General features: G+C 43.4%; 1 protein-coding gene across 1 annotated transcript; it reads left to right on the top strand.

The window, feature by feature from the left end:
* Positions 1-103,047: 103,047 nt before the first annotated feature.
* On the top strand, positions 103,048-287,220 carry TNXB (tenascin XB). Its single transcript, XM_073598403.1, has 25 exons — positions 103,048-103,458; positions 148,282-148,514; positions 165,603-167,885; positions 171,006-171,130; positions 173,380-173,530; positions 179,528-179,791; positions 184,580-186,934; positions 191,481-191,564; positions 193,562-193,837; positions 222,278-222,568; positions 224,050-224,322; positions 233,736-234,008; positions 236,196-236,498; positions 237,295-237,591; positions 240,314-240,436; positions 240,553-240,690; positions 240,789-240,908; positions 243,115-243,258; positions 253,452-253,582; positions 256,614-256,746; positions 269,838-269,989; positions 272,999-273,095; positions 274,184-274,345; positions 278,464-278,627; positions 285,461-287,220. Exons 2-25 carry the CDS (start codon positions 148,310-148,312, stop codon positions 285,557-285,559), a joined length of 8,643 nt encoding a protein of 2,880 aa, XP_073454504.1. The 5' UTR covers positions 103,048-103,458; positions 148,282-148,309; the 3' UTR covers positions 285,560-287,220.
* Positions 287,221-288,358: the final 1,138 nt, after the last annotated feature.

The raw sequence follows: 288,358 nt of genomic DNA, 5'->3' as shown, positions 1-288,358 counted from the left end.
CCAAAGAGCTGTCACTATCAGTGAAGCAAGCCATCATTAGGCTGAAAAAAAAAACAAAATAAACCCATCAGAGAGATAGCAAAAACATTAGGTGTGGCCAAATCAACTGTTTGGAACATCCTTAAAAAGAAAGAACGCACCGGTGAGCTCAGCAACACCAAAAGACGCGGAAGACCACAGAAAACAACTGTGGTGGATGACCGAAGAATTCTTTCCCTGGTGAAGAAAACACCCTTCACAACAGATGGCCAGATCAAGAACACTCTCCAGGAGGTAGGTGTATGTGTGTCAAAGTCAACAATCAAGAGAAGACAGAGTGAATACAGAGGGTTCACCACAAGATGTAAACCATTGGTGAGCCTCAAAAACAGGAAGGCCAGAATAGAGTTTGCCAAACAACATCTAAAAAAGCCTTCACAGTTCTGGAACAACATCCTATGGACAGATGAGACCAAGATCAACTTGTATCAGAGTGATGGGAAGAGAAGAGTATGGAGAAGGAAAGGAACTGCTCATGATCCAAAGCATACCACCTCATCAGTGAAGCATGGTGGTGGTAGTGTCATGGCATGGGCATGTATGGCTGCCAATGGAACTGGTTCTCTTGTATTTATTGATGATGTGACTGCTGACAAAAGCAGCAGGATGAATTCTGAAGTGTTTCGGGCAATATTATCTGCTCATATTCAGCAAAATGCTTCAGAACTCATTGGACAGCGCTTCACAGTGCAGATGGACAATGACCCGAAGCATACTGCGAAAGCAACCAAAGAGTTTATTAAGGGAAAGAAGTGGAATGTTATGCAATGGCCAAGTCAATCACCTGACCTGAAACCGATTGAGCATGCATTTCACTTGCTGAAGACAAAACTGAGGGGAAAATGCCCCAAGAATAAGCAAGAACTGAAGATAGTTGCAGTAGAGGCCTGGCAGAGCATCACCAGGGATGAAACCCAGCGTCTGGTGAGGTCTATGCGTTCCAGACTTCAGACTGTAATTGACTGCAAAGGATTTGCAACCATGTATTAAAAAGTGAACGTTCGATGGATGATTGTTAATCTGTCCCATTACTTTTGGTCCCTTTAAAAAGTGGGAGGCACCTATACAAACTGTTGTAATTCCTACACCGTTCACCTGATTTGGATGTAAATACCCTCAATAAAGTCTGCAGTTAAAGCACATCTTGTTCGTTTCCTTTCAAATCCATTGTGGTGGTGTATAGAGCCAAAAAGATTAGAATTGTATCAATGTCCCAATATTTATGGACCTGACTGTACATCATGCACTCAAAGGAGCTGTCAATGCAAGTGAAACCAGCCATTGTAAGGCTTCAAAAACAAAACAAATCCATCAGGGAGATAGCAGCAACATTAGGGGTGGCCAAATCAACAGTTTGGTACATTCTCAGGAAAGAAGAACACACTGGTGAGCTCAGCAACATAAAAAGGCCTGGATGTCCATGGAAGACAACAGTGGTGGATGATCGCATGATCCTCTCTATGGTAAAGAAAAACACATTCACAACATCCAGACAAGTGAAGGACACTCTCCAGAAGGTGGGCGTATCATTGTCAAAGTCTACAATCAAAAGAAGACTTCACAAGAGCAAATGCAGAGGGTTCACCACAAGGTGCAAACCATTCATAAGCCTGAAGAATAGAAAAGCCAGATTAGACTTTGCCAAATAACCTCTAAATAAGCCAGACCAGTTCTGGAAAAGCATTCTTTGGACGGATGAATCTAAGATTATTCTGTACCAGAATGACTGGAAGAAAAAAGTGTGGAGAAGGCTTTGAACAGCTCATGATCCAAAGCACACAACGTTATCTGTGGTCACATGGAGGAGCTTGCAGTGTGATGGCATGGGCATGCATGGCTTCCAGTGGCACTGGGTCATTGGTGTTTATTGATGATGGTGACAGAAGCAGCTGGATTAATTCTGCAGTGTTTAGAATCATACTGTCAGCCAAATGCAGCAAAGTTGATTGGACGGCGGTTCACAGTACAGATGGATAATGATCTACTTACATGCGTCAATAGAGAAACATCATAGAATAAAAGAAATGGCCCGCCGCTGAACAGCGTGCTTGCATCAGCCAGCCACTGACGCATGTAAGTAGACTACAATAAAAACGTGTAATTCACCCATACGGGCTTCACTATTGTTATTTTCTTCTTATTGGGGTATCCTGTTGATGATCGTACTATTGATTCATCGTCCAATGTGATACTTGAGTTCCTGGTGATACGTGACAACTCAATCAGTCTGTTCATTATGGAGTATGCTAATTGGATTTTCTGCTGAGCTTTTTCACCATACAAAATACATCGCTTGCTTTTCATATCTTTCTGGTAAGCAGATTGGAAGCACTTGGGGGTGGTGTGCTTATCCCTTGCACACGGAAGTTTTGGTGGAGGTTTCATCTCATCTCTAATCTTCATTGGCTTTTATGGACTAATATATTTATTTTTAAGCTACTTAGCGCTGCATTTTTTATTTTTTATTTCTGTGTTTGACGAATCAACGAACTATGCTGGCTGCTTACCAAATTTATATCTATTTCAGTTAGCGCATATATCTGTTTTTAACAACAGCAAACTTGCCAAGTGACGGCTGCACACCAAAATCACAAACCGGGCAAAGAGGGCATTATTCAAAGAGGCAGCACAGAGACCTGCAGAGTTCCACAGCAGAGACTGGAGTATCTGTACATAGGACGACAATAAGCCGTACGCTCCATAGAGTTGGGCTTTATGGCAGAGTGGCCAAAAGAAAGCCATTACTTTCAGCAAAGAACAAAATGGCACGTTTTGAGTTTGCAAAAAGGCATGTGGGAGACTCCCAAAATGTATGGAGGAAGGTGCTCTGGTCTGATGAGACTAAAATTAAACTTTTTGGCCATCAAAGAAAAAGCTATGTCTGGCTCAAACCCAACACATCAGATCACCCAAAGAACAACACCATCCACACAGTGAAACATGGTGGTGGCAGCATCATGCTGTGGGGATGTTTTTCAGCAGTTGGGACTGGGAAACTGGTCAGAGTTGAGGGAAATATGGATGGCGCTAAATACAGGGAAATTTTTGAGCAAAACCTGTACCACTCTGTGTGTGATTTGAGCCTAGGACGGAGGTTCACCTCCCAGCAGGACAATGACCCCAAACACAATGCTAAAGCAACACTTGAGTGGTTTAAGGGGAAACATGTAAATGTGTTGGAATGGCCTAGTCAAAGCCTAGACCTCAATCCAATGAAAAATCTGTGGTCAGACTTAAAGATTGCTGTTCACAAGCGCAAACCATCCAACTTGAAGGAGCTGGAGCAGTTTTGCAAGGAGGAATGGGCAAAAATCCCAGTGGTAAGATGTGGCAAGCTCATAGAGACTTATCCAAAGTGACTTGGAGCTGTGATAGCAGCAAAAGGTGGCTCTACAATGTATTGTCTTTAAGGGGTGAATAGTTATGCACATTGACTTTTTCTGTTATTTTGTCCTATTTGTTGTTTGCTTCACAATAAAAAAAAAAAAAAAAACCATCTTCGAAGTTGTAGGCATGTTCTGTATATTAAATGATGCAAATCCTCAAACAATCCATGTTAATTCCAGGTTGTGAGGCAACAAAACACGAAAAAATGCCAAGGGGCTGAATACTTTTGCAAGGCACTGTATTTGGCTCCATCCATCTTTCCATCAAGTCTGACCATCTTCCCTATCCCTGCTGAAGAAAATCATTCCCACAACATGATCCTGCCACCATCATGTTTCAAGGTGAGGTAGTGTGTTCAGGGTGATGTGCAGTGTTAGTTTTTTTCCACACATAGCATTTTGCTTTTAGGCCAAAAACTTCCATTTTGGTCTCATCTGACCAGAGAACCTTCTTCCACGTTTGCTGTGTCCCCCACATGGCTTCTCGCAAACTGCAAACAGGACTTATTATGGCTTTCTTTTAACAATGGCTTTCTTCTGCCACTCTTCCATAAAGGCCAGATTTGTGGAGTGCAAGACTAATAATTGTCCTGTGGACAGATTCTCCCACCTGAGCTGTGGATCTCTGAAGCACCTCCAGAGTTACCATGGGCCTCCTGGCTGCTTCTATGATGAATGCTCTCCTTGCCCGGCCTGTCAGTTTAGGTGGACGGCCATGTCTTGGTAGGTTTACAGTTGTGCCATACTCTGTCCATTTTTGGACGATGGATTGAACAGTGCTCCGTGAGATGTTCAAAGCTTGGGATATTTTTTTATAACCTAACTCTATTTTAAACTTCTCCACAACTTTATCCCTGACCTGTCTGGCATGTTCCTTGGCCTTCATGATGCTGTTTGTTCACTAAGGTTCTCTAAGAAACCTCTGAGGGCTTCACAGAACAGCTGTATTTATATTGAGAGTAAATTACACACAGATGGACTGTATTTACGAATTAGGTGATTCTGAAGGCAATTGGTTCCACTAGATTTTAGTTAGGGGTATTAGAGTAAAGGAGGCTCAATACAAATACACGCCACACTTTCAGATATTTATTAGTAAAAAAAAAAAATCGAAAACCATTTATCATTTTCCTTCCACTTCACAATTATGTGCCAGATTTGTGTTGGTCTATCACATAAAATCCCAATAAAATACATTTACATTTTTGGTTGTAACATGACAAAATGTGGAAAATTTCAAGGGGCATGAATGCTTTTTCAAGGCACTGTATATTGACCTAACTGTATACTATGCTGTGCTGTGAGGTGATGAGAGACTCTTATACTGTGCTGTGAAGTGATGGAGAGATGCGTATACTGTGATTTGCTATTGAGACTCTATACTGTACTGTGAGGTGATGGTGAGACTCATATACTGTGCTGTGCAGTGATGGGAGAGACTCGTATACTGTGCTGTGAGGTGATGGTGAGGCTTGTATACTGTGATGTGATGGTCAGAGTTATATATTGTGTTGTGATGGTGACAGTCATATACTGTGCTGCGAGGTGATGAAGAGATTCATATACAATTCTATGATAATGTGGTGAGACATGTATAGTGTGATGTGGTGGTGGGACTCATGTATTGTGTTGTGATGGTAAGAGATAACGGAGACACTTGTATACTGTGCTGTAATATGATAATGACACTTGTATACTGTGATATGATGACACCTGTATACTGTGCTGTGAGGTAATACTGACACTTGTATACTGTGCTGTGAGGTGATACTGACACCTGTATACTGTGCTGTGAGGTGATAATGACACTTATATACTGTGTTGTGAGGTGATGGAGAGACTCTTATACTATGTTGTGGGTTGATGGGGAGACTTGTATACTGTGCTGTGGGGTGATGGAGAGACTTATGTATTGTGTAATGATGAGTCTTTCATACAGTGAGCTCAGCACTTCATACCACTAATTTGTACAAATCTTGAACGCACCATTTCTCTTCTCAATGACCGTAACAGAAATCTCTAATGTTGTGGAAAATGTCGGCTACCACCGACGGTCTACACCCTTCATTATTACCAGTCATTCTATTTTTCCACTTAAAGCATGGCTCGTGGTAACCTCATTTATGGTTTGAGTGTCTTCTCACATGCACCCTACACCTCTAAGCGACTACACACGTGTGCAGCCTTCGCCCACTGAAGATCATTAGTTAAATTTACCATGCAAATCGCTCTTTTTTTCCTACAGCACTTATCCATCTGGGCTCAGTTTTGCTTTACTTTTTCCAGTAGCCTTCCTAAAGGATTTATGTCTTTATCGTTTGGATGTCTTTAGAATGTGGTGTCTGCAGCCCCATCTATATTTTGTTTCTTTGGTTGTCAAATATATCTACCTATTTTTTGTAGCAGACTTTACATAAAATACAATCTTATGCCCTGTACACACAGTCGGACATTGATCAGACATTCCGACAACAAAATCCATGGATTTTTTCCGACGGATGTTGGCTCAAACTTGTCTTGCATACACACGGTCACACAAAGTTGTCGGAAAATCTGATCGTTCTGAACGTGGTGACATAAAACACGAATGTCGGGACTATAAACGGGGCAGTAGCCAATGGCTTTCGTCTCCTAATTTATTCTGAGCATGCGTGGCACTTTGTGCGTCGGATTTGAGTACACGCGATCGGAATTTCCGACAACAGATTTTGTTGTCGGAAAATTTTATAGCCAGCTCTCAAACTTTGTGTGTCGGAAATTCCTATGGAAAATGTGTGATGGAGCCCACACACGGTCGGAATTTCCGACAACAAGGTCCTATCACACATTTTCTATCGGAAAATCCTATTGTGTGTACGGGGCATAAATGTATGACCTACATTACACGATCAAGTTTCTAAAAAGATGTAAAAATGTTCCCTGTGATGTGTTGTGAAAAGTCTGACTTCCTTATTTTGATATGACATTGAGGAAATGTCTAACTGTTAAGACAGTCCATTGCCCACTTTTCCTGGTACAGTTTACCCCAGGAACAAAATCCACCCTGGTGTATAAGGGCTCATTTACACTGGCGGTAGCCCTTGCCACTTCTGTGAAAAGCAATCTCCTTCAGTCGCTAGACTCCGTCCAGCGTGTTTTGTCAATGTCCCTCATTACAGCGGCATTGACAAAACACTTTGAGGGGAGTCTAGCGATCCTGAAGGGAATCTAGTGTTGGTGGGCTGGAGAAGTTTGGTCACTAATTGGCGGTACACAGAAGAATATAGTCAGACCGCGCTGCTCTGCCTTATGCCCTGTAATCTGGAGCGATTTCTGCTTTGTTTTCATGTGAGTGCAGTATTTTTACTTTGTAACAATAAATGTGTAATTGACTGCCTGACACCCCGTCTGGGTATCTCCGCCAAACTACAGCTTCCTCCACTCTGGAACCAGAATATAGCAATTTCAGTCCAAACCTTCCTACTTACCAGGCAGGACCAGTATATTAAGTTAGGGCTATAAATAGCAAATTTTACCCCAAGCATCAGACAGAACCAATGTTTGGAATAAAACAGGACTGACTTTATTAACAGACAGCACAGCATTTAAACACAACAACCTTCCCCGTAGACCGCTATGGCACATGTTACAAGTCCCAGGAGAAAATTTACATTACATTAAAAAAAAAAACTAAATGGATTCCTTCCCAACACCTAGCCGTGTGCTATTTGGAGGTGATTTACAAAGTGAAATTTGTAAACTTACAGCAAACAATAGCTGATGCCAGGAAACCTGTAACAAAAAATAAAATTTCTTAAACCCACATGTGCTGGAATTCACCCCCTGCACCTAACTCATCGTTCAGGATAATAGTTTCACTGTGCACAGTATGCCAAGGGGTCCCAGAAACAACCCATCCAGCCCTAATTGCATGGAAAGGGTAACTGGTATAATTCACGGCCAGCCAGGAACCTAGGGAAGTGATATGACCCTCTTGGGGAAAAGGTTCCTTTGTAACCCCAAGAAGGAGGTCTCCTTAGTCCTGGGCCCATAGTTGGTGGGAAGGAGGCTTGCCCCAGGCCCCTCCAGAAGCCCAAATCACTGTGGTGTCCATGGCAAAATCTGTTGCAGTGAACACTGTGTTACGTACCTTGTAGTAGAGTCTGACTTGTAGGAGGAGACCTCTCTTACAGCCCTGACTCAAGAGCCACCGAAGTGGGAACAGTGGCCTCGAGAGCACAGTGAGGTAGGAGTGCCTGTGGGATCTGTGATAGTTGACACAGATGGATGATGAACCACCAGATAGGACCAGAATGCAGGTGACAGCAGAGGCAGATGCAGATCAGCGACCCGGTGAGCTGGATAGTGCATGATTGGCAGCAGGCTGGAGCAGGGTGAGACAAGCCGGGTCAAACACAGGTAATCAAACAGAGCAGAATAGCAGGCACAAGCAGGGTGAGACAAGCCAGGTCAAAACACAGGTAATCAGGCAGAGTAGGGCCGTAAGCTGGAGCAGAGTCAGATGAACAGGCAGTGATTGGCAACAGAATATCAAGCAGGAAGTCTTTCTTTAGCAGGGTCAAGGCAGGCCGAGGTCCGGATTGGAGATATCAGGTAAGTCTGTAGAGCCGGGTCAATACAGGTAATCAGATAGCAGGCACAGGTTTCAGGACACAGTAAGCTGCAGATCAAACAGCACTGCACTTGTGCAGCTCCTGTTCTTTTAAAAGCCCATTGGTGCCAAGCACTGTCTAGTGTGCACACTCATCTGGAACCCTCGAACACGCGCACACACACGCATTTGGTGTGTGCGCCTGTGCACACACGCTGCTGACCAGCTCATTGGACTGGCGCCGGTGTGCGCATGTGCGCACGCACCTCCGTCTTGCTACAGCAAGTCCCTGACACTATGTTTCTTCTGTCTTCTTTGAGCCCAACTGCTTGACACATTCCTGAGTGGCTGGGTCTTCTGATCAGCCTGCAGTTTTGGTCCTGTGACTAAAGGGATACATGCTGTTGATCTTTGCATGTCAAACCATACTGAGAGGTTATCCTAACTGGCTCCATTTAGAAGTACCCGTCTGGTCCCCAGATTTAAAGAAATATGTGCATTTGACATTTGTGGTGAGGTTTCACATTATTTGCATTAATGCACTGTTCCACATGTTTTATATGTTTATTTGATTGCTTATAATACAGAGTTTATTACTTAGCGACACACTTATACATACATACTTGAAGGTGATTTGTTCACTTTGTGTCTGCAGCTTTAGTCTTTAGGCTGGTATGCAAATGTGTTCACTTACACATTTCTGAATAGGCTCCCTTACCATTCCCTTAAATAACCTTACATACTATTGAGGTTAGGCTGGTTGGTCTGTAGTTTCCTGGAATATATCTCAATCCTTTTTTCTAAACAAGTAGCACATTTGCTGTATGCTGTCAATTGGGTCCATTCCAGTCAGGAAGGTGTCTAAAAAATGTGAAATAACGGTTTGGCGATAACTGAGCTAAGTTCTCTTAGGACTCATGGATGTAAGGCATTTGGTAATTTGTTCACATTAGGTTTCTCTACTCTCTTTTGTATCTGGTTTTCTGTCAGCCACAGAGGTACCTTCAGTGAAACATCAGTAGTATTACTGTTAAGGCTATCAAATGCGTCTTCATCTATAAAAACTGAAGAGAAATAAATGACTAATACCTCTGTCTTTTCTCTGTCATTTGAGATCAGCTGCGCTGTGTTCTTCTATTATGGGGCCTATATGTTCTTTCATTACATTTTTACTATTGTTTATTAGCAAAACATTTTTTTGCAATTTTTTTTTTTAATTGCTGTAGTAATGTATTTCTTGTATTCCGTTTTACCCACCCTGATTGCTCCCTTGGAATGTTTGTTGTATTCCTTGTAAATCATGAATGCCAAAGGTGTCCCTCCTTTTTTGTCTATTTTGAAGGTCCTTTTTCTCATTTGTTTTTTACACTAGAATTTAGACACATTGGTTTTAAATGTGTTCTATCATGCTTGTTACCAAATGGAATACGACTAATGCACTTGTTTATTTCTTTAAAACACTCCCACTTGCCTTGTGTTTTCTTTGTTGCAGATATTTGGTCCCATTGACTGCTGTGCATCAAGGAACTTTGTTTTTGTTTTTTTAAATGTTCTTGTCATACCAATTCGCTTCTCTTTCCTGTAATGTATGGCAAATGTGATTACAGCATGATCACTATTACTCAAGTTGTCTCTAACTGGTACATCTGTAATGAGCTCTGTGTTTGCAGTTAATAGGTCCAACAGAGCATTCTTTCTTGCTGGGGCTTCCACCATCTGTTCCATGAAATTGTCCCGCAATCCGTTTAGGAAATGGCAAGCTTTTGTCTAGTGTGCAGTTTGATTTCCCAATCAAATTCATATCGCCCAAAATAAAATACTGCTTCCTCCCAGACATTTCAGTTTTTGAAAGGGCCTGAGAGTCTTTATGTTAGGGGGCCTATAAGATACTGCCACAAGTAAATTACTATTTGCTGCGCCTTTATAGAGCTCTAGCCATAATTAGTCTGCACCATCACAGTTCTTGTTAGTGATATCAGCTTTCAAACTTACTTTCAGATTATTGCTAACATACAGTATCTCACAAAAGTGAGTACTCCTCTCACATTTTTGTAAATATTTTATTATATCTTTTCATGTAACACTGAAGAAATAACACTTGGCTACTATGTAAAGTAGTGAGTGTACAGCTTGTATAACAGTGTAAATTTGCTGTCCCCTCAAAATAACTCAACACACAGCCATTAATGTCTAAACCGCTGGTAACAAAAGAGTACACCCCTAAGTGAAATGTCTAAATTGGGCCCATTTTCCCTCCCAGGTGTCATATGACTCGTTAGTGTTACAAGGTCTCAGGTGTGAATAGGGAGTGTGTTAAATTTGGTGTTATCACTCTCACTCTCTCATACTGGTCACTGAAAGTTCAACATGGCACCTCATGGCAAAGAAAAAAAGAATCATTGCTCTACATAAAGATGGCCTAGGCTATAAGAAGATTGCCAAGACCCTGAAACTGAGCTGCAGCAGGTTCCACTCAGAACAGGCCTCGCCATGGTCGACCAAAGTTGAGTGCACGTGCTCAGCATCATATCCAGAGGTTGTCTTTGGGAAATTGAGGCATGAGTGCTGCCAGCATTGCTGCAGAGGTTGAAGGGGTGGGGGGGTCAGCCTGTCAGTGCTCAGACCATACGCCGCACGCTGCATCAAATTGGTCTGCATAGCTGTTGTTCCAGAAGGAAGCCTCTTCTAAAGATGATGTAAAAGCCTGCAAACAGTTTACCGAAGACAAGCAGACTAAGGACATGGATTACTGGAACTATGTCCTGTGGTCTGATGAGACCAAGATAAACTTATTTGGTTTAGGTGTCAAGCATGTGTGGCGGCAACCAGGTGAGGAGTACAAAGTGTGTCTTGCCCACAGTCAAGCATGGTGGTGGGAGTGTCATGGTCTGGGGCTGCATGAGTACTGCCTACACTGAGGAGCTACAGTTCATTGAGGGAATCATGAATGCCAACATGTTCTGTGACATACTGAAGCAGAGCATGATCCCCCCCCCCCCCCTTTTCGCAGACTGGGCCGTAGGGCTGGATTCCAACATGATAACAACCCCAAACACACCTCCAAGACGACCACTGCCTTGCTAAAGAAGCTGAGGGTAAAGGTGATGGACTGGCCAAGCATGTCTCCAGACCTAAACCCTATTGAGCATCTGTGGGGCATCCGCAAATGGAAGGTGGAGGAGCGCAAGTTCGCTAACGTTTACCAGCTCCGTGATGTCGTCATGGAGTAGTGGAAAAGGAATCCAGTGGCAACCTGTGAAGCTCTGGTGAACTCCATGCCCAAGAGGGTTAAGGCAGTGCTGGAAAATAATGGTGGCCACACAAAATATGGACACTTTGGGTCCAATTTGGACATTTTCACAGGGGTGTACTCACTTTTGTTGCCAGCGGTTTAGACAATAATGGCCGTTTGTTGAGTTATTTTGAGGGGACAGCAAATTTACACTGTTATACAAGCTGTACACTCACTACTTTACATTGTAGCAAGGTGTAATTTCTTCAGTGTTGTCACATGAAAAGATATAATAAAATATTTACAAAAATGTGAGGGGTTTACTCACCTTTTTGTGAGATACTGTACATGCATACCCCGCCACCTTTTCTTCCAGGTTTTAGATATTCCTACAAAGTGCTCCTCGAATAATGCAAGTTCTAGTTCATCTATTTTGTTTGCCAGGCTTCTTGCATTCATAAATATGCATTTTAATATTTTATTAGCATTTAATATTCTATTATTACTCATTATTGAGCTTTAACCTGATTCTACTTTTCTTTGTGTATTAAACTAAGGTGGTGAAATTTCTCTACCTTCTAGTGTGTGTCCTACTTCTCCTAATATATCCTTTTGTCCTGTAGACCCTTCCTCCATATGGCATATACAGTGGATATAAAAAGTCTACACACCCGTGTTAAAATGTCAGGTTTCTGTGTTGTAAAAAAATGAGACAAAGGTAAATCATTTCAGAACTTTTTCCACCTTTAATGTGACCTATAAACTGTACAACTCATTTGAAAAACAAACTGAAATCTTTTAGGGGGGAAGTAAAAATAAAAAAATAAAATAATGTGGTTGCATAAGTGTGCACACCCTCTTATAACTGGGGATGTAGCTCTGTTCAGAATTAAGCAATCACATTTAAACTCGTGTTAAATAGGAGTCAGTACACACCTGACATCATTTAAAGTGCCTCTGATTAACCCCAAATAAAGTTCACCTGTTCTAGTAGGTGTTTCCTGACATTTTCTTATAGCCTGTACACACGATCCGAATATTGTACGAAAACAGTCGTCCAAGGAAGGATCATACGATATTTGGATCATGTGTACACTACTTTCGACAGCCGATCACGATCGTTGATCTGATATTATTCGATCGGACATACATGAAAATTTTCCTTGTACAATTCCAGATCGTACGATTTTTGTTTAGTCAGTATAGTTGTTTTTGAGAATTTTCGTGACTTTCAATTTCTACTTGCGACTATTAAAGCGAGAACGGTGGTACAATATTCGGAACGCATCAGATGGATCTCATTGTTAAAAGGTATCAGTCAGGAGAAGGGTACAAAATAATTTCCAATGCGTTAGATATACAATGGAACACAGCATAGACAGTCATCATCAAGTGAAGAAAATATGGCACAACAGTGACATTACCAAGAACTGGATGTCCCTCTAAAATTAATGAAAAGACGAGAAGAAAATTGGTCAGGGAGACTGCCAAGAGTCCTACAGCAACATTACAGGAGCTGCAGGAATATCTGGCAAGTACTGGCTGTGTGGTACATGTGACAACAATCTCCCATATTCTTCATATGTCTGGGCTATGGGGTAGAGTGACAAGATGGACGCCTTTTCTTACCAAGAAAAACATCCAGGTCCAGCTAAATTTTGCAAAAACACATCTAAAGTCTCCCAAAAGCATGTAGGAAAATGTGTTTTGGTCTGATGAAACCAAGGTTGAACTTTTTGGCCATAATTCCAATGTTTGGCGCAAAAACAACACTGCACATCACCAATGAACACCATACCCACCGGGAAGCATGGTGGTGACAGCATCATGATTTGGGGCTGTTTTTCTTCAGATGAACAGGGGCCTTAGTCAAGGTAGAGGGAAATATGAACCGTTCCAAATACCAGTCAATATCGGCACAAAACCTTCAGGCTTCTGCTAGAAAGTTGAACATGAAGAGGAACTTCCTCTTTCAGCATGACAACTACCCAAAGCCTACATCCAAATCAACAAAGGAATGGCTTCACCAGAAGATTAAAGTTTTAGCATGGCTGAGCCAGAGCCCAGACCCGAACCTGACTGAAAATCTGTGGGGGTGACCTGAAGAGGTCTGTGCACAGGAGATGCCCTTGCAATCTGACAGATTTGGAGTGTTTTTGCAAAGAAGAGTGGGCAAATATTGCTAAGTCAGGATGTGCCATGCTGATAGACTCATACCCAAAAAGACTGAGTGCTGTAATAAAATCATGTCTTTGACAGGTATCCTTTCCCACTTCCTGGAGCCTCAGCCGTGGCTATTGATGTCACAGCTGGGGCTCCTTCCTCCTTCCCTTGTCGCCAAAAGGCTACACTGCCGGGTACCCTTAATCGCAATGGCGGCGGCAGCACCCATTAGCTAATGGAAACATCAGCTGCAGTGCTGACATCGCTGGACTCCAGGACAGCTAAGTGTCCTATTATTAAAAGCCAGTAGCTGCTGTGTTTTTTTTTTTTTTTTTTGGGGCGGACCTCCGCTTTAAGGGTGTGCACACTTATGCAACCATATTATTTTAGTTTTTTTATTTTTACTTCCCTCCTCTTAAAAGATTACAGTTTGTTGTTCAACTGAGTTGTACAGTTTATAGGTCACAGTAAAGGTGGAAATAGTTCAGAATTTTTTTACCTTTGTCTCATTTTGTTACATCACAGAAACCTGACATTTTATTATGAGTGTGTAGACTTTTTATATCCACTGTACTTCACACCCAGATGTTAGTTTAAAAGCTTCCCCAACCTTCTAACCATTTTCTACCTCAACAGAGCTGTACCCTTTCTATTTAAATGCAGTCCGCCCCTACAATAGAGTCAGTAACTGACTGATAGTCCAGTTCTCCAGGTCCACAAAACCCTCCTCCTTTGACCAGTTCCACAGCTACTTCTTCAAATCCCTAAGCTCCTGTTGTCTCTCTTGTGTGGCTCATAGCACAGGAGGTATTTCTGAAAATACTACCTAGAGATACTTTTCCCTAACTTGGTACCTAAGTATGAATTATTTTTTTAGGACACGACATCTTCTAATTTTGTCATTTGTGACATGACAGCTGGGTCTTCCCAAGCCCACCCAGCAATCTGTCCACCTGATCCACAATAAATCGAATCTGAGCACCCGGTAAACCACAAATGGTTTGGGGATCAGTTTCGGGGACAGATTACCCTGTCCGCCCTTCTAATATTTGAGTTTCCTACCATCAGTATCTTCCTCTTTGCCTAAACGTCTATTTCCATCCTTACTAGAGCAGTCTTTCCCCTGGATGCTAGAGTAGGTTTTCCACTCCGGCAATGCAACTCCTGAACTGATATCCCCCATATTATGCAACCAGGGATGTATAAACTCAGGACTAGCCTCCCTAACACATTTCCCTCTACACAATCTTATAACTGTAACCTACTTACAATACCTTCCTCCTCCAGGTCCAAACTCCTCTCCAAAGTGTTGATGCTCTGCAGTGTTGCCATTACATTCTGTAGATCCAGTATCTGGACTTCCAAACAACTTGCGCACACAGACCTCTCCCAGCTATCTCTGCCCACTTACAGCAATTTTAGTCCACTTTCAGTGAACACAGCCCCCACACGATATTATCGTAGATTTGTTTCAAAGCTTTACCTTGCTCTGCAACTCATTGTATAGAACATTGCCCTTGTGATATATACTATGCTCCGCCCACACGGCTGCATTATTCATTCACAGAGTTCCGTGAATGAATAAACTACAACTACCGACATCCTTTGCTTTGCGGATGTTGGCTTGTAGTTCTCAATGAACTAGAACAGTGCTGTTGAGCGCTGTGGTAGTTCATTGAGTTTTCCTGTCAGTGTAAAACTGCCTACCCATATGATGTACGGGCAGTCGGCTTACAGTGACAGATCTGCAGGAGACCTGAATGGCATCAGCGATATGCTGATCACGGGTGCAATGCTTTCCAGGCTCCTGCAAAATAAGATAATTTTTTTTTTTACCTGCAAAAAATAAATAAGCTTTATTTATTTATTTATTTATTTTTTTAAGGGAACATATCTTTTAAAGAGGAACTTTACCCATTTAAAAAAAAAAAAAAGTCAGCAGTTGCAAACACTTATAGCTGCTGACTTTTAAAAATCAGGCACCTACCAGTGCATAGAGTCCTGGTCGGCCTTCCTGCATCTCATTCTTCACACTGCGGTGGGTCCCCGGTTCTGCCATCTTGGGTTTGGGAGGCAGCTGTGACTTTCTGAGGAATCACAGCTGGCTCCCTGCTGTGCATGCATGGGATCGATTGTGTGACATGGCCCAGGAGGCTGTGGGCAGTGAGGGGGGTGAGACGAGCTACATCATTCTGGTCTAGGCAAGAATTGGGAACTGGTAACTGTCAAAAAGGGTGCATGTTCCCATAACAAAAGAAAAAAAAAAAAAAAAACAACCACTATCTTATGCTGGCCATACTCTATACGAAAAATCGTCCGAAATTCGGTCATTTAGACAGTTCGTTAGTTTTTCAGCCAGTTAATGGGCACAAAATCGATAATCGTTAAAACGTTTTTGAGATGAAAAAAAGGACAAGTTTGGAAATTTTCTGCTGAACGAACGATACATTGAAAGGTAATGTGTTTCCCGTCCAAACTGTCTGCACTAGGTATATGTAAAAAAAAACAAACAAAAAATGCAATAATTTATGTCCACTGAACGATTTATCGGTCATTACATGATGGCACTATCATTTGCACTCACGGGCGAATGTTAGTTTTTCGAAAATGGGTTTGGCCGATTTTTCATATAACGTATGACCAGCATTATAAACAGGAAAGGGAAGGAGAATGAGTGGTTATTTTTCAGTGGTCTTTAACCGCTTGCCGACCAGCCGCCGTCATTATACGGCGGCAGGTCGCCACAATCCTGAAAACCGTCGTAGCTATACGTCGGCTCGCGGGATCGGGATAGCAGGCGTGCCGTCGGAGGTGCCCCCGCTGCACAGTGGGGGTGCCAATGCTCATGGCCGTCGGCTGCGATGACCGCGGGCCACTAGCGATCGCGAGAAGGAGGGACAGAACACGGAAGTGTGTGTATAAACACCCAAATCCGTGTTTTGTTCTGAGAGGAATGACAGATTGTGTGTTCCTATTAGCTAGGAACCACAATCTGTCATTTCCTCTAGTCAGTCCCCTCCCCCTTCAGTTAGAATCACCTCCCAGGGAACACAGTTAATCCCTTGATCGCCCCCTAGTGTTAACCCCTTCACTGCCAGTGACATTTTTACAGTAATCAATGCATTTTTATAGCACTGATTGCTGTATAAATGCCAATGGTCCCAAAAATGTGTCAAAATTGTCAGATGTGTCCGCCATAATGTTGCAGTCACGATAAAAATCGCAGATCGCCGTCATTACTAGTAAAAAAAAAAAATAACAAAAATGCTATAAATCTATCCCCTATTTTGTAGACGGTATAACTTTTGCGCAAACCGATCAGTATACGCTTATTGAGATTTTTTTTTTTTTTTTTACCAAAAATATGTAGAAGAATTCATATCGGCCTAAACTGAGAAAAAATTAGCTTTTTTTTAAGCAAAACAAAAAAAAAACGCAGAGGCGATCAAATACCACCAAAAGAAAGCTCTATTTGTGGGAAAAAAAGGACGTCAATTTTGTTTGGGTACAGTGTCACACGACCGCGCAATTGTCGGTTAAAGCGACGCAATGCCGAATCGCAAAAAATGGCCTGGTCATTCTGCAGCCAAATCTTCCGGGGCTCAAGTGGTTAAAAGAGAATTATGGGTTAAATTTTATTTTCTCCATCATACCCTGTTTCCCCGAAAATAAGACCTAGCGTGATTGTCGGTTATGGCTGCAATATAAGCCCTACCCCCCAAATAAGCCCTAATTAAAGTCCTTGTAGGTCTTATTTTCAGGGTAGGGCTTATTTTCGGGGAGACAGGGTAGGGCTTATTTGGGGGGTAGGGCCTATATTGCAGCCATCACCGACAATCACACTAGGTCTTATTTTCGGGGAAACAGGGTACTTACCTAGTGGATGCTGCATCTGTCCCCCGGCATCTCTGCACTGATAACCGAGCGATCGAACATTGTCCGATCGCTCGGTTCTTACAGCTCCGCGAGCAAAGAGTTGTAGACTGTCAGACACAACTCTCTGCTCTTCTCCCTCCTCACTCTTTGGAGTGCTGAGCTGTAGAGAGGTGGAACTGCTGTCTCAGGCTCTCAGCAGCTCGCTGAGAGGCTGATCCGGGTGTCAGTCCAAGCACCTGGTGGATCCAGACTCCTATTGTCGGGATGACGCGTGCCTGGACTGATATCCATGATGCCAGCAGAGAGTGGACTTCAGCCCACTCTCTGCTGAAAACAGGTCACAGGAGTGCAAAATGAACTGCACTCCTCTGGTCCATAGAAGGAGCCCAGCCAAACGAGCTCAGGCTGGACTTCTCCTTTAAGGCTTAAAAAACAGGTCCTGCGTGTCCTTGAAATGTCACCTCAATATAATAAAACGTGGAATTCCAAAAGGGCACATTTATATAAAATAACCACATATTCAAAAGACGTTACCAAGGAAAAAAAAAAGATACAAGAGAAGAAGAAACAAATAATAATTGGGGTTGGCTTAACATTTTATTATCTAGCAGGAACCTAAACAAAAATTTAAAAAAATGGTAATAACATTTTTTACAGGACCCCTCCGATTGTGCCAGCTACCGCCCTATTTCCTTACTGAATCTGGACGTAAAAATTTTCGCGAGGATACTGGCTGACAGGCTGAGACCCTTTCTCCAAAAAATAATTGGCCCGGAACAGGTAGGTTTCATGCCCGAACGTGAAGCCAAAGACAATGTCACCAAAGCCCTCCTACTGATTCACCAAATGGGGTCCGGCGGGTCTGGGGGCCTTCTCCTATCCACGGATGCGGAGAAGGCCTTCGACCGCGTGGCCTGGGACTACATGCTATCCACTTGTAAACATATTGGATTGGGTGATAAGATGTTAGCCCGGATCTCCGCACTCTATCATAACCCTTCGGCTAGATTGAAAATAAACGGCACCCTTTCGGACCGGGTACATATAGCGAATGGAACAAGACAGGGCTGTCCCCTTTCACCACTCTTATTCATTTTAACACTAGAGCCATTTATTAGACAGGTCAATGCAAATAATTCAATAGGGGGATTTCAGGTGGGGGGGCGGGAGTTCAAGGTTGCCGCCTATGCCGATGATTTGTTATTTTTCATATCTAGACCCCACACCACCCTCCCTAATCTTATGAAAACCTTTGAACATTATAGCTACGTCTCTAATCTAAAGATAAACTATTCCAAATCTGAAGCCATGAACATTTCCCTCCCCAACCACTCACTCTCTTCAGTGATAGAAAACTCACCCTTTAAATGGGACCACAAAAAACTGAAATATTTGGGGGTGTTTTTAACACCTCAACTATCGACAATTTACGAACAAAATTTTCCCCCCCTCTTAAAATCTATTGAAACGGACTTACACAAATGGCACGCTGGAACCTTCTCTTGGTTTGGAAGGGCAGCTATCATTAAAATGACGGTCCTCCCCAGACTCCTTTATCTGATGCGCACTTTACCGATTAAAATACCGTCCAACATGTTCAAGATACTGAGAACCATGTTTTTGAAATTCATATGGGCACAAAAAAGTCCGAGAATCAAACTTGAAACTCTGCAGAAAGCGAAGACATTGGGAGGGTTGGGAGTACCCAACTTACAGGGCTATTACAAAGCATCTCACGTAACAAGGGTCATTGACTGGCACTGTCACAGAGATTCCAAGGACTGGGTGAAACTGGAAATGGCCCTTCAGGCCCTCCCTCTCACCTTTGTGCCTTGGCGACCATGGCTCTCATACTCTGACGACCTAAAGCAACATCCCTTAACGGGTACCACTCTGAAAGTGATTCATGAGATACCCGCCGACACAGGAGTCACATCCGCCTTAGGCCCACTTACCCCACTGAGGGATAACCCAGATTTCATCCCAGGGGTAGGCAACCCCCACCTCAGATCCTCTCTTAGTGACGGACCTCTTTTAGCAAGAGATTGTTACCACCAAGCCAAAATGAAAGACTTTCAGACACTTAAACGAGATGACAATGTGACTGACTTACCCTTTTGGACCTACCTCCAAGTTAGAAGTTATGTAAGCACTAATAACAAGGGGGGAGACTTCACCAGACCTTTGACGGACTTCGAGTCGGTGTGCCTTAGGGGAGAGCCAATACGTGGGGCCACTTCAATTATTTACGCGTGGCTACAGAACACGAAAACACCCATGGATGACAGACTCAGAGAGCGGTGGTCGGAAGCCTTACAGGTAAACATAACCCCGAATCAGTGGAGGAACGCTTGCATCTTAGCACATAAGTGCTCTATCAGCACCAAGGTACAAGAGACAGCTTTCAAACTCTTAACTCAGTGGTACCTAACTCCAACAAAATTAAATAAGATGTTTCCCCAGGCTTCAGATCGTTGCTGGAGGTGTATGGGAGATAGTGGAACTTTACTACACATTTGGTGGCATTGCCCCCTGATTACCCATTTTTGGGACAGTGTACGAGAATACATCAAAAAAATCACTGAGACTACCCTACCTTTAGACGCAGCCTGTTGCCTGCTGCATATTTCGAGCTGGCCTCTGAAAAGATACAAGCGTTCGCTCACAAAACATTTATTGAATGCGGCCAAGTCCCTCATCCCAATTTATTGGAAATCAACTCGTGTACCAACAACAAAGGAATGGCTAAACAGGGTCACAGAATTTTATGAAATGGAAGACACTTTGGCGCAAGCAAACGAACAAGTTGAAAAATTTCTTGACACTTGGCGCCCATGGAACGAGTTTAAATACTCCCAAGCATTCTCTGACATTGCTGGTGCTCAGATTGAGGAGATAAGCTAACTTAGTTATAGATATGGCCTAACAGTGGATCTGTACTAGATTACACACTTGGTCGACGTGGGCGGTCGAGGTCAACTAGGATCATTCAGGATCATTCACCTTTCCCTTTTTTTTTTTTTTTTTTCTTTCTCTTTGTATACTATGATTCTTGAATATACACAAATCTCACTTTCATACCCCACATAGAGTTTTGGTTTCCGTTCACCCTCCTTTCACTTAATACTTTATCTTTCCCCCTATTTTCATCTCTCTGCACTATTCAGAGGGTCAATCGTAATATCGAATATAAAATTATTATAGGCCTAGGCAAAAGGGGTTGTGACATTGAACAGGCTTACTCCAGAACTGATAAGGTTTATGTAAACGACACAACCGATATTACACTGTTTAATTTTTTTTTGATTGTTCTGAATCAACATTGCATAAACAAATGTAAACTGAGGCCTTTTTACTGAAATTTCTGCCTGAGCAGAAACACTTTTATTTGTTTTTGTACTCTCTGATCTGTACTGTATACTTATTATTTCTGTAATAAACCTCTTTAATGGAAAAAAAAAATAACATTTTTTACTTCCAAACCGCACACCCAAAAACCAAATGATGACATGGATAAATAGCTTTTCGGTTTACATGATTGTGTTCTGGCTGGAGTGTACCTTTAAAGGGGGGCCCATTATTAAAATTCACACTTCATTTATGGGCAGCCCTTGGCATTGCAAAAACGGAAAATTGTATACTCACCTTTCCGTAATTTTCCTTTCCTGTCGCATCTTCATGGCAGCATAAACGTTGGGTTGTGACTCCGCCTCCACAACCTGATAGGACCACATAGCTATAAATTAGAGAGTAGGCACCTGCCCCAGTATTCTCCGTAAATATATACACATGTCACCTTAGAGGGTGGGTGATTGTATGCTGCCATGAAGATGCGACAGGAAAGGAAAATTACGGAAAGGTGAGTATACAATTTTCCGTTTTCCTGTCGCATCATGGCAGCATACACGTTGGGGAGTAACTCGCCAAACTGGGTGGGAGTGCAAAAAAAATCAAATTTATTGACAAGGAACAGAAGAATTGGCCTGTATGACGGCCCTCCCAAATTCCACTGCTGCTAAGCGTGCAGCGTCTATTTTGTAATGGGAAATGAAGGTGTTTCTTGAAGACCAAGTGGCCGCTCTACAAATGGTTTCCGCCGAAACTTTACAGTAAGCTGCCCATGAAGTAGCCATTGCCCTGGTGGAATGCGCTCTAAGGTCTTCCGGGATTTGCAAGGTGCTTAAGGAGTAGGTCTTTTTGATAGTTTTCACGAGCCATGAGGCGATGGTACGGGCAGAGGCTGCCTGGCCCTTCCTGAACCCATGTGGGATGACTAAAAGGTTCTCGCATCTCCTGAACGACTTGGTCACCGAGAGGTAATGCAGAACATTGCCCCTAACATCCAGGGGATGAGGAACGCCCTGATCTGTATTCAAAGCCGGGAGGTCAATCTCCTGGTTAAAGTGAAATGCAGAAGAGACCTTTGGGATAAATTTGTCTGAAGGTTTAAGGGTTAGCCTGTCTGGGTAAACCATCAGGTATGGTTCCTTGATAAGTAAGGCTTGCATTTCCGAGACCCTCTTCGCTGAAGTGATGGCAATTAGGAATGAGACTTTTAGAGTCAGGTCCCAGAGGGAGGTATCTTCAAGAGGGGAGAATGGTTCTCCGGATAGGATTTGCAGGACAGTTGATAGGTCCCATGTTGGAAATGAAGGCTTTCTGGGAGGCCTTAGCTTCAGGCATGCTTTCTGGAACTGAACTACAAGAGGGTTGAGTGCCCATCTAACCCCTGTCAGAGCAGAGATGGCAGAGACTTGGACCTTTAGGGTGCTAGATCTAAGGCCTTTGTCTAGGCCTGACTGTAGAAACTCAAGCACTTGTATTGCTGATGGGGAAGACGGATCCCAACCTTGTTCCTGAGCAAAGGAAGAGAACTTCCCCCAGACTCTCTCATAGGTGTAATTCGTGGAAGATTTCCTGGCTAAAAGCAGGGTTTCGACTACCTTCTGTGAACAGCCCTGATCTAGGAACCTAGACCTTTCAGTCTCCAGGCCGCTAGGTGCAATCTCTCTGGATTCGGATGCAACAGCTGGCCCTGGGTTAGTAGATCCGTTGTCACCGGAAGAGGAATTGGATCCGCTGTGCTCAGTTGCAGGAGGGTGGTGAACCAAGGCCTCCGTGGCCAGAAGGGAATCACAGCCAGTACTAGAGCTGCTGAGTGTTTGAGCCTCAGAAGGAACTTGGCAATCAGTGGCGTTGGTGGAAAAATATAACCTAGGCGAAAGTTCCAGGTATGCTGGAGACAATCCGTTCCCTCCGCTGAGGGGAAGGGGTTCCTCGACAGAAACCTTCGACATTTCCTGTTCTCTGGTGTTGCTGCGAGGTCTATGTCTGGATGACCCCATGTCTGGCATATGAGGGCGAAGGCCTGCGGGCTTAGACACCACTCGTTGTTGGAAACGAATGTTCTGCTGAGAGAGTCCGCCAGTTCGTTCTGAATTCCCGGAATATACGTCGCCTTCAGGTCCTGCAGATTCAGTTGAGCCCACTGTATCACCGGACCAACTTCCCGCATCATGGAGATGCTCTTGGTACCCCCCTGCCTGTTGATGTAGGCCACAGCCACTCGGTTGTCCATTTGGATCAGGACCTGTTTCCCTCTCAGAAGAGAGCTGAATGCCAAGAGGGCTTGGAAGGCTGCCTTCATCTCTAGGACGTTTGACACAACATCTCTGGTTCTGAAGTGCCAGCGGCCCTGAGCTGCATAATGTAGGTAGTGTGCCCCCCATCCCTCCAGACTGGCGTCCGAAGTCACTACCTCCTGATGGAGAGTGACTATCTGTTTGCATCTGCTGAGGTTGCCGGGGTGGATCCACCACCGTAGAGATAGTCTGGCTTCTTCCGAGATGCGAATCGGTTGGGACATGGACCATCCGTCCCACTGGCACAGGAAGGAGGCTTGCAGAGGTCTGGTATTCCATTGCGCCCACCTGACCATTGGAATGGTTGCTGATAAGGACCCCAGCAGGCTGAGGTATGCTCTGGCCGGTAAGTATGATGCTGGAACCACATCTTTCACCTTCTGAACTAGTAGGGACAACTTCTCCCTCGGTAGTTCTACCGTGTTGGCCCGGGTGTCCAGCTCGGCTCCCAGGAAGACCATCCTTTGGGTAGGCTGAATGTTGCTCTTCTGCCAGTTGATTATCCAACCCAGACTCGTTAGGGTGGAAACTAAGATCTCGCGATGTTGCACGAGTGATTCCTGGCTGTTTGAGAGGAGAAGAATGTCGTCCAGGTAATGGTGGACCCTTAGACCCTTCTCCCTCAAAAAGGCTATTACTGGCAGCAGAACCTTTGTAAATGTTCTGGGTGCCGTAGAGATCCCGAAAGGGAGGCTTCGAAATTGAAAGTGTTCCTGGCCCACCGAGAACCGCAGGAACTTTTGGAATGCCACGTGAATTGGAATGTGTAGGTAGGCATCCTGGAGATCTATGGAGAGCATCCAGTCTCCCAAGTTTATGGCCTGGAGGATAGACTGCAGGCTTTCCATCCTGAACGACTCCACTTTGATGGACCTGTTGAGTTTCTTCAGGTCTAGAACCGGCCGAAAGTCCCCTGACTTCTTCTTGACGAGGAATAGTGGAGAATAGAATCCTCTGCCTCGTTGTGTTGGCGGAACCTCTGTTATCGCTTGCTTTTGAAGCAGCTCTAGGATATAGGTTAGAAGGGATAACCTCTTCTCTCCGGGAGGAGGAATACGGGTTGGGTAGAAATGATCTCTTGGGGGTCGATTTTTGAAGGCCCATCTGTGGCCGAAACTGACGGTGGCCAGGGTCCAGGTATCGTGTATGGTTTCCATCCAAACCAGCCTGAAACTGAAAAGCCTTGCTCCCACTACTGCTGGCCGGACGGGCGCACCTTCAAAAAGGCTTCTGGTCACTGGGAGCGGAGGTCTTAGGTTTTTGGAATTTCATAAAGGAAGTTTGAGGGTTCTTCCAGTTCCTTCTATACTCCTTCCCTGGTCTGTACGCTTTTGCGTCTCTATACCTCTCTGGGAGATTCCGCTTAAAAGGAGGGGGTCTCTGTTTGGGCCTCCTATCTGAGGGAATGAGCCCGGATTTTCCACCAGTTACCTTGGAGATGGCCGTATCTAATTTTGTCCCGAAAAGGTGCTCACCGTCAAACGGAATACGGCACCAGTTGGACTTGGATGCCGGATCCGCCGTCCAGGGCTTCAGCCACAAAGCTCTTCTGGCCATCACTGAGGCCAACATAGACTTTGAAGCAGACCTGATAGTGTCAACTGAGGCCTCAGCCACGAAATCACCAGCCAGGCTTAACTCCTGTAATGCCTTCACAATTTTCTCTTGGTCTGCCCCCTCTAATACCAGCTTTTCCGTGTTGGAAGACCAACTCGAGATGGCCCTTCCTACTGCCGCGAGTGCTATCGCAGGTCTGCATGCACCTCCGGCTGAAAGGTAAGCCCGCTTGAGATCCGTGTCGATCTTCCGGTCAAGAACGTCTCTAAACGTAACCGCATCCTCTAGCGGGAGGGTAACATGCCTGGCAAGGCGCATTAAGGATGCGTCCACTACCGGAGGGGATACCAGAGGGTTCACTTTAGGCTCCTTGAGTCGGTACAGCTTCTGGAGTCTGTTGTTCAGACTAGATTTTTTCTCTGGCCTCTGCCACTCTTCTTTGATTAAATCCTCCAGCTCATCGATGAACGGAAAGGTTTCAGGCTCCTTTTTAAGCTGCGGAAAATATTTTCTCTGCTTTGGCTGGACTTCCTGGGGTTCCTCCCATCCTATTGCCTCCTTGACCGATTTAACAAACGGTTCTATGAGGCCAAAGTCGAATCCTGCCGACACCTCCAGGCCTTCATTATCAGATAGGGAGTCTTGCTCCTTTGATGTGCTGGCCCGGGCTGGAGAGGTAATGGTGGAAAGATCCACATCCGGTATTGAGGCCTGAGGGGCTGAGTCCCCGACTTCTGAGGCTCTCTCTCTCGTGGCCTCTTCTGACAGACCAATTTATCCGGAAGAGCCGCCGCACCACAGATCCAGCATGCGTTTCCAGCGGGACGGGCATGGCGTGCAGGGGAGCGGTGCCTACGTGAGGACGACCTTCTGTGGCGGGATCGACCATGCCGAGAACGTGATCTGGAGCGGCTTCTTCTGCGACTTCCTCTTGAGCGACTCCTCCTATGGTAGGAGCGGCTTCGTCTGTGTCTAGAGCGACTTCTCCTGCGTGAGGATTCTCTATGTCTTGACGCAGACGTTCCTGAGGACCTGGTAGGGCTGACCAATTTAGGTAGCGTTAGAAATGCTCTCTTTTTCAATCTTCTTACTTACCCACTTCTTCCCCCCCTTACCTAGTCGGCTGGCGGTGATCTGCTGGGGCAGCGGTCTCCATGGTGAATAAGTTGGAAACCTGCAAGGAAAAGATAAGCAGCAATGTAGAAGCTGACCCAGCCTGGACGGTGGGGGGAGGGGGGGGGTTAAGACCCACCTTTGTAGAGCGTTTTCTCTTGCTGTGGATCGCGGGGCAGGCTTCTGAAGCGTGCAGCAACCATCAGCAGCCTCCACAGCAATGCTGTGGTTTTTAAATCTGCCGCCATTAGCGTCGGACGCCCGCGCATGCCCAGTAGCGCCGCGAGGCGCCCGGCGCCATCTTGGAGACTGGAAAACAGCTTAGCAGCGCCCAGAGAGCCGTACTGCGCATGCGCGAGGACGCCGAGAACGCTCGGCGGTCCCCCACAGCACTGCATGGACCACAGAGCCCAGCAGGACACCCCAGGTATGCCGGAAGGGAGAGGGGGAGAGGGGGGGGGGGGAACATGGAGACCGCTGCACACAATGAAGCCTGTTTAAGGCTTACTTTCTTGAGGCCATATAGATGGTTCCCTGGCCAACCCTCCAGCAAGCCTGTTTAAGGCTTTTGCGGGCTGTTTGCACTTGAAGCCTGTTTAAGGCTTGTCTTCTGGCAACAGTTTAAGATGAGATGAGTGCCCCTGAGACCACCAGAGTGGGGCTCCTTCCATTTAGCTCGTTTAGAGGCTGTACAAGAAGGACTTCCACCCAGGAGAGGCTAGAACCTGGCTGGGGCGAAGCGGTAAGGGGGTGCTGATCCGTGCGTCCTGACAGGTGAGGAAAAATAAGAGAATACTGGGGCAGGTGCCTACTCTCTAATTTATAGCTATGTGGTCCTATCAGGTTGTGGAGGCGGAGTCACAACCCAACGTGTATGCTGCCATGAAGATGCGACAGGAAATGTGGTATTTAAAGGGTAAGTATGAAGTATTGTCTGAAGGAGAGGTCAGCAATGTTGGCTTCCATGCTTCCTCAGTGCAGGTTGTGTCTCCAGCCATGCTGGTACTTGTAGTTCCACACCATCTGGCAATCTGCAGGTTGTGCAGTGCACAGGATCTGCCGGTGGTGCTGGGGCTGCACAGGCTACAACACGCCAAGCCGAAGTACCGGGCACCACATTCTGATTATGTGCTGTTTATATGTAATATGCAATAAACACCCATCACTCGCACATTCCTCCTTCCCTCCCTCCTTCCCCATTTCCTCTGTTTACCAAACGCCAACTGTGTTGCCATGAGCGCTGGCTTCTCCGTATGACATCACAGGCTTTCCGCTGACCTCACCCCGAACTTCTCCTGACCTGTGATCATTAACCTCTCCCCTGCCGTCATGTCATTCCCTATTATGGGTCCTATAACCAGGAGTGCTGTGTAATCCTACAAACATTCTGCCCTTTCCAGGCCTCTGCAGGCCATTGTATCATTAACCCTTTTGTAGCTATAATGGTCCTCTAATGGCTTGCCATAGACTAACACTACAGAATCTGATAAAAGTGAAAGGTTCTATAATCAGGTCATTTAGAGTATATCTATACCCAAAACTTTAAAAAAAAACCCTGTGTCACCGTTAAAGAGATTCACTCTCTCTCTTTGACCTGATAAATATTGTCACAGCAATGAAAACTGTCCATACACAATACAATGTGATTATACACTCTCCTTTAGATTTATATAAACTAGGTAAGAGGACACACCTAAACAATCCATTCAATTTGTATCAAATCAGGAAGGCCCTTGCACTACATACACTATATTTCCAAAAGTATTGGACCAGCCTTTACACGCACATGAACTTTAATGGCATCCCAGTCTTATGCCCCGTACACACGATCAGATTTTCCAACAAAAAATGTTGGATTTGAGCTTGTTGGCTGAAAGTCCAACCATGTGTATGCTCCATCGAACATTTGTTGTCAGACTTTCCGCCAACAAATGTTGGCTAGCAGGTTCTCAAATTTTCCGCCATCAAAACTTTGTTGCCGGAATTTCGGATCGTGTGTACACAAGTCTGATGCACAAAAGTTCACGCATGCTCGGAATCAAGCAGAAGAAGCCACACTGGCTATTGAACTTTTTCTCGGCTCGTCGTACATCTTGTACGACACCATGTTCCCACGTTCATACTTGTTGGCCAACATTTGTGTGACCGTGTGTATGCAAGACAAGTTGGAGCCAACATCCTTCGAACAAAAATCCATGGTTTTGTTGTCGGAAAGTCCGATCGTGTGTACGGGGCATTAGTTCGTAGGGTTCAATACTGAGTTGGCCCACCCTTTGCAGCTATAACAACTTCAACTCTTCTGGGAAGGCTGTCCACAAGGTTTAGGAGTGTGTCTATGGGAATGTTTGACTATTCTTCCAGAAGCGTATTTGTGGGGTCAGGCACTGATGTTGGACAAGAAGGCCTGGCTCACAGTCTCTGGTCTAATTCATGCCAAAGGTGCTCTTTTGGGTTGAGGTCAGGACTCTGTGGAGGCCACCCCAAACTCATCCTTGTCTTTATGGACCTTGCTTTGTGCACTGGTGCGCAGTCAAGTTGGAACAGGAAGGGGCCATCCCCAAACTGTTCCCACAAAGTTGGGAGCATGAAATTGTCCCAGATGTCTTGGTATGCTGACACCTTAAGAGTTCCCTTCACTGGAACTAAGGGTGCCAAGCCCAACCCCTGAAAAAACAACCCCACATCATAATCCCTCCTCCACCCAACTTTACACTTGGCACAATGCAGTCAGAAGTACCGTTCTCCTGGCAACCGCCAAACCCAGACACATCCATCCGATTGCCAGACAGAGAAGCGTGATTTGTCACTCCAGAGAACATCTCCACTGCTCTAAAGTCCAGTGGTGGCGTGCTTTACACCACAGTATCTGACCCTTTGCATTGCACTTGGTGATGTAAGGCTTGGATACAGCTACTCGGCCAAGGAAACCCATTCCATGAAGCTCTCTGCACACTGTTGTTGTGCTAATCTGAAGGCCACACAAAGTTTGGAGGTCTGTAGCTATTGACTCTGCACACAGTTGGCGACTCCTGCCCACTGTGAGCTTCAGCTGACCACGCTCTGTCATATTACGTGGCCTACCACTTGGTGGCTGAGTTGCTGCTGTTCCCTGTTGCATTCCAGTTTGTTATAATACCACTAACAGTTGACCGTTAAATATTTAGTAGCAAGAAAATGTCACGGATGGACTTATTGCACAGGTGGCAACCTATCACAGTACCACGCTTGAATTCACTGAGCTCCTGAGCACAACCCATTCTTTCACAAATGTTTGTAGAAGCAGTGTGCATGCCTAGATGCTTGATTTCATACACCTGTGGTCATGGAGGTGATTGGAACACCTGAATCCAATGATTTGGAAGGGTGTCCCAATACTTTTGGCAATATAGTGTAGCTGATGGTAGCTCAAAAAGAGATTGTACAATTAGATTCTACAGAGGTCTATTCATTAACAAATTTGCTGTGCAAATTGTCCCCATAATGGGGGAGATTTGCTAAAACTGATGCACACAGAATGAGGTGCAGCTGTGTATAGTAACCAATGAGCTTCAAGGTTTTTTCTGTCAATGCCTAATTGAACAAGCTGAAGACAGAACCCGATTGGTTTCTATGCACAGCTGCACCAGATTCTGTGTGCACCAGTTTTGGTAAATCCCCCATAATGGGGTTGATAATGCCCCGGACAATTTTCAGCTTTCAGCGCCTGCCGCACTTTGAATGACAATTGCGCGGTCATGAAATACTGTACCCATATGAATTTTTTCATCATTTTTTTCACGCAAATAGAGCTTTCTTTTGGTGATATTTAATCACTGCTGGGTTTTTCATTTTTTTACAAAAAAAAAAGAAAAGAAAAAAGGCCGAAAATTTTGAAAGACAAAAAAAATTCTTAGTTTCTGTCAATAAATTTAGTAAATAAGTAATTTTTCTCCTTCACTGATGGGCGCTGATAGGCTGCACTGATGGGCACTGATAGGCAGTGATGAGGTGGCATTTATGGGCACTGATTAGGCAGCACTGATGGGCACTGATAGGTGGCACTGATATGCGGCACTGATGAGCACTGATAGGCGGCACTTATAGGTGGCACTGATGAGCACAGATAAGCGGCACTGATGGGAGGCATTGATGGGCAGCACTGATGGACACTGAAAGGCAGCAGTGACTGGCATCACTAATGGGCACTGATTGGTGGCACTGATGGGCACTGATTAGTGGCACTGGAGGGCTTTACTGTAATGAGGGCACTGATGATGAGTGCCCTGATTACATGTCTGGGTGTTCCCTGCGGGGAGATGCCGCTGATCGGCTCTCCTTGCCACACACTCCATTATTACATGTGACTGGACACGGTGGATCACATGGTTAAAGAGCCGCGTGATCAGCTCTTTACAGAGATCGGGGTCATGCTGTGTCCTAGCAACACGGCGCTACAGCGATCACTGCGCTGCGTACCCCCGCAGGTACATGAGAGCAGCCGTTCTGGGGCGACATCCTCCCCGAACAAGAGCTGCACTGTCCCTCCGTCATTTGATGGTGGGCAAGCAGTTAATTAGGCTTTGACAAAAAAAAAACTGGAAGTTTCTGTGCAGAGGTGCACCAGATTTTGCACTCTCCACTTTTAGTAAATCAGCTCCAATGTGTCTAATATGTGTATTTCCTATGAATATCAGCTCCATCTAGACGCCCTAATACACTATCTTCCTGAAATATCGCAATCAGAGAAATACCTAATTTTTGCCACTAGTAGGAGCTGACATTCATAGGAAATACACACTATGGGGGATTATTCCTGACAGTTGTGTTGGATTTTTGTTTTATAAATAGACCCTGTATATTATCACCCTAAGAGAAGAATTTTCTTCACTTTAGAGAGATTTCTTTTCACTTTCTCTTGTGTCTACAGAATTGGAAATATACAGGAAAAAAGACACACATGGCAAAACAAAAAAAAAAAAAATAACTGCCTATCGAAAGAACAAAGTTCCTTTCTGAAATGTGCAATGTTGGCTTGCTTTGTGTTTTTAAAATAAAATGGTTTCTGATGCATTAAAGTGCTTTGCTATCGCTTTTAAAACAGAAATCTTCAAATACTTAAAGCGGGGTTCCACCCAAAAGTGGAACTTCCGTGCGTTGTACTCCTCCCCCCTCCGGTGCCACATTTGGCACCTCTCACAGGTATCATGTTCCCACTTCCGGGAGCCTCAGCCGCGGGTATTGATGTCACCGCTTGGGCTCCCTCCTCCTTCTCCGGCCACTGTGCCAGTAGGAGAGAGGAGCGGAGCTTTGCACATGCGCAGTAGGGTTCCCGGCATAAAGCTGAAAGGCTTCACTGCCGGGTTCCCTTACTCGCAATGGAGGCGGTATGCACCAGACAACTGATGGAAACATCAGCTGCGGTGCCCACATCGCTGGATTCCAGGACAAGTGTCCGATTATTAAAAGTCAGCAGCTGCAGTATGTGTAGCTACTGGCTTTTAATTTTTGCAGCAGTGGGCGGACCTCCACTTTAACCTCTGCTCACTCGCTGATGCTGGCATCTTCTCTCTGGCATCTTCTGGGTGCTGGATCTTCTGCTATTTTTTTGGCCAGTGTGGAATGACATAACTCCTGTGCAGGAGAGTTCATGCATCCCGGTACCATTGGACTGTGCCAGGTATGTACAGTGAGCTGCACAGGCACAGCTCAGTGTACATTCCACAGAAGATTGCAAACCACAAGAAAGTTTGTTTTATTGTGACATAGCATGTATTTTCTGTAATAAAGATTCTGCCTGCTCACTTTTTTTTTTTTTTCGTTTTTACCTTTTAGTTCTGCTTTAAAATGAATGGGCTGCCCTAAAGCAGAACTATAATCTCCAATAACAAAACTGCGAGCCGACGGGCTCTTTATTGTACAAGAGGCTACCTGTCTGCTCGCAGTCTTCATTAGAATGTAAGAAAAATTTTAAATTGAAGCATCACACAACTGCTAAAGCCTGGTATACATGGGCTGAATATCGGCAGGTATTGCCTGGTTCAACAGAAACTGGCCGTCATTTTGCCCGCGTGTACAGCAGCCTGTCCAATAGAAGCTGGCTGAATGGGCATGCTGGAAAAACAGCTGCCTATCAGCACTGGCAGCCAATGGCTGGGAGCGATGACCGGTGTGTTGTGGCGGGGGGGGGGGCATTCCCCCTGTTGAAACACAATAGCTCAGCAAGGATATCGCTATAATAATAGCGAGCTCCCCAGTGTGTACCAGGCATAAGAGGTCAATATACAGCTTTATTCTAATATAAGTCAGGGGGATAATCTAAAAGGTAGCCAACGTGTTTTGGGTGTCCAAGAGTGTCCCCTTCACCAGGGTTCTTCCAGTGTTCTTACAAGCACAGGCTTTTTCGGCAGCTGGTTTGGCAACCTTCATTAGAATGTACACTGAATTGTGCATGCGCATCCTACATAACATTCCAACACAGAACCTGTGTGCTGGGTTGACTGAACTTCTATGCATGTTGGCGTGCTGGCGAGGGAGCTAGGACTATTGAAGGAGAAGTATGTTTTGCAGACTTTAGTTCCGTAATTGTTGCGGTATCACAGACACCAGGGGCATTGCTAGGTGTACAAAAGATCTGGGGCTAGAGCCCATAGCAGCGTAGTAAAGAAAGTCATATGCTTGGGTGGGCATACACATGTATATACAGTAATATACGTGAGTGTGTGTGTGTGTATATATATCCCCAGAGAGCCCCCCCCCCTACATCAGAGTCCCCAGAGAGCCTCCCCCTTGCATCAGGATCCCCAGAGAGCCCCCCCCACTTACATCAGGGTTCCCAGAGCGCCCGCCTTACATTAAGGTCCCAAGAGAGTCTCCAGCTTAAAATCAGGGTCCCCAGAGAGCCTCCCCCTTGCATTAGGGTCCCCAGAGAGCCCCCTACTTACATCAGGGTCCCCAGAGAGCCTCCCCTCCCCTTGGGGACCCCTGCAGAGACTCGGGGCTATTGGCCCCAGATTCGGGGCTATAGCCCCAAAAGCCACCCCCTAGCGACGCCACTGTCAGACACAATCATGTAGCATTTATTGTAACGGCCCCAATAGTAATCAGCAGCTACAACACTAGCATGTCCATTCGGCTCTGATGGAGAGTGGCAGGGAGATGCAGGCATCTGATACATCTAAAAAGGTTCGATCTCTAAAGATCCTAGAGGTGCTTCTAGCTCTGGGTTTACTAGCCGCAGTACTGGTATTTAATGGACACAGTCTTTAGAATTTGTATTCCAAACCAGTGTGTCTCCTTTAGAACCAGCACTTTGCCCCCTGCACTCTTTAATGAATTTGGCTGTATATGTTTTAACCTTGGCATGCATGCCTGGACCAGATTTGTATACAAGTCTTAGCTAATTTTCCCTTCTAGCAAGCGAATGGATTAGTATTTCTGACTTTGTGCCGGAGATGATGGGCTTGTATTAATGCCGCACCAGCTCTGTGTTTACAGAACTGGAGGATTGTACATGGCAGGCCACATTTTAAAATCCCAGAGACCCTTTATTGCTAAGCTTTCCCAGCTTATGACAATACTGCCGTTGATGACTGACGCACAACAATATCATTATGGAGCATTAACTAAAATAGATGACGCCCTTTTTTCTTCCATGAATACAACTATGGACTAAACTTTTTGGTTTTTTTTAGCTTTGAATAGCATGGGGATGGGTGAGAACCTTCACATTTTTCTCAGTATGGGTTTCCTCATTCTGTGCACAATTGACAGTTACTAAAGCAATCGATTGTGGACCTTAAAGTGAAAATGTAGTTTTTTTTTACATTTGGGGTAGAGCAACAGGTTCACTTAATTGCCAACCCCTCTCTTCTAGCTGCTCATACTAGCCTTTGCTTTGCACCCTACATTTGCCTTAGGGAGCCAGGAGAACAACCCCTAAGTGAGTTGCACATGTGCAGTGGGAAACCAGCTGTGAAGCCGCAAGAAGTCACAGCCGGCTGCCTAGAGTTAATATAGTTGCATCGGGGACCAGAAGACCGGTGAAGAACTGGCTTAGGTGAGGACAGAGCTGGACCCCTGGACAGGTGAGTGGCTGTCAGCAGCTACAGTTTTTGTAGCTGCTGACTTTTAAATGTTGGAACCTTGGATGAAACTCCTGTTTAAACACAGCTAAGGGCTCTGACCCTGCCCTGGTGATTGGCCCCTCAGCTACCCAGCACTGCAGTGTAGGAGATAGGTAAGAGAATGATATGCTCCCCATACCTGGCAATACTGGGTATTTCTCTTCACTCCAGAAAACTGAAAGGAGGAGCAAAAGGAAGGAGAGCATTTGGAAGGGGATTGGGGAATTTAAAGCCCAATTGCAGGGAATTTTATTATTATTCTAAAACTGGCCAAAAAAAAGAGCAGCGGAGGCTGCAGTACTCGACTGCAGACCACAGCTGTCTTCTGCAGTACTTTCTTTTTGCCACATAATGTCCTCAGTCTTCAAGGTTAAATATGAACTGTGGGAAGCGGTCAAATGATAGCAGGTGGGGTAGGGCTGTTGGTGACATCTTTGACTTAATATGGCCATATTTGGACAATGTCATTGACCAAATATTACCATATGGCCATATTAGGTCAGTGATGTCACCAGCATCAACATCTGTTTGTTACTTGGAGCTGCAGGGCAGGGAACTTCCAGGCCACAGCTGACTGAGCCAGCGGTCTGCTAGAATGTGACTGCTACCTAAGGCTCCATTCACACTTGTACAACCCCAAAGTTGCACCGACTTTGGAGTGCAACTTTGACACAACTTTGCATTCGACTTTGGCTTTGACCAGTGATAAAGGACAACTGTTGCACACAAGTTGCATTGTTTAACATTCAGGTATGACTTTCATGCAACTTTTGAGGGTTAACATTGAAGTCTGTGGCCCTCAAGTTGCATGAAAGTCAGACCAAAGTAGTGCATGAACTACTTTGAAGTTGCTGCAACTTTAAGTCGCTCATATATGAATGTGTATCATTGGAAAACATGGGGAACAACTTGTCATGCAAATTTGATGTCCAAAGTTGCATGAAAAGTCTCGGAAGTGTGAATGGAGCCTTAGGGTTCAGCCCGAAACTTAAGTTTATGACTACTAAGAATATACTCTGAATATACCCTTCATTCATAATGTATTCAAGAACGTTGAAGTTCTGGTGACATCACCTTAGCACTGCTTTTTGTATCAGCAGAGGACCACCAAGGGCCAGAGAAGAGGAAGGGAATCCCAAATGTCACAAGACCAGCCTGAAGACATCTTAAATGCTTAAAGCTTATGCCCTGTACACACGATCGGACATTGATTGGACATTCCGACTACAAAATCCATCGGATTTTTTCCAACGGATTTTGGGCCAAACTTGTCTTGCATACACACGGTCGCACAAAGTTGTCGGAAAATCCGATCGTTCTGAACGCGGTGACGCAAAACACGTACGTCGGGACTATAAACGGTGCAGTAGCCAATAGCTTTCGTCTCATAACTTATTCTGAGCATGCGTGGCACTTTGTGCGTCGGATTTGTGTACACACGATCGGAATTTAAACGATCGGATTTTGTTGTCGGAAAATTTCATATCCTGCTCTCAAACTTTGTGTGTCAGAAATTCAGATGGAAAAAGTACGATGGAGCCCACACACGATCGGAATTTCCGACAATACAATCTGATCGCACTTTTTCCATTGGAAAATCCAAATGTGTGTACAGGGCATTAGTCTCACACTACAGTAATGAGATTATAGAAAGCATAGAGAGGACGTGATGGAAAATGGGATTAGAAGTGTAATTTTCCTTTAATCCCTAACTGTGTTTTTTTCCCCCCCTAATGACCATCCAAGCCCTGCAGAGCATCGCTCCGTCTACTCCCACCCTTGTTAGAAATTTTCTGCAGCGTCACTCATTTTTTCCTGGCCAGGCTAACAGTCTCCTCTTTAACCCCTCCTCGCAGACGAGCCCCACAGAGCATTGCTCCTTTAACCTCTTCTTTCGTCAGATGTTGCAGAGCATTGTTCTGGCTCCTCGTCTCCTTATGCTGTATCACACAGATTCCTCTCTTGTGGGGAAGGATGTTTGGAAAGACATGAGAGAGAAATGAGTTCATTAAAGAGAGATGAAGAATGAGAGCCAAACCCTGGAAGAGGGAGAGAGCTGGCTAAACGGGGCTCTCTTGTATTGGGTTGTATTTTTCAAAATGAGTGTGTACCAGAGGAGGAAAGGAAGAATCTTGGGGCCCATTTCCACCACTTTGCTGCAGTTATGCACGTCATGTGCTGCTGTCACATTCATTGTGAAGGGCACCCCAAAAGCACCATTCTGGTGCACCTGTGCTGAAGCGCATCATTCTTGGTAGCACATTATTGTGTGTTGTGCTGTGATGTGCTAAGCAAACTTGGTACAGCTATAATTTTTGGTTCAATGTGGTGCTTTGGCAGCCAATTAAAATGAATTCCAGAACAATATACTCAAAGAGATGCTGGGATCTTTTAGACTTGAAAGCGTAGTCAGATGAAGGAACACTTCAAACAAGCTCAATAGCTCAGGCGAAATGGCGCCCACAAGGCAAAACTTCCCTCGATGGCCACCCAGCAGTAGCTGAAACCACAGAAATATAGAAAGGAGGACCAAAACTGGATAAAATAATCACTGTCCATCCAAGTTTTATCCTGTGTTGAGCCCTGATGAAGGGGTAGTGATGTTGCCCCCAAAATGCATTGGTTGTTTTTATATGATTTGGGGTTTTTTTTCACCAACAATTAAAATTATCTTGGAGTCTTATTTGGTTTTGCTGTGGCGCTACTTTCTGCTTTAAACAGATGGGCTTCCTTACAAAACAGATGTGGTAAACACACGGCCTGACAGCAGACCCCACTTCGTGGTGGATGGACCCTAACTGGAATTGTTCTTACATAAGAAAACCTGTGGTCATTCTTGCTGCTGCGATAGTAAGGCACCTTTGCAAACAGTTTTTCTTCCAGTTTTATTGGCTTACCTTGGAGCTGCTTTTCTGCAAAACAACCAGGCGTGTAGTGCTTGCCACTTAGTTACACTCTTAATTCAACGATCACATAATGAAGAGATCTTATCTCCAACTGCCTGGCACTGCTGTTCCTAAATGTATTTGCCAAGACCCCAAGAAAACAGATTATGTATGTGATTTAAGACCATTAACATACTGTAGTACTAGTAAAAAAATAAATACAAATAAATAAAAACTCAAAAAAAGGTGTTGGGGTCAAGATTGGGAGGAGAGCGGACGTGTGTTCGCTCTCCTCCTTCAACTGTACCCTGCAGCATCTGCTATGCTAGTCCCAGGCTCTGCTTATACATCTGCTGGCCCAGGACCAGCATACCAAGCATACATTATACATGTCGCTTGCGGTTCGGGAACAAGATAGGGAGGAGAGTGGACGTATGTCCACTCTCCTCTCTTTCCTCTACCCTGCGGCGCCAATGCCGGTCACTGCTGACAGTTTCACATACATAGAGGGCAGCATTTACCGTGGTGGGGCACTTTACCCACGCGTGTGGAAGCAATCAGGCAGCAGTGGAGCCTCCCGAATGCTTCCACCTGACAAATGAGCCCTGGTGCTTGTCCGCAGCAGGGTTAAATGTAGAGAAAAGCGACCTGCCCAGCGCCTGGAACTGCATGTCCTGGACGTCAGGCGATAGAAATTGTGCATACCTGCAAAATTGAATGGACTGAAAAAAGCCCAGGCGCCAGGACACAATTTCTAGTCGCCATGGCGACCTGGCGTCTGGGATTTGTCGAGCACTGCGTGCGTACATTGGCCTCATCTTTTATACTTGAGCAATACAGTGCATCCGGAAAGTATTCACAGCACTTTTTCCACATTTTGTTATGTTACAGCCTTATTCCAAAATTATTGCAGAAAAAGAAAGGGGGGGGGGGGTTGGGACTTTAAATGAGGCAATGAATGGGTAGGTTCATCTGCCTCCATCCCTGTTATGTATACAACATCAATTGAAGGGATAGGTTGGGACTTTAAATGAAGCAAAGCTAAGAAAATAAAAATGTAAAATCACCTGGAAATGGATTCCAAAAAGATATACATTGAATAACGGAGATAACATGATAAAAATAAGTAGCACCTTAGCAATTTATTATGCTTGATAATGACATAATTAACAACCAATCTCTGGGTAATAGATAAATTGGTGTATGATAATACAATTGTTCCAATTCAGGGATGGCATGATTCTGTTAATAATAATAATAATAATAATAATAATAGAGGGTAACATTCCATATCATTTTTATCATGTTATCTCCGTTATTCAATGTATATCTTTTTGAAATCCATTTTCAGGTGATTTTACATTTTTATTTTCTTAGCTGTGTTTCATTTAAAGTCCCAACCTATTCCTTCAATTGATGAATTTAATTTAATTTTGGAATAAGTATACATTATTTTCCTCAAAATTCTACAAACAATACCCCATAATGACAATGTGAAAGAAGTTTGTTTGAAATCTTTGCAAATGTATTAAAAAGAAAAAAATCCCATGTTCATAAGTATTCACAGCCTTTGCCATGACACTCAAAATTGAGCTCAGGTGCACCTTGTTTCTACTGATCATCCTTGAGATGTTTCTACAACTTGATTGGAGTTCACCTGTGGTAAATTCAGTTGACTGGACATGATTTGGAAAGGCACACACCTGTCTATATAAGGTCCCACAGTTAACTGTGCATGTCAGAGCACAAACCAAGCCATGAAGTCCTAGGAATCATCTGTAGACCTCTGAGACAGGATTGTATCGAGGCACAGATCTGAGGAAGGGTGCAGAATTTTGTTTTGCAGCATTGAAGGTCCCAATGAGCACAGTGTCCTCCATTATCCATAAATGGAAGAAGTTTGGAACTGCCAGGACTCTTCCTAGAGCGGGCCACCCTGCCAAACTGAGTGATCGGCGGAGAAAGGCCTTAGTCAGGGAGGTGACCAAGAACCTGATAGTCACTCTGACAGATCTCCAGCATTTCTCTGTGGAGAGAGTAGAACCTTCCAGAAGAACAACCATCTCTGCAGCACTCCACCAAACAGGCCTGTATGGTAGAGTGGTCAGATGGAAGCCACTTCTCAGTAAAAGGCACATGACAGCCCACCTGGAGTTTGCCAAAAGGCACCTGAAGGACTTGCAGACCATGAGAAACAAAATGTTCTGGTCTGATGACTGGAGGAAACCAGGCACTGCTCATTACCTGGCCAATATCATCCCTACATTGAAGCACGGTGGTGGCAGCATCATGCTGTGGGGATGTTTTTCAGCATCAGGCAAAGATAAATGCAGCAATGTACAGAGATATCCTTAATGAAAACCTGCTCTGGACCTCAGACTCGGGCGAAGGTTCATCTTCCAATAGGACAACGACCCTAAGCACACAGCCAAGATAACAAAGGAGTGGCTACGGGACAACTCTGTGAATGTCCTTGAGTGGCCCAGCCAGAGCTCAGACTTGAACCTGATTGAACATCTCTGAAGAGATCTGAAAATGCCTGTGCACCGACGCTCCCCATCCAACCTGATGAAGCTTGAGAAGTCCTGCAAAGAAGAATGGGAGAAACTTCCCAAAAATAGGTGTGCCAAGCTTGTAGCATCATACCTAAAAAGACTTGAGGCTGTAATTGGTGCCAAAGGTGTTTCAACAAAGTATTGAACAAAGGCTGTGAATACTTATGTACATGGGATTTTTTCCCTTTTTTATTTTTAATATATTTGCAAAGGATTTCAAAAAACTTCTTTCACGTTGTCATTATGGGGTATTGTTTGTAGAATTTTGAAAAAAATTATGAATTTAATCCATTTTGGAATAAGGCTGTAACATCACAATATGTGGAAAAAGTGAAGCGCTATGATTACTTTTCGGATGCATTGTATATTCAGTTTGCAACTCTAAAATTAAAGCGTTTGTTATTTTATTTATTTATTATTAAAGGGGTTGTAAAGGTTCACGTTTTTTCACCTTAATGCATCCTATGCATTAAGGTGAAAAAACATCCGACAATGCCCCCCCCCCCGTTTTACTTACCTGACCCCTCGAAAGTCCCGCGCTTGCTCCCAACATCCTCTTCGCCACTCAGCCTGGCAGTTGATTGGCTAGAGTGGATGGATTAAAAGCAACGCAGCCATTGGCTCGCGCTGCTGTCAATCACATCCAATGATGTGGCGCGCCGGGGGGCGGGGCCGAGTGATACGGGAGCGCGCCCGCAAGAACTAAACACCATGTTTTGGAGCTGAGACAGCCGCCGAGGGACCCCAGAAGACCAGGTGCAAAACAAGCTGCACAGTGGAGGTAAGTATAACATGTTTGTTATTTTAAGAAAAAATACCTTTACAACCCCTTTAAAAGCTGAATCTTTACAAACACATCATACTTACCTGCTCTGTGTAATTGTTTTGCAAAGCAGCCCTGATCCTCCTCTTCTTGGGTCCCAGGCCGGTGCTCCTGGCCCCTCCCCCCAGCTCAGTGCTCCCCATAGCAAGCTACATGCTCTTGGGCACTCACGCATGCTTGCTCCCGAGTCGCCTCTGTGTGTCTATGGGACACCCAGAGCGTGGTCGAGCCCCACCCCTGCTCCCTCCTGCCTGGCTGTGATTGACAGCAGCGTCTCAGCCAGTGAGGAGGCAGAGACGTAGGAGAGCTTCTGCTCTCGTGCACATCGCTGGATCAGGATCAGGTGAGTATGGGGAGTGGGGGGTTTGGGCTAAGGGGGAAGTTGCACACTGAACATTTAGGGTTTATTTCCTTCATGCATATAGTGCATAAAGGTAAAAAACCTTCAGCCTTTAGAACCACTTTATTGATTGTATATTTTTTACTGAAATTGTGGGATAATAAACTGTTGTATGTGACATACAAATTGGCACTAAAACCACCATTTTATTCTCTGGGGTGTCTGCTTTCTGAAAATATACAATGTTTTGGTGGGTTTAAGTAATCTTCAGGCCTAAAATGTATTTTTTTTTTTTTTAAACAGAAAAGTTTTTCTTAATCTCAATCGGAGAAAGTTTTCAGTACATCATACAATTAATAAACATAAGAAAAAGAACATAAAATCAAACAGATGACAAAACAACAGATATTATTACAAAGCGTAAGACATAGTAGCCAGCATGTTATTTACATGTATTTCTCAGTACATAGCATCAGTATTGTGTTCTCGTACAAAAAGAGGGGGTAGGGTTGTCTTTAATTCAAGGGATAAGATGTCATAGGTATGAATAGTCCTATCTTGTACCAACCATATTTAACAATAATGGAATTGTAAGGGGTTTCCTTGGGGGGTGAGAGGAGTGGGGGGAGACACCGAGGGTCTCGAACCTGATCCGCCCAGCTGTAAAGACTGGGACAGAGTGGGGTCCTCTCTCATTATAAACAGGATTTTAGCTGTCAGTCCAGTCACCCCAGATCTTCTCAAACTTTTTAGGGCATTTACGACTCATATATGTAAGCTTATAAAGTGGAAGGGTAGAGTCAATAAGCTTTTTCCACTGCCCAACCGTCAGGGGCTCCGGCTAAAAATGATATTTATTATAAGAGTGCAAAAATGTCCCTGGCAGGGAAAGGGTTAAGGCCCTCATGTCATTTTAAAATAAGACTTCCTGTGCCACATTTATCAAAATCTCTTGGACAGGTTGTGTTGCCCACAGCAGCCTATCCATTTCTCCCTTTGCATTGTGGGAAAATAAAGTGAAGAATTAGGTTGCGGCAGGGCACCTTTAGGGTGGTGTTGGGAAAAGATGAGTTGACAAGCACAGGCCTCCTTACTGGAAGCCAAGGCTCATGGAAGGACATGGTCACACTATAGCTGCATTGTTCTTCACCACTCATCCTGCCCACTTGAGCCTTTACAGCAAGATGTCATTGAGTGGAAATTCCTCGTCACCCTCATTACCAGCTGCCTTTAATCCTGGTTTGGACGTTGGTCACTGAGGCGACACAAGGACAAGGGGGGTTAGCGGCAGAGCTGGCAGAGTTTGGCTGGGGACACGCGAACATGGGAGGGTGACAGTGTTTTCCTGAGCAGGGAGCTAAAACAGATGTGAACACAACAGGCTTGGACACGGAAGGACATTGTCACGCTTACATGCAGACAGAGGCCAGAAACGTTCTGCTTCGTCACTCACTGGGAAAGCCAGGATGAAGAGCCAGGCACTTGTCAGAAAGCCACTGAACGTATGTCGAGGCATAAGACGACAGGCAGTAGAAAGGTCTGCTGTGTTTATGCCCCTCACAGCACACCAACGTATATCAGCATTACAGGATCTGCATATTGTGAGCAGCAAGAATGCTTAAAAATGTATGTGAGCATATCCCCAGGTATAATGAGTGTGAAGAATACTGTACACATGTCCCAACAGTAGCTGAGGAAAAACACTATAGGAGTCTATGTATAAAACATTCGCTGTGTGGGTGTCTTAACCATTTACATGGGCTTCACAAATGTTTGCCATATTTTTTATTGTTGTATTGTTTGTTATTTCCAGTGATTGTCTTTTCCATCTAATGGCCATAATTTTATATTTTCCTAAAATACTTCAATAAAAAAATACTGCATCATGGCCACTAAATGGAGCTGATGATCATAAAAGATAGTCAAATGTAGAGTATTGCCTCAATCTAGTTACATCTAGAAGTAAAAGACGGGTACCATCATCCTTTGTGGTAGGATAGTGGAAAAGGGGGTGCCTGGGGCTGCTTCAATGATGCCCCCCGGCACTATTGAAGTTGAGGACTATCTCGGTATCCAAGAATTAGGCCAAAGTAAGAATAAAACAACAACTTATTAAGAACAAACATTGATTAAAAACACTTTGTACATAAGTACACAATTAGTTATTTATAGCCGTGCATAATTGGTACAGGTGGTTCACAAAGAACAAGTAGACCCCACGGGTAATGTGGGGAGCTGAGATGTGTATCCTGACGTGATCCTCTACATGTTTCGCGGCTACAACCGCTTCCTCAGGAGAGGTCAACCATAAACATCTACAAAATAAAAAATAGGGTCTCGTAGTTACATAATCACAAAAGTGTTGAACAAAGAATTAGAAAAACAAATTTAGTACAATAAATATACTGTTGATATTTGGAGATTTATGTAGAGTCAAGCATAGCTTACCAGTGGAAGCCCGATGGAACACCAAACAGCACAAAGAGAGGCACCCAAAAAGGGTAGTCCCCACACGGCGGACACGGGAGACAATTGATGGTGCCATAGCTCTTATTGAGAAATACAATACTTTAGTGATGGGTATATACGGTAGTCTGTGGACAAAAACAGACAACATAGGACTGTGTGTGCATGGCTCTATTGCTTATACTTCCACTTTTTTATGTTACAGGGGACCTGTTGCTGGCTGTGACCGATCCTTGAACACTGCCTGCATTTTTATCATATTATTTTAATCAATTAGGTGGGTTTGGTTAACTTATGTTGGACATGTTTATATGTTTTTACACTTTTTCTTCTGTGATTTTGTCTTCCATTTTCTCCTCTCTTCCTTTCAGCTTTTAACATATCTATTTTTTACCATATAAATCTCTTTCTCCCCCCCCCCCCTTTCTCTCTTTTCTTGCTTTTCCCTTCCCGTCCCTCTCCTTTCCACCTCCTTTTCTTCCTCTCTTTCTCTCCAATCTTCTCTTTTTCTTCCTTTCTTCCTGTCCTTTTTCTCCTTTTTGTTCTGTCTTTCTCTTTTTTTTTCTCTTTTTTTCCTTTTTCTTTTCTTCTTTCCCTCCAATCAATCCCTTTCCGTCCCCCTTCCCTTCCCCCCAGGGGGCGTAACTAGAAATAGCAGGGCCCCATAGCAAAATGTTGTATGGGGCCCCCCTGCAAACAGCCCCCCCCCACAGCTGCCCTAGTGTCAATGCAGCGTGACCTATGCCACATATAGCATGACCTGTGCACAATGCAGCGTGACCTGTGCCCCATGCAGCGTGACCTGTGCCCCATGCAGCGTGACCTGTGCCCAATGCAGCGTGACCTGTGCCCAATGCAGCGTGACCTGTGCCCAATGCAGCGTGACCTGTGCCCCATGCAGCGTGACCTGTGCCCAATGCAGCGTGACCTGTGCCCCATACAGTGTGACCTGTGCCCAATGCAGCGTGACCTGTGCCCCATACAGCGTGACCTGTGCCCCATACAACGTGACCTGTGCCCAATGCAGTGTGACCTGTGCCCAATTCAGCCTGACCTGTACCCCATACAACGTGACCTGTGCCCAATGCAGCCTGACCTGTGCCCAATGCAGCCTGACCTGTGCCCAATTCAGCCTGACCTGTGCCCCATACAGCGTGACCTGTGCCCCATACAGCGTGACCTGTGCCCCATACAACGTGACCTGTGCCCAATACAGCGTTGCCTGTGCCCAATACAGCCTGGTCTGCCTGTGCCCCATACAGCCTCACCTGTGCAGAGGAAGAGGCAAGCCACCCGGATTAGCAGCGAGCAGGATTGCCCGCTGTAATAGCTTTCATTTGAATTTCCCGTCTTCCCGGGGCTCATCGTCACATAGCCCCACCTCTTGGCCTGACGCCTTTGATGACGTCACACGCCCCGCATTGGATTGGCGTTCTGTCTATCAAAGGCGCCGGGCCAAGAGGTGGAGCTATGTGACGTGAGCCCCGGGAACACTGGAAGTTCTAATGAAAGTTATTACATCGGGCAATTCATCTCTCTGCTGATCCGGGTGGCTTGCCTCTTCCTCTGCACAGGTGAGGCTGTATGGGGTACAGGTAGACCAGGCTGTATTGGGCACAGGTCACGCTGCACTGGGCACAGGTCACAGCTTGCCTCTTCCTCTCCTCTCTCTTCCCCTGGCTGGGAGACTGTGCTGGTGGTGCTCTCATCCTCACTGGGCCCCACTTGGCTGCGGGCCCCATAGCGCCCGCATGGGTCACTATGGTGTTAGTTACGCCCCTGGTTCCCCCCCTCCTCCTCCCTTTGCTGCCCCCCCTCTCCTCCCCTCCCCCCCTCCTCTCCACTCTCCTCCTCTCCCCTCTCCTCCCCCTCCCCCCTCCCTTTTTCCAACCCCCCTCTACCCCCCCTTTCCATTCTCTTTTCTTCCCCCTTCTTTTTCTCCCCCCCCCCCCCTCTTTTTCCTTTTCCCCTCCATCCTTCAGTCCTTTTCTTCCTCTATCTTTCACTCCCACTTTCCCTCTCCCCCTCTTTTCCTCTTTTTCTCTCTCTTTCCTTTTTGTCCTATGTTGTCTGTCTTTGTCGACAGACTACCGTATATACCCATCACTAAAGTATTGTATTATTCAATTATAGCTAGTGCACCATCAAGTGTCTCCCATGTCCGCCGTGTGGGGACTACCCTTTTAGGGTGCATCTCTTTGTGCTGTTTGGTGTTCCATCGGGCTTCCACTGGTAAGCTATGCTTGACTCTACATAAATCTCCAATATCAACAGTATATTTATTGTACTAAATTTGTTTTTTTTTAATTCTTTGTTCAACACTTTTGTGATTATGTAACTATGAGACTGTATTTATTTTGTAGATGTTTATGGTTGATGGTTAAACCTATGGTTTAGGTTAAGTGTAATAAAATCAAAAGACACAGGGAAAAATTATTGAACACATTAACTGAAATGTATTTAATACTTGGTACAAAATCCTTTGTTGGTAATGACAGCTTCAAGACGCCTCCGGTATGGAGAAACTAGTCGCATGCATTGCTCAGGTGTGACTTTGACCCATTCTTCCACACAAACAAATCTTCTTCTTTTTTTTTTTTTTTTTTTTACTCAAATAATTTTTTATTTATTATTAAACATTACATAAAATAACACATATAAATCATTGTTGGGACAACCCCAAATGAAGCTCCCCACAATAAACATTAACTTACATAATTTAATTCAAATTAAATAAACAAAACAAAACAAAAGAAACAATCATGTATCAAAATATAATCATACATAAGGACTATAGGATCTAATTGGCTTCAAAACCCAGGTGTTACAACAGCGAATGAATATTCGCTGTTGTAACATTGATCCACAATCTGGCCAATCAGAAGCAGGTCTGAGCCCCATTTTCCTGAAAAGTAAAGGCTCCCGCTTGGCTGCCGAGGAGGGAAGAAACCAAAGCCGCCAATGCCTGTGGAGAGCAGAGGAAGGGAAAGCCGCCGCTGCCGCTGAGCAAGGTAAGCTGCCGGTGAAGTGCTGCGCGTTAAGTGCACCAGACCCGCCTGCTGACCGACCGACGGGGGGGGGGGGGATGGTGATACTGTTTGCCGCCCCCCCCCAAAAAAAATTACCACCAGCTGCCACTGCACACAAAGAGAGCTGGATACTTTCTCATACAAGTACATGGTACAGCAGGCACATATCAGGAATATGAAATTTGGGGTAACATATTGTTTAATTATAAAGGTCTATGATTAAGCTCTAGCTGAGATGTAACATGTCAGAGGGGTGTGGCCTAAGGGCGAACACTGTGTCAATATCCAGCTACACACAAAAAACTTACCAGTGGGACTCCCGTGGAGTGCGGCCTTGAATTTTGCAATATATTTGTGCAGTCTTATAGATGCATTTTGCGAAACAAGCAAAATTTCACCTATAATATCCCAAGTTACGCCCAATTTTTGAGGAAATGAAAACTCTTGCTCATTTTCTGCACATTAGTAAGGCTCATTGTGAGCTTTCATGCCCCCTAAACCAATGCAGTATAGCTTGATATCAACTGTACAAGACAATATAAAGTATCTCTGCACTTGATTTAGCTGTGATGATAAAATGTTTTTAGAAAGTAATAAAAAGAAGATCTTTAGAGGGGTTGACAATAGAGTTTTTAGGACGGAGTATGTGACAGCAGTGTGAAATTGGTGAGTAATAGAAGATGTGGTTACATTGCCGGGGTGGCCTGTAAAACATAAGCTGGAGAGGTCAGAACCTCCACTGTGTTGGACTGGGAGCTGGTGAGTTGCCCAAAGGCTGCACACAAATCAGTGTACAGTCACAACGTGCACACAGTGCGTCAGCCACTTCTGGAAACTTCTATAAAACATTTTATATGGCGAGACAAAGAAGGGGAAAACCAGCAGACCAGATGAAGGGAAGGACGAGGCAGAGGATGGAAACAGAATAGAGACACACAAAGCCATCAGTGTATGGAGAGAAGGGAGGTCAAAAGGAGGGAAGTGGTACTGTGGAAAGAAGAGGAAGTTGTGCAAAGGAGTAGTACTGTCTATGGAGAGAGGAGGGAGGTCAGAGGGGAAGTAGTACTGTGTATGGAGAGAGGAGGGGGTTCAGAAGGGAAGTAGTACTGTGTATGGAGAGAGGAGGGAGGTCAGAAGGGAAGTAGTACTGTTTATGGAGAAAAGAGAGGTCAGAAGGGAAGTAGTACTGTGTATGGAGAGAGGAGGGAGGTCAGAAGGGAAGTAGTACTGTTTATGGAGAAAAGAGAGGTCAGAAGGAAAGTAGTACTGTGTATGGAGAGAGGAGGGAAGTCAGATGGGAAGTAGTACTTTGTATGGAGAGAGGAGGGAGGTCAGAAGGGAAGTAGTACTGTGTATGGAGAGAGGAGGAAGGTCAGAAGGGAAGTAGTACTGTGTATGGAGAGAGGAGGGAGGTCAGAAGGGAAGTAGTACTATGTATGGAGAGAGGAGGTAAAAAGTAATACTGTCCCCATGGAGAGAGGAATTGGTGAGGATAATGTAGTACTCTGTACGGAGAGAGGAGATGGGTGGGGGGTATGGTGTACTGTATGTACAAAAGAGGGAGGTGAGGGGAGTAGTAGTGCTGTGCATGGAAAGAGGTGAAAATGAGAAGGGAAATAGTACCGTGTATGGAGAGTAGAAAGTAAAAAGCTACTGCGCATGAAATGAAGAGGGGTGAGGAGAGAAGTGGTCCTGTTTTTGAAGTGAGGAGGAGGGAAGTAGTATTATGCATGTAGAGACATGACAGGTGGAGAGAGAAGTAGTACTGTTTATGGTCAAAGGAGGAAGGAAATAAGTAGTAGAGAGGAGGCAGGTGGAGAGGAAAGTAGTACTGTATATGGAAAGAAGTCATGGGTGAGAAAGGAAGTAGTACTGTGCATGAAAAGAGGAGGGAGGTAAGGAAAGAAGTAGTAGATAGCAGGGTGAAGAAGGAAGTAGTACTGTGTATAGAGAGACCTGATGGGTAGAGAGGGTAGTAGTACTGTGAATGGAAAGAGGAGAGAGTGACAAGGGAAGTAATACTGTGTATGGAGAGATGTGATGGGTGGAGAGAGAAGTAGTATTGTGTATGCAAAGAGGTAATGGGTGAGGAGGAAAGTATTACTGTGTATTGAGAGTGGAGGGGGTAAAGCGGGAAGTAACACTGTGTAAGGAGAGAAATAAAGGTAAAAAGAGAAGCAATTATGTATATGGAGGGGATGTGGGGGAATGCAACACTCTAGAGAGAGGACAGGGTTAGGAGGGAAGTAGTGCTGTGTATGGAGAGCAGATGGAGGGGAGGAATGAAGTAGTACTCTGTATAAAGACTAATGATGTCTCGTTAACCTCTAGGTAAGTAGGAATAATTGGGAGTTATATCAAACACAGTGCCACCCTCAGTCCTCCAAAATTCACAAGTCAGTGGCAAAATCATCAAATGGAACAGTCAGCTTCAGACAATGCAAACCAATATAAATCACAGTATAACAATTCAACTTGATCTTCAGCTAAGGATACATAAACATTTAGATCTGGCACTAGTTGACATGAAACTTTTTATACATCTCCATGTTTTCAAACTCTACATATAATCCATAATCCCAGTTATGATACCAAGTGTCTACCCGAATGTATGGGGGAAATGTGATTGGTTAGATGCCAAACACCCCTATATTACCAGGTGCTGAAAGCTGATGGGACATATTACATCTAATAGAGAGATTAGATATACGATTAATATCCTGTTTGATATCTATCAAATCACAATTTCACCCTTTTCAATGATACATTGGTTGTTGTATTGTAGAACATGGTCATCTGGAAATACACTTAAAAAAAAGAGAGTGTCTTTTGAAATATTGTAAATGCTACAACTCCTACCATACACTCTTCATGTTTCTTGATTGGCTCGATGACTCCCTCTAGAGGGTTTACAAAAAGCTGCTACATTCATTTTCTATCATAACAATGCACAAATGCTGAGAATCCTTCAGTGACGCTGGTACAGCAGATTGAACTACTCTGCAGAGCTTTGGATTTAAAAACACAAGAACCAAAATCTACAAAAAACTTTGTTAAGCATGTTTTACTTTTAATCACTTTTTTTTTAAATTTTAGCATATTGTCTATTTTGCAACATATTTTTATGCTAATTTTTTTTTTGTTTCTTTCACGTGGTGGCAGCTACTGTTTATGGGATGTAGTACTGTGTATGGAGAGAGGAGCTTAGGAAGGGAAGTAGTTCTGTGTATAGAGAGAGGAAGAGGTAAGAAAGCAGTAGTAGCGGCAACACACATGTTATATAAGAAAGAAGTAGCACTGTGTATGGAGAGAGGAGGGAAGTAGTACTTAGTATAACACAGGAGTTGGCTCATAGGAGAACGGTAGTACTCAGTATGGGCAGATGAAAAGCTATAAGGTGGATCAGGAGGCACTAATACCCACTTGGCTCAGAGGGGTATATGTATATAAAATGCCTTTAAAAAGTATTCATATCCCTTGAAATTTTCCACATTTTGTCATGTTACAACCAAAAACGTAAATGTGTTTTATTGGGATTTTATGTGATAGACCAATACAAAGTGGCACATCATTGTAAAGTGGGAGGACAATTATAAATGGTTTTCAACATTTTTTACAAATAAATATGTGAAAAGTGTGGCATGCATTTGTATTCAGCCCCCCTGAGTCAATACTTTGTAGAACCACCTTTCCCTAAAATTACAGCTGCAAGTATTTTTGGCTATTTCGCTACCAGTTTTGCACAACTAGAGAGTGACATTTTTGCCCATTCATCTTTACAAAATAGCTCAAGCTCTGTCTGATTGGATGGAGAGCGTCTGTGAACAACAATTTTCAAGTCTTGCCACAGATTCTCAATTGGATTAAGGTCTGAACTTTGATATGCTTTGATCTAAACCATTCCATTGTAAGTCTGGCTGTATGTTTAGGGTCTTTGTCCTGTTGGAAGGTGAACCTCCACCCCAGTCTCAAGTCTTTTGCAGACTCTAACAGGTTTTCTTCTAAGATTGCCCTGTATTTGGCTCCATCCATCTTCTCCTCAACTCTGACCAGCTTCCCTGTCCCTGCTGAAGACCAGCTTCCCTGTCCCCACAACATGATGATGCCACCACCATGTTTCATGGTGGGGATGGTGTGTTCAGGGTGACGTGCAGTGTTAGTATTCCGCCACACATAGCGTTTTGCTTTAGGGCCAAAAAGATCAATTTTGGTCTCATCTGACCAGAGCACCTTCTTCCACGTGTTTGCTGTGTCCTCCACATGGCTTCTCACAAACTCCAAACAGGACTTTTCTTTCAACAATGGCTTTTTTCTTGCCACTCTTCCATAAAGGCCAGATTTGTGGAGTGCACGACTAATAGTTGTCCTGTGGACAGATTTTCCCACCTGAGCTGTGGATCTCTGCAGCTCCTCCAGAGTTACCATGGGCCTCTTGGCTGCTTCTCTGATTAATGCTCTTATTGCTCAGCCTGTCAGTTTAGGTGGATGGCCATGTCTTGGTAGGTTTGCAGTTGTGCCATTTTCTTTCCATTTTCAGATGATGGATTGAACAGAGCTCCGTGAGATGTTCAAAGCTTGGGATATTTTTTTATAATCTAACCCTACTTTAAACTTCTCCACAACTTTACCCCTGACCTGTCTGGTGTGTTCCTTGGCCTTCATGATGCTGTTTGTTCACTAAGGTTATCTAACAAACCTCTGAGGGCTTCACAGAACAGCTGTATTTATACTGAGATTAAATTACACACAGGTGGACTCTATTTACTAATTAGGTAAATTCTGAAGGCAATTGGTTCCACTAGATTTTAGTTAGGGGTGTCAGAGTAAAATGGGCTGAATACAAATGCACGCCACACTTATCACATATTTATTTGTAAAACGTTTTATAAAACCATTTATAATTTTCCTTCCACTTCTCAATTATTTGCAACTTTGTGTTGGTCTATCTCATAAAATCCCAATAAAAAACATTTACGTTTTTGGTTGTAACATGACAAAATGTGGAAAATTTCAAGGGGTGTGAATACTTTTTCAAGGCTCTGTATACAAGGGCCCATAAATACATAAAATGTCATATATCTGCCCATCCAGCTCCTGCACGCTCCTTTGTCCTCCCATTCACCTCTCCTTGTTTTCTCATCATTTTTCTTGGTGTCTTGTTTCTTTTTTTCATATTTTGCAGCCTATAAGTCTCTTTTCCTTCGCTATGTCCTTTCACTCGTCTTTTTCCTAATAACCATTCCTTATTTCCTGTAGCTTGCCATCCTTTTTTCTGCCTCTTTAGTTCATAATTGAACTAGCTCTTTTAAAGGTAAAATGTTTCTTACGTTTTCTGGTTGTTTAAATTGCCATCAAGGGGTGCAGTGATGGTAAGCAACCACCATGAAGGGTCTGTATGTGGGTTCACACCTAAATTTCCACCAGTGTCCAAAGCCCCCCTCCACATTCCTGTTGGCTTATGAGGCTGCCAATTATAATGGGTAGCAGTGCCAGGATCTTGACCACAGGAGCTGGTTGAGATTTGCATCCCAGGTTTTTGGGTTCCCTTGGACTCTGCATTGTGTTAATGAACATACATACACCTCTTTGTAGATGCCTACTTGCCATCGCTACTGCCCATTAGAACAATTAAAGTGATGACAGGGTCACTTAGCGCATTTGGCATGGAGAATGTAAAAGGTTGTTCACAAGAGCTGTTTGTAAGAGAAGGGATAGAGAAAAGAGGGCACACGGGCACACCAGCCTTTCTCTATTCCCTCCCTTGATTGCTAAGATACCCCTATCCTGCAAGGCAGCAAGGCCTGAGGAATGATCTTTTAAACATTAGATATTCCGGACATCACGCTCATGCGCAAGAATTTGTTTGCTGCTATAAAGGAAGAGGTAAAGCAGTGTCTGGGTACAAGTGCACATTACTGATTCATACCAGTTTTGTTGGGCTGAGTTGAACAGCATTTCCAGCAAAGACAAAACAAAAAGCCGTGCTGGTGTGCATTTCAATCAAATATTTCAGAAATCATTTTACTGCAACATAGCGCATTACTATGTACTTGCAATGCTTAGCAGTGCATAACATTAATATAGAAGCAAAAAAAAAAATGTATATATATGCACTACTGTGCAAAAGTTTTAGGCGGCTGTGAAAAGATGCTGTCAATTAAGACTGTCTTCTGAAATAGAAGTGTTAATATTTTATTTTCATCAACAAAATAGAAAGTAAATGATAAATAGGCTGCCTCAGATAAAGGATAAATATCCTGCCTCAGATCCTTCTATCTCTTCACGTAATACCATACAGGCTCGATGATCTTGAAATCAGGGCTCTGTAGGGACCAAACCATCTTATCCAGGGCTCCTTGTTCTTCACACTGAAGATAGTTCTTAATGACATTGGCTGTGTGTTTGGGGTCATTGTCCCGCTGAAAAATAAAATTGGGGCCAATCACACGCCTCCCTGATAGTATGACATGATGGATAAGTACCTGCCTGTATTTCTCAGCATTGAAGACACCATTGATCCTGACCAAATCTCCAACTCCTGACCAAATCTCCAACTCATTATTGTACCGCTCTCCAGCCCTTTGCCAACAAACTACCTCCTTCTACAGCCAAATCTTGAAAATTTTGACTCATCAGTCCAGAGCGCCTGCTGCTATTTTCTGCACCCCAGTTCCTATGTTTTCATGCATAGGTCACTTAGTCTTGTTTCCACTTTGGAGCTATGGCTTTTTGGCCTCAATTCTTCTATGAAGACAACTTCTGACTAGACTTCTCCGGACAGTAGATGTACCTGGGTCCACTGGTTTTCACTGATTGCACTTCTGGACATTCTCTGAAGTCGGAGGGAAGTAAGCACGATGTGTCTTTCATCTGCTGCATTAGGTTTCCTTGGCCGACTACTGCGTCTGTGATCCTCAACGTTGCCCATTTCTTTGTTATTCTTCAAAAAGAGCATGAAACTCCAGTTTGCTTTGAAATCTTTGCTTGGGAGAGACCCTGCTAATCCAGTATAACTACCTTGTGTCTTGTTGCTGTGCTCAGTCTTGCCATGGTTTATGACCTTTTTTTTGAAAAGTTTTATTTATTGCTTTTGTAACATACAAGTACATACAAGACCCATTGGGCCACACACAAAATAAACAATTTACATTTCTTCAGCATGGACTCTCTCCTCCTTCCTCCAGACCTTCACTCAGTGAAAAAGAAAAAAAACTAAGATAATAGTAATTAGGCCCCCTTTTCACAATAACAGTCAGTGCAAGATTTAAGATATGTCAGATAGTTGCATACATGGTAAAACCCACTGTAAACATATTCCATTAGGTACCACTCAATCCGCCACCATAGTTTCACTATTCATCCAACTGCCCCACACTTTATCAAATTTTTGTGGTATGCCCCTGCTAATGTATGTAGCCTTGTATAAAGGTGCAGCCCTATTCACCACACCCTTCCACGCTGATACAGATGGAGGATTAGGCTTTTTCCATGACATGGTTTATGACCTTTGACATGAAACTGCCTTCCACAACTTCACCTTTAGTAGCAAAGTTTGACTTTTGCTCACCCAGTTTTAAGCCCCTTACACAGCTGTTTCTCTTTCTGTTAATGAATGTGTTTCAACCCACATATGAAATTGACGATTGATTGATTTGATTTGGATTTTTCCTCTGTTCTCTTAATTTGCATTTTGTAAATTGATAACATTGATTAAAATATATAGATGTAACAATATGAATGACAATTGCAACGAACAGTTATTCCCTGCCCTATCTGTATATTGTGTTATAATTCTAGTGCCTGGTGTTACTAAATTGACATCATATTTGTGAGCCTAACCAAAGGGATTGTGGGATTGGTAGTTCCACCAGATGGCTACTCCCCTGCATGGCTATACACCCGGGCCGCATATGCCAGGGATCTTTGCTACCATCAGGGAGACTGCTGGGAAGGGCTATAAAAGAAACCAGAAACCCGCCCAAGAGTCTCTTGCTTCCCGGGCCTCGTCTGTGAGGAATCTTTCCGTGCGGGGAGAGCGAGGCCTACCTCACAGAGTACAACATTCCTGCCCAACCGAGAAGGGGCCCAGCGCTGTCTGCTATTCATCGGACACCTGACCAGCACCAACTTGACCACACAGCAACCCACGCTTCGTGTTCCGCATTTGGGTGATCATCACAGGCGGGTCCGCAGCCAGGGCGTCTATTCGGAAGTGGCTATCTGGAAGGCGCTTGATCAGCCTGGTCGTTGGTGAGAGGGAAATTGCACACCTTTGCAAGTTTTTCCTTGGTTGTTTACTGGGACACTGTGCACAGACAGCTTTACTTTGGGAACACTTCACTGCACTTTTATTCTAACACTGATATAGGCATCCCTAGCTGCAGTAAGCGCAAGAGATACTACCACTCTGTTACTACACCTTATTGGATACAGTTAATGAGCTCTGACTGCCGGCGAAGACCATCAGATCTTCAACGGGGACATTCTGTCATTGATGCTTAAAGGGCCCTTATACCATCCTGGTTTAACTTCATCTCTCATTAGGATAAAAGGCTAAACAGACCGGCCTGGGTTTCTCTGTCTAGACGTATTGTCAGAATCTATGCTTAACTTTGCTTATCCTTTCAGGCTATGTTCAAGTGGTACTTCATTGTACATATGTATATATAGTATCCTATTGTTGCCAACTGTCTTAACTGTTTTACTGGGGAATCATTCTACTGAGCTAGTGCTGTTAACTAAAGCTCAGTTGAACAATTCTCCCTATTGTACAACTATATCTTATCTGAAGCATTCCAGTAAACGTTAACAGACTATAAACATATTGAGTGTTGTCTTTATTACTCAAAGGTGTTGCAAGGATGTCTGATCCCAGAGTGTCAGGTGGGTTTGAATATTCACAGGGTCATGGCGATGCAGATGAGTGGGTAAATCCAAGCAGTCCTCAAGGGGCCGTGCTACATATTTTTGAAAGCATTCTTCACAGCTGCCTAAAACTTTTGCACAGTACTGTGTATATGGGGTCAGCTGCATTGTCCACTCAGTTCTTCTGCCCACTCTGCTTATGGCAAAAAAGTCAAAGAATCATAGCATTCTGTTCTAGTGCAAATTACTCTTTATTCCAATCATCCGTACATAAAAAGTACAAGAATGCCAGGTTGAAATAAAAATGAGTTTGCAATAGAACGAGTATTATGCTTCCTGGACATTTTAAGCTATAAATAGAGTGCAATCTTCTTGTGGAGAGTACAAAGGACAGAGTGGCATCCTAGACAGCTCACCCTAGAGCAGGCATGTCCAAAGTCCGGCCCGCGGGCCAATCGCGGCCCGCGGTCCAGTTTTGGATGGCCCGCCTGGTAATTTTGACATCTATATCTTTTGTGGCCCCCAACGAATCCCCAAGCGCCGGGGGCCATAAAAGATAGATATGCTGGCTGCCTTGGAGGGGGCGGGACGAGCGCTGTACAGGATAAAGGAGAATTTCCTGTTTACACAGCGTCCTGTGTAAAAGGAAGTCCCGTCTCCTGCGCTGCCATTGGACAATTGTTTTGTCCATCATAGGAGGCGGGACTTTCAATTAAAGAGGCTGCCGATAAAAACAGGAGTTTCTCCTGTATATCTGTTGGCGCTCGTCCCGCCCCCTCCCTGTATCCTCCAAGGCTGCAGATGAACATGAATCAGGCTGCACTGAAGGCAATGGTGAGTCTGTATTCATGTCAATGTGGTGGGGGCTGAATTCATGTCAATGTGGTGGGGGCTGCATTCATGTCAATGTGAGGGCTGCATTCATGTCAATGTGGTGGGGGCTGCATTCATGTCAATGTGGTGGGGGCTGCATTCATGTCAATACGGTGGGGGTTGCATTCATGTCAATGCGGGGGCTGCCTTCATGTCAATACGGTGGGGGTTGCATTCATGTCAATACGGTGGGGGCTGCATTCATGTCAATACGGTGGGGGCTGCATTCATGTCAATACGGTGGGGGCTGCATTCATGTCAATACGGTGGGGGCTGCATTCATGTCAATACGGTGGGGGCTGCATTCATGTCAATACGGTGGGGGTTGCATTCATGGCAATACGGTGGGGGCTGCATTCATGGCAATACGGTGGGGGCTGCATTCATGGCAAAACGGTGGGGGCTGCATTCATGTCAATACGGTGGGGGCTGCATTCATGTCAATACGGTGGGGGCTGCATTCATGTCAATACGGTGGGGGCTGCATTCATGTCAATACGGTGGGGGTTGCATTCATGGCAATACGGTGGGGGCTGCATTCATGGCAATACGGTGGGGGCTGCATTCATGGCAATACGGTGGGGGCTGCATTCATGGCAATACGGTGGGGGCTGCATTCATGGCAATACGGTGGGGGCTGCATTCATGGCAAAACGGTGGGGGCTGCATTCATGGCAATACGGTGGGGGCTGCATTCATGAAAATACTGTGGGGGCTGCATTCATGAAAATACTGTGGGGGCTGCATTCATGAAAATACTGTGGGGGCTGCATTCATGAAAATACGGTGGGGGCTGCATTCATGGCAATACGGTGGGGGCTGCATTCATGTCAATACGGTGGGGGCTGCATTCATGTCAATACGGTGGGGGCTGCATTCATGGCAATGGAGTGGGGGCTGCAGATAGGCACTGATTAGGCTGCATTGATGGGCACTGAACCTTATTTTGCTTCACAGTTCTTTATTTAAAATTTAAGATTTTTTTTCTGAAACTTCCTTTTTAAAGTGAAGGTGCGTGTTATAAGCCGATTAAATACGGTATATCCTAATAACACGCCCGAGCTCATCTAATCACCACACACAGCACAAAGGCAAGAGAATTCTTGTTGGGCCGTGTATTAGCGCTCGGACGGACACACTTAGACCAAATTTTAATGGTTTAAGAATGTCAGGCAAAATGGTCGGCCCTCGAGCACGTTCTATTCATCAAATCTGGCCCTCTTTGAAAAAAGTTTGGACACTCCTGCCCTAGAGCTACGACAAACAAAGGTGGATGGGAACACCCAAAGCTTGGAATTGTGACTGGGAGAAAGCTCACTCTTGGAGTACCCAAGACATACAAGAATCCACAGCTTACCAGGCTCTGTCAATAACTACAACAGCATCACTTTTGTGTGGATTCACCCTTTGATGGTACTTGAGGACAGGTTTTGAAAGCAATTTTTTTTTTAAGGAAAAGAAAAAGCTTATTTTCCTTTTCTGTTTCAGTAAATTGTTTATTGAAGTTTTACAAGATACAAGAGAAAAAGAGAGCGGTCTGGGTACTGCCTCTTAATATAACACAACTCCATCCCTGTAAAACATATGGTACAAAACGAGTTAGCCCATGGGACTTTAAATGAGTTGGTCATAGAGGTCATGACAAGTAAGTATAAGGATTTATTGAAGTTCCAAAAACATGATTATAAATGAGCATAAAAACATCATGAGGCATGGTTTGACCAGTGACATGTTGGTTACAGTAATAGAATACATGTACTCAACGCGTTTCGTGAGCTCTGCTCGCTTCCTCAGGAGTTGGTGTATATGCAGGATATTTAGAAGATAGTAGGTATCGATAAGATATAACATTCAATGATAATTATGGTTAGAAGAGAAGCACGTTGCCTCTAAGAGGCACCCCATACTTACAATATGGTCAATTGGTCCGTAGGACTGATCTGCAAGGGTAGCAGCGGAAAGCACTCCAACCGGGAGCTGAAGAGGCGTAACTCACAGCAACCAAACAGGGGCCTGGCGGAGGGCGGACATGGCGAAAGAGGAGGATGAGAATGTGGTGTATCCTGAAGTGCCCCATTGGCCACATATGTCATGATAGCTGTAATAAAATGATATATGTATCTAAGTCAAATAAACTTCATAGTAGCTTGGGAGTATAAATAATGTAGTATCACTGTTGTGTAGTGAAATCCATGACATTGTAGGCATGGATGCAAACAGGAAAGAAAAAGAGGTGAAAAGGAGAGTGTAAAGAGTGCGAGAATGTGAAAAAGGAAATGAAATCATGAAAAAGATAAGAAAATGACTGAAAGAAAAAGAAAGAGAAGAAAAAAATTATGTTCCTTGGTGTGCCTCATTAACCATATACAGTATAACAGCAATGTTGGCAGTAAAATGTATATAGATCTAAAAGTGATCACCATGATGGTGGAATGAAGGTATAAAAATTTAAATATCTTTATAATGTCCATGTTGTATACTGAAATGAGAAAAGAACACAAACAAGGGTAGACATAAGAAAAATACGAGGAGTGAAGGAAACAAACCAGGATGAAGGAGAGAGAGAGAGAGAGAGAGGTAGAGAGATGTGTCCTGTTGATTGGTAATGAGTATAACAATTCACACATTGTGTATGTGAGAAGAGTTAAGTAGAGTAGGGTGACATAGTAAATGTCTGTGGTGTGCTTACCCCGATGTAGGACCTCTCAGATATAAGAGGAGGATCCGAGTGAGGAGAAAAAGAGGAGTTTTCCATGTCACAGCCCCCAACCTAAATCCCCGAGCGGGAGCGTTGGGTCACGCCCCTAACGCCATACGAACGTGGCTACGGTACGTGCCCACGCTGCGCATGCGCGAGCACCTCCAGCCAATGGGATGACGCACTGCACACCAAAACGTGGAGCCGCTGTGATGCGGAAGTCCCACGATGGGTGCAGATGTATGGCGCCGATGTAAAGGTGGTCTTACCTATACCAAAATTGGAGGGGAGGGGACAGCAGGGGGGAGGAGGACTCCCCATTTTTTTTGGAGAGTACAAAGGGCAGAGTGGCATCCTAGACAGCTCACTCTAGAGCTACGACAAACAAAGGTGGATGGGAACACCTAAAGCTTGGAATTGTGACTGGGAGAAAGCTCACTCTTGGAGTACCCAAGACATACAAGAATCCACAGCTTACCAGGCTCCGTCAATAACTACAACAGCATCACTTTTGGGTGGACTCACCCTTTGATGGTACTTGAGGACAGGTTTTGAAAGCAATTTTTTTTTTAACCACTTTAATACCAGGCACTTATACACCTTCCTGCCCAAGCCAATTTTCAGCTTTCAGCGCTGTCGCAATTTGAATGACAATTGCGCGGTCATGCTACACTGTACCAAAACAAATTTTTTATCATTTTGTTCCTACAAATAGAGCTTTCTTTCGGAAAAATAAGTTTTTCTTTGTTTCTCTTAAATTTTTTTGTAAATAAGTACGTTTTCTTCTTCAATGATGGGCACTGATATGGCTGCACTGACGGGCACTGATAAGGCGGCACCGATGTGCACCAATGAGGTGGCACTGATGATGGGCACTCAGAGGCGGCACTGATGGGCACTCATAGGCGGCACTGATGGGCACTCATAGGCGGCACTGATGGGTACTTATGGGTGGCACTGATGGGTACTTATGGGTGGCACTGATAGGTGGTACGAACGTGCACTGATGGTCATTGATAGGTGGGCACGGATGGGAACTGATAGGTGGCACTGAGGGACACTGATGGGTTGCACTGATTACACTGGTGGGTGGCATTGCTAGGCATCACTTATTTTTTATTTCTTTAATGGTGCCAGTCAGTGCCCATTTGTGGGCACTGATTGGCATGTATTGGGCATTTTTTTTTATATGTGGATGGCCATGGGGTACATACCTGGCCATCCACATGCTGAGGGCTTCCCTGGTGGTCCTGGCGGCTTACCTGGTGGTCCAGTGTGGGCATCCGAGGGGGGGCTGTGCTAATAAACAATCAGCGCAGACCCCCCCTGTCAGGAGAGCTGCTATTCAGCTGTCCTCTACTCGTGTCAGATGCGAGTGAGGAAAAGCTGATCAACGGCTTTTCCTGTTTACATCGTGATCAACCGTGATTGGACATGACTGATCACGTGGTAAAGAGCCTCTGTCGGAGGCTCTTTACCAAGATCAGTGTAGCGGTGTGTCACACTGCACCACCGATCGACGCGATGCGCGCCCCCACGGGCGCGCGCCGGCTTTTATCCTGAAGGATGTCATGTGAAGCCCAGTCAAGATAACTGAACCACCGCCCGGCCGTCATTCTGGTATAGGCCGGGCGGAAAGTGGTTAAGGAAAAGATAAAAAGCTTATTTTCCTTTTCTGTTTCAGTAAACTGTTTATTGAAGTTTTACAAGATACAAAGTAATGAAGGGATACTATAATAAAAAAACTACTTGGCTTTGGCCAAGGGTATGGTTGTGGGCCAGAAACTTTATTATCTGAAATCAGGTTGCGGCCATAACAGAACAAATGCAGACAAAAAAAAAAAAGAGATGACCTGATTAGCTATATGCGTAGGATGGGGGATGCGGCCTCAATGACCACACATGGGCTCAGTACACGGGCGGACCACCCATATGTATGATACTTCAACGCCCCAACTCTGTTGGGGTAACCCAACTGCCAAGCCATTGTCATCTTGAAGAATACCAGAAGACTATGAGCCATAAGACAAGGGAAAATTGAGAAGTAGTGAAGAACATAAGGGTGGTCCAGGCATGGGATGCGGTATAAAGGGGGGAAAGGGACTGCGGGGCAGTGGAGGAGGCTCGCTTTCCTTTTCTATTTCTCTCCCTCCAATATTCCTTTTTTCCCTCTCTCTTCTTCTTCCCTCCTTCTTCTCTCCTTCAGCACCCCCGTCTCCCGCTCACCCTGTCTTGTGATGCTGTAATGCTTTTGCACATCTGTTTGTGACACATCCTCTGTTCCTGTGTCCAGAGCCTCCTTCTCTTCCCTGGCTGCTGCTTCCTACCCATTCTTTCATGGCTCAGTCATCTATTCCTCGCACCTCTCCTTCTGTTCCTTCCACATTCACTACTTCCATGACCAGTGGCAAGAGACAAAGTGGGGGGGAATTGCTCGGGGCACGGAGCGGGGGAGAGGAACAACAAGATGACAAATGGGAGAGGGGAAGCTAGAACATGAAGGGGGCGCATTTACGTCCCCCTTTGTTACCCCCGCTGCTTTTATTTCCTGCTCCCTCTTATCCTGTGGGATTCCACTCTTGACTACACAATACACACACACACAGGTGCACAATGTTCCAGTAGTGCTTACAATAATTTCTTCTTCCTCCCCACGGTCCCCTCTCTGCCCCCTTTGACATAAGAGGAGGGGGTCGATAAGAGTTCTCATATATTCTGGGGGATGAGGTCATCTCTCTGCTATGCTAAATGTTTATTTATCTGAATATGTACAGAGAAAGGCGCCTGGCTCTGCTCTGCCACTGACTTTATCTCTGACCTTGAGTTGTAGTGCCTACGCCCTTCACTTCTACTGTTTACTGCACAGCTTTGTAGCCGGGGGGCCAAAGGCTGATGTGGAACCAGAAGTGCAAGTATGGCCGAGGTATGCTTGGTCTTGTGGTGCTTCAACAAATAGAAAGCTGCAGGGTGCTGCAGCAGATTTATGTCTCTGAAAAGTCAGAGAGATCGAGTATGCAGAAGCGCTTACAATCTATTTGTAAGCAAGAAATAGATTCAGAAGGTGGAAGAGCTTACAATCTATTAAGACATAGATTAGAGATTCAGAAGGTGGAAGTGCTTACATTCTATTAGGATATAGAGTAGAGATACAGAATGTTGAAGAGCTTGCAATCTATTAGTATACAGGGAATAGGTACAGAAGTTGAAAGAGCTTACAATCTATTACGATATAGAGTAGAGATACAGAAGATGGAAGAGCTTACAATTTATTAGTATACAGGGAATAGATAGAGAAGTTGAAAGAGCTTACATTCCACCAAGATATACCTATAGTACAGATCAGTGGTGTATTTAGGTTTTGTGCTGCCCTAGGCCTGACTAAACGCATGCACCCCCCTAATTTAAATACGACCCACCCCATCCTGCCGAGGCCACACCCCTTCCTGTTTAAGACCCACCCTATCATCTGTAAACAACACCCCTTCCTCTTTAGGCTCATTTGGCACCTTTCAGGGGGGAACGGGTACCTGTTTCTGACAGGTACCCTTCCCCACTTCCGGGAGACTGCGCTGTCCCCTCTGAAGTTTGCCCCCCTCCTCCTTCCTCCACTGGGCCATTCAGAAAGTGCAACGCGCTTCGCACATGTGCAGTAGGGAACCGGTCGGTTTCCCTTACCATGAATGATAGTGGCAAAACCCGAGAGCCAATCTGAAAATCGGCTGAGGTGTCGACATCGCTGGATCCCTGGACAGGTAAGTGTCCTAATATTAAAAGTCAGCAGCTACAGTATTTTTAGCTGCTGAGTTTTAATGCTATCGGGGGGGGGGGTCTCACTGAGCCCCATCAAACGCAGTCACTGTGCCCATCAAATGCAGCCACTGTGCCCATCAAATGCAGCCACTGTGCCCATCAAACGCAGCCACTGTGCCCATCAAATGCAGCCACTGTGCCCTCAAACGCAGCCACTGTGCCATCAAATGCAGCCACTGTGCCCCATCAAATGCAGCCACTGTGCCCCATCAAATGCAGCCACTGTGCCCATCAAACGCAGCCACTGTGCCCATCAAACGCAGCCACTGTGCCCATCAAACGCAGCCACTGTGCCACATCAAACGCAGCCACTGTGCCACATCAAATGCAGCCACTGTGCCCATCAAACGCAGCCACTGTGCCCATCAAACGCAGCCACTGTGCCCATCAAACGCAGCCACTGTGCCCATCAAACGCAGTCACTGTGCCCATCAAACGCAGCCACTGTGCCCATCAAACGCAGCCACTGTGCCCATCAAACGCAGCCACTGTGCCCCATCAAACGCAGCCACTGTGCCCCATCAAACGCAGCCACTGTGCCCCATCAAACGTAGTCATTGTGCCATCAAACATAGCCATTGTGCCCTCAAACGCAGCCACTGTGCCCATCAATTGCAGCCACTGTGCCCCATCAAACGCAGCCACTGTGCCCCATCAAATGCAGCCACTGTGCCCCATCAAACGCAGCCACTGTGCCATCAAACGTAGCCACTGTGCCATCAAACGCAGCCACTGTGCCCATCAAACGCAGCCACTGTGCCCATCAAACGCAGCCACTGTGCCCTCAAACGCAGCCACTGTGCCCTCAAACGCAGCCACTGTGCCCATCAATTGCAGCCACTGTGCCCCATCAAACGCAGCCACTGTGCCCCATCAAACGCAGCCACTGTGCCATCAAACGCAGCCATTGTGCCATCAAACGCAGCCACTGTGCCCATCAAACGCAGCCACTGTGCCCATCAAACGCAGCCACTGTGCCCATCAAACGCAGCCACTGTGCCCTCAAACGCAGCCACTGTGCCCATCGAACGCTGCCACTGTGCCCATCGAACGCTGCGCTGCCACTGTGCCCATTGAACGCTGCCACTGTGCCCATCAAATTCTGCCAGTGCCCATAACACTGATATACTTTATTAAATCACTGTACCTGCTGTCCTGGGGGTTTCCCTCGTGCTCCTCTCTCTCCTCCTGACGTCACAGCCCCAGGGCCGAGGAGAAGATTCACTGCAGGAAAGCAGTGCAGGGGAGGGTAGGTGGAGCTTAAGGCTCCACCTGTCACCTGTTGCATATGGGGGGCGCGAGTGACACACGCCGCCCCCCCGCATGAGAGAAAGCCCCCCCCACCCGTCTGACTGATTCCCGGCTCCCGCTGCCGCCTCCCGCACACTTGCAGCCCACGGCGGCCGGCTTTCTGTAGCGGCGCCGCGGTGTATGGGCGTGCTTGTCAGAGAGTAGGGGGCGTGAGATACACGCCCCCACCCTCTGCCAAGCACGCCCATACACCGCGGCGCCGCTACAGAAAGCCGGCCGCCGTGGGCTGCAAGTGTGTGGGAGGCGGCAGCGGGAACCGGCAGCGGGAGCCGGGAATCAGTCAGACGGGTGGGGGGACTTTCTCTCATGCGGGGGGGCGGCCTATTTTGCCGCCCCCCGCAAAGTGCCGCCCTAGGCCTAGGCCTTGTCGGCCTAGGCCAAAACACAGCCCTGGTACAGATACAGAAAGTAGAAGAGCTTACAATCTATTACAATATAGAGTAGAGATACAGAAGGTGGAAGAGCTTGCAATCTATTAGTATACAGGGAATAGATAGAGAAGTTGGAAGAGCTTACATTCCACCAAGATATACCTAGAGTACAGATACAGAAAGTAGAAGAGCTTACAATCTATTACGATATAGAGTAGAGATACAGAAGGTGGAAGAGCTTACAATCTATTAGTATACAGGGAATAGATAGAGAAGTTGGAAGAGCTTACATTCCACCAAGATATACCTAGAGTACAGATACAGAAAGTAGAAGAGGTTACAATCTATTAGTATACAGGGAATAGGTACGGAAGTTGGAAGAGCTTACATTCCACCAAGATATAGAGTACAGATACAGAAGGTGGAAAAGCTTACAATCTCAAAAAGAGATTTAATCTCCAATATGGAAAGGCTTCTTCACAGTTACAGCTGTGAAAATGTGACTCTCTCAAAAGCTGGTTTTGGCCAGGTTTGTAGATTGTTTTAAAAAAGGCCTGGATTCTTTCCTAAATGCACATATTATAACTGGATACTAATATTAATAGGTAAAGTCGATCCAGGGAATATCCGATTTCCTCTTGAGGGATCAGGAAGGATTTTTTCCCCTACTGGAGCAAATTGTATCATGCTTTATTGGTTTGTTTTTTCCTTCCTCTGGATCAATTATGGGTATAGAATTGTGTATATGGAGGTTTTTTTCCTATGTTGATTGAACTGGATGGATTAGTGTCTTTTTTTTCAACAAGATTAACTATGTAATCTATACAGAGAATAGCTACAGAAGGTGGAAGTATTTACACTCTGCTATGATATGAAGTACAGATACAGAAGGTAGAATAGGTTGCAGTCTGCTGTGGTATAAAGGAGGATACAGAAGGTGGAAGACCTTACCACTGATTATGGTATAAGGGAGGTACAGTATATAAAAGGTGGAAGACCTTACAATCTAATATGTATATAGGAGGGATACAGAAAGCGGAAGAGCTTACAATCTACTACAGTATATGGGAGAGATAAGGAAGATCTTACAGTTGATTATGATATATGGGAGGGATACAGAAGGTGGAAAAGCTTACAATTTTTTAGGGTATTGGGGAGGATAAAGAAGGCAGAAGAGCTTACACTCTATTAGGGTATTGGACAGGATGCAGAGAAGGTGGAAAAACTTAGCTTACAGACTATTATGCTATATGGGAGGGATACAGAAGGTGAAAGACCTTACAACTGATTGTGGTATAAGAAAGGGTACAGAAGGTTCAAAAGCTTACAATCAATTATGGTATATAAGAGGGACACAGAAGGTTAAAGAGTTTACAATTGAATATGAAATATGGGTGGTATATAGAAGGTGGAAGAGCTTACAATTGATTATGGTAAAAGGAAGGTATAAAGAAGGCGGAAGAGCTTAAAATATACAGAAGGTGGAAAAGCTTACAACTGATTTTGGTATAACGGAGGGCTATAGAAGGTGGGAGAGCTTACAATCTATTATGGTATATGGGAGAAATACAGAAGATGAAAGAGCTTACCATTGATTATGATTTTAGTATAAGGGAGGGTACAGAAGATGAAAGAGCTTACCATTGATTATGGTATAATGGAGGGTACAGAAGGTGGAAGAGCTTACAATCTATTAGGATATTGGGGAGGATACAGAAGGTGGAAGAGCTTATTATCTATTATGGTATAAGGGAGGTATAGAGAAGGTGGAAGAGCTTATAGTCTATTATGGTATATACCAGGGATATGCAATTAGCGGACCTCCAGCTGTTGCAAAACTACAAGTCCCATCATGCCTCTGCCTGTGGGTGTCATGCTTGTGGCTGTCAGAGTCTTGCTAAGCCTCATGAGACTTGTAGTTCTGCAACAGCTGGAGGTCCGCTAATTGCATATCTCTGGTATATACTAAGGATACAGAACGTGGAAGAGATTATAACTGATTATGGTATAATGGAGGGGTGGAGGCAGAAGAGCTTACAATCTATTAGTTTATAGGGAAGGATACAGAAGGCCTTGCCTGTGATAGCAAATCTTTATTATGGTAAGTAGTGATAGTTTTAACTTACTAGGCACAATCAGAGAAGTGCTTTAGAGGAGAAGTAAGAGAAGAGAATGCAAACCTCTTCCAGGAGTGAAGAGGAAGGGGATTCGGGGAGTACAGATAGAACATCTGTGAGGATAGGAATGCAGGATCTGTCATATCTGACATGTTTTTAAAGTCATGGGCTCTAGGGCTGTCACTCTGATCAAGAGCATAGATATAGCCATAGCAGAGCTGTCGACTATTATGGGGGCCAGTGCTGTCTGGATACACAGTGATTTATGCAGGTGGCAGTAGAATTTGGCAAGTACAACGTACATTTGGATACAATAAACCTCTACAATTGCTATGAAAATAACTAATATTCTGTTTTGTTAGACCAATTGCCTAATTGAGACAGAAATTAGGAAAGGGGGGGGGGGGGGGGGTGGGCTTAATGGTTTCGCTATAGGGCCCCACGGCTAATTATTATGGCTCAGGTCCTGATCAGGCTTCACGACTATAGGGACACTGATCTGAGAAGAATATGCATATGCAGGGCTGGAGTTTGACTTTATCAGACTTCACTGGCCGCATACTTGTTCCAGGTCAGAGAAACACTAGCTGGTTATGATGGGATCAGGATGGCAGTCCCATAACCTGAATCAAGATGATAGGAGGAGAGAGCAGAGTGATAGAGAAATGAGCTCATCAGTCTGCTGCTTCCCCTTTCACTGTCCAATCACAGGTTGTGGGGAGAGAAAAGACCTGTAATGCCCTGTACACACGGTCGGACATTGATCGGACATTCCGACAACAAAATACATGGATTTTTTCCGACGGATGTTGGCTCAAACTTGTCTTGCATACACACGGTCGCACAAAGTTGTCGGAAAATCCGATCATTCTGAACGCGGTGATGTAAAACACGAATGTCGGGACTATAAACGGGGCAGTAGCCAATAGCTTTCGTCTCTTAATTTATTCTGAGCATGTGTGACACTTTGTGCGTCGGAATTGTCCACACACGGTCGGAATTTACACAAACGGATTTTGTTGTCAGAAAATTTTATAGCATGCTCTCAAACTTTGTGTGTCGGAAATTCCGATGGAAAAAGTCCGATGGAGCCCACACACGGTCGGAATTTCCGACAACAAGCTCCGATCGCACATATTCCGTCGGAAAGTCCGACCGTGTGTACAGGGCATTAGTGTTACTAAACTACAGCTGGGAAAAATCAGGTCTCCCTTTCTGTTAGACATGTCTGTGCAGTGTGGCAGAGCTGTGTATATCTCAGAACTGGAATGACGCAAAGCATTTGGCATGTAAAACAGCTCCAATATACTGTATATACTAATCTATATATATATATATGTAGCAGTGGCGGCTGCTCCATTAGGGGTGCAGGGGCGCTGCCCCCTTAATCCATGTGTCCGGCCCCTAATCTACATGCAGGGCGCCGGACGCATGAATTTAAATGAGTTTTTTTTTTTTTGAAGCACATGATTAGAGACTGAGGCTCTAATTGGCTTAAAAAAAGGGTGGGCTCGGGGCGCAGTGCTCTGAGCCCACCCAGTTTTGTAACAATAGAAAATTAATATTCACTATAGTCTTCCTAATTCTCCTCCCGGCCGATCAGGAAGCGGGTCCTGAGACCCGATTGGCCGAGAGGAGAAGGGACCTTATTGGGCGCCGAGGAGGAGACGCAGTGGGAAGCCGCAGAAGAGGAGACGCAGGCCCGTGACCTAGATGGGGTAAGTGCGGGGTTTGCCGATCAAGCGACATGGGGGGGGGGGTTTGACTGACCGACCGGTAAGGCACTGGATTGATAGGAGCAGATCTGTTCAGCCCCTGATGCTGACTCTGCTATCAGTATGTTGTCTGGCTGCGTCAGGCTCCTGAGCGATCCCATTACACTCCCAGTCCACTGTATGTGCTACTTGAGCGAGCTCGCCATCCATCAGGGCCCGTCTGTGTTGAGTTTACCTTTGACCACAGTCTATTATATAGTACATTTGTATGACTGATCCTCCCTGCTGGTGTGCTCCTTCAGCTCTCTCCCTGTGGAGCAGTGCTGTTTTTTAGGAGTGGGAAGGAACTGATTCCAAGCATTTCTCCCTTCTCCTCCGGCCCTGGCCCCCGGTCACCTCTGCTGGCAAGGCCGCTGGATGAATCACTGCACCCTGCACTCCGCCACTGACTTTATGGCAGAGAGCAGCGGCTCGCTAGCAGACCCGGAGCAGCGTGATGGAAAGCAGATTAACATTTTTCACAACACAAATTTATTAAACAGGATATTTTTTACATAGCAACTCTCTGTCCCTAGTGAAAACTTTGGTCTGTTGACCTTTCAGCGTTAAAGGAAAATTCGGGCTTATACCATGTTGTTGTCAAGTGACAAAAAAAAAGTGCCAAAACCATTTTACCATAGATATTTTGCAGGGAAAATAAAGTATTTATTAATACATGTAACCTTAGTGAAGTGGAATCAGAATCAGGATCAGTAATCTGTATGAGAGATGACAGCTTACAGTATGTGAGTTGTCGGTTAATAGGGAGGAAGCAGTGCTGGAGCAGTAAACTATATAACACTATAGTGTGCAACTTGTAGGATAGTGGAGCAGAAAGTAGCGCCAAAAGGATAAACTATATAAAGGGTGTTATTTTGTCAGATAAGGGAAAAGCCTTATCAGATAGTGGAGGAGGAAGTAGTGCTGGAATAATAATCTTTATATAGAATGACAGTGTGTGCCATATCAGATAGTGGAGGAGGAAGCAGCGCTGGAATAGTAATCTGTATATAGAATGACAGTGTGTGCCTTATTAGATAGTGGAGGAGGAAGCAGTGCTGGAACAGTAATCTGTATATAGAATGACAGTGTGTGCCATATCAGATAGTGGAGGAGGAAGCAGTGCTGGAACAGTAATCTGTATATAGAATGACAGTGTGTGCCTTATTAGATAGTGGAGGAGGAAGCAGTGCTGGAACAGTAATCTGTATATAGAATGACAGTGTGTGCCATATCAGATAGTGGAGGAGGAAGTAGTGCTGGAATAATAATCTGTATATAGAATGACAGTGTGCCATATCAGATAGTGGAGGAGGAAGCAGCGCTGGAACAGTAAGCTGTATATAAAGTGACAGTGTGCCCTTTATCAGATAGTGGAAGATAAGGCAGTGTTGGAATGCTTATCTGTATACAGAGTGACAGCGCTCACCTTATCGGATAGTGGAAGAGAAAGCAGTGTTGGAATTCTAATCTGTACATAGGGTGACAGTGTGTGCCTTATCAGATAGTGGAGGAGGAAGCAGCGTTGGAACAGTAAGCTGTATAGGGTGACAGTGTGTGCCTTATTAGATAGTGGAGGAGGAAGAAGTACTTTGAAGAATAAAGTGTATATAAGGTGGCAGTGTGTGTCTTGTCAGATAGGTCAGGACTCTGTGCAGGCCAGAAAAGTTCCTCCACCCCAAACTCGCTCATCCATGTCTTTATGGACCTTGCTTTGTACACTGGTCCAAATCATTTGGTGGAGGGGGGATTATGGTGTGGGGTTGTTTTTCAGGGGTTGGGCTTGGCCCCTTAGTTCCAGTGAAGGGAACTCTTAAGGCGTCAGCATACCAAGACATTTTGGACAATTTCATGCTCCCAACTTTGTGGGAACAGTTTGGGGATGGCCCCTTCCTGTTCCAACATGACTGCGCACCAGTGCACAAAGCAAGGTCCATAAAGACATGGATGATCGCGTCCTGACCTCAACCCCATAGAACACACCTTTTGGATGAATTAGAGCAGAGACTGCGAGCCAGGCCTTCTCGTCCAAGATCAGTGCCTGACCTCAAAAATGGGCTTCTGGAAGAATGGTCAAACATTCCCATAGACACACTCCTAAACCTTGTGGACAGCCTTCCCAGCTATAGCTGCAAAGGTTGGGCCAACTCAATATTGAACCCTACGGACTAAGACTGGGATACCATTAAAGTTCATGTACGTTGGAAGTGGATGTAGGCCCACTACATGAGGACCAGTGGGAGGAAGCTCTACAGGCAGTGACCATTTGCTCCTTAAATGTGACTCAACGGCTGACACAGTTATATACTCTCCTTAGAGTCTACTACACACCTCAGAGGTTACACAGTATGGGACTGCTCCCCACTAGGGATGAGCCGAACACCCCCCGGTTCGGTTCGCACCAGAACCCGCGAACGGACCGAAAGTTCGCACGAACGTTAGAACCCCATTGACGTCTATGGGACTCGAACGTTCGAAATCAAAAGTGCTCATTTTAAAGGCTAATTTGCATGGTATTGTCCTAAAAAGGGTTTGGGGACCCGGGTCCTACCCCAGGGGACATGTATCAATGCAAAAAAAACTTTTAAAAACGGCCGTTTTTTCGGGAGCAGTGATTTTAATGATGCTTAAAGTAAAAAAAAAAAAGTGAAATATTCCTTTAAATATCGTACCTGGGGGGTGTCTATAGTATGCCTGTAAAGTGACGCGTGTTTCCCATGTTTAGAACAGTCCCTGCACCAAATGTCATTTTTAAAGGAAAAAATCTCATTTAAAACTGCTTGCGGGTTTAATGTCATGTCGGGTCATGGCAATATGGATGAAAATCAGTGAGACAAACGGCATGGGTACCCCCCAGTCCATTACCAGTCCCTTTGGGTCTTGTATGGATATTAAGGGGAACCCCGCACCCAAATTAAAATAAGGAAAGGTGTGGGGCCACCAGGCCCTATATACTCTGAACAGCAGTATACAGGCGGTGCAAACAAGACAGGGACTGTAGGTTTGTTGTTAAGTAGAATCTGTTTGTAATTTTGAACATTTTTAACGTGTTTAGCTCCAGCCAAAAAATCTTTTCTAAGCTTTTTGGAAAACATAGGGAAGGGTTATCACCCCTGTGACATTTGTTTTGCTGTCTTTCCTCCTCTTCAGAAGATTTCACCTCACTTTTTTGTCCCAATGAAAAATGTTTTTTGAAAATTTGGGTTTTTTTGTGGAACAAGGATTGGAAAGCATCAGTGGAAAGGAGAACTTGTTTTCCCATATTAACTCTTACAGGAGAGAATTTCCCTTCCTAGGGGTAGATTTCATCTCACTTCCTGTTGTCTCCTTCCGTTTGCAAGTAGGAGTCGTTTGTAAGTTAGATGTTTGAAAGTAGGGTCCTGCCCTATATACTCAGCAGAAATTTGGGCCTTAGGTGTTGCTGTGGCCACAACACTGTAAGCCCTCACAGGGCCCTGCTGTGAAATATTAGATCAAGAATTGTAATTACATGCCCCTGTTGAACAGCAGCTGAAAAATTAGGCCTTAGGCACTGGTGCTGGTGCCACAACACTGCAACCCCTCACAGACACTCTAGTTGGAACGCAGGAACGAGCCCTGCTGCAAATTATTGCTTCAAAAATTGTAATTACACGCCCCTGTTAGACAGGGGCAGAAAAATTGGGCCTTAGGCACTGGTGCTGGTGCCACAACACTGCAACCCCTCACAGACACTCTAGTTGGAACGCAGGAACGAGCCCTGCTGCAAATGATTGCTTCAAAAATTGTAATTACACGCCCCTGTTAGACAGGGGCAGAAAAATTGGGCCTTAGGCACTGGTGCTGGTGCCACAACACTGCAACCCCTCACAGACACTCTAGTTGGAACGCAGGAACGAGCCCTACTGCAAAGTATTGCATCAAAAATTGTAATTACACGCCCCTGTTAGACAGGGGCAGAAAAATTGGGCCTTAGGCACTGGTGCTGGTGCCACAACACTGCAACCCCTCACAGACACTCTAGTTGGAACGCAGGAACGAGCCCTGCTGCAAAGTATTGCATCAAAAATTGTAATTACACGCCCCTGTTAGACAGGGGCAGAAAAATTGGGCCCTAGGCACTGGTGCTGGTGCCACAACACTGCAACCCCTCACAGACACTCTAGTTGGAATGCAGGAACGAGCCCTGCTGCAAAGTATTACATCAAAAATTGTAATTACACGCCCCTGTTAAACAGGGGCTGAAAAATTGTGCCTTAGGCACTGGTGGTGGCGCCCAGAACCAAAAATGTTCTTACAAGCTATCAGCGTGATGATTGAGGAGGAAGAGGATAATTACTCAGGGATAGTCACTCAGCATCAGCATAGGCAGTCTTTGAAGGGATCTGAGATTTCAAAAAAAATTATTCGGTTACATCAGCATCAGGTGCTTGGTAGCTGGTGGTGATCCAAGACTCATTCATTTTTATGAAGGTCAGCCGATCGACCGAGTCGGTGGACAGACGCACCCTGTGATCGGTTACCACGCCTCCAGCAGCACTGAATGTGCGTTCCGAAAGAACGCTGGATGCAGGACAGGCCAGTAGCTCAATTGCATACTGTGCAAGCTCTGGCCAGTGATCCATCCTCAAGACCCAGTAACCCAGAGGATTTTCGGTGGGAAAGGTGTCCAAGTCTGATCTTGCCCCTAGGTATTCCTGCACCATGTAAAACAGACGCTGGCGATGGTTGCTGGAACCGATCATACCTTGGGGCTGCGGACCAAAAAATTGTCTGAACGCATCGGTCAGACGGCCACCTTCTCCACCGCTCCTTCTTTGACTGACCGAAGCCTCAGCAACACGTTGTCCAGAAACAGGAGTTTGTAACCTCCCAGTCTCTGGGAACGCGTTGCACAGACCTTTCTGCAAGGCCTCCCGAAGATGTTTCATCCTCTGCTCCCTCTGCGATGGCAAGATAAGGTCCGCAACCTTACCCTTGTAACGTGGATCAAGGAGGGTTGCCAGCCAGTATTGGTCCTTCTCCTTGATACCACGAATACGAGGATCCTTACGCAGGCTTTGCAGGATCAGGGAGGCCATGCAGCGTAGGTTTGCTGAGGCATTCGGTCCGGAGTCCTCTGGGTCACTAAGAACGACATGGTCCGCAGCCACCTCCTCCCAGCCACGTACAAGTCCATGTGTTTCTTGGGACTGATCCCTTAAAGACTGCTGCTGATGCTGAGTGCCAGGCTCCACCTCCATACTGACACAATCTTCCTCCTCCTCCTCTTCCTCCTCGTCCTCTTCCTGTGTGATCGGCGGGCACGCAGGAACACTGTCTGGATAAAGGGGGCCTTGAGAGCTAAGGAAGTCCTCCTCTTCCTGCCTCTGTTCTGCCTCAAGTGCCCTGTCCATTATTCCACGCAGCGTGTGCTCCAACAGGTGGACAAGGGGGACAGTGTCACTGATGCATGCACTGTCACTGCTCACCATCCTCGTGGCCTCCTCGAATGGTGACAGGACAGTGCATGCATCCCTGATCATGGCCCACTGGCGTGGGGAAAAAAAACCAAGCTCCCCTGACCCTGTCCTGGTGCCATAGTCGCACAGGTACTCATTGATGGCCCTCTGCTGCGTGTGCAGCCGCTGCAGCATGGCCAACGTTGAGTTCCACCTGGTGGGCATGTCACAGATTAGGCGGTTCTTGGGCAGGTTAAACTCCTTTTGGAGGTCCGTCAGCCGAGCACTGGCATTATATGACCGGCGGAAATGCACACAGACTTTCCTGGCCTGCCTCAGGACATCCTGTAAGCCCGGGTACCTGCCCAAGAACCGCTGCACCACCAAGTTAAGGACGTGAGCCAAACAGGGCACATGGGTCATTTGTCCCTGTCGGAGGGCAGAGAGGAGGTTGGTGCCATTGTCGCAAACCACCATTCCTGCCTTAAGTTGGCGTGGCGTCAACCACCTCTGAACCTGCCCCTGCAGAGCTGACAGAACCTCTGCCCCAGTGTGGCTCCTGTCCCCCAAGCACACCAGCTCAAGCACCGCATGGCATCTTTTGGCCTGCGTACTTGCGTAGCCCCTTGAACGCCTACGGAGCACCGCTGGTTCCGAGGAAGAGGCCATGGAGGAAGAAGAAGAGGAGGGGGTGGAGGAGAGAGGTGTGTCACAATCAGCATTTTGGAGGCGTGGTGGCGGAACAACCTCCAACACTACTGCACCTTGTCCTGCATCCTTCCCAGCTGCCAGCAGAGTCACCCAATGCGCCGTGAAACTTAGGTAACGTCCCTGTCCATGCCTGCTGGACCATGAGTCAGCGGTAATATGCACCTTACCGCTGACCGCCCTGTCCAGCGAGGCATGGACATTGCCTTCCACATGCCGGTAGAGAGCCGGAATCGCCTTCCGTGAGAAAAAGTGGCGTTTGGGTACCTGCCACTGAGGAACCGCACATTCCACAAACTCACGGAAGGGGGCAGAGTCTACCAACTGAAAAGGCAGCAGTTGAAGTGCTAGCAATTTTGCCAAGCTAGCATTCAACCGCTGGGCATGTGGATGGCTGGGAGCAAACTTCTTTCGGCGGTGCAGCAGCTGGGGCAGGGAAATTTGCCTGGTACAATCTGACGTCGGTGTACCAAAAGCAGATTGCCCACAAGTACTTGGCTGTGACACACCTAATTCTACACCTTCATTCCTCTCACTGTAGGTCTCAGAGAGGACTGAAGGTCTAGTGGGGTTGGAAATCTCAGCTGATGAGGAGCAAGGAGAGATCCTCTTTGTTCTTTGGTGTGGGTCTTTTAGATACGCTTGCCAACGAACTGCATGGCAGGTCAACATATGTCTGGTCAAGCATGTGGTACCCAAGCGGGAGATATTTTGGCCACGCGAGATACGCTTGAGACATATGTTGCAAATAGCAGCGGTGCGATCTGATGCACTCGTCTCAAAAAAGGCCCACACCAAAGAACTTTTTGAATAACGCGCAGAGACTGCAGCGCCCTGCACATGTGGAGCTTTGGGGTGTGATGCAGTCAATGTGCTGCCCTTAGGCTGGCCCCTGGAGGGCATCCTGCCTCGTTGGTGATGTGCTGCCGCCTCCTCCTCCTCCTCCTCCTCCTCCTCCTCCTCCTCCTCCTCCTCCTCTCTCCTATCAGGCACCCACGTTGAGTCAGTGACCTCATCATCCCCTCCCTCCTCATCACTGGAGCAAACCTGGCAGTATGCTGCAGCAGGGGGAGCATGACTGCCAGATTGCTGTCCTTCTTGGGCACCCCCTCTGTCCGCGCTCATGTTACTGCCTTCATCGAGCTCAGTATCGTCATCAGAGCCTTCCAAACGCTGGGCATCCTCCTGGAGCATGTACCCAACACTGTGGTCAAACAGTTCGAGGGAATCCTCATGAGGACATGGTGGAGCTAGGGAAGGAGTCACTGATGACATTGAGCTGAGGGAAGAGGCCGCTGCTTTGCCAGACAAAGCACCCTGGGCATGGGTGAGAGAGGATGAGGAGGATGAGGACGGCTTGGTCATCCACTCGACCAAGTCTTCCGCATGTTGCGGCTCAACATGGCCAGCTGCCGAAAAAAAGGCCAAGCGTGTCCCATGGCCACGTGCTGATGAGGATGCACCGTCTCCACGACCAGCACTAGACACAGAGCCTGCTTGCCCTCTCTTATTGGCTTGTGACTGTCTGCCTCTCCTTCTTGGCCTTCCAGACATACTAATGGCCTGTAGCTGCACTAAGCTGGGATAGAACACCTGTAATTTTCTTCAAGTAGCTTTATATACTGTAACCAGACAAGCCTGCCTGTCAGTAGGAAGATAACAGGAACGGATCTAGCTGAACACTGTGAGCAGGACGCACTGTACTAAATGTAAATAGTCTAGCTGCCTGACCGTGGTACTAATAGGATCAAATAGAACACCTGTAATTTTCTTCAGGTAGCTTTATATACTGTAACCAGACAAGCCTGCCTGTCAGTAGGAAGATAACAGGAACGGATCTAGCTGTACACTGTGAGCAGGACGCACTGTACTAAAGGTAAATAGTCTAGCTGCCTGACCGTGGTACTAATAGGATCAAATAGAACACCTGTAATTTTCTTCAGGTAGCTTTATATACTGTAACCAGACAAGCCTGCCTGTCAGTAGGAAGATAACAGGAACGGATCTAGCTGTACACTGTGAGCAGGACGCACTGTACTAAATGTAAATAGTCTAGCTGCCTGACCGTGGTACTAATAGGATCAAATAGAACACCTGTAATTTTCTTCAGGTAGCTTTATATACTGTAACCAGACAAGCCTGCCTGTCAGTAGGAAGATAACAGGAACGGATCTAGCTGAACACTGTGAGCAGGACACACTGTACTAAATGTAAATAGTCTAGCTGCCTGACCGTGGTACTAATAGGATCAAATAGAACACCTGTAATTTTCTTCAGGTAGCTTTATATACTGTAACCAGACAAGCCTGCCTGTCAGTAGGAAGATAACAGGAACGGATCTAGCTGAACACTGTGAGCAGGACACACTGTACTAAATGTAAATAGTCTAGCTGCCTGACCGTGGTACTAATAGGATCAAATAGAACACCTGTAATTTTCTTCAGGTAGCTTTATATACTGTAACCAGACAAGCCTGCCGGTCAGTAGGAATTTAACAGGAACGGATCTAGCTGAACACTGTGAGCAGGACGCACTGCATTAAATGTAAATAGTCTAGATAGAAGATAACAGGAACGGATCTAGCTAAACTGAATACAGTGTATATATATATATGCAACACCTGGGATGCATATATATACACAATACACTGTAAGTGCAGCTAACTGACTGACTGTTCTGCCTAATCTATCTAACTCAAATCAAATGACACTGTCTCTCTCTCTCTCTATCTCTCAGCACACCGGAACACACACTACACAGGGCCGCCGTGCAGGCGGCCTTATATAGTGTGGGGTGTGTACTAAATGCCCTGAGCCGTAATTGGCCAAAGCCACCCTGGCTTTGGCCAATTACAGCTCTCTCTACTGACAGCGCTGTGATTGGCCAAGCATGCGGGTCATAGTGCATGCTTGGCCAATCATCAGCCAGCAATGCACTGCGATGCCGCAGTGAATTATGGGCCGTGACGCGCCACACGAATTTAGCGCGAACGGCCCATAACGTTCGCAATTCGGCGAACGATCGAACAGCCGATGTTCGAGTCGAACATGGGTTCGACTCGAACACGAAGCTCATCCCTACTCCCCACACTAACATGCACTAGATGCAAGCGGGATCATGGGGACCTGATACATATGCTGTGGAGCTGCCCCAAACTACACATATACTGGAAGGGGGTGACTGATACCCTGAACAAAGTGTTCTGGTTGTCAGTCCTGCTAGACTCCAAACACTGCCTGCTGAATCTCCTGGAGGAGTTTGAATGGGAACATCACACAGAGAAGCCCTTACGAGGGCCCTCTTTCTGGCACGTAAACTGATAATGCTACATTGGTAATCTGAATCCACCCACCCACAGTCAAAGAATGGATTGCTGCAGTTGGAAATATAATGAGAATGGAAAAAGTTATTTACCAGCATAGGGGTGCACTAGAAAATTTGAGAAACTATGGGGCCCATGGTTGGAAGTACCGGGGCTCTCCCCGGAGGATCTAATTATGGACAGAATTCCGGGATTTAATGTAGGATAATGTTGACATCTTGATTTATAGAAGATGGAATATGTGTAGGAGGCTAAGTCACTTACTCTTCTGTTGCACTGTAATGCCGCATACACACGAGCGGATTTCTCGACGGAAAAAGATATGACGGCTTTTTCGACGGGATTCCGCTCAAGTTTGCCTTGCACACACACGGTCACGCAAAAGCTTGCTGAACTTACGACTGTCAAGAACGCGGTGACGTACAACACCACGACGAGCCGAGAAAATGAAGTTCAATGCCTCCGAGCATGCGTCGAATTGTTTCCGAGCATGCGTAGGAATTTTGCGTGTCAGAATTGCCACAGACGATCGCATTTTCGGATAGGAACTTTTTCCGACCGAAAAATTGAGAGCATGCTCCCAATCTATTGCTGGCTGGAATTCGGCCAGCAAAAGTCCGATGGAGCATACACACGGTCGCATTTTCCGACAAAAAACTCGCATTGATCTTTTGCGGGCCGAAATTCCGATTGTGTGAACGCGGCATTAGGGGGTTTATGGATCCAAGTTGCATGCTTTAGGATGAGGGTGGCTGCTATAAATATGTAATGTTCCCTATGACTATTGGATTTTGTATGTGGTGAATAAGGACTACTGTTTGAACTGTATGTATTCAAATAAAAACTGTTTTCTGGATAAAAAAAAAAAAAAGTGAATGTACGTGTACTTATAGTATTATAGGGTATCACTCACTCTCTCCATATTTTCCTATATCCACAGCTCACAAAGTACAAGATTCTGCTACTGTAAACAGCAGTTAAAATTGATTTCATTTTGAGCACCTTAGGATGGGAAAATGTATCAGGCGTGATTTCTGATTGGTTGTCATGTTATCACACACCATACCATTTATCTATTGTGCGCAGTCACTTTCCATTCCCCCTTACTCATTTCATTCATCCCTAACTTTCCCTCTCCCCCTCAGTTTCCTCTCAATTATAATAATTAAAATGTCAAACAGCAATCAGCTTGTCTCTCATGGAAGACGCACATTTTCCACCGTCCCCCCCCATTCTCCATCCAGCTGACCCCCGGGGGGGGGGTGAGACATGCAAAGTCGTCTGTGTGCTTCACACATAACGTGCGTGTATGAGATTGTCATTCCAAATTGCTGACGAACGTTATTTTGTTTCCATTGTGTTCCAGAGATGAATGATAGAAATATACCAAATGGAAAAGATGAGCCGGAGGGAGATAGCGAGGAAGAGGGCGAGATTAGAGGGCGTGTCCAATTTTTTCGGAAATCCTTTAATAAACAAAGTTTCACTCTTAGTTTTTAAAAGGACCCCGCAGTCTGTTTCCAGTCTGAGTTATCATTGTGAAGGAGTCCTTGGAGTTAGGTCATCTTTGATTGGACGCTGACATTTTTAATTGTTTGCGTATCCGCCCTTTCATGGTGATATTTGTACTCATTAAAGCGTCTGCCTCTAGCCGCTGTCTGCATCTCAGACATTGGCAATAAGCCCCTGTGCTGAAAGATGAGCTCCCGGCAAACATTTAGGGCTCATTCATACTATGTGTGTTGATCGGCATAGATCAGTACAGGGACAACAATTTTCTATGCCATAATGCTGCGTTGCATAAAAGTACAGCATGTCTTCACTTCATGTCACAGCACTTAAAGCAGTATTAACCACTTGACCACTGGGCACTTAAACCCCCTTCCTAACCAGACCAATTTTCAGCTTTTGGTGCTCTCACATTTTGAATGACAATTACTCAGTCATGCAACACTGTATCTATATGAAATTTTTGTCCTTTTTTCACACAAATAGAGCTTTCTTTTGGTGGTATTTAATCACCGCTGGGTTCTTTATTTTTTGCGCTATAAAAGAAAAAAGACCAAAAAAATCTGTAAAAAAATACATTTTTCTTCATTTCTGTTATAAAATTTTGCAAATTAGTAATTTTTCTTCATATATTTTGGCCAAAATTTATACCGCTGCATATCTTTGGTAAAAATAACCCAAATCGGTGGATATTATTTGGTCTTTGTGAAAGTTATAAAGCTATGGTGCGAATATCTGAAAATTGGTCACACCTGAAGTACTGACGGCCTATCTAATTTCTTGAGACCCTAACATGCCAGAAAAGTACAAATATCCCCCAAATGACCTTTTTGGAAAGAAGACATTCCAAGGTATTTAGAAAGATGCATGGTGAGTTTTTTGAAGTTGTCATTTTTTCCCACAATTCTTTGCAAAATCGAGTTTTTTTTTTTACTTTTTTTTTTTTTTCACAAAATTGTCATATTAGCAGGGTATTTCTCACACACAGCATATGCATACTACAAATTACACCCCAAAACACATTCTGCTATTACTCCCGAGTACGGCGATACCACATGTGTGAGACTATTACACAGCGTGGCCACATACAGAGGCCCAACATGCAGGGAGCACCTTCAGGCGTTCTGGAGTGCCCAGGCCAATTCTGACATTTCTCTCCTATATGTAAAAATCATCATTTATTAGCTAGAAAATTACATAGAACCCCAAAACATTATATATGTTTTTTTAGCAATGTAAACATCCCTTGTAATAGGAATATGGCACGACAGGTCCTCTTTACAGTGAGATATGGGGTCAATAAGACCCCACATCTCACCTCTAGGCTGGGAAGCCTGAAATGAAAAAAAGAAAAAAACGATCCTGGCTTTGATCGTAGCGGTGAGTCGGTAGAAGCACGGGAGGGCGGCGGGAGGGGGGGACATCCCCTCTCGCCTCCCGTAAGAACAATCAAGCAGTGGAACAGCCGCTATGATCGTTCTTATGGTGTAGGGAATCGCCGGCTGAAAAAGCTGATATCTGAATGATGCCTGTAGCTGCACCCATCATTCAGATATCCCCGCACAAAGTCAAGGACGTTGTATGACGGCCAGCGGGCAGGAAGTGGTTAAAATGCATTTTTTTTTTTTATCACAAAGTTGTCCATTTATACAATATTTCTACCACATAACATGTATATACAAAAAAGTGACACCCCAAAATAGATTCTCCTACTCCTCCTGAGTACGGCAAAACCACATGTGTCAGGCTTCCACAGCCTGGCCACATACAGAGGCCGAGTACAGCCGAGCATGGCTCATGGTATGGCTGGGTATGGCGGGGTATTGCAGAGTATGGCAGGGTATTGCAGAGTATCGCTGAGTATGACTGGGTATGGCTGGGTATCACTGAGTATTGCAGAGTACTGCGGGGTATTGCAGAGTATTGTGGGGTATTGCAGAGTACTGCGGGGGTATTGCAGAGTATTGTGGGGTATTGCAGAGTATTGTGGGGGTATTGCAGAGTACTGCGGGGGTATTGCAGAGTATTGTGGGGTATTGCAGAGTACTGCGGGGGTATTGCAGAGTATTGTGGGGTATTGCAGAGTATTGTGGGGTATTGCAGAGTATTGTGGGGTATTGCAGAGTACTGCGGGGGTATTGCAGAGTACTGCGGGGGTATTGCAGAGTATTGTGGGGGTATTGCAGAGTATTGTGGGGGTATTGCAGAGTATTGTTGGGGTATTGCAGAGTATTGTGGGGGTATTGCAGAGTAATGTGGGGTATTGCAGAGTAATGTGGGGCATTGCAGAGCATTGCACAGCATTGCAGAGCATTATGGATGGCTGAGCATGGATGGATGGATGGCTGGATGTCTCTGTGCAGCGCTGTGGGCACTACACATCCAGCCCACAGTGCTGCAGCTATCCATCCATCCTCCTCTCCGCTCACAGTGTAACGATCGGTACACAGGAGGGGAGGAGGGGAACCTGTTTACATGTGATCGCGCCGTCATTTGACGGCGCGATCACATGGTAAACGCCCGCGATCAGCGGCCATTTACCGGGATCCATGATGCGCCGGGTCCGGATGTGTTCGGGTGCGCGCCCAAGGGGGCGCGCGAGAGGGGAATTCTGGGAGGACTTCATAGTACGCCCTCCCAGAGTTATCCAACCGCCCTGCAGCCGTCATTCGGCTATGGGCCGGTTGTTAAGTGGTTAAACCTACAAGCAAGCATTTATTAGAGTATATTGCAGCTTACCAATTCTTAGATGTGATTGTTACATTTGTTTTCTTTTTTAGGCTTTCTTTCTTATATTTTTGTCTAGTGATCCAACCAGCAAGTCTGTTGCTTTTCAAAAGCACAAGCTTTCCAGCAGAATGTATCAGTTTACATGGATGAGACAAACCATTTACCACTGACAGGGATGTAAAACATGATCAGCTTTTATTTATTCATGCAAAACCTTTATCCCAAAAGGAAAAAAAATACTGTTTGCTGCAACTGATTATAAAGTGTGAGCTGGAGTTTGCTTCAGTTTGTTAATGTATTTAACCGCTTCAGGACCGGACAATTTTTCCCCTTGATAACCAGACCATTTTTTTTTTTTGTGATACGGCACTGCGTCATTTTAACTTACAATTGCGCAGTCATTTGACGCTGTGCCCAAACAAAATTAATGTCCTTTTTTTCAAACAAATAGAGCTTTCTTTTGGTGATATTTGATCACCTCTGCGGTTTTAATTTTTTGTGCTATAAACAAAAAAAGACCGACAATTTTGAAAAAAAACAAAACAATATTTTTTACTTTTTGCTTTAATAAATATCCCCAAAAAAACTGATTCATCAGTTTAGGCCGATATGTATTCTTCTACATATTTTTGGTAAAAAAAAATCCCAATAAGCGTATATTGATTGGTTTGCGCAAAAGTTATAGCGTCTATAAAATAGGGGATCGATTTATGGCATTTTTATTATAAATGTTTTCTTTTTTACTAGTAATGGCGGTGATCAGCAATTTTTTAGCAGGACTGCGACTTTGTGGCAGACAGATTGGACACTTTTGACACATTTTTGGGACCATTGACATTTATACAGCGATCAGTGCTAAAAAAATGCACTGATTACTGTGTAAATGTCACTGGCAGGGAAGGGGTTAACACTAGGGGCGATCAAGGGGTTAAATGTGTTCCCTCAGTGTGCTCTAACTGTGGGAGAGGGGACTCACTGGAGGAGGAGACACATCGCTGTTCCTAATTACTAGGAACAGCAGATCTGTCTCTCCTCCCCTGTCAGAACAGGGATTTGTGTGTCTACACACACAAATCCCCGTTCTGGCTCTCGTGCCCGCGATCGCGGGTGGCCAGTAGACATTGTGGCTGCAAGCCATGCGCATCGGGTTCCCTGCCGTGCAGCAGGCGCGTGCCTGCTATGGCTCTTAAAGGAGCCAACACACAGGTACGGCGATTCACGGGAACGAGCCGACCTGCCGCAGTATGATGACGGTGGCTGGTCGGCAAGTGGTTAAAAAACACAAGTGCTTTTTTTTACCACTACTATTCCTTTATACTGGCCTCTGAAATTTACAAATGCAGCAATTTAGAAATCAGATGAAAGTTTTAGCGCTGGGAAACACTTTTTGAAAGATAAAAAGTGCATTTTATATACATCTATATGGATCAGACCAAAATGAGGGACACATGAGGGGCTTTCTTCGAGATCTGGGACAGTTGGGAGCTATGACTTCCGGGTAATACACTCCCGCTGTGATTTTACAGACTCAATGTCCGCTGGCCCCAGCTGATCGTTCATACACAGGCAGAACAGCAGTCTGTCTATGTAAACAAGGCAGATTGCCATTCTGTCAGTACAGAAGGCATGGATCCTGCGTTCCTGTAAAGCAGGGACACTGATCCATGTCTTCCCCTAGTAAAAGCACCTCCCACACTACACTGAAACACTGGCAAGGCACACAGTTAACCCTTTAATCGCCCCTGATGTTTAACCCCTTCTCAGCCAGTGTCAGTACAGTGACAGTGCATATTTGTTTAGCACTGATCACTGTATTAGTGTCACTGGTTCCGAAAAAAGTGTCAGTGTCCGGTTTGTCCGCCGCAATGTCGCAGTACTGCTATAAGTTGCTAGTCGCTGCCATTACTAGTAAAAAAAATTAATAAATAAAAATTCCATAAATATATTCCATAGTTTGTAGATGCTATAACTTTTACACAAACCAATCAATATACGCTTATTGGGAATTTTTTTTTTACCAAAAATATGTAGCAGAATACATATTGGCCTAAACTGATGAAGAAATTAGATTTAAAAAAAAAAAAATGTATTGGATGTTTTATAGCAGGAAGTAAAAAAAAAAATATATTTTTTAAATAGTCGGTTGTTTTTTGTTTATAGCACAAAAAATAAAACTGCAAAAAAAAAAAAAAAATTTAAAAATTCGGTCTTTTTAAATTTTTTTAAAGAAAAAATAAAAACCGCAAAGGTGATCAAATACCACCAAAAGAAAGCTCTATTTGTGGGGAAAAAGGACATCAATTTTATTTGGGTGCAATGTCGGACAACTGCACAATTGTCAGTTAACCACTTGCTTACTGGGCACTTAAACCCCCCTCCTGTCCAGACCAATTTTCAACTCTCAGCACTGATGCACTTTGAATAACAATTGCGCGCTCATGCTACGCTGTACTCAAATTACATTTTTATCATTTTTTTCCCACAAATAGAGCTTTCTTTTTGTGGTATTTGATCATCTCTGCGGTTTTTATTTTTCGTTAAAAAAATGTAAAAGGACCGAATTTACATTTTTTTTTTTTATTTTGTTATAAAATTTTGCAAACAGGTAATTTTTCTCCTTCGTTGATGTATGCTGATGAGGCGGCACTGATGGGCACCGATAGGTGGCATTAATGGGCACGGATGGGTGGCAGGGATGGGCAATGATGGGTGGCAATAATGGGCACTGATTGGTTACACTGATAGGCAGCACTGCTAGGTGGCACTGATTGGCACCACTGGTGGGCATTGATAGGTGGCACTTTTGGGTATTGATAGGTGGCACTGGTGGGCACTGGCAGGTGGCAATAGCAGGTGGCACTGGCAGGGGGGACTGGTGGGCACAGATGAGGCATAATTTCCACCTCTTCTTCGGGACTGATGTCCCTTGCAGATAAGCCGGTGATCGGCTTTTTTGAGAAAAAAAAAAGATTACTGAGCTTTTGTTTACATCATGTGATCAGCTGTCATTGGCTGACAGCTGATCACGTGGTAAGAGGCCGGGACCGGCCCCTTACTCGGATCTGTGATCACCCAATTCTCAGTGACTCGCTGATCACAGCACGCGCCACGCGCCCTGCAGGGGGCGCATGCAAAGGGGAGGACGTCATATGACGGCCTCCCGGAAATTCAAATTCAAAAAGTAAAAAACACAATACATATACAGTACACTGTAATCTTACAGATTACAGTACTGTATCAATTTATTTCACATCCCTTTTGTCCCTAGTGGTTTGTCCAATGCCCTGCATGCAGTTTTATATCATAAATACTGTTCTTTCTGCCTGGAAACTGGAGATTGTCCATAGCAACCAAAACCGTCCCTTTACATCAAAAGTAATTTTAGACCAGCTAGAAAACAGCGATAATAAATTAGAATCACTCGCAGAATTAAGCGATAGTGATTTGTGGGGAAATCCGTCATCAAACACTGAAAAGTAATGACACCAACAATTCTGCAACTTAGCAAATTTCAGTGTTTTTGATTTGATTACATTGTTGAATAATTTTTATTATTATTATATTATTATTTGTTATAATTATTTATAGTTATTTATTATATTATAATTTATGATTTCGTTTTTCAAACCTTATCATACCCAGGATGTTGTCTACTAGACTCTGGTTTGGACAGATTTAAGTGAGTTATTCCTAAGAATTACAGGCCTACAATATAAAACGCCAAATTCCCATGCAAAATAATTGTACTGCTTTCAGCATCAAAAATCTAAAATAATCATACCGCCAGGGAGGTTAAAGTGTTACTAAACCCACAACAGTAAAATCAGTCTGTATATGCAGTAAAGCATGCTTGTTATACTCATTGTGGAACCTAAAGGGTTAATCCTCTTCATTGTGTAAAAAGGCCATTTGATCCTGTCTTCTCTGATCCTCACCTACTTCCATTATCCCCAATCTATCTCCTGATAGTACAGAGGCTAGGGGACAAGCTGCACATGCTCAATTTGGTGTGTATTGCTAGAGAGTTTTTTTTTTTCTTAGGAGGGTGCATGTGATCAGCACAGGGCCAATCAGCACTTCCAGACAGAGGGTCAGGGGTCTTGAATTCTGATAGGACAATCAGGGGAGAATGAAAACTCCACCTACAAGCTTCAATCGGACACTGATAGAAGTCACACGATTGCTATATACTGCTGATGAGAAAAGGTATTTAGCAGTTTATATTTATTAAAATAATTGCATCTCCATGTTCTGAGTACTGTGGGAGACCAGATATAGTGAATGCAGGGTCCTGGGTTTAGTAACACTTTAACCATTTCAATACCGGGCACTTTCACCCCCTTCCTGCCCAGGCCTATTTTCAGCTTTCAGCGCTGTCACACTTTGAATGACAATTGCGCGGTCATACAACACTGTACCCAAATGACATTTTTATCATTTTTTTCCCACAAACCGAGCCTTCTTTTGGTGGTATTTGATCACCTCTGGGTTTTTTATTTGTTGCTAAACAAATAAATAAAGACCGGAAATTTTTAAAACAAAAAAGTTTTTCTTAGTTTCTGTTATAAAATTTTGTAAAGAAGTAATTTTTCTCCTTCACTGACGGGCACTAAGTAGGCGGGAATGATGGGCACTGATGAGGCAGCACTGATGAGGTGGCACTGGTGATGAGGCACTAATATGCAGCACTGATAGGCGGCATTATTGGGCAGTGATAGGTGGTGCTGATGGGGACTGATAGGTGGCAATAATGGGCACTGATAGGCGGCAATAATGGGCACTGATAGGCGGCAATAGTAGGCACTGATGGGTGGCACTGCTAGATGGCACTGATAGGCAGCACTGATGAGGAGGCACTGACAGACATTACTGATGGGCACTGATTGCCATCCCTGGTGGGCACTGATTGGCATCCCTGAAATGGACACTGATTGGCATCCCTGGTGGGCACGGGTTGGCCCTTGTGGGCATCCCTGAACGGCCTGCACTGATAATCGATGCGCTACCGTGTGACCAGCTGTGATTGGACACAGCTGATCACATGGTAAAGAGCCTACGTCATAAGCTCGCCTGCGGCTTATCCTGCTGGACGGCATATGACGCCCAGTCAGGATAACTGATCCCCGCTGCGGCTGTCATTTTACAATACGGCAGGTGGGAAGTGGTTAAGTATGAGCTGAAGGAAAATTATAATGGTTATGAGTCAATTTAGTTTATGTGTTGTACATTTACATCAGTCCCTGTCCTCAAGGAACCTACAATCTAAGGTCCCTAATTCACATTCATACATACACACACTAGGGCCAAGTTAGGCAGGAGCCAATTAACCTTTTGGAGTGTGGGAGGAAACCCAAGCAGGCACAAGGATAACATACAAACTTCAGGCAGGTAGTGCCATGGTTGGGATTTGAACCAACAACCTCAGTGCTGCCAGATGAATGTGCTAACCACTTAGTCACTCACTGTTCTGAAGTTGTTTTTTAATGGATGTGTTTGATTTTTTTTTTCATATTCTGTCAATTTAATCTTTGTTTTACAAATAAACATTTAATACATGATAAAGGATCCCCACAGCATAATGGGTTATCTAGAGCCATAGCACAGCAGTAGCTATGATCTGCTAGAAATCTTAAATGTTGGACCATGAAGGAAGAAGTCACTGCTGTGGCATTCATTTGTGTGTGTAAATTGTAGGTTAAAGTGAACTTTACCTAAAGGGGGAAGATCAGCTTGTTTGCCTACCCCCCCCCCCCCTCCCCATTTTTGGCACTTTTTTTTTTTTTTTTTAGGTGGTTGGGCTCTCACTTCCGCCCGGATCCCCTAGGTTTACCCCTTTGCCCGCAGCCTTCTGGGACACTTCACAAGTCTGCGGTACCATTCACAAGGCGCAGCACGGCTCACACATGTGCAGTAGGAAGCCCTAATAAAATCCATTCACTTCTGCTGCAGCCACCTTTATTGTGCTTTTTCAACCACACCATATATACTTTAAGCGGCTGACCTACAAAGAATTTGCAAAGCCATTTTCCCAGTGAAAATGCATTTTCATTCAGTTTGTGCAAATAGGGCTAAAACCGAATGCAAAAAAAGCTATATCTTGTGCTGTTCAAATGTAAAGCATTGATTTAAAATGAAAAATGTTGCATTTGGTCACTAGATGGTCACTAGATGGAGCTAAGTATCATAGAAATGTCCTATAATACTTAGCTCCATCTAGTGGCCAAATGCAGTATTTTACAATTTAATACAATGATTTATATTCAAACCTATTTACATTCGTTTTTTTTCTGCCAGATTCACACAGATTCACACAGAAGGAATGTACATGCATTTTCGCTAGGTGAATGGCTATGCAAATTCTATATAAATCAACCCTTAAGCGTATGGCCTGCAGGAAGAAGACTTGGCTAGAGCCATTGCTGGAGACTTAGGGGAGCCAGTACAGGAAGTCTCTGATGTGTTAACTTGGCCAACTATAAATACTAAAAGTCCACTAAAATTAGATTTTAAAAGGAAAACTGTAAATTTCCTGTAATAAACTGTGATTCCTGGCAACCAGGGAAATCGTTTGGCAAACAGCCAGTGTTATTTAGGTAGTAGAGAATGTATGCCTATAGTGGAACTAAACTCTCTCAATCATCATGAACTATGTTTAATCCTTATGCTGCTAGCATTAGTAACTAGATAGGAAGGAATAGTATATTCACTTGTTCTTTACTTTTTTTTTTTTTACATTTCTTCAGTTACTTCCTGGTTTCTGGCCTAGGCCAAAATGATGTCATAGATCCCAGGAGTCTTCAGAAGGGGAGGGGGGCTTTCTTAGCTAAACACACACCCCCTGCCTGCATGCCTGAGCAAAGGGCAGATGGATTCCAGGACGTAAATGTTACATGGATTATCTGCCCTTATTTAAGGTGGCCTAGAAATGCTGTTTTTCAAAGAGATTCCTCACTATATAAAAATAAAGCACAGAGACGTGGATGCACAACAAATCTGAGCACAATTTGTTGTGCTCAGATACAGTTTAGTTCCGCTTTGCTGCCCCAGTTGGGGCAAAACCTAACTTTTAACTGTTCCTCCCTCCCACCGACCTCTGATCCATTCTTCTAGTCACCCCACCATCCTTACCTGGTGAAGGCAGGTATACTCACCTGGTTCCCCAGCCCAGGTTCCTCACTGCCACCAGTTCTGGTGCAGAGGCCCACAGAAAAGGCCCCTGAAATCACTGGTCTTCTGCCGTCCCTCTGTGATGACATCACTCTCTTCTCTTTCCCAAGAGGACCCCACCAGCAACCAATCAGTAGGAAGTGTCTGCATCTCAAAGGTAGTGGCGTGGGCACCCTAAAGAAGGACCCTTCCAGGAAGTAAACAAAACGAGGTGACGACTCAAGCTAGCGGTATCATGTGACTGCAGCTTCAGGTAAATTAAAGGGCTAGTCAATGGCGGGTGGTGGTATATTTTTTTTGGGGGGGGGTGGCAATTCCTCGGCATCACGGCGGCACGGTTTCCACTGCATCTCCTCCCTCCTCCTCTTAGGTGGACAATAGGACCCCCTCTCCTTTTGGGCAATCGGGTGACAGGTCTCTGGACCCGCTTCCTGATTGGCCAGGATTGGCTACCCTTTGCAGGAGCTGCTGCAAACGATGGGTCCTCTTGTTCTTTGCCTTGAACTTTCTGACAATCTCAACCTGACTCACCTGGGGAGTGTAGGCCTATATAGATATATACATATAGTACTATAGAACCCACTGAGCTGGTCCCTGACACCCAGCAGCAATATTTTCAGAGAAACAAACAAGTCAGAGAATAAAAGCGTAACTCTGTATATTTTAAGTTTAGTCAAAAGGTAATCGGATAGACATACTGTAAATTGGATTGAACACAAGATTGACAATAAATTTACATTTAAGTTAATAACTGACAGGGTGTGAGGTACCGTTAGAATTGAGTCTCCAAACCAGCTTAAACAGTAACAATGTCACCAGTAGTGCCGCCCTGAGCAGAGAAGAAATTTGAACTACAAACGGGTAGGACTATACTGCTCATGTGCACTGACGGCAGCTATGCTGGGTCTAGTTTGCTGGGAAAAACGCTAACCAAAAAAAGGACAGAATAGACTAAAGGGGCTAACGGGGGTATAGTGAAGGATAACAGGAGGGGCAGTCTCTAATATGTTCTATCTGCCGACCATCGTTGGGGTCCTTGAAGAGTGTTGGTGCACTTGATAAAAATCTCATTGAAAACCTGCATGCAGTGAATATTCAGTGAGAGCCAGCTTGTCTCAGTGGAACACTTGGTGTCTGCAGTCAGATTTGGTTTCTGTTAAATTTCCCCTGCACTCAGTTTCTTTGGGAAGGTAACTCCCCCCAAAAGAATCTGAATTAGGTTAGGTGTACTGGGATTCTGATGCTTAATGCTTAATGTCCTGCACTCAGCAGTTCTGTAAGAAAGGACAGAGAGAAACTTAAGCCTGCGACCCTCTCACCGATTCCTAGGGCCAGGCGGCAGTTTATGGCAATGTAGGGGATTCCCCTCAGGTTTGCTTGGATCAATAGAGTTCAGCAATCTGTAGCGATGAGCCTGGGTACGCTCTAGTCTCACGGCGACAGTGAGAGAGGAAACTTGTGATGCGGCTGGGCTACTGGATACCTTGTGCTCCTGCTGACAGATGGCTCCGGGCCTAACTGATATGATCCGCCTGGGGCGAGGATATGAGGCTGTATCCCTCCAAGAGAGTGGAGTTTATGGTGCAAAAAATGGTGTAAGAAAAGAAGCATATGCACATTTTTGAGTGTCAAGCTTTGCAGGTTTTTTTTTAACCGTGTGGTTTCACACTTGAAAAAGTGCATTTGTTACCAGTTTTGGAGTGCCATTAAGGCCTCATTCACACAGGTATACTTAAGTGTACGCCTGTGCACGGACTATGTTTTCCTGCATGGGGATGCACAGGTGTTTCATGCATCCCCATGCAGGCAGTACCATTCATGTCAATTGGGATGTAGCAGCTGCACGAACACATTTGCTGTTCCCAATTTGAAAGCCGTATATGTCCTTGAACTCACAGGGGTTGATTTACTAAAGGCAAATAGATTGTGCACTTTGCAAAGTGCAGTTGCTCCAGAGCTTAGTAAATAAGGTAGAGCTTCAATTTGCAAAGAATACCCAATCATATGCAAGGAAAATAAAAAAAACTGCATTTTTACTTGCACATAATTGGATGATGGAAGTCAGCAGAGCTTTAGCTCATTTACTAATCTCTGGAGCAACTGCACAGTGTAATTGTTTTTAGTAAATCAACCCCCACACTATCTGCAGTTGTGGACCTGCACCTGGATGTCAAATTTGAAGGGTTATAACTCTTTTTTTGTTGTTGTTTTTGCCACCTGTGTCCCAGTGGGGAGATTTCCCTTCACTTTCTGTCTTATAATCCAAAAAGGAAGTGAGAGGGATCTTGAGGTGTCACCAGAACTAGTGTCCCTATTGAAAGATTTCCCCCCCCCCTCTATTCCTGTTCTGGTGGAAACACAAAGTTTGGGATTTTCTTTTACTTTTACTGATAAAATGGTAAACATGACAAATAGAGAAAAGAATCTCCTTAACAGGGTAAAAAAAAAACTGACCGTGTTCTAATCCCTTTCCACTCCATCCAAAACTAAAATTTATTTTTTTTTTACACAGAAGGTAGGTTCAGACACAGTCTGCTAAACAGTATAATCACTATGCCAAGGTAACTTTGTTCTGTACCACTAGACCGGGATTAACTCATAAATTAGCAAAGTCAGCAATATGCAAATAAGCATTAACTGCAATGTGAAATAATAATACTATACCTAGTCTAGAGTGCACTATAGGAGAATGGCTAGGATATGGTGCAATGTTACCTGAGATGTACCTCTTGGCGTATGTAATAGGTAAAGGCCTCCGTGTAGAAGCTGTAAAGGGGCAGTCTTTAGTCCTAACTCTTTAGCTGGCTATTATTGGGGCCCAGTTGTACCGTTGGTGCACATAAGGATAGTCTCAGTCAAGCCTGCAGGCAGCAATAAGGCTAATAGATAGCTGCATGGTCAGTTCCTAAAAGGCTCAGTCTCTCAGCAGATAGTAAATCCTCACAACAGCCGCTCACCAGTCCCAGCGATATTGCAGCTCACCATCTGGTCACACACAGTGATTAGTCCACTCTCTGCTTTACACCCAGGTGACTTTGTTGGCACTCCTGAACTCAGCTCCAGTCACCGATATGCTGCAGTGATGGTACACACTGTACAGTGATGTGCACTCTCCTGACTCCCTCATGGCAAGAGGAAGCTGTGTCCTGTACAGCTTGAGAAAATGCAGCCGTTTCCTCTCCTCCTGGCAATTTTTCTCTGGGAAATATAGTTCAAAGGCTCTTGATTAAAGTAGAGTCTCTCTCCTCTGGACTACAGTTCCCACAGTGCAGTGCTGCCTGACTCAGTCCATTGAACTCTTCCTGCTCAGCAGCTACCTCCTCTTGCTGATACAGCTTTTAAAGCGTAGGTCCACGTTTGTTGAGAAAAAACATTCCACCCTGGGCGATATATGTACATTGCAAGGATTTTAACAAACAGATTCCTACCTCTTGTTATTCTGAAGAAATCCCTGTGTGTTCCTCTGTGCCCATGTGGTAAGTAAATCTAATGGGAGTAATTTCATAATTATCAATCAGTGGGTCTGCTGTTGGAAATCACGGGGGCCCCATACAGCCTACCTGACAAGGCCCCCTTCCCCCAGCCGAAAGTGACTGAGGACATAGATTTATCAGTCCCATTCTCTGTAGCCTCATCTGCACAGATAAATGAAGCGCTCCGAAGCTTCATGCTCATTCACAAACTGAAGCATAGTAAACACAGTTTCGGTGACGAATGGACACAGGAGTGATTGCCACCGAACCCTTACTGTGTTCATTCAGGAATGGAAGGCACCAGTAAATGACATATTTACCAGCCACTTTCCCTGCTTTCCATCATAAAACATCTCCTTGTGTGCCCGCAGCAGCTGCTGGAAGTGGGAAGAGGGAAACCATCAGCGTTGTGGGGGGAAAGGGGCACACAGGGGGGGCCCAGACAGCAGATGGAAGGGGTGCATGTACTAGAACCAATCCCCCTGCAGTGCAGCCAGAGGGAGGAAGAGGAGGAGAAGCTGCCAGCACTGCAAGGGGAGGCAAAAGAGGATCGGTGTCTGCAATAAGACAGTACAGCCGGACCTCCTGCTCAGCAGGTGCCTGGGGCCCCCCTTTTGAACTGATAGGGTCCAGGCCCAGTACAGGAGGGCTGGCTGTACTGCCTTATCAGCGGCCATGTCAATCAGCTGTGCACCTGCAGGGCTCTAATGAGGAAAGCTGCTGGGTCTCCATCCCTTTAGATGTGTTCCTATTGGGAGTATCTCACCAAAAATGACATTTTTGTTGCAGGGGATGCCTTAAATCTGACTTGTATCATACTGCAGATTTCTGGTAAAATTGGTGAGCCAATCACACAAGCAGAAAATTATGTTTCTGGGGGGTGTTCTGTACACATTCTGTGTACAGAACACTTCCAGGTAGCCATATTGCATTGCATTTTCAGAAAATTACAGCGGCTGCAGATTGAAAAGGAAAATACATTTTTAATAACATTCAATTACAATATGACTTGTGTTGCAATTGTACACGCTATAATAATTTTTCCTTATTGGCTATTCCCCCCCCCCACGAAAGTGGAGTTACCCTTTAACCCATTCAGCACAGTAGGGCAGCAGCTACAGAGAGCAGCTGCAGCCAGTGTTTCTCTCACTCTCCATTCTTAGCCAAGCACCTGGTTACACTAACCTAAATCATTCTACTGTATCTATGGAAGTCAGTATGTCTCCCTCTTCATTTCAATTACCCGGGGGATGGAGAGATTAGTAGTTTACAGAACATTTTTTTTTACTTTCTTTTCAGCTCAAAGAAAGTGTCAAGAACACGGTTCATGCAGCCACCACATATAAGGACTGGTAAGATGCTATATGTGATATTTTTGTTCTTTGGTTTAGATATTTTTTATTTATACACATCTCCTACCATTAAGCCCATTCCCCTAGGCAGAATGCGTCAAAGAAGTAGCTAAGACTAACATTGGGATTATTTTTGGCGAACTCCTTGTTTATGCAGTAGCTACTTCTTTAATGATCGATGTTTTACAGACCTGTACAGAGAACATTACAATATGGGTAATAAATCTGCACATTTCTCAGATCTGTCTTACAAAAAAAACATGGCAAGGTAGTTGAGACAAATAGGTCAGCATTGTAGCTAAAGTTAATTCCTGGGTTCAGGTTACAAGCTTGGAGGTCACTGGCTCAGCTAAATCATTTCATTTTGATGCACAGACTTTGGAAGTTCTTTTGCCACTGATTATTAGATACCTTTTTAAACCGGAACACTTAGAGGGCTATTTTAAAAAAAATTCTGTGCAAATGTCTCAAGCATACGCACAGCCATTACGAAATATCCTCGTAATTTGTCTAATATGTTTACTTCTCACAATTGTTAGCGCCATCTACTGGCCATGATGCAGTATTTTCCTGAAATACCCCAATCAGGAAATGATGATCATAGGAAGTAAACACAAATTACAGGGATTATTCATGAAGGCTGTGGGAATGCTTGAGGCGTTAGCACAGCATATTTTGTTTTATTTATTTATTTCAGGTACTTATATAGCAACAGTCAATTTATGTAGCGCTTTACATATACATTGTACAGTCACATCAGTCCCTACCCTCAAGGAGCTTACAAACTAAGGTCCCTAACTCACATTCATACTAGGGCCAATTTAGACAGGAGACAACTAAACTACCAGCATGTCTTTGGAGTGTGGGAGGAAACCGGAGTACCCGGAGGAAACCCATGCAGGCACAGGGAGAACATGCAGACTCCAGGCAGGTAGTGTCATAGTTGGGATTTGAACCAGCAACCCTTTTGCTGCTAGATGAAAGTGCTACCCACTACACTAGTTTTAATAAATATACCCTATAAAGTCTGCCCAAAATGTAAAGTATATCTAAAGCCAAAACTTTGTATTTTTTTTTTGTCTGTGAAGGTTTTCCAGGTCTTGGTATTGGTAACTATAGTTAGATGCATTCAACTGGATTCATTTTGTAATTTTGAAGAACGGGTGCAACTGAAATACATCGTAAAATCTTGATGGTGACCTTTCTCTGTGACACCTGGCAATCACAATTGGGTCAATATTGTAATTGTTCCTAACACAATCCAAATCAAGGACAAGCAGCAGGAGAGCTGTTAATGTAGTTAGAATACTACCAGGGACTAGTGCTGTGGACAAATTTTGCCACAGTCAGAAGAGCAGCTGTGCAGTGAACTAACTTTTAAAACACACCTTAGTTTATAGTCCATAGCAGTGGCGGCCCGTCCATAGGGGGCGCACGAGTGACGCCCCCCCACCCAGCAGTCACAAAAAAAACATAACATTTTTTAAAAAGGCCCTTTAAAAAAAAAAAATAGAAAAAAATCTTCCTTAAGTGCACTGTGTTTGGGCGCCGGACACAGTGCACTATGGGAAACGCCACGTCAATGCAATCATGAGATTGCAGACGAGGCGCTTCATTTGCAGGCTTTTGACCTGCTTTGCGGCGCAATCCAAAGCTCCGAGCAGCTTCCACCCGTAGTATTACTACGGGTGGGAGCTTTGTTATAGTTAAGAGGTTACTTCCGGTTTCCCTGTTCAACAGGGAAACCAGAAGTGGCGTCAGCAGCTCTGTGGAACGCACGGCCCAAGCAGATCTACCTGTAAGATAAGTGAGGCTGCATATGATGGGACACAGTGAGGCTGCATATGATGGGACACAGTGAGGCTGCATTTGATGGGGCACAGTGAGGCTGCATATGATGGGGCACAGTGAGGCTGCATATGATGGGACACAGTGAGGCTGCATTTGATGGGGCGCAGTGAGGCTGCATATGATGGGGCACAGTGAGGCTGCACATGATGGGTACAGTGGCTGCATTTGATGCTGCACAGTGGCTGCATTTGATGGGGCACAGTGGCTGCATAAGATTGGCACAGTAGCTGTATTTGATGGGGCACAGTGGCAGCATTTGATGGCACAGTGGAAGCATTTGATATGGCACAGTGGCTGCGTTTGATGGGCACAGTGGCTGCAATTCATAGGCACAGTGGCTGCATTTCATGGCACAGTGGCTGTGTTTGGTACAGTGGCGGCAATTGATGGGCACAGTGGCTGCGTTTGATGGGCACAGTGGCTGCGTTTGATGGCACAGTAGCGGCAATTGATGGACACAGTGGCTGCGTTTGATGGCACAGTGGCTGCGTTTGATGGCACAGTGGCTGCGATTGATGGGACAGTGGCTGTGATTGATGGCACAGTGGCTGCGATTGATGGCACAGTGAGGCTGCAATTGGGATTTTTTCTGAATTTTTCGGTTTGTTTGCCCCCCCCAAAAAAAATTTTGAGCACCAGCCGCCACTGGTCCATAGTCCCTACCCTACTCCATCTTGACCAGGTAGCATTAGAGCCTGTTTAGGGACTGCTAGTTTTATGACATGGGAATTTTATAAAGGAGCTTTATTTAAAGTCTTTTGAGGATTTGTAGACCCTGACTAAGTACTGTGTATGCATTCCAACCTGATCTGCTTGTTTCAACATGATCTATCTTGAACGGATATTTTATTGGGGCAGTGATTCTAAATGTGTCAGCTCAGTCTGATCATGTTGTGGCTGGCTTGCAAAGCAGAGAAGTGAGGGTGACACTGTGTACCACATAACTTTCCCTTCTCCTTACTCACGTTGGGGTCATAAGGTGCTTCCAGGTATGAAGGTGCATGTGACTCACAGCTCTGTGCCAATCAGAAACAGAAAAGTGATGGCAGAAAAAGACCAAGTGGTCCATTGAGTCTGTTCCCGTTTTTGAGCCTTTTTCTTTTCTTGAGTATAGATCTTTGTTCCTCCCAAATATGTTTACATTCCTTTCATTTTGACTGTGCTCGAAGTCTGTTCCAAGCATCAACTACTCTTTAGGCAAAATAATACTTTCTAATATTAGTCTTCCACCTGCTAATTCGAGGTTCTTTTCCTGTGTTTAATTTAGTGCCAATGTGATTTTTTTTTTTTAAACCATCACTTTTATTAGCATTTTAGTGATAATAGTCATACAAAAAGAATGTAAAGAGGAGTGACAAAGCTTACTCAGGGGCAGTGTTCCAAAAATACAAACCAACCAGTACATTACAATACATATTCTAATAAAACCTGAAGTGTGTGGCTTGAGCACAGTATACCTGATATAGAAAGAATTAGGCTATGCCCCAGGAACTATAGATTCCCCCAATTTAAGGATGACAACTGCAAGGAGAGGAAAGGCATACAAATACAAGGCTGTCCTCTTCAATACCCTGAAGAGGACAGCATTACAAGCCAGATGGTAAGTGTCATTGCTGTAGAGGGATCATCTAACCAGCGTGACCAGAGTTTAAGGAACTTTTTAAGATGGCCCCCAATTGTGATAAGTGTCTCTGTCACGGATAGGGGTCAGGCTTGGAGACCAGTAGCTATAGCAGTAAAGAGGCTCCAACCTACCAGCAGGATATGTATACAAGCAGGTTACTATGGCAGATAACGTGGGCTTGCAAGGTGCAGGGTCTAAGCACTAACAGGTATTCGCCAGAACTCCTGATGTTGGTTATGGGTTTTGCTGCGTGTTAGTACCAGGTCGCAGTCCTCAGGGTTGCCCCACCAGAAGGTGAGTAAGCCGGGGTCCAGTAACAGGTATAGCAGTGTAGGGATCAAGCAGAAGCGTAGTCAGTAAACGAACCAAAGGTCAGTAACAAATAGTTTCCAGTTGGGATCAGGCAGAAGCGTAGTCGAGTAACAAGTAACAAGCCAAAAGTCGGTAACGAGTAGTAGCAAAGATATGGATGAGAAGCAGGACCGACAAGAGCAAGATATTGGCTGGAGAGAGCGCAATAATCTGGCAAACAGGAAGTGCAATGGCATGGCTTAAATAGGAAGTTCATGGGAGTATCAAAGAGTTAAAGGTTCACCAGAAACAAAGTACAAGGCAAGATTGTCCAGGGAGCTGTCCAGCATCTCAGGTGGCACAGCAAGAAGAGATACTGCCAGACTGATCTTGATGAAAAAGTCACAGAGAGGGAACGAGTGAGGGTGAATATTATCAACTCGATTTTAGAGAGATTTTGTTTAAGGAAGTGGTGCAACATCGATGCTGATAAGCCAGTTAGTAAGTTAGTAATGCAAGAGGAGACTTGAGGGGTGAGGTGAGAAATAGAGAGATAGATTTTGGTATTATCAGCGTAGAAGCCACGGGAGGTTATCAAGTGACCAAGAAAGGAGGTGTAAATAGAGAAGAGACAGGGTCCAAGAACAAGGCCTTGGTGGACCCCTACAGAAAGAGGAAGTGGAGAGGAGAGAGAAGAGAGGATAGTTATAGGTAACACTGAAGGAGCATTTTTACATAGTTAGTCAGGTTAAAAAAAGACACAAGTTCATCAAGTTCAACCAAAACAAAACAAAACAAAACAATCCCATATACACAAACCTACACCCACAGTTGATCCAGAGGAAGGCACAAAACCCCAGAAAAGCAATTTGCTACAGCAGGGGAAAAAATTCCTTCCTGATCCCCTGAGAGGCAATCAGATTTTCCCAGGATCAACTTTACCTATAAATGTTAGTACCCACTTATATTGTGTACATTTAGGAAAGAATCCAGACCTTTTTTTAAAGAAATCGACTGAGCTTGCCAGAACCACCTCTGTGCGGGAGTCTATTCCACATTTTCACAGCTCTTACTGTGAAGAAACCTTTCCGTATTTGGAGATTAAATCTTTTTTCCTCTAGACGTGAAGAGTGCCCCCTAGTCCTCTGTGATGACCTTAAAGTGAATAACTCAACACCAAGTGGTGATAATAGGAGAACTAGGATAGAGTAGAATCTTGGAGGCCAAGGGAGTGGAGTTTATTGAGAAGGAGTGGGTGGTCAACAGTATCAAAGGCCCCAGACAGTTCTAGTAGTAAGAGTATGGAGTAGTGGCCATTGGTTTTAGCAATTAGCAAATCATCAGTGAGTTTTAGTAGGGCAGTTTCTGTGGAGTGCTGCGAGTTAAAGCCAGACTGTAAGGGGTCAAGAATGTTGTTTTCGGTGAGGTTGGAGCTAAGTTGTTTGTAGACCAATGCCCTGTACACACGATAGGATTTTCCGACAACAAAATCCATGTTTTTTTTCTGACGGATGTTGGCTCAAACTTGTCTTGCATACACACGGTCACACAAAGTTAGTTGGAAATTCCAAACGTCAAGAACGTGGTGACGTACAACACGTACGACAAGCCAAGAAAAATGAAGTTCAATAGCCAGTGCGGCTCTTCTGCTTGATTCCGAGCATACGTGGAACTTTGTGCATCGGAATTGTGTACACACGATCAGAATTTCCGACAACGGATTTTGTTGTCGGAAAGTTTGAGAACCAGCTCTCAAATTTTGTGTGAAATTCCGATGGAAAATGTCAGATGGAGCCTACACACGGTCGGAATTTCTGACAACAAGCTCCTATCAAACATTTTCCGTTGGAAAATCCTATCGTGTGTATGGGGCATAGAGGGTTCTAAAAGTTTAGAAGTGAATGGGAAAAATTGGATAGGTCTTAAGTTGTTCAGGTCAGTTGGGGTCCAGTTAGGGCTTTGTAAGTATGGAAGTGATCTGTGCATGCTTTAGAGGGGAGGGGAAGGTGTCAGTAGATAGGGAGAGTTTGAAGATGTGAGTGAGAGAGCATAGGATAGATGAAGAGGGTGACTGTAGTAGATGCGAGGGAACAGGATCCAGGGGACAATTCTTTAGATGGGCATCTGAGAAAAGTTTGGTAACTTCTTTAGTAGTAGCCAGTTCAAAAGACAAAAGTGTTGACTGTGCTGTTAGACAAGGTGTTTTAAGTGTGGAAGATATCTGTACAGTGGAGGTGTCTTCACATATTGGATCAATCTTGTTTTTCAGCCTCCCTGGCGGTCTGATTATGTCAGTATTTTGAATGTGGTACATTGTTTTGCATGGAAATTCGTTATTTTATATTGTAGGCCGGTAATTCTTAGAAATAACTCACTTAAATCTGTCCAAACAGTACATAGTATAGCGTGTGTATACATGTGTATTAAACACACAGACACTTTAGTGCAGCACTTTTTTTATTATATATATAATATGATAAATGATTATAAATAATTATAAAAAATAATAATATAATAATAATAACACATCTAATTCAATATTGTAACCAAACCAAAAACACTGAAATTTGTCCAAACAAGGAAGCAATTTTACTAGTCACTATAATACTAGACACTGCATATTGGTTTATTAAGCATCCCGGGTATGAAAAATTTTGAAACATGGGACTGCACAAAGTGTGACGTCACAATCAGCACAATGGAACCTGGTTTCCTTTCTGATTTTCTTTCCACTTTCATCTTGCTTTGAGCAACAAACCACGCACATCCTTGTAGGTACTGGCTTTTTCTCGGTTGGTGGGATGTAGTCCATGAAGTGACAACCAGCCAGGCTTTCGAGGTTGACAACGCCAACAGCACGACATCCAGCTCTATTCACAGCCATTGATGGTGTTTGGTGGTTCATAAATATGTTCGGCAACTTTCCAAATGAACACAGAATGAATCACAGGCTTGTCACTCTTTTTTTTTTAAGCAGAATGTAGGCATTCCACAAGCATTGCTCAAGAAGATGCCTAAAGATCTTCTTGTAGTACTTCTTTTGCTGTTTCCTCATTGCTGGGTAGAATGTCATTGCTTGGTCGACTCTGTTGACACCTCCCATGGTGTTATTTATTGTAGTCTATCACTACTTGTGGCTTTATGATTTCTTTCCCACCCTTTGTGCATACCATAACAGTGGAAGTATTATGAACTGTACTCATTAGGCACACATCTTTCTTGTCACGCCATCGCAGTGCCATCATTTTGCCTTTCTGCCAGGCAACCATTTCTCAAGTCTTTAGCTTCTCATTGCCAAACATTGGCAGCATGTCGCGCCGGTTAGCTCTAACGGTTCCATAAGCATTTTGTTTTGCAGAAGAAACTCATAAAGTTCATGAGACGTATAAAAGTTATCGGTTGTTACGCAATAGCCCTGATTTAGCAATGACTCAATGAGTGAAGGAAAGGAAGATGTTGCCATTTCATAGTTGCTGTATTTTGGATTGAATTTTGTTCCTTTTCCAGTGTATATGACTGAATTCCAAATGTAGCCAGTTGACGATTCGCATAGCATGTAGGATTTTACGCCAAATCGTGCTCTCTTTGATACCCAGCTGAGCCTTCCCTTGTAGGCCATTAGACTTCCATCTATGCTGATATCTCTTTCTGGCACATAGCTCCATTGGAAATTCTTTAGAATCATTTGAGATACTTCCCAAATTGTCTTTAGTTTTGGTGCAAGATGAGTAGTTTCATCAAATTTTTAGTTGTTTTCGAAGTGTAAAAATTTAACGATCAGGGAAAATCTGTACTCTGACATGACCGTGCCAAAGAATGGCAATATTAGTTGTCCAATACCACTTCTGCAGGGGATTTCCAACCACTCCCTGAAGTATTATTAGGCCAAGAAATTTCCAAATGTCATCTTTGGTCACTGGTTCCTACTTTCTGCTTCTTGGAAACTTCCGATGCAGAGTAGCTAATTGTTGCTTTTTGTACAGGTTTGTCTCAGTAACTATTTTTTCAAGCTCATTGGTCATAAATAATTGTAAGTATGCCAAGGGGTTGTCGGGTTCAACGTCTACTTTCATACCAGATGCTCCAGTAAATTGGAATTTTGGGGGCGCTGCCTGATCCATACCACAGTCAATAGAGCACCAAGTTTGCACATCACTGAGCTCAGTCGCAGAATCATCGCTGTCATCACTTTCAGTGTCTGATGACGAATTTCCCCACGAATCACTATTGCTCAATTCTGCAAGCGATAGTGATTCGATAGTGAATATCACTGTTTTCTAAAACTGTTTTTGACCTAAAGGGACGTTTTTTGAATGATACAATAATGCAATCCTTACAGATTACAATGTATTGTGTGTATGTCATGTTTTGAACTTCTTTTGAATTTCACGCCTGGTTCCACACCCCTTGCGTCACGGCATTCGCAGGGAAAAGAACCCGGAAGGCAGAATGCCAGCCTTGGCCGGAGGACATAGCGAGAGAGCATCAGGGGATTGTAGGGACAAGGTAAGTAACACTACAGGGATACTACAGTGTAATCCCGAGTGTGGCTCGAGGTTACTGCTTTTTGTACTGAAAATTAACCCTGAGCCACACTTAGGATTACCGCCAGGGAGGTTGCCAAAGTGATTGGCGATCTCTTGGGCAGTGAGTGAGTTAGTGGGTAGCTTCCGGGTCCTGTTCCTAGCTGTTGACCTGCTGCATTGTGAAGAGAGGGAAGCTGCCTACTCGGCATGAGCACCATTCAGAGAATGCTTTGCATTTTCTCAATGAATGCAAAGCATTCTCTGACTGGATAAGGTGAAGGTCATGATGTCACTTCCCATGCCTCTTCACCTTGTCCAATCAGAGAGGTTTTTGCATTCAGTGAGAAAATGCAAAGGGATCTTTGAATGGTGCCCATGCCGAGCGGGCAGCCTCCTGTGTTCACATTTCAGCAGGGCAGCCGCTCAACATGAAGCTAGTGGTGGTCATGGCATACCTCCCAACATTTTGAGATGGGAATGAGGGACACCTACTAGCAAACATATGTAGGCATAGGACACACCCCCTGCCACACCCTCTTAAAGGAGAATTAACCACAAAAAAAGGTTAATAAAATCCACAAGGGCTTTTTTTTACCACTACCATTCATTTATATTGGCTTTTAACATTTACTAAAGCAGCCATTTAGAATTTGAATGAAAGGTTTAGCACTGGGAAACACTCTTTGAAAGATAAAAAGTGCATTTTATATACAACTCTCTAGATCAGACCAAAATGAGGGGGGGGGGAGGGACATTGCTCCAAATCAGGGACAGTACTTTGAAATCAGGGACAGTTGGGAGCTACGGTCATGGTAGCAGTGTTGTCTAGTAGTACAGTGAATTCCAGCTTCTAGAGGCATGCGGCAGGTGTGAATAAAATTCTATACCCAAAATGTTTCTTTAATTTAACCCTTAAAGGTTTCAATCAAGTTCCTCTTATCCCTTCCTTCCCTAAAGCTGTATATATTAACTCCCTGCAATCTCTCCTGATATGTCTTATCCTTCGGACCTTTCATCACTTTTGCTATTCATCTCTGGGACTTGTTCTATCTTATCAATATCCTTTTGTTAGTGAGCCCATATCCCTGTGTAAGCTGTGACTCTGACAACTTGTAGCTCAGGCGGCACTTTTCTTCACTCCCAGCAGCTCAACGGAACGATGAAAGAGAGAAAGAGAGCTAAGGATATGGTGCAGGGGAGGGCTGCACCAGCAAAACACAGGTTCACTTTAAAGAACTTTTGATTGCCATGAACACTGCAATTTTGGATACTGTGTCACATATTGGGAACAAGTGGTTTTGACACAAATGGATTTATTGAGTGTGAATTAAATGTTCTGTAAAGAGGAAGATAAAACTAGTAGTCCTAATAACAAGTACAAGGAAACAACTAGAGGAGTCAGATCCAAAAAATTGCTAAAGAGCTGAAAATACAAGTGAGATCATACAAACAAATAAAATTGTTACAAGGCTGTGAGGACGGTAGATCTAGACGCATAAAGGGGCAGATGGAGAGAGTTTAAAAATACAGAGGAAGACAAGGGAACAGAGAGAGAGGAGGGGGAAGAATAGAAAGTGGTGAAAGGAGGGAAGGAGCCAGAGGAGAGAGGGGTGTAAGAAGTATTGATGTCATTACAGATGTGTATCAGAACTTTCAGCATGACATCATAAGTTGGACCTGTCTCTCCCTCCCTTCCTTACTCTCTCCATCTGTCAGTCATCAGAGCACAAGGAGTCAGACAGTGGATAACAGCCACCTCCATCCACACACACACACAGCACCGGGAGCTGGAGGGACCCCAGTCTCTGAGACCAGTGACAGCAAGTGGCAGCTTCTGCGTCATCCAAGGATACCGGAGCTTGTGCTTATTCCCAGCACTCTACAGAGGTAAGAGAGATGGAAGATCTGCACAGTCTATACAGAACATGATAAACTGGGGGAGATTTGCTAAAACTGTCACACACAGAATCTGGTGCAGCTGTGCATAGTAACCAATCAGATTTTAGGTTTTATTGTCAAAGCTTAATTGAACACGCTGAAGTTAGAAGCTGATTGGTTACTATGCACTGCTGCACCAGATTCTGTGTGTGACAGTTTTAGCAAATCTCCCCCTTTGTGAAAAATATTCCCGATTGCCGAATGCTAAAAGGTGGCAAGTGCTCACTGCTGAAATTATGTAACATTGTGCCAACAATGACAACGAATCAAACGTTACCGTTCACTACTTTAAAGTTCTGAGAACAATGAAAGGTGGTTGCTGATTGGTTGTTGCAGGTTATTTGGGGAGATTCAGTAGGGTATTTACAGCACATTTCTGACAGAATAGATGTAGTTGGAGGACTTATGGCAAACTCTTGATATTTTCATTATTAGTACAGACGCTCGTGATAAAGTTAAGTCGTTTTTATTTGAGACACTTTTACTTAACGGCGGTAATGTGACAAACCCATAAGGAAATACTGTGACATGATATATATGGGGTTGTGATATATTATAGTGGTGTTATCTATTAATACTGTTGTAAAAGAGCACAACTATTTTTTTGTATTTTATTGTATGCAATGACTATCTATCTATCTATCTATCTATCTATCTATCTATCTATCTATCTATCTATCTATCTATCTATCTATCTATCTATCTGTCTATCTCTTTATTTATCACTATCTATCTCTTTTTCTCTCTCTCTCTAAGACGGGCCATTCATTATATAATTTCTTGTACAATTTTCCTTTAGATTTCCCAAAACCATATAATATGAGATAAAACCTAAACACTTTTTAATTTGTATGGAATCAGGCATGCCCTTTTACTACATAGTTGAAGGTAAATCTAAAGGAAATTGAACAAGAAAATTGTATAATGTATGACCAGCTTTATCTATCTATCTATCTATCTATCTATCTATCTATCTATCTATCTATCTATCTATCTATCTATCTATCTATCTATCTATCTATCTATCATCATAGGAAAGACCTCCCCCATAAAGGATTAAATTGTTGATTATGTTGCATGTGTAATTATTGCTTTCCTTTGAATTCAAGGGGTTGTTGCCCTGTATCTTGCTGATATATATATATATATATATATATATATACTGTGTATATACACACGTTGTTTTTAACACTAATTTTAATCAGCCATCTTTGCCTTACAATAGGTAGCAGAATGCTTTTTGTACTGTATCCAGTCTAAAGACACGTTATCTGTATTTTCTTAGTGACAAAAATGGAAGATGGATTCTGATTGGTTGTTATGATTTACTGCACTTGTTCCTTGCCTTGTCAACAGTGAAATCTTGAACTAAATAATCAACAATACTATTACTGATCGATCTATTTTGAATGCTATGCCCTGTACACACGATAGGATTTTCCGACAATAAAACCGTGGATTTTTTTCTGACAGATGTTGGCTCAAACTTGTCTTGAATACACACTGTCACACAAATGTTGTCGGAAATGCCGAACGTCAAGAACGCGGTGACGTACAACACGTACGACGAGCCGAGAAAAATGAAGTTCAATAGCCAGTGCGGCTCTTCTGCTTGATTCTGAGCATGCACACTTTTGTGCGTCGGACTTATGTACACACGCTCGGAATTTCCAACAACAAGTTTTGTTGTCGGAAAATTTGAGAACCTGCTCTCAAACATTTGTTAGCAGAAATTCCGACAACAAATGTTCTATGGAGCCTACACATGGTCTGACTTTCCGACAACAAGCTCACATCCAGCATTTGTTGTCGGAAAATCCTATTGTGTGTACAGGACATTACAGTGCTCAGAATGAAGCAATTGGACGTGCAATCTGAGCTTTTTGTGTTGATTGTAACACCCAATCAGACACTTTTATCTCATCTTCTAAGTTGCTCTAAAAATGTGACAGCTGGCAGCTAATCCATTGCTTTCACCAAAGCCAGTATCCTGGCCTTCGCTATCATTAAAGTGCTTGTGTTTTAATAACTGTATGAAGTTGATACGGTAATTAAAGGTATAGTATTGGGGACTGTCCAGAGACCCCCGTTCCCCCCCTCAACGTCCAAAGAACCCACACTGTGAATGTACTGTTTTGTTCATATGTAGATTTTGGACTGTTCTTTTCTCTTGAATAAAGGAATTTATTTATATATAAATATATATATATATATATATATATATATATATATATATATATATATATATATATATATAAAGATAGTATTCAGTAAATAGATTTTTTTAATGTCATATGCCTTTATTTCGATTTTTCTCAACATTTATAAGCAGATCAAGTTCAGCATACAGTAAGTGACAATGACAATGGTTTATAAACAAGATTAGAGCAATTAAAAAGTGATCATTGTAATCACCCCTTTACGGGACAGATTGGTCTGCATGTAAATGCAAAGAAAAACATCAATAAAGGTGTATCGAATTAAAAAAAAGAAAAAAAAAAGGAATTAAAAATAGTATCACTCCATGTAGTCAACGGAATACCATATTGTTCACAGCTGTGGTCCTTTAATTCTTCATGAGTCAGCGCATGTAAAGTGCAGTTCTAATTGCTATAAAAATTGCGGTCAGCGTTTAGAATACTGAAGTGGGAGTTAAGCTCTTATAACATAGTGGAATTTTAAAATTTGGTAAAAAAATTGACACTACTTAATTTCTACATCTCCACTTTTTAGACTAGGTAAGAGTTGGAATAATGAATTACGGTAAATGAATACGCCAAAAAGTGTCAAAAACACAGAATGTGGGGGAGCTAATTCTTCTACAAGAGTTGGTGAAAACGTTTGATTTGGATCATGCTTTGCTGAATAAATATTTTTAGTTTAAAAATAATTGTATTGCATATAAATATTTATATCCCAATAGCAATAAAATTTTCAGGCAAAAATGTTATACATTGTTTCCCTCTCATGCGTCAGGAATCAGGATTAACAGTGCCTTGAAAAAGTATTCATACCCCTTGAAATTTTCCACATTTTGTCATGTTATAGCCAAAAGCGTAAATGTATTTTGTTGGGATTTTATGTGATAGACCAACACAAAGTGGCACATAAATGTGAAGTGGAAGGAAAATGATAAATGGTTTTCAACATTTTTTACAAATATGTGAAAAGTGTGGCGTGCATTTGTATTCAGCCCCCTGAGTCAATACTTTGTAGAACCGCCTTTCACTGCAATTAGAGACATACCCAAAAAGATATGCAGCTGTAAAAGCTTTGCACATCTAGAGAGTGACATTTTTGCCCATTCTTCTTTGCAAAATAGTTCAAGCTCGGTCAGATTGGATGGAGAGCGTCTGGGAACAGCAATTTTCAAGTCTTGCCACAGATTCTCAATTGGATTTAGGTCTGGACTTTGACTGGGCCATTCTAACACATGAATTTGCTTTGATCTAAACCATCCCATTGTAGCTCTGGTTGTATGTTTAGGGTCATTGTCCTGCTGGAAGGTGAACCTCCACCCAAGTCTTTTGCAGACTCTAATGTCGCGTACACATGAGTGGACTTTCCGGCGGACTAGGTCCAAAGGGATTAGTCCGTCGGACAATCCGATAGTGTGTGAGCTAGTCCGATAGCTTTTCGGGATAAAAATCTGACGGACCTAGAAATAGAACATGTTTCAAATCTGTCCAACGGACTAAAATTGGGAAAACTGTTTTGCCCCGTACACACGGTTGGATTTTCCGATGGAAAATGTGTGCTAGGACCTTGTTGTCGGAAATTCCGACCATGTGTAGGCTCCATCACACATTTTCCATCGGATTTTCCGACACACAAAGTTTGAGAGAAGGCTATAAAATTTTCCGACAACAAAATCCACTGTCGGAAATTCCGATCGTGTGTACACAAATCCGATGCACAAAGTGCCACGCATGCTCAGAATAAATAAAGAGATGAAAGCTATTGGCCATTGCCCCGTTTATAGTCCCGACGTACGTGTTTTACGTCACTGCGTTCAGAACGATCGGATTTTCCGACAACTTTGTGTGACCGTGTGTATGCAAGACAAGTTTGAGCCAACATCCGTCGGAAATAATCCTAGGATTTTGTTGTCGGAATGTCCGAACAAAGTCCGACCGTGTGTACGGGGCATTAGTCTGTGTGCTGGTCCGACGGACCAAATACGACGCAAGGGAAGCTATTGGCTACTGGCTATTGAACTTCCTTTTTTAGTCCCGTTTACGTCATCGCGTTCAAACTGAACGGACTTATGAACGGACTTAGTCCTATCGTGTGTGGCCAAGTCCGTTGGTTCGGAAAGTCCGTCGGACCTAGTCAGAAAGTCCGTCGGAAAGACCGCTCGTGTGTACGCAGCATAACAGGTTTTCTTCTAAGATTGCCCTGTATTTGGCTCCATCCATCTTCCCATCCACTCTGACCAGCTTCCCTGTCCCTGTTGAAGAAAATCATCCCCAAAACATGATGCTGCCACCACCTAATACTTAGTGGGGTCAAGTCAATGGTCAAGAATAATCGATAGAGAAGAATGAATTGCGTAAAATTCTTAATGTTAAAGCGGAGTTCCACCCAAATTTTGAACAATATCTGTATGTATTCTCTTCCTTGCCTAGATGCTGACATGCCGTTTAAAAAAATTTAAATCGCCGTAATTACCTTTTATTTTTCTATTCTTCTTTGCACTTCCTGGTTCTCCTCCCATGGGAGTAGGCGTGTTTCTAGCCTCTCCCAGACTCCTGGGAGCTAGTCTCAGGCTTCCCAGGATGCCACTGAGCGTGTGCAGGAACGAGCAGTGAATGCTGGGAGCACAGCATTCACCACATCCAGGAAATAAATGCTTGTGGGCTTCAAATGCCCACAATGAAGATGGAAACCGCCTGCAGTGAATAATATAAGTTATTCTTTCCGACGAAATCTGACACAGGCGGACATATTACACACAATATGTGAGTATGTAATGCTGAGAAGAAAAGTTTGTGAACGAACTAAAAAAAAAAAAAAAGGATAGATAGGTGGACCCCCGCTTTAATGAAGTCACATTCACTTCTGTCTACCCTGAAATTAAATGTAAAAATTTGCAACATTTTCATAGCAATCAAATCAAACTTTCATAAGAAATTTGTATAGTCACTGATGATATTATCAAATGTTCTAACGAATGATTGTTGGGTGAACATGCGCACAAAAATCTAACATTATATGGCCATGGACATTATTTGAGAGCAGAACTTTATAAACATGCATTACATTTATACACAGCAAGTAAACCTACTATGGGAGATGTATGACGAAACAGCCACACACTAGGGAATATATGGAAAGATCTTTTTCTTTGGGCCAATGGCACTAAAATGTGCTAGGAAAACATTGCACACACCTGCTTGTATACAGTATGTCACTCCCTAGCCTTCTCGATGAGTGTGCCATTGCTCTATACTGACAAAATCTCTGCAAAACATAAGTCACCAACAAGAGAGCAGCATGCTTTATTCATCCTGCCGGTGAGGAGGCAAAAAATGCAGGTCTCTAATAGCTATCCTGTCCTGCAATAATATATATATATATATTTATATATACACTATATTGTCAAAAGTATTGGGACACCTGGCTTTACACGCTCATTAAAGGGGTTGTAAACCTTCCGTTTTTTTTTCACTTTAATGCATCCTATGCATTAAGGTGAAAAAACATCTGATGGTTACAGGCCCCCAGCCCCCCCAGTTTACTTACCTGAGCCCTCGAAAGTCCTGCGTTGAGAATGCGCTGGCTTCTCGGCTCTTCATTGGATAGATGGATAGCAGCGCAGCCATTGGCTCGCGCTGCTGTCAATCAAATCCAAATGACACGGGCGCTGGGGGGTGGGGCCGAGTCTGGCATTCGTGTCTATGGACGCAAATGCTGGACTCGGGAGCGCGCCAGCAAGGTAACCCCCTTGGGAAAGCACTTCCCAGAGGGGGCTAGCTCACGCGGAGAGGAGCCGAGACAGCCGCTGGGGGACCCCAGAAGTCGTGGATCGGGGCCACTCTGTGCAAAACGAGCTGCACAGCAGAGGTAAGTATGACATGTTTGTTTTTTTTTTTTTTTTAATTATGAACCTTTAGTATCACTTTAAATTTAATGGCATCCCAGTCTTAGTCCTTAGGGTTCAATATTGAGTTGGCCCACACTTTGCAGCTATAACAGCTTCAAATCTTCTGGGAAGGCTGTCCACAAGGTTTAGGAGTGTGTCTATGGGAATGTTTGACCATTCTTCCAGAAGCGCATTTGTGAGATCAGGCACCGGGGCTTAGAAATCCCCTGAGCTGAATGTCCAAAACGTCCCCTCGTCAGGAGGGACGTTTTGGAGCATTCTAATAAGCAATTAGACCAATCAGCAGCCCATCCTGTCAGCTATGGAGAAGACCCGTGGCTGCAGAGAGGATTTCTAAGCCCCGGACTCCTGGTGCGGACATACCGGGGCTTAGAACCAGAGATTGCCATGGCCCAGGTCAGGGGGACCAGGGGGGAGGGGGGGGGGGCGAGGAGGGGGACCTGTGTAAGTTCACCTTTCAGATTTTTCTAAATTTAACAAATGGTTGTGGAACAAATTGTCTGAGTTTTCATTATTTCCTATGGGGAAATTCGCTTTGATATACAAGTGCTTTGGATTACAAGCATGTTTCCAGAACGAATTACGCTTGCCGTCCAATATATATATATATATATATATATATATATATATATATATATATATATATATATATATATACACACACTCTCATACACTCATACACTCTCTCTTTCTCTCTAGATAGATAGATGATAGATAGATATATCTATATCTATATCTATATATAGATATGCATTTACAGTATTATATATACATATAAGAACACAGCACTTCTGACATGCTCCAAATGCCGTAATTCCAATGATAAATAGATAAATGGTACATCAGTATGTACAGTAGAAGACCCTTCATCCCCACCCTTCATCAAGGCTGCAAGTTGAATGCCCTTTGTTACTTTGCAGATAAGTCTTCCTTGCACAGATGCCTTTTCAGTATCATGCTCATCCCCTGCCCCTCTTGTCTTTTAAAGACGCATAAGAGACCATGCTTGGGGTGATCAAAGTGACTGATTTTCTCATGTAGAACTAATTTAGGCAGAGTTGTTCCTGGTGAGTGCTCTCTCTCTAAAGTTGCCCTGCTCAGTGACTTTCTGGCCTTAAATCCAAACCAGCAAATCGGTGGTTCCACTGGGCAAACTGGAGGATGAGGCAAACTACTTTACTGTAATATACACAATTACCTGCAGCCAGGGCTAGATTTTCATCATTGGAGCCTATAGGCACACAACCATTGGTGTCCGATTAATGACTCCTCTACTAGGGCTGGACCACTTTAATTTCACAGAACTGTTTTTGTTCTTCTGGTCTTTCCCTGGTTTAGAATATTATCATAATGCTGATTAAGGCTACTTTCACACTGAGTCGCTTTACAGGCGCTACAGCGCTAAAAATAGCGCCTGTTTAGCGCCTGTAAAGAGCCTCTCCTGTGTCTCCAGTGTGAAAGCCTGAAGGCTTTCACACTGGAGCGGTGCGCTTGCAGGATGGGAAAAAAAGTCCTGCAAGCCGCATCTATGCAGCGCTATAGGAGCCTTGTATTCAATATAGCGCCACTTTACCGCCGACGCCCACAATGCCCTAATCTGAAAGTAGCCTTAGTGACAGGGCCTCTTTAAGACTTAGTGCACACTGGCAACACAAGGACAGGAAAAACAGGCTGTTTTTACCATCCTCTGACCACCCACATTCAAATTGAAATGGCAGCGGGAGGGGAAAGTTCACATTGCCACAGCAGTGTTGCTTCATGGTGCGACAATTTGAACTCACCATGTTGATTTTGACAGGCGACACCACAAATCAAGCTCGCCCATTCAAGTCAGTGGGACCACGACATAACTGGATGCCAAATTAGGCTCCTACAGTTGCATCACACTAGTTCAGGAGTCTCCAAACTTTCTCAACAAAGGGACAGTTTACTGTCCTTTAGACTTTAGTGGGACCGGACCGTGGCCAGTGGGAGTAGAAAATGCCCCAGTGTCAGTGGGAATAAGCAATGGGCTTGATTTACTAGGAGAATGCAAAATCAGGTGCAGCTGTGCATGGTAGCCAATCAGCTTCTAACTTCAGCTTGTTCAATTGAGCTTTGACAAATAAAACTATGAAGCTGATTGGTTTCTTTGGAGAGCTGCACCAGATTTTGCACTTTCCAGTTTTAGTAAATCAACCCCATTGTCTCAAGCTTGGCAATCAGCAGGAGTAAAAACAATAAAATAGTGTATGTGGTCAGTAGGAATAGTGGCCTATCATTGGTACAAGTGGGAATATTGGTGCCCAATCATTTATATCAGTGTGAGGAATTATGCTCCATCGTTGGTGTCAGTGGGAGGAATAGTGCCCCATCGTTGGTGTCAGTGGGAGGAATAGTGCTCCATCGTTGGTGTCAGTGGGGGGAATAGTGCCCCATTATTGATGTCAGTGGGAGGAATAGTTCCCCAATGTTGGTGTCAGTGGAAGGAATAATTCTCCATAGTTCGTGTTAGTGGGTTAAATAGTGCCTCACCATAGTTACCATAGTTGGTATCAGTGGAAGAAACAGTGCCTTATACAAGTCTGAGGAAACGTGAACCAAGGGACAAAGGCAAGCAAAGGGCCACATTTGGCCCATGGGCTGAAATTTGGAGACCACTTTACTAGTTGAATGTAAAATCCCCACTGGGATAGAACCCCCCCCCCAGGGGATAAGAAAGGGGATGCAGGTGGTTACAGTATTGGCTTTGTGGTCTGAAAAGTGATCCACTGCGGATTGCTTTCAAGAGGAAGGAAGCCATCTGTGTGAAAGAGACCTAAAGCCCACCCCTGTACCCACGTATACTCACCTTCACAGCACTTCCCAAACATGCCTTCCCTCTCTACTGCAAAATGCTCAATGCTCCGAGTATAGGAGGGCACGTGATCTCCTCCTTTGATACAGTGCTCAGACCTAGCAGCCAAATGCTAGGCCCAAACAGAGTCACAATACAGAGGGCAGTGGTATGATTGCCCCCTGTTAGCTCTTACACCAGCCAATATTTAATATTTTGTTGCACCTGTACCAGAGGAAGCAGGGGCAAGGGAACTCTGTGAAAGCAAGAATAGTGACCCATGCACACAGGTGGTTTGAGGCTTCTGACACAGATTGTGTTATCTTGTACACATGCACAGCTATACATCCTGCAACGTGGCTCTTGTGCCAGCCTATACCTACTTACAGACATTCATTAATATGGGCGGCTGTGCACTGGAGGTGTCTCTCCCAGTCCCAGGCATGGAAACACACCTCCAGATTACATCAGAACTGGCTGCGTGCCTGAGGCCCAACTGGGTCATGGGTGGGCTTTAAAGAGACCCTGTCCTTTTGCCCTGAATGCCAAAAAAAAGAAAAACATCCAAGAGGCCATGGGGATTTAAACATTTTTCATGTATAAATCAGTGAAAGGAAAATAATTATTTAGAGATCACTGGGCTCGGGTTAGGCAGCTCACAGAAAACAGGGCTGCCCTCCAGTGGGTACCCAGACCGTGATTCAAAGCATACACCGACAGAAGGAGCACCGGACCAAACGGTGAATGGGGTTTTTTATTTGGGGAAAATCCATTCACTCCAAAGTCGATTGTTAAAAGCAAACATTTTTTTAAAGTATTTTCAAATGGTATTCATCATGTCATCAAATGCACTTTGAGAATTTATGAATATTTCTATGAATGTAGTCTACTAGTGTATTTCTGGCTTTATATTCTATGCAAACATTTATGTGTCTACACTTTTAACCCATGCCATGCTTCCTTTTATGATTGTATTTACTATGAAAACCTTTTGAAAACTTTTGAAATTGAAAAATACATTTAAATATGCATAATGATGAATATGGTAAAACTAAAGATAAAAGGGATCCCTAATGGACATAGTCTGGTTCTTTTCATGAACTTGTAAGACAGTCATCACTAAATGGTAGACTGCCAGCCAGGAAGCCCCCCTTCCAGGTTCCTTCCCATCCTTTATAGTCATTGGTTGCTAGAACTGCTGGAGTCTTAAGAACCAATAATGTCATGTGCATGCCCTGCCCCCAACATCACTGGAGGACAGAAGTAGAATTTCCGCTGTCCAGCTCCCACCCCCTGCCTGCCTGGCGCTAAAAGGTACACAGGCACTCTGATGGGGACATCTGATGTAAGGGTGGGCAGGATGTAAGGGGACACTTTGATGGGAACCCTGATCAATACAAAAAGAAGCAGTCACTTCCAGCGCTCAGAAGTCCTCCACAGTTGGATAGAACCAGTGGCGGATGGTCCATTAGGGGCGCCCGGGCGCCGCCCCCTTTGTTCACTCCACCCCTTATATGCATAATGGATAGATTCATGCATTCATGCATCATCCACAGCCGCCGCTGCCACCCCCTATTCATGCGTCTGGCCCCTTTCAGGGCACCAGGCGCATGACTTACAGCGGCCGGGCTTTTTTTAAGCACCTGATTAGAGCCAGAGGCTCTAATAGGCTTTGAAATAGGGTGGGCTTGGGTCACAGAGAGTGCGAACGGAGTCCACCCAGATGTGTTATGACAGCGAATAAATATTCGCTGTTGAAACTCTGATCCTCAATCCGGCCAATCAGAAGCGGGTGTGAGACCTGTTTTCCGATTGGCTGAAAAGAGAAGACTCCCGATTGGCCGCCGAGGAAGAGGGAGGAAACGGAAGACACCACCGCTGAGAGCAGGAGAACGGGAGGCCACCGCCGCCTAGCAGGGGAAGTCACTGGTGATGGGGTAAGTGCTACTGACTGACCGGACAGACCGACCGGGAAGGGGGGGCATACTGTTTGCTGCCCCCCCTAAAAAAATTTCCACCGGCCGACACTCGATAGGACTAAGGGACAACAAATCCAAATGCTTGGCGGATGCAGCCCTCCTTGGATAGAGGAATCCAACGTGAAACTACAAAAGAACAAACAGGAAGGCGCAAGCACCTAGTGCATTACCAAAAATGTATTTGAGAGATAAAAACTGATAAAGATGGATACTCACAAAAGTACAACTTGTAAAAACTACAAGCCAGCTTAGCTCTGAGGAAGGGGGTGCGGCCCTGAAACGCATCAGCTTGCCAGCATAGCGGGGTGTTATTGGAGGACACACATCCTGCACTCTATGGCATTCACGAGTTGTACTTTTGTGAGTATCGCTCTTTACCAGTTTTTAAATACATTTTTGGTAATCCACTCGGTGGTTGCGCCTTCCTGTTAGTTCTTTTGCAGTTTGAAAAAAGGAAGGGGTACCCCAAGGGGATGGTGTGGGTAAAAGGGTGGACAGGATATTGGCAATAGAATCATAGAAGAAGGAAATGAATACAGAGTCTGTTTAGCCTTCTGGCTTTTCTCTGTTTCCGAAACATGTTGGGACTTGTTGTGACCACCATATTCAATCGACTTCCAGTCTAGTAATGTTGTGTGCTCTCAACATCCCATTAGCTGGTGATTTCTATTGTACATGTATTTCAATTTCATGATTTTAGATGTTTATTGTATATTCTATTCTATTTTGTATACATTTATCCAATAAAATTTATATTTTTATATACATCTTCTATGATTCTATTACCAATATCCTGTCCACCCTTTTACCCACACCATCCACTTGGGGCACCCCCTTCCTTTTTTCTAATCCCAATTGGGATGTGGTAAAAGCTGTCAGGATTTCCTTATTGGTTGGTTTCCTCTTCCTTTTTTTTTTTTTTTCCGTTCTTTTGCAGTTTCACTTTGGGACACCTGATGCAAAGGAGCACTTTGATTGGGACACCTAATGTAAGATGCACTGTGATGAGGACATTTAAAGTGATAGGGCACTCAGATTGGGACACTCCCAAGGCTCTCAAAGCACTCCCTTAAATTGGGATTTAAGGGAGTGCTTTGATGGGGACATCTGATGTAAGGGGGGCACTCTGATGGGGGCACATGATGTAAGGGGACACTGTGATGGGGACACTGGATGTAACGGGGCCTTCTGATGTGGACACATGATGTAAGGGAGTGCTTTTATAGGGACATCCGATGTAAGGGGGCACTCTGATGGGGACACATGATGTAAGGGAGCGCTTTTATGGGGACATCTGATGTAAGGGGACACTCTGATGGGGACACATGATGTAAGGGGACACTGGATGTAACGGGGCCTTCTGATGGGGACACGTGATGTAAGGGAGCGCTTTTATGGGGACATCTGATGTAAGGGGGCACTCTGATGGGGACACATGATGTAAGAGGGCGCTTTTTATATGGACATCCGATGTAAGAGGGCACTCTGATGGGCACAATGATGTAAGGGCTGTGATGTGGAGACCTGATGTAAGGGGGCAAATCTGATAGAGACAAGTGATATAAGGGAATACTGTGATGGGGGCAGTGGATGTAACGGGGCATTCTTATGGGGACATCTGATGTAAGGGGCACTATGATGGGAACAGTTTACGTGAGGGTACACTGTGATATGAACACTGGATGTAAGGGGGCATGCTGATGGGGACACCTGATGTAAGGGAACACTGTAATGGGGACATCTAATATTAGGGGGGCACTCTGCTAGGAACTAGTGATATAAGGGAGCACTCTGGTGGGGACACCTGATGTAAGGGAGCACTGTGATGGGGACACTTGATGTATGGGGGCACTGTGACAACAGTCTATATTTTAATAGACATACTGGGGTTGTTTACTAAAACTGAGTGCAAAATCTGGTGCAGTTGTGCATGGTAGCCAATCAGCTTCTAACTTCAGTTTGTCAAATTTAGTTTTGACCAAAAAACCTGGAAGCTATTTGGTTTCTATGTAGAGCTCCACCAGATTTTGCGAACTCCACGTTTAACCCCTTAAAATCTGGCGCCTGCCGGCCCTTTAAGGGGTTTAGATTGTCTGTAGGCGAGGAGGGCTTTTGTTTGTGTGAACACTGTGATTGGCTGTCACAGCAATCACATGATCGGAAAGCTCCCAATCGCAAGCAGCAAATGGGAGCTTTCTGTCAGCCACCGGTAACTGTTCCGGGAGCGAGCAGGGTGCGCACTCTCAGCACTGTTCTATTGTGCTGTTGCACGCAAATATGTGGCCGCTCTGCGTCAAGACCCCGCTGCCGAGAGGCCACATATCTGCATGCGCTTGCTGCAAATGGGTTATTAAATCAAGCCCACAGTGACCACATCTGAGTCATAGTACAAACGTGAGGTTCGGACCTCTGCTGGATTAAAACTTCATTGACCGGACCTCTTCGAATTTTAAGAGGTGACTATATTTCTACTGGTGATGGAAAAAAAATGTCTGCTGAAATAACTGTACACATAGAAACCACCCCTGATCTCTGCCTCCTATAGGAACAGGCCAACAAATGCCACTGATGATCCCAGTGCAGAAAATGAGTGTTTGCTCACTGTGGGGTTTCTGTACTATGTATTTACACTATGCCATCATAACCTATGTAGCCCGCTTATGCTTAAAATAAACATTGAGGATTTGGCTGTAATTTTTCAATTATGATCTCAGGTTGAAGTCTGACATTGAACGCAGATGTGTGTGATTTATGTCCGATGCAGGTGCCTGAAAGAGCTTTACAACTTGTGCACGAAAACAGCTGCGACTTTCTGAATAAATAAACTTTAATGCATATGAATGCAGAGGGAGTCTGCTTGGCTTGTGTTTCTGGAATGCCCCTGATTTCAGGGATATTTTAAAGACGTTAATCATAATGTGCACGTCGTGATGGGTTTGCGGTTTAATGGTAATGTAATCCAGAGCCGGCGCTGAGGATTATTAACTGATGATATGAAGAAACCCACAACAATAGGTCCTCCGCTTTGATCAATTGCGGGTTAAATAAATAAAAATGCCTCAATGGAAACTGTGTGGTCTCATATGTGTGATCAAAGACATTTCTGAACATTATCCTGAACTCCAGTAATACAACTAAAGACATTGTTGCAATGCATTGAACTATTTTAAGATTTTTGGTTCTGGTCTGGTAAGCTGGTGTTTTCATGCAGGCATCATCTCCTATCAGACAGCACAGTGACCTAACATTTCTCTTGTGTAGTCAGGCAATAGAGCCTGGTCAGTGACCCGCCCCCCCAGCATGTTGATTGGCCAAGGAAGGAGAAAATCCACTCTAATGACATAATCTCTTTGCTCATTCTTTTCTCTCCAACTGCAAGCTACCTCTATATAACTAATGGCACTGGGCAACGCAGCAGAGCCTGATTGATTAACGCTAGGTTCACACATACAGTATGCAAATTGGATGCGTTTTGAACCACATCCAATGCACAGGACGTGTGAAAAAGCATTGCTTTCTATTGTGCCTGTTCACATATGTCCAGTGCAGCCGGAGTGCGGATTCAGTGCAAATTGAAAAAGAGTCCTGCCAGTTTTCTGAGCAGTGCGGTAAGGCTCAGGTACGAATTCAAACCCATTGACCTCCATGGGAACGCTTCTGAATCGCACATGTCATTCAGTTGTGATCAGGATAAAAACCTGACCTGATCCTGTTAAAAAGTTGACCTGAAACGCTGAGCAATTACTTTGCCAATTAGCTGTGAAAACAGAAGCTTCAATTTGTACTGCAGATGTGTGAACCCAGCCTTATGGTGCTGTGATGGGGACAATTGATCTAAGAGAATCCTGTAATGGGGACACATGATGTAAGGGGACACATGATGTAAGGGGACACTGTGAGGGGGACTCTGATGTAAGGGGACACTGTGATGGGGACACATGATGTAAGGGAGCACTGTGACAGGGACACATGATGTAGGGGAATACTGTGATGGGGACTCATCATGTAAGGTGATACTGTGACGGGGACACTTGATGTAGGGGGATACTATGATGGGGACACTTGATGTAGGGGAATACTGTGATGGGGACACATGATGTAAGGGGACGCTGTAATGGGGACTCTGATGTAAGAGGACACTGTGATGGGGACTCTGATGTAAGGGAATACTGTGATGGGGACACATGATATAAGGAGATGATGTGATGGGGACACATGATGTAAGGGGATACTGTGATGGGGGCACATAATGTAAGGGGATAATGTGATGGGGACACATGATGTAAGAGGGCACTGTGATGGGGACACATGATGTAAGGGAATATTGTGATGAGGACACATGATGTAGGGGACACTGTGATGGGGACACATGATGTAAGGGGACACTGAAATGGGGACTCTGATATAAGATGACACTGTGATGGGGACTCTGATGTAACGGACCACTGTGATGGGGATACATTATGTAAGGGAATAATGTGATGGGGACACATGATGTAAGGGAATATTGTGATGAGGACACATGATGTAAGAGGGCACTGTGATGGGGATACATGATGCAAGGGAATATTGTGATGGAGACACATGATGTAAGGGAATATTGTGATGAGGACACATGATGTAAGGGGACACTGTGATGGGCACTCTGATGTAAGGGAGCACTGTGATGGGGATACATGATGCAAGGGGATAATGTGATGGGGACTCTGATGTAAGGGGGTACTGTGATGGGGACAAGTGATGTAAGGGAATACTGTGATGGGGACTCTGATGTAAGGGGGCGCTGTGATGGGGACACATGATGTAGGGGAATACTGTGATGGGGACATCTGATGTAATGGAATACTGTGATGGGGACATCTGATGTAATGGAATACTGTGATGGGGACTCTGATGTAATGGAATACTGTGATGGGGACATCTGATGTAATGGAATACTGTGATGGGGACTCTGATGTAAGGGAGCACTGTGATGAGGACTTCTGATGTAAGGGGGCACTGTAATGGGGACTCTGATGTAAGGGGGCACTGTGATGAGGACTTCTGATGTAAGGGGGCACTGTGATGGGAACATCTGATATAAGGGAGCACTGTGATGGGAACTCGTGATTTAAAGGGAACACTGTGATGAGGATATGTCATATAAGGGGGCACTGTGATGGAGACACCTGATTTAAGGGGGAATTGTGATAGGGATACCTGATGTAAGGAGTCACTGTTAGGAGGACACCTGATGTGAGTCCGCATGGCTTGTGTTCCTGGAATAGCTCTGATTTCAGGAATATTTTAAAGACATTAATCATAATGTGCATGTCATGATGGAGTAGCAATTTAACAGTAATGTAATCCAGAGCCGACGCTAAAGATTATTAACTGATGATATGAAGAAACCCACAGCAATAACTCCTCCGCTTTGATCAATTGTGGGTTAAATGAAAGAAAATATCCAGATGGAAACCGTGTGGTCTAACACAAGCGAGCAAAGAAATTTCTGCACATTAAATCTGAACTCCATGAATACAGCTAAAGACACTGTTGGGATACATTGAACTATTTTACCTGCCAAAAGAGTTTTGCTTTTTGTGAGGCAGTCTTTTGAACTAGGAGCCCCCTAACAGACAGGACAATGACCTAACATTACTCTATTGCAGTTAAGCAGTAGAGTTTGGTCAGTGACCCGCCCCCTAGCATGTTGATTGGACAAGGAAGGATAAACTCCACATTGATGACATCATACCTTTGCTCATTCTGCTCTCTTCAGCTGCAAGCTACCTCTGACAACTGATAACACTGTGCAATGCAGCAGAGCCTGATTGAATTATAGTGCTGCCCCTCCCTCTCCACAATGTAAGCCCTGCTGTATGATGCAATATATGATATAAATGCATGTTTAGATACTTATACTGGCAGCATTTCAAATATATACAATAAATAAAATCTGTTTTCTCATTTTTCATGGAGTAAGGAAGGATTACAACTCAGATCGGCTTTTTTTTATTGAGAATTGACATGTATACAGTCTAATGCGAGCACTAGACGAGCGTCCAAGAGTCCAAAATCTTTTAGAAATAAAATCGGTTCACAGCAGGATGACACAACATATCCAACTCATTTTGGAGCCAAACCACTTCCCCTTTACCAGGGTTTAAGATCAAATCAGAAGTTTAAATGGACTCAAGTCCGGCTTTATTATATTGAACTGTATAGGTTGGATATGAAAGATCAGTCAGTTGCATAATGTGTCAGCATATGTATCATTAGCAGGTTTTTATTGTTGACTGCATCCCTTCTGGGGAGTTTCACCCTCTTCATTTGTCCTGGTGACCATCACAATAGAGAGTGATGAGGAATTCAAGGTTTTTCAGTTTGCTCTGGAATAAGAAGTTAAGGTATATCTTCCAATGGAGACAACTGGGGACATTGTGACAAAGCTTCCCCCTACTTTGGAGTCACATGAGCCACTTTGTCCCAAGACTTGCTCTTAACCAGAAAGCCACTATGGGCTCCAGCCATGGACAGCCAGATCTCCTGTAGGTCAGGTCGGTGCAGCAATGGGTAGCTAATGTGCCAAGTCTGTCTGTTTGATGACATTCTGTTTTAATCATTAGAGAACATTATCCAAAATTTGACACTCGGCAGCCACACCAGTACAATAAACATATCTGTTATATAAATCCCAGGGAAGCTTACAATGTACTGACAGGGGATTCAGTTACATCTGGTGCTTCTCTTGGGAACAATGGCGCATACTTTAAATATTACTGCGGTCTACTGCCTATAAATTTGTTATTTATTGGAGTTATGTATTGCACAGAGAGATTCTCAGCTGGTGGTATGTGTGCTCTAGGGAGAAATAGAGACAATTTCAAGATCTGCTTCTGTTTGTTAAAGATGAACTTTGGTATAAGCAGATATCATCTAAATACAAGAGCCATGTGTATTCTTGGTGTAACGTGTGCAATTCTTCCAGATCTCTGCAGTAATCCAATGTGAAACTTTGTCTCTGTGCAGGAGCTTCCTAAAGACCGGTCACTGCTGCTCTCTCTCCTTGGGCATGGTGACTGGTCTTGTCTCCACCCCCTCTTGTACTTTTCTGCAGGCAGCCTGTAGTGGATGGAGTTGATAGGACCCTGCCACAGCTCTGCTGAGTTTGCAAAGGCATTTGGTGCACGCAATGTGGATTTTTATCCTATGGTGCTATTGAGGAACATATTTAGATCAATTTTTTAATGCCCTACAGTTCAGCTTTCAATCCCAACTTTAGATAAAATTAAGGCATTTTATTTTCGATAAAGCATTGAAGGGTTAGAACCACTGGCAGGTTTTATTGCTATCTATGTTCTCGTGTCAGAACAGAAAGTGGTGGCAAATCTCTCCAATGGGAATGGAGACAAAAAAAAACAAGCCACATTTTTAATAACTTGGGGAAGTGTTTGAATAAGGTGACAAGACATCTCCGATTTCAGGGGACAGTCCCTGGAAAAAAAAGTGTTCCTGATTGTTCCCCAGGAAGCAGGGGGAAAGGGGTCCCTGGGAGCTGTGTGTAGTCCTTATATCTCTCAGCTTTGTCCACATGCCTTAGTGTTCTGCTAACCCACCCACTCACCCCTATTGGTCAGTACTGTGCAGCTGGAGGCAGGTATGTGCATCCTTAGGGGGAGGAGCCGAGTCTACTTCTATTCTGAAGCCGGAATATGGAGTAGGAGAGATGGCAAGAGAGACGGAGAGGGACAGTAGAGTGCTGTGTGTATATAACTCATAGTATTTTATTGGAAAATTACAATTGTTTATGATACGCAGTGCACAGGGCAAACTAAATGTCCTCCAGTTAGTATTTACATCCACTTGGATGAGATCCCCTGGAGGGAGTATATGCTAGTCCAGTGATCGCCAACCTTTCGGACCTCATGGACCATTAAACTCACAATTTTGAATTCCGCAGACCACTAACATGAATTTTATATGCCTTATGCACACAATGCTTTGGCTTTCTACCTCCCTCCCCCTGGATCACACTGCTGCCTTATACATGCAATACTCCAGCTCTCTGACCCCCTATCTCACATGGAGATCAAACCTTATGTCCCTTTCATTTTGTTTTAGCTGTGTTTACTTCAGCTAAATGGTAAGCAGACTCAAGAGTATCTTTCAGGCAAGCCACATATTGGTAATGACTTTGGTGACTATTACCATCAGTGGAGGCTGCTAGCAGGAGGTCAATGGGTAATCTAGGCTCCCTCCCAAACATCACGAAATAGAAGCCTGTACTCTCATCTTACTCTTGGCTTTGGTCATAAACACCCCCCTCTGCGTCTTCACTTCTGTATGAGAAATGCCACACTTAACACTTTTCCCTCAGAGTCTTTATGGCACTGTTTTGCAGAATGTCCAGTGTGACCACACCTGAAACACCTTTGAGAATATCTCCCCCTCTGTGAAGCAACTGGTTGAGCAAGCAAAGATTTTGGTTGGTGAAACTTAGAAGGTTCTTTCTGGGGAGAGTTAGAAAGTCAGTCCTCTTTTGGAACACTGGTCATCTACTTAGAAGTACAAGCTGAATGTCAGCCTCCTGTTTCTTCACTAACTTCATTAACTCATGGAGAGAAAGAGTTCTGTCAGATAACATAATTTTGAAGATGATTGTGAGAAGGTGATGAGGTAGCAAGCCTCTTACTAACTGACTATTTCTTACAGGGTCCACGCAACAGAAGGTATAGCAGTGTGATATACTAAATGTGACAAAATTAACTGTAATTGATTAGTAAAGTGGAAATATCTTCCCCTTCTTTCTGATGAAGACATAGGGAAGTCAGCAACCATCTGCTCGTAATCATAGTATGGCTCAAAGTGATCATACAGTACCTGTGTATAGTCCGTTACACTTATGAGTGTCTCAATACAGGCTTGCCCTCACTCAGCTTCCTGCCTAGCCATTAGCCACATCGGATCGGTTCTGAGCTTACGATGGCACTGGTAAGCTTGAAATTGACCAGGAAGTGGCGGGGGCACCTCCCGCTACCTATAAAAGTGATCTTGCAGTGAATCCGCCACCAGGACCACTTTTATCTGAAAGCCGGCACCTGACTGAAAAAAAAATACCAGGGTTATGGCAGCTAGCTGCTGCCATAACCCTGTAATTTAAGGTCAAAATAATGACGTACATTTACAGTTTGGCGGTCGGCAAGTGGTTCTTAAACAACCGGGATACAGGAACAATTACCTAATAATCTCTGGTTCTGGTCTGGATAAAATACATTATTGCAGTAATGCAGCTCTTGTAGGCGAACATGTGTTGTCAGCTCCTCCTTTGCTCTACTTCCTCCTTCTGGGGTTTTTAAGCCATTCCTCCAGAGACAGGAAGTGCTAATACACAATTAAAAGTGTTGTGTGTGTATCTACAGGGATCCAATCCACTTTACATTAGTAATTTTCTGAAAATACCACAACATGTTGGTTTTGAGGTGCTTTAAAAATAAATTAAAGTGTGCTAAGTCTTTAAAAGTTGCCCAGTGAAGCCAAGTGCAAGTTTTTCGATATTAGTGGAAGTAGGTTCCCTGGTGGATGAAATTGCATTATGATAATATTGTGTTGTATGCAATGCCTGGATGTCATGGATAAACCCAAAACACTTTAAACTCCCCTCAAAACATTCCCACAGTTATTGGTGGTCAGTGGTATTTTAAAGACCCACCCAGGTACAGACCACCCTCTCCCTAGCCTAACCCCTAGGTACAGACTCCCCATCATAACCCTTCAGTACAAACCCCCCAGTACAGACAATCCCCCGTACAGACAACCCTAGCCTAAACCCCCCCCCGGTAAAGACAGCCCTCGGTACAAACTCCCCAGTAAGCCACCCCCCAATACAAACCCCCCCAGTACAGACAACCCCAATACAGACACCCACCCAGTTTAGTACCCCCAATGCAGACCCCCCTCAGTGAAGACCCTCTAGACCCTCTAGTACCTTGGGCAGCACTTTCACCTAGCAGTAAGAAGGGTCACTGGTTCGAATCCCAACCACGACACTACCTGCCTGGAGTTTGCATGTTCTCCCTGTGCCTGCGTGGGTTTCCTTCGGGTACTCCGGTTTCCTCCCACACTCCAAAGACATGCTGGTAGGTTAACTGGATCCTGTCTAAATTGTCCCTAGTATGTATGAATGTGAGTTAGGGACCTTAGATTGTAAGCTCCTTGAGGGCAGGGACTGATGTGAATGTACAATGTATATGTAAAGCGCTGCGTAAATTGACAGCGCTATATAAGTACCTGAAATAAAATAAAATAGTACAGGCACCCCCCCCCCCCAGTACGGTACCCACAGTGCAGACCCCCCCAGTACACACCCCTCTTTAATGCAGATCTTCTTACCTATTAGCGTCAGTTTAGAGTGAGAGAAGTCCTCCCCTTGGCTGTATCATATGACCGAAGCCAAGATGGAGCCTTCCCTTAGGGACCTGGCAGAAGTGGTAATGGGCATAATTTTCCATTTAAAACTAATAAGGCTGGGTTCACACTAGTGCGAATTGGATGCATGCTTATATGTGAACCCAGCCTAAATCAAATTTTTCTAAAACATTGAATGATCATTTACTTGGCCTTACATTTGTTGCCTATTCCCATGGAGACCTACAGTAGTAAGTACATGCACTACAGATTGTTAGCATGTGTTTTGTTAATATGGTAAAATGTGGTGACAGGGTCTCACTTAGGAACTAAAGAAGCACTCTGCCCTAAATGGATATTCCAGTTATGGGTGAATGCTGGTGAACTGAATTTCCCACTAGCACCTGATATCCCTCAGTAACACTGAAGGGTTGGTATTCCAGCTGTTGTTCCTGGCTCTTCCCCCACCCCAGCTGTGGAAATATATCATTTTTGTGCAAGGTAATCATTAAATTAAAACATTTGAATATGGAAAAAAGTAACTTTGGGAGTTGATGGCGTCATTGGTCTTACTTGTAGCTTAACAATGAGGAGTTCTAAAACTTTCTCTTACAGTTAAATGTGAGAGGTCATTATACATCTTATACAAGTCATCCGGGATAGAGTTTGACTTGGCTGAAAAATTAGCTGCAGCCTTTATTGCCGAAGGTTAGCCAAAAAGGACATCTTCCACTTGGACACGTATGGAGAGCATCTCGGCTCTGTCCTTGGTCTGTCATGTCTCAGATAGCCTAAAGAGGAACTTCACTCTCACCCCCTGCTCTAATTTTTTAAAAATCCCCTCTAACCTAATGCTGTGTTGTACTCAAATCACATACTCTCCCACCCAGCGAATCCAGCATTGTCCTGCTTTTACCAACTTCTCTGCTCCTACCACCCGGGTCCCACTCAGTCATTTTCTTTTGCCATGTAATGGGGTTTAGGCCCCCAATTAAGTGATGCCTTCTCTTCCTTTGATGAATGAAAGCCAGTGCCTCCTGGGATATGTGCCCCAGGTGAGAAAGGAGGTGGAGGAAGGAGGTGGGCCGGAAAAAAAAGGATGTTTATATGTTCCCCTTCACAGAGCATATCTAAAAATAATTTTTAAAACATTTTTACCTTTTTAATTGTCAGGAGACTTAGTAAGCCAGACTGTGTGGACTGCACAGAGATAACCCAAAACGCATGTAAAGTGAATAATGATATTTATTAAAATAGATGATAAATCAGAAAATACAAACAGTGCACAACCAACCCAACAAACCCACCAACAACAACAATATATACAGCAAGGGGCAGTACCAGAATCACAGATGTCAGCCAGGCCAGGGTCATACACGGCAGGTCAGCAGGACAAGGGATAATTCAGAATCGTAAACGTTAGCCAAGCCAAGGTCATACACAGGAAGATCAGTAAATGAGGGACAGGGAACCAACGGGACAGAGAGGGGATGGATCGGGCTGAGGGGTACAGGAACACAGAAGGGACCGGGTCAGGATAAGCTCGGGAACAAGGTCAAATGCAGGCTCAGGATCGGTAAACAGGCAAACAAGGTCAGGGCTCAAGGAGAGAGATACCAAGGCAAGCATGTGAGGGCTTGCCGGGTATTTATGGGACTGACAATAATTAATTGTCTTCATGTAACACCTGAGCGCAGGGAGTGTTGTCTGCTCCATACTGCCAGGATCCATCAGCTGGTAGACGTCAGTACTGCACGCCAAATGATATATCTTACCAGCGGACGGACCCTTTCCTGACAGTACCCCCCCTCAAAGGAGCGGCCTCTGGACGCTCCAACTAGAAGTAATTGTCCAAAGTTAATGGCCTCACACTGAACAATAGATGAGGGCAAGTCAGACTGGGCATCGGGTACTTCAAACCGGACAGCGGGCACATCACAGCAGACAGCAGGCACATCACAGCAGACAGCAGGCACATCACATCAGACAGCGGGCACATCATAGCAGACAGCGGGCACATCACAGCAGACAGCGGGCACATCGCAGCAGGCAGCAGGCTCTGGGTCGTCGAGCTGGGCAGCAGGCTCCGGGTCGTCGAACTGGGCAGCAGGCTTCGGGTCGTCAAGCTGGGCAGCAGGCTCCGGGTCGTCAAGCTGGGCAGCAGGCTCCGGGTCGTCAAGCTGGGCAGCAGGCTCCGGGTCGTCAAGCTGGGCAGCAGGCTCCGGGTCGTCAAGCTGGGCAGCAGGCTCCAGGTCGTCAAGCTGGGCAGCAGGCTCCAGGTCGTCAAGCTGGGCAGCAAGCTCCGGGTCATCAAGCTGGGCAGCAGGCTCTGGAACATTAGGCCGAACAGCAAGCCCCGTAAGGGCAGGCTGGATCACAGGCACCGGCTCAGCAAGCTGGGTAACGGGCTCCGGCCCAGTGGGCTGGGTAACGGGCCCCGGCTCAGCAAGCTGGACACCGGGCACTGGTTCGGCATGCCGAATAACGGGTACTTAACAGGCCGAGTGACGGACTTCGGTTTAGCAGACTGGGTAACAGGCACCGGTTCAGCAGACTGGGTAACGGGGACCGGTTTAGCAGACTGGGTAACGGCACCGGTTCAGCAGACTAAGACACGGGCACCGAAACTTCAGGTTGAGACACGGGCCTGGAAACTTCAGGCTGAGACACGGGCACCGAAACTTCAAGCTGAGACACGGGCACCGAAACTTCAGGCTATAGATACCAATATCCCAACATCAGGCTGGAAGGCAGGCAATGAGACACCAGGCTGGAAGACAGGTAACAGGATATCAGGCTGGAAGGCGGGCACATCAGACTGGAAAGCGTGCTCATCAGGCTGAACAGCGGGCACATCAGGCTGGAAAGTGGGCACATCAGGCTGGAAACTGGGCACATCAGGCTGGAAAGTGAGCACCAAGACATCAGACCGGGCAGCAGGTACTGGAACTTCAGGCTGGGCAGCAGACACAGGCGCTGGCACATCAGGCAGAACAGCAGGTACTGGCACAACAGGTACATCGGACTGGACAGTAGTCACTGGAGCGTCAGGCTGAAACATGGACACTAGGACTTCAGGCTGAGCAGCAGGCACTGGGACCTCAAACTGGGCAGCGGGCACAGGCATTGGCACAACAGGCTGAGTAGCAGACACTGGCACATCAGGCTGGGCAGCAGACAGGAACACATCAGGCTGGGCAGCGGACAGTGGCACATCAGACCGGAAAGTGGACGCATCAGGCTGGAAAGCGAGCACATCGGACTGGAAAGCGGGCACCGAGACATCAGACCAGGCAGCAAGTACTGGAACTTCAGACTGGGCAGCAGACACAGGTGCTGACACATCGGGCAGAACAGCAGGTGCTGGCATAACAGGCTGAACAACAGGTACATCGGACTGGACAGTAGTCACTGAAGCGTCAGACTGGAACATGGGCACTGGGATGTCAGGCTGAGCAGCAGGCACTGAGACCTCAAACTGGGCAGCGGGCACAGGCATTGGCACAACAGGCAGAGTAGAAGACACTGGCACATCAGGCTGGGCAGCAGACAGGAACACATCAGGCTGGGCAGCGGACAGGAACACATCAGGCTGGGCAGAGGATCGTCAGACTGGGAAGTGGGCACGTCAGACTGGAACAATGGCAGCAAAACTTTAGGCTGGAACATGGATACAAGGTCATCAGACCGGTCAGCAGGCACTGGGACATCAGATCGGTCAGCAGGCACTGGGACATCAGACTGGGTAGCAGGCACTGGGACATCAGACTGGGTAGCAGGCACTGGGATGTCAGACTGGGTAGCAGCCACTGGGACGTTAGACTTAGGTGGGTCATCAGGCTCAAGTGGCGTGAAGGTAGACTGGGGCAGGTTGGTCAGTGTGGAGGAAGACTGGGTTGCTGGCAGAATTGTGTGGGTTGGAAAGAACTTCCGTTTCTTTTTTGGTTTAGCCACTGTAGCTTTGTAGGTAACTGCAGGGGTGTAAGAAAAAGATGTAACTGGGCAAAAGGAAGACCAGGGTTTTGTGGAATTGTTACAGGTGGAAGAGAAGAGGCAGGTGGATTGAAAGCAGGATAGTTGCAGTGAGTAGAGACTGGGTAATAGTACTTGGTGGGAAGCTGTGTATACTGGGCTGTAGCTGAGGTTGCCATGGGTGACAGGGAGATAGATTTTTGGGAAGGCAGGTGACTAATGGCAGGGCTGGATTGTTGTGGCTTGACTAAATACAAGAGATCTGACCATGCTTGTAACACAGGTTGAACAAAAGTTGGTTCACATACAGCCTGTTTAATCAGAGATTGTACTGAACAAATACAATCAGATAACACCTGCTAGGAACAAGACAAATAATGTTCATCAAAAAAAAAAACCGATCATCCTCTAACAGCCATACCAGGGATTCAACTTGGCCACAATTGAAGGGGGGAGAGAAGTCATCACTTCCTTCAGGAAAACATGACAGGGCTGGCTTTGCACATAACTGAATCAAAGGCTGCACATCCTCAAATAACATATGACCCTGATCTACTAGGAAATGAGCCGATCTGATCGTTTCCAGCAGCTGGTCACTGGACCAATCTTTTAAAGTCTGGCGACAATATTCACTATCCTCTGCCGCCAGCAGAGAGTAATCGACAACTTCATTGAAATCCATCTTTAGCGAGCCCAGTAAACCAGGAGGATTCCTCAATGCAGCCACGTCTGGTCAGGGATGGCCTTGGTATACTGTCAGGAGACTTAGTAGACCAGACTGTGTGGACTACACAGAGATAACCCAAAACGCATGTAAAGTCAATAATGATATTTATTAAAATAGATGGTAAATCAGAAAATACAAACAGTGTACAACCAACCCAACAAACCCACCAACAACAACAATATATACAGCAAGGGGCAGTACCAGAATCACAGATGTCAGCCAGGCCAGGGTCATACACGGCAGGTCAGCAGGACAAGGGATAATTCAGAAGCATAAACGTTAGCCAAGCCAAGGTCATACACAGGAAGATCAGTAAATGAGGGACAGGGAACCAACAGGGCAGAGAGGGGATGGATCGGGCTGAAGGGTACAGGAACATGGAAGGGACCGGGTCAGGATAAGCTTGGGAACAAGGTCGGATGCAGGCTCAGGATCGGTAAACAGGCAAACAAGGTCAGGGCTCAAGGAGAGAGATACCAAGGCAAGCATGTGAGGGCTTGCCAGGTATTTATGGGACTGACAATAATTGTCTTCATGTAACACCTGAGCGCAGGGAGTGTTGTCTGCTCCATACTGCCAGGATCCATCCGTTGGTGGACGTCAGTACTGCGGCCAAAAGATGAAATAACGCCAGCAGGGAAAGATTCCCCTGACAGTTCCAAACTGCCAGGAGACACCTGCTGGTGGACTCCAGTACTGCACGCCAAATGATATATCTTACCAGCGGACGGACCCTTTCCTGACACTTAGCCTCGGTTCACACCAGAGGCGGCACGACTTGCAGGTCGCATCACCGAGGCGACCTGCACACGACTGCCGGGGCGACTTGCAAAACGACTTCTGTATAGAAGTCTATGCAAGTCGCCCCAAGTCGCCCCCAAAGTCGTGCAGGAACCTTTTTCTAAGTCGGAGCGACTTGCGTTGCTCCGATTAGAACGGTTCCATTGTACTGAACGGGACGCTACTTGTCAGGCGACCTAGGTCGCCTGACAAGTCATCCCAGTGTGAACCGAGGCTAATTGTTTCTTTGGAGCAGGTGTACACACATGACCCTACAGGAAGTTTCTATTGTTCAGAATATCTTTCAATATGCTATTAGGGGATAGACTCGGGGACAGTTTTTTAATGTAGTCAGGTGCTGGACTACAGAAACATGGAGAAAGGGGCCTACTTGCAATTTCTGCTGTTATGCTGAATGTTGATTTGCACTACCTACTCCAGTGAGCAGGGGGAGAACTATAGCCAGGAAATCCTATAGACTTCTATATAAAATTCTGAGGATCATGGGAGTTGTAGTCTGAAACAGCAATCACAGAATGGGACTAATGGACCTTTGCAATACAGTTCCCATAGGACACTGAGGAGGAAAGAGAGTGGTGGAACAGCTTTTACCAGACTGCACTGGAAACCTCTTCCTCTTTTCGGCACAGGAGCCGAGGTGTGTACATTGGTGCTGGTGTATATGGATCATCCACTGGGCCAGCGACCAGAGCCAGAGACTGAGACATGGGGGCAGAGAAACCCGGAGCAGCGCAGCACAGACCACAACAACCTCATCTGCACCATTGCCACAGGGAGACCAGGGCATCCTCCTCCACTAAATCTCTGGAGGCATTCTGTGGAGAGACTGAGGGGGCCCCCTTTTCTACAGTGAGAGGTCACTGCAGTATCCCAGGACTGGTGAGAGGGCTATTTGCCTGTTGCTTATACTGCTAGCAGATATTGAGCCACTAAGAGCAGGACACCAAGTGTACCCAATCCATGTCGCACTTATCAAAAACCTAGACTGCACCTATACCAACCAACATCCACCTTGCACCTGTTCCGAAACTATACCACACTTATTCTGTACCTATACTGCATACAGGTTAACTGGCAGTGTTGTTAAGTGCACCAATGCTCTGAAAGGGCCCCAACGATAGCTGGCAGAAGAACATCTCAAACGAGTGTCCCTCTGATAATAATTATTCTGCAAGTCCTATACCAGCAGACAAAGATACTGAAGCGATCTCTTTGATGTACACCAATGGACTTTGGACTAGTATGACATTGTGTCTAACCCTTGATATACCTCATGCTTATTAAATGGTGCATTATAGCCTTTTCATGTTAATTTTTTAGTTTTATATTATATTTATTTTGACATTTATTTTTGAGTGACTAAACAACTTTGACTCAGTTTGCAGGTTGTTTTGCACTTTTGGTTTGTTGTTTGATATATGTTGTCGCTATCTGATGTCCATAGCGTCAACCACCTACCCCTTTATGTAATATATACATTTGTATTCTTGAACCTTTGAATTGATTGTAATTGTGTGATTGCCACCTCATGATTTGTCTACCTTGTCTTAACAAGCTGAATAGAATGCTGGCTTTGTACGTCTCTCAGGGACTCTAATATCTACATCACAATTTCCAGTTCCTTTCTGACTGCCATGGCCTTTACAAAACCAAATAATGGAGTCACACCCACCTTATGAATTTTTCCATAAAATGAAATAAAGGAAAAGCTTAAATAATTAGGTGTGATACCTTCCTTGTAGGAACAGAGGCAAACTGTTGGTGGGAAATCTCACACTAGAATCTCAGAGGGGTGCTTGTAGAAGAACTGAAATGCCAGTCTTTTCTTGTTTTTTTCTCTTTACTCTTCTTCTCTTAAACAGATTTTTTAAACTTTTTTCATTAAATATTTTTTGCTAGACTTACCATACTACATTTATGTCTTATGAGACAATAGCAACTTCCTTATTTATATCTCTTTTTTGTTAGTATATGTGGCTATACTAACTTAAAAAACACTTATATAATAAAATAAATATATATACTATATAATTTATCAACTACTTTACACCTTCCACCATATTTTATGGATACATGCCCTTTATTATAACGTTTCTTATTATTATTATCATCACTATTATAACTACCACTATTTTTACTATTATTCATACTGTTATCATCAATATTATTATCGTTTTTTCTGTCTTCTCTATTATTTTTTTATGTTAGTCATGACGAAAAGGGGAACCTTATCCCTTGAAATGCATTGGATATTCTTACTCAATGAATGTGTTCAATAGTCATCAACCAAAATACCAGTCTGCTGTGTATTTTTTTCTTAAACTCTTTTTCTCTTGAACGTTCTTTCATATATTATATATGACTATATCAATTTCCAAAAATGATTTAATATGTGATTTATCCACTTCTTTCCACCTTCCACCATATTTTATTTGATACATACTTTTTATTTATATTACTTTTATTATTATCATTACATTAACTACCTCTATTATTTCTATCATTATTACCATCAATATTTTTTTTATAGCATTGAAGAAGGGGGGGCCTTTTCCCCCTGAAAAACACTGGCTATTATTAATCAATGAATGTGTTAATAATCATTGACCTATGTGACCTTACGAGGTGTTCCTATCCCTAAAAAGAAAAAAAAATGAAATAAAGAACTCCTTGGCCAGGGTTCCATGGAACTCTAGGGTTCCTCCAGAGGTTGCTAGGAGTTCCCTCTTGAGCAGTGAGCAATTCTGCCTCTTGGATAAGTTCCCACTGACACCATTGATCTTTTTAGCTATTTGTAAATAGCTAAAAAGCTAGGGGTAACTCTTCCCAATGACCACAAGTGTAAAGTGGCTAGTAAATATGTAATTAACTACCCTTCCCTTTCTGAATGAACATCCTGAGTTATCGGTAGTGTGTGTTTGAGCTCTGGGGTGCACACCCTAATGCAAAAGGCTGTGCACAGCTATGATTGGGACACCTGCCTTTACATGCACATGATCTTTAATGACGTCCCAGACTTAGTCCGGAGGGTTCAATATAGAGTTGGCTCACCCTTTGCAGCTATAACAGCTTCAAGTCTTCTGGAAAAGCTGTCTACAAGGTTTAGGAGTGTGTCTATGGGAATGTTTGACCATTCTTCCAGAAGCACATTTGTGAGGTCAGGCATTGATGTTGGACAAGAATGCCTGGCTCACAGTCTCTGCTTGAATTCATCCCAAAGGTGTTCTGTTGGTTTAAGGCCAGGACTCTATGCAGACCAGTCAAGTTCCCCCCAGTCACCCCAAACTCGCTCATCCATGTCTTTATGGACCTTGCTTTGTGCACTGGTCCAAATCATTTTGTGCAGGGAGAATTATGGTGTGGGGTTGTTTTTCAGGGGTTGGGTTTGGCCACTTAGTTCCGTTGAAAGGAACTCTTAAGGTGTCAGCATACCAAGACATTTTGGTCAATGGCTTGCTGAGAGGCTTAGCCGGGTGGCAGTCCAGACATATGGGCGCAATGTTTCACAAGCCTGGACTGGCTCTGTGACATCAGCCGACAGCAGGCTTCAGCCTGCTGTCTGCTGAAAACAGTTCACAATAGCGCAGAATGATCTGAACTCCTGTGATCCACAGGAGAAGTACAGCCAAACGAGTGTTGGATATACTTCCCCTTTAACCACTTCACCCCCCGGAAGACTTTACCCCCTTCCTGGCCAGAGCACTTTTTGCGATACGGCACTGCGTCGCTTTAACTGACAATTGCGCGTCGTGCAATGCTGTACCCATACAAAATTGATGTCCTTTTTTTCCCACAAATATAGCTTTCTTTTGGTGGTATTTGATCACCTCTGCGGTTTTTATTTTTTGCGCTATAAACAAAAAAAGAGAGACAATTTTGAAAAAAAAGCAATATTCCTTAAATAAATTTCCCCAAAAAATATATTTCTTTCTTTCTTTCTCAGTTTAGGCCGATACCTATTCTTCTACATATTTTGGGTAAAAAAATCGCAATAAGCGTATATTGGTTGGTTTGCGCAAAAGTTATAGGGTCTATAAAATAGGGGATAGATTTATGGCATTTTTATTATTATTTTTTTTTTATTAGTAATGGCTGCATTCTGCGATTTTTATCGTGACTGCGACATTATGACGGACACAACGGACACTTAAGACACTATTTTGGGACCATTGTCATTTATACAGCGATCAGTGCTATAAAAATGCACTGATTACTGTATAAATGACACTGGCAGGAAAGAGGTTAAACACTTAGGGGGGGAATCAAGGGGTTAAGTGTGTCCTAGGGAGTAATCCTAACTGTGGGGGGGATGGGCTACCACTGACATGACAGTGATCATTGCTTTCGATGACAGGGAGCAGTAGATCTCTGTCATGTCAACTAGGCAGAACGGGGAAATGCCTTGTTTACATAGAGTTACAGAGTACGCAGCGGCGTGTGTGCCCACAATACGGCATCTTGAAGGGGACATATCTGTCGGCCCATTGTGCCGACGTATATCGTCTTGCACTGGTCGGCAAGCAGTTAACCCCTTCCACTGTCATTAGTACAGTAACAGTGTATAGTTTTAGCATAGTTTTAGCACTGATCACTGTATTAGTGTCACTTTTGATGCCAGTGTCAGTTAGTCAATTAGTATACCCCTCAGCCAGGGTCAGCTAGTCTCAGATTGCCTGCCACACTAGTCGCTGATCATTGCCATTACTAGTATATATAAAAAAAAAATTCCAGTATACTGTATGTACCATATTATGTAAATGCTATAACTTTTCACACAAACCAAATAATATACATTTATTACATGTAGCAGAATACATTTTGGATTAAATTCATAAAGAAAATTGATTTTTGAATTTTTTTATTGGATATGTTTTATAGCAGAGTGTTAAAAATATTATCTAGTTTTTTTTTTCAAAAAATTCTGTTTTTTTTTCATTTATATATAAAAAATAAAACACCCAGTGGTGATCAAGTACCACCTAAAGAAAGCTCAATTTGTGTGAAATAAATGACATCAATTTCATTTGTGTATAGTGTTGCATGGCCACGCAATTGTCAGTTAAAGTAGCGCAGTGCCAAATAGCTTGGTCATGAAGGGGGTATAACCTTCGGGAGGGCAAGTTTGTTTTATTTATTTATTTATAACAGGTACTTATATGGTTCTGTCAATTTACGCAGCGCTTTACATATACATTGTACATTCACATCGGTCCCTGCCATCAAGGTACTTACAATCTAAGGTCCTTAACTCACATTTATACATACACTTATAGGGCCAATTTAGACAGAAGCCAAATAGCCTCCCAGCATGTCTTAGGAATGTGGGAGGAAACCAGATAACCTGGAGAAAACCCACACATGCACAAGGAGAACATGCAAACTCCAGGTAGGTAGTCCCGTGGTTGGGATTCAACCAACGACCCTAGTGCTGCTAGGCAGAAGTTAAGAGTTGTATCTTCTTTGTAAGATCAGAGATACAAGCTATTTTGGGAAAATCTCACACTAGGTTCCTGGAGGGTTATAAGAACCTGGTGTAGTGCTTGTAGAAGAACTACAAATACCAGTTTTGGATGAAGTTTTTCTTTATGTTCCTGGTCATAATGTTACAATCTATCTAGCCCTGATTCCTGACAATTATGGAAGCTAAGAGGAGGCAGGCATGAAGATGAGTCATTCTGCCCCGAAGTACTTAGCCCACACATGGGACCAATCACCTCTCATCACTTCAAACAACAGGAGCAATGTGTTTGGTTAATGTGGGTATTTGGCTCCAATTTGCATCACTTTTTATGCGTCAGCCCAAGTTTGTGATCTAAAATCGGAAAGACTCTGTAGTTCCATGGTTTCTCCATATTTATAATAACATCACTCTAGAGTTCTGGACACAAGACACGAGTTATGTAACTGAAAGTTCTGCGGCAGCCAGAAAAATTATTAGAGGAAATGGAATGTGTTAGTTACAAGGAAAAAGGTGTTCATTACTGAATTGCTCATACAAGATGCATGGTACCTGGTTAGTGTTTTAAGCTCAACTTTAGCCAAACCCTCACTGTTGAGAAGCAAAGGTGTACCAATTAAAAAGCGAGGCCAGCAGCAGGCTTTGCCCAGTAATGACACAGAAGGAAAATTCAAGTGAACCTGTGCTTTGGCTAGGGATGGTTGAATTGTTTGGACCGAGCATAAGTTTGGTCCGAACATCGCTTGTTCAGGTGTTTGTCGAACACCCAAATTTTATGTGCGCTCGGCGAGCACACAGTCAATAGGGTGTTAGGGAGCAGGGCCGGGAATCCGGCCACCGCATCCTTAACAACGAATGGGTCATCAGCTGTCAGTGGGCTACCCTGCTGACAGCTGAATGTAAAAAAAAAAAAAAAGGCCAAAAATAAAAACGGCATGGGGTCCCCCCAAAATCCATACCAGACCCTTATCCGAGCATGCAGCCTGGCAGGCCAGGAAAGGGGGGGCAGGTGAGGCCCCCCCCCGAACCATACCAGGCCACATGCCCTTAACATGGGGGTGTGCTTTGGGGGAAGCTCTTCCCCACAACCCTGGCCGGTGGTTGTGGGGGTCTGCGGGCAAGGGGCTTATGAGAATCTGGAAGCCAAGGGGGCCTCCATATCCCAGCCCCCCCATGTGAATGAGTATGGGGTACATTGTACCCTTACTCATTCACCAAAAAAAAGTGTAAAAAAAAAAAAAGAGCCAGTTTTTGACAATTCCCTGTCCATTCAATTTTGACACCTGCCGCACGGCCGGATTAAAAAAAAAAGGGAAAAAAAGCTTTGCCCCCGAAAAAGGCTGACCACCAGCATGCATCAGTAGGTGATGTCAAAAGGGGTGGGGCCACCGGGTGACATCACCAGGTGGCCCTGCTCCTTACCTTTTTAAGAACTGTCACACGGCAGGGCAGGCATTTGGCGGTTAGCCTTCCTCATGGGCAAAGCATTTTTTTGTTTGTTTTTTTACATAGGGGGACATTGTTTTTTTAATTTTTTTTAATAAAGGAATTTTCAAAAACTGGCTCATGTCTTTATTTGTTTTTGGACCTTTTTTTTTGGTAAATGAGTAGCGGTACAATGTATCCCACACTCAATCACATGGTTGGGGCGGGATCTGGGGGTCCCCTTGTTAAGGGGAGTCCCAGATTCTGATAAGCCCCCTGCCCACAGACCCCCACAACCACTACCCAGGTTGTCAGGAAGAGGCCCTAATCCGTGTGCCCGGCTCCTAATGTACATGCAGGGCACCGAACACATGGATTCCAATGGAGTTTTTTTTAGAAGCAGGTATTTAGAGCCAGAGGCTCTATTTGTCTTCAAAAAAGGGTGAACTCAAGGTGCAGAGCACTGCACCCTGAGCCCACCCAGATGTGTAACAATAACAAATTAATATTCGCTATTGTCTTCCTGATTCTCCTCCTCGCCAATCAGGAAGTGTGTCCTGAGACCCGTCACCCGATTGGCCGAGAGGAGAAGCGATTCTGTTGGCCGCCTAGAAGGAGGAGGGAGGAAAGGCACGGCGGAAGCCTCAGTGATGCAGAGGAGGAGAAGACGCAGGGGAAGCTGCCACCTGCTGCCCGGAGGAAGCGCTGCCTGCAACCAAAGCACCCCCCCATGTTGACGGCATGTGGCCTGGCATGGTTGGGGGAGGGCGCTCGCTCGCCCCCCCCCTTTCCTGCATGCTCGGATAAGGGTCTGGTATGGATTTTGGGGGGGACCCCACGCCATTTAAAAAAAAAATTGGCACGGGGTTCCCCTTAAAATTCATACCAGACCTGAAGGGCCTGTTATGCATGGGGGGGGGGGGGCATGCTGTTTTTTTCCCGTTCTTATTTTTGCGATAGCTGGCAATGGCTTGCTACCGCAAGTCAATTTAAATGTCATTTTTTTCTTTAGAAATGTCAGTTTTGCAGTGGCTTCTATACATGGTACAGGTGTGCCACTTTACAGGCAGACTAAGGTGACCCCCCAGGCACTATATTTAAAGGATTTTTTCATTTTTATTGTTTCACTTTAAGCATTATTAAAATCAGTGCTCTGATAAAAACGATCTTTAAAAAAATAAAATAAAAAAAAGCATTGATACATGTCCCCCAGTACCCCCATACCCTTTTTATGGCCAATAACTTGCATATAAGCCTTCAAAATGTGGACTTTTGATTTTTCATTTTTGGGTCCCATAGAATTTAATAGAGTTCGCAGCTTGGGGCCGAACTTTTTCCCTATCCTGGAGTTCTGGTGCGAACCGAACAGGGGGGTGTTTGATCCATCACTAGCTTTGTCCATGGATGGCAAAACAAAGCAGATTTTCTGGAGGTAGCAGGGAATTATTATTATTACTATTATACATAATTTATATAGCGCCAACAGTTTGCGCGGCGCTTTACAACATGAGGGCAGACAGAACAGTTATGATACAATACAGGAGGAATTATATCTAGGACCCCACAGCAGCAGTCCATGAAATCACTTCCGGCGCTTAGTTCCCTTATGCTCCAGAAACTTCCTTCAGAGGCAGGTGGGAATAATCAAACATTCAGCTAAGGAACCCCCGAAAAGACCAAAACAATCAATCACTGTTGCATTCACCACAATGGAGCTGAAAACGAAATTTACCTAATAACCTTACCAGAAGAAGGCTATACACTCGTAACTCTGGTATCCAATTTCCTGGGGATGGCCTTGGGCTAGATTTTTTTTCTTTTTTCTGCTTGACCTAATTGAAATTTTTAGAGTTTAGATCTTCGATGAGGGGTAGAATCATTTGGCATCATTTGGATGGGGGTTGTAATTGTACTAGGTATATTTTTTCTTTTCTTTTCTTTTCTTTTCTGTAAAACACTTATTTTGTATGAACAATAAAATCAATAAAAAGTATTTGACAAAAAATAGTATAATCAGTTTAATAGCAGAATAAAAATATACAAGTGATGCAAAGAAAGTATAAACATGTATATAGACATACATTTAATGTGGACCTAGCATCCAATGTATTTGTTCATGTTGCATGCATGTATGTTAAAGCGGAGTTCCATCCAAAAATGGAACTTCCGCTTTACGGGAAGGTGACCCCCTGACATGCCACATTTGGCATGTCATTTTTTTGGGGGGGGGGGGGAGCCGGTACCCTCTTTTTACAGGATTCCAGCTCCCACTTCCTCCCAGCGCACCGCAGCACTAGAAGAGAGATCACCTCTCCCCACTCCCTCTCGACAATCATCTGGGACACGTCACAGGTCCCAGATGATTGCCCGGCCAGTCATGGCGCACCACGCGGCTCGCGCATGCGCAGTACGCGTCTGGCTGTGAAGCCAAAGCCGGGCGCCCACGGTGACTATACCGGCGCCTTTGTTCCCCCGCATCGCTGGACCCTGGGACAGGTAAGTGTCCGATTATTAAAAGTCAGCAGCTGCAGTACTTGTAGCTGCTGACTTTTATTTATTTATTTTTTTAAGCAGAACTCCGCTTTAAGTAATATATAAGTTTACCACCTCCAGATATTTATTCTTTATATATAATTTATATATTATTATCCAGATATTCCAGAGACTTAGGAAATGCTTCCTCATGTGCCTGCAGCAGACTGTTAGCATTGTATCAGCCTAGGCAAAGTCACTGCAACTAGAGGCCAATGACTCCTTTTTATTTTACTATGTTTTTAATAAAAAAAGTTAAAGTGGAAGTCCATGCAAAAACTAAAATCCCTGCATTTATAGCCACCAACATTCTTACACTAACCTCTCTAGCACCGAAAATAAATCAGTATACATACCTCTTCTACAGGCGATCCGACCCGATCTCCAGCGGCGGAAGCTCTGCTGAGTACACATCCGACAATGGTTGTGAAATGAATGGGGAGTGACGTCACACATAGAGTTTCTATGGGGCTTCTGTTGTCGGACGTGTCCTCTACACCCTCCTCCACAGCGAAGCCACGGCTGACACCTCAGCATGAGATCAGAGCTTCCGCCACTAGAGATTGGGTCGGATCGCCTGTAGAAATGGTATATATACTGATTTTTCTTTTCAGGGCTAGAGAGTAAGGATGAGCTCCGGCGTGTTCGCACACTCCACGTCGGAACTGCGCTGCGCTAATCACAGGCAGTTAGACATTTTCCGATCTCTGCAGCCTCACATCAGGAAATGTCTCACTGCCTGTGATTAGCGCAGCGCAGTGCCGACTTCCTGGTGGGCTCTGCATGTGGAGTGTGCGAACACGCCGGAGCTCATCCTTACTAGAGAGGGTTAGTGTTATGCCCTGTACACACGGTCGGATTTTCCGACAGAAAATGTTCGATGGGATCCTTTTGTTGGAAATTCCGACCGTGTGTAGGCTCCATCGAACAGTTTCCTGGTTCTCCAATTTTCCGACAACAAAATCCGTTTGTGTAAATTCTGATAGTGTGTACACAATTCCGACGCGCAAAGTGCCACGCATGCTCAGAATCAAGCAGCACTGGCTATTGAACTTCATTTTTCTCGGCTCCTCGTGCGTGTTGTACCTCACCGTGTTCTTGACGTTTGGAATTTCCGACCAACTTTGTGTGACCGTGTGTATGCAAGACAAGTTTGAGCCAACATCCGTTGGAAAAAAAAACATGGATTTTGTTGTCGGAATGTCCGATCGTGTGTACGAGGCATTAGAATGTTGGTGGCTATAGATACAGGGATTTTAGTTTTTGCATGGACTTCCACTTTAAGCTTTTCAGAAAAATGATGCTGTCGCTGTATACTGTAACCTGTCAGCAATTTATTCATCCAAAAATGTAAAGTTACTGAAAGGTTCTTTTTTTTAGGTAAACTTCACCCATAACCAGTCTAGTTTTCCTTTAAGAAGTCACCCAACAATATAATTGTTGCTGTTGGGTTCTTACCACATTTTCTGTAGCTGAATAGACATTACACATAATGTGATCAGCACCTGTCCATGCCCTCGACCATTCATGTGCTTCCACCCAGCTCTGCACAGCGGCTTGGCCTGAACCTGATCGAGGTTGTTGGGATAATCATTGAATGGTAAGTGAAGCAAAAATTCAGACAAACAGATAAAGTCACGTCTTTGGAGAAACGTGCAGACATGCACAGAGAAGGCTGCTCTTCTTTTATCCAAGAAAAACAGAAAAAGCATCTGACCACAGAACGCAGCCAGAATCATCTTTGAATGTAAAAAAAAAACCCCTTTTAGATGTAAGATAAGAGTCATTACAAAAAAGAAAAGCTCCGGCCAAGCAGCTAAATACACATTTGAAATACAATACATGCATGTGAACAGCTTTACCTGCTAAGTACTTGTCATACTGTCCTGCCAGTTTGCTGTTACACTATTCAGCCTGAGCATAACAGCACTCTGTGGGGGTGACAGCCTACTGCTCTACAGTAAAACCTCGGATTGCGAGTAACATGGATTACGAGCGTTTCGCAATACGAGCTGTTTTTTAAAAAAATACTCTGACTCGATTTGCGAGTGTTGTCTCGCAAGACGAGCAGGGTTCAAGCCCCTGGGGTGTGCAGTACCGCATGTGGCCAGAGGTGCAGGGGCACCGGTGACATTCGAAGCTGCTCAGAGACACTTGAAAACACTCAGTTTCTGAGTGTCTCCGAGCGTCTCCGAGTGGCTCCGCCACCTCCCCACCTCTGGCCACATGCGGTACTGCATACACTAGCAGTGACACTGGAACTAATTATCAGAGTTTCCATTGATTCCTATGGGGAAACTCGCTTTGATCTACAAGTGCTTTGGATTACAAGCATGCTTCTGGAACGAATTATGCTCGTAATCCAAGGTACTACTGTACTTTAATCACCTCATTACCTCTATCGTACAATTGAAACCAAAAACCAGGTAGACCAGACAATAACTTCTAAAATCCCTGGGATGTCACAATACACAGCAACAGTATAATTTATCAGAAAGGCTCCAGCTTGTATCGTTAAATAGCCATCTCTTAGCTCCAGTCAGTGGCTTTGTCTAGGCTGAGATTATGTAATCGGTCTGCTCCAGGCAGCCAGCAGGAGCATTTCCTCAGTCTCTTCTCCTCCCGTACCCCCCCCCCCCCCCCCCCGTGATTACACTGCAACATCGTAACTCTGCAGCAGGTCACAAGAGATGCCACCAGCAAGTTTACTTGTGTGATGTAAGACCAACATCTGGGGGGCATGTAATGTTGCCTGTAAACCAAGCAAATATTACCCATGCCTTGGCACTTTAATACAGGGGTCCTAATCAGTCCGGAAATTACAGTGCCCTGCCGCACAAGTCTTTTACTTCCAATTTTCTTGTTGGTGTGCTGGCATCTCTTCGTAATGGGATGGGTATACACCCATCATAGGCAACTGTAATACCTGTTGAGGAGATTTCTCCTCACTACCTGTTAGGACAGAAATCATGGTTTCCTCCAAAGCTATGTGGGAGGAACTCACTGCACTCCCACCTGTCCGCCCATCACTGGAGTACACAGAGTGACTTAAGCTGGCCATGCACTGATTGAAATTTGGCCGGTCAGCAGGGACTGGAGAAATTTCAATCTATGTATGGCCAGCGAGGTTGTACAGAAGTCAATCTAGTTTTTTGGCTCCTCTGTAAACATCAGAGCAGTGTGTAATTATTTTTGGCTGTTTTGGGTCTCACTGGCTGCAGGCTTGACTACTTTGACTACTTCTCCCTGCCTTTTGGATTCTAGAATATAGTTGGTTGGTAGAGGCAGACTTTTGGCCTAAATATTTATGTGGCCTCAGCCAATCCTTGGGAGGGGAGTGCCCAGTAGGTGGCTGATGAGTTTGAGGCCTGGAGTAGCAGGGTTCTTGTCTAGGAGGAGAAGATCCTTCTGGGCAGTTTAGCTGAAGTCTGCAGGAGTGGTTGTAAACCCTTAAAGACCACTTTTCATTACAGGTAAGCCTATAAAAAGTCTTACATGTAGCTACCGTGGATATCTCCCAAACCTGCACGGTTTAGGAGATATCCCCTGTACCAGCATGTGCAGATGTCATCGGCACATGATCACTGAAGCAAAGGCTTGTTCGTTCACAGCGTCTTCCTCCTCAGTGGCTTCCCTGCTCCTTCCCTCGGCATGGTGGTCAATATAATTGCTTCTCCTCTTGGCCAATGGGGTCTCAGGTCAGGCCAGGAGGAGAATCGGGAAGACAATAGTGAATATTAATTTGCTATTGTCACACAACTGGGTGGGCTCAGGGTGCAGTGCTCTGCACCCCGAGCCCACCCTTTTTTGAAGGCAATTAGGGCCTTCGGCTATAATCATGTGCTTAAAAAAAAAAACCCATTGAAATCCATGCAAAATTTTTATATATGACACAAGTTTTTACAGCCACTTAATATTTCAGTTCCCTTGTTTTTAACCTTGGTGGGTATCCTGTAAGGATGGCTGGACTTGTGCTGGGGTTTCGGGAAGTGACACGTTGCTTCCAGTTTTCAGTTGAGTGGTTCCAGATTGTGTTGGGGGTTCTATAATCGGCGCCAGTTGCCCATGCCTCGTGGACGCATTTTCATCTTGGTGAAAGGGATGGAAAATTCAAAACCTTTCCACATTTTCCAGTTTACACCCAAAAGACATACATCATGGTATAGCAAATTAAAAGTAAGGTACGCCATATGGCCAAGAGCTTGTGAACACCTAATCATTAAACATACAGTGCCTTGAAAAAGTATTCATACCCCTTGAAATTTTTCACATTTTGTCATGTTACAACCAAAAATGTAAATGCATTTTTTTGGGATTTTATGACCAACACAATGTGATATTAGACCAACACAAAGTGACACATAATTGTGAAGTGGAAGGAACATGATAAATGGTTTTCAACATTTTTTACAAATAAATATTTGAAAAGTGTGGTGTGCATCTGTGTTCAGCCCCCCGAGTCAATAACTTGTAGAACCACCTTTAGCTGCAATTACAGTTGCAAACATTTTTGGGGATGTCTCTACCAGCTTTGCACATCTAGAGAGTGAAATTTTTGCCAATTCTTCTTTGCAAAATAGCTCAAGCTCAGTCAGACTGGATGGAGAGCGTCTGTTAACATCAATTTTCAAGTCTTGCCACAGATTCTCAATTGGATTTAGGTCTGGACTTTGACTGGGCCATTCTAACACATGAATATGTTTTGATCCAAACTATTCCATTGTAGCTCTGGCTGTATGTTTAGGGCTGTTGTCCTGCTTTGAAGGTAAACCTCCACCATGGTCTCAAGTCTTTTGCAGACTCTAACAGATTTTCTTCTAAGCAAGGTTTGGAACAAGAGAATCTGGATGCCGCACACTAGATGAAGTTGAAAATTCTTCTTTATTGTAAAAATAGGATCATCAAAAATACAGGACAATCAGGCAGATGGTACAGACACAGCTGACGCGTTTCGCACTCTAGTTTGAGTGCTTACTCATAGCTGGTTTTCTTCTAAGATTGCCCTGTATTTGGCTCCATCCATTTTCTCATCAACTCTGACCAGCATCACTGTCTCTGCTAAACAAAAGCATCCCCACAACATGATGCTGCCACCACCATGTTTCATGGTGGGGATGGTGTGTTCAGGGTGATGTGCAGTGTTAGTTTTCCGCCACACATAGCGTTTTGCTTTTAGGCCAAAAAGTTCAATTTTGGTCTCACCTGACCAGAGCACCTTCTTCCACATGTTTGCTGTGTCCTCCACATGGCTTCTCACAAACTGCAATTGGGACTTCTTATGGCTTTCTTTCAACAATGGCTTTCTTTTTGCCCCTCTTCCATAAAGGCCAGATTAGTGGAGTGCACGACTAATAGTTGTCCTGTGAACAGATTCCACACTTGAGATGTGGATCTCTGCAGCTCCTCCAAAGTGATCATGGGCCTCTTGGCTGCTTCTCTGATTAATGCTCTCCTTGCCTGGCCTGTCAGTTTAGGTGGACATCCATGTCTTGGTAGGTTTGCAGTTGTGCCATACTCTTTCCATTTTCGGATGATGGATTGAACAGTGCTCTGTGAGATGTTCAAAGCTTGGGAAATTTTTTTTTAACATAACCCTGCTTTAAACTTCTCCACAACTTTATCCCTGACCTGTCTGGTATGTTCCTTGGCCTTCGTGATGCTGTTTGTTCACTAAGGTTCTCTAACAAACCTCTGAGGGCTCCACAGAACAGCTGTATTTATACTGAGATTAAATTACACACAGGTGGACTCTATTTACTAATTAGTTGACTTCTGAAGGCAATTGGTTCCACTAGATTTTAGTTAGGGGTATCAGAGTTAAGGGGGTTGAACACAAATGCACGCCACACTTTTCAGATATTTATTTGTAAAAAAATTTGAAAAGCACTTTCCTTCACTTCACAATTATGTGCCACTTTGTTTTGGTCTATCACATAAAATACCAATAAAATACATTTACATTTTTGGTTTTAACATGAAAAAAATTGGAATATTTTAAGGGGTATGAATACTTTATCAAGGCATTATACATCCAAAGCAGGAACCACCTTTATTGTGGAGAACCCCTTGTATTGCAATATTAATAAATGTAAGTGTTTCCAGCAAAATCTTGGCTGATTCCTTGGACTCTAATCGATTCACTATGTCTTTCCAGTCCCATATCATTCCTGCATAGATATCGAATGATAATCAAATAGAATTTGGAATGAACCTGATGAAAATGCAGAAACATGAGACCCTGTAATTCACCCTTTTATGTTACAATGGTGTAGAATGATTACATATCCAGCCATAATGACATTCCCCTAACTCCATCTGGAGCTCACAGCATTCCGTCATGAGAGGTACGAAGTTTAATACTATTATAATGAGGAACTTGCTCTGTATAAAAAAAGATGTTTAGGTTTTGGCTGGATGTACTCCGTATTTACATAAACTCAGTTTTAATTGCTGTCTAATGATGTGATGCTGTGCGAGGTCTCCAGTTGGGGGGGGTACTGTACATGGTTCTCCAGAAAGGCTTGATTGGGAGACCTTGTCGGGGATGTCCCTGGGGGCAGACATGGATTGTTTGCAGGCTTTGTGCTGATATTGTACAGGCTATAACAAGCCATATGGATTTCATACAATGCAAATGCTTTAATTGTCCACAATCATCTTTTTCTCCCTCCTCCTTGCCTCTTACGTCCATGGCTCTCTCACCTGTCTTTACTTATCCATGTATGCGTTTCTCTATTCTTCCTTCTTCAATATGATTGCCTCATTTCCTATTCCCTTCCAACTCTCCAAATTCTCTTATTCCCTCCGTCACTCTTTCTCACGCTCTGCTTTTATGACCCTATCAGTTCTGCACTATGACACAGCCATACATGTCTTTATTCTAATTCTTTCTTTTTTTTCTTTTATCTGTTTTAAATTTTATCCCTCCCCCCTTTTCTATCCTTCTGCTTCTTCCTCCCCTTCTTCTTCCCACATTTATCATTCAACTTTAACTCACCTTTCTCTCCCATCTCCTCACCTTTTCCGCACCTTTCCTTCCCACTCCATATCGCCTCCTCTTCTCCAGTTCCACCTATCCTCTCCTTTCCACTCCACCTATCCTTCCCTCTCCTTTTCATTCCACCTCTCTTATCCCTCCAACTCTTCCTTTCCTCTCCTTCCTGTTCTGCCTCTTCCCTCCTTCCACCTTCCTCAGCCCTCTCCTTTCAATAACCAACTCTCTTCTCCTTCCCACTTAATTTCCTTTCCTACCTATGCCACCTCCCCTTTCCTTCCCACTCCATCTCTTCTCTCCTCCCCACTTCCCCTCCTGTCTCCTTTCCCCTCCATCTCTTCTCCCCAGTTCGCCTCTTCCCCTTCCCATCTCTCCTGTTAGTCCATTACATCACTCAGCTACCTTCCACCTCACCTCCCCTTCTCCTCCCATTACTCCTCTCTTTTCCACTCCACCTTTTCTCTTCATCCACTCCACCTACTCTCTCCTTTTCATTCCATCTCTTCTTCATACTTCATTTTTTCTCTATCTCCCATTTTATCTCTTCTATCCTTCTCCTTCCATATCTCTTTTCCTTCCCACTTCACATCTTCTATCTTTTCCCCTCCATCTCTCCTCAAATTCTTACTCCAACTCCCTCTCCTTCCCATTACACCTCTCTTATCCCTCCAACCCGTCCGATCCTCTCCTTCCTGTTCTGCCTACTCCCTCCTTCCACCTTTCACACTCCTCTCCTTCCCACACAAACTCTCTTCTCCTTCCCACTTCATTTTCCTCTCCTCCCCACTCCTCCTCCCCTTTCCTTCACACTCCATCTCTCCTCCCCACTTCACCTTCTGTCTCCTTCCCTCTTCATCTCTTCTCCCCAGTTCACCTCTCCTCCCCTTCCCTGTCCATCTCTCCTGTTCGCCCACTTCATCTTTCCCATTACGGCTTTCATCTACTTTCCACCTCACTTCCCCTTCTCCTGCCATTTACTCCTCTCTTTTTCACTCCACCTCTCTTTTCCACCCACTTTATCTCTCCTCTCCTACCCACTCTACCTTTTCTCTTTGTCCACTCCACCTCACCTATCCCTTCATCTCTCCCCTCCCCCACACTCCACTTTTCCTCCTGCCCACTCAATTTCTTATTTCCATTTTTTTTCTTTTCCATTCTATCTCTTCTTTTTCTCTCCTGTCCACTCAATCTCTCCTGTTTCTCTTTTCCTTTTTTAACTTTTCCACACCATCTCTTCTTTTCCCATTGTCTCCCCCTAAGTTCTTCTTTTCATTTTCTTTTCCTCTCTATCATCATCCTTTCCTTTCTATCTCTCTTCTTCCTTCTTATGCCCCATCCTTATTTTCCATTTTCAACTCTCTCTATTCCTCCTTAGCTCTTTTCTCTGTTGGTCCTTCTCCCTCTTCTCATCTGTTCTTTTATTTCATGCACCCCACATGTCTCCCTTTCTATATCTTGGTCTTTTGCTTGCATTCTCTTTACACCTCTTCTTTCCTCTTCATCTCATCCCTCATAATCTGTCTTTTGTTCCATATGCTTCCTTTTAATATATATGTATCTTCTCCTTCTCTTCACAGGTGATTCAATTTTTCTCCAAAGCTACTAATGATGTCCCTCCTTTCATTGTCCCTCATAATCATCTTGTTTGGGGGATCGCTCTCTGCTCCTCGAACCACCACCCAGCCGCAGTGCCCAGAGGCAGAAGGGATCCAACACTTGTTGAAACGCCTGCTCATTTTGGAAAAGTTGGTGAGGGACATAAAGGGACAATGTTCACCACCCTGCTGTGGCAATGTGCAGAGTGGTGCTGGTAAGTGAGAAGATTTTATATTACTGACTGGCAACTTGCTAAATTAACAGGGCTTCATTTTCAATTCCTTTATCACACAATGCCCTCTTGAAATGTTTAAGGAACTCATTAAAACCCTTCATGTAATATAAATGAAAAAAAATCTACAGGGAGACTGTGATCAAAAGGCTGTGTATGCCAAAGGTACACGTGACGGCATGGGCTAAGACTGTACACTGCATTGCACATGCTTCCGAGTCAATGCACAATTTTCACAAAATTACTAGTAGACAGCTATAGTTATTTTATTTTTATTTTTTTGCAGATGAGACTTATACAATCTCTTTTACTATAAAAAACTCTACCTCTAGCAACTTTTTTTTTTTACTAATTATTTTATGTAACTGTACAAGAGAGGGCAGTGTGTGGGTGGGTGCAGCGTTGTGCGAAGGCAATAACACACACTTATGCCCCGTACACACGGTCGGATTTTCCGATGGAAAATGTGTGATAGGACCTTGTTGTCGGAAATTCCGACCGTGTGTAAGCTTCATCACACATTTTCCATCGGATTTTCCGACACACAAAGTTTGAGAGCAGGATATAAAATTTTCCGTCAACAAAATCCGTTGTCGGAAATTCCGATCGTGTGTACACAAATCAGACGGACAAAGTGCCACGCATGCTCAGAATAAATAAAGAGATGAAAGCTATTGGCCACTGCCCCGTTTATAGTCCCGACGTACGTGTTTTACGTCACCGCGTTCAGAACGATCGGATTTTCCGATAACTTTGTGTGACCGTGTGTATGCAAGACAAGTTTGAGCCAACATCCGTCGGAAAAAATCCTAGGATTTTGTTGTCGGAATGTCCGAACAAAGTCCGACCGTGTGTACGGGGCATTAGTCTAGGTGCAAATAATGGAACTTATAATAAACTAAAAGGAAAAACAATTCACAACAATTATGGTGGAAGGAGGCCCAACTGGGACACTCACAAATGCCAACAGCTTGTAGCAGAGCAGGTTTCAGCCAAACTGACAGCGTCTGTCTGAAGGGGTGGAATGTGGCCTGACCGATACGAGCCCAAATGGGAAGGTGCTCAAGGAGAGTGGCTTAGCCCTAAGTTTCCCTACAAATCTAGAATCTTTACCTACCGCTAATACTGTCCTTGGCAGATGGGTGACCTGCACTACACTACCCACACGCTGAATGCACCCCAAACCCAAGAGCCAGGGTGTAAAAAAGTTTCTGCCACACCTAAGATGGCTGCCAGAGTCACATGGGCGGCCAGCATCCAACCGGATCGCTACACCAGTGATTCAGGAAACCATAGAGGAACCATATTCCTCTTGGCTTCCTCTCCCTCTACACTGCTACTGCGGATGCCTTGTCATAGTGGAGGAGGTCGTAGTGGTGGAACAGTGATCAAGGAGCATCTTCTGGGTCAGATGATATATTTGTCTGAAATCTGCATTTGAATGGCATTTAAATGACTTATGGCATGTAAATGTAAGTTCTAGAGAAGGAAAAGGTTGGGTGTGGGGAAAAGCTGAACATTTGTAAGGCAGTATGTGGTCAAACCAGATTGGAGAGGTTTTTTTTTTAGAATTTTGAATGGTATTATATTTATACTTGACAGCCCAGCAATAGTTCATACCAATAACTTTATGTTCCTTTTATTTTATTTATTTCTTCAGGTAATTTGTAAGTGAAGTGAGGAAAAACATAAGATTAAAGAACTGTGTATCTAAACCCAAGAACAAAAATGTAAAACATTGCAGCTTAATAGTCCTTTGATGAGGTTAATGCAGCGTACACACGAGCGGTCTTTCCGGCAGAAAAGGTCCGACGGAACGATTCCGTCGGATATTCCAATCATGTGTGGGCATCATTGGACCTTCATCGGACCTTTTCTGACGAAAATTCAGACGGACCTAGAAATAGAACATGTTTCAAATCTTTCCGACGGACTCGATTCCTATTGAAAAAAACGTTCGTCTGTATGCTAGTCCGACGGACCGAAAACTACGCAAGGGCAGCTATTGGCTACTGGCTATGAACTTCCCTATTCTAGTCCGGTCGTACATCATCACGTTCGAAAAGATCGGACTTTGGTGGGATTGTGTGTAGGCAAGTCAGTTTCGGAGTTCAGGCAGATAAGAAGTCCGCTCGTGTGTAGACGGCATAAGAACATTTTCTTCAAGTAAAGAAAAAATGCCCTGGCCGAAATCTATTGTGCTTGTAATCTTAAACAATGTTATCAGCCCTCCAAGTTCTCTGTTGTGGACAACAGAATATCCCCTATATATTAAGAAAATAAAGAGATGGGGACAAATTTGTCATCCAAATCAGGGGAGCAGCCAAGGGTGACAACGCTGATCCACCATAGATACAGTACAGTGAGGGGGGTCTTGTTAGCCTAGGACAGAGTGCTACTGGCAGGATCACCAAGTATTAATAAAGAAAAATAGGCTGCAATATATTATTATTTTTTTTTGGTTTTAGATAAACTTTTAGTACTTTGAAAAAGTATATCTTTACCCAGGAACATGCTTGGAGGGCCACATGGGGTTCCTGAGCGGCAAGTTGATCATCGCTTTTCCGTCTGAGATTTTTCAGTCATTAAAACAGTAAATAAGCTAACACATTACACAGCATTACGTGGCCCATACAAGTGTATTAACTTACATTATCATTAGACATTACAGCACGCATATTACAGAAGTATAGACGGGGCTGTTGTAATGTTTAGGGTGGTGTGATTTTTCCAAAAGCCCTTCCTAATGGAACATTTTTTAAAATGGAATATTTTCATTCCACCAGTTATCTGTCACCCTCCCTTGCATCCATCCCCTCCCAAAACAATCTGGTTATAGTCCTTTGAAAAGTTTATGTAGAAGCGTTGAAGGTATTCACACATCCCCCCCCCAGCCCAGAGGGTGTAGTTTTCATGATAGTAGGCAAAAACATAAAATAATTCCATTATGCCTCTCTGGCCCACAGCTCATCCAGAACGTCTGGTTTATAGCACAGGCACACAATAATATTAGACTTTATGCAGCTTATATACAGTTGTTTCCAGCTTATTAGTTTTCATCAATGTACGCTAAGTACAAAAGCCAATGTGGATAGCACATCCAATTACTAGTGTACACAGAGGGCCTCTGGGCAACAGAGAGCGTAGTCTGTAACTCCCAACACAAGGACATAGGAGACAGTATTAGGCAGCAAGTCATATCATCTTCCCATTCCCAATAAGGCTGTATATCAAAGTGAATTTGCAAAGCTCACAACTGTCCCTGATTTGGAGGGACTGTCCCTGATTTGGAACAAAGTCACTCTGTCCCTCTTTCCTTCTCATTTGTCCCTCATGTTGGTCTGATCCAGTGGTGGCTGGTGTTTTTTTGTTTGGGGGGGTAAACACCGCCCCCTCCCCCACGGCACCTCAAGCCCCCCCACCTCTGTCTGCCGGTCCACCAGCACTTACCCCATCGGCGGCGGGGATGGGCGGGCACATCGGGCAGGGGATCAGACTGCTGCGGGCATCTGGCAGCGTTTCCTGTGTCCTCTCCTCTTCTGAGATCACAGCAGCTTCTGCCATGCGTCTCCTCCTCTCCTTCTAGGCATCCAATAGGATCGCCTGACCTTTCAGGCAATCGGGAAACAGGTAACAGACCCGCGCTTCCTTATTGGTGGAGAGGCGATTCAGGGTTAGAAAAGTGAATATTCATTTGCTTTTCTAACATACCTGGGTTGGCTCCTTGCGGAATGCTCTGTGCTCCAAGTCCACCCTATTTTGAAGCCTATTAGAGCCTCTGGATCTAATCAGGTGCTTAAAAAAAAAAAACACCCCCGCCACTGTAGTTCAGGCACAATGCATAGAAGCACAGTGACGTCTATTATTAAGAAGTGGAGGGTATTTGGGTACAACACAGACCCTCCCTGGATCAGGAAGTCGCTCCAAACTGGATGAAAGAGTCAGGAGGAAACTGGTCAGAGAGGTTACCAAGGGGCCTACAGCAACTCTGAAGCAGTTGCAGGAATTTATGACAAAGAGCTGCCATTGTGTGCATGTGACAACATTATCACAAATTCTCCACAAATGTGACTTGTATGGGAGGGTGCAAGAAAAAAGCCTCTCCTCAAGAAAGGCCACATGCAGCCATGACTGAGCTTTGGCAAAACGCATCTTGAAGATTCTGAGGCCACATGGAAAAAGGTGTTAGGGTCAGATGAGACTAAAATTGAATCATTTGGCCTCAACACCAAACGATATGTCTGGTGGAAATCCAATACAGCTCACCATCCAAATAACACCATTCCTACAGTAAAGCATGGAGGTGGTAATATTATGGGGGTGGGAGGGGGTGTGTAACATCCTGTTATGGGGATGTTTCTTTGCAGCAGGCCCTGGGGCACTTGTCAGGATAGAAGGAAAAATGAATGGGGCAAAATACCATCATTTTCTTGACGAAAATCTGCTGCCCTCTGCCAGAAAGTTGTCAATGGGAAGAAGGTTTACCTTCCCACATGAAAGTGACCCAAAGCACACAGCAAAAATGACCACATAGTGGTTGAAGGAGAAAAAGGTGAATGTCCTTGCATGGCCTAGTCAGAGCCCAGACTTAAACCTCATTGAAAATCTGCTGAATGACTTGAAGACTGAAGTCCACAAATGGTCACCATCAAATTTACCTGAACTTGAGCAGTTCTGCAAAGAAGATTGGGCAAATATTGCAGAGTCTAGATGTGCAAAGTTATTAGAGACATATCCCAACAGACTAAAGGCTGTAATTAAAGCAAAAGGTGGTTCAATAAAATACTGACACATGAGGGTGATCCTTTTTCTAACTCAGTCATTCTGTTTTTTTTTTTTAATTATTTTCTGATGTTTTGGTGTTATATCTTTCACTTGGATGCTATAAGTTGTAATGAGTAAATACAGTTGGATCAAACAAAAACTGCATCTGTCTACATTTCAGGCTGCAAAGTAACAAAATGTGATTATCTTTTCTATACCTACTGTATGTACAGCACAGTGTTGTGCTTTATAAATGTGTTTTCTTTTTTTAAGCAGCCATACTGCTAGTTTATAAATGGGACCCTAAGGGCCCATTCACACTGAAATGCAGTGCAGGAGAGTTGCATTCCCGGTCTGCATTCCAATCGCAATACCCTTGCATTCTGCTGCGGGGGGTCAGTTCAAGTTAATGACACTCCAAATGCAGGTCGCAAATGCATTGCATTTGCCCGCAGCGGCCCGCTCAGGTACGAAAGTTCCATGCAATGTGGTTGCTATACATTTCAAAAAGTAGTGTATGCACTACTTTTGGTGCAGTGTGATTTCAGCCCATTCAAATCCCGATCCAGCCTTATCCCGATCCAGGCAGGGACAGTATAGTACTTTTTACTGCCAGCAGTCCCAGCAAACACAATAAGGCAGAGGCGGATACATTGTTTTTATTTATTTATTTTTTTTTTTTAGAAATGGCTGTTTATTACTGGAACCCTATGAACCCATTCTACATAATACACCCACCTTGCCCTGTACTTTTGCTCCGAGAGCAGTGGCATCATATGTTTCCCGTGCCTGTATCTAAACATAAAGCCCAATTCAAGGCTATTGGTCCAGACGAGATTATTATACAGTAGTATCAGTTCTCACCAACAGTCCCTGCAAAAACAAAAAAGCAGATCCAGATAAATAGTTTTTGTAAATGGTAGTTTTATCAATGGGACCCTCAATTCTACATAATTGACTCACCTTGTCCTGTATTTCTGCTGTTTTAGAGCAGTGGTGCCAATTCTTCCCTTTGTCTGCGTCCAAACATAAAGCCCAATCCAAGCGATTGATCCAGACAGGATTAATATAGTATTTTTTTTCCCGTCAACAGTCCCTGCGAACACAATAAGGCAGAGCTAGGTAAATCATATTTTTTTTATAAATGGCTGTTTATAAATGGACCCTAAATGAACCCATTCTGTATAATATACTCACTTTGTCCTGTTTTTCTGATATTGGTCAAGGCAGTGTTGTTATAGTATTATTTTTTTCCCTGTCAATAGTCCCTGCAAAAATAAAAAGAAGATTCAGGTAAATAGTTTTTTTTTTTTTAAATAAATGGCCTTTTTATTTTTGGTACCCTAAATTAAATCATTCTGTATTAAATACTTGTCATTGTGCCTGTGTCCAAACATAATTCCCAATTGAAAGCTATTGGTCCTGGCAGGGTTATTATAGTATTATTTTCCTTCAACAGTCCCTGCAAAAACAAAACGCAGATTTGGGGAAATATATTTTTTTAAATAAATGGCTGTTTTTTAATGAGATCCTAAATGAACCCATTCTGCATTATACACACAGCACCCCATATTGACAGAAAAACACAGAATTGTTGACATTTTTGCAGATTTATTAAAAAAGAAAAACTGAAATATCACATGGTTCTAAGTATTCAGACCCTTTGCTCAGTATTTAGTAGAAGCACCCTTTTGATCTAATACAGCCATGAGTCTTTTTGGGAAAGATGCAACAAGTTTTTCACACCTGGATTTGGGGATCCTCTGCCATTCCTCCTTGCAGATCCTCTCCAGTTCTGTCAGGTTGGATGGTAAACGTTGGTGGACAGCCATTTTTAGGTCTCTCCAGAGATGCTCAATTGGGTTTAAGTCAGGGCTCTGGCTGGGCCATTCAAGAACAGTCACGGAGTTGTTGTGAAGCCACTCCTTCGTTATTTTAGCTGTGTGCTTAAGGTCATTGTCTTGTTGGAAGGTAAACCTTCGGCCCAGTCTGAGGTCCTGAGCACTCTGGAGAAGGTTTTCGTCCAGGATATCCCTGTACTTGGCCGCATTCATCTTTCCCTCGACTGCAACCAGTCGTCCTTTCCCTGCAGCTGAAAAATACCCCCACAGCATGATGCTGCCACCACCATGCTTCACTGTTGGGACTGTATTGGACAGGTGATGAGCAGTGCTTGGTTTTCTCCACACATAACGCTTAGAATTAAGGCCAAAAAGTTCTATCTTGATCTTATCAGACCAGAGAATCTTATTTCTCACCATCTTGGAGTCCTTCAGGTGTTTTTTAGCAAACTCTATGTGGGCTTTCATGTGTCTTGCACTGAGGAGAGGCTTCCGTCGGGGAACTGTGCAATAAAGCCCCAACTGGTGGAGGGCTGCAGTGATGGTTGACTTTCTACAACTGTCTCCCATTCCCGACTGCATCTCTGGAGCCACAGTGATCTTTGGGTTCTTCTTTACCTCTCTCACCAAGGCTCTTCTCCCCCGAAAGCTTAGTTTGGCCGGACTTCTCCCCCGATAGCTCAGTTTGGCCGGACAACCAGCTCTAGGAAGGGTTCTGGTTACATAGTTACATAGTAGGCGAGGTTGAAAAAAGACACAAGTCCATCAAGTCCAACCCACGCGTTGCCCCAAACGTCTACCATTTAAGGATTATGGAGGCCACTGTGCTCTTAGGAACCTTAAGTGCAGCAGAATTTTTTTTTGTAAACTTGGCCAGATCTGTGCCTTGCCACAATTCTGTCTCTGAGCTCTTCAGGCAGTTCCTTTGACCTCATGATTCTCATTTGCTCTGACATGCACTGTGAGCTTATAAGGTCTTATATAGACAGGTGTGTGGCTTTCCTAATCATTCCAATCAGTATAATCAAACAAAGCTGGACTCAAATGAAGGTGTAGAACCATCTCAAGGATGATCAGAAGAAATGGACAGCACCTGAGTTTAATATACGAGTGTCACAGCAAAGGGTCTGAATACTTAGGACCATGTGATATTTCAGTTTTTCTTTTTTAATAAATCTGCAAAAATGTCAACAATTGTGTGTTTTTCTGTCAATATGGGGTGCTGTATGTACATTAATGAGGAAAAAAAATGAACTTAAATGATTTTAGCAAATGGCTGCAATATAACAAAGAGTGAAAAATTTAAGGGGGTCTGAATACTTTCCGTCCCCACTGTACGTACCTTATCCTGTATTTCTGCTCCAAGAGCGATGACGCCAAATCTTCCCCGTGCCTGCATCCAAACATAAAGCCCAATTCAAAGCCATTGAACTTGGCAGGGTTAGCATAGTATTCTTTCCCGTCAACAGTCCCTGCAAAAACAAAAAAGCAGATCCAGGTAAATAGCTATTTATTACTATATTCCGCGTACGTCCGACCGTCTCTTTGAAGAACTGAAGGAGCCAGCCAGACACTGAAATCCAAATTCTGTTTAGCCAGCGGCTGTGGATTTTTCGTCAACAGTCCCTGCAAAAACAAAACGCAGATTCGGGTAAATATTTTTTTTTAACTAAATGGCTGTTTATTAATGGAAACCTAAATAAACCCATTCTCCATTATATACGTATCTTATCCTGTATTTCTGCCCCAAGAGCGATGGCGCCAAATCTTCCCCGTGCCTGCGTCCAAACAGAAAGCCCAATTCAAAGCCATTGAACTTGGCAGGGTTAGCATAGTATTCTTTCCCGTCAACAGTCCCTGCAAAAACAAAAAAGCAGATCCAAGTAAATAGCTATTTATCACTATATGCTGCGTACGTCCGACCGTCTCTTTAAAGAACTGAAAGAGCCAGCCAGACACTTAAATCCAAATTCCGTTTAGCCAGCGGCTGTGGAACCAAAATACCAAGGTCCTTTTTATACAAGAACAGAAGTGCATTCTTCATCCCCCTTCATGTCTTATAAAGTTTGTACGGATCTTTTTAATTGGGTAGCCACCTAGTATTCACGCCGTGCCAGAGATATTATCAGCCATCGGAGTGTGCGGAATGGTAATGATTTGCTGGATTTGGATGACGCCAAATGCAAGCATATCCAGGTGCTTTTGTCTTTAAAATATTTGCCCATTAGATGCATTGATGGTGATCATACTTCTTTTTCAGGATGGAAAGGGAAGGGGGGTTTGGTCCATTTTTTGGCAAAGGTGACTTACAATCTTTGTGTTCCCTCTAGACCCATAAAATTGCTGTTTATCCAGATCCACTGACTGTAGAAATACTCTCTGTAACTGGAGCGGTTTCAGCGCTTTTTCTGTGGGAGTAGAAGATAAAAACATGTTTGAAAATCTCTGCCAGTTTTAAATAGTTTCAAACAGTTTGGGGATTTATTTAAGATCGTTTATACAGTTGGCCTTCAGTCTTTCGCTAATGCATTTTGCCCAGCAAATTCAAGGTTTTAAAGGTCAACTCCAGGCAATGAGTTAAATCAGTCCGGGAAGGGCTAATGCAGGAGACTTTGCAGCTGTGTTAAAGTAAAAAAAATATATACATTTTAGCTAGTAACAGTCAAATTCAACATGATTTATTTTGTAATGGTAAAGACTAACTGCTGGCTATACTATGACTTGGATAAATTAAAACTTTTGCAGACATTCAGTTCGGCAAATGACATTTACAAAAAAATCACTGATTTATCAGTTAATTAAGATTTATCAGGGTTCTTACAATGCTTGTGAAATAGGTCTGTAGCTCTTTCTCTTATAAATATTTTCTGTGCAGACACTCTCCTGTGTCCCTGCCTTTGGTGGTAAAATCAGAGGGGCTTAGTTAGGGCTCTGGTTGTGGACCAGGGGGTAGAAGGGAGCAACAGCTGGTCATTGAATATTTGAATGTAATGTGTTCATATACCGTTGGGAGAATAGATAGGGTGGGTCTGAGTGTGGTTTGCAGGTGAAGAGGAAGATGCCAGGATGACTGTAGCTGGAGGGTAAGAGAGTTATTGGAACTGGTAATGTACAGTATAGTGAAGAGATGAGGCAAAGAGATAACTGATCATGGGTAGAGGAGGCAGAATGAGAACTGATTGTTGGAGGTGGAGGGGAGAGAGGCACGGCAGCTTATCATGTTCCATTGGAAGCGAGAGCAGAGGAGGGAATAGACTGAAGGGTGAAGAGAGAAGGAAATGAGGGAACTGATCATGGACAAGGGGGAGAGAAGGAAAAGAGGGAACTGATCATGGACAAGGGGGAGAGAAGGAAAAGAGGGAACTGATCATGGACAAGGGGGAGAGAAGGAAAAGAGGGAACTGATCATGGACAAGGGGGAGAGAAGGCATAGAGGGAACTGATCATGGACAAGGGGGAGAGAAGGCATAGAGGGAACTGATCATGGACAAGGGGGAGAGAAGGCAAAGAGGGAACTGATCATGGACAAGGGGGAGAGAAGGCATAGAGGGAACTGATCATGGACAAGGGGGAGAGAAGGCATAGAGGGAACTGGTCATGGACAAGGGGGAGAGAAGGCATAGAGGGAACTGATCATGGACAAGGGGGAGAGAAGGCATAGAGGGAACTGATCATGGACAAGGGGGAGAGAAGGCATAGAGGGAACTGGTCATGGACAAGGGGGAGAGAAGGCAAAGAGGGAACTGATCATGGACAAGGGGGTAAGGAGGCAAATGGAAGAAATGATCATGGACTGAAGGAAAAGGAAGCAAAGAGGGAACTGATCATGGACAAGGGGGAGAGAAGGAAAAGAGGGAACTGATCATGGACAAGGGGGAGAGAAGGCATAGAGGGAACTGATCATGGTCAAGGGGGAGAGAAGGCACAGAGAGAACTGATCATGGACAAGGATGAGAAAAGGCAAAGAGGGAACTGATCATGGACAATGGGGTGAGGAGGAAAAGGAAAGAAAAGATCATGGACTGGAGGAAAAGGAAGCAAAGAGGGAACTGATCATGGACAAGGAGGAGAGGATGCCAGGATGACTATAGCTGGAGAGTGAAGGAGTTAACGTGGGAACTGGTCATGGACAGTGAAGAGAAGAGGTACAGAGGGAACTGATCATAGACATATGAGCAAAGAGGAAGTATGATAACTGCTGAGGGCCAATGGGTAGAGAGGCATTGCAGCTGATCACATTCTATTTGTTAAGGATGCAGAGAATGGTCTGAGCATGGAGTGAAGGGTGAAGGGAGGAGACAAATAGGGAACTGATCATGGACAAGGGGGAGAGGAGGCAAAGAAAGAAATAATTATGGACACGGGAAAAGGAGACAAAGGGGAACTGATCATGGGCCGGGGGGGGGGGGGGGGGGGACTGTTTGTAGCCAAGGGGTAGAGGGGAGAAATGTATGGCCGCTCATCACACTCCACTGGAAGAGGATTCAAAGGATGCTCTAAACATGGTCTGGAGGCTAGAGCCAGGAGGCAGAGAGGGGACTGATCATGCATTGGAGGGGAAACAACAGTCATTTGCAGTTCAGCTCTTTTTAAGCTATGACACCAGTGGTGTATTTTGGTTTTGTGCTGCCCTATGCAAGATTAAAATCAGGCCCCCCCCCTTCTTAAACTTGTCCCACCCCAGCCGCGCTTTACTGTTCTTGTCTCAGATTCTGATGAGGAAGCTGCAGCCATTCACAGTGAACAGCTGCAGCTTCCTCATCAAACCCTTAGACTGATTTTTCCAAGTGCCACATATGTGATCAGTGGGGCAGAGGATGGGGTCAGCAGGACATAGGATGGGGTCAGCAGGGCAGAGGATGAGGTGGCACTGGTGGGCACTGATAAAGAGGCACTAATGAAGCTGCACTATTATGCGACACTAATGGGCACTGATGGGCACTAATAGGTGGCACTGATTGGCATCACTGATTGGCACTGATAAGCGGCACTAATAGGCAGCACTGATGGGCACTAATAGGCAGCAATGATGGGCACTGATTGGCAGCACTGATTGGCAGCACTGATGAGCACTGATTGACACTCAAAGGCAGCACTGGTTGGCACTGATAGGCAGCACTGATGGGCACTGTCAGGGCTGCACTGATAATGAGGACACTGATAATCAGTGCCCTCATTATTAGTGTAGTTGTCCCCTTTTACACTTGCCAGTTACCGGCCCTCTCCTCTCCTCACACTGTGATAGTGTGAGGAAAGGAATGCCGATAACCAGCAAGTGTGTTTAGATCATGATCAGCTGTGATTGGACACAGCTGATCACATGGTAAAGAGCTTCTGTGATTGGCTCTTTACCCCAATCTGTGATCAGCTGCGTCCGAAGGATAGATTGGGGCGGGTGTGCACGGGGCAGCATCACTGTTCTGGGAGGGAGTCATCAGATGCCCTCCCCCTACTGGACGACTGCGCTGTATCTGTCATTCGGCTATAGCACGGTTGCCTTGGGGGCGGCATGCCTTGGGGCCCCCCTGAAAAATGCTGCCCAAGACAAACGCCTTGTTTGCCCCGTGGCAGATACACCCCTGCATGACACAATGATTGGGTCTTAGTAAGAAGGGCATAACTTAGCAAATCCATGACTCTTGCCTTTTTATGAAATCTCAGATGGAATTTAAAATGAACCTGCCAGTAACTTTACAGGACCGCTTGAATAACTTCCTAATGTCACACTATGCAACAACAGTATCAGATTTCTTAAAGGTTCTAAATTTTAACATTAAAAAAACATCCTTGAGCTCCAATTAGTGACTTTGCCTAGTCTGTGGAAATGTCATCATTCTGCTGCAGGCAGGGGAATGCATTTCCTCAGTCTCCTCTCCTCTATAGACCAGATTGCAACATTGCAACTTTGTTTCAAGTCACAAGGTGAGAGGCTGTAGCAGGGGCTTTTTTGTTTTAGACATTTGTGAACACAGCCAAGAACTCCACAAGCACTAGAATTTACAATGGTTGTGTTATCTCTAAGCTGGCATCTCAGTCCAGGAAGTAGATGGTGACTTGGTTCCCGGGTGAGAGCTGATCAAAGATGGTGCAGTTCTTCTGGAGGTAAAAGCAGATTGAACGCATTGTCACAGTGTGTGCTGTAATCTCTGTGAGAGGTATTATATACCTTGAAGTGTTATGCCCTGTACACACGATAGGATTTTCCGACAACAAATGTTCGATGGGAGCTTGTTGTCGGAAACTCTGACCGTGTGTAGGCTCCATTGGACATTTTCCGTTGGAATTTCCGACAAACAAAATTTGAGATCTGGATCTCAAATTTTACGACAACAAAATCTGTTGTCGGACATTACGATAGTGTGTACACAATTCCGATGCACAAAATTCCACACATGCTCGGAATCAAGCAGAAGCCCCACACTGGCTATTGAACTTCATTTTTCTCGGCTCCTCGTAAGTGTTGTACGTCACCGTGTTCTTGACGTTCGGAATTTCCGACAAGATTTGTGTGACCGTGTGTATGCAAGACAAGTTTGAGCCAACATCCGTCGGAAAAAAAAAACATGGATTTTGTTGTGGGAAAATCCTATCGTGTGTACAGGGCATTACTGTGCATCCGGAAAGTATTCACAGCACTTCACTTTTTCCACATTTTGTTATGTTAAAGCCTTATTCCAAAATGGATTAAATTCATTATTTTCCTCAAAATTCTATAAAAAATATCCCATAATGACAACGTGAAAGAAGTTTGTTTGAAATCTTTGCAAACTTATTAAAAATAAAAAATGAACATACATAAGTATTCACAGCCTTTGCCATGACATTCAAAATTGAGCTCAGGTGCATCCTGTTTCTACTGATTAGTCTTGAGATGTTTCTACAACTTGATTGGAGTCCACCTGTGGTAAATTCAGTTGATTGGGTATGATTTGGAAAAACACACACCTGTCTATATAAGGTCCCACAGTTAACAGTGTCAGAGCACAAAACAAGCCATGAAGTCCAAGGAATTGTCTGTAGACCTCCAAGACAGGAATGTATGGAGGCACATATCTGGGGAAGGGTACAGAAAGATTTCTGTAGCATTGAAGGTCCAAATAAGCAAAGTGGACTCCGTCATCCATAAATGGAAGACATTTGGAACCACCAGCACTCTTCCTAGAGCGGGCTGCCAGACCAAACTGAGCGATCGGGAAGAAGGGCCTTAGTCAGGGATATGACCAAGAACCTGATGGTCACTCTGACAGAGCTCCGGCGTTTCTCTGTGGATAGAGGAGAACCTTCCAGAAGTACAACCATCTCTGCAGCACTCCACCAATCAGGCCTGTATGGTAGAGTGGCCAGATGGAAGCCACTCCTCAGTAAAAGGCACATGACAGCCTGACCTGGTGTTTGCCAAAAGGCACCTGAAGGACTCTTAGGCCATGAGAAACACAATTCTCTTGTCTGATAAAACAAAGATTGAACTATTTGGCCTGAAGGGAAAGCATTATGTCTGGAGGAAACCAAGCACCGCTTATCACCTGGCCAATACCATCCCTACAGTGGAGCATGGTGGTGGCAGCATCATGATGTGGGAATGTTTTTCAGTGGCAGAAAATAGGAGACTAGTCAGGGTCAAGGGAAAGATGAATGCAGCAATGTACAGAGACATCCTTGATGAAAACTTCTTCTAGAGCGTTCTGGGCCTCAGACTGGGGCGAAGGTTTATCTTCCAACAGGACAACAACCCTAAGAACACAGCCAAGATAACAAAGGAGTAGCTATGGGACAAATCTGTGAATGTCCTAGAGTGGCCAAGCCAGAGCCCAGACTTGGACCCGATTGAACATCTCTATAGAGATCTGAAAATGGCTGTGCACCGACCTTCCCCATCCAACCTGATGAAGCTTGAGAGGTCCTGCAAAGAAGAATGGGAGAAACTGCCCAAAAATAGGTGTGCCAAACTTTTATCATCATACTCAAAAATACTTGAGGCTGTAATTGGTGCCAAAGGTGCTTCAACAAAGTATTCTTTGTGATTCTTTGTGACATTGTCATTATGGGGTATTGTTTGTAGAATTTTGAGGAAAAGAATGAGTTCAATCCATTTTGGAATAAGACTGTAACATAACAAAATGTGGAAAAAGTGAAGCGCTGTGAATACTTGATGTACATTATACACATTACTTAGCAGAATGCACATAGAATATAAAAATATATCTGATGATGGGTTCACTTTAATTTCTTTTGGGGAGTTTTTCTACACTGTGGCAGCCAGGGGAAAGTGTAGACAACATACTGCACACAGGTAAAGAATAGTGGTCCCTAAACTTTGCAGCACAACATTTAAAACCTTAGATCATTCATAGTAATAATCCATAGTCTTAACGCTTCGGATACGGTCCTTAAGACAGTTTTCTTTCCATTTACAAATTTAACATTTTAAACTAGTAAATTTAATTTACACATTAGCCGACTGTGGGAAACCTGTCAAAAGCTTTAGCAAAGTTCAAATAAGTTACTTCCACAACCATCCCTCTTTCCAAGTTTCTGTTGCCTTAATAAATCCTTACTGGCTCTCGCTTTCGATATAATTTCTGATCTTAATATTGTTTTTGTATATGATCCCTTACCAAACCTCCTCATGTATCTTCACCTACAATAGAATTTACATTTTACAGGTCTGTAGTTACTGATTGAAAACCTTGATCCTTTTTAAATGTTAATACCATTAACTTAATGCTTTGCATTTATGCATTGGTACCAGCCCAATACCAGTCTCTAAAAATTAGAAGCGATGGCTTGGGAACAACTGAACTCAGCTCTTTGAAGACTCATGGGTGTAAACCATCTGGTCCAGGTCCACCTTTATTTTGTCTAACTTTTCCCAGCGTTAAGCCACTGTGCTACATTTGGGATCATATTAAGAATTATGTTACATTATAAGAAAGCTCAAATAATAGGGAAATGTAATATTTTTTTTCAGCCAAGGCTAACAGGAAAGCCTCTGTAGTTATATACAAGTTGCTCAAACAGAATAATAACATTTACTGTTGCTACCCGTTTTTCTACCATGGGAATAGTTGAAGTGAGCCAAAGTTTAGCAATCACATTTCTGGCTAGCAATATTTGTTCTCTGTAAACGAGTTAGGCCATCATAAATTAGAGTGTTTCCTTAAGGCTAAACTCCAGGCCGATAAAAAAAAGACATAAATGAACACAGCTCTGTATTCAGTAATACATCAGTTTTTTTTCTTTTTAATGACATTTCCTGTATTTGAATAAGGCAGGCCATTGACGGTGCAAATTTATTTTCTGCAACCATGGACAGGGGAATCTCTCCTGTCGAGCAATTGTCTGCTCAATTGTTGGCGGGGGGAGGACAGTAATTATTGCTAGTGGCTATAGCAGCCGCTAGCGATAATCACAAGTGAATCCAGCAGGCTGGTTGTACTCAAGTTGATTGAACGATCAACTTGGTACATTCAGTCTGCCCACCCACGGTTCGCATCTTGGCCGGTTCAGCAGTAACCGTCTATGGCCGGCCTTAATATAAGCCTCTTATAATCCCATGTGCAGGAGAGCTCTGCCTGGGAAGGGAATAAGCAGCACAAGGAACCAGTCAGCTGTGTTGCCAGAACATATGAGTAGAGAGACAAACTTGTCGGTCTGCTGCTTCTCTTTTGACTCTCTGGTCCTGGGGAGGCGGGAGCCCAATAAGCGTTACTTAACTGCAGCAAAGAAAAATCAGGTCTCCTGCGCTGCCAGACAGAATGTGCTGTATGACAGAGCTATGTAAAGCTGGCCATAGACGGATCAAAATTCGGCCAGTTGAGCAGGAACCGGCTGAACTTCAATCCATCTATGTCTGTTCCCATGCATGAGAAGTCAATCTAATGATCGACTTTTCGCAAATGGGCTTGTTGAAAAATTTAATTTCAATCAACGCTGTAGCACTGATCCGATTACTGGCTGATCGAAAAAAAACTGATGACTGTAAGGCCAGCTTATCTCCCAATATTGGCTGAACAGAAATAAGAAACCTTTGGCAGGCAGAACAGCTCCCCCATATGTATTTAATCCCTTTTTTTATGTAGCTGATTGCCTGGAGCTCAGCTTTAAAGCCCAACTTCATCTAAATATTTCTTTCTCATATTCTTAGCTAGAGTGGAGAATGATTAGAACCCCTGACAGATCAACCCGTGAGCTGGTAAACTCATGTCCCCAAGCTTCTTTTTCTGGAGACACCCTGTGAGTCAGGGTGTGGATGGTTGTCACCAGGACAGGAAGTAAGAGAAAATCTCACCAAAGAGGACACAGACAATTGAGAGAAGTTCTGTGGCTTTCCCACTCCATTCTAAACAAAGAATAAGATTTTGGCTGTTGGGTTGATCATTGATCTTGTCATACCGCCTGTAACATTGATATATATGTTAGTTGTATAGTATATAAGTTCCCTGAGTTCTCTTTGCTTTTCTTCCAGATGACCCTTCCAGTCTCAAGCCCATTCCTTGCCCCCAAAAAGATGATGACTGCCCAGGGGGCTGTGGAGGTGATGAAAGGGGTACTTGTGTCGACGGGCAGTGCCAGTGTAAAGAAGGCTTCATGGGAGACAAATGCCAGCTGAAGGCCTGCCCAGAAGACTGCAATGACCAAGGCCGATGCAAAAATGGACGTTGCATCTGCTTTGAAGGATATTCTGGTGAATCTTGCGGCATCAAAGCTTGTCCAAACAACTGTCACAATAACGGACAGTGCCAAGATGGAGTTTGCATCTGCGACCCCGGATTTTCTGGTGAAGACTGCAGCTCTCGAGTCTGCCCCAGGAACTGTCTCAACCGGGGAATATGCGAAAATGGAATTTGTGTTTGCTATTCAGGATATGCAGGGGTGGACTGCGGCTCTAGAAGCTGCCCCAATAATTGCAATGATCGGGGCGACTGTGAGGATGGCGCCTGCGTGTGTGACACTGGTTTCACCGGACCAGACTGTGGCAGCAGAAGCTGCCTCCATGACTGTAATGACAATGGCAAATGCATTGATGGGGTCTGCGTTTGTAACCCTGGGTACTCTGGGGAGGATTGTGGGTATAAGGGTTGTCCTGAAGATTGTAACGAGCAAGGTCAGTGCATTTCTGGCAAGTGCGTCTGTGATGCTGGATTTGTGGGGCTAGACTGTGGCACTAGAATCTGTTCGCCAGAATGCGAGAGACGGGGCAGATGTGAAGATGGCGAGTGCATCTGTAACCCAGGCTTCACAGGGCAAGATTGCGAGATCAGAACTTGCCCCAATGACTGTCACAAACAAGGCCGATGTGATGATGGGAAGTGTATATGTGATCCTGGCTACACAGGACCGGACTGTGCATTAAAGGCCTGCCCCAACAAATGCAACAACCGGGGCCGATGTCAAAATGGCATTTGTATCTGCAACCCTGGATTTACTGGGCTGGACTGTGGATCCAAAGCCTGCCCCAAAAACTGTAGCGGAAATGGGCAATGCATCAATGGCAAATGTATTTGTAATGCTGGGTTTATTGGCCCAGTGTGTGGGACCAGATCTTGCCCCGCTGAGTGCTCCAATCATGGCCGCTGTGTTAGGGGCATTTGCATCTGCTCGCCTGGTTACACAGGAGTGGATTGTAGCATCAGGACTTGCCCCAAAAATTGCCACGACCAAGGTCGATGTGAAGGAGGTGTGTGTTTTTGTGACCCTGGATTTACTGGTCTGGATTGTGGAACTAAGAGATGCCCCAATGACTGCTATGACCGGGGACACTGTGAAGATGGCATATGTGTTTGTGATTATGGATTTACTGGGCAGGACTGCGGGTCTAAAACCTGCCCCAATGACTGCTATAACCGGGGTCGGTGTGAAAATGGGGTCTGTGTTTGTGATGCTGGATATAGGGGAGAGGACTGCAACATCAGAACTTGCCCCAACGACTGCCATGATCGGGGGCGATGTGAAGATGGGGTATGCGTCTGTGATTTTGGATACACTGGTGTAGATTGTGGTTCTAGGACCTGCCCCAATAATTGTTACAACCATGGTAGGTGTGAAGACGGTGAATGTATTTGTGAACCTGGATATACTGGTCAAGACTGTGCCCTCAGAACATGTCCTGAAAATTGCAAGGACCGTGGCACCTGTGATGATGGGAAGTGCATTTGTTTTTCTGGATACACAGGTCCTAACTGTGGATCCAGAACTTGTCCCAATGACTGTAAGGGCAGGGGCCGGTGTGAAGATGGCATTTGCATATGTGATCCTGGATATACGGACATAGACTGTGGACTAAAAACATGTCTAAACGACTGTCAGAACCAAGGACAATGTGATGATGGGGTATGTATCTGTAATTATGGATACACAGGCCCAGACTGTAGCGAGAGAACTTGTCCAGAGAACTGCAATAACCGTGGAAGTTGTGGGAATGGAAAATGTGTCTGTGATCCTGGCTATGTCGGTTTGGACTGCGGTTCTCAAGCTTGCCCAGAAAATTGCCATGTCCATGGACAGTGCCAAGATGGAGTCTGTATCTGTAACTCTGGTTTTACAGGGCCTGATTGTTCATCCAAAGCCTGTCCTAAAAACTGTAACAACAACGGACAATGTGTCAATGGAAAGTGTGTCTGTGATGCCAGTTTCACCGGACCGGTCTGTGGTACAAAAGCCTGTCCAGGGAACTGCAGTGGACGTGGCAAATGTGTGAACGGGGTCTGCACGTGTAAGAAGGGGTATACCGGCCCAGCCTGTGCAATGGGTAAGTGTTGGAACTTTTACTAGGTAGATGTACAGACAGATACCACTTGACTCTAGAAACATGGAAGGGATAATCCAATTGGTTATCTTGGATCTAATGCATTTTGGTTTAAGATATACAGTATCTCACAAAAGTGAGTACACCCCTCACATTTTTGTAAATATTTTATTCTATCTTTTCATGTGACAACACTGAAGAAATTAAACTTTGCTACAATGTAAAGTAGTGAGTGTACAGCTTGTATAACAGTGTAAATTTGCTGTCCCCTCAAATAACTCAACACACAGCCATTAATGTCTAAACTGCTGGCAACAAAAGAGAGTACACCCCTAAGTGAAAATGTCAAAATTGGGCCCAAAGTGTCAATACTTTGTGTGGCCACCATTATTTTTCAGCACTGCCTTAACCCTCTTGGGCATGGAGTTCACCAGAGCTTCACAAGTTGACACTGGAGTCCTCTTCTACTCCTCCATGACAACATCACGGAGCTGGTGGATGTTAGAGACCTTGCGCTCCTCCACCTTCTGTTTCAGGATGCCCCACAGATGCTCAATAGGGTTTAGGTCTGGAGACATGCTTGGCCAGTCCATCACCTTTACCCTCAGCTTCTTTAGCAAGGCAGTGGTCATCTTGGAGGTGTGTTTGGGGTTGTTATCATGTTGGAATACTGCTATGCGGCCCAGTCTCCGAAGGGAGGGGATCATGCTCTGTTTCAGTATGTCACAGTACATCTTGGCATTCATGGTTCCCTCAATGAACTGGAGCTCCCCAGTGCCGGCAGCACTCATGCAGCCCCAGACCAAGACACTCCCACCACTATGCTTGACTGTAGGCAAGACACACTTGTCTTTGTACTCCTCACCTGTTTGCCGCCACACACGCTTGACACCATCTGAACCAAATAAGTTTATCTTAGTCTCATCAGACCACAGGACATGGTTCCAGTAATCCATGTCCTTAGTCTGTGTGTCTTCAGCAAACTGTTTGTGGGCTTTCTTGTGCATCATCTTTAGAAGAGGCTTCCTTCTGGGATGACAGCCATGCAGACCAATTTGATGCAGTGTGCTGCGTATGGTCTGAGCACTGACAGGCTGACCCCCCACCCCTTCGGCCTCTGCAGCAATGCTGGCAGCTCTCATACGTTTTTTTCCCAAAGACAACCTCTAGATATGACGCTGAGCACGTGCACTCAACTTCTTTGGTCGACCATGGCAAGGCCTGTTCTGATTGGAACCTGTCCTGTTAAACCGCTGTATGGTCTTGGCCACCGTGCTGCAGCTTCAGTTTCAAGGTCTTGGCAATCTTCTTATAGCCTAGACCAGGGGTCTCCAAACTATGGCCCTCCAGTTGTTAAGGAACTACAATTCCCACCGGCCTAGACCATCTTTATGTAGAGCAACAATTCTTTGTTTCAGATCCTCAGAGAGTTCTTTACTATGAGGTGCCATGTAGAACTTCCAGTGACCAATATGAGAGAGTGAGAGCAATGACACCAAATTTAACACATTTACACCCCATTCACACCTGAGATCTTGTAACACTAACGAGTCACATGACACCAGGGAGAGAAAATGGCTAATTGGGCCCAATTTGGACATTTTCACTTAGGGGTGTACTCACTTCTGTTGCCAGCGGTTTAGACTTTAATGTCTGTGTGTTGAGTTAATTTGAGGGCACAGCAAATTTACACTGTTATACAAGCTGTACACTCACTACTTTACATTGTAGCAAAGTGTCATTTCTTCAGTGTTGTCACATGAAAAGATATAATAAAATATTTACAAAAATGTGAGGGGTGTACTCACTTTTGTGAGATACTAATATATATATATATATATATATATATATATATATATATATATATATATACAGTATACTGTATATTTGAAAAATATACACAGAAACAAGGCTTTAAAATGTTTAATTTACACTAAGATTAATAACATCAAAGGATATCTTAAACCCTTAGAACAAAAATGTAATATATTACAGCTTACAATTCCTTAGATGCTGTGGCTGCATTCGTTTTCATATTTCAGGCTAAGAACATTTTTTAGCAAGTACAGAGAATATATGTTGATCCTGCCAGAAATGCTGTGCCCTTGTCACTTCCTGTGAGCTGAACTGAAAGCACAAACAATGTTATATACCTTCTGTAAACTACTACCCCCCCTCAGCAATCCCATATAATGGAAATGAATAGCAGAATTACATGTCTGAAGTCCATCCAGGGTGACCACAATGGCTCCTTCCATAGATACAGTGAGCATAGCCACCTAGGGACAACAAGTATGTTTTTTGTAGGTTTTTTGGATGAAAATAAAGGGAAAACGCCTGAAAAAAAGCAAACTATTGTGGCCACTACATATACTGAACGATAAGCTACAAAATATTGCATTTTCAAGTTTTCAAATCAAATTAACACATCTATCTGCATAAGTATTTTTGTTTTCCTTTATTGCGTCCCTGTCTTTATACACACCCTTCTGGCATGAGGCATGTCCTTATGTTGCTTTTGTAGAGGAGCTACAGCTACCATCAGAATTTTCAAACTTAACACTTCCCAGAGTCTTGGATGCTACAGTGTGTAGTTCTTTCTGTTGGTCCCTACTGTACTGTTCTGTAGGGACTGGCAGGAGAAACCAGTGTACAGTGGGGGACTAGGGATCCAACATATCTGGAAGTGTGTCCAATGTGAAAATCCTCCTGGAGAATGTAGCTCTAAAACAAAGAAAAGTGAAGATTTCCCACCCATCGGAGAGAGGTAAGTATGAAGTCTTCTTTTGCAGGTTGCATCTTTATCAATTTTTTGGGGAGTGACAGAGTCACCTAACAATAGTACAGTGTATATACCTATTTTTTTATATACACACATGAAACATGATCATCAGCTTCAATGTATCCTTTGAAAGTCTAGTTCAGCTGTATATTATGGAAGTGACCCAATAGTACATGTACAAAAGTAACTAACTTCAGGACAAAGCATGAATGGAGGTAATTTTGTCTCTCTGCCATGTGTCTGTAGAGAACTGTTGCCCCTATGTTCACTGTAGTTTTTGCTGGTTATAAATAAACAAGCTGCTTGTCACAACTTTTTCTGAGTTATACTGTGTTTTGTAGAAGTCGTAGACATTGTCGCTGTCACTGGTCTTCAGGTGATATCACAGGAAGAATCCGCTATCACCCTGGAGTGGGATCAGCCACAAGTTGCCCCTGATTCCTATGACATCTCTTTCAAAGCCAAGGTATGCACAAAAAACGAATTCTCACATTGATCATCACTGTGTTCATTATTGAGCATTATGTTGGAATGCCACCAAAAAGTCCTTCTTTTTATATAATATATTTGAATTGTCCTACAGTATGTCCAGAATGTATGTGTTGCTGCTGACACATCATGCAGCACTTTACAGAATACATGGAACCATTCATATCACCCCCTGTTCCTGAGCAGAATAAAAAAATGTACCCTGACCCCAAGGAACTTGGAATTTTGTACTTTGCCCCTGCAGAGTTTGGAATTATGTGCATTGCCCCAGATGAGCTTATAATTCTGAAGGATTTCCTGGGGAGCTTAGGATTCTTTAGCCTGCTCCCAAGGAGCTTACAATTCTGTACCCTACCTTTAGGGTGCTTGCAGTTCTGTACCCTGCCACAGAGGAACTTACAATTCTGTACCCTGCTCCAAGGATCTTCGTAATCTGTACCCTGCCCCTCAGGAGTTTAGAATTATGTACCCTGTTTATGGGGAGCTTTCAAATCCTCCTCTGACCTCAAAGAGCTTACAGTTATGTGTCATGCTCCTGAGGAGCTTAGAATTGTGTACCCTGTTTATGAGAAGCTTACAGTTTCCTTCCCTGACCCAGATGAGCTTACAGTACTGTACCCTGCCCTTGAGGAGTGTGCAATTACTAGTAGTATAGATCAGTCTATAGTATAGACCAGGCTTTCTCAACCATGGTTCTGTGGAACCCTTGGGTTCCTCCAGAACTTGCTAGGAGTTCCTTGAGCTGTGATCAATTTCTGTCTCTCAGATTAGTAACCACTGACACAAACGATCTCTTTAGCTATCTGTAAGGTGGCATTCTTTACAAAGACCACCTGTGTAAGGAGCATTCTCCCCAGTGACCATCACACTTAAGTACTGTGAGCTTAATATATAGCAATTTTTAACATGGGTTCCCTTAGCCCAGAAAGTTTGTTCAATAGTTCTTCAATGTAAAAAAAATTAGAAAGGCTTGTATAGATTGTGCAGCATGTGCTGCTATGGCGCCATACACAATCTTGAAAGCTTATTTTGATCGTTTATGAAAAAAACAATAGTCCACACTAGTCAGTTAAAGTAATGCCCCATACACACGATCGGACTTTCCAACAACAAAATTGTGGATTTTTGTTCGAAGGTTGTTGGCTCTAACTTGTCTTGCATACACATGGTCATACAAATGTTGGCCAACAATTACGAACGTAGTGACGTACAAGTCGAACGTGATATCTCCATTACGAACGCTAGTTTTACAAGACCGAGCGCTTCCGGCTCGTACTTGATTCCGAGCATGCGTGGACTTTTATGCGATGGACTTGTGTACAAACGATCGGAAAGTCCGACAACAAAAATTTGTTGGCGGAAGATTTGAGAACCTGTTAGCCAACATTTGTTGGCGGAAAGTCCGACAACAAATCTTTAATGGCGCATACACACATTCTGACTTTCCGCCAACAAGCTCACATCCAATATTTGTTGTCGGAAAATCCGATCGTGTGTACGGGGCATAAGGCTATATGTAGGACAGTTGGCCACACAGGTAAAATCTGACTGCCCTTTAGCACCTGTGAACTGAGAGTGTCCTATAAAGTACTGTATCACCATTACATTATCACTGGGTGGTACTGTGGGTGTGCAAATAATTATAGAAAGTGCCACGTCCTAATTGGTATAGGAAAAAAATAATTTGAAAACATGGACTTTGTAGGCACCAGATAATAAAATAGATAATTTATTGAACTACATAAATTCATGAAAAAAACATTCATAAAAACATGAGTTAAAATAGATAATCAGATCAGATCTGTATTAGAAATCTGATCTAATTATCTAGTGTAATTTACGTTTTTCTCAATGTTTTTTAATAAATTTATCTAGTTCAATAAAATTATCTATTTTAATATCTGGTGCCTATAAAGTCCGTGTTTCCAATCATTTTCTTCCTATACCCTATAAAGTGGGTGGCCTATAAAGGATGTCTAAAGCGACAGGTTCACTTGAAATCTAATTGGCTGTTCTTCAGTTTTGCATTTTGCACATCCATCTCAGTACAGAAAGTACATTTGAAGCATTTATAGCTAAAATGGTTAATTGTGGGGCACGCATAGTTACTTGGTTGGTAAGGTTGAACAAAGCCACTATCCATGCCGTTCAACACAATTCAGCAAGTATGACATCACTTATTTATGCAACTGCATTGAATCCAGCTAATATTATGTTGTTATGCAGAAGGAAAACGGCATTATAACCACCACGATTGAGGGTTCATTGATCTCCTACTATCAGACTGGGTTGGCTCCTGGAGAAGAATATATTGTGAATATCCAACCCCGCAAAGGCTCAACGTTAGGACCGGAAACTTCTATAACTGCCAAGACAAGTAAGGTCATACAAGTCCTTGCAGACTACTCTACTGAAAATAAAATGCCATGACGGAAACCCCCCCTCCCCGTGCCATAAAGTTTAAATAATTTGTAATAAATAATAATAAAATAATAAACCTTAATTTGTGGCATCCCTCCTCCCACCTAATCATCCTGGATATAAATGCATGGTGCACATGCTAAGATTATCCATACACATAAAGATTTCTCTTGTTCAGCCAGCGACCTAAACAAGAGAAACTTGATGAATTCTTCCACCCGGGCTAATCAGCCTGAATGAAGGAATCTTCCCTGCCGGCACCCACAGCCAATTGGATGGTCACTGTTTAGCCAACAATTTTCCATTCAGCTCCTTTGACGAAAGTTGATTGAAAAATCACCTTTTTTCGAACCAAGTGGTACCAGCAGGGCCACCTTCAGATCTAATTTCAGATGATTCAGCAGGAATTCAATTAAATTTAAGCCATGTATGGTAGGCTTTACACTTACCTGGCGGAAAGAGCTGGAGCAAAGAGCAGAGTTCCGAAATTGTGATATAGAGCAGAAAGAGAAAACCGAGGGTGCGGGAATGAGTTAAAATCTGTATAGTTCATTCCATGTAAAATATAGTATCACTTACATAGGAGTTGCCTATGGAGCAGGCAGGCCACAAGCCACCATGCACACAAGGGTTTATTTATTAAAACTTTGTTGTGTGAATACATCCAACATTCGCACAGCCAACGTGACTAATCCCTGTACATTATGTAATATCTTTATTTTCTCTCATCCTATGGCCAAAGCATTTTCCTGAAATATCTCAATCAGGAAAGTATTATGGCCACAAGATGGAGCTGATGATCATAGGAAATAAATACATGGATTTTTCGTGACAACTGTGTGAATGCTCGAGGACCCACTTACTTGAACGGGTCATGTTCGGAGGTGAAGTTGCCCACTGAACCGGACATGGGGGATCATTTTTTGCCACCTACTTTTATGAGCCCCAGCACTGCCCCACTTTACACATTATTTAACATGCATGCTTTTAACATGAAAAATTAGGAACAAGGGTTTTTGGGGCAGGTAGACATGGGGCACAGAACTAATGCTGAGATGAAAATTAGACAGGTACAATGCACGTAGATTATGTCTCCTGTGGCTATTTTAAGTAGAACTTCACTGCAAATGAGCACTATGAACCAAAAATGCTATTTAATTCATTTTTAGTATTCAACGCAAACCCACCCATCCATTCATGTCTCCATGCTTTATTTTGCTGAGAAATCACTGTAAAAAACACCCCCTAGCATTTCTGGCTGTGGCCATCTTGAGTAAGATGCTTCATATAGCATTTACTTCCTGGAATCTATCTGCCCTTACCTCAGGCATGCAGACAGGAGGATGTGCTTAGCAGGGGAAGCCCCTCCTCCTCTCCTAAAGGCTCATGGGGTATTTGCCTAGGCATGGAAACCAGAAAGCGACTGAAGAAATATTAAAAAAAGAGTTTTAAACAAGTAAATATAATATACTTTCCTATCTATTTATTGATGCTAGCAGCATAAGTATTACAAATATTCAGTGCTTATTGAGAGAGTAAAGTTTGGCTTTAAATGTCCCATTAGTTACATAGTTACATAGTAGGTGAGGTTGAAAAAAGACACAAGTCCATCAAGTCCAACCTATGTGTGTGATTATATGTCAGTATTATGAAAAAAGGGGGAGTATAGATATGGCGCTGCTCTTATTAAGAGGTAATTTGCAACCTCTAGATACTTGGGGGGGTGTATACCATGGGTGCATATAATGCAAAAAGTGAAAAAAAGTGCAGAAAATAAGAAATGTAAAGGATATCCTACTGTGTAAGCTTCCTGGTCGCTTATTTATAATGCATACTGTTAGAAGCTATATGCATTCAAACAAAAATAAAAATGAAAAAACAAATAGAAAAGCACTAACTTTTCCTGTGTGAAATCCACAATCCTGTGCAAAATCTGCAATTCAAAGTAACATTTCTGTGCCAAAAAAAATACAACATATATGACTGGTATATAGTATTGCTGTGAAACTGGGCTCAGAAACATGCATATACCATCCTTAACCACTTCACCACCCGGCCATAGTAATATGACGTCCACAGATGGGATCTCTCATCCTGGGTGGACGTCATATGACGGCCTGGGCTTCCCAGCTGTCTAGGGGGTGCGCGCGCGTGCCCGCCGCGTTGCTCGGGACCCGGTGCATGTGCCCGGCGCCCGCGATGTCCGCCGGGCACCTGCGATTGCCCGTTAACCGGGCCGGACCGTGGATCTGTGTGTGTAAACACACAGATCCACGTCCTGTCAGTTGAGAGGAAACCGATCTGTGTTCCCAGTACAGAGGAACACCGATCGGTCTCCTCCCCTTCCATGTCCCCTCCCCCTACAGTTAGAATCACTCCCTTAGGAAACATAATTAACCCCTTGTCTCCCCCTAGTGGTTAACCCCTTCCCTGCCTGTCACATTTATACAGTAATCAATGCAATTTTATAGCATTGATCGCTGTATAAATGTGAATGGTCCCAAAAATGTGTCAAAAGTGTCCGATGTGTCCGCCATAATGTCGCAGTCACGAAAAAAAATCGCGATCGCCGCTATTACTAGTAGAAAAAATAAATAAATAATTTTTTTTTAAAAATGCCATAAATCTATCCCGTATTTTGTAGACGCTATAACATTTGCGCAAACCAATCAATATACCCTTATTGCGATTTTTTTTACCAAAAATATGTAGAAGAATACGTATCGGCCGAAACTGAGGAAAAAATAGTTTTTTTTTTTTTTTAAAAATGGGATATTTATTATAGCCATAAGTAAAAAATATTGTGTTTTTTTCAAAATTGTTGCTCTTCTTTTGTTTATAGCGCAAAAAATAAAAACCGCAGAAGTGATCAAATATCACCAAAAGAAAGCTCTATTTGTGGGGAAAAAAGGACGTCAATTTTGTTTGGGTGCAACGTCGCACGACCGCGCAATTGTCATTTAAAGTGCGACAGCGCTGAAAACTAAAAACTGGTCTGGGTGGGTGATAGATAGATGGAGATACCTCCAGTTGAGCCATTTTGTCGACTGCCTGCCACAGCCAATAAGGTCGGGAAAGGAGCTTTCAGAGTTGGAAAGGCTGTGCCTGGTCAATAATACCAAGGGCATAATATCAAAAATTTATAAAATGGGGTTGACGGTGGGTAGGAGGGAGGTACCTCCATACATCACAAAATGGGAAAGAGAATTAGGATCGCAGATAGATAGCAACACTTTAAGAAAAATACTGGAGCTGACTCATGGCTCGTCTATTGACACCAATGTGGCCGAAATGAATTATAAGATCTTGACGGGTTGGTACGTTACCCCAGACAAAGCATGTAAATACCAAAGGGACAAGACATCGGAATGCTGGAGGGGATGTAAAGGAGTGGGTAATATGGCCCACTTGTGGTGGGACTGCCCTGAAATTAAAAAATACTGGGTAAAAATATTGGGGTTTATCAAAGAAATAACAAAGATAGAAGTAAAAGCAGACCCCTGGACAGTATTACACCATGGAATAGGAGGTGAGGTTAAAAAGTATAAAGATTCCCTGGTGCCACACTTGCTTAATGCGGCAAAAAAAAGTGGCAGATGGTAGAATGCCCATCAATATGGGACTGGGTCAATGAAGTGGATGGTATTCGTTTTATGGAGGAAGAGGGCTATGGGAGGGATGGAGACAAAATAGGAGAATACAATAACTGGCAGGGTTGGAAGGAATTTAAAAAACGGTGGAGTATTACTGAGGGGTTGAAAACCTGATTTGATTGAAGAGAACAAAGTCAACCAAGGGTGCACAGATGTGGGGGGGGGGAGGGAGGGGGGAGGAGCAGGGGTAAAGGGGAGGGGGTAAGGGAAGGGGATTATCAGGGGTTGTGATGGGGGTAAAAGAGAAAGTAAAGACCTCTAGTAAGAATTTTTTTTGTACACTGTTTTTTGATAATAAATGATTTGTAAGAATGCAAACAAAGCTACAATGATGTGAAAAGTTGAAGAGACACGGATGACACTGATAAGGTGGATGGAGTCTCTTATAAGATTCACTGAGGTGGCAAAAAAAAAAAAAAAAAAAAATTAAATTAAAAAAATAAAAATAGGTCTGGGAAGGAAGGGGGTGAAAATGCCCTGTATTGAACCGGTTAAACCCTGGTGTATAAAAAAGTCCAATAATAAAGTGACAATGTGCTCCTTAGAAAACAGTGCCCCATAAGAAACGCACTCACCGCTATTATTCACCCCACAAGGAGGTATTTCACTTTCACAGTATGAGCCACTGTGCAGCCTGTGGAGTCGGAAAACTTCCTGTCCTGTATCCTCCAAGTGCCTCCTTGTCTGTGATGTAAGTGGTCTCCTTCCTGTTAACCTCTTAAAAGTTGCCCACATGTAGAGAGGAAAGAAACTCCATAGTGTGATACCGTACAAATTTCCAAATATTTATTAGTAATACCAATGGATACTTACATTTAATAAAAATCATTAAAGCAAAAAATGTTTAAAATCAGGAAGCCGGATCGATCTACGCTCCATGGCGCGAAACTGGAAGTGATGCAATAATGCTATTAGTCCCGCCCTACTCGTTTCGTCACTGGAACGTCATCTTGGGCGGGACTAACAGCATTAGGGGGGTGAATAATAGCAACGTTGTGGGGTGAAGAATAGCTGTGAGTGCGTTTCTTATGGGGCACTGTTTTCTAAGAAGCACAGAACAATTTGAAGGAGCACATTGTCACTTTATTATTGGCCTTTTTTTACACACCAGGGTTTAAGGACAGTATATGCATGTTTCTGAGCCCAGTTTCACAGCAATACTATATACCAGTCATATATGTTGTATCCACCGCTTGTGGAAGGGAATTCCACATTCTTGCCGCTCTTACAGTAAGGAATCCTCTACGTAGTTTAAAGTTAAACCTTTTTTCTTCTAATTTTAATGAGTGGCCACGAGTCTTGTTAAACTCCCTTCCGTGAAAAAGTCTTATCCCTATTGTGGGGTCACCAGTACGGTATTTGTAAATTGAAATCATAACCCCTCTCAAGCGTCTCTTCTCCAGAGGGAATAAGTTCAGTGCTCGCAACCTTTCCTCATTCAATTTTAATAGAAGTACTATGACTAAAGTGACAATTCTATAGAGACAGCTATGGCTTTGCAGAGCGTGTCGGAAATAACAACGCATCTACACTTCCCCTGCAGAGCTCGAAGCCAACTTTTGAGAGAAGAGAATTTGTAATTCTTATCGGCAGGCCGACTGGTAGCGAGTTATGCACTCCACAGTTAAAGCTTTATTAGTGGAAATACCAGATCCGTCCAACACAACTTGGATCGAACTTCTAGATTTTGTCCTGTGGAAAAAAAAAATACCAATGAGGCAAAACAGAGTGAACTAGGCTCTTGATGATTCAAAGGAAATGTAGATTTACAAGGTCATTAATTTTTTCGGGAAGAAGTAAACATGGACTCTGTTACACTGATTTGCACCTCTGTTCCTGAATACCACTGCTGGCATTCTGAATGCCAAATGCAGTGGAAAAAAAAAAAAGAATTATTTTGTATTAATGCTAGACTAGTTTAATGGGAGTCTCACTCCTACCTTGGCCTAGCTGTGTATGTAACTGAGGTACACTAGTTCCCAAGTGCACACGGTTGCCAGTCCATTTTGAGAATGCAAAAAAAATTAGCTGATGACGTCAACGGAGTAGTAAAGTTTTAGTGAATAAAGTTTATTTGAGGAAAAATGTTAGTATGCATAAACAGGCCGATATAAGGTTTGCACCCTTTAGTGAAAATGGTCGATGTGGAACTTTGTGAATTTGTTTTTATATTTCTTTTTTGTTTCGATTTCTTGCGTATTATTGGGACGAAATGCCAGTAGCTGTACATATTCAATGACATGTTACAATTAATCTTTAGTGACGCCTCTGTGTTACTCAGTGCTCACTTTATTTTTAAGGAATTGAAGCACCACGTGGACTCCGTGTGACTGATACCACCTCCTCCTCTTTATTCATAAGATGGGATAAACCCCAATTTCTACCTGATCGATATATTGTGACTCTAATCCATCCTAATGGCAAGGAAAAGAAAATGAGGATCCCTGGAAAGATGGACAGAGCAAAAGTCTCCGGACTGGAGGCAGATATAGAATACAGAATCATACTTAGAGCAGAGAAGGAACAGGAGCAGAGCCAGGACACAGAGGCCACTGGAGTCACAGGTGACAAAAGGGCAATGGTGGGGGAGGGGGTGGCGTGAAGGAGGGCTGTCCTTTATATCTTTATAATATATTCTCTGAAGGTTTCCCGACTCTGTCCTCTCCACAGTGGATTCCAACTACTGCTTTTCTTCTCAGGAATTTAAAATAATGAGATAATCCAAAAGGGAGAATGAAACCTTGTTGTAGTGTTCATGCTTATTGCTTGAAGCCCGGGTTCAGAGATATGAGATGAACAATGATTAAGCCTACTAAAACTTATGCAAAAATATACTTTTGGATGGGCTAACTGTTTAAATGTAGGTACTGTCTATGCAATCTTTTAGTTCTGGATGGAGAAAGACAGGGCTTGATTACTTGCTCTGTTTTTAGCTGTACATGTCCCTGATAGGTTTATCTCAGCTGAATCAGAGCTGTTCCTATGGGGAATCAGCATTTTAAATACTCCACAACATTGTGTAGATAATGTACTCCAAAAAAAAGGGAACCAAAAAGCTAATTTCACAGCAGAAACTTGCTTGTCTTGGCCAGGTTGTGGGTGTAGGGTGATCTCCCTGCCAGGGTCTTGGGCAGAAAACTTGGGCAGGAGATCAAAGTCCATGTCACTTATCTACTCCACTCAGGCATAAAATAAAATAAAAATATTTGAATCCCACTTTAACATAGCAATGAAAGACTAAAATGTGAAGAGTGTCTCAAAACGTTTCATTAAAATTTTGTGTTTTTTGATGTGCCATTGTGTTTTTGGTTACAGCTGAACAGGGGTCTAGCCGGAGATTTTGGATCAGACTTGCAGCTGACTTTATTTTAACATTGATTGCTTTTCTTTGCAGGATTTTCTCCCCAGGCACAGTGGATAAAATCTACACTTCTAATTTCTGAACTGTAAATTCTTCTTATTTCTAAACTGTAAATGTTTAAAGTTTTGAAACATGTGCACATTTGTAGAAGTTCCATCTTAAATGCTGGACAACTAGTTTCCTGTTAGAGTTGTAGATGTCACCTTGCTCTACTGTATGGCCGGTTTCCTGTTGGATGAATGGAGTGGAGATTCTAACCCCTCCTGACGGCCACATTTTGAGATTGCCAACACTGAGCATTTTACAATTGGTTTGGGACCATCTTTGATTTTCATTTTAATTAGCAACAAGGATCTTCACTATTCTATAAGGTAGCAGTTGTGTCAACTAGTCCTGCAGTGTAATATTCTTTCAGCTACATCCTCATTTCCTTGTGATTTATGAAGAGCTTTTATTAACAAATTGACAAGGTCTCGAGGCCAAAATAGCTCAGACTAAAGCCCTAACTGATCCCTACAGCATTTATTGACTTCATATCAGATATTCAATGGGTTGTCTAGTTTTAATAATAAATCATTTGCGGCTATATTTATATTAAGATACACACAGAGGTCACCACCTGCTAGTATTCTCAATTAAACAGACTAATCCTCTCACATACACTGGTTCTCACAGAGACCCATTATGCCTATGTACTTGGGTTGCAATTTCAAATTTCACTGTAGGTAACATTTTTGACTTAATGCTACTGGTCTCGTTGAAATTCAAGCTTTATACAAGGTGAGAATACCTCTGTGCTACTACCATGTTCTACACTATACAGTGGATATAAAAAGTCTACATACCCCTGTTAAAATGTCAGGTTTCTGTGATGTAAAAAATGAGACAAAGATTTCTGAACTTTTTCCACCTTTAATGTGACCTATAAACTGTACAATTAGTTGAACAACATACTGAAATCTTTTAGGTGGAGGGAAGTAAATATAAAAAATGAAAATAATATGGTTGTATAAGTGTGCACACCCTTAAACTAATACTTTGTTGAAGCACCTTTTGATTTTATTACAGCTCTTAGTCTTTTTGGGTATGCGTCTATCAGCATGGCATATCTTGACTTGGCAATATTTTCCCACTCTTCTTTGCAAAAATACTCCAAATCTGTCAGATTGTGAGGGAATCTCCTGTGTACAACCCTATTCAGATCACGCCACAGATTTTCAATCAGATTCAGGTCTGGGTTCTGGCTGGGCCATTCCAAAACTTTAATCTTCTTCTGGTGAAGCCATTGCTTTGTTGATTTGGATGTATGCTTTGGGTCGTTGTCATACTGAAAGATGAAGTTCCTCTTCAAGTTCCGCTTTCTAGCAGAAGCCTAAAGGTTTTGTGCCAATATTGACTGGTATTTGGAACTGTTCAAATTTCCCTCTACCTTGATTAAGGCCCCTTTTTCCAGCTGAAGAAAAACAGCCCCAAAGCATGATGCTGCCACCACCATGCTTCACCGTGGGTATGGTGTTCTTTTGGTGATGTGCAGTGTTGTTTTTGCGCCAAACATATTTTTTGAAAATATGGCCAAAAAGTTTAAGCTTGGTTTTTATCAGACTATAGCACATTTTCCCCACATGCTTTTTCAGGGATCTCAGATGTGTTTTTGCAAAATTTTGCTTGGCTTGGATGTTTTTCTTGGTAAGAAAAGGCTGCCGTCATGCCACTTTACCCCATAGCCCAGACATATGAAGAATACGGGAGATTATTGTCACATGTACCACCCAGCCAGTACTTAGTACCAGGCAGTCTCCCTGACCAGTTTTCTTCTCATATTTTCATCAATTTTGGAGGGACATCCAGTTTTTGGTAATGTCACTGTTGTCATATATTTGCTCCACTTGATGATGACTGTCTTCACTGTGTTCCATGGTATATCTAATGCCTTGGACATTCTTTTGTACCCTTCTCCTGACTGATACCTTTTAACAATGAGATCCCTCTGATGCTTTGGAAGCTCTCTGTGCACCATGGCTTTTGCTGTAGGTTGCGACTAAGAAAATGGCAGGAAAGACCTACTAGAACAGCTGAACATTATTTGTGGTTAATCAGAGGCACTTTAAATGATGCCAGGTGTGTACTGACTCCTATTTAACATGCGTTTGAATGTAAGAGGGTGTGCACACTTATGCAACCACATTATTTAATTGTTTTATTTTTATCCCCCCCCCCTAAAAGATTTCAGTTTGTTTTTCAACTCAGTTGTACAGTTTATAGATCACACTAAAGGTGGAAAAAGTTCTGAAATTATTTATCTTTGTCTCATTTTTTTACATCACAGAAATCTGACATTTTAACAGGGGTGTGTAGACGTTTTATATCCACTGTATATACACTATATAAAGATTGTGGACCCCTGGCCATCTCACATAAGCTATAATTAAGCTATAACACCAACACTGTAAACAAAACCATACAAAATTACCAAGTTTAGGTGTTTCTAGAGAAGGGTATTGGTAATGCTACAGGACACAAATACATTCTAGACAGTGGTGCCTGTCCAACCTTGTGGCAACAGTTTGGGAAAGGCCATTTTCTGTTCCAGCATGACTGGGCCCCTGTGTAAAAGGCACAGATTGACGAGTTTGATGTGAAGGAACCCAATTGCTCTGCACAGAGCCCTGACCTCAGTCCTACTAACATCTGTAGGATGAATTAGAATGCTAATAGTGAGCCAGGTCTTCTTGTCCAATATCGGTACCTGACCTCACTAATTCTCTTTGGGCTAAATGTTCAGAAGTGTTTACAGACACACTTGAAAGTCCAATGTAAAGCCTTTTGCAGATGAGTGGAGGCTGCTATAGCTGCAAAGGGGTGGGCCAGCTCCAATTTAATGCCCATGTTCATATAGTAGTAATAGTTAGGTGTCAGGAAAATGTGGCTATATAGTGTAGCTGAAATTATTGTTTTTAATTGTATCCAAACACCAAAACAAAATCATAATATATTACAGCTTGCCAGTCCTTAAATGATGGGCTACACTATTTTTCTTTTCTAGGCTTTTTCCTCTTTATTTTCACGTTGTAATCCTGTCAATCACACACACCTCCTGTCCTAGGAGGGCTATGCTTACTTATGCAACTGTATCTATAGAAGGAGCCATGGTCGTCACCCAGGCTAGACCTCAAACATGTCTTCATTTATCTACATTACATTGAGGGGAATTAGTCATTTACATAAGGAAGATAACATTGTTTTTGCTTTCAGTTCAGTTCGCAGGAAGTGACAAGGACACTGCATTTTTGGCACCATCAACATTTATTTTCACCACTCGCTGAAAATGCTCTTAGCCTCGAAAATTCAAAATACTCCAGCCACCACATCTAAGGACTGATAATATATACAATTTTTGTTTTGAGTTTAGCAATCCTTTTATTTGGATCAAAATATTAAAAAGTCTTATTCATAATAACATTTAAACATGATCACAAAGCAATTCATTGTATAGCCTATTTCTGAATCAGTGCTAAATAATTGTTATTGATTCCAAAGGTCAATGTGGACATTTTTTACATAAATAATTTTACTTTTGATACAAGGTATTCAAATATTAATAATAATAAAAAACCTTGACAATACTATATTCAAAATTTGTTCCAGAGAATATAACACATTCATGTTTGCATACCAAATTTAATCATCTAATAATTACATTTTTTACAGTATTTGTGAAAGTTATTTTTGATCAACTTTAAATAGTATAATTAAACGTTGTTAAAGTTTAGCAATAATGTTCATGTAGCAAACTTTTTGCATCTCATATCACCACAGTTGCACCACAGCTTATGAAAGTCTCACTTTTTCTTATGAACCAGGACTGTTTATCTCATCGTGACTTGAGAATACTTTACAGATGTTTACTTTTTAAATGTTGAACAATATAGTTCATCTTAGATTTGATTATAAGTAGGGTAACTGTCATCTTCTTAATTTGATGCTTTACTAGCTGGAGAAGAAAGAAAGCGTTTGAATGTTGAGGAGAAAGACAAGGACCGTGGATCAGTGGGAACCTCTCGTACCGTCGATACCTCTGAAACTACGATACAGAGAAATCAACATTTTTCATTGGTACCCAAAAAAGACCTCTCACTAGAAGGGGAGGATGATGGTATTCTTACCAAGGAAACTAGAGAGATCATTACAGAAGGAAAAAAGGGAAGCAAATTAATACACACAACAAAAAATATAACAACCATTATTACAACCATATACCAAACCCATCATGTTAAGAATGGAAGGGTAGGTATTGTCCACCATGAAACTAAGGATTTAGATTACTCTTCTAACATACCATCTCACAGTGAAGAGGAGATTGCAATAAAAAGTGTAAAGGTGGATGATGATTTAGGCAAAGTAAACCCCCCGGATAGTAATAACAACTTACCAGGAAGGAAAGCAGAGAAATGGATGATTACAAAGAACATTACCCATATCAAAACAGTTTCTAAAGAAAGTCCAACCAAATTGCAAGAAGGAGAAATAGAAGATGTACATCGAACTACAAGCACCCATTCTAAAGTTCGCCTTCCTAGTGGTGGACGTCTATCAGAAACTTCCAGTGTTGCGAAAAAGCTTCGGGAGATTGAATTGTTGAAAAAGAAAGCAGTAAGTCAGTCTAGCAATGATGGAGAACCTACCCAAGTTTATCCAGAGGGTCCATCTAGTCCATCGCAAACTGAAGATACTATCTATAAATTACCGCCCACTGTACATAGGGATCATCTGGGTACTTTAGAGAGTGAGATAACACCAGAAGTACCAGCAAAAAGCTATTTTGAAATTGAACAGACAGGAGCTAATGAAGAAAATAATTTAGGAGATGATCAATCTGATCCTACAAAATCCAGAAAGCAGATTACAACTTTAGTGAAGGTAAACAGAACTGTTAACACCAACAGAAGAAAAGTGATAGGTAGAGATGAGGACAAGGTAGTTTATAACGAGACAGTAGTGGTAGGAAGGGGAGATGCTGTTGGGGAACCCGGAGGAAAGAGCAAGAATCAAACCAGGATATTGGGACCACATATGAAGTCGGTAATTGAGAACTTACCAGAGAAACTTTCATTATATAATGGAACATTTATTCAGCGTTTGAAGAGTTACTTAAGGGCTACTTCATACCCACTGAGAGGCAACCAAACAGTGGAATCTGTATCCAAGGCAATATTTCTTTACTTAATAAAATGGAAACCAGATAGTTTTACAGGAATGGTGTATGATCGCCTACCTCAAAAGACTCCAGGTGCCAAGGGGAACTCTGAACCCATTGGGGCATCACGTTTGCAAGGCAGTTTTGGAAACATAGAAAATAGTTTGCCTAATTTAGGCAATACTACACATCAAACAAAGGAGGGAGCTGTATTGGTGCCAAAGCCAGACTCTTCACAAACTGTTTCGCTTCCTCCAATTGTAAAGTCACTAGGAAGAGTGGAAGCTGTTGGAGACATAGACGGTTCTTCTTCTGAAGTGACAGATAAAAATGTGGCTGTACAACACAAACCAAAATATGAAGTAACAAATGTGATTGATTCAGACTCATCTAAACCTATTTCTTCCAAGTCAGTATTAGATAAGACTGATGGTTCACAAAAACCATCTCCAAAAAGGCCTATCACACCACAGAAAAAAAATGAGAGGAAAGAAGATGAAAAAAAGTCAATTTCTGAAACAAAGAAGGTAGAAGAGACCAACAGTCAAGATGAGTTGGAAAAGTTCCCACCAAGTTCACATGCTACAGATTATGAAACTCCTGCAAGGATAAGCATTTTAGGAAGACCAACCAAAAAACCCAAAGAGAAGCCTTCTATAAGCTCTGTGGTAGAAAGCGGTTCACCAAATGTCGACCACAGTCCAGATACTAGTTTACCTAACAAGGAAACAGGCAAAAGAGGGAACCTTTTACAAGTCATAGATGAACCTAATAATAATCAAGAGAAATCCTTAGTAATTAATCAGATTCCAGGCTCTGGTGAAAGTCAAGGTAAAGTGGATCCAATCAAAAGTCCAACCTTAGCAAAAGTCCCAGGTCCTGGGACTCAAGGAAGACCTAGCATCCACCAGAGAAGTCCCACAAGCATGGTCATATCATTAGAAGGTCTTGGATTTCTGTGGGACAGGGTAATAATCCTATATAGTCCATGGCCGCCCATGGATGGTGTCACTCCCCAAAAGATGGAGGTGGACAGAGGCATCAGGCAGGTGGAAATTCAGGATCTTAGCCCAGGGACCAGCTACAGATTTGACCTTCATGGGATGCTGAGGGGCCGCTCATCCAAGTCTTATTCGTTGGTGGCGGACACAGGTACTACGTGATCTTAGTTGCAATGATTGAGCAGAAAAAGTGGGAAGTAGGGGATACTTTTGGCAATTTTATTGGCTGTCTTCTGAGTTATCTGCTTTTTTTTTCGCCCTGCACCCAGGTCCCGTTTTCTTGGGATGGTGTCATTCTCAAGCAGATTAGGCAAAGTGTTTTTTATGGGTTTTGTGATGACTGGTCTGAATTATATCTCAATGTGCTTTCTTTTCCTTCTTGTAGGAGCGCTAAACATTGGGATCTGTCTTCTTAATTTATCTTCTCTTCCAATTAAATTTTTGTCTTTGATTTTATTTTTTTTCAAAATTCTGCTTTTCCTCCATTCTGTAATTTCAGTTGAACATGTATCTTAAAACCCTCTGTTTGTCATCCTGTAAGTGGACCTGTATTTTCAACATTGAAAGATGAAGCCTTTAAACCAATTATTGAACTGCCTAAGTATGCACTATTTATTTCCACAGTCCTGTTCTGACTCTTAATAGGACAAAACTATGGAACCTTGGCTCTAGGTCTCAGTTAAGCTTTCTTCACTCAATCCTGAGATGAACCCATTCAAGTCTATCAGATCTGTGCATACAAAAGCTTGTAGGCTGCATACCAGTAACAATCCAGCATAAGTCTGCCTAGGCTCCTTCTACGTTTTATGCAGGATCAAAGCATGATATGCCGCTCGCAGGTTTTGGTGTTCATTTTTTCCACACTTCTTTAAAAAAAATAATTAATTTACTACACATACGGTGAATTTACTACGGAAAAAAAAAATTTTTTGGTTGAAACAAGATTTAAGATAACTACTATACTATTCACAACCAGCAAAGTTGCATTATAAAATTGTACATTATGTATTATACAACTCCCACTGTCATCTACTTAGTATAATATTAAAAAGCTAAAACCTGATAGGACATGATAGGAATGCCACAGATTTGTATATGTCCCAATGTATGTTGTGGAGACAGGTCCACTTGAGTTGTGTTTATGTTCAACAAAAACCCAATATTTGTTTTACCCTCTCTTTTTTGCTTATTTGTATTTGTTCAGTTTCCCCCCCCCCCCCCTCTGTCTCGATTTCCGTTATCCGTTTGACCACTTACAGATGAATAACAGCACAGTTTTACCTCACAGGCCTCTCTCTTCCTCTGCCGCTCGCTCTGTGCTCACCGTATGGCAAAATGACACCGCGACTGACCTGCTGATAACACCTTTACCCTTCAGGCAATGTGAAAGCACCATTGTATATATATCATATTCTAAAAGATATGAATGTGCAAAGGACGTGTGTAAGTGTGTGTAGACATATAGATATACATTTTTCTTGTTTAGGTGCATTTCATAGAATGGAAGAAGATACTGGCCAAATTGCTGTGTGTTCTTGTTATCAGCTGGTAGCTGGAGAGTTTACAGATCAGGAACAGAATAGGTCATGCAATGCATCATGGCTTAAAAGGGGAGTCCATCTAAAAGAAATATCTCAGATTTTGGAATATGATAGCTAATAGCCACTCTTTTAAGCATTTTTGGGGACACCAGCATGAAAATTTCTCTTGAGGCACTTGTTTCCTCTAATGAAATGAAAATGTATCTCTTTTGAGCAGCATAGTCAGTGTGTTTTCTTTTCTCCTGGTTACAGGAGAAGCCAAAAGATGAGGCTGGTGGGATATTTACATAGTTAGTTAAAGTTAAAAAAAACAGATGTCCATCATGTTCAACCAAAAAATGAGTACATTTAACCTTGCTTCCTACAGAACCCCAAACCCTCAACTGATCCAGGGAAAGGAAAAAGCTTTAAAAAGTGTAAAGGACTAGCGTCAAATGTAGAGCTTTAAGGACACTGTTTCTTCTTTTTAAGGGCTTTGTTTGCACATTTTTATTAAAAGCAAGTTCAGCAAACAAACATAGGTTTGCCTTGCAGGGGTTTTCAGCATTCCTTTGTGCATCAACAAAATGACATTCAGCCTAGTTAGCTCTCACTTGCAGCACTGTTGCTCTGGCCTTACGCTCCAGGCTCTTGTCTGTCTCGTACAGACTGTTTCACCGACCAACTTGGTGCATATAGCTAGCAGCCTCTTGCTGCACTGGCTCTCCTGTGGAGCACTCCTGACTCCTGGCCAGACTTCCTATCTGCCTGGGTGGAGCCCAGAACTATTGTCAGGTTACTACTAAAAGCCAAGCGCACACCTGACCAATCAGTATGCTGGCTGTTCTCAAAATCAGAACCCAGGACTGGGGATTTCATCCCACCCAGATCTCTAATGCCGCGTACACACGGTCGGACTTTTCGTCTACAAAAGTCCGACGGACGCCGACGGACTAAAGCTGGCTGACAATCCGATCGTGTGTGGGCTTCCCCGGACTTTCAGCGGACTTTCAGCGGACTTTTGCAGCCTCAAATCTAACGGACTTTAGATTTGAATCATGCTTCAAATCTTTACGTCGTAACTACGCCGGACCCAGAAATCCGCTCGTCTGTGTGCTAGTCCGACGGACAAAAGCCCATGCTAGGGCAGCTATTGGCTACTGGCTATCAACTTCCTTACTTTAGTCCGGTGTACATCATCACGTACGAATCCGTCGGACTTTTGTGTGATCGTATGTAGGCAAGTCCGTTCGTAAGAAAGTCTGCCGCAAGTCCGCCGCAAGTCCTCCAAAAGTCTGCCAAAAGTCCATCGAAAGTCTGTCGGACAGGTTGTCGGACTTTTGTAGCCGAAAAGTCCGACCGTGTGTACGCGGCATAAGAAATCCCCGGGATCCAGGTCCCAAAGGGGACTTTACTAAATGAGGAATCTGAAAAGCCAGTTTCCTCCCAAATAGGCAAATACACTGGAGCCCCTCAACCTGCCTGGTTGAGAATCCTGCATCCATACACTGATGGGATACCACACTACCACAAAAGTCTGATCCAATTTACTCTAATGGTGAAAAATATTCTTCCTGATCCACAAAGGCAATAGGATACTCCCAGTACAGTTAAAACACAATTCAATACAAAGTGTTTATGAGGGCCCTGCTTTACAATCCAAAGAGGCCTTTGTCAAACTTTTTAACATGGAGGAAAACTTGAAGTAGCTTTCCGGTTTCAAGGAATCCTTAACAATAATTACTACATTGTATATCTACAACGTAGGGTACATTAATGTGGTGGTCAGTGGGAAGATTGCTCTTTACATTGGTGGTCAGTAAAATTATTGGTCATTACATTGGTGGTCAGTGGGAAGAATGTCCAAATTACAGATAGCTAAAAAGATAATTGGTTTCAGTGGTTACTTATCTGAGAGACTAAAATTGCTCATTGCTCAAGGAACCCCTAGCAACGTCTGGAGGAACTCTAGTTGAGAATGGCTAATATAAAAGGACAGGCAAGTGATACAAAAGGTCATGTGAGGGGATGAGTTGATGAAGACAGTAAAATTTCAGTTGTTAGGTAGAGGTGAGATAGGCTTTCCTGAAGAGATACGTTTTTTAAGGATCGCCTGAAGGTTGACAGAGTAGGAGACAGCCGGATAGATTGGAGTAGGTAGTTCCAGAAGAAGGGACAGGCTCTGTAGGAATCCTGGAGAGGAGCATGGAAGGGGATGATTAGGGAGGGGGGGGGCTGGAGAGCAGGAGGACTTGGGAGAAGTCTTCAGGTTGCAGAATACAAACCTTTTTCTCCAGGCGTGATGAGCTCCCCTTATCATTTGCAGTGACCTTAAAATAGATAAAATGTGACACATTTTCTCAAAAAAAAGCACCGTGAGGTGAATTATGATGGATGTCAAAATGGAGAGCTGATATCGCTGGTGAGAAATCTCACTGCTGGAGTGCCCAGGATTCCTAAAACTTGTAAGGGGGATTAAAGATGGCAATATCCATCCATCGATCCAGTTACCGATTTTTAATGGACTTTCCCTTTAAGCAGGCAGCAAATTTTCAAATACTTTTTTTAATACCGGTGAATCAAAATGAAAACCTAGAAAAACATTTCTATATTAAAACCCCATTCTTTAATTTGCTTTTTTAATGCAAGCATACAATGTATATCTATACCACGCACAGAGGTACCAGTGCAATGAGCAGCGTAAAGTGTTTGTATGAGTGTATGATATATATATATTAATGACAGATGTGTATATCTTTGCTTTCCATGCCACCTGTCATTATTTTATGTAATGTTTTCTAAAGGTTAAATATAAATACACGCACCCTATAATCTTGATACATGTATGATATACATAGACCTGGTAATGGTGTATGTATATAGAACATACAATTCCACTATATATTTTTGTGTATGTGTGGGAGGAGTTTTTATGGACATACATGCACCCTATAGCCACCCACACATACATAATCATATATGCTCACTGCTTTGTAGCATGTCGTTGTGCACATGTTGCATGTAATGTTTAATGATTCAGCATGTCATTGACAACAGGAAGTTCATAGGTATGGTGGGGGGAGGGGGGTGGCATAGTTGTAGAGTAGACACAATGAGAAAAGACAAAATTTTGGATGAGCCACAAAGGATAACATTTTCTCTTTGCCCCAACCACAGCTCCATTACCCACTATGCAACCTCCCACTCAGTTGCCACCTGAAAGGAACACTCTGCCACCAACCACAACCATGGCTTCTACAGGTAAGACCAATTTTTTTATGGGCCTCAAAGTCTGATATAGAATACATCCTTCTCTGTTGTTATCAATCACTGGATATAAGTCCCTCTGATTAACAAGGTATGCGCTGAGTTGGGGTAATGGGAAAGGATGTAAAGCAGTGCCTTGAAATAACTCCTGCTCTGTGCTGAAACTTCCTGTTTTAAAGTTCAACGGAATAAGGACTCTTTATTAAATGTTGTCCTAATGTATGCATAGTGCTACCCCCGAAGGAGGCGCTGTAATTTAGCCAGTCCTTTCCCAACATTAGTGCAGAGGCACCCAGGCACACAGAAACAGTTCACTCACTCTGGCTCAGTAATCAGTCCAGGGGATGTCTTTTTCGGATTTTTATTGCTGAAGTACTTGGAGGGGGTAGAGGGTGATATGGGATACTCCAAATTTACTGAATATTTGCAAGAGGGCACTTCACTTTGGTAAGCATCCCCAAACAGTCTCTATGCAGGAACAAGTCTACACGGCTGAGCTGAATCCCAGTCAGAACTGGTGCTGGCTCTTCCACCCAAAGAAAACAGCACACAGTCACGAGAACCCTGAGCTCAGGTCGGTGCTCACAATGTCCCAGGATCATCAGATGCCTCCTTCCGGTATCCACCGGAAACTCTTCAGTGAGAGGGAGGTTAATGTTCACAATGCCACAGGATAGCCAGACCCTTTTCAACCTCCACCAGGCACTCTTCAGTGAGCTCTCCAGACCAGGTCCTTAGGTAAAATCCTTTGATTAGCTCCAAAAAAGGATCTTTACAAGTAGCCCCCTAACTTTGCCACAGCTAGGACCTTGATGAAATAATGGTAACAGTAACTGTGAGCGCAAGGTACAGTGTAATGTAAAATAGAATAATAGTAATTAAAAGTCACTATTACTAAGCCTGCATTAAAAGGAGGTCATTAGTCCAAAAGAAAAGAAAATGGTGGGATGGTAAGGGTGGCTGCTGTCCTCAGAGAGCTGGCTCTGTACACAGAAATAGAAGGGGAGAACAAAGGAAGCGCCACCTAAGTGCAGTATTAGAGGCTGATTTTTAATGGCAAAGTATACATAAACACTCACAAGTAAGAAATATACAGGCTCGTCTTTATAAGTAGTCCCAAGGGCTTCTCAAGTCCAGAAAGGGTTCCTGGTGCGTGGTGTGTTAATGGCACATCCTGTGGCCACAGGAGAGGAGCCGAGAATCAGTGTGGAACGCACGGAAGTGACGTCACGGGTCACAGGATCACATCCGGAGGAGCTCGTCACAGGAAGGGAAGAGGGAGTGACGGGCTACGCGCTCTGAGCTTCAGCTCCTTCTATTAGCCTCTTGGGACCTTGATGAACATGCAGCACACTCCAGCAGTCTACCCAGAGTGGCAGAGCCCCTCAGGCTGGGAACTCCCCCAATAGGACAAGAACTTGGCTGTTTCAAGTGTCAGCCTATTTATGTGCTTTTCAGCCACCTACTAGGCACACCTCCCCAAAGTCCCATAAATATTCAAGCTGCTTATTTGACTTTCCAGTCATTATGTTCTAGAAACTCTGGCAGGAGTTTTTTTTTACCTATCAAACAAATATGAGCCCTTCGGCGCCTGAGGCTTGGTGCCAAGAGGCCGCATATTTGTGTGAATTGCGGTCAATGCAGCTGTGCCGAGAGAGTCCACCCTGCGTGGTCCGGGGGTGGTTACGTGCGCATAACCAAAAGCTCCCGATCGCTGCTTGTGAGCGGGAGTTTTCAGATCATGTGACTGCCGTGACAGCCAATCACGGCGATCATGTGATCTTAAACCCTGCCCCGCCTCCCGGCATCCTAAACCTCTTAAAGGGCAGGAAGGCACCAGCGTGAAGATGTTAAGAGACCAAAAAGGAGAAAATATAATATTTTTATTTGGGGATTTTGATAATATCAAACTAACATATGAACAGTGAGATATTGCTTTGGTGTAATTTTTATATTAGTTAATAAACTTTCATATTTTTTTTTATCTGTAGTGTCTCCAAGATTTCCATTTGGGGGTCTGCAAGTGAGAGACGTTTCGAGTGACAGCGTCACCCTGGTGTGGAAGGCCAAGCCTAATGTTTTTGAATCGTTCCTGGTCCGCTATGAAGACGTGAGTGATGGCGCCACACCAAAGGAGACCTCTGTTCCTGGGCAGCAGCGTGATGTGACACTGCGGGATCTGACTCAGAACACCAGATATGCAGTATCAGTGTATGGCATAAGAGGAGGGAAGCTATCACGGCCACTGAAGGAAGAGGTGACAACAGGTATGTGAGAATGTAAAAAGTGTTTAAACCATAAAGTGAACCCCTGTGTCTAATAAAGAAGCCCATATTAATTTACACCCTCCATGCAGTTTGGAAAGAGTGGGGAAGAGTGAAAAACACTGCCAGGTTTTGGCAGCTATTAGGAAATTATTCCTAATTTCCTGCGTGGTCACTAAGACAGGAAGTGAGCTAAATTTCCCAGACAGTGAGGAGGGGTGGGAATGTTTGTCAGGTTTGCTGTCTCTGTTTTGGTTTTGGTGATCTCCTCATTTCCTATGTCCTCACCAAGACAGTGCTTCTGCCTGAACATACTCTGAATCCCCGTTCCCTATGTCCCTCTATTTCTGCCAGGACCTCTGAGATCTTTGAAACATTGAATGTGTAACTGAGCGCTAAAGGAAAAAGAGAATTTAATTTTGAAAACTTACGTGTTTCGGGAGAAAAACTCCCTTCCTCGGAGCAACTAAGCCCTTGCGTCGCACTGTCTATTTTTACAGTTTTCTATTGAGAATCCCCAGTCTGATGTCGACAACACTGGTGGCGTGTGTGCCTTTGAGGACACACTTGGAGAGCACTTGGATTACAGTCCTTCTTCTGTGATCCTTCTGGAGCACTGGTGTGTATATATATAATTTATTTGCCAAGTATTTATCTAAAACAAATCCTGTTCTTATCCAACCTTCAAATAAATATCCTAAAAAATTCCTAAATGAAAACAAAAGCAATAAAAAAAAACAAAATATAAGAGCTACAACCTAGTGAGTCCGAATGCAGAACACTGAAATTTTTTTTTAAAAGTGACTTGGTGCACTTCTCTACATGATCAGCAAATACCTTATAATCACAAATATATCTAACAGTGTTATCAAAAAATAAACACAACATACAGTAGTACACAGTGTGCACAATTAGTAGGCAAGTTGTATTTTTGAGGATTATTTTCATTACTGAACAACTAAATTGCTCTCGGTCAATCCAAAATGTTAATAAACCTCAAACCTGAATATTTAAGAAAGTGAGGTTTTGGCTTTCTTAGGAGAATATCTATGTGTGGCCAATTATTGGGCAACTATTAATGTGCAGAATTATTATGCGACCAAATGAAAAACAAGAATTTTCCCATCTCACTTATTTATTTTCATCCGTTAAAGTGAGAATAATAAACAAAATACTCAACATTTACAAATAAACATTTCTGAAATTAAAAAAAAATTAAAAAAAATCAGTGACCAATATAGCCCCCCTTCTTTTCAATAACAGTCATAAGCCTTCCATTCATGGAGTCTGTCAGTTTCTTGATCGGTTGACAATCAACTTTTTGTGCAGCAGCAACCGCAGCCTCCCAGATACTGTTCAGAGAGAGGTACTGTTTTCCTTCACTGTAAATCTCCTCTTTAAGAAGGGCCCACACGTTCTCAATAGTGTTTGGGTCAATGGATACTTGTAGTGCACAGTGGATTTTCCTTTAGTAAATAACCTTCAATTTAGTGTAATCTTCTATTAACTGAAGAAAAAACACATAATTGTATGCATTTTATATACAAATATAAGGAGCTTCATGAAATTCCTTTCACTGCAGCACTCACATTGTTTCCAGGAGTGGCAAGACTCAGTTAGGCTTGAATGCATGTACAGTGCTGTCAGTCTAACACTGGAGACAAGCTTACCAGCACAGGTAATATCTTATCAGTGTACTACTGCTCAGCCAATCAGTAGACTCAAATGGATAACCGGCTCAGTAGTCAGATACCTGGGTACCATGTCTGGTAGGGGTGCCTAAATCACAAGACTGACTGAACATACTGTAATTACAAGTAAACTTTTTAATTGGTGGATGTGCTGATGTGTATGATCCTTTTGGCAAGAAGTTCCAAGTACTGCGTGTGAAGTTGAACGTGAAGTTCCAGTCAGTTTTTCTTATGAACCATGGAACCTCTAAAGGAGCCATTCTCAACCAGGGTTGATGTCTGTATAATTCCAGGCCAACACCAGCATGACACCAATGATCCTTTTAGCTCTCTGTAAGGGTAGCATGCTTCTCACTGGCCACCATTTGTAAAGAGCATTTTTTCCACTGGCCACCCAACAACTCGTTTTGAAAGGCGTTCCTTGAGACCGTAACTTTATTTCAAGGGTTCCTGTGCAGTAAAAAGGTTGAGGTTGGCTGTTATAAAGCATAAGCCAATAGTTTTTTATAGGTTTGTAGAGCCACTGGAATTGTTCATAAACCTTGAAGGAAAGAAAGTCTGTCGATGTTTCTAGTAGAAACCTTCAGTGTTATCTTCAGACTATAACCAGCATGAGAAGGATAACATCTGGAATGTAATTGGTTGCTGGAGGGAATACAGACACTCCTGTCTTCCTGCAAAACATTCCACATAGCCACTGTCCAATTTTAAGATGCAGTATGTTGTGTAGCACAACTTATTCCTACAAACCAGGACTTATCCAAAAACTGCATCTATTTTTAGCGCAACATCTGCAGTTTTTGGAAACTCAACCACTGAAAGTTCTTTCCCACGAAAGCTTTATCATTCCTCGTTCCCTGATATTGGCAGAGAACCAGCAATAGAGATATAGGTATCTGCAATAGATATAATGTTGGCTTTGTCATGGTTTCCTAAGTTAGGGGGAAACAAAGATTGTGGTCTTCTGATGTTTAGGGAAGTTATAGAGATGTTCCTTTTGCGATATATTACTGATCTTCTAGGACTCAAGGGCTGATGGAGGTTGTATTTACTCTTGAAAAATGGATACTGTGATGATGGAATGCTGATGATCTTCTAATGATGGCCGAGGAATGATCTACGAGGATCTGCTGGTAACATCAGTATGATCCAGTGATTAATCATTTACTAATGACTTAAGGTATAATTCACTAAGTTATGTGTTAAATATATGTGTTGTGTGCCATAACAGTCTTCAGACATTTTCCACCCTCATTTGTTGTCATCGCTCAAACAATGGTCTTTTTTGGGCTTTTGGCCAGAGGCATAAATAGGTTCCCCTTGGTATTGCTCAGGTATCTCTCATTGAGGCTGATACCAAATTTGGCATTAGCCTTAATGAGAGACATCTAAGGACCTACCAAGGGGGACCTATTTATGCTTCTGCGTTTTTATGGGTATCAGCGCATGGATGACCTTGGAGGGTAGAGGAATCTCTCTATTCAGCCCCATTTGCTAGAGATGATCTGGTTAATGTTCCATCCATGGTCTCTTGGTGACTTTGCTGTGTCCAGTAAGGTCCTTATCCTGGGTGATGGGTCCATGTTGGACGGCCCTGGCAGCTGAATGAGCAGATGTTGCTTGTCACTTTTTAAGGTACGGTCTTCCCTGATGAAGAATACATTGTTGCTAAGACTCTAAATGCGTTGGATGTTGCCAGTCTCAAACAGTTATTGTGAACCTGACATCTTGTACCACAAAGTGCAGCTTGACCCATCTTATAAGTGTAAAGTGTAAACTAAATTTCTTGTATATCTTGTACACCTGTGAAACAATTTTTTATTGAGACGCGCAGAGATGGCGGTATTTTTAATATGTTCAATAAAGATGTGACATTGTATACTTTTATAGAAAAAGCTTCCTGTTGATTGCATTGGCATATTTTTTGGTTGCCGTTAAAGTCCCATTAGAGGATTGTCTTAGACTTAAAATAACTTATAGGAGGACAGTACTAACATGCCATCCCCGCCCACCATTTCACAATGGTTTGCCAGGGTGAACGACATCCAACAGGGGAAATGCCTGAGGGCTGCCCTCAGGGACAAGACGGAGGAACATAATACACACTGGCTATATAAGGTATTGTACATAAGAGATTGGACAATTCAGCCATCTCATGTTTATAGGTAGTTTTTTTCTACTTTTAAATGTGTGGGTATTGCCTAGTGCATAGAAAAATCCCAAACAAAAATAACTTTTCTCTGTCTCTGTCTGTCTTGAGGGATGTGGCAGTTAATGCTGACCATATTGGGTTAGAAATTGCCATCTCATGTTTATAGGTGATTCTAGGAATCATGATCCGACACTGATTTAAAAAGCAATGCTTTGGTGATATTCTGTTGTTTAAACTACTGCCATAGCGATCAGTAATCTGCTGACAGCTTGAGGATAGTTTATTGACGTTTTCCTGGTGGTATGTCATATTCTCCATGCACTGTTTGTGTTTCATTGATGGTCTAATGGAGTATTAAAGAGCAATTACAGGTACCAAGTAAAATCAATCAGTGAACCACCAAACACACAGCTATGATCTACTCAGATGGTTGACCCATTTCATCTTAATTTGAGTTTTCTAGAATCCCCTACAGCCAAAGAGCACCTCATAGAGTCACATGAAGCCTATGCTGTGGACATTTTTCAGTTTTATTGTTGGTAGAGAAACTCCAAAGCACTGACATTAGGCCTGCATTGATTGAGTCTGGGAACAGCTCTCCTGCATTCCAGGCCTTGGCTCCAATAATACAAGATTATGGACAAAAAGGTGGTCTGGACACCTACAGCTATGCCTGGCTGAAGTACATCTATTTTCAATTTTCATTGGAGTGTGTTTCTGATGGTGTAAGGTCCTTCTTGTAATGGGCTATTGGCTCATCATTTAATAGTTCACTGTTTGACAAAGTGATACGTCTTCTGATCATAGAAAAATGTATCTATTCAGATTTTCCTAGCAGTGCTGCTTTAAATAACATCTCAGGGTAGATATATAAAGGTACCCTCAAGACAACAATATAATTTTTTAGTTTAGCTAATGCAAATACATGCAATATGTCTTCATATTAAAGTGGTGTTCCACCCAAAAAAACAAAAAAAATGCATGAATGTGCCTAAAAAAAAAAAAAAAAAAGAAAAAAACATTTGGAAATTTTTTTTTCAACTCACCTCTAAATGGCTGTTGCTAGGGGGTCCCTCATAGTCTGCCTCCTTCAGTGCCTGGGCTGGTGACATCACTTCCCCTCGGCGCAGGAAGGGCTCAGCTCTGGCCCCTCTCTTGTCAATCATCTGGGACACATTGCAGGTCCCAGATGACTGAACGGCCAATCACGGCGCACGGCGCCGCTGGCGCACGCGCAGTAGGTGCCCGGCTGTAAAGCCACAGCCGGGCGCCCACAGTTGCAATGCCGGCGCCGCCGCCGCCGAACGGAGGGGGAGACGAGCGGGGCTTCTATCCCCCGCATCGCTGGACCCTTTTTTTTAAAATGAGAACTCCTCTTTAAGTTAGATCATCCTGGAAATGAAAGTGACTCCTGTGGTGAAGGTAGCCCATAGACAAAACAGGAAATACAAAATTTCAGACTCTTAAAGTAGAACTTTAGTCAAAACTTTATTTTTGGGATATAGCAATGGAGGGGTATAACTCCTGTAAGATTTTTTTTGCCACCTGTATCCCATTGCAATGATTTTCCTTCACTTCCTGTCCCACAGCCAAACAGGAAGTGAGAGGAAATCCCTGCAAGTTAGGGGAATTCCTTGGGCATCCCAAGGTTATCAGAACTAGTGTCCCCATTGGAAGATCCCCCCCCCCTATTACTTTTCTGGGGATAACCCAAAATATGGGATTTTCTTTTAACTTCACTTTCAATGATAATGGTAAACAGGACAAATAGAGAGGGTGAATCTCTTTAACAGGGGCACAGACAGCAATAAAACTGACAAGCTTTCTAATCCCTCTCCACTCTATCCAAAACTAAAAAAAAGTTTTGCCTTTAGTTATACTTATAACGCATTCCAGATTGTTCACTAGTTTCCTGTGCTTAGAGAACAGTAACTTGCAATCTGTATGAGTATACAGGTGTGCAGGGTTGTTATATTCTCAGATCTGAGGATAGCTCTGGGCTCCCAGTTTGGAGACTGAAGGTCTCACCTGAAGTCAGGGGGCCCCAGCCAGGAGACAGGAGGTCTTGTTCCAGGAGTCAGGTCATCTCATATCAGGGTGTCAGGAGAACCCCTATCCAATAGTCAAGATTGGGCCATGCAGCAGGGTGTTGTAACTAAAGGCTAAGAGAGCCAAGTGAGCCAGGAGAGATATATCACACAGTCAGAGGGACTGGTAAGAAGACCAGCAGTGCTGCTAACAAGGGAACCAGGCTGCTCAGAATTGTTTATTTTCATATTGATGTGGAAGAACCCCTGCATGTGAACTCTCCATTTTAACCAATAAAAGTGGGGCTGCCATGCCCTAAAATACAGTTTTGGACTGCCGCAACTCATTGAAGAAGCAACTATCACTTGAGTATAATCTCCCCAATACCACACAAGTCATGATTATCTTGATAGCCAGTGAGCACTATGAGAGTCAGTCAAGATCACATTGATAACCAGCGATGATCACCATGATAGCAAGTCATGATTATCTTGATAGCCAGTCATGATCACAGAGATAACCAGTCATAAGCTCCATGACAACCAGTCATCACCATATTGATCACAGGCCAACACACATTTTAGTGCCTTGAATGTTAGACCTGTTCTTGAGTATATTTGACCTACTGATTCCAAAAATGGCACCAATTTTTCCCTATCAGCTCTAGTCTTTGAGATACAGCATAAACTCCATATACCACTCTTCACTCTGGTCTGGTGAAAAATCAGGATATAAATATAGCAAAATACATTGGGAAGCAGCCATAACCTCTACAGTGCTTGATCTGCAAAAATTAAACAATATAAGTGGCAATAAACACACGCCTCCTATACAATCTTAACTGTTATACAGTTAGGCTGGGTTCACACTATTGCAAATTGGATGCGGGTTTCTCTGCATCCATTTCGCATCTCAAGAGATTGTGACCAGCTCTCTATGGAGCCAGTTCACACATCCATACCCCCCAACCTTTTGAGGTGGGAATGAGGGACACCTATCAGCAAAAGTATGCAGGTATAGGACACACACCCTGCCACGCCCCCTTAAAGGAGAATTGTACTAAAAACAAGATTAGTTAAACCCACAAGTGCTTTTTACCATTACTATTCCTTTATATTGGCTTTTGAAATTTACAAATGCAGCAATTTAGAAATTGGATGAAAGTTTAGCACTGGAAAACACTTTTTGATAGACAAAAAGTGCATTTTATATACATCTATATAGATCAGACCAAAATGAGGGACAAATGAGGAGGAATGAGGGACAGAGGGACATTGCTCCAAATCAGGGACAGTCCCTCGAAATCAGGGACAGTTGGGAGCTATGCACATCTCCGGAGCGACTTGCACCGGAGTCCTGTGCGTCTTCTGGTCCCTTTCAGGTCCAAATTCAGCCAAACATTTGGCTAAAATCGGATCTGAAACTGTGAATGGAAATGCACCAGACCCCTGCTGTGAGCTGCTCCGTGCTGCGGTGTGAACCCAGCCTTAATAATGTACACTTTAGAATCCAATGTTTCTGATGTAAAATTACAGTTGGAAGTACGTAAACACTCTCACTATATCTGCTAACTTGTATGCAAAAGCATAAACTAGGTAACAGAAGAACAAGTTTATTAGCCAGATCTTTTCAAAAACGGACTAAACAATTATATAAAATTGACCATATCTAAGGAACTAGAGCTGATGCAGTCTAGCCGATGCAATGTTCTGAATCAGCGCCCAAAACAACCCCAAGAACAGGTCTGAAAAGCAAGGCACCAAGAAAAAAGATTTTCTTTGTTGGGCTTTGTTACCTGTCATGATTAAATGATAGCCTATGATAATTATCATGCTAGCCAGTAATGAGAACTCTGATAAAAACCTGCTGGCTGCAGCAGTCACAGTGCAATACAATTAATAATAAATACAATATTAAAACGGTTTTAAATAATTATTAAAAACATGTGTAGAACAACAAAAAATGCTTTCTAAGATTATGTTTGGGCCATGTTTTATCCCATAATAAAAACACAAATAGGGTATTTATTAAATCAGTGTCAAATAAAAGTCTTATGTGTTCTTAAAAAAACATTGCACAATAATTTAGATAGGTAAATTAGACTTATTGTCAAACTAACCAACACATACTGATAAATTGGTCTGGGCACCTAGGCTTCAATGACATCTGGAAAGGGGTAAAAATGTTGGCAGCCTCCTAAGGCTCTGTATACAGAGGATGGATGTGGGTAGATGACAAGATTATCTATGTAGATTATCATTTAGAAAGCAAAACAGTTTTTTTTTTGTATATTTCTATTCCCTTTTATTCCAGAAGTAGCACATGTCCCAATTCATGAGTTGAGTCATTGTGGGAGTGGGTGCATAGTCCTGAGTGTAATCATCTCATAATGTTTGTCGTGTTTAATCAAAGATATTTTCCAAAGATAGATTGCACTCCGGAACTCCACACTGCACTGCAGCCCCAGGGCACAAGAAGGAAACTGACCCAACTAATAATTTGGTGTATAAAATAACGGTATATAGAAGCATTTTCATGCAAGCAATAGCAAGGCAGCAACTGAGACAAAAACAAGAGTTCTTTCTATATACCAGAAAGGTTTCAGGCCTCCTATGACCCCTTTTTACTTGCTCAAGCCTTCAAAAATGTTCATAAGAGACCCGCAACACTGTTGCTATTTGCCTGGTTGTCATGCTGATACAGCGTCATTGGTACGGACCTTGAACAAGCATGTAATTCAGTTCTGACTTCACTCTGAGTTTCTATTCCACATGCCTGTTTCAGGTCAGTGACCCAAAAAGTAATAATGCTAGAAATAATCAGGCAAATAGCATTTTCAGAAGCTGGCCAGCACATCTCCCAACATTTTGAGATGGAAATGAGGGACACCTACCAGCAAATGTATGTAGGCATGGGACACGGCCCCTGTCACACCCCCTTAAAGGAGAATTAACCCCAAAAAAGGTTAAATCCACAAGGGTTTTTTTTTACCACTACTATTCCTTTTATATTGGCTTTTAAAATGTACAAATGCAGCAATTTAGAATTTGGAAGAAATGTTTAGCACTGGGAAACATGTTTTGAAAGATAAAAAGTGCATTTTAAGTGCATATTTACAAATGAGGGGGATAGAGGGCTAGAGGGACATTGCTCCAAATCAGGGACAGTCCTTCGAAATCAGGGACAGATGGGAGCTATGGGCCAGCAAAGACAGCCTCTATAGTTTTCTCATTAAAGTTTTCATTTAATCCAATTCTTTTGTAGCTTCTCCCAGAGCAGGATTGTCCACAAAGCAAATTAAGCAGAAGCCACTTCAACACGATTTCGGCTCTGTAGCTGGAATCCAGTGTGTAAGGTTATTTTTCTTTTTTTTTTTCTTTTCTTTTTTTTTTCTTTTTTTTATTGACTTAGCATTACTTCTTCAACTCATGGTTTAACTCCATGATCATCCTTCCTTCTTCCAGATCTGTGCAGTAAACCAGTGTCAAACTTTGCCTTTGTACATGAGCTTCCTATAATGAAGACCGGTCACTTCTGCTCTCTCTCCTTGTGCAGGATGACTGGTCTTGTCTCGGCCCCTGTTTTGGGTGGGGTCTGCTGGGTCCCTCCCACAGCTTTGCTCTTTGCACAGGCTATGTACTGCCCAGTAATGATGTCAGTGTTATTTTACAGGGTAATATCTGGATTTGTAAAGGCATTTGGTATACACATCATGAATTTATATTCTTTGTGGCTAGTGATGAAAATATTTAAATTATTTTTTGGCACCTGGAGTTCAGCTTTAAGCCTAATTGACCCATTATTAAAAGTTTCATTAAAATGTATATATAGCCAACTTTGTACCCTGTCCCCACTATGTAAATTTTCCCTCTCTATATATCCTTGTGGATATTGTAACCAGGTAACCAGGACAGATACTTGTAGTAAATTGTACAGCTGTCACCGGAAAAAAAGGTTAGAGGGATTTTTGGGGACACCTGATGCAGTGACAAATTTCTAACAGGGTTATTTTTCTTGCAGAGTTTTCCTCTTATTTCCTATTGTGTCTCTGAATCAGGAAATGAAGGGAAGTAAAATCTCTCCAGGTAAAAGTAGACTGCAAAAAGATCTACTGATTATTCTATCCAAAACTAAAAAATGGTTTGCTATACATATACTTTAAGCAAGGGTGCAACATGCTATAATACAGAGATGGCCACTAGAGGGAGCATTTACAAAATGAAATATAATAATCAAAATATGGAGGAGCAAAACAGTAAACAAAAAAAATAATAATGTGAAAGCCATGTAAACAGTGCGCTTATTAAATGTACACTACAGTTCCCCTTTAAAGGAAGATCAGAGATGAGATTAGATAGACATTTCACCCCTCTATGATAACAAGGACGGACAATGTTGATAAGAGAGCTCCAGTAAAACACGGGGAATCCCACATCCATAACAATATTGTTGTTTTCGTTACAAGTAAATAAATAGCTGTGCAATGACTAATCCCATAGTACATGACGAGCGAGAGCTGCGAAACATCTCAACATTCCCAGAAGCAGCACATTCAGCCATTTCACATCTTCTCCCCAAACACAAGGACATCACAATCTGGTTTATATGTCATAAGCGTTCCAGCTACATCCATTGTAAATGTCAGTTAAAAGACCAGTAAATTCTCATGCAGATCTATTGTATCCACTCATTGAAGAAAAATGTTTCTTATGCTCTGCCTAGAATATCCAGCCAAAGTCTAAAAACACATGCTAATCCATCAACAAGTTAAGAGATAAAGAAAGGTGAGCTGAGGTTGTGTACCCTTGAGCGCCATGATCAAGGCTGCATTTATTATAATGGTGTTAATGGGCCAGTGCTTTGAGACTGCGAGACTTGTCAGTTAGCCTCCTCAATCACCCCCCACCGTTCCCACTGCCTGATGTTGGGTTCAACTGGACATAGCAGCCATTTAGTAAACAATCAATAATATTATAACAATTTTAAATTACAAATAATAACAATAACCAAGATCCCAGTATGCATTAGACCGAAATCCCCAGTGCCAGTTTCCCTTACCAAAACTGGAAACCAAGCCCCAATGGGACCATAACAAGCGCCAACAAAAGAGGGCTTCTTACCATCAGATGTTCCCCCTTTAGAAAAAACACTTTTCTGGTTACCAAAGCCAATGACCCCCACCCACCAGGCTGCCATTAACAAATATCCTGCAAAAGAAAAGAAAAAAGACCAAAAGAAAAATGGAGCGCATGGGTGGGACAGCTTTAATCGCCACAGAAATCTCTGGAATGGCCACCAAAGTTCAAAGTCCACCCTTCCTACTTTTCTGCCTGTCTTCTTACCCTGAGCTTTATCCCATCCACACACTCACATTAACCCATTTTTCCAGCCCCATTAATCCTCACCCCAGTCATGCAGTCCTTCTGTCTACCCTTGCTTTCCGTGAGACTAACTATATTTTAAAACTGTAAATTTTTAGATGCTATATAAATTAAATAACCAAGAAAGGTGAACCTGTTGTTTAACACAATGTTTCTCAACTCCAGTCCTCAAGTACCCTTAACAGGTCATGTTTTCAGGCTTACCATTATTTTTCACAGGTAATTTGATCAGTTTCACTGCCTTAGTAATTACCACAGCTGTTTCATCTAAGGGAAATCCTGAAAACATGACCTGTTGGAGATATTTGAGGACTGGAGTTGAGAAACATTGGTTTAACACACCCCTCTCATATATTATAAAGGTGACCTTAGATATTGGATGAAATTTTTCCAATCCAGCCAGAGTGGACAACAAACTTAAGTATATGGGGGCAGCACCCATCAGCACCCTTAATGATCATTGTCAAGAGACAAAGAAATTGGAGAAACATTTGACCAGTATTTATTGCTTCTTCTAACATGCTGGGGACACTTCCCACCTCCATCATCTATCATCATCATCCTCCCCACCAACCACTTTTTCAAAACCATATAAACAATGGTACAGACTTGGATTAAAATAGTCACAGCAGAAAATAAAGCAATATATTAACAAAATATACTACCGGTATGTTGTTAAAAGTAAAAGAAGAGGTATAATATACTTACCTGACCCAATTATCCATGACTCGGATCTTGAAAAGCTACACTGCTTAAAGAGTCTTCGCCAACTTTTGATTTAATTTTTGTCATAAAAAACATAAAATGGTGACTTAGATTGTCTGCAAGGAGATCAAAGTTGTCCCAATTAAACCCGGTGGAAAAATATAATCGCTCTCAACAAAATTGGCATTTTTTTACCATTATGATAGAACTCTAGTGGTTGTTCAAACTCTTGGGTGGGATCAGTGGTAGCTGGTGCTCCATTTTTTGGAGAAGGGCGGCAAACACCCCCCCCCCGTCCGCACTTACCCCATCCAGGTGGTTTTGGCCCACTTCAAGTCCTGATTGACCGGGAGGAGAAGCAGGAAGACAATCAACGAATGTTGATTCGCTAACGTCACAAGTGGGTAGGCTTGTAGGCAGAGAACTGTGCCCTGAGCTCAACCTTTTTGAAGCCAATCAGAGCCTCAGGCTCTAATCATGTGCTTCAAAAATAAAAAAAGCTTATAGAAATCTATGCATCCAGCACCCCAGATGGAGATTAGGGACCAGCGTATGGAGATTGGGGGGAGCATCCCTGCACCCCTTATGAACCGGCCGGATGGAATTGGGTGGAATACTGCTTAGTTTCTAGCTATTACTTGCAATCAGTGGAACTTGGCCAAAAACAGTTTTTTCCAATTTCACTGTAAAAATAAACACAAATGAAGTGTGTGACAAGTGCATATAAAATAGTACAGTCAGTGCCAAACGTCCAGCACTGAAACCTACAGTTCTGGTTGGAGTACATAGATCACAGCAGGTCGCTCACTCTGCACCTCCTCCATTATGAAAACATCTTGCATTATTCTAAAGGCTGAAGGTTTTTTTTACCTTAAGGGCTGGTTTATACTTGCTTCAAAACATGGCTTCGGACACGCTTTGTTAAAGCTCTCTGAATGCCAGTCAAAGCTCTTGTCACTAAATAAAATGGTTAGCTTACAGTCCTGTTTACACCTGCTTTTGCTTGGTGCTTCAATGAGGCTTCGGTGGGGCTTTGATGAGGCTTTGTTGAGGCTTCTGTGAGGCTTTGGTGGAGCTTCGATGGCGCTTCGGTGGGGCTTCGATGGGGTTTCGGTGGGGCTTTAGTGGAGCTTCGATGGCGCTTCTGTGGGGCTTCGATGAGGCTTTGGTGGGGCTTCAGTGGGGCTTCAAGCGAGCTTTGCCATAGACTTCTATGGAGGCTTTAAAGACACTTTGAAGCACCATTGAAGCTACATAGGGTATAATTTTTGAAGCAAAGCCAAAGCAAAGCAAAAACAAGGTGTAAACAGGACTGTAAGCTAACCATTTTATTTAGTGACAGGGGCTTTGACTGGCGTTCAGAGAGCTTTAACAAAGCATGTCCGAAGCCTTGTTGAAGCCTTGTTGAAGCCAAAGCAAGTGTAAATGAGCTCTAATGCATTCTCTGCATTAGGATAAACTTATTTATATCTCATTGTCAAACTTGCTTCAGTGATCGAGGGTTAATAATATGAAACACCAAATAATGAAAGGTGCACTGCATTTGCTTCCCTCGCTGACCATCAAGCTATTCCAAGTGTAAGGAGCAGCCACTCAGCACTCAGTCTATTTAAATTCTGTCATATATGTATGACTGTAGAAATATAGGGTCCCCCTTAACCCCTTGCTGACCACATAACGCAATTAGGTGGTGGCAGGAATAATGGGCTTTAAAGCAGTAGTAAACCATGGCAGTTAAAAAAAAAAAAAAGCACCTGTAAGGCAATTGCATAATGTGCATCGCATACTAGTACATTATCGAATACTTACCTTAGAACAAAGTTTTCCAGAGGTGTGCTGTCACCGCTGATAGGGCTTCCGTCTTCACCTGGATTTTCTTCTGGGTTCGCGAACTCCGGCTGTATGAGTGGTGGGAGCTGCGATGATGTCATGCCTGCACATGCGCACGGGAGCCCTCAACGCCAGCATAAAGCTCTAAAGGTCTGTCACGGTATACTGGACCTTCAGAGCGCATGTGATGTCACCAGCTGCATCCAGGGTGAATATCTCCTAAACAGTACACGTTTAGAAGATATTCATTTTACCTACAGGTAACCCTTATTATAGTATTACCTGCAAGTAAAAACCACAAAGCAAACTTTACTACTGCTTTACTGCCCAGCTGCTACACATTTGCATCCATGGCAGCCTGAGGTTGTGTGCTGAGAGCATGCTCACTGTGCGCTCCCAGCGCACAGACCAAGCTGCCACTGACAGATCTTGGACATGGCATCTAATCGGCAACCTGTGGGACCCCTGTGAGAGCCAATCACAGCGGTCACATGATAGAGAAGCCGTGCCTTCTTCTAGGCAATAGTCCCCTAAAGGACCCAATGAATGTGTTTAAAAAACGTTTTTGCAGAAACACATTTTTTTCCTTAAATCACATTGTAGCTATGAGACAAGAATTTTTTGGGAGCAGGGACCCCAACTCCAAGCTCACCAGGACAGAGTGCAAGCGGACTATCATGGTACAGATAAAAAGGGTATTTGCAGTAAGAATAAAAAAGTGTATATATAAAACAGATTTTATTAATACAAAAATTCAAGACATAATGATAATACAAACTATATTAAAATATGCGCAGATGACATGGAATTTCGACTAGTTTAGCGGGGAACCCGCTTCATAAGGAAATATGTCTGCAAATAAAATACAATGCAATAAAATATACATAATTTAATTTGATTTAAAGAAGGATGTAGAAAATAATAATGATAATACCAAGATGTGAAAAACGGGGGAAAAAACACTTTGTGAGCAAATAAAGGGCAGCTTACCCATGTTGGGACGCACAACGTGCTGGGGCTAAACCCGGAGAAAGTCTCCCGCGGCGACTGGGGAGGGCACAGATAAGGCCGTAGGATAACAAGCGTCTGGATAGGCAATAAAGGGTATATATAAATAATATATATGAGTATAGCCCAAGAGAAGAAAGGAGTAGGAAACACATTGTAGCTATGTCTGTCGTAGTTGTAAATCATGCCTAGCGGAGTTCTTCTTTAAGCTAGTTTTCTCTTTGGAAACTCTCCTGTGTGAATTCTCTCCGGCAAACCGCGGGGAATTTTTAGTTGACGTTCCGCTGGGATTCAGCTCACTGAGATTTGTACATGTGGATGTGTGCCAGACCTCGCCGCTGAAACTAACTTACCATCTGTCATTACAAAATACTGACACCTGCCCTTATGGAATACACACGCCAAGGAGCAAGATTAATTTGATCGCCATAAATTATATTCTTATCACTTCTATCTGGCAGGCACATTTTTTTCTGTTTGCATTTGTAAAATTGAGTAATAGGATAAGAGCACTGTAACACGTTTAGGCTCTGGACCAACAGCTTTGCACTCTGTGCACAGGATTCTTAGGTGCTGGATATTGGGTACATTGTATCCTGGTGCATAGGATTTACCGTATAAATTTCATGTCGTAGTGCTGTTTTTGATGGTTTTGGCTGAGAAAAGGATTAGGTTTAGGTTTAGGAGTTGCAGGGTTATGTGACATTCAAAGTGGAACTATGGCAAAAATAAAGATAAAATGATACATATGATGAAGTCTGTTAAGAGTATTAAAGCATATCTAAACCCAAAAACTACACTGCAGCTTTCCAAACTTTAGTTGCTGCGACTGTATTTGTTTTCTTTATTTTTCCTCTATTTTCACCTGGTGGTCTGGTCAATAATACACTCCGCATCTTAGTGTGGCTCCTCGGTTCCTCTATCAATGAAGGAGTGATGGAGACACCTTTGGACAGCTGCACTGCCTGGAGAGGGTAGTGTCAGATGGATGAGTAGATTTTACATAATTAACTAACAAATAAAGCGGTACTTAATTCCCCGCTCTCTGGGATACCCCAACCCACCCTCCAGACTGCCCCCAAGCCGCTCTGTGTGCTGATCCTGCAGCCTCCTGCGAGGTGTAATGTATGTATCCCAGAAGGCTGTGGGACCAATTACATATCATTCTGGCTTAGGCCAGAATGTCGCAGGGGTGGGGCTAAAAATTAAGAGTTAAAGCGGAGTTCCACACAAAAATGGAACTTCCGCTTTTCTGAACCCTCCCCCCCTCCAGTGTCACATTTGGCACCTTTCAGGGGGGAGGAAGGTGCAGATACCTGTCTAAGACAGGAATTTGCACCCACTTCCTGGCATAGACTCCCACGGGAGTCTACGCCTCTTCCCGTCCCTCCGCGCTGTCTCCTGGGAAACAAACAGGTCCCAGGAGATAGCGGGGACCAGTTACGATGCGCAGCGCGACTCTCGCATGTGCAGTAGGGAACCGGGAAGTGAAGCCGCAACGCTTCACTTCCTGATTCCCTCACCTAGGATGGCGGCAGCTGCCGAGAGTCGAGCGAGTGATCGGCGTCGGCTGCCGATATCGCTGGACCCTGGGACAGGTAAGTGTCCATTTATTAAAAGTCAGCAGCTGCAGTATTTGACTAGAGTTGAACCAAACTGTTCTGGGTTTGGTTGAAGCAGGGTTTGGCAAACTTCAAAGAAGCATAAATGCCGAACCTGAACACTATTGAAATCAATGGGAGCCGAATCTGTCAAATCGAAAATTCAAATTTTCTGGGCTAATGGGAAAAGGGTTGTCAACAAATAGCATGGGGGGAGGGGGGAGGAGTGGGGTGGTGGCAAGTGTATTAAATTGCCAGAAAATCGCATTTCCCTGCTGGCTTCCTTAAAAAAATAAAAAATAAAATAAAAAAAGCAGTACACAGACTCCTTCAAATGTTCCTTTATAATACACAAGGGTCAGCTATGTACTTTGGGATGGGGGGGGGAGACCTATGGAGGAGTCTGTGTGACACTTTTTTATTTTTCAAGAAGCTGGCAATGTAAACTGTATCATTTTTTTTCTTTGTAAATATCACTTTTGCTGTAGCACATCCTACAGCAAGAATGATAAAAAAAGTGTAGAGTACCCCCAGAACGCATACCGAGCACTTTGAGTCTGGTGTGGATTTTAAGGGGGTACTCCAGGCAAAATAAAAAAAAAATATTTATGAGGTCCCAAAAAAATCCATACCATTCTCTCTGGTCTAGTGTGACTTTTAAAGTGGTTGTAAACCCTTTTGTCTTACTTTTATCTATAGGTAAGCCTAGAATAAGGCTTACCTATAGGTAGTGGAAATATTTCCTAAACGTGCGCCGATGTCGTCATCGGCGCATGCGCTGTGAAGAAAAGGACCACCGTGCCGTTTCTTCACCCAGCGTGTGCCGTGACTGACGGTTGCCACGCCCAGGAGTGACATCACGCGGTTCCGGACAGTCACAGAGCCGGGTCCGCGGCCCCGGAAAGAAGAGGGCCGAAGATGGTCGCGGCCTGCACAGGGGACAGCGCGGGCTTCATTTGCAGGTAAGTGTTATATAATGTGCTAGTATGCAATGCATACTAGCCCATCATGCTTTTAATGTGTAGGCCTTGCGGGGAGCAAAAGTCCAGGTTAATGAGGACAAAGGCCTCTTGCCCACAACCCTGGGCCAGTGGTTGTGGGACTCTGTGAATGGGGGGCTTATCGGAATCTGTAAGCCCCTTTAACAGTAAGGAGCACCCAGATGCCACCCGCAATTTGCTCTGGGGAGAAAATGGCCTAATAACATTTGTTTTATCCCCAATTTGCACAGAACAAATGTACATGCAGTTTCACAAGATGAATAGCTCTGCAATTTTTTAATAACTACACCCCTTAGTGATGTAGAAAAAAGTAACAGACATATGGGAAGGTAAATATCAGAGATGTCAGTTACACAAAAAACACCAAGAGTAAATCTTACAGCAATAAAGAAATTTGGTCATGGGAAATAAATTATAGTTTATTTTAAATATTGATACGTTCTATCCTATGTATATTTACAGATTTTGTACTATGTTCCTTGTTGATGCTCTGTCTTGATATTTGATAGATGGTTGTGGGGTAATCAAAAAATTCCATGCCCAAGGCCTGAACACTTCAGTTCTGCATGGAAGGAATAAACTGTGGGAGATTGTGGGCTTGTTTGTTAGTACAACAGATAATGAGAAAGTGATGTGCCCGGCTGAAAAGAAATGACCCAGCTGTTGTTTGTGGAAGTTCAGTTTACACTCTGTGCCTCCATGAATGTCAGGACATACCCGTACTTTGCTGCTCCCTCTTACTCACTCTTAGATAAATGTTTCTGCCTGTATTAGTCACAGTCACTGGAGAATGTGAAGCTGACGTTGTATACTCATACACTGTTACATAGTAACATAGTTACATAGTAGGTGAGGTTGAAAAAAGACACCAGTCCATCAAGTCCAACCTATGTGTGTGATTATATGTCAGTATTACATTGTATATCCCTGTATGTTGCGGTCATTCCGGTGCTTATCTAATAGTTTCTTGAAGCTATCAATGCCCCCTGCTGAGACCACCGCCTGTGGAAGGGAATTCCACATCCTTGCCGCTCTTACAGTAAAGAACCCGCTACGTAGTTTAAGGTTAAACCTCTTTTCTTCTCATTTTAATGAGTGGCCAGGAGTCTTGTTAAACTCCCTTCTGCGAAAAAGTTTTATCCCTATTGTGGGGTCACCAGTACGGTATTTGTATATTGAAATCATATCCCCTCTCAAGCGTCTCTTCTCCAGAGAGAATAAGTTCAGTGCTCGCAACCTTTCCTCATAACTAAGATCCTCCAGACCCTTTATTAGCTGTGTTGCCCTTCTTTGTACTCGCTCCATTTCCAGTACATCCTTCCTGAGGACTGGTGCCCAAAACTGGACAGTATACTCTAGGTGCGGCCGGACCAGAGTCTTGTAGAGTGGGAGAATTATCGTTTTATCTCTGGAGTTGATCCCCTTTTTAATGCATGCCAATATTCTGTTTGCTTTGTTAGCAGCAGCTTGGTATTGCATACCATTGCTGAGCCTATCATCTACTAGGACCCCCAGGTCCTTTTCCATCCTAGATTCCCCCAGAGGTTCTCCCCCCAGTGTATAGATTGCATTCATATTTTTACCACCTAAATGCATTATTTTACATTTTTCTACATTGAACCTCATTTGCCATGTAGTTGCCCACCCCATTAATTTGTTCAGATCTTTTTGCAAGGTTTCCACATCCTGCGGAGAAGTTATTGTCCTGCTTAGTTTAGTATCGTCCGCAAATACAGAGACTGAACTGTTTATCCTCCAGGTCATTTATGAACAAATTAAACAGGATTGGTCCCAGCACAGAACCCTGGGGAACCCCACTACCCACCCCTGACCATTCCGAGTACTCCCCATTTATCACCACCCTCTGAACACGCCCTTGTAGCCAGTTTTCAATCCATGTACTCACCCTATGGTCCATGCCAACGCACCTTATTTTGTACAGTAAACGTTTATGGGGAACTGTGTCAAATGCTTTTGCAAAATCCAGATACACCACGTCTACGGGCCTTCCTTTATCTAGATGGCAACTCACCTCCTCATAGAAGGTTAATAGATTGGTTTGGCAAGAATGATTCTTCATGAATCCATGCTGATTACTGCTAATGATATCGTTCTTATTACTAAAATCTTGTATATAGTCCCTTATCATCCCCTCCATGAGTTTACATACTATTAATGTTAGGCTAACTGGTCTGTAATTCCCAGGGATGTATTTTGGGCCCTTTTTAAATATTGGTGCTACATTGGCTTTTCTCCAATCAGCTGGTACCAATCAATGTGGCAGAGGCGTAACTAGACCCTTCAGAGCCAGTGCAAGAAACCATGAAGGGCCCCTATGACCACCAGGGCCCTTTCCATTGGTCTCAGGGGCCTTTCCTCTGGTCCAAGGTCCCTTCCCTCCAAGCCCAGGGCCCCTTTACTCCCGTCGTAGGACCCTTTATAAGCCCCTGTTCTCACTGCTGCAACATATCATGTGACTTGCGACACATAGAGGTTGATTTTTTAAAACTGAAGAGTGCAAAATCTGGTGCAGCTGTGCATGGTAGCCAATCAGCTGCTAATTTCAGCTTGTTCAATTAAGCTTTCACTTAAAAACCTGGAAGCTGATTGGTTTCTATGCAGAGCTGCACCAGATTTTGCACTCTCCAGTTTTAGTAAATAAACCCCATAAAGTCGCTTGACAAGTCAAAACACCTTAATTTCAATGGGTGTCATCCTAGGTTCCTGCACTACTGTTCTGTATGGTAAATCACAAAAGTTGCAAGCAAGTCACAAGGAAGTCGCAAGCAAGTCGCAAGACTTTGGGGGTCCCCTTCCCGCCATCTTGGGGCCCCCTCACAGTGGTTGAACGCCACGGCCCAGTGTCAAGTGCAATCTTTGCGATCCTGGTAGTTCCACTGTAGGGTGTTTTATAGAAAATTTGCTGAGTTATTCACCCAGTAAAAATACATGTACATTTATTCTGTGTAAACGGGGCAAAAAATGAATGTTAGCCTATTTCCTGTGCTTGTCAAATGGTTTTTAATTTATAACAAAAAATACAGCTTTTGACCACTAGATGGTGCTAAGTATCATAGGAGTTTCTTCTGACACACATCGGCATTGCGTGACCAAATGTGATATTTTCCTCTTTAATTCATTAATCATTGAAAAACATTTGAAAATAGTCTAGTACCACTCTCACTGAGCAAACTGCTCTGCATTTTTAAATAAATACACTCATATGTAACACTACTACCTTTGGGGTGACATGACCCCCAAACAGCCTAGCAGGTATACACTCAGAATGCCCCAGTCCACCTACGTTAAGTACCCAGGCATTTTCATGTCTCAGGGTTGGCTCCTTGGGGGATAACACAGATGGGCGCCAGTCACTTTAGTTACATGTTGTAGTTTTATTGCTGAACACACACATAAGGGGTACCAAAATACACAAAGGGTAACTTCGCTACTATAGGTCATGCAGCATCCCAGGCCTACCTACAGGTAGCAAACTCTTGCTTGCAGGTCCTATACACACACATACAGGTTTATTTTTTATTTTCTTTAAAGTTTGCATAGCTATTCATCCATTTGTTCTGTATGAACTAACCAACTGTTGTGAGAAAGAGGCAAAGTTGAATGTTCTTTTAAGCTATTTTTCTGTTGGTGGAAGGTTCTTCAATTGGGAAAATACCACCTTATGTCCACTAGATGGAGCTGAGGATCACAAGGAATAAATACATCATAGTAAGAAGAGATACAATGTAACAATTTTTGAAAATGCTGAAAGGAATTTTCAAATAAATGTAACCTTGCTACCACCATGTTTCCCTGAAAATAAGACCGGGTCTTATATTAATTATAGCTGAAAAAAAACACATTACGGCTTATTTTCAGGGGATGTCTTATTTATTTACGATATGTACATAATACCTTATGTAATAATGGTATGTAAAAAAGTTATTGTGTCTTCTCTCCCCTCTCCCCTTCCCTCCCTGTCAACTCAGGAGTCAGCATTTTAAAAATCCTGTATTCTCAAAAATAAACCCTAGTTTTTGTCCTTGTAAAATAACGTAATCTGCGCTGTAAAAGGATTATGTAATGTCCAGTGCGTGTCTTTGTGTAACATTATTGTGGAAAATACCTTATTTACAGTGCCGCTGGACACATACGTGACCCGCCGTAGTCTCCTTCCCTGCTTCGAGCACAGCAGAGGGAGAGGCCAAGGTCCCCTCTGACATCATCCCCACTCTGGGCACTGTCATGGGAGGGGCCGCTAAGGTCAGCCAGGAGAAGAGTAGGAGAGTTCCGACGGGTCACAGCACTGTAAATAAGGTATTTCTTGAGAGCTCCATGTCAGCCTACTACTAGTCTGTGCTGACATGGAGCTCGTCAGGAAAGGAAAATTGTGGTATTTTCCATTTATCTATAATAATGTTACATAAGGATTACGTAATTTGGCAAGGACTTTAACTAGGGCTTATTTTTGGGGTAGGGTTTATATTGTAGCCATCCTAGAAAACCATGATAGGTCTTATTTTCGGAGTAGGCCTTATTTTCGCGGAAATACAGTACTGGATCCCTGTTTATTTGCTCATTCCTGCCAGAGTTCCCTAGAACTGTTACATTGTATATCTGTCACATACCCGACCTTAGGCTGAAGTGACAAGAGGGCTTCCCTTGCAGAAGTCCAGAGTACCCCTGAAGGTGATGACAGAGGGTGCTATGCCCAAGGATGCACAGGCTGCCTGAAGATGAAGCTGCCTGATGGTTCCAGATGTGAGGACACCCAGGAGTAGAGGAGTAGTCACAGCAGGTGATTCTCCAGACGTGCTGGCAGATCTTGACAGATGGGTAAGCAGAAGTCAGGCTGAGGGTCAAACACAGGAAGTCAGACAGGAGCAGAGGCAGAAGCATGATAGAGATCAAGCTGGAGCCAAACACAGGAAGTCAATCAGAAACAAGTCAGGAGCAGGTCCGTGGAGCAAGCCGGGGTCAGAGCCAGGAGAGAAGTCAGAGCAGGTCAGGGGTAAGCCAGGTTGGTAACAGGTAGTCAAGCAAAGCACAAGGCACAGGAACACAGGATACAAGGCTGACGATAATCCAGCTAAACTTGTGAGAGCAACTGCTGTCCTTATATAGGGCAGTGGATGCTGTCAATTGGCGCACTTTTCGTGCACGAAGATTCGCCATTGCATGCCGTTCGCCGCTAATGCACATGCGTGCATTAGTGTGGATATGCTGGATATTGGCATGTTTGCCAGATCTTCTTATAATTCTTCCCTGACAATATTTCTCTTAATACTAATGCCCCGTACACACAAATGTGTGATAGGACCTTGTTGTCGGAAATTCCGACCGTGTGTGGGCTCCATCACACATTTTCCATCGGATTTTCCGACACACAAAGTTTGAGAGCAGGCTATAAAATTTTCCGACAACAAAATCCGTTGTCGGAAATTCCGATCGTGTGTACACAAATCCGACGGACAAAGTGCCACGCATGCTCAGAATAAATAAAGAGATGAAAGCTATTGGCCACTGCCCCGTTTATAGTCCTGACGTACGTGTTTTACGTCACCTCGTTTAGAACGATCGGATTTTCCGACAACTTTGTGTGACCGTGTGTATGCAAGACAAGTTTGAGCCAACATCCGTGGGAAAAAATCCTAGGATTTTGTTGTCGGAATGTCCGAACAAAGTCCGACTGTGTGTACGGGGCATAAGATGTATTTATTTCCAATAATCCTCAGCTCCCTCTAGTGGCCCTAATGCAGTATGTTCCCTATTCACTCAATGTGCATTATGAATAAACCTATCTTTACTGCTGCCTATAATATTTGAAGAACATTTGACCAAAAGAAAAAGCGATTTAAAAAAATATACAGTTTTTCCCCATTCTCACAACAGCTGGTTAGTTTGCACAGAACTAATGTACATGCAGTTATTTTGGACAAATAGCTATGCTTGCTATGCGGGCACTCAGCAGGGGGGAGGAGCCAGGAGCACGGACGGGGGACCCGAGAAGAGGGGGATCGGGTTGCTCTGTGCAAAACTACTGCACAGAGCAGGTAAGTATGACATGTTTGTTATTTTAAAAAAAATAAAAAGTGATCATTTACAATCATTTTAACTCTTTCCTATAAAGATTGGAAGTTCAGAGAAGCAGCATTGAAGGTTGTAAACGGCATGTGCTGGGATAAGAACTTTAACAACTAGTTTTCGGGGGAATGTTTATTTTATTGTGTAGCACCCTCAAGTGTGTGCTACTAGAGTTGAGAGTAGGTAAAACATATTCTGGCCAGGAATAACCTGAGTCAGTGAACTGGGTCAGGGTTACTAGAGTTCAGGGAGAGATGACTCATCCTGGCAGCTCTCTAGTGCCTCCCCCTGGTATCTGGAAGGTTGGAGAACCTTCTAGAACTAGAGGGCAAGGGGGTTAGTGGTAACTTCCATGAATATTTATGGGGCCTCAGCCAGTCCCCAGCTGTGGGCTGGCAGGGGACTGAGACAACTCCATAAATAGACACGGTCCATTGCAGCAGGGGAGTTGGGTGGAAGATGGAGATGCAGTGCTAAGGAGAGACTGTTGGTGGCCCTTGAGGGACTACTTACTGGAGGGATGGGGGTTTACCTCAGGCTGGGTGCTCAGGAAAGCTGGCCTGGAAGGATCCTGACACAGGAGGCGGTGGAGGGATTCATGCCAAAGAGGCAGCGGGAAAGAGCAAGGAGAGACAGTGAGCAGATGGGCACAGTACAGAGACAGACAATGGGAGAGATTTCCATTTGAAGCTTGTCTCTCTTGAAGAATGCACAGTGCCAAGTCTTCATCTAACCTTGCCCTGGGAGGTCTCCAAGGGTGTGTGCCAGTTGGGCAGGACTGGAGCAGAAAGTGAGTCGGGAGGACTAGGAGGAAGATCAGCCAGGCGTGGCTGGTGGCAGCCAGGTGGGCTAGCATTCTGCAAGCAAGTGGAGCTGGCATCAGCGGCCACAGGAAGGCAGAAGGAAATGTTTTTGCTGTTGACTTTCATTGCACTACTTTGTCAAGAGGCTGTGAGTCTCTGCCTTTAATGGGCCTTTGCTGAACTAGCTAAAACTGTTCTTTCAGGAGTGATCAGCAGGAACTGTTTTTAAAAGGAACCAAGTTTGTGCAGGTGGAAAAAAGAAGAGGACTTTTTTTAAATGGAGAGGAAGTTGTCCCTTTGTTCATAGTTCTGGGCATTTGTCAAGTTGGGCATCCCATAATTCCTTACCCCATTCAAGTTATCAACCCTTAAAGTGATTGTAAAATCTTGTTTTTTTTTTCTCTTAAAAATAACAAACATGTTATACTTACCTTTGCACAAAGCGGCCCAGATCCTCCTCTACTCGAGTCCCTCCTCTACTCTCCAGGCCCCTCCCTCCTGACGAGTGTCCCCACAGCAAACAACTTGCTATTGGGGCACCCGAGCTGAGCTGCAGCTCCTTGTGTCCATTCAGACACGGAGCCCTGGCTAGGCCCCACCCCGTCTCTCTCATCACTTTAATAAAACATCAAAAACAAGCAAGGACCGTTTTTCTGTTTTGGAATGTATGAAGGAAATGCTATGTGACTGGCTGTGCAGCAATGGGGACCCGGGACAATAGCGACTCCTACGGGGTAGCGCTACAATTGTGCTCAATGTGTTAAAGCTAAAAACACTAGAGGTTTATTACTACGCTACTGCAAAAAATGTACATGCATTTTTTTAATGGATTTCCCTTTCAATAAGTATTTTGGTTAAAATAGATTCCAAACTTGCAGCAACCACAATCTCCGTATTACAGACAAATCCCATCTTGATGCAGCTATTGGTGGCTTAGCACCTCATTATGAATCCACCACAGTGTCCTTAGCAGGATCGTTTAGTCATATAATTACCATGCTGATATTCTCTCAGTGACACAGTTTAACACCATTTTAGTAAGTTTTCTCACTGGAAAAGATCTGGTAATGATGTGTTGACTATATTGAGCTTCACATAAAGTTATCAGCTTTGGATGGGCTGACTGCTTAAAGACAGATGGCCCCATTATAAAAAAAATAAACTGTTATGTTGCTCCTTGTAACTGGTGGTTGATACCTGTGCCACGAGAACCTTATTTGTTTAAAGTACATGGAAACCCTAACTGAATGAAATCTTGTTGCTTTTATCATAAACAATGCTTGTTTTTACCTTTTTTATCCTTTGATACATCTCAGTACCGCTGGTTTCCTGCAGCTTCAGTCTACATATGAGCACACTTATTTTGGCTGCATGGCATATCTAAGGGTAGGTTTCCCGATGGTGACTCCAGTAGACCATGCCTGCGTAATGTGTGTTAAACCGGCCACTTGAAGCCTCCAACTGAAGTCCATGTGACAGGGGGACAACAAAAGAGAACAATTGGTAGTCAGGGAGAGAATGCTGTCAACCTATAACATGTTGTGCCTGAACAAAGACCTAATTTGCATATACTCCTGAATGTTATGAAGAGTGATCAGATGAATTGCAAAGTCCCTCTTTGCCATGAAAATGAACTTAGGCCTGGTTCACACCTATGCAGGTTGCAGTTTGCATATTCCAGGTGCATTTTGCGTTTTTAAATATACAATTTTGATTCACTGAAGTCTATGGAACCAAAAACCAGAAAAAAGTCCCTGGCCCTTTCCATAAAATGCACAGATGTGAGAATGACCCATAGGAAACCATGTTAAATGGACTGTAGTGTTTTTCTGCAAAACTGAAAATGCACAAAAAATGCATAAGTGTGAACCAGGCTTAACCCCCCCCCAAAAAAAAAAACATTTCCACTGCATTTTAGCCCCACCACAAAAGGACCAGCTGACATCATGTCAGTGATTCTCTTGTTAACTCAGGTGTCAATGTTGACGAGGACAAGGCTGGAAATCACTCTGTAATGCTGATTGAGTTAGAATAACAGACTGGAAGCTTTAAAAGGAGGGTGGTGCTTGAAATCATTGCTACTTTTCTGTTAAACAAGGTTAACTTCAAGGAAACACGTGCAGTGATCATTGCTTTGCATAAAAAGGGATTCATAGGCAAGGATATTGCTGCTACTAGGATTGTATCTAAATCAACCATTTATCTGATCATCAAGAACTTCAAGTAGAGAGGTTCAGTTGTTGTGAAGAAGGCTTCAGGGCGCCCAAGAAAGTCCAGCAAGCACCAAGAGTTGATTCAGCTGTGGGATTGGGACACCCCCAGTGCAAAGCTTGCTCAGGAATGGCAGCAGGCAGGTGTGAGTACATCTGCATGCACAGTGAGAAGAAGACTTTTGGAGGATGGCCTGGTGCCAGTAAGGGCAGCAAAGAAGCCACATCTCCCCAGGAAAAACATCAGGGACAGACTAATATTCTGCAAAAGGTACAGGGATTGGACTGCTGAGGACTGGTGTAATTTTCTCTGATGAATCCCCTTTCTGACTGTTTGGGGCATCCAGAAAAAAGCCTTGTCCAGAGAAGAAAAGGTGAGCACTACCATCAGTCCTGTGTCATGCCAGCAGTAAAGCATCCTGAGACCATTCATGTGTGGGGTTGCTTCTCAGCCAAGGGAGTGGGCTCACTCAGAATTTTGCCTTAGAACACAGTCATGAATAAAGAATGAGAGCAACTTCTCCCAACCATCAAAGAACAATTTGGTGATAAACAATGCTTTTTCCAGCATGATGGAGCACCTTGCCATAAGGCAAAAGTGATAACTAAGTGGCTTGGGGAACAAAACATTGGAATTTTAGGTCCATGGCCAGGAAAATCCGCAGATCTTAATCCCATTGAGAATTTGTGGTCAATACTCAAGAGGCGGGAGAACAAAAAAAAAACCCCTACAAATTCTGACAAACTACAAGCATTGATTATGCAAGAATGGGCTGCTATCAGTCAGGATGTGGCCCAGAAGTTGATTGATAGCATGCTGGGGGGAAATGCAGAGATCTTGAAAAAGAAGGGTCAACACTGCAAATATTGAATCTTTGCATAAACTTAATGTCATTGTCAATAAAAGCCTTTGAAACGTATAAAATGCTTGTAATTATACTTCAGTATACCATAGTAACATCTGACAAAAAGATCTAAAAACACAGAACCAGCAGACCTTGTAAAAATTAATATTTGTGTCATTCTTAAAACTTTTGTCCAGGGCTGTATACCCTGCATTTCTTGTCTTGGTGGCAAAAGGAATTAACTTGTGAGGAAAATTCTTAAAACTACCTCTGTACTTCGTACGTCAACTTTTTTAATGTTTCTCTATAAAACAAAACAAACTTTGTGCTGTTTTTTAGGTGGTGTTGTTTCTGAGATATACATGGTTGACAGCGTTGACAGCGTCCTTTACCCCCCACTACTGCCTGACCATGCATCTAGCAAGGAGACAAATATTTAATTAGTGGTGATTGGCAGAACTTGTCTTGGGCACTAGGAGCTTTCCTGAGAAAAGCGTCTTTACTCTGTATACAGGAAGAGATGGGCATGTGAGTTCTCCTGTTCCACCCCCTTTGTTTTTTCAAGCAGTGATAGGCACAGCTGGATCCACCACCCAGTGATCCAGCTTTATTGGTTGCTAAGGCGCAGACAGCTGGGCTGGATAGCACAGTGTGTTTCCATGGTACAGGCAACCAGGCTGCCTGCACCATAACAACCAGTGACGCTGTGTGGCCCAGCTGTATGTATCTTAGCAACCCATGATGGTGTTTAGCCAGGCCGTCTGCGTCCTAGCAACTAATGAAGCTGGATTGCGGGAAGGTGGATCCAATTGATCCTACTTGAAAAGACGGAGAGGTGGAACAGGAGAACTAACAGCACTCCCAACAGGCACGCCCAAGAAGCACGTGCAATGAACATGGTTCAGTGACAACTGAGCTGTACCTGAGCTCAACACTAATAATGCCCACAAATTGGGCTTCTATCAGGGTAAGAATTAGGGATTTTTTAAATTCGCAGTTCAGTGACAGTTCATTGGAAAAGCCAATACAGGTATTAGACATGACTGTATGGGCCTGTATTTCATTTGAATGCTTATGCAAGTTCTTCTTTAAATTCTTATATAGATGCTGCCCCAGACGGTGGATCTCCTATGCCTCCTCGCCTTTCCCCAATAACCGTATCAGATGTGCAGACAGATTCCTTCCGTCTCACCTGGGTACCTTTGAATGGTGATTTTGATGCCTTTGTCATCCAGTATGGCCCCTCAGGTGGTCCCACCCAGGAGGAGACTCTGCGAGGAGACCAGACATCTTACGTGGTCACGGGGCTGCTGCCCAGAGTCAATTACACCGTACAGATCCAAGGTGTCTGGGCGGATAGTTACAGCAATTTGGAAACTGCCCATGTATTTACAGGTGAGGCACAGAGGGTTGTGGGGAATGGGACTCATATATCAAATTTGTATAGAGAGCAAAAGTCTTTAAACATATCAGATTTCAGCTATTGTTTTCTTTTTGAGCTAATGCTTGATAGGCCACTTTCTCATGTGCTAATCCATTGTCACAGGCAGCAATGGGACTTGGTGTTTTAGAGATTGGTGCAGGGGCAATTTACATGGGGAATTCGGTGCCAAAAACTGGTAACACACTGACCCAAAATATCCTTAATGTACAACCTACCCCAGTGTTAAACCTACCACTTGTAGATGTGGTGCAGCATGGTGTAGCGGGAGTAATTCACACAGTCAGGTGCAATGGAAAACTTGTATTGAAATAACACATCAACAATTCACAACAAACCCAGTGGGAAGGCTGCTCAACTGGGTACACTCATGGTTTTCAGTAATGTGAAGAGAGCTGAACCTGAATTGATACTGTCTGTAAAGAGAGCAGAGTGCCGCCTGGCTGTCTTGTGCCCAAGCAGGATGGTGTCCATGAAGATGCGACCCTACACTTTCCCTCCTCATCAGCAACCTCTCCCTTACCGCTAATACTGACCCTAACCATAGGGAGCCGGGGCCTTAAAAAAAAATCTGCCTGACCCAAAATGGTTGCTAGAGTAACATGGGGTGGCAGCCTCCAATAGAATAGCTTCCCCAGTGACCCAGGAAACTATAGAGGAACCCTGTTCTTCTTGACTTCCTTTCCAACAACTGTGCCGCTACAGTAGAGTGCCACCTGCAGTGGAAAAAGTAAGCTGCACCTGCCTACACACTTAACAATCTTTTTAGCCAAATCCTAGCACCTTCGATATCTGTTAGATGCTAATGATTTGAGCTGAGCCCTGGCACAATGCAACTCCATCGCACATGGGAGTTGTACCATCACTGACCACCCACATCACTCAGCCAAAAATATGTTAAAAACATAAGAGAAGATGGTGGCAAAAACACAGACTTATTGTTACTGGATGAGAGGAAACTCAGAAATAAGTTTTGCCATGCCATGTATGCATTGAGCACTATGATAAGTACTCCCATAACCTTACTACCCATCAGTTCTACTTTTAGGTCACAATCAGATATACAGACCCCTAACCTAACCCCCAATACTGAATCCACCTCCACAGGGGAACACTAATCTTACTAGTCAACTGAAGCATCGATGCTCAATCCCATCAGTTCCCAAGAGTTACCAACAATCTCCCCTAAAACTTAGACTGGTAGTCAGATTTTTTTATGACTACCATCCCTGCCCCTCTCTACCAGGCACCATGATGAAATACAAAAGTTTGATTATTTGGTCCAAAATAATCTCTTTGTTTCTTTTAACTAATAATATTGACCAGCTCTGAACCTACCTGAGCTCCACTACCCCTTTCTTGTAGATAGAGGCCTATACCTGTACAGTTTGAACTCTTTGTAACACTTATGTTCTATCCTGCTCTTGCCTTCTAGAAAAGCCTCAACCTCCACGACTGGAGTCGATTTCCCCATCAGACATCCGCAGCGATTCCGTCCATCTCACCTGGGTGGTCATAGGTAGCAACTTTGATTCATTTATTCTTTCTTATCGGGATGGAGATGGACGACCACAAGAAATTCCTCTGGAAGGAGATGTGAGGTCTTATGATGTAAAAGAATTAAAGGCCGGGAAGAAATATAAATTCATCCTATATGGCCTAACAGAAGGAAAGAGAACTAAACCGGTGACTGCTGAAATCAGCACAGGTGAGTGGAGGGTGAGGCTTGAGCAAGAGAAAAAAAAGCTTTTTACTGAAACACTAAAGAGTACCTGTCACTGTTCTGTTGGGATGGATATTTGTGAAGAGGAAGCAGACATCACATTTGCCAGGGAAATGTCACAGAAGGCATTGTGAATTATGCAAACATTAGGAAGTGATCCTGTGTGGACATTTATTCACTGGTCTGTCTTTAGCAAAATAAGTTCATAGTGTTCACAAGAATTGTGCCTGTCCTTTCCTAGAAACATCTAAAGTGAATCTCCAGTTGTACTGTATACAGTGAAAGAATTTTAGAAAAAAGGTTTTTTGAAGATTCTGGCCTTTTTATTTTCTGGAGATACTTCCTAAACTAACTACTAAATGGGGGAGGGTCTTCTTTATCATCATTACCTGATCAGTCTTTAAAGTGGGGTTCCACCCAAAAAAACAAAAATACCTGAAAAATTCTAAAAAAAAAACCAAAAAAACATTTGGATATATATATATTTTTTTACTTACCTCTAAATGCCTGTTGCTAGGTGGTCCCTCGTAGTCTGCCTCTTCCTTTGCCTGGGCTGGTGACATCACTTCCCCCTCGGCACAGGAAGGGCTCGGCTCTGCTCCCTCCTTCCTGTCAATCATCTGGGACCCATTACAGGTCCCAGGTGATTGAGCGGCCAATCACGGCGCGCGGCGCTGTTAACGCATGCGCAGTGGGTGCCAGGCTGCGAAGCCACAGCCCGGCGCCCACAGTTGAAATGCCGGCGCCGACGAGCGGAGGGGGGGGGGACGAGCGGGGCTTCGATCCCCCGCATCGCTGGACCCAGGGACAGGTAAGTGTCCAATTAAAAGTCAGCAGCTGCAGTATTTGTAGCTGCTGACTTTTAATTTTTTTTTTTTTTTAATGGACCCCCTGGGTGGAACTCCTCTTTAAGTTGTAAAACAAAAAGCAGCTGCTTCTAATCTCTTTAGCCTAAAAGACACTTTAAGGGCTCATTTATACTTGCTTCAACTTTAACACACATTAAAGCCCCTACAGCATTTTTTTAAGTGTTTTTGATGTTTTGGTGATGCTTTTTTGAAGCTTGGCAATTGCCCTGTGTGTGTTGATTTTCTATTTGTTTTAAAGAGGCCCAGTAGAACCCTGACATACTAGTACCACCACTAAGCAGATCGCCAGCTCATTAGTACCCCTGTTCCTCAGACCCCTATATTATAAGTACTCTCGTTCAGCAGATGCCCTGCTCAGTAGTAACCCCAACAGCTATGCCGATACCCAACTCAGTAGTATCCCCAGCTTTGCTGATCCCCGGCTCAGTAGTAACCCCCAGTTCTGCTGATCCTCTGGTTTGCTGATCCTCCTCTCTCTACGGTACCCGCTCACCTCCTGTTATATTGCTCCTATGCTGCACACAATGTGTGATATCTGCTTGTTTCTCCTGCTCTGGTCCTCCAGCTCTACTGATCCTCTGTCGCTCAGTACTCTCTCCAGTCCCTGCTCACCTTATGCTATAGCATTCCCATTTTGCACACCACGTGTGATATCTGCTTGCTCTGGTCCTCCAGCTGTGCTTATCCTCTGCCGCTCAGTCCTCTCTCTCTGGTCCCTAATCACCTTCTGCTATTGCATTCCCATTTTGCACACCACGTGTGCCATCTGCAAGCTGCTCTGCTCCAGTCCAGACCCAACTCAGCTTCCTGCTGCTGCATGCTGCTTTACCAGATATGACGTCTGCTCCAGACACTTCCAGAATATATATACTTAAACCAAAGTGACTGCTGATGACGTATTTCTGGTTTGCTTGTTGGTTTACAGTGCATATCACATACATGTAATAACTCCAAAACAAAGCAAAGCCCCTTAATCACTTACCACAGTGCTATAGCCGAATGACGGCTACAGCACGGGCTTCCAGTGCCAGGAGGGCGTCAATTGACATCCTCCCGTGATTGCGCTCATGAGCCCCCCCCCACCTTGGCTGATCACAGAACAGGGTAAAGGGCCAATCCCAGCGGGCCCTTTGCCACATGATCAGCTGCCAGCCAATGATAGCTGATTACGGAAGTAAGCAAGCTGGTTATCTGCTTTTTTTCTCCTCACCATCAGCGTGAGGAGAGAAGCAGAAAGACAGTAAATGGCTTATGTTACAGGGATATCGGTCCCTTCCTCGGTGCTCTCCAGTGCAGCTAATCAATGCCTATCAGTGCCCACCAATGCCACCTATCAGTGTCCATCAGTGCTGCTAATCAGTGCCTCACAATCAGTGTCACCTGTCAGTGCTGCCTACCAGTGCCCATCAGTGTCACCTATCAGTGCTGCCAATCACTGGCCACCAGTGCCACCTATCAGAGTCCATCAGTGCTGCCAATCAGTGCATCACCATCAGTGTCACCTGTCAGTGCTGCCTATCAGTGCCCATGAGTGCAGCCTCATCAGTGCCTCCTCATCAGTGCCCACAAGTACCGCCTCATCAGTGCCCACCAGTGCCGTCTCAGTATCCATCAGTGCAACTTCATTAGCGCACATCAGTGAAGAAGAAAAATGACCTGTTTGCAAAGTTTTATAACAAACTACGATTTTTTTTTTTTTTTTTTTATATTTTCGATTTATTTTTGTTTCTTTAGCAAAAAATAAAAAACCCAGTAGTAATTAACTAACACCAAAAGAAAGCCCTATTTGTGTGAAAAAATTATAACAATTTCGTTTGGGTACAGTGTTGCATGAACATGCAATTTTCATTCAAAGTGCGACATCGCTGAAAGCTGAAAATTGGCTGGGCAGGAAGGGAGTATAAGTGCCCAGTAGGCAAGTGGTTAAAAGCTTCAGGTGGTGTAAGTGAGCAGTATCATAATTCTAGGAGGCTTTGGAGATGTTTTGAAGCACCAAGAAAGCGGCATGGGGTATACTTTTTGAAGCAAAGCAAACGCAACGTGTGAACAGGACTGTAAGGTCACCATTTGATTTACTGACAAGGGAATTTGATTGGCATTCAGAGCGCTTTAAAAAAGTGTGTCCAATGCCACATTTTGAAACAAGTGTAAACAAGCCCTAAATCAGAATTCACACTACTCAGCTGGGTTGAGATGCACCACTGCACGCATGTTAACGTGCGGTATCACTTGCATCTTTTAGCGCTTATTCACTGGGGCGTCTAAAATGCCAAGTTTAGATGCATACAGCATATCGTTTTTTTTGCATCGAAATGCAGCACTAATGCAATCAATGGGGACATACACACAGCTGTGTCTACAAACAAAAATGTGTGTCAAGTTTAGCAGTGTACAAAAGTAGGACACTGCTGCACCCGAGGCAGTGCATACCTGCAAATTTTACACCTGTACACACATGTAAACATTTATAAGCATATAAGCATAAAGTCACTAGAAGAGTACTGCTCTGTACTTATTTCATGCAGGATCTTCTGCTAGCTCTGCTAGTAAGTACCTGCACTCAATACAAAAAATACACATATGTCTGTGTGAATGAGCCCTAAGGAGTATAACGCACCTGCAGAGTGGTTCACATACACATGGTACATTACCTGAGTGCCATGATACTGCAGCAAACAGCTTTTTAAATAAAACTCCTGAAGCAGGGGATGTCTGCAATTAGACTTTGAGACCTGTAAAGATTTCCGGGAAAAGCAGTAAGCCAAACCTGTTAGCAGGAAATTCGATTTCTGGATGTGTACTAAACAAAAAGCTTTTAGTTGCCGTGGTGGAATATTTTAGTAATATTAGAAAATCATAACTGGCTGCAGATTGAAATAAAAAGGCCATTTTTAAGAATATTGAATGCAAAATGACTTGTGTGGCGATCATATGGAATATATCAATTTCTTTAACAAAAGTGGAGTTTTCTTTTCAGTTTTAAGCTCTATAGCTCGTTGTTTTGGTTACTGCAATGTAGAAAGGAAAGAGCAGGAAGATATACGCTTTACAGACCGCAGAAAACAACTCTTGATTTAAATAAATTATATATATATTCCTGCGCTACTATGAAAAATGATAGTTTAACTGCTGCAAGCACGGAAAAAGGGTCAGTCCACACCCGCACATATAAAATAAATAAAATGGATGGTGCTGCGCTGTTAAAGAATAGGTTACAATCAAACTGAAGCTACCTGTTTAATATATGTTAAAGAATATCCAAAACAGTGAAACATACAGTAAATGCTACACGTGAAAATATTCCCTAAATGAATAAATTTGAATGAGCCTGTTGTGTGCCTGGCTGGAGGGCAAAAGTCTGTGGGGAAGACCTGGACAATATTCCTGCGGCTCCTATGGGACTAGCGCTACACACAGGTAAAAACAAAGGTCATCTATGAAACTGACAGAGGTAAAAAAAACAGAAAATGAATGGGTTTTCAGAAAACGACGCAATTTTGTTAAATACCGTATTTATCGGCATATAACACGCACAGGCGTATAACACGCACATTAATTTTAAGAGGGAAGTTTCAGGGAAAAAAACCTTAATTTTTAAATAAGGAACCTTGAAGCAAAATAGGGGGCAGTGCACATCTGCAGCCTCACCATTGCCCATCAATGCAGCCTGATCAGTGCCCATCTGCCGCCTCACAAGTGCCATCAATGCAGCCTCACCATTGCCATCAATGCAGCAGCCTCCCCATTTCCATCAGTGCAGCCTGATCGATGCCCATCTGCAGCCTAGGGGGGGGGGGGGGGGGGATGGAGCGCCGACAGATTACATACAGTGAGAATCTCCTATGATAGACAGAACAGTGGTCCAATGGCGGCCCAGGAGAGGGGACTTCCCATTACAGAGGCCGCAAAGTGAACAGGAGATTCTCACTGTATATAATCTGATGGTGCTCGTCCCGCCCCCCCCCCCCCTTGTCCCCTACAAGGCAGCTAAAATTTAAGTATTGGCGTATAACACGCACACAATATTTGCACCCGATTTTCATGGTGAAAACTGTTATAAAGCATTTGATTGAGCATTAAATAAATACATGGTTCAGAAAAACTACACGTACTTATGGGAAAAAATGTACTGTTCATTTGCCTAGACACTGCCTAGTGTCCAGCCTGTCGCTTTTTATACATTATCCCCTGCTGAGCATTTTCTCTGAAATGGGAAAATTGTTTCTTGACACAAAAGCCACATATATCTGTATATTGTGAGCAGGATTGTGGATGGTGTATACATGTCACCTACGTTTTCCACCAGACATGATCAAGGGCTCCAGGGATTATGACTGCTATGGAAAAAAAAACCTTTGTTTTCTCAGAATCTTATTAAATTCTGTGTGGATCCTGGAGGCTTTATAAAACTTTGGGTGGAATAAGCCTTAAATCCTAGTTCTATATTCTACCTGGTAGCCAGACCTCATTGTTCTGGGTCCCGGAGCGCAAAGACTTTGTAGGACTTTAGGTGGGAATAAGCTTCCATTCCTAGGTCCACATCTTACCCGGTAGCTGGACCTCATTATTACTCTCAGCTGTGCATAGACCCTTATATTTGTGAGCTGAGTGATGCTCAGTGTTCTTTCTGCTGCTGGGTGAAAAGGTTCACTTCTAACAGAACACTAAAAAGGTAACTGTGTTGCCTGTTTGTTTTGGGTAACCCAATAGGTGGGGCATCCTATCATGAACTGACTTGAGTTTAGTTAAAGCAGAACGTCACTTAAAGTGGTGTTCCGGCCGAAATTATACTTTTTAAATAAAAACACCCCTATAATACACAAGCTTAATGTATTCTAGTAAAGTTAGTCTGTAAACTAAGGTCTGTTTTGTTATTTTATAGCAGTAGTTTGTTATTTTATAAACTTACAGCAGGCCATGGCCATCTTAAGTGTGGGCATCTGAAGCCAGACTGTATTTCTTCCTGGATCTCATCCTTGCAGATCTCGCACATGCTCAGTGCAGCACAAGCAGTGTAATAGGTTTCAGGTCAGGTATCCATAGCAACGGCAGTGTCAGAGGAAGTTGCCGCCCCTTCCCAGAAGGCATTGCAAACAGGAAATGATGCGATGAGCCACGGCCAGGGAGGAGGAAGTGAAAAATGAATACAGCAGATATACAGTAGGTGCTGAGAAAAAAAATAAAAAAATATCCAATTCGTTTACAGTGCACAGTTTAGTGAGGGATGCTGAAGAGTTGTAAAAGTGGGTGAAACTCCACTTTAAAGGTGAAACCTCTACTCATCCTCCTCCTCCTCCTCTCCCCTACTGTAACAATATTGGTGGGTTTTAATTTTTTCTGGGAGCAGGTACCTGTTTCTAACAGGTATCTGCTCTCACTTCCACAATTCTCGCCTAGGCTTGGCCCACCCTTCAAGTAGACAGTTTGTTCTATGAAAATCCAGACATTGTCTTGGTACAATTAGTTGAGTCTATGAAGGCACCATTGAATAGTCAGATGAGCAATTTTTTTACTTTCTTGTCCAAACTAAAATTCTAGAAGTGTAAGGCCAGCATTAGTTGCTCAAACAAGCAGATGTTATGTTTGCTTTATGTCATGGATTTGCTGTACAAAGCCCCAGCTGAACTAAAACTGTTTGCTGAATATAAGTCCCAGACAAACCTGCTTGTGCTGTTGCTGGGTATCCCTGTCTTGTGCATGGCTTAGCATTGCCATTACCAGCTGACCTTGTCCTCCTTATGATATAAAGTGAAATTTACACTTTAAAGTTATTGACCCTGGAAGACTTGTATAGAACTCAGTATGACTGATTCAGTGTCAGTCTCCTCCCCTCTGTGTCTGAATTAATTTGAAGATCTTGTTATTATAGGAAACAGATTCCTCTGATGAGAGCTTTGGCTCTGCCATCATTCATGGGACAGGCAGTAAAACTCAGCTTTTTTTTCATTCTTAAACTTGGAGCCAAATTTCTTCCTAAAACATGTTTCTAATCTGGAGTTTATTGTCATCTCGGGAATCATTCCTGAAAAGTAGAATGTATCTTATTTGGTCCTCTAATAAGACTGTCTACCTTGAAACCCCTTTAAATGTAAACATGTAATCTGTCCTTTGTGATCAAAGGCTGGGCTGCGGTTGAAGACTGGGTGCGTCTGAATGAGGGGTCATATCTCTTCTCCTCCATACTTACATGAACATTGCTGCTAAAATAAAAACCCAGCTCCATCTGAAAAATTTTATTTAGTTTTTGAAAAGAGTAAAGAAAGTTAGAGTCTCTGTCTGTTTTTTTTTCTGTTTATGTGCATCTTAAAGATATTATCCCTCACTTTTTGTTAGTACAATAAGTAATGAAAACTTTTTCCAACGATGACTTGGACAAAACCAAAAACATATTCTTAGTGGGGTAATGAAAGCTTAGAACATCTGATGGTGTTAATATTGCTGTCTGTACTTTCCACATCAACCATGCCTCAGTTTCATGTAGGGTGTCACAAGGACATGAAGTAAATGGGAAATGTCCCAGAGGGGTCACAGGCAGAAATTAAAAACAGACAGAAATAACCCTAGGTTTGTGAAACCTGCCCCCAGACCCAAATGACCCCCTGCCCTGGTGTCGCGTAGACGTCCCTTCCCTTCTCTTGGGAGGAGTGGTGAGGACGATTTGGAAAATATCTGCAGATGAGGTTGGTGAAGTACCTGGTGGCAATGTTGTGGACAGCCTTGTACGTTGTGGTTAGTATTTTGAATTTTTTACGGTGGGGTAGTGGAAGCCAGTAAAGGGATTGGCAGAGAGGAGCAGCAGTCACAGATCGGTTAGTAAGGTGTATTAGTCTAGCAGAAGCATTAATAATAGGCTGAAGGGTGGATATCCTGTGTAAAGCTAGGCCAGTGAGGTGGGAGCTGCAGTAGTCAAGGCAGGAAATAACCAAGGAATGGATAAGCTGTTTTGTGGTGTCGTTAGTCAAGAAGGGGCTAATTCTGGATATGTTGCGGACCTTAAGACAGCACGATTTAGCCAGTGATTGGATGTGGGGGCTGTAGGATTAAACCCAGCACCCTGGCATGAGCAGAGGGACCAATGATTGTGCCATTGATCTCAATGGTAAACATTGAAATCAATGGCAATTTTAACTTTTTGGGTTTTAAAGCCGAACTTATTGACACCATGGGGAAGATTTACAAAACTGGAATCTGGTGCAACTGTGCATAGTAACCAATCAACTTCTAGGCTTTAGACCCCTTTCACACTGGGGCCGCGGCCATGCTTAAGCGGTGCTTTTCGGTTGCTAGTGGGGTGCTTTTAACACCAAAGAAGGGGGTAAAAAACGCCCGTGTTGCGGCACTTCCGAAGCGCAAATTCATTTTGATGGGCAGGGCGTTTTGGAAGTGCTGTATACAACGCTCCCAAACCGCGCCAAAGATGCTGCTTGCAGGACTTTTCCTAACGTCCCACAAGCGCACCGCCCCAGTGTGAAAAGACACACTGAAGTGAATGGGAGGCAATTTTCAGGCGCTATTTAGAGGCTATTTCTAGCGCTAAAACGCCTGAAAACCACATCAGTGTGAAAGGGGTCTTATTGTCAAAGCTTAATTGAACAAGCTGAAGTTAAAAGCTGCACCAGATTCTGTGTGCACCAGTTTTAGTAAATCTCCCCCATGTGTGTTGTCATGCTGTTTTTGCTGCATTTTTCAGTACAGCAAAAATTTTTGTATTAAATGAATTGCAAAGTGTCCCTAAAGACCACCCCCCGTACAACCACTTTAAAGTGTGTGTCAACCACACAACATGTACAAATGCAAATTTTTATTTATTTTTTGAATTCTTGGATTTATGAAAAAGCAATGACATCTACAAAGGAAAAAGTGTTTTAAATTGATGCAAATTACATTTCCCTCTTGGCTTCTGTTTTTAAAAGAAAAACTGGCACACAGATCCCAAAGGTCCCCCAAAATACATAGCAGACCCGCAAGGGTCATTAAGTATTTTTTTTGCACCTAGATCCACCAGATATAAGGTTTGAAAAAGAAGCAGACATTTTTGAGTATCCTTTTCCTAAAGTGGGAGTAAACTCCCACACATGACTTTTACATATACAGTAGGTAACCCTATAATAAGGCTTACCTATAGGTACCGTAAATATCTCCTAAATGTGCACCGTTTAGAAGATATTTACTTTTGAGGCAGCCAGTGACATCACCGGCGCATGCGCTCTGAAGGAACGGCTGTTCCTTCAGAATCCTGTGCCGTAAATGGCTCTCACACACCCGGAGTCCGCAAACCCGGAAGAAGCCCGGGTAAAGATGGTAGTGCTTTCAGCAGTGACAGCACGCCTCTGGAGGACTTCATTCTACGTTAAGTTTAACATAATGTTAATGCGATGCATACTAGCACATTATGGCATTGCCTTGCAGGAGAAAAAAACAGCAGTTTACTACCGCTTTAATAATTTCAATACATCTTATACGCAGTAATCATCTAGTAAATTATGAAATTTTAATTCTACTGGTAATCTTACGCTTTCCCTTCTACAGAGAAATCTATTCCTCCACGTCTGGAGTCACTTTCTGTGTCTGACATCCTCAGTGACTCCCTCCGTCTCTCCTGGGAAGTGAGTGGAGGGGAATTTGACTCATTTCTCCTTCTGTACCGCGATGCTGAGGGCAAACCCAAGGAAGACACATTGGATGGGGAGCAGCGTAAAATCACCATCGAAGATCTGAAACCGGGGAAGAAGTATAAATTTATTCTGTATGGTATTACAGGAGGAAAGAAAAGCAAAGCGGTTACATTGGAGACCACCACAGGTGAGGAAACCACCAACAACTGCTATCACCCAATAAGTTGCTCATTTTGAGGTGTACCCTCTAAGTTTTTCCTTATTCTTTTTGCCTTCTATGTAGATCAGTTAATTTTAATAGACCCTGTCACCAATTTTAAAATATAGGTAAAAGCTATCAGGTAAAAGCACAGCAAAATGGAGTACTTTAAGTGTTTACATCCAGTGTTTTCCCTTTCCATAGTTTTTTTTCTTTTTTTTACTTACAACGTGCCATTGAACTTGGTAGGGAAATTGGCCACCCAAGAAGAGCTGACTCCTTAGAACAGCCCACTCCCTCCTTGCATGCCATAGCCCTCTCTGCTTCTAGGAGTCTCCAATTGTCCTTGCTCCGCTCCTCCTCCCCTCACCTCCTTACATAACCTTTTATGTAGCTGACAGTGGAGTCATGGACCCCTTTAATAATCTGATGAAAGCTATGCCCCCCCCTTCAAGAAATATTCACATAAACACAACTTTGCATGTAATAAATATATATGTACTTTATTTTACTGAAATTTGATTGCCTCATAAATATATGACGTACACAAAGTTTGAATAAAGTAAACAAACTTAACAAAAACTCACTCCTTTTCATGCAAAAAGTAGTGGCCACTCATTACCAAAATGATATGCAATCATCCTGTGCAAATTAAACAAAACAATTTTAATTCAGCTCAAATCCCCTACTACTACTACCTACTATATTTTCTACTACCATTACTATCTATCTATCTATCTATCTATCTATCTATCTATCTATCACTTGACTGACAGCTCTAAGCCTACTGGGACTGCTGACATCACATCCAAGATGATGACACCCATCAGCAGTCTCAGGCCTCTTGGATGTCTACACAAGAGAGGTTTTTCCATGTAAATAACATGCATACAATGTGTTAAATGCATATACAGTATATCCTTATGGGAGGATTTCTTTTGAAATTAATGATCTGACGACAGGGTCTCTCTCTAATTCCCTCATCAAAAATGATATTATTTTTATTTTTCCTTCCAAGACATCTTTGGCTTCTCATATAGGTCCCAAAAGAGGGCTACAATTAAAACAGAAAAAACTGAGAAAAGACAAGGGAAATAATTGAAATTTGTTTTTAGATGAATGGTCTGGCAACAGTGTTTCTTTATTTTTTTTTCTTTATTTTTTTAATTTAGAGTGACTATATTTATAATTCTACTTCCAAGACATCTTTGGCAATCTTGACTTTGCTTACATGTCCCAAAAGAGGACTACCATTTGCACAGGAAAACACTTGACAATGGAGATAATTAAAAATGAAACTTGATCTTTGTTAAAAAAAGAAATCACAAATACACACATAAAAACAAAACCTAAATAAACCCTATTGCAGACATTTATTCAACTTTCTTACAGTTTCTTGCCTAGTTTTTTTGAAAATATCTGATGTGTCAGATTTCCCCTGCTACTGTTGAAATGTTTTAAAATGAAGGCCAAGTGGGAAGTACTGATTTTAATATAAAGACATGCTCATTCCATTAAATCCATTCTGAAGATAATACGTGTACCAGCCTTTTAAAGTTTTCAAAAGGGTAATATGTTTTTTCTTAGGAATCTGTGTGAAATTATTTTCAAAGATATTAGGGAAAGTGGTTCCCTTACATCAGGGATATGCAATTAGCGGACCTCCAGCTGTTGCAAAACTACAAGTCCCATCATGCCTCTGCCTCTGGGTGTCTTGCTTGTGGCTGTCAGAGTCTTGCTATGCCTCATGGGACTTGTAACAGCTGGAGGTCCGCTAATTGCATATCCCTGCATATCCCTGCCTTACATGTTTGCAATTGCCTTTTTTCAAAGGGATTGCCAAAGGATTGGTTTAGCATTTTCATGAAGTGCATGCTTAATCTTCAGCATCCCCTTGCACTTTCTTGGCACTCTGCAAGTATCTCTTCTAAGGTTGAGCTTACAGTTAATTTTTGCAAAGATTTTTAGCCTTATAGAGTGGACATAGTTAACTTAATCTTACAGAGGTATGGCCCATTAGAAGGATATACTGATTATTGACCTTTTCTAACATGTTATGTGATGCAGAGGTTGTTATATTTCATATGATGTATGTGACACCAGAGATGCAATTTACATTCCAACCTAAGTATAAAATTAAGGTTGAAGTAATTCATATGTTCTACCTTATTGCAGTCCCAAGAAAAGTTGTCCCAACTGCAGCTAGTACTCTTGTCACTCGTCTGGTGAATTTTAAGCCTTCAGAAGTGACAAAGGACTCTGTAACATTGACTTGGCTGGTGGAAGGAAATGTGCCCTTTGAATGGATTGTACTGCAGTATAGAGAGCCCGAGGGAGGTATTCGGGAGCTTCTAATTCCAGGACAAGACACCTTCATCATCGTTCAGGGACTGCTACCATCTCAGAAGTATGAATTCACTGTGTACGGAATAAAGGGAAACAAGAGGAGCGAGTCACTGTCCACAGAGGTCCAGACAGGTACTTCAAATAGGAGACCACCGAATTCATTTATTATGACTAATGCAAAGGGAAATATCATGTTGGGGCCCATAGCAACCAGACAGGTTTTAACTTTCCAACCTTCATTTGGAATAAGAACTGGGAACTCAACCTCCTTTGTGGTGCCCTTAAAGAAAACAAATTTTTCACCACATTTTCTATATGGCCAGTCATTACTGTTTTAAGTTTTGAAAGAAGTAAGAAAGCTTTAGAACTCCTGTGAAGTTTTTATAGCTATCTAGGTCTCCACTAATGAGATTCACCCTCTTTATTTGTTCTACTTACCACTGTCACCAAAACAGAAAATGATGGAAATTCCAAAATTTTAGAACTGTCAAGGGAACAGCAGGTGAGGGACAATCTTACAAAAGGGACACTTGATCAGATGACAACTGCCTAAGAGTGGAAAAAAAACCCTCTCTTTGTAGAGTTTTCCTCTCCCCATTGCAGGCAGCCTAGTGGTTAGAGCTGTTGGGTCCCTCTCATAGCTCTGCTCTCTGCACATGCTATGTACAGTATAGTGATGATATCACAGCTACTTTTACAATGTAATATCCGGGTTTCTCAAGGAAATTGGTACACACAAAGTGGAGTTACAGTATATCTATTGTGATAACTGAGGAACATATTTGAGTGAAAGTTTCTCTTCCCAAAGGTTAGCTTTAAATTATTTCCAGATAAGGTACAGCCAAGATATAACATGTTGTGTTTATAATAAGCCCCTATTTCTTATTTATATGGGTTTTAAATCTGTCTTCTACTTTATTTCTTTTAGGTTATCCTGAAACTGTTGGTCCTCCTGTTGTCACTGACCTCTATATCTCTCCTCATGGTCCACATGCCATCCATCTCTCCTGGGAGGCTCTAGAGAGCTCCTTCGAGTCCTTCATTATTCGATACAAAGTCCAAGGTCAGGATGGGCCACTGAGCACTGTGACAGCTGATGGCATGGATAGGAACCTTCTTCTGTCTGGTCTACAACCTGACACTCTCTACACAGTCACATTACATGGTATCCGAGATGGGAATGAGCAAAGCAGTATGCAAAATACAGGAAGGACAGCACCTCTAGGTATGGATAAACAGTCCCCAACTTACTTCTTTTACGAATATCATTTTGTTATATTATACAGGATTTATATAGCACCAACAGTTTGTGCAGCGCTTTGAAACACGAGGGCAGACAGTGCAGTTACAATACAATTCAATACAGGAGGAATCAGAGGGCCCTGCTCATTAAAGCTTACAATCTAAAAGGGAGGGATACAAAAGTAATAACTGTGGGGGATGAGCTGATGGAGAAAGTGGAAATGCTGTTGTTAGGTGGAGGTGGGATAGGCTTTTCTGAAAAGATGGGTTTTCAGGGATCGCCTAAAAGTGGACAGAGGAGATAGCCAGACAGATTGGGGTAGGGAGTTCCATAGGTTGGGAGGGGCTTGAGAGAAGTACTGCATGCGAGCATGGGAGGAGGCAACGTGGGAGCCAGAGACCAGGAGGTCTTGGGAGGAATTAAGAGAACGATTTGGTTGGTTAGTGATGTAGCTGGGAGCTAGACATGTGCAATACGTGTCGTAACGAATCGAAATTCGGCCGAATTTTGCATCTTTCGGACATTCAGATGCATCCGAATGTCCGAATAAAATAATAACGAATTTCAACTAATACGAAAGAAATTATAACTAATGAATTCAACATGATTCGGTAATTCGTTAAAGATCTAATGAAACAAAAGGTCAACTCAAAGTAAATCTTACAGTCCAATCAACTGATTAATTTTGTGCTGGAGGTTGGATTACTGGCAAAGTACATTCCTGAGAACTGAGTGAGAAGGGTATTGTATTGTATTTGAGCAGAGGAGAAGAGATATTGTCATTGTGTGTGTTAATAGATTCAAAAAACAAACGACTTTCCAAACTACGAATCATTATCACGAATATATATACATACATAAATATCGAATTTCAACTAATACTAAAGAAATTATAGCGAATATAATAAATGAATTCGACATGATTTGAGATTCAGCATAACGAATATCGACACTCTACGAATAATAACGAATTATCCGAAAACGAATTAACGTAACATAATGAATTTAACAGAACGAACTTATGTATTTTACGAATGACAATGAACTGAAACTAAACAAAATTTCCCATTGTGCACAAGTCTACTGGGGGCCAAGTTGTGGATGGCTTTGTAAGTTGTTGTCAGTATTTTAAATTGAATTTGTTGGGTGAGGGGCAGCCAATGGAGGGATTGGCAGAGAGGGGTAGCAGACACTGAACGGTTGGTAGGGTGGACGAGTCTGGTAGCAGCATTCATAATGGACTGAAAGGGGGATAAACTATGTAGAGGAAATCCAATGAGGAGGGAGTTGCTGTAGTTGAGGCAAGAGATTAATTTGAATCATAGGTAAATTGATGATAATTGATTGGTTTGTAATGTTTTGCGGAGGATAGTGTTCCTCCTACCAGCCAATCAGATTCTTGTCTTTTTGTTTCTCCAAAGCAACTTTGAAATGAAAATAAACATCTTACTGTTTACTGAAATTAAATACTTTTTATGCTCAGTTAACACTGGAACACACGTGTTCAAACGCACGTTTCCATGCAGTCCTTCATGTTCTGGTTTTGGGCTGCCAAATGTACCTGAACACGGAAGAAGTAGTACAAGTATAGATCGCATCGCACCAAACTGCATAGTACTGTGGCCGGTTTGGTGACTGCAAACGTGTTTTTGTTTGTGAAATGCATTTGGGGTGCCATTTTTCATTTTTATAAAAAAGGAGAGCTCTAGACTTCTGATACAACTTCTTTTTTCTGGTCCCATAGAAAGGTGTTGGTAGCAATGACCAATCAAGACGCCCGAGGAGTGACTGAGGGGATGTCCAAAAATGTATAATTGTGCAGTTGCGATTCCCTCAGATACAGTTTTCTAAATGTGCTGCACTTTATAAAATTGGGGTGTTTAGTCTTAAGATGATAGTGAATGATATGTATGGAATAATTGTTATTAACCTAATTTAATCACATCAAAGGTTATGAATTATATATAGATTTTACATCGGAAATCAGAGGTATTTAGCCAGGAAATGTTGAATCTTCAATCCACTGCTTGCTAAAACATTTACGATATGTTGTAAACCTGCTAATGAGCTGTTGGCTTAGAGCAATGTTGGTTTAATGGATGTAATTACTTAAGCCTGGGAACTGGAATGTTTTACAATGGCTATTATAAGAAGATCTGTTCCTCCAGGTTTTTCATAATAGTATTTTGATGGCTTTAATAGTTTGTATAACCCAGGCCTGGATAAACATAAAAATAGGCCTCATTAGCAGATTATCAGGTTATCAATGTTCTGCTAATTAATGTTGTTGCAGCATCTTGAGGCTAAATAGAGCTTTTTTTTCAAGTAAAATGTTTACTTAATTTAAAATGGTCTGTTGTAATGGAATCAAGATGTCTGTAGGCCATGGGTATATGGAATATGCCAATTCTTTGCTGACCCTACCAGAGAAAAATTTGAATCTAATTTGTTCTAATCTGTCCCAAAATAGCAAATTTAAACAAACTAATAGCGCCACTGTGTTTTCTTATTCATTTTTGGGGAATGCCCCAATCTTATTACTGTAACAGTATTGACTCTCTAAGAGGAGAGTTATGTTATTTTGAAGAGATTTCCCTGCACTTCCTGTTGTGTCTACTCAGACACAGTAGATGTCAAAAAAGCCGATAGGGGGTTTAACTGGCTTTAGATACACATTTGTTATAACATATTTTTCCCATTGCAGATCTGGAACCCCCAAAAAACCTTAAATTCAGCAATGTGCAGGAGAAATCAGCCATCGTCACTTGGGATCCACCAAATCCTGACACAACCACCTTTAAAGTGTCTTATGAGCCAACTGATGGAGGTAATAATATCTCTTTCTTTCTCGTTAAATAGTCCTCACCCCACTAATCTGCAACCATCTCTGGGTTTTGTAGATTTACTTTGAGCTTCTTGTTTTATAACTTTATTCTGCTGCAGGAGAACCAGAAAGTGTCAGTGTGGGTGGAGGCAGCACAACACTGAAAAGACTGACTCCAGGAACGCAGTATGAGGTTACCGTTGTTTCAGTTCGAGGTTTTGAAGAAAGTCCACCGCTAACAGGCTCCTTCACCACAGGTGCTTCTCATATGGCTATGCCATGGTCTGCAAAGACTAATCAGATTTTATTTTCAAATTACTGGTAGATTTTTCTAATCTTGAGTTTTGTTTTATAGCTGGAGGTGGCCCCCGCTCTTTGCGTGCTCATGACGTGACAGAAGTGTCAGCTCTTCTGCGTTGGGAAGCACCCACAGGACCTGTGGATCAGTATTTAGTAACCTATCGAGCAGAGAACAGTAAGAGAGATTAATGTTTTAGTTTTGTCAAAATATGTTTGTCGGTTTAGGGTGTAGGTTTAGCATGTGCTGCTGGGGACCAAGAAGTCAAGACAAAAGTATAACTGCTACACCACTTTAATTCCAAATAAAGAGTGGTTAAAGGACTAGTCACCAGTATCACCTGTGGTTTTCCTGCAAATGATATTGTCCCTATTACTGACTTAACATGCCTGGTTGTGAACTATGTCTCTGTGTGGAGCTGGCCATCTTGGTAGACACAGGGCTTTACTTCCTTGTGTCAAAACAGTTCAATTAATGACTGGTAATCAGGTAACTGGTGGGTTACAATTCAAGAAGCAGCAGGAGAGGTGGAGGAAATGCATATCCACAGAATGGATAAAGGTAAAGCTGAGAGATCCTTGCCCTGTAGGTCCCTTATGTACACCTTACTCTCCCGCAAGGAGAACAGTGGGCAGCACAGTAATGACATCACCGTATCTCAATCCAAATCTGATATCAGACTAGCATTTAAAGGCAGCAGTGCCCTGGATCTCATACTGCAGATGTACAACTATGAGGGTATAGGGCAGGTGTGCCTAAGTACAGGAAGCACACTGTTATTTTTTTTTTTACCATAAATTCAAGTCAAAAGGTACATTTTTATTGTACATGTTTGCAGGGTGGTTACGGTGTGGCCCTATCCACTTGAATGGCTCGATTTTGATGGCCAAACTGTCCACTGAACACAACGGGGGGCATCGTTTTTTTTAAGTGGCATATGTACAACTCCGTTGGGCTGCCCTTGCAGCTTAAAAGGAGTTGTCGGTAAAACCTGGACTCAAAGTGGATGTAAACCTGATTCATGAAATTTGATCTAAGCACATATATCTGTAGTGTTTTCTTATCTCTCTCCAAAGCACGAAGTCCCATGTGTTTCTGCTGTTTCGTTGCTCTGTTATCAGTTTGATAACTTCTGACAAGTTCTCCGTCAATGTGAAAGTAATAAAAAAACACTGCGCTAACTGGTGGAAAGGAGCACCTACATACAGTGTGACAAACAGCAATATAAAAATCAATAAGACAAATGTAGCGCATAGAAAAACAAAACAAGGGGATGAAATATGGTCACAAACACCGCAAGTCTTACGACCGGATATAGTGAATGCAACTAATAAGAAGTCAGTCAGCCATAGGGCAAAAAATGTGAAGAGTAAATCTCAAGGTGAGTGTGCACATGGAAAAAGTCACTGGCAATGAAGAATATTCCAAACGTTGGCAGAAGACTTGGTTAATCGGTACATGAGAACCACATCAAATCAGAGAATGGTAGGTGTAAACTCTTACCAGATCCAGTGGTCTCCCCTGTCAGCGACATGGAGTCATGAAGACATTGTGCCACCCAGGGCGTGTGGAACGATATCCGGACCGTCAGAACTCCCAGGTAAGACTTCACAGGAACTCACAGGGTCATCAGATGAGTGCTCCCGGTGGGTACAGATGGAATTCTGCCAGCTGTGATGTACTGCATATAATGGAGGTTGATCCTTCACTTCTTTCCGGATGTTATGTGAAAAGAAAAATAAAGCTTCCCCATGGTGCAGATAAAAAAGGTATCTTTTATTGCTAAAAAAAAACGATACATTAAAATAAAGTGATCACAATAAAAGTCAAGGGCAACATGAGTGATGGTAAGGAAGCCGTCAACCAAGATAAAACCAGCCTGAAATTTGTGTCGTGGGAGCTTGCTATAAATGGATTAGCAGAAAGCTTGTCTTCTCACAGCACAGCTCTGCAAGTCTCTGCCTATGTGGAGGGTGTGTGCCTTTCCTGCAATCAGCTTTCTTGGCTGTATGCCAGTAATCCACTCCCAGTGCTGAACAGAAAGAAAAGATCTCTAACAGGATGTGCACTTTCTAAAGAATATATAAAGCTGAAGACAGCAGATATACATGTAAAACTTATGTAGGGAATTTTGTTTCATCTCTGTGTATCATAAGGCTGTTCACTTCACTGGGTTTATGTGAGGGTTTACATTCGCTTTAAGCCTGAAGATACAGTAATCCTGAAAAAGGCAATAAACGGAAATTTAAGATTAGTTCCACCTCTGTGATATATACATTATGTTCCCTGACTGTCCTTGCCATTTCTAATAGAAAACCAGCCTCCTATGATGTGTCTTAGATCCATCCTACCCCTTATACTGATGTCCATTGTTTTCTTGCAGTTCCGCTGATCACCGTACCGGTTCCTGGGGACAGAACTGAGCTTCCTCTGTCCGGCTTACATCCCCGTACAGAGTACTTTGTAAGCGTGCAAAGTACACATGGATCCACAACCAGCGCTCCATCATCCACCTCCTTCACCACTAGTAAGCCAGAATTCACTGTTTTCATACAGTACATTTTGTGTTCCCTGGTTTCTTGTGATTTTTGCATACAATCTAAAGCAGTGGCCATCAACCCTGTCCTCTGGGCCCACTAACAGGCCAGGTTTTATGTATTACCTTGGGGAGATGAAGACTAGAATACTGCAATCACTGAGCAGCAAATGATATCACCTGTGATGTACTCAGTTATCTTGCAAACCTGGCCTGTTAGTGGGCCCTGAGGACAGGGTTGATGACCACTGATCTAAAGGAACAACTTTCTTCAATTCACTTATGTATGGGGCGGGTCTCTTGCAGTGTATGTGTTGCTGTTATACAACCAGGCATTGTGTGCAAGCGTTCTGTGTGAAACAATGGCATTACTTTTCCATCCAATCCAATATGTTAAAGCAGAACTCCAGCCTGAGAAAGTATAGTCCAAATACAAGAGCTATGTGTATTCTTACTTGAACCCTGGTCTCCTTTTGTATTTCTTCTAGATCTGTGGAGTAATCCAAAATAAAACAACTCCTTCTCTTTTCAGGATTTTCCTGTAATAAAGACCAATCACTGCTGCTCTCTTTCCTTGTGTAGGGTGACTGGTCTTGTCTCCTCCCCCTCCTATAGTTTTCTGCAGGCAGCCTGTAGTGGGAACACTTCCCGGGCCCCTCCCACATCTCTGCTCTCTGCATAGACTATGTACAGCACAATGATGATGATGTAACATAAACTTTAACATGGAAATATCTGCATTTTTAAAAGGCATTTTGTGTGTATGAAGTGGATTTATATCCTTCGTGTCTATTGAGGAATATATTTAAATGAACGTAATCTCGATTGGCATTCAGCTTTAAGGTAAATGCAAAGTGCTGCAACAAAACTAGCAGGTGACAAAAGCAACTTATAACCTGAGCAGGGTAAGCTGTACGTGTCACATAGATAGAGACACAAGTGATTCTCAGACAGACCTTGGAGTCCTACCCAATAAGGTCTAGCAGTAAACTATAAGCTCTTGAAGAGAAGTACAGTGTACTTGTACAAGTACAAACTGTATCATTTTTTTAAAAGCTAAATTCAAGGCAAGCATTCAAATCCACAGATTTAATTACATTTATGGGGAAGTTGTTTTACTTGCGAAATGATTTGTATTTTTGTCTATCCTGCCTTGAGATTTACACTGCCCTATCACACAGCACAGCCAGGTGGATGACACCACTTACAGCAGGGATATGCAATTAGCGGACCTCCAGCTGTTGCAGAACTACAAGTCCCATGAGGCATAGCAAGACTCTGACAGCCACAAGCATGAGACCCAGAGGCAGAGGCATGATGGGACTTGTAGTTTTGCAACAGCTGGAGGTCCTCTAATTGCATATCCCTGACTTACACTTTCAGAATATCCATGGTGTCCTCCCTCCACCTCACAACCTGCTGACTGGCAAAGAAAACAGAGACAGCAGACTGATGAGCTCATTCCCTTGCTCACTCTGCTGTCTCCTCCTATCAGCATGTTCATTTTCAATATATTTGTATGCATCACACCCTGATTGGCTTTTTTTTAAGTACTGGCAGCTAGAGAGGTTAATGAGGGCTTTTTTTTTTTAAGCTCATTTGCTGCCTGTTAGGCATATGCCAATACTTTAATGTCTATATTTTGGGCACAGATGCACTTTAACCACTTCAGCCCCGGAAGGATTTATCCCCTTCCTGACCAGAGCACTTTTTCCAATTTGGCACTGTGTCGCTTTAATTGCGCGGTCATGCAATGCTGTACCCAAACGAAATTTGCGTCCTTTTCTTCCCACAAATAGAGCTTTCTTTTGATGGTATTTCATCACCTCTGCCATTTTTATTTTTTGCGCTATACACGGAAAAAGACCGAAAATTTTGAAAAAAAATGATATTTTCTACTTTTTGTTCTAAAAAAAATCCAATAAACTCAATTTTAGTCATACATTTAGGCCAAAATGTATTCGGCCACATGTCTTTGGTAAAAAAAATGTCAATAAGTGTATATTTATTGGTTTGCGCAAAAGTTATAGCGTCTACAAACTAGGGTACATTTTCTGGAATTTACACAGCCTTTAATTTATGACTGCCTATGTCGTTTCTTGAGGTGCTAAAATGGCAGGGCAGTACAAAACCCCCACAAATGACCCCATTTTGGAAAGTAGACACCCCAAGGAAATTGCTGAGAGGCATGTTGAGCCCATTGAATATTCATTTTTTTTGTCCCAAGTGATTGAATAATGACAAAAAAAAATTACAAAAAGTTGTCACTAAATGATATATTGCTCACACAGGCCATGGGCATATGTGGAATTGCACCCCAAAATACATTTAGCTGCTTCTCCTGAGTACGGGGATACCACATGTGTGGGACTTTTTGGGAGCCTAGCCGCGTACGGGGCCCCGAAAACCAATCACTGCCTTCAGGATTTCTAAGGGCGTACATTTTTGATTTTACTCCTCACTACCTATCACAGTTTTGAAGGCCATAAAATGCCCAGATGGCACAAACCCCCCCAAATGACCCCATTTTGGAAAGTAGACACCCCAAGCTATTTGCTGAGAGGCATGTTGAGTCCATGGAATATTTTATATTTTGACACAAGTTGCGGGAAAGTGACAATTTATTTATTTATTTTTTTGCACAAAGTTGTCACTAAATGATATATTGCTCACACAGGTCATTGGCATATGTGGAATTGCACCCCAAAATACATTTAGCTGCTTCTCCTGAGTATGGGGATACCACATGTGTGGGACTTTTTGGGAGCCTAGCCGCGTACGGGACCCCGAAAACCAAGCACCGCCTTCAGGATTTCTAAGGGTGTACATTTTTGATTTCACTCTTCACTGCCTATCACAGTTTCGGAGGTCATGGAATGCACAGGTGGCACAAACCCCCCCAAATGACCCCATTTTGGAAAGTAGACACCCCAAGCTATTTGCTGAGAGGCATGGTGAGTATTTTGCAGCTCTCATTTGTTTTTGAAAATGAAGAAAGACAAAAAAAAAATTTTTTTTTTCTTTTTTTAATTTTCAAAACTTTGTGACAAAAAGTGAGGTCTGCAAAATACTCACTATACCGCTCAGCAAATAGCTTTGGGTGTCTACTTTCCAAAATGGGGTCATTTGGGGGGGGGGGTTTGTGCCACCTGGGCATTCCATGGCCTCCGAGACTGTGATAGGCAGTGAAGAGTGAAATCAAAAATTCACGCCCTTAGAAAGCCTGAAGGCGGTGCTTGGTTTTCGGGGTCCCATACGCGGCTAGGCTCCCAAAAAGTCTCACACATGTGGTATCCCCATACTCAGGAGAAGCAACAGAATGTATTTTGGGGTGTAATTTCACATATTCCCATGGCATGTTTGAGCAATATATCATTTAGTGACAACTTTGTGCAAAAAAAAAAAAAATTTGTCTCTTTCCCGCAACTTGTGTCACAATATAAAATATTCCATGGACTCGACATGCCTCTCAGCAAATAGCTTGGGGTGTCTACTTTCCAAAATGGGGTCATTTGGGGGGGGTTTGAACTGTCCTGGCATTTTATGCACAACATTTAGAAGCTTATGTCACACATCACCCACTCTTCTAACCACTTGAAGACAAAGCCCTTTCTGACACTTTTTGATTACATGAAAAAATTATTTTTTTTTGCAAGAAAATTACTTTGATCCCCCACACATTATATATTTTTTTAAAGCAAATGCCCTACAGATTAAAATGGTGGGTGTTTCATTTTTTTTTTTCACACAGTATTTGCGCAGCGATTTTTCAAACGCATTTTTTGGGGAAAAAACACACTTTTTTACATTTTAATGCACTAAAACACACTATATTGCCCAAATGTTTGATGAAATAAAAAAGATGATCTTAGGCCGAGTACATGGATACCAAACATGACATGCTTTACAATTGCGCACAAACGTGCAGTGGCAACAAAATAAATACATTTTTAAAAGCCTTTAAAAGCCTTTACAGGTTACCACTTTAGATTTACAGAGGAGGTCTACTGCTATAATTACTGCCCTCGATCTGACCGTCGCGGTGATACCTCACATGCATGGTGCAATTGCTGTTTACATTTGACACCAGACCGACGCTTGCGTTCGCCTTAGCGCGAGAGCAGGGGGGACAGGGGTGCTTTTTTTTTTTTTTTTTTTTCTTTATTATTTTTTTGCTTTTTTATCTTATTTTAAAACTGTTCCTTTCATTTTTTTTTTTTTTTTTTAATCATTTTTATTGTTATCTCAGGGAATGTAAATATCCCCTATGATAGCAATAGGTAGTGACAGGTACTCTTTTTTGAAAAAATTGGGGTCTATTAGACCCTAGATTTCTCCTCTGCCCTCAAAGCATCTGACCACACCAAGATCGGTGTGATAAAATGCTTCCCCAATTTCCCAATGGCGCTGTTTACATCCGGCGAAATCTAAGTCATAAAATGCTCGTAGCTTCCGGTTTCTTAGGCCATAGAGATGTTTGGAGCCACTCTGGTCTCTGATCAGCTCTATGGTCAGCTGGCTGAATCACCGGCTGCATTCTCAGGTTCCCTGTTGAGACGGGAGAGCCAGAGAAAAACACGGAAGACGGTGGGGGGTGGGGGCATTCTCTCCCACTGCTTGTAAAAGCAGTCTAGAGGCTAATTAGCCGCTAGGATTGCTTTTACATGAAAGCCGACCGCTGGCTGAAAAGAATGATACCAAGATGATACCTAAACCTGCAAGCATCATTCTGGTATAACCACTCAAAGTCGTGAATGGTGTACCTGAAGACAAAAAAATGGTTAACAATAAAGCACAGTAAACAGTAAAGTATAAAAAATTGCATACCTGAAAAGCAAACATGATAAAACATAATAACAATAAAACATTGCAGAATAGAATACAGTAAAAAAGAGCAGAACAATAGAGAGAATAGAGAGAGAGAGAATAGAGAGAGAACAATAAAACGACAACTATTATTTTTTATTTTATATTTTTGTTTGTGTTTTTTTTTTTTTTTTTACACTTTTTTTGTAACTGTAACTTTTATAACTGTAACCGGTTCCAGGTTCGGGTCTCTCAAAATGCGATGGCATCTTGGGAGACCCTGTGAAAGTGTGCCTAGTCTGTGCAATGCTGTACCTTACGCTAATACTCAACTAGTGAATGGTAGCGTTCAAAACATTCACCAATGCAAAGACCAGGATTGACAGGAGGGACAATAATAGCGGGTGTCACGCCTATATCCGCGCTTGCTGCAGACACAACATCTTTTTTGGGGGGTTCGTTGGGTAGGGGTACTCGGGAGGACATAAAAATGCCTCTCATGCAGCCGACTGCATTTGGTTGGGGATGTGAATGGGGGAAGTACGGGCGCTGCAGAAGTGGTGGGTTCCCAATTAGGATTGGCGAATGCAGCAGGAAGGGCATTATGGGCATGACGGGCTTGTGTTTGTCTTTTTGGTGGCAGCGGGACACTATTTGTGCTTGCCACCTCACCAGCTTGAACTGCACTTATGGGACTCGCCACGTCACCAAGTGTTACTGCAGTGCTGGTTTGACTACAACCGGGGTGTACTAGGCCGCTGGCGCTTGCCAGTTCACCAAAACGCTACCAAAAAAATTGTTAACGATCGCAGGGATCAGGCCTGACTCTGCGAACGCTGCAGTTATGCGTTTAGTGTTTTGTAAGTGACAGTGATCGATCGATACTGCACTTGGGTGGGCTGGGCTGGGCCGGGCGGAGGGGCAAAACGCAGGTGCTAGCAGGTATCTGGGCTGATCCCACTAACACTGCATTTTTGGGAACCCTAAACTGCTGGGGACGCCAGTATAGATCTGATCGGATTAGATCAGATATTGATCAATTCAGATACTATACCACTAAGGGAGGTGTACGGTGCGTGCGTGGGTGTTAGCGCTACTGGCACTAACCTGACGCTGCCTGGAGCTGGTGCTTGCCAGTTCACCAAAACGCTACCAAAAAAACTGTTAGCGATCGCAGGAATCAGGCCTGACTCTGCGAACGCTGCAGTTATGCGTTTAGTGTTTTGTAAGTGACAGTGACCGATCGATACTGCACTTGGGTGGGCTGGGCTGGGCTGGGCCGGGCGGAGGGGCAAAACGCTGGTGCTAGCAGGTATCTGGGCTGATCCCGCTAACACTGCGTTTTTGGGAACCCTAAACTGCTGGGGACGCTAGTATAGATCTGAACGGATCAGATATTGATCCGATCAGATACTATACCACTAAGGGAGGCGTATGCTGCGTGCGTGGGTGTTAGCGGTACTGGCGCTAATCTGACGCTGCCTGGGGCGACGCATATCACTGCCGGGCGATCAGGGGGCTAAACCTTTATTCGGTAATAAACGGCGGGTGCCCTGACACTATAAAAAATAAACGAACTAACCAGCGTCACCCGTAACGGTTATACGGTGATCAGTGGTGAAAGGGTTAACTAGGGGGCAATCAAGGGGTTAAAACATTTATTAGGTAGTATATGGGGGTCCCTGTCGCTATAAAACGCTGACGGTGAACCTAAATATTTATGTCCCTAACTAGCGTCACCAGCAACACTAATACAGCGATCAGCAAAATGATCGCTTAGCGACACTGGTGACGGGGGGGTGATCAAGGGGTTAAAACTTTATTAGGGGGGGCTAGGGGGGTATCCTAGACCTAAAGGGGGCTAATACTCACTGCCCTAACACTGTAACTGTTACAAACTGACACCAATACAGTAATCAGAAAAAAAAAAAAACCTGCTTGGTGTCAGTTTGTGATGGGGGGGGGGTGATTGGGGGGGGATCGGGGGGCGATCGGGGGGGGGGATCGGGGTGTTTTGTGTGCCTGGCATATTCTACTGTGTGTGTAGTGTGTTGGTGCACTCACATTACAGTCTTCTCTCCTCGGCCCGGAACGGAAAATACCGAGCCGAGGAGAGATGACATCATTTCCTCTGCCTCTGTGTACAATACAGAGGCAGGGAAATGATCCCATTGGCTGGGAGCGATCGCGAGGGGGGGGCCACGAATGGATGGCCTCCCCCTCACCACCGATCGCCGGGGGAGATTTGCCGGCCGCCGCAGGCACCGGGGGGGGGTCCGATCGGACCCCCCACCCGCGGGCAGGCAAGGACGTACCTGTAAGTCCTTTTGCCTGCCCGTGCCGCTCTGTCGACGTACATCGTCGTGCGGCGGTCGGCAACTGGTTAAGCTAGACATGTGCAATTCGTTTAGTTCTGAATTTGTTTTTTTAACTAATTTTGACAAATTCGTTAATTCCGAAATTTCTGAATTTCCGAATTTTTCAATTTCCGAAATTTTGACTTTCTGAAATTTTGGCTTTCCAAATTTCGAATTTCCGAATTTCGAATTTTCATATTTCCGAAAATTCTAAATTTCGGAATTTCAGAAATTCGGAATTCGGAAATTCTAAATTTTGGAAATTGGGAAATTCTAAATTTCAGAAATTGGAAATTCGGAAATTGGAAATTTCGGAAATTCAGAAATTTTCAGAATTAACGAATTTGTCAAAATTAGTTAAAAAACTAATTCCGAACTAAACGAATTGCACATGTCTAGCTTAAAGTGCATCTGTGCCCAGACTATAGACATTAAAATTTGAAATTTCGAAGGCCGTATCTAAACAAATGGAACGTAAAGATCTCATTTTAATAAATAACAATAATAATAATAAAACCTTTTTATTATTATTAACTTGTTCCATTCCATTTGTTTAGATGCGGCATTCGTTATTTTGGATAATTCGTAACTTCAGATAAATTTGTATTCGTCATGTTCACAAACAGCCAAATTTGAAAGGAAATTCCAATACCTATAATTTAATAGTTAGTTATTATTAGTTAGTTATTATTTCAAGTTTTCACTGATTTTCATTCTTTTTTTCAGATTTTAAAATTTCGAAATTTGGAAATTCAAAATTCAAAATTTCAAAAATTTGAAAATTTGAGAATTGAAAAATTCGGAAATCCAAAAATTCAAAATTCGGAAATTCGAAAATTTGGAAATTTAAAAATCTGAATTTTCGAAATTCCGAATTCCGAATTTTCCAATTTCTGACTATCTAAATTTTTCAATTTCTGAATTTCCAAATCTTCCAATTTCCGAAAAAAGCAAAAAAACGAATGAAACGAAAACGAACACATTTTTTGTCAGCGCACATGCAGACTTTCAGTTTTAATTCAAGGGGTTGAACATAAATATCAAGTACAAATTTTAGGAACTGGAACCATTTTTAAACACCATCCCCCCTTTTCAGGGGCTCAAATGTAATTGGACAAATGAATATAATCATAAATAGAATATTTATTTTTAAGATTTTGTTAAGAATCTTTTACTGGCAATGACTGCCTGAAGTCTGGAACTCATGGACATTATCAAAGACTGGGTTTCCTCCTTTGTAATGCTTTGCCAGGCTCTAACTGCAGCTGTCTTCAGTTGTTCTTTGTGGGTCTTTCTGCCTTTAGTTTCGCCTTCAGCAAGTGAAATGCATGCTCAATTGGGTTGAGATCAGGTGATTGACTCAGCCATTGCAGAATATTCCACTTCTTTACCTTCAAAAGCTCCTGGGTTGCTGTTGCAGTGTGTTTTGGATCATTTCCATCAGTAATGTGAAGCTCCGTCCAATCAGCTTTGCTGCATTTGGCTGAATCCGGGCTGACAGTATATCTCTAAACACTGCAGAATTCATCCGGCTGCTTCTGTCTTCTGTCACATCATCAATAAACACCAATGACCCAGTGCCACTGGAAGCCATGCATGCCCATGCCATCACACTGCAAGCTCCGCCATGTGACCACAGATGACATTGTGTGCTTTGGATCATCAGATGTTCCAAGCCTTCTCCACACTTTTTTCTTCCTGTCATTCTGGTACAGATTAATCTTAGTTTTATCCGTCCAAAGAATGCATTTCCAGAAATGGTCTGGCTTTTTTAGATGTTTTTTGGCAAAGACTAATCTGGCTTTTCTATTCTTCAGGCTTTTGAATGGTTTGCACCTTGTGGTGAACCCTCTGTATTTGCTCTCGTGAAGTCTTCTCTTGATTGTAGACTTTGACAATGATATGCTCACCTCCTGGAGAGTGTCCTTCACTTGTCTGGATGTTGTGAATGGGTTTTTCTTTACCATAGAGAGGATCCTGCGATCATCCACCACTAATGTCTTCCGTGGACGTCCAGGCCTTTTTATGTTGCTGAGCTCACCAGTGCTTTCTTCTTTCTTCAGAATGTACCAAAGTGTTGGTCTGGCCACTCCTAATGTTGCTGCTATCTCTTTAATAGATTTTGCTTTTGAAGCCTTACAATGGCCTGTTTCAATTGCACGGACAGCTCCTTTGAATGCATGATGTAGGTTGACAGCAATAGATTCCAAATGCAAATACCACACTTAGAATCAACTCCAGACCTTTTACTTGCTTAATTGATGAATAAATAACGAAGGAGTAGCCCACACCTGGCCATGAAACAGCTTTTGATTCAATTGTCCAATTACTTTTGATCCCTTGAAAAAGGGGGGGAGGGGGTGGCTATTTTTAAAACGGTAGTAAACCGCTGAAGAACAAACCTGCAAGACAGTAGTATAATGTGCTAGTATGCATCGCATACCAGCACATTATGAAATTCCTTAGAATGAAGCCCCCGCAGTGGCGCCAGGTCACTGCTGAGGCGGCTGACATGTTCCCCCGAAGTTTCTTCCGGGTTCGCTGGCTCCGGCGCTGTGAGCGACGTGCTGGAGCCCCCCCGTTCCAGCAAGGAGCTCTGAAGTTCCCGCACGATACGCCGGACCTTCAGAGCGCATGCGCAGCTGACGTCAGCGGCTGCATGCAGGGTGAATATCTTCTAAACTGTACAGGTTTAGGAGATATTCAATTTATCTACAGGTAAGATTTATAATAGGCTTACCTGTAGGTAAAAATCACCAAGCGGGGTATACAACTGCTTTAAGAGCTGTAATTCCTAAACCCTTCCTCCGATTTGGATGTACATACCCTCACATTAAACCTGAGAGTGTGCACTTTCAGCCCATATCCATTATATAACTATAGCTTAAATATGTTTTGGTAAATACCTGAAAGAAACTAAAATTGTGCCTGTGTCCAAATATATATGGACCTAACTGTATCTTGGGAGAATAAAACTATAGATTATTTTGAAAAGAATGTTCCATTTGTCTCGTTGTTCAGGTGCTGACACCCCTCGGGACCTCACAGCCACTCAGATCACAGCCCGAACTGCCATGCTGACCTGGAAAGCGCCAGACGTTGTACCTGATTCCTATCTGCTCACTTACCAAACACCACAAGGTGAAATCAAGGTAAGATGAACGTTTTACCTAAATAAATCAGACGAGTCATTAGAAGGTTGGCCTAGGATGGAGGTGACAATGCAGAACTTAAGGGAAAGTGTCATGGTTTTTGATTCAATATTTCCTGACTAAACATCTCAGCAGTCTCCAAGCCAAATTCATCCAAGATGCTACATTTTTCGCCCTACAGCACTACTACTTTCAGATCCTAGTGGACTTTTACCTCCATAGAGTCGGCACAGCTATGTGGGAAAGTTTTGCCCCCAGTTATGCAAACCTTTTCATGGGGTATTGGGAGGACTTGTTCATCAAGGCCAACAACCCTTATACAGAACACATCATCGTGTATACTTTTCTGATATCCTCAAGATCTGGGAAGGTGAAAAGGACCAGCTATATCATTGCATCCACTATTGTGACACCAACCCTTTTGAGATACACTTTACATCAGTGATTGACAAAAACGTTTTTACATTCTTGAAGGTGGAACAAAAATTCACTGCTTTAAGGCAATTTCCTCTCCTCGTATCAGCTGTCTCTGTTTGCAGTAGTAACTCGAAAACAAAAAGTATGCTGGACAGCGGCACTCCAAAAAATTCACCTTTTATTTCATAAAAAAGACAGAGGTCCAAAAAAATCCACATACACATGTACCAACACATATAGCTGACGCGTTTCTCGCCAACAGGTGCTTAGTCATAGCTTCTTGGAGGTGGACCTTTTTCATGACGCTTCGGGTGTATTTGCTCTAAGATTAATTTCAATCCCACGGCAGGCAGTTCATACCTACACAATAACAGCTGCCATCATCTGGCCTGGATACACAACATTCCAGTTAGCCAGTTCTGCAGGCTTTACAGGAACTGCACTCTCAACGAAGATTACATATCCCAAAGCTTGACCTTGAAACAAAGATTTCAACAAAAAGGATACACTGAAGAGGCCATCATTTATGCCTTTCATAGATAATTGACTCTCTATGATGATGAGGCCCCCAGATTGCTCTTGATCCACACCAGGCAATGGTCTCAACCATGTTCCCTCTCCACTCCTGACCTTAAGCACTCAATTTAACACACCCAATATCAGTCTATCTAAAATATTTAATAATTTAGTACAGTTTGCATCCATGATGTTCACTTTGCATAGCTGGAGTAAAAAGAAATACCAGCACTGGCTGTATGCTTTGGTGCACCCTGAGAATATTTCAGGGTCCCAGCTGATATAACAAATGTTCTATGCCCCCCCCCCATTCACCTACAGCCACCAATAACTTTCATCACTCTGTTCTGCAACTGACTTCTGGCAGTACTCTCATTTATGGTTGTAATAATACATAACACCTCTTATTTAACTTTAACTGTAAATAATCCTTAAATATGCTTTACAGTTTTGTGAACTGTGCCAATAGTCTTTGCATGTCACATGAGTTAAATTGCGGGGTATAGGCAATATCAGTAGCCTTTCCACCAAACACTCATCATCTGGGGTGGGAAAAGAACTTAGTAGAGGATTTTAAATGTGCCTCTATAGGGATATAATTGCCAAGTACTTTATTACAAATTCTAAAATAATTTTAAAAGAAACAATTTACAGGTACACAAATGCCATTTTCCTTTTTAGATGTGATAACACATATCACAAAGTCATTAAGTAGTGCAGTAGAACACGAACATGTCACATGATTTCAAACTGGCGTCATGGATTAACATGTTTCACCACGATTATGCTTCCCCAGGGTGCACGCCACTCAATGACACAGTGCCCGTGGTATCTGGGATTTTGTTTAATGCAATGGAACCATAGATTGAAACGGGACTATTACAAGGATTAGATGTTCACAAGTTTGGGTGATATTCCAGTTCCAGATCATCTGCTTGGTTGGATGGATAATCTTTTCTTCTTTTTGGGAATCATTATAAATAGGGGCTATTAAGATCGCACACAGTCCACATATTTATATAGTGACACTGCTTATTCATATCTTTTGGTTTGAGATGTTAATGATTCCTGTGTCCCAGTTGTCTGATAATCATCAAGCTTATTGTCAGTATTGAGTCACATCATGTGTCATTGAGTGGCTTGGATCCTGAGGAAGAATAATGGTGGTGAAACACATTGATCCATGATGCTATCCATGACATTGGTTCTACCACTTTATGACTTCATGATACATGTTATCACATCTAAAAAGAAAAATGGCATTTATATACCTGTAAATTATTTCTTTTAAAATGATTTTAGAATTTGTAATAAAGTACTTGGTGATTTTATATGATAGTGTTATTATATCCCAAAGAGGCACATTTAAAATCCCTCTACTGTATGTTCTTTTCCCGCCCCAGATGATGGGGGTTTGGTGGAAAGACCAATTCGATTCTTTGCTTGCCACACTTTTACCCCTTTATTGTGTACCCTAGGTTGTTTCAGGTCTTTTGTGATCACATTAAAACCCCCCTCTCACAAAATGTCACCAAACCTTTGATATAGATTACCTATGCATCCATAATCTGGATGGATAGGGCTGGGGAATAGCTTTAGGTTTGTGTCCAAGTTATAATTCTCTATTGCCACTTACTGGCCTGAGTATACAATCTCAGGTTCCAGTGCAGTGCAGATCTGCAAAGTAAGAGTAATGCTGACTTTATAAATCTGGGAATATATACAGAGTTAGCTTTTAAATAAATTCACAATATCCATGACGTTAGCGGTGGCCCCTTACCCTTCTGCACCTGTTGTGTGTGGGTTTATTAACAGATGTTGCTGAGAAATCATTCATCACAAAATTGTTGTTGCAAGCTGTGGCGGGGATACTGTGGCATTTTGTCATGAATATTATAGGATCTTGCCCCACCACCGGTTGCAGTGTCAAAAGCAACAGACATTAGCCAAAAAGTGAAGTGGGAACTTTGCTCAGCACCGTGTGTATTGGATGGGAGATAATATTCTTATTGAATTGGGAAACATTTCCATCCTTGCTACCTACATGTTTGAGATGCTCTGGGTGATGCTTTATCACACATTTTTCTCTTTTTTTTAGGAAATCCGTGTTCTGTCCAATCTCACCTTCTTCTTGTTGAGCCAGCTTGACTCATCCACACAGTACAGAGTGCAGCTCCACTCCCTTCGGCATGGCTCCACTTCCGCTCCCATTTCCACCTCCTTTACTACAGGTGAGTGATAACAGCTATAGTAATCGTCTTTCTCTTGAGTCAAGCTGGGTTTCTTAGTATATGGGTTGCAATAGACAGGTCTTTGAAAGTGATATGCCCAAATTCAAGCTTTGTTTGTGATGACTGGATAAGAATTTGGTCATGTAGAGTTTCCATTGGAGCCCTATCAAGCATTGAAAGCAGTTATTACACAAATATATGTTCCTGCATCTTGCAATATCTTTGTGTAAGTGGCCACCAATTATTAAAGAAAATGAAATGATTATTCCAAATGTGTGAATCTCTAATACTGTTGATCGGGTGGACATTGAGGTGGATCTCTACAGTTGGGTGATGTGAAAAGAAGATGGGTAGCTATTTCTCTCATCATCGTTCGTTCTTGATAAAACATCTCTTGTCTATGACCAGCAGAAAAGAATGCCAACTTCCCATTGGCCATTATGAGTGAATAGTTGCTACATCCTGTAGGTTTCGCTTGTCCTATGATGTCACTGCAGCTTGATTGACTGTAAACTCAGCTTTTTTCGCTTTTTATGCTTTGGCTTTAAAATGTGGGAAAATCTTTAATTGCCTATAACTAAAATAGGGACTTGAAGAGGTTCTGTAAGAAATAATGATGAATTAACTGGTTTGAACATTCGCTAAATGATTCTTTCCAGATTGCGCATTGCTATAAAAAAAACACAAACAAACTATGAATCACAGCTGCTTGGATTCCTCAATTGCATATCATACAGGTTTATATGTAAATATTTGGAAGTAAAGTAACAAATATGGGTAAGTCAGCAATTCTCCTGATTTGATTAATACTAACAAGCACAGACTGTCTCTATATAAATAATAACCCCCTTTCCACCAATAAAGCTCTCCTACAGTTCTGGAGGCTGATCTAGCTATTTCAATAGGTTTACTACACTGGGGTTTCATATTTGGTGAGATCTCAAACTTTTTCTATCTGGGCCTCAAATCCCAAGTCCATCTTTCTCTTTCCTCTCCATTTTTTTTTTTTACAAACAACTCTTTATTTAAGAAGAGCAAAAATGAAACAATAGGAAAACATAAGAGAGGTTTACAAATTAGCAGATGTAAGTATACACTCTAAATACTTGAAATAGCAGAGGAAAAACAAATGGAAAATAAATATCAGTAGTAGCAACTGGGGAGGTATGCAGAACACTATACAACATACAGGTATGTAACCATATCTAAAGGCCTTGAGGTGAGAGGTAGATGTAACTAGGAACGATCAGGCTACAGATCCTCTATCCTCTCCATTATCTGCTCACTTGGTCCCCAGCCTGCTCTGTCCTCCCCACCTCCTGGCCATTCTATCTTCAGTTCACTCTGTCCTTTCCATTTTCGGCCCACTCCATCACTGACCCTCCCTATCCACTCCATCTTTTGCTGATTTCATCCTTGGCCCTTTCTGTCTTCTCCATTTACCCCCTACTCCATCCTCTGCCCACACCATCATTGGCCCACACCTTCTTCCCAGTCCATCACTGTCCCCCTCTGCCTACTCCATCTTGGGTCCACTCAATCATTGACCCTCTCTGTCCTGTTCATATTCCACCCACACTATAATCGGCCCTCTATATCCTCTCCATTTTCCATCCACTCCTTCATTGGCTCTCTGTCTTTCCATTTACCTCCCAACTTATCATTGGCCTTGTCTGTTGTCTCCTTCTTCCACCCACACCATCCTTTGCCCACGCCATCAATGGCCTTCTTTATCTTCTGCCCACTCAATAACTGTCCCCCTCTTTCTAGTCCATCTTCCGCCAACTCCATTGTTGACCCTTTTGCCCTATTCATCTACTGCCCACTCTATCATTGGCCCTTTCTATCTGCTACATCTTTCACACCCACTCTGTCACAGACCCCCTTCTTCCTCTCCAACTTCGGCTGAATCCATCATCGGCCTTCTTGATCCTTTCCATCAATCCATCATTGGCCTTCTCTGTCCTCTTAATCTTCTACGTCCTCCATCATCATCTCTCTCTGTCGGATCCATGCTATGTGTTTATATAGTATAGCTGGCTCTGTATCAGACATTTCTTTTTCAGTAAATTTTCTTTTTGCCAAAACTCAAATCTGTTTGCCGTGGCTGGACCCCAGAGAGACACATTCTTTTTTTTTTTTACAATTTGCTTTTAATTTGAATGTTTATATGATGAGAAAGAAACTGGTAAATATTTATTTTATAAGCAAAGGACCTCTGAAAAATAACAGCAATAAAACATTTTGTGTAGGGAGAATGTTTTGAATAAGACATTATGCTATAAAGCTACAAATGACATTAATAACAAAGGACATCTGTGCTTTTTTAATACATACTGGGGTCATGCAATAACCAAATGCGATAATTACATCATAGATACCACAACATATTTATAAAATATTTTTAGGCTTTCCTTCAGAGATGTCTCTTGAAAAAGATGTAAGGTGTCTCTTGCCAGCAGTTTGCTGGTACAATTTAAAGTGTTATTTTTTACCTGTCAGAGTGCCAGAATATTGAAACACGTGCTGGAATAACACAAAGGGGTTCTTTATCTAGAGGTATCTTGCTTCTGTTTTAAGAGAAATCTTTATGTTGCTAAGGAAGCTCTTATATAGAAGGAGTAAAACACCTGGGGAATTATGCACGGATGGAAGCAACCATTTTTTTACTCCTATGCCACATACAGTGCCTTGAAAATGTATTCATACCCCTTGAAATTTTCCACATTTTGTCATGTTACAACCAAAAACGTAAATGTATTTTATTGGGAATTTATGTGATAGACCAACACAAAGTGGCACATAATTGTAAAGTGGAAGGAAAATGATAAATGGTTTTCAAATTTTTTCAGAAATATCTGAAAAGTGTGGTGTACATTTGTATTCAGCCCCCCTGAGTCAATACTTTGTAGAACCTCCTTTCACTGCAATTACAGCTGCAAGTCTTTTTGGGGATGTCTCTACCAGCTTTGCACATCTAGAGAGTGACATTTTTGCCCATTCTTTGCAAAATAGCTCAAGCTCTGTCAGATTGGATGGTGAGTGTCTGTGAACAGCAATTTTCAACTCTTGCTACAGATTCTCAATCAGATTTAGGTCTAGACTTTGACTGGGCCATTCTAACACATGAATATGCTTTGATCTAAACCATTACATTGTAGCTCTGGCTGTATGTTTAGGGTCATTGTTCTGCTAGAAGGTGAACCTCCACCCCAGTCTCAAGTCTTTTGCAGACTCTAATCTTTAAAGATTGCCCTGTATTTGGCTCAATCCATTTGGCTCATTCATCAACTCTGACCAGCTTCCCTGTCTCTGCTGAAGAAAAGCATCCCCACAACATGATGCTGCCATCCCCAGTGGGGATGGTGTGTTCAGGGTGATGTGCAGTGTTAGTTTTCCGCCAAACATAGCGTTTCGCTTTTAGACCAAAAAGTTCAAATTTGGTCTCATCTGACCAGAGCACCTTCTTCCACATGTTTGCCGTGTCCCCCACATGGCTTCTCACAAACTGCAAATGAAACATCTTACGGCTTTCTTTCAACAATAGCTTTCTTCTTCCCATAAAGGCCATATTTGTGGAGTGCATGACTAATAGTTGTCCTGTGGACAGATTCTCCCACCTGAGCTGTGGATCTCTGCAGCTCCTCCAGTTACCATGGGCCTCTTGGTTACTTTTCTGATTAATGCTCTCCTTGCCTGGCCTGTCAGTTTAGGTGGACGGCCATGTCTTGGTAGGTTTGCAGTTGTGCCATACTCTTTCCAATTTTGGATGATGGATTGAACAGTGCTCCGTGAGATGTTCAAAGCATGGGGCTGAAGACAAATGCACGCCACACTTTTCAGATAATTATTTGTAAAAAATGTTGAAAACCATTTATCATTTTCTTTCCACTTCACATTTATGTGCCACTTTGTGTTGGCCTATCACATTTAAATTTTTGGTTGTAACATGACAAAATGTAGAAAATTTCAAGGGGTATGAATACTTTTTCAAGGCACTGTAATGCCCTGTTTACACGGTCGGACATTGATCGGACATTCCGACAACAAAATCCATGGATTTTTTCCGACGGATGTTGGCTCAAACTTGTCTTGCATACACACGGTCACACAAAGTTGTCGGAAAATCCGATCGTTCTGAACGTGGTGATGTAAAACACGTACGTTGGGACTATAAACGGGGCAGTAGCCAATAACTTTCGACCCTTAATTTATTCTGAGCATGAGTGGCACTTTGTGCGTCGGATTTGTGTACACATGATCGGAATTTCCGACAACGGATTTTGTTGTCAGAAAATTTTATAGCAAGCTCTCAAACTTTGTGTGTCGGAAATTCCTATGGAAAATGTGTGATGGAGCCTACACACGGTCGGAATTTCCGACAACAAAGTCCTATCACACATTTTCCATCGGAAAATCCGACCGTGTGTACAGGGCATAACTGTTGTAGCTTATGGATGCTTCAATCAGACCCTTATCACACTTTGACCTAATCAGGTTCTCGATGGTGAAGAAAATTCTGGCAACAATAAGAATTTAGCAAGCAGAATTGCCCTAGATGGAGGGATAAAAATTAAAGCCACTCAGGTGGGCTGGTCCCAAGTGAACTTAGTTGCAGAACTTTAATGTTTTGAGTATAATATTTCTATAAAGAGAACCTGTTAGAATAGAAATACTAACAACAACCTTACAAAGCCATTCACAACTCGGCCCCCTGCTACATCACTAACCTAATCTCAAAATAACAACCTAATCATTCTCTTCATTCTTCCCAAGACCTCTAGCTCCTTTGTCCCCTCCTCCCATGCTCGCCTCCAGGACTTTTCCTGAGCCTCACCTATCCTATGGAACTCCCTACCCCAATCTGTCTGACTGTCTCCTACTCCGTTTGCCTTTAGACAATCCCTGAAAAACCTTCTATTCAGATAAGCCTATCCCACCTCCACCTAACAACTGTACTTTTACTTTCTCCATCAGCTCATCCCCCACAGTTATTACTTTTTGTATCACTTGACCCTCCCTCCTAGATTGCAAGCTCTAAGGAGCAGGGCTCTCTAATTCCTCCTCTATTGAATTGTATTGTAACTGTACTGTTGCCCTCATGTTGTAAAGCGTTGCACAGACTGTTGGCACTATATAAATCCTGTATAATAAAAATAATGAGTATTGAAATGGTCATTGCCAATTTAATTGTAAGGATGCAAGTTCAAGTGCTGTCATCCTGATTCCTATTTACTGGTCTGTTAGGTCAGAACATATGAACCTGACCCTAGTAAGAATGAGGAGTAAAACACTTTATTTTCAAAACCGGATAATTGGCACTAATAGCTTTCAGTGAAGAACTTCCAACACCCATACCCATCCCTAAGGAACCCTAACACAAACCTTTCCTATTACCCTTATATTAATAATAACTTATCCTCCCTGTAACCCTTACACTAATCTTCCATGTAACCCTAAGACTACTCCTCCCTGTAACCCTAACACTAACCCTCCATGTAACGCTGATACTAATCTTCCATGTTACCATAAAACAAACATCCTTGCTGTAATGCTAAAACTAACCCACTCTGTTACCCTGATATTAACACTAATCCTCCTTGACACCCTAACACTAAACCTAATCTAATCCTTCCTGAGACCCCAACACTAATCCTGATGTAGCACCCTCCTAGTTGGGCTCCTAGATTTGGTATGGTAAATTAACATTTTTTTAGGGCTGCGAAAATTAATTCCTTGATTTTGATCGGTAGGCTGCCTGCCCTGGGGCCGCTTTGGGCCAATCTGTGGCTGCAGCGCAGCGCTCTGCTCCCTCCTCCTCTACCATATGTCATACACAGTCTGCGGGCATCTCCCACTGTGTGTCTCCAAGCTGAGTGTGAAAACTTTGGCCGTGAGAAAAGTCCCGCCCTCCTCCTAGATCAGCTCATGTGATAGACGCAGTGTTCTGTCTATCACACGAGCTGATCTAGGAGGAGGGCGGGACTTTTCTCAAAGCGCGGTCAAAGTTTTCACACTCAGCTCCGAGACACACAGTGGGAGATGCCCACAGACTGTGTAATCCAGGCACAGGCACTGACTACAGTGAGGCTGCGATTATGGGCACGATGAGACTGCATTATGGGCACAGTGGGACTGCATTATGGGCATGGTGAGGCTGCGATTATGGGCACAGCGAGGCTGCAATTATGGGCACGATGTGACAGCATTATGGGCACGGTGAGACAGCATTATGGGCATGGTGAGGCTGCGATTATGGGCTTAGTGAGGCTTGGTTCTGCAGGCTGCAGGTTTGATTGCTTCCCCCTATTTACTGGAGATTTCCAGAATCTAGTGGGTGGGAGAATCAAACAGGCAACCTAAATATATTTATGCAGATCCAGCCAATCTCTCGGGAGGTGTGTCCAGATGGTGGTTGGAAGATGCAGAAATAGTCTGGAACCACAGAGATGGGGGTTCTTCTTTCCCTGAGGAGAGGGTCACAGCCAGGAGAGCTGTCTACCTTCCTTGCTGTCCTGCTGAAGGTCCAGTTTGCTCATTGGGGTCCAAGCCATGCTCAGCTAAAGAGGCCTACTCAGCCACAAACACTATTTTTTTTCCATTGAAGACCTGCCCTGGAGATTTCACAGAGGAATCTGAGCTTGACATTCCAAGCTTGAGGGACACTGTGAGTATCATCCTATAGGGGAAGGATTTCGGTGACTGTTGCTTCTGTTACTCCTGTCACACAGAGTGCAAGGCTTGCCTGGCCTGGGACATTGCTATAGATGCCCCAGTGCTGTCCACTTAATGTCCAACTGCTTAAGGGACTGTTCTGCAGAGTTGCTACAAGTTATTCCATTCAAGTTTATCTGCAATAAACTTTAAAAAGGCAACCCATAGACTGTGTTTCCTGTTCCAGAGGTGTGGAAGTTGCTATTTGCCTGGTGGCTGCACTAGCGGCAATAGATCCCAGGACAGAAAACCTGCAGAACAAGCATGCTGATAGTGAAGTCAGAGGAGAATCAGAATTCATGATCCTCATATGTTTAGTGACTCTTCAGTGAAAGTATTGAAGCCTTTAGATCACCATAAGAGTCAGGCAACAAACATTTTTAAAGGCAACATTCATCATACACAACTTGAATACGTTTTCAATACAGGTCACCATTAGTTTGGCAATGGCAACTTCAATTTTTCTGTTTTGAGAAGTTCCCATCTGCAGAATCTAATTGTTGATCAAGGAGACTCCAGCCTATCCCAATCTGTGCTGAGCAGTTGAAATGCCACTGTCTTCTACAACCATGTAAACATGGAGTCTGTAATTGTCCAGAAGGGTTTTATCAAATTTTCCCCATCGCCATGTGCAGAACATGTCCTCTGCGTGTTAATCAGGCCTTCTCAGCTGTCATTTTTCCTATTTCAACATCTGCAAGGCTCCATTCTGCATGGCAAAGCTGAGCGTTTACTTGTTGAACTAATTGACTTATGACAAACAGGAAGATGTCTTTAACGACCTTAAATTCCTGGCACCCCTTTTGGAAGTTCTTGATCAGTTGGTCCAGAATCTTTGACATCTGATTCATATCATCGGTGTCACGGCAACTAAACTCTGCTGACAAAAGCAACATGCCTTCCAAATCACTTCTTCAGATTGTTGATGACTGTTAGATGAATGACTGGCCTTCTAATTGGAGATGGAGGGTTCTCTGTTCCAAATTATAATTGCACATTCATTGCTGAGATGCCGAGTCTTCTTGATGGGCGCTCACGTTTAAATTGAGCGGTACAAATTTCCTGTAGTTGTATTGGGACACAGCAAGGCTCTTTATGCTGGTCTAAGTGAGTTCTTGTGACTGGTAACCCAAAAGAATTTGGAATTTCATTAAAAACTTGAGCATTTTGGTAAAGTTTTATTGTTCAGCTAAATGCACTGGAATCAAATGTAAAAAGCGGAAATTAAATCATAACTAAAGTAAAAAAAAAATAAATAAATTACATATATGCTTCAAGTTTCTTTAAATTCCTTAAATGTTTCATCCTGTTTCTTTAACATTTTGTGTACATTTACTTCCCATAAATACCTTAAAATTGTTTCAGAGATCCCCATCTGCATTTTTTTTTTATTCTGGTGTCTACACAGTTCATTCTGCTCTATCAGTTTCTCCCTTTGTAACCAGCCATTCGTATGCACTGCGAGCTGAGAGTGAAAGTGATGATGAGTGATAAGCCTGAATGAAAGAGCACTACCATGTCATCACCGTAGAGGAGCATGTTCGTTGGCCACTGGATGGTGTAGTCGTAAATGTTCTGTGCTCATCAGTTACTTGATTACTGTTCCAGAAAAAGGTCTGATAGAGTTTTCATCAAGCAAATGATGACTGCATAGAAAAAGTCCACCCCATCCAGTGGCCAGCACCCTTCCGGGAATGTGCACATGTAAAGGGTTCCACGGGGATGTGTACTTTCACTTTTGCAATCAGCAGAAAGTTGATGTATTGTTTTCCCCTGCATCATGTACAATGGAGGACCAACAACCACTACTGGTCCTGCATTGTATGTGATTACGTTCAAGGCTAGCTAATATTATGTGGGCAGAAGAAAGAAAACTGGAGTAACTGCTGCTGCAGGACCAAGAAATAACTATGTCGCTCTATTACATCCCCCTATACAATTCAAGCAGTATATACTAGATAAATGAAGAGATGGGGTAGGAAAGCTAAGTGCCATTTACCGGAGTTTAGCTTTAATGGGTTCTTCTGGCTGATCATTGGAAGCCACAACCTGCAAATGCTTCCCTTGGCGCTGACTGCTCTCCATCAAGAATGCAACACATTCAGTGCAGCAAATGACCTCCTGGTGCCAATTGCAAATACTATATAACTCTTACACCAACTCACAAGCCAGGTGCTGACCCAAGGCCTTCCTGAGGGAATCACCACCAAGTTGGAATCCCATGAGCCTGGCCATCTGCATCAAACAAATGTCAATCATGCAATCATGAAATAGCAATTAAAAAGGACCTTTATCCCCCGCCCAAAAAAAATAAATAAAAGTCAGCTATAGCTGCTTACTTATAAAAAAAGGACACTTACCTGTTCAGAGATCCAGCACTGTCCTCACCTAGGCCTTCTTCTTCACCAGTCTTTGGGTCTCTGGCAGTGGCGTGTTCACCATAGGAAGCCGGCTGTGATATCTTGTGGCCTCACAGCCGGCTTCCAATCGCACATGCACGATGTGCACTGTGCTTTGTGAATGGTCCAGAAGCCTCCTGGGATCTGTGATGTATCCCAAAAGGTTGTGAGCAAAGGGGGGGGGGTTGCACTTCTGCTCGGATCATCTAGGAAAGGGGCTCAACCCAGTCCTCAAGTACCCCCAACAGGCCATGTTTTTTGAATTTATCTTAGATAAAATAGCTGTCCAAAATACCAAGCCATTGAATCTAATTTAAAGCACCTGTGCAAGATAAAGGAAAACCTGCAAACATGGCCTGTTGGGGGTACTTGAGGACAGGGTTGAGAACCACTGATCTAGGTGATCCTAGCGGAAGTGGGAGCAGGTACCTTTCAAAACCAGAAACCTAATCCAATCCAAAAATAAATATGTCCAAAAGTGGGAGAGGAGGGAGGGAGAAGGTGGGAAAACAGAACTTCCCGTTTAGGGTGAAGTTTCGCTTTAAATAAAAGTATCATGATCACACCAAAACTTACTTTTAGAAAATTGCTACAGTAAAAGGAAAAATAAATGTGTACATGCTGAAAATGCACAATATATTTTCTTTTAAAGTGTTACAAAATGTGCATGTAACTATGATTTCAGTTTTTACATTGATTTATCTAGATAGAAAGATTTGTGTCTTACAGATAGAAAAAAGGATTTGTGATTTGGGCAATAGGAACTGTTTTAACCAGAGTTTGTACCATAAATCACTGAACAACCAACACACATGGCCTCATTTTGTTCTGATTTATGCTGTAAAAATATGCAAGGGAGAGAGATGCCAAAATTTGGCTTCCAAATCACTGTCCCATTGGTGGAGAGCTGCGTTCTGACACATCACCGAGAGTCTGTGATATCTACAAGTCTGAAATCATCTAGGCAGATCCACAAAGTGCTCTCTCCTGGGCTGAACTAAATAGAGATATTTTTTGCTTGATTGTGCCAACACGTGCATGCTTACAAAGCTCCCAAGAGCAGAGTGCAGTTTGCAGGAGGAAATTAACATTAAACACGCTCTTAAATGAAGAGGAGTTATTGTACAATTTATATGAAGTGGTATTTATATCTCTATTTTCTGCTGTGTATTTGTATGATTATACTACATGTACTGGTCTATAGAAGCGCCATCTGATAGAGATCTGATATCTCTTCTGCCTGTTTGTTCAGGAGGATGCTAGCAGAACTACTTGCAAATTGCATCTACCCAGTAACCTAGCATGGTGGCTTAAAGTTGAAGTTTAATCTACTTATATTTTTCTTTTCCTGGTTTTTCCTCTCCCCCTTCATCAACATGCAAATGGCATTCACTGTATACTTTATTTTAGATTCAGTGACATCACCACTGGGTCTCAGTGCTTCTCTATGTAGACAGGTGCAGTAAGCTAGTCTGCCACTAGGTGATTCTGTGCCAGAATAGTGTCTGGTTACAGAAGATAATGTTATCAAGTGTTAGGCCCCTTTTAGTTAGAACCCTCCTGTAGCAATGTCATGGGTGAGTCAGGGCCAAGGTTTAAGCCAGATTGGTAGGAGCCCTAGTGCAGATGGGGCATAGGAGCCAAACACACTACATGTATGCAGATGTAGCCAGCAAGTGGAGGCCCTGGACAGGGCTGGAGGCCAGGAAGAGATAGACTTGCACTCTGTCTGTAGTATTTCTCTCCTTTATCAAGGTGGAGGCTAGGGCGAGTTGCAAAAAGTCTTGTAGGTCAGGCCGAGAGTTCCCTGAGTGATGCTTTCCCCCTGGAGGATCCCGGGTGAGGTCTAGCCATGAATGAGGTGACTACAAGGATCCTATCCTAGTGGGTATTGATGGCCCTGGGTGAAGAGAGACTGTTAAGGGAAGACATCTTACTCTAATGGCTGTACAATGCTTTCACATGTGTCTACTGTGGACTGTCCACTAAATGTAAAAGAAAAAAATTGCGCTGTCTGATAATAAACCCTGAAAACATTTCTCAATATTACAGTGTTAAGTGATCCACGGCGTTATTATAAAATCTAAATTTCATCACATTAGGTGCAAAAAAACTTAGTATGTACGAAACAATAAATCAAAAGGCAAGTACAAAATATTAAATAGCTGTGCATATAAATAATAAATTCTCATAGTGCTCCCACATGTTTATATAAATTCATAACACATAATTCCAATAAAAATAAAGTTCATATGTAAACTTGTTTTCCAACAAATCTGTGGTGTCCTTCTCCCAGCGACAAGTGCCCCCAAAGTACTTTAAATGTCTTATCCTCTTACCAGATTAAGATGATCTCCATGTTATAAGAGATCATTATGGGTTTGGGTTTAATATATATTCTTTAGTAAGGAATCTCGCCACCAAGCAATGCCGGTCTCCGTAACTCCATGCACAGCACTTAGCATCAGTGTCCCCACACACTGAAATCTATGCTCTCTACCAGTGTTGCCAACCTACCAGGATAAAAATTTACTGACACAACACCCAAAATTTACTGGCACAGCCAAGTTTTACTGGCATTTCCAAAAGTTACAAAATGACAGTTTTAGGTGCAAATTTTAGTACTTAGACTACAAACACGTACAATATGCAATTAGAAATGTGATATAAGGTAGATATTAAGGCAAAACATATATTACTTATTTTATTTTCTATATAGTAAGTAAGTCGCTCAGGGACATGACACAGGAGGGCAAAAATTTGGGCGGCACACACACATGAAATTGACTCTCACAGTTGCACTGACAGCAGTGTGCAGCAGCAACAGATGATGATGACATGTCCCCTCCTGAGTCACACTGAGAGTCTCTCTCTCCACACCAGGCCCACTCCAGTCCAAACAGCACTGACAGTCCCTTTCCTGGCTTGCCTTGCTCCTATCCTTCAGAGCCGGACACGAGGCTCTGGCCGCTTCGCTCGGCTCCCATGCACCATGACATCATTCGACACACTCAGGTACTGCCTCCACCAGAACCACCCTCCGCTGGCACCAACTGAAGACACCGTAGCAGGCACTCGGATGGTCTCGGCCAGCTCCGGAGCCGAGCGTCACAGCCATATTTTTTACTGGCAAACTTTTCCTGTCACTGGCATTTATTGGCAGGAGAAAAGTGCCCCCTTTTTTGCTTGCTGCCAGTAAAAATACTGACGGTAAGCAACACTGCTCTCTATATGCTGCCTGTTAGTCCCCTCAATCTCTCAGGCAATAACAAGATGTTGTGCACAAAAAAGCAGGCGGCTCATTGCACAATACTGTATAACCAATATATTTATTATAAAAAATAATATAAATATTAAAAGATATATTGCACTTACAGGCTTAAAGATCAAAATCGAGGTAGTAATAACCCGGCCGTGGGACATACCAGCCAGTCTGGGCGTAATGACGTCACAACTCTGACTCCACCTGTAACAGGCGTCTACTGGGATTGGATAATCGAGCTGAGGTGTCTAATTATCCTCTGTGGAAGGACATGGCCCCTCTCTTCCCTTTCCCTTGCTGGTTGGTGCAATTGTGCGACCAATTGCACCAACCAGCAAGGGAAAGGGAAGAGAGGGGCCATGTCCTTCCACAGAGGATAATTAGATCCTTTAGATTTCCCAAAACCATATAAAAGGAGGTCAAACCTAAACACTTTCAATTTGTATGCATTCAGACAGCCCTTGCACTACATAGTTGAAGGTAAATCTAAAGGAAATTGAGCAAGAAAATGGTATAATGTGTATCCAGCTTAAATAGCCTTGGGTCTAGGAGAGATGTTACTGGTTTAGTGTCTTCTATAACTGCTGATGATTATGGTAGAGCTATGTAACAGTGTAAGATAAATGAGCCCCTCACAATCACTGAGAATTCCTCATTTGCTGATCAGAAAACTCTAATCCAATTGCTGTATCTGACAATGATCTTTTATCCTGCAGGCCGTATAAGATACCCCTATCCTCGGGACTGCTGGGAGCAGAGAATGAATGGAGAGGTGCAGAGTGGTCTATTCAATATATTTCGGGGGGGAGACAGTCAGGAGCAGAAGACAGTGTATTGTGATATGGAGTCAGATGGAGGAGGCTGGATTGTAAGTATACAGTGTACATATATACATATGACAGGGAGTTTTAAAGTGATTGTAACCCTTACTTACAAAAAAAAGAAAACAATTATCACCAGATAAAATCATGCATATATTTACCGTGAGCTTAGTTTCTTTTTAAAAAAAAGCATACCTTTCCAGTAGTTTTCATCTTCAGAAGTGCAGGTCAGGTAATCGCTAATGTTTCCACAGCGATGCACGGACCTGCTGGTGGGCGTGTTCAGTGTTGGGGGCATATATGTCAGAAAAAGGTAATGACGATGCCGCCGAGGTTCTGCGTTTTCCATGGCAGTGTAATGCAATCAGACCCAGTGATCTGTCAAAAGAGCCAACTCGTCAAAATATCCAATTACATCACTTCCGGTGACTCTCCAGCAGCAGTAATTGCAGATTTTGACGACTTGGCTTTTTTCACAGAACACCGGCAGCGTATACACTACGGTACATGATGAGTTGGCTGTATTAACAAAACACCAGCTAAGGAGTAAAAAAGTTGTTGCCGCCTTGGCCATGTTGTTGGTTACTAGCGGGTGGACTAACAATTTCCACTCATTATATTGTGTACCATAATTTATACGCTGCCTGTGTTCGCTCTCACTCTCTCATACTGGTCAATGGAAGTTCAACATGGCAACTCATGGCAAAGAACTCTCTGAGGATCTGAAAAAAAGTATTGTTGATCTACATAAAGATGGCCTAGGCCTGAGAAGATTGCCAAGACCCTGAAACTGAGCTGCAGCACGGTGGCCAAGACCATACATCGGTTTAACAGGACAGGTTCCACTCAGAACAGGCCTCGCCATGGTCAACCAAGTTGAGTGCATGTGCTCAGCGTCATATCCAGAGGTTGTCTTTGGGAAATGGATGTATGAGTGCTGCCAGCATTGCTGCAGAGGTTGAAGGGGGGGTCAGCCTGTCAGTGCTCAGACCATACGCCGCACACTGCATCAAATTGGTCTGCATGACTGTCATCCCAGAAGGAAGCCTCTTCTAAAGATGATGCACAAGAAAGTCAGCAAACAGTTTGCTGAAGACAAGCAGACTAAGGACATGGATTACTGGAACCATGTCCTGTGGTCTGATGAGACCAAGATAAACTTATTTGGTTCAGATGGTGTGTGGCAGCAACCAGGTGAGGAATACAAAGACAAGTGTGTCTTGCCTACAGTCAAGCATGGTGGTGGGAGTGTCATGGTCTGGGGCTGTGTGAGTGCTGCCGCCACTGGGGAGCTACAGTGCATTGAGGGAACCATGAATGCCAACATGTACTGTGACATACTGAAGCAGAGCATGATCCCCTCCCTTTGGAGACTGGGCCACACTGCAGTGGAAATGTGTTTGGGGATAACGACCCCAAACACAACTCCAAGATGACCACTGTCTTGCTAAAGAAGCTGAGGGTAAAGGTAATGGACTGGCCAAGCATGTCTCCAGACCTAAACCCTATTGAGCATCTGTGGGGCATACACAAACGGAAGGTGGAGGAGCGCAAGGTCTCTAACATCCACCAGCTCCATGATGTCGCCATGGAGGAGTGGAAGAGGACTCCAGTGGCAACCTGTAAAGCTCTGGTGAACTCCATGCCCAAGAGGGTTAAGGTAGTGCTGGAAAATAATGGTGGCCACACAAAATATTGACACTTTGGGCCCAATTTGGACATTTTCATTTAGGGGTGTACTCACTGTGCTGTGATTAGCTGGAGCCGCTGTGACGTCACTCCCGCACATGCGCGTGGGAGCCTCTGCTAACGGCACAGCAGCTGAAGAAGCGGCATGAGCGAGCAGTTTCTTCAGTACGCATGTGCTGATGACGTCGGCACATGCAGATACAGTGAATATCTTCTAAACAGTGCAAGTTTAGGAGAAATTCACTGTACCTACAGGTAAGCCTTATTATAGGCTTACCTGTAGGTAAAAGTGGTTATACAGAGTTTACAACCACTTTAAGACTTTAGTGAGCTGGACTGTACCCAGTGGGAGTAGAAGATGTCCTGGTATCCAGTGGGAGTAAACAATGCCCTATCTTTGGTGCCATTGGAAGGAATAGTGCCCTATTGTTGGTGTCAATGGAAGGAATTCTGCCCCATCGTTGGTGTCAGTGGGAGGAATTGTGCCCTTTGTTGGTGTCAGTGCTGGGAATAGGGGCCCATTGCTGGTATCAGTGGAAGGAATAGTGCCCCATCATTGGTCTCAGTGGAAGTAATTGTGCCCCATCGTTGGTGTCAGTGGGAGGAATTGTGCCCCATCGTTGGTCTCAGTGGGAGAAATAGTGCCTCATTGTCCATCAGCAACAGGAGTTGTGCCCATTGTTGGTGTCAGTGGATAGAATAGTGCCCCATGGGCTGCATAAAGGCAAGTAAAGGCCACATCTGGCTCCCAAGCCACAGCTTGGAGACCATTGATGTAACGCACAGGTGTCAAACACAAGGCCCGCGGGCCGAATCCGGCCCTCCAGGCCATTTCATGTGGCCCTCGCACCTCTCCTGCACCTGCAGGAGAGCTCCAGACCTCCTCTGGTCCTCCTCCAGACCCCTACTTTCTGCTTTCAAGCAATGCATCCAGCTTCTTCCCAGCAGCAGCATAAGGAAAGGGGGGTGCACTGTGATGTTAGGGAGAGTGGGGGACTCCACTTCTGATGGTGGGGTGGCTCTTGACATCTAATGTAAGGGGAGGGGATGCGCTGGACATCTAATCTTACAGATACAACCAGCCCTTTTGAGGGCAATCATAATGCTGATGAGACCCACAATGAAATTGTTTGACACCCCTGATGTAAAGCAATAACTGGGAACTGAAGTAAGGTAACAGAGAACCAATTGTATTGGTTCAAAACTTGTTACATTATACTGTATATTTTTCCTATTACAAAATGTATCTCTCCTGCCCCCTATTGACAGCTGTGTAAAGTTCCAGATTGCGCTGTTTCCAGTAATTGCGATTCTCCTGTAATGTTCCAGATTGCGTTGTTTCCAGTAATTGTGATTCTCCTGTATAGGTGTTCCAGAGGAGAATGGACGGAAGCACAAACTTCTACCGTGACTGGGCAGACTATAAAAATGGATTTGGAAACATGACCTCTGAATTTTGGCTTGGTAAGTAATCACAGGTGCATGTGCTAAAAGCCATTCCATTGTAATACATAGCAAACGTACTGCCCAATTCACTAAGCTATAATGCATGTGTTATTTACAATTGTTATTTTCAGCCATGTGACTGTTACTTCAGTTCTCATTGACTGTCAATAAACAGACCCTGTTAAACCAGCTAAGCAGGAAAGGGAATGGCCACCTTTTTGGGTATGGGGGTGTTGTAAAAAGCGAAGTTTTGGGAGGTGCCCTTTTTTGAGGACTTCTCTAGCATTCCTAGTGCTGAAGGCCATGTGGGCATCCAGGTTAAATACACACTTTTCACCCACTCATCATCAAACCAGATCTACCTTCTCTTTCCAGCTTAACATGACCAAGACCAGTTAGGAGAGCCTTGTGGGCTCCCATAATGAGCTCCTGTATTACTTGGTAACTAAACATTGGACACTGTAAGACAAGACTGACTGCCAAGGACTTAAACTTTATCCTCACCTTACAACATGATGGTCTAAATCAGGGGTCTCCAAACTTTCTAAACAAAGGGCCAGTTTACCGTCCTTCAGAGGTTAGGGGCCGGATGTTGGTATTGATGGGAGAAGTAGTACCCCATCGTTGGTGTCCGTGGGAAGAATAGTACCCAATCATCGGTAGTGGGAGGAATAGTAGCCATCATTGGTGTCAGTGGAAGGAATAGCACCCCATCATTGGTGTCAGTAGGAAGGATAGTGTCCCATCAATGGTGTCAGCGGGAAGAATAGTACCCTATCATTGGTGTCAGTAGGAAGAATAGTGCCCCATAGCTGGTGTCAGTGGGAGGAATAGTGTCTCATATCAGTGAGAGGAACAGTGCCCCAAGGGCCAGAAAGAGGCAAGCTAAGGGCCACATCTGGCCCCCGGGCCGCAGTTTGAAGACCACTGGTCCAAAAGATCTAAGCAATAACCACCAAGTTATAGGCAGAACAAATATATAGAAAAAGTATAGGCAAAAAAAAGAATAAGGACATCAAAAAAATATGAAGGATTCTTCTCCTCCTACAGCACAAGGTTGTCCCTGTATGTAATACTAAACCGTCCTCCATTCTACCTCTCTCCAGGTAACATTGCTCTGCATCAGATCACCTCCTCTGCACCCTACGAGCTGCGGGTGGACCTGCGTGCTGGAGATGAGTCCGCCTACGCTGTGTATGATGATTTCCGAGTCGAGGGTGAAAATCAGCAATTTAGACTGCGGCTGGGAAAATACAGAGGAACAGCAGGTCAGGGGGACAATTATACAGAAATTCAGCATGTTTGTGAAAAATTAAAAACAATTTTGCCAATGTTAGTACTACATCCATATTTAAAATCAGCTTAAAGCGGGGGTCCACCCACACCGCCAAAAAAAAAAAATAAAAGCCAGCAGCTACAAATACTGCAGCTGCTGACTTTTAATACATGGCCACTTACCTGTCCCAGGGTCCAGCGATGTCGGCAGGCGACGCCGAGAACCCGCTCGGTTCTCGGCAGCTGCTGCCGCCATCCTAGGTGAGGGAATCAGGAAGTGAAGCGTTGTCGCACTGCGCGTCCCCAGTGGTCCCCGCTCTCTCCTGGGAGCTGTGTGTTTCCCAGGAGACAGCGCGGCGGGGACGGGAAGAGGCATAGACTCCCATGGGAGTCTATGCCGGAAGTGGGTGCAAATACCTGTCTTAGACAGGTATCTGCACCCCCCCCTCCCCCCTGAAAGGTGCCAAATGTGACACCGGAGGGGGGGAGGGTTCAGAAAAGCGGAGGTTCCATTTTTGTGTGGAACTCCGCTTTATAGCTACCCAAGCTTTATAGACTTCTACTTGGCACAATAGTAATTCCTGTGGTTGCATGCCTTTGCGCACATCAGGATCCAGTGAAGTACAATGTCCAAGATCCTATGGGGTTGATTTACTAAAACTTGAGTTGAGGGTGCAAGATCTGGTGCAGCTCTGCATAAGCCCTCGTTCACACTGAACACGGCTTTGAAGTCGCGCAAGTTCATTTGAACTCGCGCAACTTCATTTGAACTCGCACGATTTCATCTGAACTCGCGCGATTTCAAAGCCGCATTTTAGTCCGACTTGGGGGGGGGGCACTTGAAAGACATCTGTGCAGGTTCATGCACAGATATCTATTGAAATCGCCCCCGAAGTCGCCAAAAGTAGTGCAGGAACTACTTTTGGAAATTGGTACAGCACCGCAAAGTCGGCGTCGCACCCATTGGGATGCTCCTATTGCCGACAATAGGCTCTGATTTGACATGCGATTTGACCTGTCAAATCGCATGTCAAATCGAGACGATGTGAATGGGTCCTCCAAACCAGCTTCCAGGTTTTTTTGGTCAAAGTTTAATAGAACAAGCTGAAGTTAGAAGCTGATTGGCCACCATACAGTGCTGCACTAGATGTTGCACTCTCCAGTTTTAATAAATCAACCGCTATGTGCCTAGTTGCTTACCATTTCTGATGGCTCTCTGCTAAAGTGTGTACAGAGGGGTGACTACGCCTTTTGCTCCATTAGCGCAAGTGCAGGGGGCAAAAATTGTAATGTACTTGTGTTTTAAAGTATACTGTTCTCTTTGCATTGCTTTCTTTGTCTGAAATACCTGGTGATTCTACCAGTCCCCTAATTTCTTACTGAAAATTGACCACACCAGGCATAGAAACACATCCTTCCGTGTATGGTCAGTTTTCTGGCTGTGTTAGATGCTCAGCCTGCCTGTCATCCACTGATCAGACTTGTGCTGACACCCCCCCCCCCCCCAGCACAGCCATTCACTGGGACAACCGGTGTGCTGCCGTTTCTCCACCCCCAGCTCTCCAAACCCCTTATGCAGCTGAGAATAGAGATTATATAATCACTTAACAAAGAAAAAATATTTACTGTCTATATATTTTATTTAATATATACACATTTCCTTTCATTTCTGTTTTAAATTGAATGGGTTGTTTTACAAGGTGAGGTTTATATATACTTTAAAGTTTTCACAGCCATTGCAGCAGAAGAAAAATGGCAAAAACAGATAATAGTTGGGAAAACATTTTTTTATTTTCAGGCTGAGGCTTTAGATACATTTCAAAGCACAACTGTAAGTCCACTGCCCTTACTATAATGTGCACAAATGCACAGCACCCCTCTGTCCTCCTCCAATGTTGACAGATCAGAGCTGTCCTTTGTCGCCCCATCTTCTGTCGCTGCCATCATCTCCTGGTCTTCTTCCGTGTTCCTCTTTGGTCATTGGGTGGCCACTTATGATGTGATTACTGCACATGCATACAGAAGTTACTTTGCCCCAGTACCCCGCTTCTTTCTTGGTATCGTGCAGATGCCAGTAGTGAGCCAACATTTTACACTGTAAAAAAAAAGAAAATGCTAGGAGATGAGGGTTCTTCCTTTTTTTTTTTCTTTTAGCAGAAAGGGCATGTGACTATTCATTTTTTAAACTTGCATTCATTTTTAAATTAAACGTTTGCTTTAAGGTTGTCCTTACACAGGAGTGGAGGTCCAGGATCTTCAGAAAAATCTTCTGCAGACATTGATAGCACTCAGTGACTCTCTGTGGTCAGGCTATGGCTGGGCAAATTAGAGGCCTGCCGCTTAGTGGGCGAGAAATTTGTAATACTACAATGTACATTCCTGGTCTGCTAACAGAAATTAACATTAACCTTCGTTCATCATACAAATAATAAAAGGTCCACATTTTTTATGCTGAGCAGCCTCAATGACCAATAGGCTAGCAAAACAGGCTTGGGCTAATCTGGAAAGTTACAAAAATACATGAGAATCGCATATCATTTGTCAATAATTGATCATTTTGACAAGCATTATTTACTGAAGGAGAAAGCTTTTCCCTCTGATAATTTTTTACATATGCTTAGCCTAAAGCCTCGTACACACGATCGGATTGTTGGCCAACAAAGCGCCAGACTTTTGTCCGAAGGGCGTGTGCCGTGAACTTGTCTTGCATACAAACGGTACACAATTGTCGGCCAACAAACACGGACGTAGTGACATACTACAAGGAATTTCAGCTCTTGAGCGCCACCCTTTGGGTGTTTGGTGAGCATTGATTCTGAGCATGTGTGTTTGTACTTTGGACTTTTGTGTAACGGACTTGTGTACACACGATAGGAAAATCTGACAACAGCCCATTGTCAGCTGAAAATTTACTAGCATGCCATCCAACATTTGTTGGTGGAAAGTTGGACAATTGTCTGAAGGAGCGTACTAACAGTCGGATTTTAGGCAAACAGTCTGTCATCACACAATTCCCTGCCGAAAATCCGATCGTGTGTAGGAGGCTTAAGGCTGGGTTCACACCTCTGTGTGTGGCTGTGGGTGTCGGAATCGCAATTGTTCCCCCACCTGCAGCCAAACCTCACTGCTCTTAGCAGACACACAGGGCTGCCATTCATTCTGAATGGCACCCCCACGCATCTCAGAACGCATCGCGTTTGTGGGAAACGCAGGGAAATCGGCCCTTATTTTTGAAAAGGTGCATGTACCTTTTTTTTTTTTTCCAGAAACACAGGCACAGCAGCCCATTAATTTGAATGGGCTGCTGTGCCTGCACAAACGTGGCCCGCACAAAATGCAGAAGTATGAACCTAGGGTTAAGGTTGTCATACATGTTACAATCTAACTGTACAATACCCTGCCTGATTTTGTACAGATTTATAGTAAAGCTGGCCATAGATGATTCAAACCTTGGCCGGTCCTGCAGGGACCAGCTGAGATTCGAACAATGTATGGGCAGGCTGAATGTACCCAAGCTGATCGACTGATCAATTTGGGTACAACTAGCCTGTCAGATTTTACATGCAATTTTTTCTAGCGACTATTAAAGCCGCTAGCAGTAATCACTGTGCTCTCCTGGCGGGGACGGCAAACCGAGAACACAATGGCTCCGTTGGGGAGGGGTTCCACCATCAACACTGACTGTGCTGATGGGGGAATCGAACCCCATGGTTGCAGGAAAGAAAATTGCTCCATCTATGGCTGCCTTTAGGTAGACAATCATAGTTTTGGTAGAGCAGAAGTTGATTTAGCCATGTTGTAACATGTGTGTTGAACGCACTGTGACAGGTATACTATAGAAATGCTTGCTACAGAAGTGTAAATATGCTAAGATGAGAAATGAAGGGTGTGCTACAGTTTAGATATAACACTAAGATAAGGATCTTTATTTTAGCCATGTGACTGTTATTTTCAAACCACTGCTGAAAATAACTGACGCTTTAGAAAATAAGAAACGTATTTTGGTTTGTTGAGCCTAATATGTGCTAGGGGGAGATACATGAAGTGATAGATGGCAGTGTAAGAAATATACTGTAAGAACAGGTACTAATATCAGCTGCTGTCTTTCTAGGGGACTCTATGGACTATCACAACAACATGGTCTTCTCAACCCGTGACCGGGACACTCAGCGGAGGATCCTGCCATGTGCCATGTCATACCGAGGAGCGTGGTGGTACCGCAACTGCCACTATGCCAATCTCAACGGTCTATATGCCAACAACAAAGACCACCAGGTAGATAACCCCACAAATCAAGTTTTACTAAAAAAGTATTGTATGCTTTTTTAATTTTAGTTTAAAAAAATATTTCTTAGTTGTACAGTACAGAACACAGGATCTTTAGTCTTTGACCATCAATAATATGCAGCTACCTTCAGGTGAATGGACACTGGCAAAAAAAGCTGCAGGGACACATCCCTATATAATCTCTCCCACTCCCACTCTTCGTTCTTTTGCTAGTGTTCTTACAAGATGGCCATCTTCTCCCCACCTCTTTTATGTATGTAGCACCAGGGCTTTTTTTCAGCAGGAACTAGGGGGAACTCAGTTCCACCACCTCTGGCTCAGGTCTTCTGCTCCCTGCTCACCACTATCACTTGGTAACACTGAAGTCCAGCTTCTGCGTTTACAAGTGATAGCTCATCTCCCAGTAGCTCCCACAGGTCAGATCTCTTGCGCAGATCCCACTAAGTGCCGGACAGGGACAAGGGAGATACAGAACAGGTGCCCAGGGTTCATGGTCAGGAGAGGGTGCGTGGTAGGCCGCACCCTCTGTGGTCTCCATTTTTTCCCTGGTGACCAGTTGTTGATGCTCCTACTGCATAATCTCCCTTGCAAGTGACTGTAGTATAGTATATTATGCTGGGAGGTACTACAGCCGGATAGGTGTTTCAGCTTAATATTGCAACAAAGGTAAGATATATGACAGATGGTGGAGCTTTTAAGGAGGGGGGAGAAAATGAGGGCAGTGAAGGGAGGCGGTTGTATGCAGAGGGAAAAGCTACTATTTGATGCCACTTGGCAGGTATGTGAGTGAGGTGGGCATGGTTGAGTTCTTGCACCTATTCTCTGAGAAAAAAAGCCCTGTGTAGCACCCTCCTAGTTAGGTGGTAGAAAAATGTTGTTTTTGGCTCACGCTGTAGTCAGAGGAGTGAAATCGTCTGTTCTTTTTTCTGCTGTGACTTTACAGGCTGTGAGATTGATTGCTTTCCCCTAGCTCTGTTGAAAAACTTCCAAAGTAAGATACAAATCCTCAGCTTGAATATTTACTACCCGCTGAGGAATCCTTGGGGTGGTGTGCCCAGTAGGTGGTCAGAGAAAGGGATAAATGGGGGGGGGAGCCTGGGCAGACAGAGTTAGGTGGTGCCTAGTCCTACGTACCTTAGGATGGACTGTTAACACTTCAGGGGGGCTGCTGCCCCTGCAGTCATCCAGGACTGGCTGCTGGACTACTCAGCGCTATGAACAGAACCCTCAAATTCTGAATCTCTCTCTCTCTCTCTCTCTGTGAGTAGAGCTTTGATTATTGAGCTGCAGTCTTCATGGTCCCCAGCTGTATGTAGTGACTGTTCTAGTTACCCTGAACTTGTTCAAGATTGTTTGTCGTTCTCAGCTGCAAGGGTTTCAAGCTGTTCTGTTCTACTTTAAATTGTGCTAAAACCCTTTTATCCATGGTCTTCAGCTGCAAACATAGTGACTGTGCTGCTGCTAAACAGGAAAGTGTCCTCAGGCTAAATTGGCACTCAAGCGTTTTGGAGTATCCCATTCCCGATTGTTCTCCTTCTGTTCAAGTTCTACAGCAATAAACCTCAAAAAGACATCCCCTAGACTGTTTTGTGTGCTGTGTGCCTAGCTGTCTCTGCACTGCCATGCAATCTGTGGTTACCTTCATGGCTGTCTACCACACCCTTACTGTCTGGACTAATGCTGGCCATACACTATACGAAAAATCGGCCGAACACATTTTCGAAAAACGAACGTTCGACCGTGACCGCAAACGATCGTGCCATCATGTAATGACCGATAAATTGTTCAGTGGACATGAATCAATAATTTTTTGTTCGTTTTTTTACATATACCTAGTGCAGACAATTCGGACGGGAAACACATTAACCTTGCAATTTATCGTACGTTCGGCAGGAATTTTCCAAACTTCCCATTCGTTTTTTTTCCACAAAAACGTCACAAACGATTATCGATTTATGCCCATTAACTTGCCGAAAAACGAACAAAGTGTCTATACGAACGATTTTTCGGCCGATTTTTCGTATAGTGTATGGCCAGCATTAGTGCATAGACCTGAGACCCTACTTCCATCCTAACATATCCTTCTGTTCATAACCACCTAGAGCTTTTACCTTGGGCCTAAACTACTGCATTTACAGCTTGGTGGATACCATGCACTAGATCTCCAGGGTGAGCCTCCTTTTTGTCCATATGCAAAGGATCATTTGATTCGAATGGTGATCAGCATAACTCCCGTGCAAAAAAAGCTTCAAGCGGATGCTTTTTGAGGGAGATTGTTTGGTTCTTTCTTAGAAAAGTCCATCAAGGAAATTACAGGGAGCAACTGTACTCTCCTCTGCCAGAAAAATAAGACTAATTCTTAGGGCTCTTTCTCACGGGGCGGATCAGTGATGATCCGCCCCGTGAACACCCGCTTGCTCAGCGGGGATCGCTCCGCCGATCCCCGCTGAGCAGGAAGATGACAGGTCCATCGCTGCATGCTGTGCAGCTACGGACCTGTCAGAGCGCCGCTCTCCCCTATGGGGGGATCGGATGATGACGGACCATAGTGTCTGTCGTCACCCGATCCGATCCGAAAACGGATGGAAAAGTAGGTTTTTCCTCAGTTACACTTTTCGGATCGGAGCGGGGTCGGATGTCAGCGGACATGTCACCGCTGACATCTGACGCTCCATAGGGATGAATGTATGTCCGTTTTTCATCCGAAAACGGAAGGATGAAAAACGGACATACGGATCCCTCGTGTGAAAGAGGCCTTAAGCAGGTCTTCCTTTGATTCCTGAGACTAGGAAAAGTTTGCCCTTCTCTGGCCTTCAGCTCAAAATCTAATTCTCAAACAAGGAATGTCTTCAGGAGTTCTACCCAAACCTGTTTACAGTTCTCTTTCTCCCCTGGGTGGATTCTTCATTCCACCTCAACCAGGATATGGGTCTTCCATCCTTATGTCCTGCTCCAAAACATACCAAGGAAATTTGGACTTCTTGGCTACAGCCTCTTTTAGGTAATCAGCTGCCCCCTTTGTGCTTTCCAAAAGTTTCTATAGGGGACTCCCTGCTTCTCGCTCCACCATTGTTAGGTAGATTAGATAAGTCATAATTCGAGCCCGTGGTCTAAAGGATAGGGTTCCTCCCTTCACTGTTAAGGTGCACTGTACCAAATCCATTAGCGCTTCATTAGGGCTTTTCAGTATCACTTATCAGATTTGCAATGCTGCCACCTGGTCTTTTGTTCACACATTTGTTAAGTTTTACCAGGGGAAAGGTCAGGCCTCCTTTGATCCTAGTTCTGGGCATAAGGTGCTACAAGCTGCTCCCTAAGTTTTGTTGAGCCTTCTTGACCCATTTGTTATGTATGCCTGTTGGCATTTGTTTGTTGTGCCCTTCAGATGGACTGCTTTTGGACATCACAAGGTTAAGACTAAAGATCCTGTGTCCTGTATGACTAAGAAAACAGGATTGTTACCCTACCAGTATAATCCATTTTTTGGAGTACAGTACATTACACAGGTCCCTCCCCTCTGTTCTTTATGATTTCTCCATTGCTTGCTACAAAACTGAGGCTAGCTGAGAGTTGGAGAGGTAGGGGATGTCCCTGCAGCTGTCTTTTTTTGCCAGTGTCCAGTCACCTGAAGGTAGCTGCATATAGCCAAAGACTACACAGAGAAATACCCTCCAATGGAATGGGGACTATTATAGGCACTTCAAACAAAGACACTCAAATAGCAAAAGTATAAAACAATGTAAATTGTATTGTATATCAGAATAAAATATATTAAAATGAACCAGAGTCTTGTACATAGATGCAAGGCAAAGATGCGAGATATCACCTCCGTGACCTTAACTGTAAATGAACATAGAATGAGACATCCAACGCATTATGCAATCTGCAATATGCAATCTTCTTCAGGGATGCTCATAAATAAACGCAAAGATTTTCTATAATACAAAGCCAACAGTCAATATACAGTATACAGGGTATATCTAACACACATCTAGCGTATGCATTAGATAAGTACTGACCATGCCAGGTAAGCTGCCTCTACATAAATAAGCCTCAAGGTGTAAAGACAGAAGGTAGTGATGCCACCTGGAGACACCCAGACAGAAGAGCGGAACCACTAGGGAAGGCCTGCACAGCCGCTGGGGACATCAGGATAGAGCCAGAATACCCTCAGGGGGGTCCCTATAGTTAAAGACTACAGATTCTGTGTCCTGTACTGTACTCCAAGAAATGGATTTTACTGGCAAGTCAAAAAAATCTTGTTATATTATTCATTTTCAGTAAGATAAATACTGTATATTTGCGGTGTGCATAAAATAAACAGAACAGATGGGGAACCTGACACCAACAATTCTGAATTCTGGTTCATGGTTTTGATGCTAATTGGTGGTGGTAGATTGCATTGATTAGAAGCTGACACATTCCTGCAGACAGCTTCTGGGTGCAGAGAGGATAAAGAGGGGGAATCCATATAGATGCCCATTATTTTAGGATAGAATGACTAACAGACTCATATACAGTGCCTTGAAAAAGTATTCATACCCCTTGAAAATATCCACATTTTGTAATGTTAAAACCAAAAACGTAAATGTATTTTATTAGGATTTTATGTGATAGATCAGCGCAAAGTGGCACCTAATTGTGAAGTTGAATGATAAATGTTTTTCAAATTTGTTTACAAATAAATATCTGAAAAGTGTGGAGTACATTTTTATTCAGCCCCTTTTATTCTGATACCCCTAACTAAAATTTAGTGGAACCAATTGCCTTCAGAAGTCACCTAATTAGTAAATAGAGTCCACCTGTGTGTGATTTAATCTCAGTAGAAATACAGCTTTTTTGTGAAGCCCTCAGAGGTTTGTTAGAGAACCTTAGAGAACAAACAGCATCATGAAGGCCAAGTAACACACCAGAAAGGTCAGGGATAAAGTTGTGGAGAAGTTTAAAGCAGGGTTAGGTTATAAAAAAATATCCCAAGCTTTGAACATCTCATGGAGCACTGTTCAATCCATCATCCGAAAATGGAAAGAGTATGGCACAACTGCAAACCTACCATGACATGGCTGTCTACCTAAACTGACAGGCTGGGCAAGGAGAGCATTAATCACAGAAGCAGCCAAGAGGCCCATGGTAAATCTGGAGGAGCTACAGAGATCCACAGTTTAGGTGGGAGAATCTATCCACAGGACAACTATTATGCAGCTTACACACGGTCGGACTTTTCGACCGGACTGGTCCGACGGACGCCGGCGGACCAAATCCGGCGGAGAATCCGATCGTGCGTGGGCTTCACCGGACCTTCAGCTGACTTTTCCAGTCGCAAATCTGACGGACTTTAGATTTAGAACAAGCTTCAAATCTTGTAACTCCGCCGGACCCAGAGATCCGCTCGTCTGTATGCTAGTCCGACGGACAAAAATCGACGTTAGGGCAGCTATTGGCTACTGGCTATCAACTTCCCTATTTTAGTCCGGTGTACGTCATCACGTACAAATCCATTGGACTTTCGTGTGATTGTGTGTAGGCAGGTCCGGTCGTTAAAAAGTCAGTCGGAAGTCCGTCAAAAGTCCGCTGGAAAGTCTGTCGGACCAGTCCGGTCGAAAAGTCCGACCGTGTGTACGTGGTATTAGTCGTGCACTCCACAAATCTGGCCTTTATTGAAGAGTGGCAAAAAAGAAAGCCATTGTTGAAAGAAAGCCATAAGAAGTCCCATTTGCAGTTTGCAAGAAGCTATGTGGGGGGACAAAGCAAACATGTGGAACAAGGTGTTCTGGTCATATGGGACCAAAATTCAACTTTTTGGCCTTTAAGCAAAATGCTATGTGTGGTGGAAAACTAACACTGCACATCACCCTGAACACACCATCCCCACCGTAAAACATGGTGGTGGCAGCATCATATTGTGGGGATGCTTTTCTTCAGCAGGGACAGGGAAACTGGTCAGAGTTGATGGGAAGATGGATTGAGCCAAATACAGGGCAATCTTAGAAGAAAACCTGTTTGAGTCTGCAAAAGACTTGAGACTGAGGTGGGGGTTCAAGTTCCAGCAGGACAAGGACCCTAAACATACAGCCAGAGATACAATGGAATGGTTTAGATCAAAGCATATTCATGTGTTAGAATGACCCAATTGAGAATCTGTGACAAGACTTGAAAATTGCTGTTCACAGACGCTCTCCATCCAATCTGACAGAGCTTGAGCTATTTTGCAAAGAAGAATGGGCAAAAATGTCACTGTCTAGATCAGTGTTTCTCAACTCCAGTCCTCAAGGCGCCCCAACAGATCATGTTTTCAGGATTTCCATTATTTCGCACAGGTGATTTGATCAGTTTCACTGCCTTAGTAATTACCACAGCCATTTCATCTGAGGGAAATCCTAAAAACATGACCTGTTGGGGCTTCTTGAGGACTGTAGTTGAGAAACACTGCTCTAGATGTGGAAAGCTGGTAGAGACATCCCCAAAAAGACTTGGAGCTGTAATTGCAGCAGAAGGTGGTTCTACAAAGTACTGACTCAGGGGGGAGGAATACAAATGCACACCGCAATTTTCAGATATTTATTTGTAAAAAAAATTGAAAACCATTTATCATGTTCCTTCCACTTCACAATTATGTGTTACTTTGTGTTGGTCTATCACATAAAATCCCAATAAAATGCATTTACGTTTTTGGTTGTAACATGACAAAATGTGGAAAATTTCAAGGGGTATGAATACTTTTTCAAGGCACTGTATGTTTAATGATTAGGTGTTCACAAGCTCTTGGCCATATAGCGTACCTTACTTTTAATTGGCTATACCATGATGTTTTTCTTCTTTAGGGTGTAAACTGGAAAACGTGGAAAGGTTTTGAATTTTCCATCCCTTTCACCGAGATGAAAATGCGTCCACGAGGCATGGGCAATTGGCGCAGATTATAGAACCCCCAACACAATCTGGAACCACTCAACTGAAAACTGGAAGCAACGTGGCACCTCCCGAAACCCCAGCACAAGTCCAGCCATCCTTACAGGATACCCACCAAGGTCAAAAACAAGGGAACTGAAATATTAAGTGGCTGTAAAAACTTTTGTCATATATAAAATTTTTTGTCACCTGGATTGTTGTTTGTGGGTAAGAGACTTGGACTTAAGCAACCTTAGGCCTACATCACCAATTTGATGTTCAGGGTCTTGAAGAACATCTAAAGAATATGGAATTACCAGTGCTGTAGCCTGCTAAAAACCAGACCATGAAACACGTTATCAGGAGTAAGCTAAAATATAACGTAAAACGTTATGGAGCATCAGGAGAAGGCTAGACTAGGTAGCTGAGGGATCCAGAATGCATATATTGGGAATATACAATTTGGGGTGTAACACATGGAAAAAATGCCATAGTGTCATATCACCAAACAGCTCTTGCACTTTTTGTCTCCCTTGAAGCACAGTTGCTCACATTTTCTATGTCATGCTGCATTTGGCCTACAAACAAGTACAGCTTCCATTAAAATAGATTAATTTTATACATAACTTGCTAGTAAAACTGCAGCACATGTAAAAACCACGTCTGCTGCAGGCATACGATTGACACACAGCATACAAGGATGATGCAACTAAGCAGCGTAAATAATTTTATAGTTCCAGTGATTCTATAATAGCCATCTCAGGTGGGTGTTTTTTTGGGATGGTACACCACCTCTTCTCCTCCTCTTGGCTCATCTATGTCTTTATACCGAATAAAGCCCTAAAATTCACAATAGGACATTAAGGCCACATGCCCTTCAATTGAGAATTTCCAGGCTATACCATGTTGTTTTCCAACAATACAAAAGTATTAATAGTCATTCAAAGGGCATACCCCATACCTATATGGTATTTCCTGTTCACTACAAGAAACTGTAACAAGAAAAAGATGAATTGCAAACCAGGGACCTATTCTCAGTGCTATTTTCATTAGCAGTTTGTGGCCATGTTCCTTTTGCTCGTACAGCAGAATAATGCTTTCTAAGGACATAAAAGTCACTAGCTAAGATTTGTTACAGACCTGTAACTAGCAAAAGCAGGAAAGAATTTACCATTATCTATCCTAAACACAAGTTGCCTGCCCAACACTATCCATTGTTTCTCTTTGACATTTATTTTCTAGAAGACTAGGGGCTTTTTTTTCCTACAGTGGTTTAAACCAATGAAATTGAACCTCTCACATGTTCAGAATGACCGGGACAATAAAAAGTGATTGCTGCATTTTGCACATTGCTATTATTACATAAGCTTGTATGTTAAAGTAAATGAATGCTGAAATCTGAACAAATACAAAAAGATGAACCATTACTTAGACATTGGAGAAAATGCAGTAAAGGACTCAGAACCGAGGGCCGGGGAAGAGGAAAGTGCCACGGCATCAAAAAGAAAACGGTGGCAGGATTTGGGCTTGATTTCGACCTATACCCTCCACCTTTATATAAATATATATATATAACAGATGGATACACTGTCTATTTTTATAAAAGCACAGTATTGGAGGGGAGGTTATGGGAGGGAACAGATGGTAAATGTGTTTTTTTTGTAAACTGCTTTTAATAAAACATGGCGGGACATGACATTTGTGTTTGTGTGAATTGGACATTTTAATGCATTTTTTGCCTTTCTTTTTTTTTCTTTTTTTTTTTACGTATAATTCTTTATTCAAAGATTTTTTTTTCAAATTATAACCAATCATATAAACAAAAAAAAACTAACTCAAACTCAAAACCTTCACTGCTGTGGCACCGGAGGGGGGGAGGAATCCGATGAGCGGAAGTTCCACTTTAGGGTGGAACTCCGCTTTAAGGCAGGAACCCTATACCACCTAACCAATAGCTTATATCCCTGTTCTTGAAAGTGGCTTGCTATGGAAGATTTATGAGCCAATAAGATAATCCTATTAATTTACAGTCTTGTGACAAAAATCTGAAGGTCCTCTTTCCAGCGTTGTATATACATAGGAATTTAACCTTCTGGAGGCTGAATAATCTGTTTATACAAAAGTGACAGCATATGTGATACATGTTCCGCCTCCACACATAGGGAGAGGGACCTTTTGTTAAAAATATATGAGTAAGAACTGCAATAGTAGCCCCAATTGTAGGATGCCTCTTCAAACACCAATAATATTTATGAGCAACCCATGGGAGTGCAGACAAAACAATCGATGAGGCATGTTGTTCCACTTGTACCCACAGATTAGTCTGTGAGGAGGTGCACCATGACACCACTCTAGACAGGTGTAAGGCTCAATAGTAGGAGATCAGGTCAGGCAGACCAATACCCCCCCCCCCCGTGTTTTAGGCAAAATCAACAGCGAGTAGCGAAGTCTAGCGACTTTGCCACTCCAGAGAAATTTAGTTAACAGTGTCCGACACGAGAGAAAAAAAGACTTGAGGTCGTTTTATAGGTATTGCTTGCATTAAATATAAGATAGAATATAAGAGTATGTAGCCCCAGAAGCTTTAATTTGATCTAAGAGTGGACGCATGCATCATCTCATGCGTCGTGTATTCCTAGATAAATCCGAAAGGATCATTATCCGTACTCCTGCATGTTCAATCTGACCCAGTCGCCATGCTCGGTGCATAATCTCATCCTTTATATTGAAAAAATGGATGCGGCAAAGAACATCTCGTGGACACAACCCCTGGTGACTCCTAAACGGAGTAACTCTATGTACTCTGTCTATTATAAGTTCAGCTGATGGAGTTT

This window comes from Aquarana catesbeiana, linkage group LG09 (assembly GCF_042186555.1).
Source record: "Aquarana catesbeiana isolate 2022-GZ linkage group LG09, ASM4218655v1, whole genome shotgun sequence".
Taxonomy (NCBI): domain Eukaryota; kingdom Metazoa; phylum Chordata; class Amphibia; order Anura; family Ranidae; genus Aquarana; species Aquarana catesbeiana.
Note: the sequence above shows the minus strand (reverse complement) of the source record. Positions and strands in the feature narration are given on the sequence as shown.

What these genes read in the sequence shown, in the direction of transcription:
- TNXB (XM_073598403.1), top strand. Translation starts at nt 148,310, where the DNA reads ATGATGTCCCTCCTTTCATTGTCCCTCATAATCATCTTGTTTGGGGGA. An exon ending in CAATGTGCAGAGTGGTGCTG is followed by an intron (nt 148,515 to 165,602) that starts GTAAGTGAGAAG and finishes CTTTTCTTCCAG; the next exon opens with ATGACCCTTCCAGTCTCAAG. An exon ending in ATCCACCTCCTTCACCACTA is followed by an intron (nt 243,259 to 253,451) that starts GTAAGCCAGAAT and finishes CTCGTTGTTCAG; the next exon opens with GTGCTGACACCCCTCGGGAC.